Source organism: Hesperophylax consimilis, chromosome 8, assembly GCF_061612785.1.
Source record: "Hesperophylax consimilis isolate HC1 chromosome 8, BYU_Hcon_1.0, whole genome shotgun sequence".
NCBI classification, from domain to species: Eukaryota; Metazoa; Arthropoda; class Insecta; order Trichoptera; family Limnephilidae; genus Hesperophylax; species Hesperophylax consimilis.
The window spans coordinates 19,748,350-20,002,500 of NC_142843.1; the positions used below are offsets into that span (position 1 = coordinate 19,748,350).

Genomic DNA, 254,151 nt, shown 5'->3' on the forward strand with positions numbered 1-254,151 from the left:
CTGTAGTGCGTTATTTACCATTGTATTTATTACCTACATTGCCCGGTCTTTCTTCATGTTTTATTAGCCGTTTTGTTAAGATATTTTCAAAGGCGTGAATAATTACGATACTGAAATATGATAACGATTAAAATTCGATTTTTTGTGTGTTTCCGGTCATTATTTGTCATGTTGCATATCCGGTTCGTGTTACATCTTAGTAAATCTTAATAAGTAATAATAAAAAAATTCGAAAGCATGAGGGTGTCATTACGATTATTGATTTTATTTAACGTGGGCTATAAAGAAGCGCTCGTTGGAAGGCCATGTTGATTAAATTTGCGGTGCAAATAAGGACCGATATTTTTCGGATAAATACTCGACAATATACTCATAAAATATCATATTCAAGCGCCGTTTATCTGATATTGACATTTTTTTAATGATATTACTGTTATACATGCTTTACAAATTTGTTGGGGCTAACAACATCAAATGATAATATGATGTTGTTGTACTCGTACATACATAAGTAGGATCTTGATCTGGCAGATACACCTCCGGACAATATTTAGACACGATAGATTCGTACGATAATGACTAATGACATTTAAGTATTAACGACCCAAATAAAGATTTTTATAAGTTTCTCGAAGTTTTTCTCCATCAGAAACCAAATCTGAATAGCATATAGTTTTATCTTTATTTATATTTCTAATATGGTTTCTATAATAATATGCATTTTTGAAATTTTTGTTTACCATAACAATTTCCTTTTTTTATGTTTTATTATTGTTATTCTTACATAAATCATGTACGACTACCATTAATACGGGCATGAGTCTAGTATGGTAGTTGAAAAAGTCACCAAAATTGTAATTTTTTAATAAATATAAAATAAAAAAATATAAGAAGTAGGTATCTACTGGCCCTAAGTAAAACAAAAGCCATATTCAAATCTCCAGTAATACTTTAGCTCATAATTTATATCTACCTAAGCCTTCTTTTTTCTACTGTTTCTAAATATTGTATCTCCCAACAATTTTTCAATTAGGTACTTGCAAAACCTAACATATATTATATCTAATGTTATTATATACGACCGTGTTTGTGTCCTTTTTTACATTTTTTGACACCAATCATTTTTGTCCTCTTTAAATCTATTACATTCAACTTTCAGTGATTAAAAGTTTTCACAAGATCAAGCGGATATCGAAGAAACAAAAATTGGCAGCAGGCTATTCTAATTTCTAAATATAGAAGCAAATCAGAAGGTTTGCTATGTTGCTGTTTCGTATCAAATCCATTAAGCAAGGAACAAGAACTTTGGCATGAATGTTCTCATGTACCTGCCGTTCGTATTAACGGCATGATGTTAACTAAACGCGAGTACTGAGTACTCCTCAACCAGAGCCGGCAGCTCATGAACAGTTCAACAGCGGTGAGCGGTGTCCCATAAATCAGCAGGTGTTGTGGACTAGATCCAGAACGCAGAAGCCAATCACGACACCGTTAGTTCCCAGTCCCAGTCCACGAACAAAGAATGTCTTATTTATTGTTCCCCGCAGTTGCTTTGATCGCCTAGAGCTGAAGTTTCCTGAGATTTATTCTTCGTCATTTCAAAAGACCGTAAGCTTTCCGGTATGAAGGTACAAATTATATGAATGTAGATAAGCATTACCTTTTTCTGGAAATAGAAGGTTTAGGTACTTAAAAATCACTTGTTTTTTCATTAGCTCCACACTATATCTTAGGGGGTAGCGTATAAAGTATATTTTTAAACTTAATTTTAAGCAGGACCAAACCTTATATTTGAAAAAAAGTAACTAAGTACAACAACTATATTGTAGTGTTTTTAATTATTATAACTGTAATTTTTCTGACTTCCACAATAGATTATTCAAAATATATTGACTGCTATGATATTAGTCTTTTTTTTCATGGCAAAAACTAACCGCAATCAGAGTATACTAGACAATTCTGAGCAGTTCAGATCTATGAACTACAAAGGAAAATGCAATATGTTAGAAACTATTACAACACTCTTTGATCGTCCTTATAACACCTTGGTCGTGTGTATTGTAATATGGTAACGTGATAATAATTGCATCTAACAATGCTTTCAATCAAAGTAATGTTTCTATACTCCTCCCTTACGTATTCCCAAACAACAGAATCAGAGAGAAGGGCACATTATAATGCGGAACCGTAAATTACAACAAATTGCATTTTGCACGTCCGCAGTTATTATTAAGTTGGCTGCAGTTGCGTGAGCGAATGCACTATTTCAGTTTAGCCATCACTCCTCCCTTTCCTCCCTTCGCTTTCCTCTCCCACCCCCCCCCCCCCCCCCCTCTCTGCCAACGTCTCCAGCTGGCAATCATGTTCATGACATTGCTATTCCTCGCTCTTCTACTAAGTACTTAGATATCATTTGAAAGCAATAAAACGACAAATTTATTCAGAACAAAAAGCCTTCAAATAAATCTTAATATTTGTAGGGTAATATTTCGAATAAAACGACCGGAATCATAATTTCCTACAATTCTCTTTCAGGTTGCATACGCTGGCGCATAACTCGCTAGGGTAGTTAATTATTGTGTCTAAAAGTATTTTCAAGTATTCAAGACCTACCTACAGGTCACCCTGATAAACCCCCCTACCCAGGGGTGGCTCCTGAACTAGCTAAACAACAACCAACTTTGTTCGACGCGTGTTACCTAACTTTATACATACCTGCGTCGACAATTAATTTAAGCTCTCATCATCAATCACGATCTTGTCTGTATCATCTCACGCGGAGAACGCGTTGAAGCCTGAAAGTTTGGTGCTCAGCGCCCGGCGGAGTAACGGGGGGAGATTTATTATCACCTTACCTACTTATCAGTTTAACTAACAGACTACTTTATTTTACAGGTAAACAGCCCGTGCCATGCTAGGGCTGGCCCAAACGGAAGACGATGACGATGATAGGCACCTCTGCATCAAGTGCAGAGCTACCATTATCGGGCTTGACAACTATGTGCAACATAGAAAATCTTTGTGCAGTAAAAACAAAACATCTCTTCCGGTATCGCTCAATGTCAGCCCTGAATCTCTTAAGACTGGTAATGCACAATCCCTCTCCAACGAAGTGGCATATCGTGAAAACCACCAAGGCGCTGATGTATTTTTTCAATCACTCGAACTTCAAAGCAGCGCCAAACGACCACCAGCGGGAGCCACCGCCATTCCCACTGGGGGCAAAACTAGTGCAGGAGTCCTCACAAGGCGTGCCACTGCCGCTATGCTTTCCACAGGGAAAGACATTCACAACTACCCAGAAGCCTCTACAAGTATAGTTTCCCAAAAAAGAGGCGAAGACTGGATCGGTGGACACAATTTACGAGTAACTGGAACAGAAGACAATCAAACCAAACTTATTAAAGCTATAGCAAATATATGCGAAACGGTTAAAAAGGAGCCCGCTGATCGTCCCTTCTCTTTATTAGATTATAAACATGAAGATGATTCTAATGAAGACTCTGAGGAATCTGACGAAATTGACGATGAAGACCAAATGCAACCTGTCACAAAATGGAAACCACCCGCTTCCCACACAGGCGGGAAATGGAAACCATTATTTAATAGCAGAGATTCATCTAATCACTGGCCATCTACTAGCGCAATAACTCCAGAACCAGACCACACTGATGATTGGGAGGATGAACATACAGGAGGTAAATGGAAACCTTTTCCATCGGAATCACTCACACGACTAGATAAAATACCAGAAATGGAAGAAGAAGAAGAAGATGTGTATATGCCACCCCCAGGTCACACTAAGGGGAAATGGATTCCAGGTGCTAAAGATGGAATCAAACTAATCGATCATAAAGCTCAAATCATGGATGCTACCGCAATTCACCAGAAAGAAGGACGATCAGTTCAGTATTGGTGCGGACCCTGCAATCGTCGATTAGGTTCTCTACAAGTGTACGAAAAACATTTGCTTTCCAATTTTCATTTGAAAAGAACACTTCCTGAAAAAGATTTGGAATATTCTGGAGCAATGAAAATGAATTCAAATATTTCACTTCCCGGAAAAAGAACTAAAAAACCATCAATTTACCTCAATGATTCCATATTTTTGCAAACGAAAAAGAAAACCGCCAAGAAAAAGGAGGCGATTATTGCACAATCAATAATCAAGAAACGCAGACGTAGACCAACTTTGTCCACATGCATAATTTGTAAATACAGAGTGAAGCCTTTTTTGATGGGAAAACATCTGATATCGCATTATCATTTCAGAAAAGCTGTTCCTAATGATGAAGTGAACAAAACTCAAATATTAGATAACATTCACCGAATAGTTCTGCAGTCTCCGTTTCAATGCAGTCCATGTAAGTTCTACACCAACTGGCAGCCGATTTTTTTACAACACTGGCGTTCACAGGAGCATAAAACTGTCACAGATAATCTCAATGGTCGCTTTTGGTGTTCGTTTTGCAAATTTGAGATTGCGGATTCCCAATTATTTTATGAACATTTAATTGGACGTGACCACCTCGAGGTAGTGGCGGCCATCAATAGATCCATGCCGATAATAATTCGAAAAAAGTCCGTAATAAGCTGCGGAAAATGCAATAAAGAATTTAAATTCAACATTCAACTGAAGCGTCACATCAAATTGTTTTGTCGCGCAAATAATACCTCTACGGCTTCCGATGAATATCAGGGTAAAAAAAAATGCAGTCAATGTTCCTTCACCTGTAAATCTAGAATAGGACTCTCGAGACATATGAAGCTGCGTCACGGCAGGAAAGTTTTCTTTTGTTCCGCCTGCTCGCTGGAGTTTACCAATGTTATCGAAGCTCGAGCACACAGAAGATCGCAATCGCATAGAATAAAAGAAAAGGAACTCAGAGTTGAAAAAGGACTCGAGGCGAAGGATATTACAAAAGCGTGTCCTCATTGTGACGCTCCAAGATTCAAAAACATCATAGAGTTGAAGAAACATCTACAGGAAAAGCATCCAGATGCAACGTGCAGGTAATGAACATATTAATGAGTAATATATTACCCACTTACATAACAATAATATATCCTGTAATTATTTAATCTTATTAATGATTTCCTTTTGTAGTTGTCCTCAGTGTGGAATGAAATTCACTCTCCCGCAAGAGGTGACTTGGCACATCCGACACAGAGCTTGTGCTTTCGAAGCTTCCGGGTTGACTCCATACTCCAACACCCAGATGTGGAACTGCAGAATGTGTCCCTTCGAGACCAGCTCGCACGCGGAGTGCATTTTCCACGAAATTTTACACGGAAAACCAGTTGGGAAGTTTGAGACAAATGTGAATGGTGATATGTCGAATGCAAAGTATTCTTGTCCAGTTTGTCACAAATTATTTTTGAAGCATTCTTTGAGATGTCACCTGAGACAACACACCAACGAAAGACCTCATGCTTGTGGATTTTGTGGGGCCACATTTTCAAGGAAAAGTAACCTTATCTTCCACATCAAAAGAACTCACTCCACTCCTCAGATTCCAGAACTATTACCGGAGGAGGTCACCAATGAAGAAACAGACAAGACTCCGAAGTCGTTCCCTTGCCTCGTTTGTGGGGTCAGTTTCTCAAAGAAGTAAGTGCAATTTATTTACAATTTATTAACAACATATTTGCCAAGTTTTATTCATGAACGCCATGTAGAATAGTAATGGAGCCCCAGGAATGTCAGATTAGACATTTCTCCCGGAGAACAGCGAGTTATTTTATTAATATATTTCTGATGGGTCACTGCAATATTTACAAGTGGCGATGCACATTTGAATCCGCACCGCAGTAAAATGTCAGGCCGTCAAAGAGATGGACTCGCGCCTTCCCTCCTTATGAAAGCTATTAACTCCCGCGCATGCCCCCGACTTATTTTCTTATGAGATTCCTATATTAAACGCGACTATTCTCACTCGGTACTCGGTGCTGCTACTCATATTGTGGAGATGAGAAGTTATGGCGGAACATGCCGAGAAAAATTCGTTCCCGTATTTATTGATTCATATTACCATAATAAAATGTAGTAAAGTATCGTTGCAGCTTCATAAGAATAAATTTATCTATGAATATGTATTGTACAGTGTACAGTGTATAGGCAATATCGATACATTCGCAGCTACGTCGGTACACGTACACACAATAAGATACATACTTTAAGTAGTACCTCCGTTCGATGCTGTATTTGACAATTCCCATCGATTACGGCTCTACTATACGGGACATAATAATATGGCATAATATATGCACGTCAGTAAATATTATTGTAAATATAGAGAGTTCACGAGTGGGCCGAGATCCTCTCCGGTCTCCCGGCACTACCCGCCACCCGCCATAAGTCATGTCGGGTAAATGTCATCACGGAGGTTTGTATTATTTTCGTTCAACTATTAATCGCTCGCATACTTCGCAATTTATTCCGAGAAGTTGAACATCAAGTCATGTTCGAAAGTTTTATGCATGTTTATGAGGAACGCGGACCGTATCCACTCAAATACGAATTTTATATGCAAATGTTATAATATTATGTTGAATGCGCTTTCCGCCTTCGTGGCAACCGAGGGTCAGGAGGTACCCGATTGCTTTCATCATTTTGCACGCGTAGCTTTTCAATATTTTGTACGGCGTTTGCAGCGGAATTTGCAATTACCTCACTAAAACCGTATCAATATTATTGCGCGTGCATATTTATTTTGCATTTACCGCGGCGATTATAATCAAACAGGATCCACATATCCGAGAGCTATTTGATTCAATTACGAGTATGGGAACGAATAATCCTTCACGATGTCCTTTTGAAATGTTATTGAGAGGCTTGGCAATAAAATCATTTTAAATAACTACAGAGATTATCTTCCCTTTAAGCTTAAACCATGATGCTATAAATACCACTAACGTTAAGCATTATATTAAGTCTTATTTCTGTATCTTCGTATTATCCTTACTTAAACTCTCAGCGAAGCTTTATTCGTTTTAATTTAATTAAGAAGAGCTAAACATAAAATAGGTCGGGCTCTCGGAGCAGCCTGACGCGTTTTGGTCGGTCTCGTCTTTCTTCGACAATTACAAGTGAAATTTCATATATTCCGCCCTTAAAAGTGTCAATAAATGTTCCTTACTGTATTTAAGTTGCTTAAGTGTACTAAAAACTAATTTTACTGTGACCAGTGTGGACGTATAACGACTTTAAGAAAAGGTGACAAATAATTTTGTTAATCCTAAGATGTGTGAATTCCTGTGCCTATAATACGAGATCAGCGCTTTGAACATTCACCAGATGTGATCATCCCTTCGGCCCTTGCCCCTTGCCCCTCGTCCACCCGCACCAATACTGCAAACCCCGCTGTCCGACGCATACAGTGCTTATTCAGTGCCGTTATAGAATGTGGGCCATATGACATTGCTTAGGCCACAGAATCATCGTTTCTCGGAATCTACCCTGAACCCGCACAAGGAAAGAGTCATTTGGCGACTCATGCAACCCCTGCCGCAACCTCCGCTCCCCACCGCTCGTGCCCTTCCGCGCGTGGAATAATGACATCGGAAATGAAGGATGAAATCGGAATGAACCCGCGCTCTTTGGTTTGCTGTCTACATGGAGTGTTTTAAAACAATTATATAGTGATAAAATAACTATTTTTAGTGGTAGTTTATTTGTTAAGTTAAATGTTATATTAAGCGTATAAATATGTATTATTTGTTTTATGTGTGTAACGATATGATAAGTTGTATAATTAAGATGTTTAAGTAGTACTTGGAAGGGAATGGCCGACAAAGATGTCGATGAGGTTCGCTATCCATCACATCGCCAACCCTTCGGTGGCGCAAAGAGGAGGACGGAACGTGATCAATGTCGAATTGGTACATGGAACATTAGAGGAGGAATGGAAAGAAAGATGAACGAATTGTGTGATACTATGGTGAGCAAATGTTTGGACTTACTTTGTATAACAGAGAGTATGAAAAAAGGTAGCGGTACAATGCAGCATAATGATAGGCTCGTCATTTGGTCTGGGAGACCAGATACGGAGAGGGCTTGTCAAGGTGTTGCAGCGCTACTGTCTCCCAGAATGATTGAATGTATGTTGCAGTATGAATGTGTAAGTCCGAGAATAATGTGGATCAGATTTAAAATCGGTTTGACAAGGGTGTTTCTTGTTATTTGCTACGCCCCTGTTAATTCTGAAAGCGATGAAGTGAAAGATGATTTTTGGACTGGTGTGAATGTTGTAATGAGACTAAAAAATATGAACGAAAGGATTATAATGGCAGGCGATTTGAATGGGTGGGTGGGAATTAGACGTGACGGATTTGATTCGGTCTTAGGTATGTTTGGGGATAAAAGAACGAATGACAACGGGAACAGAATGCTTGAAGTATGTTTAGAGTGGAACCTGTTTGTGTCGAATACTTTCTTCGATCATAAAGGTATCCACCAATATACGTGGGAAAGAGGAAATGAGAGGTCAATTATTGATTTTGTAGTAATTGACTCTAGGTTGAGAGCTGTTACCGAGGACACAAGAGTTTTCAGAGGGGCTGAGGTCGAAACTGACCACTTTCTTGTAGTGTCGAGAGTAAACCTCTTTCGCGGTTGGCGCTCTAAAGTGAAAACGGTACCAGCTCCGACAAGAGTCAAAATAGAAAAACTGCAAAACGATAATGTGAGAAGTAAGTATGTGAATTGTGCAGAGATAAGATTAAATGCGAAGGAAATGGATGGTCTAAGCATAGACGAAACATGGAACCACATAAAAGTGTGTCTTTGTGAATCTGCTAGGGAGGTTTGTGGAATAAGTACGCAAGGTAGGAAGAAAGGTGATGCATGGTGGGATGATGAGATTAAAGCACTGGTCTCAGAAAAGAAGAAAGCATGGTTGTGTCTGATTGCGGCTGGCAGTGCTTCCAGCGAAGAGAAGTATCGAGCGAAAGAAGTATATAAGGAATGTAAGAAAAAAGTAAGAGTTGGAGTGAAAGAACGAAAGAAACGCCTGGAAGAGGAAGAAGGAATGAAAATGACAAACCATTTCCAAGAAAACATTAAGTTGTTTTGGAAAGAAGTCAAAAGGTCCCGGAGTGGCCCAGAAAACGGAAGCATGAAAGTGATAAAATCAAAAGATGGAAAAATGTTGACGAATGAGGAAAAAATAAAAGAGAGATGGATGAATTATTTCGAGGAAGTCTTCGAAAGCGAAGTGAATGACAGTGATTCCAGTGGCGAATCAGATATGAATGACGATGGAGTGAATGTTACCGAAATTAGCATGGATGAGATAGAAAGCTCGATTAAATGTATGAAGAATGGTAAGGCTGTTGGGTTTGACAATATTGCTGCTGAATATTTTAAAGGAGGTAGCCGTGTAATTCTCACATGGTTGTGCAATCTTTTTAACCAATGTTTAAAGGAAGGTTACACGCCTTTAGATTGGAGAAGGGCTGTGATCATGCCATTATACAAAGGTAAAGGGTCACGTATGGAATGTGGGAATCATAGGGCTATTAGCCTGCTTAGTTCAGTTGGCAAGCTGTATGGTAGAATTTTGATTGAAAGAGTAAGAAAGGAAACAAAGGATAAAATATGGGATGTGCAAGGTGCTTTCATGAGTGGAAGGGGGTGCATGGACCAGATCTTCTCATTGCGTATGCTCACTGAGAAGTTTCTGGCAAAAAACCAGAAACTTTTCTGTGCCTTTGTAGATTTACAAAAAGCATACGACCGAGTCGACAGGAAAAAGCTATGGAAGGTGTTGTCCAAGTATGGAGTGAATACGAATCTGATTCAGGCAATTGCGTCTCTGTATGAGGGAAGCGTTGCATGTGTTAGGGTAAACGGTGGTTTTACGGGGTGGTTTGATATCACAAAAGGTGTTAAACAAGGCTGCGTAATGTCACCGTGGTTATTCAATCTATACATGGATAATTGTATGCAAGAATTGAAAGAGGTGGGATTGGGCGCGAATTTGAATAATTTTAAAGTATGTTGCCTGTTGTATGCTGATGATGCGGTGCTGATTGCTAATAGTATAGATGATCTACAGTCTCTCGTGTCTAGGATGAACGAAGTATGCATGAAGAATGAGTTAATGATGAATGTAAGTAAGTCTAAAGTAATGGTGTTTGAAAGAGAGAGTACGAAAACAGTGTGCAATATAATTGTGAATGGGGAATATTTGGAGCAGGTGGATGAGTTTGTGTATTTAGGAAGTATGTTTACGAGAGATGGGAAGGCTGACAGAGATATCGAAAGAAGGGTAAATGCAGGTAATTCCGTTAATGGAGGACTAAACGCCGTAGGCGCTAACAAAAAATTGTCCAAAGAAGCGAAGTTAGCAGTCCACAACGGAGTGCTGGTACCTACCTTGATGTATGGAAGTGAGGCATGGAACTGGCAAAGAAAGGATGAAAGTAGATTAAATGCTGTTGAAATGAGATCCCTGAGGCGTATGTGTGGTAAAACCATGTTTGATCGTGTGAGGAATGTGGAGATCCGCAAAGAGTGCAAGGCTGATGTAAGCGTAATGAGTAAGATTAAGAAAGGGACGCTTAGATGGTTTGGGCATGTAGAGCGAATGAGCGAAGATAGGAGTGTAAGGAGGATATATGATGCAAATGTGAATGGTAGCAGAAGTCGGGGACGCCCGAGGAAGACATGGCACGATCAAGTGAATCAGATACTCGAGTCGGGCCATGTCAAGAGTCAGAATAATAGAAGAGTATGTATGAGACGATGTATGAATGTGAATGAGGCAAGGAGTGTGTGCCAAGACCGAGTTGTTTGGCGGTCCGTCCTCTCTGCCTACCCCTGCGGGGAAACGGCGTGATGGTTAGTTAGTTAGTTAGTTAAACATAAAAATATATCTGCGAATGAAAGAAGCTATTGAGTTTATCAATGTATACTAAACATTGCGAAAGGATTATTCATCCACGGTAAAAAATGCATTTTATCAATAATGTGAATTAATACATATTATAATTTCAAATATTCATCTCGTAACCTAAGAAAATTTACGTAACGTTGATTACAGTTCTGTTTGGCCATATTTTTTCAAATATTTGCAAAAAATAGTTTTGTTTGCTTGCGGGTAGCCAATTTATTTAGATAAACAACATAATCTATTTATTTAGAACACGGCTAATCGGTCACATTACACCCCATTCCCAATTATCACTGTTCATTAAAGAGTAAGGTTGTGCATTTTTAGATACGTCTAGTATTTTAATTTCTCAATGTTTTTCCTTAATTAATGAATGCAAATCTTGGAAGCGGGAATTAACTCACTTCCCGACATCCGATCGAGCGGAAACTCGGCAGACACGTTGTCAATGACAATGCATTCTGCAGTGTTTTGGTGGTAATTACGTACACAAAAAAACGTATTTATTTATCTTAAATCGGATGACATTACAGCAGTTAAGGCCCCGTAGTAAGCGTTCAAAGATAAGATAAAACACGAAAACAAAAATTCATACATAAAAACTTAAAGAGTTAACGAGAAAGTTGTTATAAATCGGTAAAAATTGGGTATGCGGATACCCGTTATTGGGTACCCGATCACCATTTGGCGAGGTTGGTATAGTTGTCGACTCCAGCTCCCGATTAAGAAGGTTCAATCCTTAGTCAAACCAAAAAATAATTTATACATTTTTCTTAGTTTTTAAATATATTTTAAAATAGATGTATTATAGTAAAAAAACTTTTTTTACGGGTTGATTTTTAAGTACGTAAATAAGTTTATCATTTTACAATCACATTTTCGATTCGCATCATACTATTTAATAACTTTAACTATCTAATTAATAACTTTAATACAAAGATTCGCCCAGAAGAAAATGCATATAAACCTATGAAATCACACATCTCTTATTAAAAGGAAGCTACAAGCCAACAATATGTATATTCTCAGTATACCTTATATTGGAGGTAATAGGCATTAAAATCGCTTGACAAACGGAGTCAAGAAATGTTCGATTTCAAGCACAAAACTGGTTTTTATTTATTTTGTAAATAATGTTAAAAAAAAGCAAAAAAGTTAATCAAGTGAAACTGTCACAGATAATCTTAGCTATAATACTGTATTTTTTTTAAATTGTTTCCTTTACGCTTTCATACATTTCTGTTGAAAAAAAAATTTTTTTGTTAGTTTACATTTATATTTTTTATTGAGTAATTTATTATTTTATTTATATTCTACTCAAACGAAACGATAGGAAAACCTTCAATTTATCTAAAACATATTTTTTGGTATTCATAATGTACACCAACTCGTTATAAAGATTAATCAAAATAGTGATGGAGCGTTAAGCTTCGCCTTAAGGATGTTGATATAAAATAGACGAACAGATCATTAGGTAAATCTCAGTATAATACCGTACCTGTATATGAGTCATTCGGAGCAGGCATTGAAGAGTTCAGCTTAGAAGTAACAAGTAAAGTTGCCTAACCTGCTGCTATCGTGAAATATTAGTCCAGTTTTGATTGCGAAGCTTACTGTCGGTCCGCCGCACTATTGGCAAATGTTATCCTATCATATACAGATATTTTAAATATAGGTCATATTATATATCATTCGTTACGGTGTTTAGAATCTTTCACAACGTGTCATGGTTAAAGGACGATATACAGCTCTGTGTTGATCATTATTTCCTTACGTGTGTAAGGATATTTAAAAACATTACTACGATGCTTCAGAAATATAGGTCTGTATATACATCTGAACATCATAGTTTTTCTTTATTTTTTTAGTTTAACACATTTTTTAACGTTCATGCAATTAATTATATATATGATGAAATTAAACTAGGTAACTTTAAAATTTTCTCCTTTGGAAGACCGTTTGTTTTGTATTATTGATTCACGTACTTTGATAAAACTCATAACTCTCCCCTTTCAATATTCTCCCCCGCAGACTCAGAAATAATAAACTACTCTTCCTCAATCAACAGTCAACTAATTATGAATTTTGGATATTATTCACCACCGTCCAGAATGCGTAGACTGGACGACTCAAGTCAAGACCTTGATTTTTTTGGTATACGTCTAAATGATTTGTGTCTGTCACTAAGCAAGTGAAGAAAAAATATTATAATTATTGTTATGACTTCTAGACTTCCCTCCTTGCTTTTTTTTGTTTTGTTAAAGAAAGACAAACATTCCCAGTTGACGAATAACGAATGGTATTTGAAAATCTCCTGCTACAACCACGGTAAACGGAAAATGTTGTTTGTGTTGTGATGGAGGACTTAGCCAGCCGAGGAATTAAACACACTACGCCTGGGTAGGACCCAAACGGGATGTCAACTCAGCCACTGACCGGTCGAAATTTTTTCTTATATTTATTATTTATTTTTTAATCCATGTCCTAATCCAATCAATATCCTCATCTAACTTATAATATGTATGTTCTTTTATTTCGTAATAACTATTTGTTTAATTTGAGGTAAGTCCGTTTGTAAATAAATAATTTTAATCTTTCGTACAAATACTTTAAGACTTCTCAAAACATAACGCTGTGTATACATCTTCTAATAGAAGCGCAAGCCTTGTCACGAATTATGGGAAAGTAATTACGCAACCATTTCTTTCCCATAATTTGTGGCGCTTCGATTCGTACGTATATACGCAGCATTGTATTGCAGAAAACAGTTCGGTATGTTATCAAATTTTTATGCAGGTTTATATACCCGCTTTTTAGGTTTTTTCCATACTATGCTGTGTGAGCCTTTTAAAGCTTAAATAACTAGTTGTTCGAGTATAGCGAAACTGTAACACAACAATAGCAACGCTATAATGAAGGTAACGCTATCATTTTTAACACTCGCAGAATACAGTACTTGGATAGGTGATACAACTTTAATGAAATTCTTGAAATGCTATATGTGCTCTGTAGCCCGATCTAATAGCCGGACTAGTAGTTCCGTGGAATTAGGTAACTATATTGTGCGGAAAAATCTTAAATCGGTTTATCTACTAAAAGCAAATTTAAGACTTTTTAATACGATCAATTAATATAGGTTACAAAAGAATGACTATTTTGTAAAATTTCACAAAATTTTTAAATTTCCGTACGTTATTACTTTTGTTTCAATACCACCCAAAATCACAATTTAAAAAAAAATCAATAATTTTTTTTTAAACACCTTCAACGTGTATCAATATTTGCTTAGACTCAACGCAATAATTAATACCCAATACTTTTGCTAACATGTTTAAAGATGCGCAGTTTATCCGAACGCATTTTCACCCATGTAGGTAGGTGCGAAGGTCGCAGGCTAATGTAGCATCTACCACCAACGCATAGAGTTTATTATTGTGTGAAGATGCAAACATTTCAATGCAATATTCAAAAGTAAAAGCTTTACTGTCCGCCATCCAACGCCATCTCTGAAGACCAACTGAATTTGAAAAACTTGTATTGAGAGTCGTTAAATCACAAAAAGTCACAGCACGCCATTGATACGTAGGTAGGTAGGTACTTAACTAAATTAGGACCAGTACCTATACATTAAAAGTCAGGTAGGTAGGTCAAAGATTTGGATCCATGTTGTAATTGAAGCAATATAATGTTTTACGAGAAGGATTGATTGAATGCTCATTCCTCTGCATCATTTAGGATAATCCTACGCGGTTTGGTCGGCAGAGGCTGCACCTCCCACGAAGTTACCAACAAGGAATACCTTTATATCTTTAATTATTTATTATTATTATAGCATACGGCTGAACCGCCCATCAACAATACGAGTATTTATATTGATATTTATGCAGAAGTAATTTGTTTATGTTCTTATTTCCATGATATCAATAATATTTAAAATGATACTAAACGTTTATTGCACTCATGATTGGATTCATTCGGTTAGTTTTGATGAGAAAACAATAAAGAGCGATGGAAATCGCTGGATACTTTAATTTTTTAATCCATAATCAGGGTTTTAAGTCAACTCAATATTGGTTGTCGTATTGCCCTTACTGGAATATATTTTCATAACAGATCATTTTCAATGAGAATTATGTACCTATAAGTATAAGCCATTTTTGTTTTGTCCTTCAAACCGATATTGATCGAATCATCGTGAGCTGTATGTATTAATACTTTCGCTACCCGGCTTCGCCCGTGATTTGGATTCTTAAAACATATTTATTTTACTTTCCCCTTTTTATACCTACTGTTTCAATTTCCACCGTGATTAAACGGTGAAAAAAATAATTCGCTCTGATCTTATTGAACAATTAAAACTTTTGAATCAAATATATGGCGTTTTGTCTTATTTTTTACAGTTATATTTATATTTCAAAGCGACATATTTTAACATGGAAATAACGTTGCGAGTTGAAAATAGTTAATTGAAGTAGAAATTTCAAACGGAAAAAGCTTTCCAAATTTCTTTCCGCCAGAACTCACCTACTGAACTTTCTACGCCTATAAAATATATATTAGGGACACCGAATAAAACAGGACATGAATTTAAAAAAGAATGTATATATTGTTTTTCAAACACAATAACAATAGGTATATAATACCCGGGTTAGGTTAGGTTTAGGAGAGCTTAAGTTAGGTTAGGTAAATTTGGTATGGGTTAGGTTTGTGGTTTATTCTTTTTTTGCACTCTTATTCAGTGTTTGGTTTTGTCAAGGAACCATAAAATTTATACAATATCGTAATATAATCACATTGACCAAATAATTCAAACGCCGTCACACATTATAATTAACTGCCGTGAGTTAAATCTCACTTAATAGCAACACAGAGAGAACTGTTTGGCTGAAAAGGTGGCAATTTGAGATTTCAGCGTCGCCGTGAGTAATTGCCTCATTTTGAATCTGTCAATCTGGCCATAGAGGAAACGGTGACCAATCCCTCGCCGGAAGCAGGGCTGGCTACGGTCGCTTTGAAGTTGCAACTCGCATCGGAACGGCTCACAGGGTTTAAATTAGCTACAGGGACATTATTTTACGGAACAGGGCTATGCAACCATTTAAACTACGAATATATGCATAATTAGTCAATTATTGTTTTAGCGATAGCTGGAATCTTTCTTCTCAAAAATTATTATTATACAAATCGGAATGTGAGAGATGTATGAAGGGAGATTAGATGGTTAGAATGTAGAATGCAGTGAAAAATGGCATTATAGATGTTGTTATACCTGAAAACGATTTTTTTATTTTTACGAATATTCATATATGAAATCTTCATATTTTTTATATGAAGATTTTCAGGAAATTTCTGTTTAGCCGTGCGCCTCACGGATTTCCTGAATGTCTCCATACAAAAAAAAAAGGTTTTTTCAAAAAAAATCTCTCTAATACAACCAAAAGTCACGAGCCGCCACTGGTAGAATGTATGGGTGTAATGATTGAAATGCATTGCAGATCTAAGGATCCATAGCGTTATTTTTGTTTTGAAAGTATGGAGAAAATGTAAATGTAACACCGAAAATGTGTAATCAGTAACGTCCTAACTCAAAAATTAATTTGAATTAAAAAATAAATAAATTCATGTTGCAGTTCTATGAAAAAAATATGTGCATAGACCACTGCAAAAGTTGTATATAACTTCAAGTTAGTTGATAAAATGAATGAAGCTATTGGCACGCGTGCCACAGTTTGCCTAGCCCTGTGGAGGATGAGAGTAAAGGTGATGCACGCGAGATCACTAGAGTCCGCACCTTGTTGATAGCATTGCGTTACGCCACGTGGCGTATGGTATTCTTGTTAACACGTGTGCAAATACCAAAACGCGCAATTATTTATGTTCCGAAACGTATATTTCCTGACGAAAAGGCATCTTGGGAGAGTGTCCGACTCAATTTTAGATTCATTCAAGTCTAAAACGTGTACTCCATAATATTCAATTACCTCGTTGAATTACCATGTTGAATGAAATTAATGAGAGAATGTATACTTAAACAGTCCGAAATTAAGCAAGTTTCATTCATATTGCAATAAATAAACATAATTATGTTTTACAAGTTCACAAATGTAGGAATTTTAATAGAGGGTAATGTACTCACGAGAGCAAAATTGCTTTCAATTCATGATTCATCCGTGACGTTACAGATCATGGAAACTGTATTTTACAGTAAGAACTAGGGGTTTGCCATTTATATAATATTTTACATAATTATGTTTTACAAGCTTAAAAATGTTGGAGTTTTAATAGAGGTCAATATACTCACTAGGGTAAAATTGTTTTTAATTCATGATTCATCCATGACGTTAGAGATCATGGAGAACTGTATGTTTTCGTTAGAACTAGGGGTTTGCCATTTATATAATATTGTTAAGTATAACGATGTTTATTAAGAGATTTCTACATAAATCTTTTTTTTATTTGTTAGAAACAAAAAGCTTATATTATAATACAAGCATCTAACATCTGAGGTTAATTATGGTTAAGGACTGTTCTTCACAAGATCATTTTTGTAGTACTTCCTCCTTCATAAAATTTAGCGTAGGAAGTCTAGCAAACCCTTCGCTCAGGGAGTGGAAACACGACCTGCAATAGCCACCCCAAGCTGAGGTGTGAGCTACCGTGCTCAGGGCTGAATGGCACTGGGGAACAGTGTCGCGAACGGTGCCTCCGAGAAACAGGGTCGCATCTCTGAGTATTCAGATCTTACCCCAACACTTGGTGCTCTGCTGGAAAATTAGACCTTTCGAAGACTTCTTCTTCCCTCGTGGGGCCTTCAGGGAACCAAGGAGGAGTGGATAGGAGAGACAAAATCCTCTTCCTAGTGGGGCTTTCGGGGAACGAAGGAGGAGTGGAGAATAGATATGAGGCCTTCTTCCCTCGTGGGACCTTCAGGAAAACAAGAAGGAATGGAGAGGAGAGATGAGGCCACCTCCGCGAACTCTTCCTTTGTGGGGCCTTCAGGGAACCACAAGGGAGTGGAGAGGAGAGATGAAGCTCTCTTCCCTCGTGGGGCCTTCAGGGAACCAAGGGAGGTTGATGAGGAGAGATGAGACCTGGGAAGACACATTGTGGAATCAGAAGACATAGCCACATATACAATGACAACCCTGGTGAACTTTATAAAAGGGACTGGGTGACCGTTAAAGGAATGAGGTAAAACGGGAGATAACACAATGTGCCTATGGTCTAAGTGCTCACGTGAACTATATGTAAACCGTCTCCGCCCTACAAATATATATTTTTTAAAGGTTAAGTACATAAATTGCCTTCGTCTAAAGATGCTTAGAGATAGGAGTTGTATTGAGTCTTAAAACCAATTAGTAGGTAAAGGAGAGTGGAAGAGTAATATAGGATAAGGGTGGGAGATGCTCCCGATGCATTAATTTATTATATTACACGTTAATTCTGTTTATTATTATTCGTTATTGCTAAGAATGTCTACATTATGAAGCTGTCTGTTATACTGCGCAAATTTATGGGGAATTGGGAATTCTAACGTTGGTTCTGCGTGTGATATTATGGGCTAGTAAAAAATTATAAAAAGAATGTAAGTAGGTAACACGTTATGTAATTATATCTAGTACCTACCTACCTGCAAATATACAGGAAAGAAAGGCTATTTGTAGGGAATTAATTTTCAATGGTAAAATATATCACAATCGCATCAATGGTCTCAATTGTTTTTAGCTCGATCCCTGTAATTGTATCAAATACTGACCAGTATCTCATCCCTGAATGTAAACATCATAAAAGCATTCTTGTTGACATTAACATATCTCTGGAAACTCCTATGGTGGACAACAAACGAACAATCAATCTTTTTAGGAAAGCTAACTATGAAACAATAAATAACGTCCTTAATAGTATTGATTGGGATGCAGAATTTTTAAACCTATCAACCAATACTGCTATTGACCGCTTTTATACAATTTTATATGAAATCATTCGATTAAACGTCCCGTCAAAGGAAGTTCATATTAATAATTCTTATCCCTATTGGTTTAGTCCAGCCCTAATAAAACTGACTAAGGAAAAATATAAAGTGTTTAAAATGTGGAAAAGGTGGTCCAATCCTTTAGACTACCATGAATTCTGTATCCTTAGATCAAGGCAAAAGAAATTGTCTAGAGAATGTCTTAAACAATTTATAACAAACGCTGAACTTAATATATCTCGTGACCCTAAAAACTTTTGGTCTTATGTTAAAGGAAAAAGAAATAATTCTGGTTTGCCTCATGTTATGAAACTGGGCGAAGTGACTGCTGAAAATCCTTTCGCAATATGTAACCTGTTCTCACAGCATTTCGTCTCCACCTTTAATTACAACACTATTTCCGATGTACACTCTACCAACTATCATTTTGACAATCAAGTTAATATCTCCTCGGTATCAGTTTCAAAACAAAAAATAGAAAAAATAATCGATACTATTTCTAGCTCACTGGGTGCGGGTAGTGATAAAATTCCGGCTTTCTTTATCAAAATGTGTAGCAAGTTAATCTCGAAGCCCCTATTACTGCTCTTTCAATCCTCATTGAAAGAAGGTATCTTTCCTGATCGTTGGAAGAGTGCTCTCATCACACCTGTTTTTAAGTCTGGGGCTAAAAATGATGTCCAGAACTATCGACCGATATCTAAATTACCAATTTTTAGTAAAATTTTTGAAAAAATTGTTCATGAACAACTATATAACTGCATCGAGTCTGTAATACTCGTGAACCAACATGGCTTTATGAAAAAAAGATCGGTTGTATCTAATCTTGCCATTTTCATTGAAAATATTACTAAATCAATGGATGATCAAATCCAAGTTGACGTAATCTATACAGACTTCTCAAAAGCGTTTGATAAAATTGACCACAGTCTTCTTTTGTCCAAATTACTAGCTTTGGGAATTCATGGGGATTTATATAGATGGTTAGTCTCCTATCTTAATGGGCGCACTCAGGGAGTAACAATAAATGGCTTCATCTCTGAGATTGTAAATATACCCTCAGGTGTGCCCCAAGGATCTCATCTGGGACCGTTACTGTTTACAATTTTCATCAACGACATTATAAAATGCTTTAATTATGCAAATGTTCTACTTTTCGCTGATGATATGAAAATATTCCTGCCTATTAATTCTATAATTGACTGCTTTAAACTACAAGAAGATCTGTATAGGCTTAATGATTATTGTATCCGCAATCGTCTCAACATGAACACTTCTAAATGTTATGTAATTACCTTCACTAGAAATAAAATTAAGTTTGACCATAATTATCATATAGCTGGCCAACTACTCAAAAAAGTTACACAAATTCGTGATCTAGGTGTTATACTTGACAGTAAACTTACATTTGAGGCTCATATTGATATGATTGTTAAGAAAGCCCTTAGAATGCTAGGATTCTTATTCCGTATTGGAAAAGAATTTAATAATATCATAACACTTAAAATATTGTATTTTTCTTATGTTCGCAGTCATCTTGAATTCGCTTCTCCCATATGGAATCCTCAATATAATATTTACATAAATCGCATTGAAGCCATCCAAAGAAAATTTGTCCATCATTTAAATTTCAAACTAAATTCAAACCTTGACGTAAACAGCTCGATGGACCTTTATGGACTTAAGCCATTAAAAACTAGAAGAGACTCCGCAGATATAATATATCTCCATAAAATTATCAATGGCTTTATTGATTGTTCTCCCCTTCTGTCTGAAATTAATTTTAGAGTTCCGAGCGTTAGAACTAGAGAAAAATCACTTTTTCATCTCCATAAATGTTCTACTAATATAAGACAAAATGCGTTTATATTCAGAGCCTGTAGTATATTTAATAAGAATTTTAATGATATGGACATATTCTCAAGTAATTTAGGAACCTTTAAAAGATATGTAATAACTAACATTAAATAATTTTAAATATTCTACTTGAAGTTATCATGTTATTGCTTTGAATCCTTTCCAGTTACTTACCTTCCAATTTATACTCATGTGTTCAATTTAGTTGTAGGTATACATTTATTATATTGTTATTATTGCTATTGTGTAGTGTTATTGATTGCTGCTGTGTTGAAATTTTACAATACATTTTGTTTTGAATTTTAGTTGGTTATTAGTATATCAGTTAAATTTAAATTTTTGAAATTTAGCTGGTTATTAGTATATTATTTGTGTTCCTAGATCTGTTATTATTTTTTATTTATTATTTACAATTTTGTATTTTTTGTAAATTTCTCAGGCCACGGGTACAGAACCCTTAGTTTCTTGTTTTAATATTTTTTATTATTATTATAATTTTAAGTGAAAATCTGTTATTGGATTTTATCTTTATTATTTAGTTTATTCTTATATATGTAAATAATCTGTTGATTTTCCCAAATAAATAAAATAATATAAAATATAGATATATTTACTCGGGTTCTGCTGCAAATACTATTTTATAACTACTCTAGTTAAGGATAAGTGGAAAATATTAATTATTTGCACAATTTTTGCGATAAAAAATAGTATTGCTGATTTATTAAAATCCTGTTAAAAACGGGATATAAATTTTTAATACATTCATGCACCTTCGTTTGTCCTGATAGTTCACATTTTTTATGAATACGTGTTCCGACACCGCCCTAACACATTCGTGTTTTACTGTTAGTTTACTAGGAAACCTGTAAATTTATTCGTTAAAAGCCTGCTGTCCCGTTTTTTACCGGAAAAATATTGGAGAATGCGCATACGTATTTATCAGAGCTTTTATACTAACTAATTCAGGTCTAAACTTTAAACTAAAAAATTACCTTTTTAAGCTGTCGTACCCTTAAATTAAATATACCATTCCTAAGAGAAAGTCCAGTTATATTCAATTTTCCAATTATGTCCTAAATCCTTTATCTAAATTTTGCTAGTAAACGATTATATAATGTTAATTAAGTGTTAATCTCAAGTGACCTACCAGGTAAGTATTGTACTGTATAAGTATATTATCTCCATAAATAGTTAAGTAATAACATAGATCACTGTAGAGATGTATTATAAGTTTGTACAGCGCCCTTGAGGTGTTTTTGCACAAAAACGGCGCTATACAAGTCATCCAATTATTATTATTATTATTAACAGTGGAATGTTGTAGAAGATCTGTTTTATAAATTTATTTTAAACGGGTGTAACTAAATTGGACACACATTTAACGACTTGATAATTAGAAAAATATTGAGTCAAGCATCATTTTTCCACTTTAACTCATTAATCAGCTCTGACGGTAGGCAGAGGACGGTACAGAGGGTATACAATGTACCTATATGTTTCAGAAATAATAACTAAATTAAAGCAACTAGATTATATGAATACCGATTAAATAAGTAACTAATTATTACTACCCTAGTTGCAGCACCGAAAATCCCTTGGCTGCTCCAGTGCCAGTGGATGGGGCTCGGGGGGCGTATCGGTCCCACGGGCCCGGGCAAGGGCGGGGGCCCAGGGCCCCATAAAGCATGGGGCCCGCCCCTCCGCCGGCCAACCTGTTATTACGGCGGCCGGGTCCGTCATAAGTCTCGCGCAGATCTAAAGAACGCTTCATTTTCAATAGGGCGGGAGCGGATTTGGAAGTGGGGCGCTCAAAACCACTTTTTTGCTTTTAGGGTTAATTTAAATAAATAAAATAAACCAAATTTAAGAAATTACCTGTAATATAAGCTGGTAAATAAATCGTTTTGTCAATTTACGTGAACACTTACTTTATTAAATTTACAATAGACAAACCGATATCGTGACGAGTATTTACACATTAAACATGCTGACGGATCACGAATCGGCGGTTATCGGTCCATTGTGATATTGCTCATGGAATGCAAAATATGCGAAAATCACGACTTTGAGTTTAAACGCAGAAATATGCTTGAATTAACCAATTTTGTTGTGTAAAGTGACCATTTCGCCCTTTATCTTATTTCACAGTTTTTTTAATGTTTCTTCGCAATCATAACAAATTTAAAATATACCTGTTCTTATTTTCCAACTATATTTTACTAAAAATCGTATTTTATATTTTAACTAATAAACTTTTTTATGATGATTACAGAAAAATCTATACATTAAATTTGTTTGTTTTTGACAAATTCCTTAAATAATCTTCATATACCGTTTTCTTAAAACATGAGAAATGAATGATAGCCGGGGCCAATGCGCTGATGTGATCCCGAGGAGTCCATAATAATTCACAGTCCGTGCAGAGCCGGGTGTAAGTAGATAAGGTCCTGTAGCGGCGCGATGAAGAAAAAGCGGAGCTAGACGCGGGCTATAGCGGCCGACTCCTCCTAGATACGTTTATTTTACATTACAAAAGCGATTTTTGAAGAGGCAAATGTAAAAAAATCGAAGAGGCTTCGATTTTCTATTCCATGATTTCATTTGTTTTAATTAACAGGATCTAAGACCCAAGTGCCCAGCAGCATGACGGTCCTGCTCGACGGCTAATCAACAAATGAAACGTTGAATATCAGAAATTGAGAATGCCAAATGCCAAGAAAACCTCCTACATCACAAGGCCGGGACACTGATTCAAATCAATCTCCTTACTTGTATGGAAACCTTCAAAAATGTTTTTTTTTTCAATTAACAAAATATTTTAAGATGTTTTAACAAATAAAAATAAATTGAAAAAAAATTAAAACGAATTTTTTTGTAAAATCCCATACAAGTTAGGAGGCTGCTTTGAGTTAGTGTTCAGGCCTTGTGATCTAGGAGGTTTTGTTGCCAATTAACTAGATCTAAAAGCATGTGCCCACATAGCGGAAGCTTCTGGAGCGACAAGCTATTTTCTTAAATTTTATTAGGGTTAACTTATAAAAACTTCAAACCTCATTGTAATATTTAGTCATTGAAGGAAGATAACATGAACAACCCTCAATTAAAATAAAATAAAAAAGTCACAGAAAATAAAAAGGCGACTGGGACTGGAACCCAAATCCCCTACCTAGTGTTACCGGGGCTGGCGACTCTTCCAATTGAGCATTTACACCGCATTAGGTACATTCCGTCATTTTGATAGTTAAATATTTTCTTAAACATTTTTTTTTGTTTTCGCCCTTCACTTTTATTTGTCTAGTCCCGGCTCTGCCCGCATATAAATTGATCGACTCACACTTGATAAGGAACCCCGATAAGGTTCTACAGCCACAGCCTGACTTGGCTCCGTTTGATGGGTGCCAGGCCGCCGCAGTAAATCATCTATATGTTGCTTCATTGCGCGTTAATCATTGCCGATGCCTCGAACCCATTGTGGATGTCGATTTGGATTGTGGCTTGTGGCATCGCCGGAATGATACAAATGCAGACATTATATTTATTTATATCTGTTGTGTGCCTATGAAAATATCATTTAGTGAAGTGACTTTCTCACAAATTAATATGTTTTGAGACTTTTGACTAATATTAATTACATTTTATTTATTTATTATCTCTTTTCTTATTCAATTTCACCAAATACATGATTTTTATGCATATTTTATGACTTTATTTATTATACTGTTATACTTGGTGGAATTATATATTATTAAAATAGAAAATAAAACATTTTTTAACTTATTTCCACTTGTTTATTTTACCACTACCGGTTTCATCCTATTATGGACATCTTCAGGCTGGCAATTGAAATTCTTTTGTTATTATATTTTATAATACCTATTGTTTTTATGTCTATTTTGAAGGACTCATTATTTTCTAAACAACTGTTACTTAAGCGTAAAAATAAATACACCCTCGAAAAAAAATAAGTGCTCCATTTTAAAAAATTGTTCAATTCATTATTTTTTTAATCACCTTTTTCATGAAAGAAATTGTGATGTATGGTGATAAGGTTGAGTATTTAAGCGATAGATGGCGCTAGTCATAAAGCTTACTCCAGAGTCCGTCAGATGTCGCTAGAGTGTAACAAGTACTTGTGAGATGATATTGACAGGGAACAAGCTTCTCGAACCAAATACTTACCAACCCTCGGGTAATGAACAGTGTAGTTAAATCCAGACCTTTTTATTGTAACTAAAATAAACACAAATATAAGAAGAACCTTTTACTTTTAACACTTCAAGTTCTGTTATTATTTCAGTTTTGTGAAACAACTGGTCAACAATGATATAATAACAGAATTTTTAAAAAAGCTTTCACAGAACTTGAAAATTCACCTTAAAATTTGATGAATTATTCAAATTCTCTGAAACATCCCGTCCTCAATTGTTGCATTTTCTTATTTCGGGAATGAAAATAATCATGAATGCATTTTAAAGTGAATTTCTTTTCAGAAACATTATGTATTTCAGGATTTATAAATAAAAAAATAGTGCAAAAAAAAATAAGTGTAAAAATTTTAAAAATTATTAGGCATTTAAGTATGAACTCTTGTATCTCAACACGTGAGATCAACAATAATGAAATAGACACGAAATGAGTACCTACCTACATACTCGTAATTAGAACGTAACTCGGTTGATAATAATAAAATAATATATTTAATTTATCCCATTATTTTAACGTATCTTATATCCCGCTAATCCAAGTCGGTGAAAGCTTTTACATTCTACCATCTAGCATGTACGGCGAATGGCGTACAGCGTATGGCATTTCCATGTAGTGACGCCTCGTCATAACAATAAGGACTATAATAATAATAATACAAAGATCACGCGGTTGTTTGATTTGTGTTGTGCAAACACACGCCCGCTAGACATCGTAAACTGTCACGAAGTCTAAACAAATAATAATAACCTCGCATACCTCAGTACATGATGACATCTAGCAGAGACATAGGAATTTAGAATTTAGTTTTTCTGTATTTGACTCTCACCAAGAACCTTTTGCTACAAAATGAGCTTATAGATGTCGCTGATATTTTCGTTTTTTTTTATATTTTTTATTCTAGATAAAAGAAAATTACATTTTTCACTTATTTAACTAGAAATAACATATACAGGGTGTATCGACAAGTACCCGACAAACTTTAACCAGCTATTCCTCAGCACATTTGGAGTAAAAAATGTTATGGGCGCTTTTCTGTCCGGTAACATTTTTTTCCATTAACCCTTGAGACGTTGTTGATTTGCACAGATCGAACCTTCTACAAGCTCCCATTTTTTCAAAGACAATAATAAGCACTATTTCGTTCTCTTTCTGACATAAAAGAAATAATTAATTTTTAGATGAGAGGAAGAGAGATAGATGCATTTTAATAATGTGCGGTCGTTCTGGGACAAATATGGTCTTAGGAGAGTATAATGCGCGCACGGCATTTGGGACTGTTTGGGTCTTAGAAGGTCCCAAGGGTTAAAAACAAAAAATAAATAAAAAAAATCCACACTCCGTCACTGTCATTTGCATGGTTTCTCGTGTTCAACAGCTGTTATTAGCAAGTGTGTCAAAAAGTGTCCTCGCTCTTTCGTACACACTAAATAATAATAGTTAAAAATGAGACGAATGGTGCCGTGCCATTTCGTTGTGATTGTAAAAGCGCGCCAACGTAGGTACGTACGTACATTATTCAACGAAACTCGAACAAAATATTGCCAGACGGGTTTTCAAACTTTGACAAAGGATAAAACATTGGTGACATGTGGTGAAAATATGAATAGTAATTTATTTATTTTAAAAAAATGTTACCGGACAGCAAAGTGCCCATAACATTTTTTACTCCAAATGTGCTAAGGAATAGCTGGTTAAAGTTTGTCGGGTACGCCGATACACCCTGTATATTACACATAAATATATTACACACCGATATTATTCACTTTCATTGTTTTGTTGATTGAGCATAAAACTGAACAATTTTTTTTTAAATGTACCTATACTTTTTTTCATTTTTAATTTCGTCTGGGAGGCAATTATATATGTTGCTCCCCTCGTAACCAATGGATTGCTTGCCATAATGAGTATGTATGGTGTTTAAATGTATTTTATCGTGTTGCCGTGTAAAGTGTATGTGTACTTGGGACGTTTTAATCTTGACACATTCAAAGCCAAATCAATTGACACTTTTTAGTATTTGTTTATACATATTATTTCAAGTTGGGGGGCGGGTATGAGTAACGCCGCTCCTGAAACTATTTATTGGAGAACCTTTTGACTTCTCCAGCCAGACTCTCTCGATCCATCGTCTTGTACCGCAGTGGGAGGGATGGATTCGTACATCCGTCACTCCTGGACACATTGACCTCCCAGTTTCCTACCCACCCCTCGTTTATTTTTAGTTCCCAGAACTCTCTTTCTTCCTTTATTCATGTTATACTGTTGTTTTTATCGGCATCACCTTGCGAGATAAAGACCAATTATTGGATTAGGAGCAAGTCTAAGGTTGTCGACATTACCATCAATTTCTAACCTCAATTGGATTCAGCTAGGCACATGGCACAACTAATAAGTGACCGCTGAAATTCTGTATTTTCGTAAATCGTCAGATGGCAACCTTTAAAAGAAGACACACATGGAAGAGATAGGCTGGCGATCTAAATGGAAATTTCAGTTTCCGTCAAGAATCGGCAAAACTGAAGAAGTTTGATGAAGGGCTCTTTTCAAAGCTTCAAGCTACGAATATTTTTTTCTTCTCCACGATATACTCATGGAGAAGAAGAAAAATAAAAATACTTATTAATTAATTTATTTTAAATAAATGTTCATTGTTCCTAAACTCATTAAGTTTTCTATTTTGTTTAAGAATTTTCTCAAACATTCTATTTAATAGCAGTCCTTTTTCAGAAATTTTTAAACGGGCAACACAACATTCTTCCGAAATCTTTGCGCTGAGACCCCACTTTACGGGCCCGGACTCACTTCAAATTAACCTAACCTCAATTCTGGCGCAAAACATAAGTCAGCCGCCATGTTGCAGTCGGCAGTTCCCGCCACATTATTCGGCGGCGGCAGAATTTCCCGCCAGAATTACGAGCGGGGCGCGCGACTTGCTCCGCTTTTCCCCTTTATTCGCGTCCTAAACAAAGTTGCGGCCGGCGACGCTAGGTGGACGCTGGTCGCTGGACACTGGACGCCGTAAAGGCATTTGGGTCAGTACCGGGGGCGCCCGTTTCAACTTATTTAGGGCATTTAAAAAAAAAAAAAACTTATTTCTGCAAATTTATAGCATCATAGATTTTATAGTAGTTTTTTACGGAAGGATGATCCCTGTGTTTTTAGCCACAGCTTGTGAAGGAAGAAAGCCTGGAAAAGTATGTTGCGTTTTTTTTTAACATAAAAGTAATCTCTTTGATAATCTCAATTACAAAGCAAAAAAAAACAGTTTCCCTAAGAACCAAAGCTTTGAATGCATAACTACTTTTTACGCATAGCTTTTTTGTCTGTAATTTCTAGGTCAATTCTGATGTTTTAAGCTTGTCATTTCTATCGTGGGGTGTGAATTTATATGCCATTTTAACTGAAATGACTTCTAAGAAAAAAGTTGTAAAATTAATTTTCTTTGTTTTGGGTTAAATGTGTATAAGACACCATAAAATTGAAATATACATTCCAAATCACAGGCGATTCCGTGAAGTAAAAATTATGTATTTTATGAGACGATTTTGAAAATGGTATTGAAAGAAAGAAACAATATAGTCTATAGCATCACAATATGGATCTTCTTTATCTGCAATAGAATTAATAATTAATAATCAATTTGGCACTTGTAATTCTTGCGCCGCCCCTGCCCTTCCTGAGGAACCGTAATGTCAATATGTTTTTGCGCATCCAGTGGCGGCGGATTATCTTCAGCCATTGCAGGACATCAGTGGCGCACCCGCCGCCCGCGCCGTATGAGAGCTGTGGGGCGAAGGTGGCAGGAATGTTCCCCACAGGTGCAGTGGCGTGCACTATTTATTACGACAATTTTTTGCAGCCCCTACGAGGGTAATTTATGCGCCTAAAAGTGCACCATTAACTACTAAGCAGTATTTTTAGCCCAGTGGCTTTAGTATGTCTTTTAAACAGTGTGAAATTATTACATGTTGCGCAAAAAGTAATTATATATTACATGCCTTTTATGGGTACATTAGGTACAGAACATGCAATCTTGTCCAACTTAAAGATATTATTGGTAATCGACCAAATTCGAATGGCATTTTTTTACTTGCCTGTTTTATGAAAAAGGCTTGCTTGCAAACTAATTTATTTAATAGTATGGAACGTTAATAAAAAAACACTTGTCCACTAGAATATCCACCTAAAAAATAAAGCCCTCTGAACTGTCACGGAACATATTTTTTCTGAATCAATCTTTTTTCCAATGTCAAAAAACTAAGGAAGCTGATTAACACATGCAAAATAGTAGGTTTTTGAAAATTTAGACCGTTTTTTTTAATAAAAACTCATTAAAGAAACATCGAAGCTACTTAAAGCCCGCCACAGATAGCTGCGCGCGATGCTGCACGGCCACGATTGACACGAGAGCTACGTGGCTTAATACAGTATTTCCACCACACATTGGATATTTCAATACGTCTTTATTAGCGGGTGAGCGGGGGAAGAAACATGGCTGCCGTGGTCTAGCAACATGGCTACATCTTTGATCTGCCGGCGAACCACGCGTGTGCCTCTGACCTAATATACCAACGCAATTGTGGGTAGCATGTGTGGCGTGTGCGTGGTCCGCTATGTTTCGATATGTGTAGTAGTTCATAGTGAACAAAAGTCACGTGTTAAACGTATCCGTACGTAGCTATCTGTGGCGGGCTTTACAGGCGTTGGGGGCCCGTCGGGATTTCGGCATAGCGCCAGATTAGTGGCTTCGGGCAGTTGGGTTATATCGTAAAAATCTAGCACTTTGACTTGACTGTATTTTGAATTCTTTCCGAATAAATGATAAATAAATTTCAAGGATTATATTTGAAAGAAAACCTCAGTAGATACGTTAAGTGTTTGATTTCTTTCCTTTAAATTATTATTTTTTAAATTTGTAGAGCCTCGGGCCAAGCCGGGTAGTAATTAACTCCCAAAAAATTTCATAAAATGAATAGAAGTCTAATTAAATCTGTTTTTAATAAATGTGTTAGACTTCGAGTTTTACTTATGTTTTAATCGCATTCACCCAAAGAGGGAAAATCACCCCATTCCATTAACAGTATCCAGAGTAGGGTGTACCTTGTGGGTGTAGGAACTGGAAACCGGGAATTAAGGGTAGGTACGGGGTGTTGCACCCCAAACACCTTTCCAGCCCGCATGCCATTATCTCCGGTGCTTAACGTTTTCTGAAAACTACATAACACCGTTTGGCTTCCGTTTTCCCTAATGTACATAATTGTACGTAAAGATGCAGCTTTCAAAATGCATTGTCCCCATACTGATATAATTCCACCACAATACATATTTCAATTTTGAGGGGTTTTTTTAAATCCGATCGAATACCTATTGTTCTCAAGTCTTTCATTGCTCGGAACCGGTGTGATGTTTGCACACAATGTTCCCTATAAATGGGGAATATTGTTTTGAGGTAATAAAGTAACGTTAGGTAAAAGAAGGGAAAAGGGAAGGTATATAATAATCTATTTATTTGGCAGACTATGAAATATATCTTTAATAACAAAAATAAATTCTAAATAAATGAAAACAGAATCAACATAAGAAATAATAATGTATTTTGTACTCCCCAAACGAACACAAAACATATGCAAACACACTGCAGTTTCATTGAACCTCATACTTTCAATTTTTTACCGAAAAATATTCAAGTGATAACTAAACTTCCTTAATATTTAAAAGAGTTTAAAATTATGGCTTTTCAATACAGCAGTTGAAACATTATTTATTTAATTTTTCACTTTATGTTTCTCACAAACTATTCACTTAATATTACACTAAACACTTATAACTTCACTATACACTATTGTAAACACTTTTTATACAAACCGCCTAGACAAATTGTAATCTTGTTTTTGTTTTATATGCCCACAGTTTGTTTCTTTCTAGGTATAATAATATAATGTATTTAACTATATTATTACCCACGCACAGGCTCCGCCTTAGTGGGTTCCCATTATTCTTACTGATTTTTATAATATTGTATGTACCTAATGTAAGAATTGGGAAAAATAAAGGTATTAAAAATAAAATTAATAAAAGGTTATGATTTGAATGATAATTTCTAAAAAACAGAGCTAAGTTTTCTTCGTTCTGAAACGTAGAGCAATTTCTTGTAGACTTTCTAAATTATTATATCACTGTGGTAACATCTTGAGATAATATTATGCTCAAGCTACCAAATTATATTATTATTCCAGTGCAGAGGTAATGTGTGAAGTCTTCCTCAATCATCCCCGACTTTTTCTTCCATTTAAACCACACTCTTAACACTTGGAACTAACAAGAACAAACTTCGAAATTTTCATCGCAATCGGATAATTGGTATAGAAACGCGTACGAGACAAACAAAGAATCATTCATTTTTATGTATATAAATTTTCCACTTAAATTATGTTAAATTCTTTGAAGATTTCCGGAATATAAAAAGGATTAAAATAACGCCTATTTCTTTAAAACAACCCTAGTGTATACAATAATTATTACACTTTATTTTGAAATACGTTCAGTTTTGTGTATTCCATGTTTGTATGTGCCGAATTACGACATAACTCCCGGCGTTACACGCGCCCGAAAGTGCCACGTGTTTACGACTGAAAAATCATCACGTTCCTGAAGTTACAGGCGGGCGGCGGCAGCGTCGACACAAGGCGTCGCCCAATGTGCGCGGAGTTAGCGTGGGTAGGCTCTACTCCGGCCCTGGCGGTTATTAGGAGATTATGTGAAACGCGATGACTAGACACGGTGTAGCCGTGCTACTAACCTTGCCACCTCGCCATGTTGCCACCTTGTGACAGAACCGAACTGAGAGCAATTTCATGTCAATTCTACAATAGTTACTCGCGATAAGGTGTATCTTATATATTATTCAATCTTCTTATGTTAGTGTTTTAACCCCTTGATATTTTTGTGGCTTTTAGTACACGGTACAGTAGAGTATTTTTGTGTGGGTAATTTACGGCATAAACTGAGACAGACTCTCCTTTTGCATTCCTGTGATATTTAGTAGTTATTTTCATTTAAAAGTTTACGATACACATTTCCAGACAATTTTAATATAATCCAAGAAGTCATCGACCGCTATTCCTTGCATTTTGGCCAATGATTTAACCAAGTTTGTGATTTTGGTATGAAATGAAAACAAATTTAAGTTATATGTCATCTTTCCAATAATACGTTTGTGTAAGTTAATATGTTTTTTTCGTATATTGTGATATTTTTACAGTTCACTAGAAAAAACAATCGGTAAGTGACAAAACGATTTAATCTAAAATTATTCTATTTATTAATTTAATATTTTTAATGCCATATGTCCATTTGTAATATCCGAAATTAAAAAACAAATAATCTGAAAGAATCTTTCATCTGCTTTCAAAAACAGTATTTCGTTTTGGGATACAATCAAAACTTTCAACAAGCATCCGCGTTATCAGGAGAACGAATATATTAGAAAATTAATGCAACCGGGAATATTTCTAAATAAGTCATAAACCTGAGAGATCATTTACAGTAACTTGACGACAAAATCTCAGATTGCCTCAGGTGTTAAAACAACCTTAGCGACGAATGGGACCCACTTTGATGAGTAAGAAATTGCACAGAAAGTGACAGCATACCAACTTCCTGATAAAATATTAGTCATTCAGAATATATCCAGAACACCTGTTCTTTTCCTAATAGATATCATGACGGAATGCGATAATATCAGTATGTCAATATCAATATCAGTATTTGTTCCGCCGCCCGGTAAAACATTCCCCTTTGACTGATGCTTTGTTAGGAACTCTTCCAATTCATTTGTTATAAGCCTGCAGTCCCATTTTTAACAGGAAAACGAATAATTTTACCAAATTTATCCTATACAAAATTTAGGAAAGAGAAACGTTATATTTTCTCTGTCCCTTTGTTTAACATGGATTTTAAATATTGATAAATCTGCATATAGGCGCACCTCGAAATCCCCTTGACATATATTATCACTAATTTAGATGGCCAAAATACGCGAAATTGTATAAACTCCAAAATGTTGTTAGTATCGTGTAAAGCGACAATTCCGAAACTGCCCGACTGATATATCTACGGTAGATCACATTTTCATGTGATCTATGACCATTGAACGTATGCGATTGGTGCGAGCGGCTGAATACTAGCAGGATGATTGTCTCCAACATTCGATATTTAAAACCTTGGAAAACTATGAAACTACTTACTACGAATATCGGTTTTCGTCCTAAGTCCGGCCCTAGTGTGTTTCCTCCCGTTACATAATAATGTGTGTATCAAGCGAAGAGTTGACTCCATCAGGATCACAAAGTGTAATATCTTTAACTCAAACTTTCGCCGGCTGTCGCTAGATGGGGTGCTGTTGGTTGGGTGGGGGGCTGTTGCCGGTGCTTAGTGCCTGGTAATTATGTCTGACGTAACGGCTCGGATAAACATGGTGGATCGTGCTAGAGTTCTGTTTGTCGCTGGGTTGTTGTGTGCTTTGTCAAATATTCGGAGGCGCCTCTTGCTGAACATCGACTATGTACCTATTTGTCGAATTATTTTTTTTTAAGATTAGAAAGCAAGATTTACAATGGGATACGTATATTTTTTGTATCGTCAAGCTTTTCTTGTGCGTTTCCGTCATCAATATTTTACACGAAGGTATTATTATTTAGAACTTTTTTTTTCTTTGTTAATCTGCATAGCTAGGTACTAGGTACCAAAGGTGATGTCGTAATTCTCATAAACCCCATATATGACAAGAGATTACGGAGGATTATCAGTGGCAGAACAATAATAGTATGATGTGACAATAAATAATATTGTACCTGTCGAAATTAACCTTCATTTTGAGTACTTACTGTTAAAATAAAATATTCGTTAAGTTGCTCATCTCGACACAGAATATATCCCTAGTGAGAGGGGTAAATATTTCTATACCCTACTTACATAGATTTGCAAAAAGTAACAAATAAAAAAATAAACAGAATTTCATATCACGTCCAAATTAAGTTCATCAATCATTTCACAAATAGGTACCGCCATTATGCATTCGAAATTTTTTTTAAGAAAATGAAAATGTCGTCGATCGCGAATAGATATTTGTGGATGTGTTCAAGGGCGACATTGTTGTTTTTTTCATTAACAAAATTACCTTTTTTTCTATATTTGGTAAGATAAGGACCCGATATATTGCGCACCTCTGCGACTTGTTTTACTCCTCGGTCGAAACCGTCGAGTCGAGCAGTGAGCTCATCACGAACCGTTAGTAGGTATGATAAAATGGCTCATCGGAATTAGAAAGTTTGCCACTGCCAACAGAGTTAGTTAGAACTCCAGCCGAGACGCACTTCTCCCGAATCTGATGGCTGAGACCTCGCGGGGATGCTAATCTATATTCATGGGCAGATCTTTCCAGCCTGCCGAACGGGACCGGATTCGGGTCTGGATTACAGGGCCGCTCCACCCGCCATTATAGCCCTAAAGCAAAGTTATTTATAAAATCTGAACAAAATCGGTAAACAGTTGAAACCACTCAAAGAGTAATTGATTTTGACTAAAAGAACATATATTATTTATAACAAATATTCTCGACTGTCTTAAGTTATTCCGTCGAAAAAGCGTAATATTTTGTTTGTAAACTTGATTTTGCTACATCTGTTATATATACTTTGTGTAAAAATTTTACAAAAGCAGATTTTAGAGCATTTTGCGATGGTTATTTTGATCCCCTATTTCTGCTTCATATGCCATAGGTACTGTTACTTTTACACTAAAACGGCGCTTTACAAATAATCCGAATATTATTTTTATTATAAGTCCTTTAATCGAACAACCTGCCCACCCGTGATGTGAAATCTGTTTCTTTTTTATCCTCCCAGTCCAGTACTCATAGTGCCTACTCTTACACAATACTAATCTTCTAGACTTAGATATATTTTCAAACTCAATGAATACCTTCAGAAAGAACTTATATACACTTATAGCTGATGATCTCTTCACTTAGAGCCATTTTATCATTTCAATTTCTTTACCAATCACCTACTTATGCATTAGCTCTACAATATATGTATCTGTGCGTGCGTGTGTGTGTACATGTTTACATACAATATGCGTACAGTGTACTCATCTATGCATATATGCTTATGTGTGTGTTTGTATGTATGTATCTATGTATGTGTGTACATATATATGTGTATATATGTATGTATTTAGATGTGTGCTTGTATGCGTGTATATATGTGTGATATATTTGTAAGTATGTATGCATCTTTCTTCCTAATAATTGATTTCGATCCTCCTTGTTTTTATATACATTATTTTAATTAAATTTATTATTACTGTAACTTACCAATTGCTATTACACAAAGAATATTGAGATTAATGTTGTGCTCACGTATAATTATAAACATCATTGTAACCATTTGTAAATGTAAATTACTGTAAAAATTATGTGATGTATTTTGTTGGCGAGCCAATAAATAAATAAAATAAATTTTAAAAAATACTAGCGACAATTCATGTTTCTAGCAGACGTGTATCCATTTAATTACAAACGCATCCAGGGCCGGCGCTAGTAAAACCTCAAAAGCGCTGCATTAGGTTTTGGGTATTCATGTTTACTCCTTGGGTCCTCTGCGCCTTGGCAAGTCACCGCCCGGAGCGGACTGCTCCAACCTTGCGCCTGCAAAGTAACCTGTGACGAAACTTTTTGCTACCAAAATGGTTAAACAATAAAATTAACCGCTTCACTAGTTATTATTTAGGTAAAAAATTGTTAAGTCTAATGTTTTTCTTCAACTTCTCGATGAGTTTGGAATGATGTTCAGAATTATTTTCAAGGATTTCAACACGGTTGCACATGATTTCTAGAAATATTCCTGAATAAATATTTCGATTTAATCCCTTTTTTACTATATCAATTGATCAACAATAACTGAATCCGTCACTGCGCCCCCGACATTTAATCCTTGATGTGTTTTAAGTTAAATTTGTACTAAATGGAAAACGAATGGGCGCCACGAGCTAACTATCAAAAGGAAATCGTCTTCAATTATAATTCGCAGTGTTTTAGAAGTATATTTTGTATTTTATCACATAAGTGCAATGTTTTCGAGATTCATAAACCTAGGTTTTGTAGACCCGGTTTAAAAAAAAATAAATGTTAAATTAGTATCTACATTGAATCGATGATTTTACATAATAATAACAGGATCTAACAAATAATATGGCTTGTCAGTATGTTCATTCTAAATACAAAATTGCCCCGAAAAAAAAATAATGTTTAAAAATTTAATTTAATTTGTCACGCGTGAGTTTGCTGAAAAAATGTTTTAATTTTTTTTTATTTGGGCCGACAATTATTATTCAATGTTAACTTAATGCGAATAAAACTGAGAGTAGCTAAGATTTTCAGGAAAGACGGATTTTTAACAAATAAACCGTGTCTATGGTAAAAGCGGGAAACATTTGGGGTCGATTTTGTGGTGGAGCTTTCTAGTTCGAGTTCGAGTAAATCAAGTTCAAAGTTGGAATTGTTTAAGTCAAATTTGAAAATATCAATCATCAATAATATCAGCTGTGTTTTGGAATCCGTTGAAGCTCACGCTTTTCACATCCGGCTTCAAAAGTTTTTTTAACCCGTTGCTTAAAACAATTGAGAAATCACTAGTTTCCCATATGTAGAACAAGCCCGGACACCGTCTGTACCGTCTGCTGTAATAATAGCATTAAGTAGGTACCTAATGTAATAACCAAACACTTTTTCTGAAAAAAGCCCCTGCCCTCTAGCAATTAAACTCTTAAGATCAAGAAAAGTGTGTACTTATAGAGGAATCTAAAGGAACGCATATCAAAAGGCTTGCCAAAACATTGAGAAGTAAAATACTTGGCTTATGGCTCCCTGATATTCCCATATTTACACATTTTGCAGACGCCTATCATTCACATCTTCTCCGTCCCCTACCCCGACCCAAGCCGACGAACCACCCTCCCTCCTTCCCGGCATAATAAATCTGTCAACTTTATATTGTGTTCATTTTATTTATGGGCCAAATCAAGTTGCTTGAGCAGCGTGTGTGTGCCCCCCTTTACCCCACCTCTCCCCGCCTGCCTCATTGCCTCGGGCCTTTGTTGCCCCTGTTTACCCTAAATTTTTTGTCTTAAGGGTAGTAAATTATTTCGACTTAGACATGAATTATTTTAATGCCGGGAATTTTCATTTGAGATTCTTTTTTGCCCTGACGGAAATATTATATTTCTGAGCGCCTCATATTCATTTCCGAATAGTGATTTCATGTAGATTTTATCATCCTTTGTAGTTCATGGTAATGGGGCAATCACAGTATTTATAGAAGATCGCCCAGATCTTTACGAATTCCAAATAAAATTGATATTAATCCCCTCATTCTAAATTTCTACTGACATATTTCAGTATGCATTTCATTTATATTAGTTTTTCTTTTTATATCAGTGCCTATTATGGACTATTTAATAATATAACTTACTTATAATTCACACAATAACATACTTATAATTCACACAATAACATTCTTACGTTACCTTGAACATTTATTTATTTTTTAAGCCCTAAAAATTACCTATATAATATTTTTAAGATAATCTCTATTCAAATGCCGAGTTTAAAAGTTATTATATTCAATTCCCTCGATAGAAAAAAGAAAATTATAAAAAACATAATATCTGTTTCTGTTATTTAACATGTTATAAATATTATAAAATCACAATGTTTTTTTAAATGCTACTTAACTCAGATGTCAAGAGATTTTATATCTATTTTAAATAAGTTGTCTTTTATTAAATATTTTCACAACTGTCGCTTATGCTTTTTATTTATATTTTTTATGCTAGCCCGCTTCCTCTATCATTCGTATTTAGATACCTCCCTTTCAAATCATTTTCAATAGTCTTCTTCTTCTACTTTTCGAACGCTTATAATGAAGCTTTTTTTAAAACAATCAAATAAAAGTAATAAAATTTGGATAATTGCATATTATCATTCATAATTCAAAGTCACTGGACAACAATCCAGAAGTCAAATGTTTGGCGTTGCTTCAAATGCACTTACTTAGTTGATTGGTGTGCGATAGCTTCTCTAGTTCTGGGCAGAATATATCATGCAAAAAAACCTTCAATTCAAAAATTACCTTTATTTATTATTTTTTCAATTTAACTGTTTTGTGTGCACCTGATTTATTTAAATATTGCTTCACCTTGATCGACAATAAAACTAATTGTTCAAGTACATACCTACTTGGACAGTACAGAAAGGTTCAGGTACACGCTGATGCACACTGAAATATTACATTGCATCCAACACATCGATCAAATAATAAATTATGATTAGAAATCATTTTATTTATATTTTAAATTAACGAAGGGGTGGAGACACGGTAAATCTTAAAGCTCACTCGGGTCCCGGCCGTTAGAGGGAGGTTCTTCGATACACTCGCACTGTATTCCAACGTACTCTTTGATTGACCGCTTACAAAATTATTATTGATTACCACTGTGCAACATAAATTATTTAAACACATTTTCAAGGCGTTTTTAATTGGTTTTTCATGTAGGGTTTTGCGACATTGCAAGAACATGTGCTAAGCAATAATCGTGAAAGTTTGCGTTATTCCTAGAAGTTAATTATTTATTTTAGTTATTTGTACATTTAAAGAAAAGTAAGTAAAACATTCAGAATTGACAACTTCTTTGAAATAACGAAGCCATTTTTAGTGTCTAGAAGGAGAAATATTTTTTTTATCATACAAGGAGAAAACTTACTGATATGAATACTGTTAATTTATTATAAAGCTGGTCAAATTGTTCGTCTTCCTGTTAAAACGGGACTGCAGACCTTTAACGAATGTATTGACAGAGTTCCTAACAAAGTATAATTTAAAGCGATTTTTTATGAGGACGGCGAAACACATGTTCGTATGTTTTTTATTTTTGTTTTATGAGTCATAACACCACCATGATATTGTACACGCGATATAAATTGTTCTCCTATAATCTATCAAGCATGTACATTAATGTTTGTTTTATAATATGTTTTTATCCGTTATTCAATAATAGTCAATATGTATTCTTACTTTCCCTGATGGATAATTTAGACAAGACAACACATACTCATAATAATGTACTCTCTCTCTCTACTTATAATTATTATTATTTAGATCGATTGTTTTTTATTTTTGTTTTATGAGTCATAACACCACCATGATATTGTACACGAGATATACATTATTCTTCTTTAATCTATCAAGTATATACATTAATGTTTGTATTATAGTATGTTTTTTTCCGTTATTTTATAATACTACATTTGTATTCTTACTTACCCAATTGGCTACTTTCGATAAGAAAACACATACTCAATATAATGTACTCGCTCTCTACTTATCATTATTGCTATTATATAGATCGATTGTTTTTTTTTATTTTTGTTTTATGAGTCATAATACCACATAATGAGATATATTATAGACATAGACAAATCACACACTTACTTTCACATATTTTTGGTTCCTTGGAACGGGCAATTTGCCTAGTTTAATAATTTCGACCTGATAAGGTACAATAATCTATAATCACTAAAAATATTTTAATTATATCTTGTATCATATTGTACTGTATGTAAATCTAAAGGAATAAATAAAAATAAATACAAATATTGCTATTGACATATTGATACTGTCGCATTCCGTCATGATATTCACTAGGAAAAGAACACGTGTTCTCGATATATTCTGAATGAATAATATTATAACAGGGAATCGGCATGCTATCATTTCTTTAACAGGATCATTGTTCTCCGTATGAGACTAGTTTTTTATGAAAAAATTATACGTTCAGGATAGTGAATTAACTTTTTCAGAAAAAAAATGGTTTAAAAATAATGATTATGGTTTCGTGGTGCTGAAAATATGTCGAAAAAGTTGTGAACTTGAGATGGAAACCTGGGATCACATTTTTTTCCTAGTCTAAATAAATGCCATTTTCTGGTAACATATTTCTATCACGTTTTGTCTAATATTGCTAAAAAAACTGACGTATTATTGAAAAAAATCGATTTCCTTTAGTATTTTTTATTAAATGTTTATTAAAAAAATAATGTTACATAATTTACAGAAAATATAAAAATCATTTCACCTAATTTTATACGTAAGATGAACCACCATCGTAATTTTTATCTATATGCTCAAGTATTGTGTTTATATTTTCAGTGAGTGTTTTTTACGTGAAGTTTAAAATCTTCAATGTTATTTATATTTTGGATACCATCCGGTAACGAATTAAAAAAAATTTACTGCAAGATATTTATAGTTAAATTGCACCATTTTTTCTTTATGTTTTAGAGTTGGGAGAATTGAAAATTGTCTGAGTTTTAAAATGGTGTAATATTATTTCGAATATTATCTTTATAAATTTGTAATGTTGCATGGTAGAAATATAATATATATTTAGTTTTCAGACTTTAAATTCTTTGAATGCTGAATTATGGTTTAAATAGAATTGTTTTTAATATTATTTTTGTGCTGTGTAAAGCCGTTTTATTAGTTACACCCAACCTATAATGCCTATAAATATTCATAACTTCCTTTCCCCTGCACTTTAAATCGATGACTAAGAACACACTGAAACTTGAAATACCTTTATAAAAATATGAAAAAATAAGTCAACGAATTTCAGTAGTTGTTGTTAATTGTTTTATATTAATTTTCAATTTATAGGTACAATCTAAAGCAGCACGCGACCCGGCACTCGGGCCGCCCCTGGCCGTGCCCGGCCCCCGAATGCACTTACACCGCACGCAGCCCTTCCGAGTTGCGCGTGCACCAAACCACGCACTCTGTCGCCCGCCCCTACCGCTGCACCGAGTGCCAGTATGCAGCCAAAACAAAGAACCAGTTAGCGAGGTATTCTGTTCTTTGACTTTGGATTTTAAATCTAAGAGATGTTCTCTCACCTGGATAGCCAAACCAAACCACTCGAATCCACATACGTGGTCCTCGTCACTCTCCCTTTAAATTATACACTTACATACCATTTTTTTACGTTAGCTCTACATGCTCTGAGGAAAATAATTTCCCTCATAGCCTATGCCATCTTTAGGGATGTTATGTTTATTTATTTATTTATTTAAACGCCCATAGGGCTTTTACAGATAATAATGTACATCTTTATTTATTTTTTTTTTTTTTTAATTATACAGATCTTATATCTTATATGATAAATATATGTTATACAAAATAATATAAGAAAATATGTGGAGGGTCTTTTTAAGGAAATAAAGTAGTGGAAGTTCTGGGAAGGAAACATGAGGGGTGGGTAGGAATTCAGGCGGTCAGTGTGTCCAGGAGTGACGGACGTACGAATCCATTTCTCCCACTGTGGTGCAGGGCGATGGATCGATAGAATCCTCTTGGAGAGGTCAAAAAATCTCCTTCAACAGTGTCTCCCGGCCTGCCGTACAGTAGGTGGGCAGATGCACCTCACTGCACTCCACTGCAGGTAGCAGAAGAAGCCAGAAGCCGTTATCCATTTTCATCTCCGACCCCAGTCCATTTGCAGCCAAATATTTACTTTTGACTCCCTCTTTTGATGTATATGGCCTACGCGAATGTCTTCTCTTTAAAGACTTTCTCGTCGATACTAGCTTTAGATGCATACTCCGTCATTATTTACATGTATTTTATATCTTCCTCGCAGACACTGCAAGACACACTCCATGCGAGAGAAGAACGTGCAGTGCCCACACTGCCCCTTCAAAACGGAACAGAGGGCCCGCCTCGAGAGACACATGCGCTTGCACTCGGGCTCCAAGCCCTTTGCCTGTCGATACTGCTCTTATACCTGTAATAACTTGGTAAGGAAAATGTTCCTAACTCATCAGACATCTCTCCTATCAGCCTAAAACGTGGAACCGAACATTGACCTTCAATCATGCACCTTATCATCTCTGACATTTATTTAATTATCGTTCTTTGTTTTGCCTAGAACAACCTATGTTAATCTATAACGTGAATTGTGTCATTGACCCTTGATCCAGACTCTCCCCGTTGGAACTACATAGGAACTTTTCAAAGTTTCTTTTACCTTGTGGTTAAGATGCTCTCACCTGGTCTTCCCTTGTTCTTATAAATATTTCACGCAAGAACGACTATTCAAACGACATTCTTCTATAAATATTGAAGAACATTTGCATCAATTCAGGTAGGTGACTCGCTAAGTGTGGGTAAATTTCCAGGATATCGACCGTAAAGAACAAATACAAGCAGCAGTAACGCTGGCAATCGGCTGAATAACTTCGCAACCGAGGAATGAGATGAGTGCCAATATTCATTAAACAGCTGCCTCATTAATTATGAACCCTTCAAGGTAATGGTAGAAGCAGAGAGCGTGGTGCCAGTTAAATCTCAAGGAACGGGTTCGTCACAGCGAGGACTCCTCGCCACGCCAACTTGGCCGCTCGGAGACGTGATATACGAAAATGAACGGCCATCTTAACGAGCTTTTTGGCCGAGATTTGCGCGGATCAGTTTTTGCAGACGGCTCGTTGGCGGCATTATGTATCGCTTATTGCTTTTGTTCCCCCTTATATATTACTTTATGTCCTATCGGAAATAATATTTTCCGGATGGCAATATTTCCTTAATGAGAATCGTGCCTGCACCAAAAATACTCGCGGGCCTCCTTCAAGCAGTATAGTGCTTAGTTCTGCATGTGTGTTATCTATTCGATCGACTGTGATTTTTTGCGGAAAATCTCGCTGGTTTATTATTGGGCTGTTTACTGTTCACGCACTTTTCTCAAAATATGAACATTATTTTCTTACCGTGTTATTTAATCAGTACGTATATTGAGTACGTTTTTTTATTGATTTCAAATAATAAAATTCTGCTGATTCATGGGTTAGAGCCATGGGTCAAGCTGAATATAAAGCGAATAGAAAATTTGACAAATCAAGAATAAAAATTTGGCTAAAAGAGATTAATAAAAAAAACTATCAAAAAAACATTAAAACCGAAGTAGAAAACTAACAAAACAGAAATGAATAACGTAAGCTCGCCTCAGCACAAGTCACCCTAGTGACCCTAGGAGGACTAAAAAATACAAATTACTATACACATATTTAATATCATATTTTGTATGTACATCTTTTAATATAATTAAAAAATTTAAAAATAAAATAGAGATTCTTATAAAATTTCAACAAGTTTCTTGCAGTTCTCATAAATCGTCTAACTAGTATTCCCTATTTGTGAGAAAATATCGAAATTCATAAGGTCTTATTAAAAACGTGTTTTAAATTGTACACAGCTGATAATAACCATTAGTGTATGGTTGTTGATCAGTTACGTAAAATTTACAAAAACAAATGTAATGGGGTAAATGTTAAACCATATTCATAAAATAAAAATTTTAAAAACCACCCGTGTAGGTAGGCACCTAATCTAATTTTGCTGCTACCATTCTAGAATATTTCCTCCTAGGGTACTTCCTTTCTCCCACAATATAGGTATGTACTATAGTGATATTTTTTTGGAATAAGATGTTCAGATATTTTGATCCACCAAATTTCAATTTTAAAATATCCTCGTTCGATTAAAAAACAGCATAACTGCGTTGGGAGAATAAAAATCCTGACTCCGATATTCGCCTCGGATTGATGTTATATTTTCCTCACACTTTCGTCGTGATAAATCGCACCCTAAGAACCAAGAAGTATCTCCCAACGCCGCTGCCGTGATGCGATTCTCGCACGTTCCTAGTAGGTAATCTCAGCTCTCAGTGTTGTCTTCAATGGCTGCTGTGACGACCACGGATGGTTCATATGAGATCCGGCCTTATTTATGGCTAGCTGGTTGGTTTTTCAGTACACAGCGGGACGCGGCTTGCCACATTAATTCAGCGCATAATAAACATATCGACGCCGCAGACAGCGAGACGTGCGGAATCTTTAACGCATCTGCAGGAAACTTCACGCGATATTCGCATGCCGAACACCGGGTTTATACCGCGTCATGCGTTATCGGTACTAACTACGAACACCGCGCACCGTGCTGAACGGCGCTAAATAAATCATCGATGTTTTGAACACAGCATTTAGAATTTTTAAGCACGAAGAAAAATAAATTAGTGTACGATTTGGGCGAAAGGGATACATACCACCTACTAGAATTATTATAATCTACGTAATAGACACCTTGCTACCTTTTTAGTTAAAAGTTGGAAACCATTCATTTGTCAGTTGAGGGGATATAAGGGATGGGATATTAAAACCAATGTAAAAAAATACTACTTACATGAATTGGAGGAAAAATATAGGTAGGTTAATTGACATCACTTTAGGTAGGCGACACATTACTCTATACACATCATGGCTCGGCCTATTTCAGCAAATCGCTCGCCATGCACTACCTATGGGAATGTATGGCGAGCAATATACTGAAATAGGCCAAACCACGAAATTATATTCTGGCGATGCGCGGAATTCGTCCAAGAAGAATAAAAAATATTTATAGATAGGTACTACCTACTATAAGTCAATGTATAGGTACCACCCAAGGTTCGTAGAAAAATTATTTAACGTACGTTTTCTATGGGCCTCGAGTACTACCTGTTCATTAACTTAACTTACGTACGTGTCCCCAGAGTTGCCATACACTATTCTTGTTGCTGACGTCAAAATTACACAACCGAACAATTTGATGCCGCGGGGTGGAGGGAAGATGTATGAAAAATACCAAAGCCTACTTAATTTTTTTGATGCGACTGATGAGACAAGGAATGGGATATCCTTGTCTCATCTACCAGACCGATGCTCGACGCTAAAGTGGTGGACTTTAGTATTTATTTTTTGAGTATTCGGTGAGACAAGGAATGAAATAAGTCATTGAAAAATTAAGTAGGTTTTGGCATTTTTCATACATCCCTTACCCCGCGGTTTGAAATTGTTCTCGAAAAGCTCGGTCCAGAGCCAGGTGTTAGTTATCCAATAAATGGTTCCCGGGGCGGCGGTACCCATACCTGCCTCCCAAATTGGACGGCAGGTATGGTTATGCAGTACATTCTACATTGAATTGACCTTTTTTATTAATAATTTTTCTGGTACATACATTGGTATAATTTTACAATAAAGGAAACACATTTTTAATATAAACAATTAAAAAGTAAAAAAATAATACATTTAGCAGATTAACCAAAAAAATCCCACATAGGCATCGCAAGTTCGTGGGTATACTTGTGCTTATTAACAGTTAAAATTTTACTCACATACATACATTATCTTTGTAGAAGATTAGAAAATAAAATTGAAAACATAAAAAATCAGTGTTTACAGAATTACAATTAAAAAGACATGATTGAAAAATATAAAAATAAAATTAAATTAAAAATGTTAAGTTACATCAGGTCAGATGTTACAGCAGGTCGGATGTTACGGCAAGTAAATGTTTGTATCAATGGTATTTATCCAAGACTTTATTACATTTTTATATTTTTTATAGGAGGATTTATTTTTACATTGAATTTCTGTAGTCTTATAGAGAGCATTATACATTTTTGGTGTTATAAAATACGCATGTCTTTGCGAAAGTCTGGTTTTACGCAGTGGAACTTTAAAAACATTATTTAACCTATTACTAAATCGGTTTTCATTTTTTGTAAAAAGGGTATTTCGAGCAAATATATATTTTAAACATTGTAAACAGTATTTTTTTCTAATCTCAAACAATTTTGCTTCTTGGAATAATGGCAGGGAGGGGTAGTTCATATCTTTATGCAACAATATCTTTATTATTATTTTTTGCGTTGTTTCTAGCGGCTTAACATGCGTATTATACACGCCTAAATTAAAGTTAAATACCTAAGTTTATTTACGAGCTTTTGTATGTGATCTGTCCATTTGAGTTGGCTGTCTATTATAATACCTTATTAGTATTTAACTGTATTCGCCATATTCATTTCTGTACAGTTAGAGCATGAGACAGGATTTCAAGTATTTTTGTGAAACCTTATATTTAAGGGAGATAAGGGTGCCGCCTTTTTGCCATTATAAAATGGAATATAAAGAGTTTTTTTCACAATTAAGGGTTAGAAGGTTTTGATTGAGCCATTCTTTGACAATGGATGTGCACTTATTTGCACTGTCGGAGACTTCGTCCAAGGATTTACCATGAACGGTAATTGCAGTATCGTCCGCATACGAGAATAGCTTTCCCGGTATACTAATATTACATAGGTCATTAATATAGATTAGGAACAATAACGGACCGATAACTGTTCCTTGCGGAACCCCGTCTCACAGATGCAAGATTACTAATGTTTGCACCAGTTTTGGTAGATTGTCTGCGATCAAGTAAATAGTTTGTTAAAAGCGACAAACATTTATTTTTAATTCCTATGTTGTTAAGTTTTCTAATTAGTTTATTATGATTAACGGTATCGAAAGCCTTTTTTAAGTCTAAAAAGATTGTTATATTTCTCATATTTGAGTCGAGATTGGTGTATAATTTTTTTGTTAGATTAAATAAAGCATCATTGGTTTGGGGACAATGCATTAGATTCTAGAAACACTAATACTTGTGTCTTTATAATTTTTTCTAATATCTTTGCAAGTTGAGATATCAGCGATATTGGTCTGTAATTGTCAAGTTTAGTGATCTATCCAGATGTATGTATTGGTACAATGTTTGAGAGTTTAAATGCATTTGGGAAAATGTTTTTTTCAAAGCAGGAATTAAAAATGTATTGCAGAGGCATGGAAATGTGTTGTTTAATAGATTTGATTGTGAGCTTAATTCAACAGGACCATTTGCTGTATTTGAGTTAAGTGTGTCAATGTGTATTATAATTTCAGATTCAGTTACCCGTTTAAATTGGGATAAGTTAGGAGTATTTTCAGAGTGGTTGTTCATTTGTGTGAGTTCGTGTATAGTGTTTTGAAATTAGGGATTGTTATTTATTAAATCTGTGGCAACATTTGTAAAAATTCGTTGAATTTATTCGCAATTTTTCCCATGTCCGTTATTACTTTTTTATCGTGTATTACAATTTTTTTGGGGAATGTTTTTATTTTATGTGTTCTATTTATTATTTCATCTATGACTTGCCACGTTTTTTTAGAATCATTTTCAGAATTTTGCAGTTGTTTTGTATAATAGTCTTGTTTACATTTCTTCATAAGAATGTTAAAAAAATTTCTATAAATAATGTATTGCTTTCTTAAATTTCCATTAGTTGGTACACCCCTGGCCATGCAGTATTTCTCATGATTTTAGTAAATTTTGTATAATTAATTCCTGTGTTGGCTTGCAATTATCAATCCACGCGTGATCCATGGTTTTTTTGTGTTTTCTTCTAGGTATTGGTTTTGGTTCTAGACTATTCTTGATATTATTATTTAATATCGTGTAGAAGGTGTTTAGTGATTGATTTGGGTCATCATTGGATAAAACTTGGTTCCAAGTTTCTTTTTCTAGAGAATTTTTTAGTGTTTGGAAATTAATTTAATTTTTTTTTACTTGTTGGTCTTTGGTTATGTGATGAGATTTTAAGGTACTATGACCAAAGAATGATACCACCATAATATCTTGTTTAAGTTTACGCTACACTATGGTGGATTTCGGCAGTTTTCTCGTTTTTTTAATATTTTATATCAAAATATCCCTTTGTAATAAAAAAAATGTCACGTTAAAAACCGATTTAAATATCTGAAAAGAAAATTTGTTCATTTTTTCTCAAAAATACAGCCTTCTTAAATTTATAATTTTTATTTCAGGAAAACCTCAGGAAGCACGTTCTGTCGAGAAACAAACACAAAAACAAATTCCTTTACGAATGTGAACACTGCATGACGCCAGAACTCTACAGAAGCAATTTCGCCAAGGAGTTTAGTGGCCATCTGTCATCGGTACATCAATCTTTGTATCCGGACAGAAAGCTGACCAACATATACGTTGCCAATTATTTAAAAAAAATTGAAGAAATAACCATTGGTGGATCCATAGACAGGTATAATAATATTGAACTTTTTTTAGCAATCGTTTTGTATAACGCCATCTAGCAGTAAGAAGGTGAACTAACTTTGAATGACTAAGGTAAGGTTGCCAGATAAACTTTTCTCGTGGTTAAGGTTAAACGCAACGCTCGTTGTATTCTACGTCTTCACAGATGGCGTTAATTAATTAATTTTGTTTAAATACGCTTTTGCAAGGTATTGCAATATATATATATATACGCAATCTGAATATATGGTTTTGACTGTATAAAAACTCAACTAACCAAGGTAAACAATGCCAAGTGTTTGCCAAAAATGTGGCTTAAATAAATTAAGGTTGTAGTGGGTAAAACACGTTAAATAAAAACACTTAAAGCTATGCACTACATGGTGTAACATTTTGAATCGGAAATTCCCCGCTAACACACCAGCTGTTCACCAAAACGTGGCTATTATTTTATTTTGCGAAGGAACAAAGGCACAAATATTCAAATTTCTTTTTTATATTCTAAAGAATTTAATTTCCTACATTATACAACAAAACCATAACCGAAAATGGGTTCGTAAGTAGGAGATTTTGAACATTAAAGCAGTTTTCATAGGCCTTATACATTATTTTTTTCTGGGCTTATAAAGACTTATCTAAAAAATACTCGATTATTTCAAAGGCCAGGATGTATTCTACTCGCAGTATTTAATTAAAGCATCTGAAACATTTCTAGGCGACCAAATTTTCAAACCAAAAACACATGTTTTTGCATTACTACGATAGTGCATGGCCTTAATATGGAAACATATAAACCGCTTACTGCAGTTTAAATGAATCCACCTAGATTGCGCTGTTTATTCCACATTTTTAGATTCTATAAGTTTGGTACATTATGACAAGCGATTGCTCAAAACGTTTTGGCAAACTTGCCATAATGTACTAAAAATCACTCGAGTGGATAATGTTGTTGGTGCAAAAAGGTTTTTTAATATATTTTAATTAGCGCAAATCAATGAACTTTTTACCTATGAACACTTAGGCTCGGTGAGGGTTCGAACCACCTGAACCCCCTAGACCAGGGCTGTCCAAACCACGGCCCCCGTTTAGATTATTGCGGCCCATTGAACCTTTTTTTAACCGACTTCAAAAAAAAGTCCGGAAACAGGAATTGATTTTTTTAAGCTCCTCGCTGAACGTTTCCCGAAACTGACGAATTTCGGGCAAAAAATGGGCTCGATGATGGGCAGTACCTACCTTTGTGAAAGTGCATATTCAACAATGAAGTTTATTAAATCGAAATACAGGTCTTCATTGACAGATACTTCACTTAAACATGCACTGCGCCTAGCTACCACTAGTATTGAGGTTGATGTTGACAGAATTGTAAAAGACAAATTAATGAAAAAGTAGATAATAAAATAACGATATTACGTATTATTACCAGTATTTTATTTTTATAAATATTTTGCGGCCCACCAATGTATTTAGTCTTTTTTATTGGCCCTGGGTCCCATCTAGTTTGGACACCCCTGCCCTAGACTACCCTTATATTCACCCTTGAATGTGAAGATTATAAATTGTCTTACCTTGACTTTGAGTTTTTTATAATATGGATAAAAGCCACTTAGAAAAAAGGCTTACAAAACAGGAAAGAAAATAAAAAGTACCTAACTAGAAGATATGATTTTATAACCACCAGTTTAAAAGCATATATTTCTTGTTTCACAGCATTCACAAAATTGTAATGTTTCCTTTTTTTACAGTATTTCAGACCAACCAAATCCATTGACGATGAGGTACAACCCTGTCTATGGTCTTGAAACTGACGAAGTTGAGAAAATGGACAATATGGATGTTGAAATTGACAATGTGGAACAAGTGAATGTGTCTGGTGTGCTGGATTTCCCCACTGAAGGCTGCTACAGCGTCACTGAATCTGGAGTTCTCGTACCCTACGAAAACTTTTAACTCTAGACCTGCTCACATACCTCTACATGTTTTCTATCGAAGTAATCTTATGTACAACTTGACATACTTAACCTGATCTATTCGGCTGTTGCATGTGATCCATCGGCATTTGCAAATTTATATCAACACCCACACACAGTCAGTATACATGATAATATGAACAAAATTCAATTATCAGACACTTCTGCACATTTGACATGTTTTTTTGGTTTATCGGCTGGCTACTGCTACAAATGATATGGCAAAATCCCAAAATCATGCAGTCTTGATAATAACCTGGCCGTGGGGAATGACCCAACATGCAATACAAGAAATGTGATTTGACAGTTAAGAACACCACATAATTATTTTTTTCATATATCCCGAGATATATTCTCGTTTAGCATTGTATAAACACCATTAAGAGCTTGTGGAATTACAGTTGTATTATAAAAACAAAAATATTATATCGCCTTGTGACAACTTTGTTCTACAAATAGTAAATAATGTATAAAGCACTTTTGTTTTAATTTCAGGAGTTAAGGCATTGGTGTATTGAATGTGTTTCAGATATAAAATAAAGACATCTGTTTTTGGACTTATTTTATTTGTTTTTTTTTGTAAAGCATATTAATATAGTGTTATGCTACGCGAGACATCTTAGTAGTTCCTGCAACAAAACAGTAAAACAAAATTAGTTACAACTCAATATCAATTATCAGTAGAAAAATTTGAGTACCTACAATACTTTGTAGAGCATCTCTAAAACCAGATTGAATATAAAATAGAGACTACTTGTAAACATAAATTAAACAAATAGCATACATAACTTTTTTCTTACAACATTATACGTTACGTTAACCATATTATGGTCAACTTCTGTACTATGTATGAAGTGCAAATTAAGTCTGTAACTAATTCCTGTAATTGAATATGTATTAATGCTTAATACTTGTAATTATTCAGAACAGACCACTGGATTTATAATATTGTTCCCTGAGAGCAGCAAGGCTCTATTTTATATTCACCGTTTCAAATTTGGCAAGAATTGTTGCACCTTACGAGGATGGGATCCAGACATTGATGGTGTGGACACCGAAGGCATTATCAGTACAATCATTTCTCTTCCTCCCACTTGCATTCATGGTGCTATTGAGGAGCACTTCCACGCAACTCCAGAGGATCAATACTCGGTACAATATAAAATGTTACAGAAAGGCATACTGCACTATTATCAAATGTACAAAGCACTATATTAAATCAATTTATGCATAACTTTAATTACATCATTATTACAATAAACAAAAGAGACAAATAATGCTATTTTTTCATAAATCAACATTAATTTGCGATTTTGTGACATTTTGTTTCCAATAAATCGGTTTATTCAGTGTCAATTTCACTGCTTAGTTTATCAGGATCAATTTCATCAGAGATTGGACAAAATTGCAACAATTTTTTTTTTAGCCAATCAGCACTATTTTGAAGATTTGTCTTCATAGAAAAAGTTAAAATAATAACAAATATTCCAAGCGCCGTCCGCACAAACTATCAGTTTCAACATGACTTAACCGTTGTACTGAAAAGGAGCGCGCACGCTACCGGCTGCCACTTTAAACCTTATACTGCCATCTGCAGTTGAGATTTTTTTTTTTAATTGGTATGAACATAGATGGATACATGGCGCGTAATTTGAATGGATTTGAGCAACAGTATTATTTCCATAATGCTGTTTTTCTGCATAAGTGCTCAATTGACAAAAATTTTTTTTTAAAGAAACATTTCCAGGTAATGTATATCCTCAAATATATTTAAATTTCCCATCAAATAAGAGGAAAACTTTGCTTGTGCAATGATGTGACATTTCTTGGGGCATGCACAGCTTTACAGTTTCTATGAAATGCACAGTAAGATTGTAAAAGACTTGATAGGCAACTGGTTTTTTAGGATAATCATTTGGAGTTCGATTTTTACAACTGTTTAAAACAACATTTATCTCGGGATTGCTGGGTATCTGCAGATATTCTAGGTGGGATGTCGCATTACTGCTTAAGGCTTATAAGATTCTGAACCATTTCTTATCAATACCAGACATTTTCGCTGAAATAGGATTCTATGTTCCGGATAATTTCACACGGGCTTCTTTCTAATTCTTCCTAGGTGCAGAAGTAACTTACAATTGCTGATTCCCGTGGGAAAACTTACTCGGTTAATCACATCTCACATTTCCTTCAACAACTTTAAATCTAAGGATCCTTAAACTTTTGATTATAGGTACCTTCATGTAGCATTTTTTTTACAGCCTACATTATCTGTGCTAACTATATTTTTTTAATCGCTTTTGCGCATTGGTTTCTGTATTGTTATTGCAAAATATATAATCTATAAAAAAAAATTAAGTTAAATTGTTCAGGCATTAAAATGCCTACACCTTGATGAGGTACAAATATTACTGTTAAATGGGGGTTAATTATGTACACGGAAAATAAATAAACATACTTAGCAACAATGCCATCCTTCTTGGCGAGCCTGGCGATGCAATCGTCGGACTCTCCCATCCGCCTGATGGCTCCGCAGATGGTGTAGACCTTGGAGGTATCGCTCATGCGCCCGGTGACGGGGTCCACCTCGGCGATGTTGATCTGGATGGAGGCGTGATCCTTAGCGTGGATCAGGCGATTGCTGGTGGAGCTGGAAGATGGAAGGTAATAAACCTTAATATATTATCCAAAGTAATTGTAATGTAAATATGTAATAGGAACGATAGAAAACTAGAAAGTAAGAGTATTGTTTCATAGTGCTTTAACACAAAGTATTAGAATCCGCAAGTCTAAATTTTAGATGCACAGTATGCACAGTCGTAAAATTTACAAGCAAGTTATCTAAAGTTCATCAAACTATCAGTCACCATCAAAAAAAATTCATTAGATATTCGTTTGAAATGTTAGTTTTGAGTTGCTGGTGAACGGAAGAAAATTGCGATTTTCAAGTTGCTCTCATTCGCTGTCATGGACTACACTTGCTTCAAAATCTGAAATCGGCCTAATTTGAATGACCACAGCTTTATAAACATAAAACTGCAAGTTCTGAGACTTTAAAACTAACATCTTTTTAAAAATATATAAAATTGGTAAAATTGTTGCACCTTACGAGGATGGGATCCAGACATTGATGGTGTGGACACCGAAGGCATTATCAGTTCAATCATTTCATCTTCCTCTCACTAACATTCAGTTGTGCTATTGATAAGCACTTCCATGCAAGTCGAAGGGTTAACATTAAGGTAAATATACAGAAAATAGGGACACGCACATAGCTTATACATATTTGGAATCTTTAAAAAAGCGTAGCCAATGATCCCCAAAAATTACCACAGGTTCTTGGTAACAATATACTTTGTATTTTTTTTTAATTTAGAACCTATACATATATAAAGCATTATTATTTTGAAATCATAGACACAAGATAAAAAATAAAAGTAAATAATACATAGGAAATAAAATAATATAAAAATGTATTATTTTATCATTTTCTAATGAGAATTGCATACCTACTTAATATGAATAACAGTAGTTGTAGCATTGTACGAAGGACAATGCCAAAAATCTGGCTTTTGTAAATATTGTTTGTCAGAAAATAATAAGTTCAGTGAGAAAATCTCTTGCCAGTTACAATCACTTGTCTGAGTGTTATTTAAAATCCAAAGGTTCGAACCCCACTTTGAAGCGAATGAAATCAAAAGTGAGGATTGAGGTTATGGGTATCTACTCAGAGCAATTTTGACAGATAGATTGCACCACATGAAATTAAAATTTACTCGGCATATTTTATACATATTAAGCACAAGGAACCTTATGGCATGCTGATTATGAGACGTAATAATATAATAACGATTTAATACACGTGGTTAAACATCAAAAACTTACCACTTCCTCGGGCAGTACAGATCAACGAATTCTCCGGCGTCGTTTTCCATTGTGATAGAGCTGAAAATATAATAAGCTATTACTTACTTCTCCAAAAGCTAAATTAATTCAATATTATATTGCTTTTAATTGTAAAAACATACTTTTGTGTGAAACACGCGTGTCAATCGCAAATGGCGGAGAAAAGAAAGATTTCGCGTCGGCAAAACAGGACTTATTCGCTCACGTCTTGTCTATGGCACCGGTGCTGCCATATAGATAATAATAGTACTTGCTTATCTTCTCGAGTGATGTAGCCCGTCGTCCCACGGGTTGGTAAGAAATCGATATTAACTGAATGCTGCAAGACGCTGCACAGAAAATCATGTTGAAGTAAGGTAACGATCTGCAGTGCAGTTCAGTGTGGAACTTTTCTGCGCAGGGTATTCAAACAGTTATGTCGGTTGCTTACTGGCCCGTGGGACGATGGGCTTCATAGAACTTGCTAAGGCCGCTGTCCAACAAATATCGCCAATGTAAGATAACGGGGATAACGGTCTACAGTGCAGTCTATTGTGGAATTTTTCTCCACGGGGTCTTACAGAACTCGGTTCATATTGATTCCTTACCAACCTATGGGACTTCGGCCGAAACATAATAAAAACAAATAAACGAATACCCATTTCCAATCACATGAAAATAATTTTATGTTAATTATGCTTGTAGATGTTCTTACCGGAGGTTTGGAATCCTCTTACATTTCTTATTACTCCGTGAAATTATTTTTCGATAGGAGAAACTAAGAAAATATTATATCATCACCACGGACATAAAACCTGTATACTGAACACTAAACCAAAAACAAATAAAATATAGAGAATCCCCATAATTGTATTTTACTACGTATACATCCATAACCTTAAAATAAATTCGCTTTAACACAAAGCCAAGGTGATTTTTCACAAAATAGCGTTAATAAAATTATGCATGTAATAATCAACATCCTTCTCAACTTATTAAAAGTCAGAATGCCATCCTAATTTTATATTATATTTATGGTTTACACATTGACATTTATACTTGTTGTTTTCTTCACGTTGTTCAACTATTCACACTTATGACACAATATGTTACATTGTATTAAATATTTTAAATATTATCAACGTTTGACAATTAGGTAAGAAAAATGTGTGTAATCTCAAATCCATTTCTAATTATACTATATTTAGTAGGGTGACCGGATAACTCATCAAAATGACAATTCAACACACCTATATGAAGTGCTATAAAGTTATCAAAAGTGATGAATAAAAAACTAGGTTAAATAGGTTACGTATGTAATTATTTAACCAAGTTTTTGTTTCATCACTTTTCATAACTTTATAGGTTACGTATGTAATTATTTAACCTAGTTTTTGTTTTATCACTTTTCATAACTTTATAGTACTTTTTATAGGTGTGTTGAATTATAATTTTGAGGAGTTATCATGGTACAGTATAAATCCATCCCTCTCACTGCGGTGCAAGGCGGGTCGAGAGAGTCCGGCTGGAGTGTTGGTTATCCAATAAAAGGTTCCCAGGGCGGCGGTATCCATACCCACCTCTCAATTAAAATTAATTAACGTTTTTATGAATTCTAAGTTTCAAAACGATTGATCCAGACTGGGTTTTCGAATTAATTTTGACATCGAGGTACGAGAGATTTTTTTTGTCTATGACAATAAATGAATCAATAGAAATGTCTCGATTGAAATATCAAATAAATTGACAATGATTGATTGTGTTCGCTAATGTTTACTCTCCTTTTAAAAATATTTCCATGGTTTTCTTCTATTCATAGATAATTATGATTTCAATCAAATGATCATTTTTAACGATTGACCTAGTTTATGGTTGTTTGAACTATGGCGGGAAGACCGGCCGTGCAGCAGCTGGGTCGTGTGTCGTAACATGAATGCTTGTTTGTGGATTTCACTGTATTTACGGTGAGCGAAGTAGTCGGTTGTGTTCGATAGTACGAGATTTATTTATATCAAATATAAACGCGGAAAACTTCACGAACCAGGACAGTGTTTACGATGCTATGAAATAAAAATAAATTCATACATACTCAGTGAAAAAAACAACATTGTGCCTTTATGACGTCAAAGAAAACAAACTCCGGATAAACGCGAAAACGCAGGAAAATGTCACTGAAGGTATTTATTTCGTTTTGATTCAATGGATGCGTGTGGTTTGAAGTATTGTGTGTTTTTAGGTAATTGACGTAATGTCTGGGAATAGTTCAAGGTGAAGTAAATGCTCAATATTGACGTTTTGTGATTTTGTAGCAGCGCCGAAGCGACTGTACTATAGATTGAGAGCCGTATAATTTATTATGGTGTGAGTAAATACGGAACGCAGGCCTGGAAATCTATTTATAGTATTTGACCTATAGTCCTACGCCTATAGAAGTTGATATTGTATTATTTTCGTGTTATGTCGTGACTTTCTTCAAAGGCACATTGGCAAACTTTCATCCACAAATTCGCACGTAAAATCAAATAGTGCGGGTCGCGAACTTTCAGTCCAAATGTTTCAGTTTATCTGCAATGCGCGACAATCGGAATTCCCACACAAATGCACGAAATAATTTAAAATAGTTGTACAACTTCAAACATTTTATGTCGTTTATCATATATTTATATTTTTTGTTCGTGTTTATTTTTAGTGGGGATCCAAATTACTGACTCAGATATACCGTCTTGCGTTCAAACCCATGCATCGAATTTTCTATAAGTACTAAGTAAATCTGTACTGACACAAAACGTAATACTACATTATTTACATCAAAGAGTAATGCGGAAAATAATTTCTATATACCATTATTAAGAAGAAAAAACGACCTAATTCAGCGATGGAGGAATGTTTTTTTTCGCTCGACTTATAAACGTTGAATAAATAAAACAAATTAATTTCTATAATTTTTTATGTTTTTTCTTACTCGGTACTTATCTAGCAGGTTACATAATCAATGTTTTATGACTGACGGATTGTAGGTAAAAGGTTCCTTAATTAAATGGTTTATTTATAGCTTAGTGGTCTGGAGTTGAAGGTAAGGAAATGTAGGTCATGTAGGAATTTACTCATTGAATCGTGTAACACCCCATTTTCCTACAAAAATCATTGGCAGTTTTTATTAAGGGTAGGTATACCTAGTCCCATAAATATCGGGCTGAATTGTTTTTCAATTAACCCTGCGTAAGACTCTGCGTAGAAAAGTTCCACACTGGGCTGTGCTAGCGAACTTCATTGTTTTCAAAATAATAAATTGGAAATTGCTATTATCTTTCCATACTAAATTTAATATAATAATTATGTAGTGTTCTACATATAATGACCAAATCTATTATTTCGAAATGGGAATGTGGTAAATAATTTTGAATTATCTAAAATTTGTCAGAAGGTCACAAGTTGTAATGCGTCCTTGAGGTGATTTTCTCACGAAAACGGCATTTTAGAAATGATCCAAACACTTGACAGAATATTTTCATAAGAATCTCATAAGAAGTACCTAACTAGCCCTAAAACTTATATCGAAAACTAATTTCAAAATTGTTTCCTTTATTAGGTACCTACCTACCTATTTACTTTAGTATTATAATATTATTGATCAAATTAGAATCACTAATACACCTTGTGCAATTTTGAGAGATATTCTTCACGGACAACCGCCTTAGAGCCTTTATATATATTATACATAGAGCCTTTTGGGAGATATATTATATTCCAGTCTGAAACGGTCTCAAAAAATTATGCTGTGTTATTTTGCATTGAGAAATATGATTTAAACAGTGTGAAAAGTCCGCGTTTTCAATTTAATAATAATATATGCTTTAAAATTAAACAGTAACTTTGTAAACATCACTTATGGGATCACTTATAAGTGATGTTTACAAAGTTACTGTTTAATTTTAAATTATAATGTCACATCACAAAGTAACCGCTTCATATGAAGAAATAATATATGCTACCTAAAATTTTTAAATAATTTTATGAAACAACATGTTTTTTTTAGTTTCGTGTAACGCATTAATTAAAGTTTACACGATAAATCCATCGGAAAGCGCCATTAAAAACTTAAGCTATGTTTGCGTTTAAATTTAAAAAAAATTTGATTGCATACGTCTGTTTGCAATTTTAAAATCTGAAAGAGTCTTTGTCTGCTTTCAAGAACAGTATTTTTGTTTGAAATGCGTTGAAAAACAGCGAATTTATCTGGAATTAAATGAAATGCGAACATATTTTCCGCGGAATCTGAATTCCGACAGTTCTCATATGAGATGTAAATTGCAAAATGTCAGAAGCTTAGGCAGTTTTTTTAATCCTTTTGTATAATACATGGAAAAATCTTTGTTTTTGTTTTAGTGGGTAGGTACATGATATTTTAAAATTTTATTTTCTTACAATATTTTACATTTCTTATTACAATTTAGTAATATTGGCCTCACTGGGTGCCTTACGAAAATATTCTTAATAAATTTATAGAAAATATATTTAATGTTGCTGATAAGATTAAGATAAATTTAAACTAAACATATAGATTTAAAATTAAAGTAAAATAAAATTTAAAAATATAAAATTTAAAAAAAAGAAATAAAACAAAATAAAGTAAAAAAGCGGTAGAGTAGGTACTTTTAATTAGAGGAGTGTTTATAATTAAAATTATAGTAGACACTAGAAAGAAGATACACTAGTAGAAAATAATTGTATTTTTAGTACCTACATCTATAATAGTGTTATTATCTTTATCAATTATTATTTATTATCTTTTTGTACATTAATTTGCAAGGATACATTGCATACAATTTTATTACTAAAACATGAAAGACCTTAATTTCGTATTGGATGTCCAAACAGAGAAAAATGCAAAATTCTCACCGACCGTTGAAGTGGATCTAATCCTCTCGGCCGACAGCTGCCTGGTTTCTGAGCACACCTGACTTCGCAATTAGGTCACTTTTTCAGCGTTCTTTGGATTAATTGATTGAATATTCCTTTATCAAATGTTGTCATTAATTTATTTTTAATTTCAAATAACATGGCCTCTGTGTTGTGGTCTAGCAAATAAGGCTCTGGTTTTTCCAACTCGGAGGTCAGTGATTCGACTCCTCTGGTGAATTGTAAAAGTATTTCATCGTGCCAAGACCCTGAAAGGGTGGGCAGAGAGCCAAACCCTGACTCTCGATCTTTACTTCTACCATAATATATTGTATGTACCTACAGTACCACTCTTCTTACTACAAGATGTAAATACTCTCAGTATCGCCCTGGTGAGAGAAGATCATACAAAAACATAATATTGGTTATTGATATGATCTTGGCTATGTTTAGTCACTAGGTTTGAATAACCGGTTCATTACATCATACTCTCTTCGCTTCACTTACATTCATAAATGTCTGTTAAACCGACCCTCAGCATGGCTCGACAGAAGTAGTTAAAGTACTTGATGGTATCATGTCTTCTTGGGGAATCCCCGACAAATATTCTGGGGAAAATGGCTGTACAAGATTATTGGCTCTTTCTTCACACTCGGGGTCTACGGATCCTAAATACGACCCTGATTTCTTCATTCACCCTCTAAATGTACAAACCATCTAAATCAGAGGTTCCCAAACTTTTTTGCCCCGTAGACCACTTGCCAATTTTTTTTCCCTTACTGCCGAATATTGAATTTTCCTAAAATTATTAACGTCCCATGTGATAATCATTCATTTTTTTCGTAAAAAGATTCCCTTCCCTTGCCTGCCCTACAACCGGGTGGCGATATAGTTCCTCTGTTTTTGCATTGTGCAGACAGGGGCGCCCTAGTGAGGTATTGCACCAAATGAAAATGGAGCAGGATAAGCAAGGGGAATTTTTTCTGTAGCTGGCTGGCTCTACAGAACTGCCCCTTAAGTTCTTTGTTAGCGCTTATTCCGAAAAGTTCTTCTTGTCATATGATATCCGATTCTTCAACATTCCATTTCCACAGTCAAAATGCCCTCAAACTTAGTTTTGAAGTCTGTGTGAAGTACATCTAAATGTTGAACGTCATTATTACCCTGGACGTTTTTCAAAAACAAGTTGGGGAACTAGGAAAATTCGTGGCTTCCAATGTGCAAAGTTTTGGTTCAATATATTAATTCTGACGAGAATAGGAACGTAGACTCTATTTATAGACCTCAATAAACAACTTTACGATATATAAACATACAAATACCAAATAAGTAATTTCTCAGTATATTATTAGTATTACGTAAACTGTGTTATTTGTGTTGGGTGTATTGTGACATTTACGGAACTCCTAAATATTGAGTTGAGGTAAATGGGGGTCCACTCGTATGTACCCCCATTTGAATCTAGTGGACCCCCAAATTTTTTTCTTCTGACATAGACCCCCAGCAAGCCGATATCGACCCCTGGGGGTCCATATAGACCACTTTGGGAACCTCTGATCCAAATTTTATTTTCTCGGTCTTGTTTACTAGCCTCGCTTACATAATTGCGGCGACCTTGCATTATTTTCACTTCTCGTCATTCGTAAGATGCTAAAATACCTATTTTATCAATTCAAACAAGCTTTAAAAGCGGTTTCAACATGGCTTCAAGAATATGAATGCAAACCGTGTCCTAATAAAATAAATAAACCCGACAGCCTTGATATTTAGGCCGTTGCATGATGTTATCAAACGATCTCCGCAAAACAGGAAGGCGATAATTAAATTTTAACTCTACTGTTAATAAATATATCCACATAATTCATTATTTAGCAAAATACCGATATAACAGAATTCCGTAATGATAACAGTGGTTATATTATTAATGAACGTATTGCCAGATAAAAGTAACTTTTCTTTTTATATGTACCTAGCGAAACTATATAATGTACATAGTGTATTTTTTGAGTCCCTAACGGTATTTAAAAAAAATTACTTTCGGTTATTTCAATTTTTTTCATTTCACTAAATTCAAATGTGACAATGCGACCATCATCAAATACACTTCTACATAGGTACTCGTACCTATCATGATTAAACTGCGTAAAAACACTTATATAAAATAATTGGTATAATTTGATATAAAATAATTGGTGAAATTTGATCTAAAATAATTGGTATAATTTTGAATGTATTTTTTTAATCTTACTTTTTAAAATTTTGATTTTTTTTCCATTTTCTTAAAATATCTTTTTAACATTCACTTTAAGCCTGTGAAAGACCAGGCTATAAGGGCGCTATATCTTTGTGGCTTGGCCCATTTTAGCACATCGCTCGCCATACATTCCGATTGGTAGTGTATGGCGAGCGATTTGCTGATATAGGCTAAGCCATGATGCGTATAGCGTAATGTGTCGCCTGCCTTAACCTTGAATTTTATTTCTATTGTGGTTTGTATAGTAATATATATTTTTGGTTGTTGTAATTGTATTTTTGTAAAATGTATTGAAATAAATTACAACCACGCATTCAACTGCTCCCAACTACTACTACTGTCCGAAAACTGAGACTATGGAATTCCCATTTGGGTTATGTTGTGAGGCTGAACGTGGTGGGGGGGAAATGAGATGGGAGAGAGGAAGGTTGTTAAGTACCTGAATAATTCAAATCTGGCCCAAAACACGGCTAAAGCCATTTCATACTACGAATCGATTTTAAATGGTGGTCTTTCACCATCGATTCTCCAATCCAGTGTGGTCGCAATCGCCGTCGAAAGTACATACGTTGGTCGACATTCTTATTCTTGAATCTCGCCGAAGGTACATAATTACATACGCCAAACGTCAAAAGTCATTCCAGACTCGAGTGGAATGACTTCATCGAGAATCGAGGCCCAGAGCGATACTGAGAGTATGTGCCACTTCCTAAGGGGTAAACAGAGGAAGTAATGGGCATTCATAACTGTCGCTCTATTCATATTCACGTGACCTTTCTAGGACAAAAAAGCGTGGGTGTTTTTTCAACTTATTATTTTATGTACCAGTATACAATGAACGCCCCGAGTTAAAAACGTGTCTCCACTCTTCATACTATTAAGGATCTTGGAATCGTGTTTGATAGTGGACTGACATTTCATGCTCAGATTGAGATAGCTTGTTGCACTTAATTGTTTAGGCTGTGTTCTACGTACCTACTGCTATGAATTTGTAAAGATACCCGGGTTCTGATAATTTTATTCAATTGCTTAGTAAAATAATACTTGAGAGTGGGTCGGTAATTTGAAGCCTACACCAGGTGAAGTATTCCCTCATTTAAGAAATGAGACTTCTCTAACTGAGGGAGTATGGCTACTACCTACTACCCGTGGCTCTTTCCCACTAATCTCTTGGGTTGCTCGGAATGAACCATCTACGGGTAAGAAGGGATGTTTAAAACTACAAATTGCTACACATTTATTCAGACTGATTCGTGGATGGTTTGAAAACTCGAAAAAAACCGATAGCATTCATTTCAATGTTCCCGGTGGTTTTCTCCGTCACCGACAGCATACATTGTTTTATCTCCCAACCTGCATGCAGGACTAATTTGCAAATGGGCATTTTAGCATCAACGACGTTGCGCGTTAACGGAAAGCTTTGTTGTTGCTTGTAATTTATGTACCTAAATCCTGCTTTACAATATGTTATTTGATTTTTAAACGCATTACAATTTTCAATCATACAATTTTGTCATGTTTTTAATGTGATAGATATTCTCCGTCCTGTATTGATTTGAACACTTAATTTTGGATCCAGATGAGGCGAGTTCGACCACTTTCAACAGCATTATTACAGATTATTTTTAACATTTTTTCAGAAAATATACAATATTTTTGTCGTATTATACTCCCAAGAATTATAATGATACTCATTTTGGAAATAACTGTTACATATATATGGCAATAGAATTATTCACGTGATAAGACACGAGGAATAGTAATCGAGCAGTTTTTCTTATTATTTAATAATTTGCATATAAAAAAATTCTAACCCACGCTTGCAATTAATACGATCGGGTTGCCTAATGTTTTACCAAGCTAGGAGCGCATTAGAAATAATAGGGCTGTGAAATTCATCTGCATTGCGGTATCAACTCAAAAGTCAAATTAAACAAAAAGACTTGTTTAAACTTAGAAGGATTGCATCGAAACTTGAGAACGACCTGGTTCTATTTTGGTTCTCCATCCCACGATACCCCGACTCGAATATTTGCATTTCACTTAAATAATTCCAAATATATTTTCGTAAAAAGCGGTTGGATATTATATCGGAAATCACTTTGTACGAACCGTGAATTTGTTTGTTAATGCTTCATATTTTGTTTTCGTTATTTTGCTAACTTGTTTCGCATTTATTTTAATACAAGTTTGTCAGTCATTTGTTTTAAATAACACATTTAAATTTATTATTAGTGAATCAATGACATTTATAATTTGTTGCTAAATATAGGGTTTCAATAGTTAGTTTTTGTTAAATTTACACAAATAATTGTCTAGTTTAATTTTTAGGTTTCTTTTGTAATATTACACATTTTTTCGGTGTTATGAAGTTATTTTTAAATAATTTTCCATATATTTTATAAATATTGGGTATGGTTTTGTTTTTAGTTTTGTAGCAGAATAACATCCCGGTTTTATTATCTATGAAATTAGAGCGAGCGTCAGAGAATGATATTTTCAAAAGTTTTCAATCAAATAAATTTCTGGTACGAAAACAAAAATTAACATAAACACGGATACATTACATGGATGTACTTATTTTAGTTACCAAAAAACAATAAGCCTAGATTATAAAAATATATTGTTGACATGAAACCTGTAATTTAAGTTTCAAATGCTCCAGTACAATTCTAAATTAACCAGTTTTAGATTTGGGTTTGAGTAAGAATTCTCTATTTGAAATTAAACCTTCTAAAAATACCTCCTTATTTCACGATGTGAAATTTATTAGGTACTAAACTGCCTTCGTTCCACATCTAAATGTCGATCAAACAAGTTTATGGTACCAGCAGAACCGTATCTCATTTCTCCTCCCCGAGGTAGGATTTGGTGGGCATATCAAGATCTGAGACTATTTTGGTATATTGATTGATTTTTCCACCTTCCACCAGTTTTCTTTGGATCTGGTTTTGAGTTTCTTACAGCAGCTAATCAAAAGTAATGTTTTTGTTATTTCTTGTGAATTAAAAAATGAAATCTCTATCCATATAATGATATGCTAGCTTTATTGGGTAGTAAGACTAGTTTATTAACTTGGTCTGAGATTTTTGTAGAAAATATTTGAAACGAACAAAATAATCTTTTATCTTTTTTTTGAAATGCTTCATATATATTTTCACGATGCAAAGATTTTTGCGAGTTGCGTTGATGTAGAAATTCTAGACAGAAAAGCTGCGACAGTGTGGTATTTTCACAAACTATGAATACCGTTAAATACGTGTAGAAGATTATTTTACTGATTCTGATCATTGTATTAAAAATATGTAATTTTAATATTTTCATTCGTAATTATTGACTTTAAATACGATCTAAAACCGCACGTTCCGTAACGGGACCAACTGGCTACAACGTCATTATAACGTAGAAAATGCCACTGGCTGGTAAGACGGTTGTCACCACCGTTACCCGGCGTGACGTGAACGCCGCCATTTTCACGAATAAAAACGAACACTTCGGTTTGGCGGCAAATTGAAAATGGCACATTTTAAATGGTTGTTGAAAATTTATTAAGGCGATGCACTACGTCGTGTAATATTTTAAATTGAGCCGCTATCAATAACAACCCTTACGTAGATGGCGATAAGGTTTAAATTCCCGCTTAACACCATCCGACTGTTTTTATTTATGCAAGAAAATAACATGACCAAAAAGTGCCTTTTATTTTATTTTGTGGATGTTCAGGCATAAATATTTAATTTTTTTTCGATCATTTTATAAATAACTTAATTTACCACATTATACAATAAAACCATAACCGAAAATGGGTTCGTAAGTAGGAGATTTTGAACTTTAAAGCAGTTTTCATATGCTTTTACATTATTTTTTTCTCGGCTTATAAAAAGACTTATCTAAATAAAAAGTGGGTGTGTCAAGCCTACGCAAGACAGAAGTGAAACTTCTAGTATTCCTCTCTCTCTATTTTCATTTCTCTTATTTTTAACACTGAAATTCTGTACCAAACCGTATGAACCACAATCAATTACGTATTTCACTCGTATTACACTCACGACGCAGTATACTAACCAAGCAGCTGATGCTTGGCGTGGCGCAGTTCGCTGTTGTCTGAGAGAGAGGAAAGAAGAGAAGAGAGAGAACGTTCGTGAGCGGCTCCCCCACCTCAACAAGCGCATATGGTGAGAGAGGGACAGTGAACGGTGAGCGGTGGTGGGGGTACCCGCATTTTCGTGTCGATCCTGACTCGGTTTTACTCCGTCCTCGAAAATCCATTACGCGCCTAAAGAAGTTTCACTTCAAAAATACTCGATTATTTCAAAGGCTATGATGTATTCTACTCGCAGTAGGTATTTGATTAAAGCATCTGAAACATTTCTAGGCGACCAAATTTTCAAACCAAAAACACATGATTTTGCATTACTACGTATGGCATCGCCTTAACTAAAAATTAAATTACAACACCATCATTATCCTATTTTATTTCTTATTATTTTCTAGAATAAAAAGAACAGTGAAAATACCCTATCGAGGGTTTTTGCTTTTTTTTTTTTTATAGTGAATACCTCACAAGAGTCCCAACTGCTCCCGTCTGGAGCCAGTGAGACTATGGCATCCCCAATTGGGGGATATTGTGAGGCTGAAGGTAAGTGGGGAAGGGAAAGAGGAAGGTGGGGAAGTACCTGGCTTTTCAGATCTAGTCACTAAACACGGCTAAAGCCATTTGGAGCAACGTTTCAATTCTGAATGGTGGTCTTACACCAGGGCGATACTGGTAGTATCTTCCACTCTGGAACGTGCCGCAAATATACTATATATTATTTTAATTAATTAATTGTGAAATAACACAAATTAATCAAATAAAATTTATTTGCGCACGCCGGGTTCGAACCCGCGACCTTCGGAATGGCAGTCCAATGCGTTACCACTGGACTATGCCGGCCGTCAAATATGCCGTATGCTGCATCTGACAAACAGATTTTCTGTTTTATGGTAAAGTATCATTTTAAGGCGATCCAATACCAAGTAATGCAAAATCGGATGTTTTTGGTTTGAAAATTTGATTGCTTAGAAATACTACAGATGCTTTAATTAAATACTGCAAGTAGAACACATTTTGGGCTTGTCAGCAATCGATCATTTTTTTGATAAGACCTTTTATAAGCCTAGAAAAAAATAAAGTATCAGGCCTAAAAAAAACTGTCTAGTGCAAAATATCCCATTTACAAACCCATTTTCAGATATTTTTTTTATTGTATAATGTGGGAAATTCATTTTTTTATTTGATAATCGAAGGAAATTTTCATATTTGTACCAGAACTTCACAAAATAAAACAAAATATGCATTTTCGCGTTGTTCATTTTTACACGAATATTGATCGATTTTCGGGGAGGTAACCATTGAATTTGCCATTGTGAAATAAACTCTATGCCGTCTACGTAAGGGTTACACGCTTTTGTATTTAGTTACCGCCCGGCGCTGACGGGGTAAAGACGTTCTTTATCTTAGTGCCGCTCTGTTCTGTGAAATTATTTAAACTAAAATCAGTTTACGTGTAATCGTTTTTTTTTTAATTCCTAGTTTTATACAATGGGGAGGAAAGATAATAAAAAAACTGGGTACGCTCAGTGGCCTAAAACAAAATACAAAAATATGCTTGAATATTTGGGGTTAGTTCAAATAATTTTTTTCATAATTAGGTACCTAAAAACAATAACGCAAGAAATATTTGTTTATTTTATGTTATTATGTTTAGAAATCAAACAGAAAGGTATATATAATGAATAATAACAAATATACATTGCAAAATAGCCGCACAATAAAATAAATTACAATCATTATTTAAATATACAAAAAAATTATTATAAATCGGTCATCATCGATTATAATTATCGAACACGATTAGACTATTAGGTAAAATATACTCATGGAGTAGGAATTAATTTTTAATTTTCGATGCATGCAATGTCTTTTGTAATATACTTATCTAAATGTTTTTTACAGGCCTCTACGCAATCTTTCCTTAAAAAAGATTAAAAAATACTGCTGTTTCAATAATTCCTAAATATAATTAGGTATTGTAATTTATTTAATTTAGTCGATTTATATGATACTATTTAAAAAACAACCATACAATAATTTATTATTACTTCTTTCTGCCAAAAATAGGTAAATAACGCACCTGAACAAAACAAAGAGTAAAGAGTGTAGAGTGTAAAACCAATTTCAAATTTCGCGCGCTTCTGCGTACCGAAGCGACGCACAGTGGTAAAATTTAACGAAATTTGGGACGTATTTAGTCTTAAAAGGTTCCAAGGGTTAAGTTTATTTTTCGAGTGAATTCATTTATAAGGATTAAAAAAGACCACGAGAGTCCTTAGATACTTTTTTAGGGATCACAATTATCCAGAATAATGATGTAAATCTCCAATAAGACAAACTTTTGATCGATAGATTGATACCATAGTTGATTGCTTTCCAAATAAAATTTTGAGACAATTGGCATTTATTATTGTGATTTACTTCACATCGGCTTTTATTTCATTTTTATGTTTATAATTTGTCTTTGCGTAGCATTTGGTTTATTTTAAATTAAATTTGAGTAAGTAATTCATCCAACAAATTTCCAGGCTTGGAGATTTTTAGTTTATTCCATACGTAGTAATGCAAAATCATGTGTTCTTTGTTTGAAAATTTGGTCGCCTAGAAATGTTTCAGATGCTTTAATTAAATACTGCGAGTAGAATACATCTTGAATTTTAAAATAATCGAGTATTTTTTAGATCAATCTTTTTATAAGCCCAGAAAAAAATAATGTATGAGGCCTATGAAAACTTCTTTAAAGATCAAAATCTCCTACTTACGAACTTATTTTTGTAGATGATTTTATTGTATAATGTGGCAAATGAAGTTATTTATAAAATGATTAAAAAAATCAAATATTTATGCCTGAACATCCACAAAATAAAATAAAAGGCAAATTTTGGCCATGTTTTTTTCTTGCATAAATCAAAACAGGCGGATGGATGAGACGTTGTTGATTTGCACGGATCGAACCTTCTACAAGCTTCCATTTTTTCAAAGACAATAACAAGCACTATTTCGTTCTCTTTCTGACATAAAAGAAATAATTAACTTTTAGATGAGAGGAAGAGAGATATATGCATTTTAATAATGTGCGGTCGTTCTGGGACAAATATGGTCTTAGGAGAGTATAATGCGCGCACGGCATTTGGGACTGTTTGGGTCTTAGAAGGTCCCAAGGGTTTTTTTTTTTTTTTTTATTATTTTTTTATTTTTTTTTTTTATTTCATATATATCCCGTTAAACTACAGTTAAGTAGTTTGTCAAACAGGATTTTTATTACAACTTTTTACAGATTACAACTTAGACCTTAATTTATACAATAACAATAAACTTACACATTAAATCGCCTAATACAAATTATTTCTACCTAGTAGCCACGTTTTCAGCAAATATCTGACTCTATTTGGAAATTCGCATTTCTTAATATTACCAGGTAGCATATTATATATTTTAGGCACATTATACTCAAGGGTTCGCTGTCCGTATTTATTATTATGTTTAGGTACAAGCATGCCTTCATTCTTTGTGAACCTAGTATTGTGCCCATGTTCAACTTTCCTCTTATACTCAGAGTCAGATATGTGCTGAATTAATATTTTATACCACAATAAGGCCTGCACCGGCAAAACTGTTAAATTTTGATACAAAAGTGAAATGTTTCGTCTTTGCAAAAAAATATTTTTTTTAACTAGTAATTTAACGATAGAATTTTGTATTGATTGTGCGTAATTTAAATTTGTTTTGCAAGAATGTCCCCAAGTGGTTATTCCATATCTTAAAGTTGATTCCGCGAGTGACATGTAAATAATTCTTAAGGTATTCACAGGAACGAAACACTTCAATTTGTATATTCTACCCACTATCGCCCGCAGCCGTTTACAAATTTTGTGTATTTGTATGTCCCATTTAAAGTAGCAATCAACAGTCACGCCCAAATAAACATATTCGTTTACTAGCTCAATCGTTTCGCATGAGCAGGGCTGCACAATATTTTGATGGATGCAGGTAAAGTTATGAGAAATTATTTCAGGCATGATGGAAACTTTTGCATGTGGAGATCTTATGTGCATGAGTTTAGTTTTTTTTGTATTTATAATTAATCCTACGTCATGACACCATTTAATCAGAGATATAAAGTCTTCTTGCATATATTTAATCGCAGTATATAATTGTTCATCCGATATGACCAGTGCCGTATCGTCAGCATATACAAAGTGTTTAACATGTGAGAATAGTTTACTCATTATTGATACAAATATTATATAGAGGGTGGGTCCCAAAATTGACCCCTGCGGGACACCGGCGTACATTTTTTTTTTCCCACTCAGTTTTTCAAATATTTTTACACAGATATGTCTATTAGATAGATAATTTTTAAATAAATTTAGTAGATTTCCTCTGATTCCTATTGCTTCTAGAATATTTAATAATTTTTGCGGATTAATTGTGTCAAACGCCTTGGAATTATCGATAAATAATACTAAAACATGCATTTTTTTATTTAATTCATTATTTACATAATTCGAGAAGTCCTGTAATAATATTTCAGTACTCTTTTTCTTTTGAAAGCCATATTGATTTTTGTCTATAATGGAAAATTTCTGTAAGTATTTATTTAATTTTAAAGAAATATATTTTTCAAAGATTTTTTCAAGTGCAGGCAAGATACTGATAGGTCGATAGTTTCCTATCTCTGAGTGTACTCCACCTTTGTAAATAGGTCTAATTATAGCACACTTTAGATCATCAGGTATTTCTGCTTGAGTAATAAGTCTATTTACTAAGTGCGTAATAATTGGGGCTAAAATATTTATATGTTTTTTTATGTCGTGCATTCTTATACTATCCATTGCAGCAGATTTTGAGTTTTTAATTTTTTTAACAATATTTGTTATCTCCGTGATAGTTGCTTTAGGTAGGTACATACTGTGAGGTAATTCTACTGTATCAATATTAGATGCTTTAAAATCACACTTGTGCAACATATGACATATAGTATCTGAAAAATAATTCACATATTGGTTAGTTACACTTTCCACTGTCTGATCTTTTATCACATATCGCGAGATGACTTCATCACAATTGCTTTTAGTTTTTCTTCCTAAAATTTTATTTATCTCATCCCACGTTTTTTTAGTATTATTGAAACATGTTTTAAATTTATCTTTAAAAAAATATGATTTTTGTTTAGTAATTAGTTTGTTAACATTATTTCGAAAGGCCTTGTATTCATTTTCGTAATTTTTATTGGTTGGTGAATTCTTCCACCTTCGAAATAGCAAATCTCTTTTTTTAATTTTCTCTAAAATATCAGTAGTTATCCAATTTTTGATCCTGTTTGGTCTTTTATTCGGTTTTTTCAGGAATGATACTGTGCATCTTTCGTATAGGTTAATAAAATTGTTTTTAATTTTTTGATACAGTGTAATACTGTCTTGTTCATCAAGTAAGGAATTCCAATTTATTTTATGTATTTGGCTGTCTATACGTTTTTGGGACAAAACAATAATCTCCTTCGCAATGTTTAAAGGTTCCTTTTGCTCGTCATATTTAATATTAACTGCGACCATGTAATGATCTGCTATAGCAATCTCGCATACGCACGCTGATAACGCGTCCACTTGTTTATGCCCGTTATTGTACCTAACATAAATGTGATCGATGCATGAGCGTGTAACGCGTCCGTCTACAATTGCTTCTCTAGTCACGCCGTCTATACACTTGATTAAGTAATTGCTAGCTAGAATATTTTCATATGAGATTACAGCAGGATCTTGGTAATTCATCAAATTTAGATTAACATCCCCAAAGAACAAAACATTATCGAGAGGATCTATGAAACTTGTCAAAACAGATGTTATTTCCCCAATAAATGATTGTTTGCTAAGATTCGGCGGTCGATATATTGCTAAAATACTGATATTTTCTTTATTTGGAAGAGTAATTACACCGAATACATTTTCAAAATAAAACGATTCTAGTTGTTTTTGTTTGAATACAATATTATTCCGAACATATAGTAGAATGCCCCCACCTGACTTGTTAGTGCGGCAATAGTTATAGCATGTGTAGCCCGGTATCTCATATAAATCAATAAGGTCAGTTTGTATGGAAGTTTCGCATAGCATTAAAATGTCTACAAACTCCCAGCAACTATTTAAGTATACATGTAATACATCCCAATATTTACATATTGATCTAATATTAACTTGGATGCAAATTAAATCTCCTATCTCACTTTTACGTTTCATTTTTACCCATTGATTCAAATTGTTTGTTCTTATAAAGTCCACTTCACAGTCATCTTCTATATAATTATTTAAAGCCATAGTCGATGGTTGCCAAGTCCCTGGATAGTGCTGCTTGATAAGCTGGGCATTCCTTGTCTCCCGTCGGGTGGTCCGCGGCCTTACCGAACCTCGTGCATGTTGCACATACCGGCTTGGCTTCAGCGCTTGGGCACGATTCACGTCCGTGTCCTTCCTTGGCGCAGTGAGCGCATCTTGGTTTTTCCTTACAAAATTTGAATGAATGTCCAGTCATCTGGCAATTAGAGCACACAGTAAGCCCTATAAAATCTCGTACACGGCACACCGTCCAATCCACGAATACCCGTTCCTGTTCTACTAACAGATGACGTAGCTTAGCCGGAACCTCATACACTCGATGACAGGTTGAGCCAGATCGAGCGCCAGCCAAATGGCTGAGTCGGCAATTCGAAATCATCTCTCCAGTGTCCATTTGCTCCACGTTTGGAATTCCAGCTAAAGCGCTATTCAGGAAGCTCTCATCGGATAACTCTCTAGGTACATTGAAAAATATTACCTTGGGATGTCTTTTTGCTGGTAGTCGTGCGCTTAAAGTACTTGAATTCGTATTAGTGAGCGCAATTAATAATTTTTGTTGGTCTTCAACACTGGCAGTATGAATCGCTACTCCCTTATTTCGTATGTTTCTCATGCCGGTTACTCGGACACCTAAAGCTGAGGGCTTTAAAGTTTTTCTTACATTTTGTTTTGTTTCCTCGCTGTCTTTAATGCTATCCAGCTTAGGAAAAACGCATATAGTAGGCTTTGTATGTCCTACTGCTTGTCCTGTACGAGTGATCGGCAATGGAGTCGCATCTTTAGTTTTTATTTTGGTGATGTCCGCAAATGACATGGTCGCCTCAGTAGCTTCAGCGACACGTCGCATCACAGGTCCTAGGTCCGCCTCTAGCTGCTGAATTTTCTCCGCGAGGTGACGGTTGCAGTCCTCAACCGAACGTTTTTCCGCCTGGGCCACTTTCAAACCAGCCTGGGCAGTAGTCAGATCAGCTCTCAGTTTTTCTCTGTCCAATGTAAGTTGTGATACAGCACCAATTACGTAGGTTACGTTTCTGGCAATTTTTAGTTGCTGCTCCTTGCTTACCTTACATTGCTTTTCAGCTAAGGTGTCCTGCAATTCCTCCAGCGCCATCTGGACATCGCTTAGAGCTTCTTTCCCAGATCTAAAGTATTCTTCAGAATTGTCCGAATCCTCGTCCGAAATATCACCTAGTTCTAGCCTGGGACTGCTGCAGCTGGTGCCCGGGATCTCGGCGGCGGCGGTTGTGGGAGAGTGCGGGGGGGCGCCGCCTCTCTTCTTCCTTCGGCGTACGTTATCGTCCGGTTGATCCATAGATGATGGAAGGTAATTCTGGAGTGGTCTTCTCTGCGTTATTGTTCACTTTGTAAACATATAACTATTATCCTCTACTAAGCACTAGTTAATAATATTATAAACTTCACTCGGTACAGCCGCGAAAACAAACGTCAACTGTCAAAAACTACCGCAAACATAAACGTCAAGATTAACACAAAAAAAGGAATCTAAAACTATGCTGAATTGACCGTGCCAGATTTCACTCGATGGGAAATGTTTTTTAACGTCTGGGTGGTCTCTTATTTACTAGATTAGAACTGACTTAAGTACTAAAACACTAACTTAAAGACCGGGTCCTTTGGACCGGGCCGAACTGTCACTTTCAAAAACACTAAACCATATAATTACGTTGATTTTAAGTTTTAATATTATGAAACTGATAAATTGGCGGAAAGCCCTTGACTTTCTACGTCGATTGAGCACTTATTTTCTTAATAAAAAACGCTATTTTGAATTTTAGAGTTGAGAATTGCACGGAGCAAGTGTTATTGTGGCCGGTTTCGGTTACTTATGTTAATAAATGTTTTGCTGTGGAACCGTACTAATAGTCCCTTTTTACGATGCCTGTGTATGCTCATAATGAAGCCTAGGTGTTTGATGTGTAATCATTAGTAAATATTATTTATTTAATGAAGTAAATGTAAATGTGTACAAATTCATTAATCGAAGTATTAAAATACGGATTTTATCTTTATGGTGCATAATACAATATTATTGAATAAGTTTATAAATAAGCAGAACTTGCATAAAAGTACTTCAACGTAAATATCCAATTTAAAACTTTATTGCAACATTTATAAATTTATGAATTATTGCCTTTTTTATCAAGATATTAATGAACAATAAAATGCACATATTTAAAATGAGATTTTTTTACTGAAAACACTAAATGTATTATACTAAAATATAATTAAAAGATTTACGACTAAACCTTGAGGTATTTTTTATAGTACTATTTTATTTTGTTTTTTCAGTCGCATAGAACTATAGGTTGGCGGCTTCACTATTATTCTAGATAGGTGTATACTTGCAGGTTCCAATGTGATGCGCGTTGCAGGAAAGAGTCGTAATAGTTCGAGGGTGAATTTCTTTGAATGTTTGGCACTGACACTGGTTACATAGTCACAAACACTGTTCACAACCATAGGCTGAGGCCGGCGCACGCGTTGCACAATCAGCCGAGTATACTCCTGGGTAACCATAGTGAGCACCTCTCTTCACGCTGGTGCGGAGGAATACTTATATGCTTTCTGATTGTTTATTGACTAAAAATAAATAATATAATAGGTAAGTTAACTTTTTGAACGCTATCGTAGCAACAAGCAACTTTAGGTGAAATTCTGTGTAGATAATTAAAAAGAAACAATACAATAATGTAATCAGTTCCTGCGTAAATATATTTTTGTCCAATTTCCGTTATAAAATTATGAATTACTGTACGTACGTATGAGGTAATAAATTCTTCTTTCGTGAAGCATGACGAGCAGACTTGTTTTTATGTAAAACATTAAAAAAGTGAAAATTATGCTGTGATCATCTACTGAAAATTAACGAAGCAAATGGAAAACGAAATTTATTTTCTTAAAATATCTAACATGAATACATTATATTAAATTGTGTTGATTTCATGCGTACCCAGTTAGTATATCCAAAGTATGACTTGTATTTTTTTCAAGCTAATGTCATCTTCGTTATTTGCGTAAACAAATAAGAGCCAATTGTAGTTAAAATTTGTCAGCCACTTATGCAAAGAAAAACACTCCAACTTGCGAAACCCATTCGGTCCAAATACTCACTTATTAGTAATAAGTGAGTATTTGGACCGAATGGGTTTCGTTATTAGTAAATAACAATGTTACGATAAGTTGTAGAATAATGATTTAATAAAATACGACATATATTTTTCTTGGAACAAGAGATCAGATCAGATCCCTCCGGTGACCGGATAAATCATCACAATGATAATTCATCACATTTTTAAAAAGTTATATAGAGTCATGGAAAGTGATGAAACAAAAAATTTATTAACTGAGTTAACTAGTTTAGGTTAGGTTAAAAAAAATCTTTTTTTCATCGTTTCTAATGGCTTTATATCACTTTTTAAAAGTGTGTTGAATTGTCACTGTGTTGAGTTATCATGGAACCGATCCCTTCACATAGGATAAATCTAAGAAATAACTTTATAATGCCGTATTTGCTATCGTTGAGGTAAATGAATACGCTTTTATACTCTAAAAGCGACACATTTATAAAGAATAATTCATAAAATTTATAATAATAATTCATTAGGATTATTGCAACTTTACTTTACAAACCATAGCTCCTGCAATGGATTCTGAAAAGTAGGCTATGAATTGCAAATGTTCAACGGCTACGCAAATCGCAAACACCACAGACAAATTATAGTGATTCGTTTTTGGGGTATTATGCCGTGTTGCGCTACTTCCTTCTTTAGCCAACGTTTCGGACAGCATTGCAGTGTCCATCATCAGGGCAGATGTGTAATTTGGAAAAGTTGGCTAAAGAAGGAGGTAGCGCAACGCGGCATAATACCCCAAAAACAAATCATATAATACTTTTGGCCGCGAAAATCTCCAATTTTACACAACAAACAAATCATTCTAAAATAGTACAGCATTTCAATATACATAGATAGTATAGAAGAAGACATCAATGAAATTCGAAAGAATGATTTAAGTTGAATGTTGCACGATAAAAATAGCGATAATAGCGACATTACTCGAAACTAACAACTTCATTTTTGTTTCCAGTTAGGAAAAATAGGTAGATGTTATTCTTAGAAACTTTTTTTAGTTCCGCTATGACGGCATAGCTTTTTTTAAATTTTATGACTGTTTTCGGTTAGTCATAACAATATAATGGAGTTTCTCGAAACGTTAACCATATTTAGTGTGGAATTACATTACATTATTTTACGAGTTACAAGTTACATAAGATTGAGATAAATAAACTAACAAAACATATTTGGTCGTTGGTAAAATAAACATCATATTATTATTTTATTGAGTAGGTACATATCAAATTAATTTATTGTAACTAGTGTGCAAACAATTCCAAAACGCTATAAAATTTAGACGTAAACAATTAAATTATCATAATGTATTGTATTTGGAACAATGTTCCTCACTCCTCACGAAACCAGCTGCAAAGTCGTTTTTGCAAGGTTGCCATTTTATAAAAACCGTTAACTCGCCCACATTATTTTCAAACTTTTTTTAAAGGAAAAAAATAGTATGTTTTCGATTCCACTGCTATCGATGATGTGCCCAGATCAGAGTGCATTTAATTTACCGCTAGGCAAACGAGACTGCCACGTCCAAACAAATACAAATTATTATTTTTATCTTACCTTGTTGTTGATGTTGATTTTATATCTAAATGTTTTTCTAACTCAATCTCACTATTTCCATTAAATCTAAGATTATGTCAGTCTAGTTTTATCAAGGAATACGCTTAGTTTATTGGATAAATAAACCGCAAACATCCGGGATTTTTTGATTGTCAAAAACCTAGTGCTGTAAAACCCTGCGCAGAGAAGTAAAGTTAGCTACAGTGCGCATCGCAGTCATTATCATGGAACTTATCTGCAAAGGGTCTTACGGTATAAGTCGATCCTTTACCGCATCTTTACACTTACCGACCCATGTGACGAAACGCGCAAAGCTGCAAAATATGAAGTTGCCTATTTAAAGAAGCGCGATCTTTCGGATTATCGAGTTAAAACTATAAACGTTATATAAACGTTATACAGGGTTTTCCAATAAGAGGTGTTATTTTGATATTCAATCTTGTCCAGATCAATACCATTCAATTCTGGCCATAAAAAATCATTAATGATCTCTCGATAGCGCAATCCATTCACCGTAACTGTTGCTCCAGCCTCATTTTCGAAAAAGTAAGGTCCAATGACTCCGCCGGACCATAAACCGCACCAAACGGTCACACGTTAAAGATAAAGAGGCTTTTCAACAATATCTCTTAAGTTTTCCGAGCCCCAGATGCGACAATTTTGCTTGTTAAAGAAGCCACCGAGGTGGAAATGGGCCTCATCACTCAATTTTTAGATTTGCATTTGATTCACTCAAGTGAATTTTAATAATTTCAATGCATTGTTGAAGCGTGTATCGTTCCATTTTTATTAATGGCATAGTTTCTACTTGTCAAATGTCAAAAATGACAGCTTCAAAAGTAACATCTACCGAAATAGCGGGCTATTCAAAATAACACCTCTTATTGGAAAACCCTGTATTTCCATCCTATTGTCCCACTAAGAAATGTATGTATTTAAAAAGCATAACAAGCGTCAGACACTAGACACGAAACATTGCTTGACCAGACACCAGACAGACACTAACTTATATTTTATATACGATTGACAAAGGCGCCACTGTTTCGTCCTGCGGAAATTATGTACGTAGTTGAATAATAAGTACGAATGTATGTAAAAAAAGTTGTTAGGCGTATACGTGCGTTCTATTTAGATAATGTAAATGACCACAACTAGCTACTTACCAACATGAAGACATACGGAATACATGCTAATTGTAATTGTGAGTTCAAAATGAGAATTACGACTTTAATTTTAGTCCCATCACGTATAAGACTGTTAATGGACAAATGGAGGAAGATAATGAGACCAGCAGCACAGGACCGGCCCTGCTACCTACCAATGAACGACATATAGGGAAACCATTCACATTTTTCAAAACAGCACGGAGAAAACTAATTGATATAAAATATTGCTAATTGCTAAGATAGCTAATACGGTTAAAAACGGGATTGCAAGCCTGAAGAACACGTGTTTATAAAAAAATACAGTCATTATATAATATCAGGACAAACCAAGTGCATGAACACGTGTTCAGATATATTATGAATGTACTAAAAGTTTTTTAGGAAACGGCCTGCAGTCCCGTTTTTAACAGGTTTTTATAAATAAGCAATACTCATTTTTCTCGGTAAAGTAATCAGAGTAAAATGTAGTGTTGTCATTTATCAGATTTCCAAGGGTTTACGAAATCATAAAAAAAAAACTGTTTTTATAACATATTTGTTAGAATTTTATTTTATGTTGAATATTTGGCAGTCCACAATGGAGTGCTGGTACCTACCCTGTGTATAGAAGTGAGGCATGGAACTGGCAGAGAAAGGATGAAAGTAGACTGAATGCTGTTGAAATGAGATCCCTGAGGTGTATGTGTAGTAAAACCATGTATGATCGTGTGGGAAATGTGGAAATCCGCAAAGAGTGCAAGCTGATGAGCGTAATGAGTAAGATCAAGAAAGGGACGCTTAGATGGTTTGGGTATGTAGAGCGAATGAAGTGTGTGCCAAGACCGAGTTTTTTTGGCGGTCCGTCCTCTCTGCCTACCCCTGCGGAGAAACGGGGTGATGATTAGTTAGTTAGTTGAATATTTGGTTGGTTGTTTAATAATTGAAAGGGGATTTTTCGAAACTACAATGCACATTGAAAGAATTGTCTGTTGAAAACCCGTTGTTACGGAAATTAGGTGACGGCCTTGGGCTGACAAGAATCGAAATAAACAACAATTTACCATCGGTGTGATGCTGATTATGACATAATAGATTTTTTTAAATGAATTGGGCGAAGAAACAAGACTTAATATTATAATACAGAATGTTAAGAGACGTAGTTGACTTATTTTACAAGTTATTCCGCAAATTATTTAGAGTAAAAACTGTTAATTAAATTTTGATGTCCGGTGACTTTTTGATGATTTTTTTTCAAAATTTTTCAATTCTTTCACATGTCATAACTGGTCACTTATCCGAGAGACCGCTCAACGCCTCACATTGTCCCTAACTAATTTTTATAATTTTTTTTTTGACAGAAAAAAATGTCACCGGAGACCAAAAATTCGTTTAAATTATTACTACAAATAATGTCAGAAATCACTGGTTACAGTAAGTTAAGTATGTCCTTTCACACTCTGTATATGGCGTAGGTTTCTTCTTCTATGTTATGTTAATTATTATGAAGAAAATATTAGTTATGAACACCAAAAAATCATAATGCACGCATTGACCGGTCAGCAATAATAATGTAATTACACACTATAAAGATAACGGCCTGGACGAGCCGTTATCTGGACCCGGGAAGCTGCGTGCGTGCAGCATCTTGCACTAAGAGTAATCACTCTCATAGCTGAGTAGAGCCTCGAATCACGATCAGCTATAAAACAGCTGTAAAAAGATCATCACGGATCATAAATATGATGCATATCTTCTAGAATTCTAGACTGCTTTGCAATAAACTCGTTCGTAAAACTTGTTTTACGTAAGATTATATACCTACTTACAATAGAAAAAAGGAAGCCAATTAAAGGTTTCCCCGTACTATGATAATCTGTGGAAAATTCGTTACTTAAGACATCATTACCTACTTATTAACCATATTGGCGTCATGCTCTGAGCCACGATTCGAATCAGCGTGAAATTACTCTTTGTGGCGAAAATCTGTCTGCATTTTTGCAAAAGACTAACGATGATTGATAGTTTTTTTTTAAAATAAGTTAAATAATTGGTTAAATGTTTTACACAAATCAATATGTTTTTAGCTCATACAGCTTGTTTTTATTATGAATAACAATTGCGAGAAATATTTTCAGTCCGACCGGAGTCCGTTTTCACGGTATTCTGCCCCATCTACCCAACAACACTCCATCCATCGCTCTCCAATCATGTCAGACAACAACGCAACAGTTTATCCCCTGTACAATAATTTTATGTGGGTTTCAGTTCTATGATTTTATTTACTAAAATCTCAAGATAAGATTAGTAACATTTGTGAAAACCTCTTGAAAATCCGGATTTTCACAACAAATATTGAAATATCATTTACTAAGTTTTACGTGATTATTGTCTGAAAGTACTGTAAAATTAACACCATTAACACTTTACCAGTTTCACATTATAACCAGGGAAAGGTCTTCAACTTTCACTGAAATGTTAAATGGGTGCCACTGAGAAATGGATAATCACGAGTTGTTTAAAACAAGCCGCGACTTTTATGTCTTTAGGACGTAGGATACAGGATTTCTCCAGTTTCGCAAACTGCATTATGCAACGTGCGGTAACTGCAAGGGAATGTCGATTTACAGTCATACAGTGTGGTCGTGTTTTGTATATGTGTTGGAGTTACTATACGAGTATTTGTGGTACTGGTAGTTACTGTATGCTGTCACCTTTTGTAATGGCTGATGATTCAACCGTCAATATCTCATTCTGTAATGATCAATTTAAAGTCCCTTTTGAGCCTGGTGAGGTAATTTAAAGAACGACTGGTACTCTCTACTGCCTACGAGAAGATACTCGCAACAAATGATTGCGTAATGCGTAACATTATTATCTCGTGAAAAGTGAGGAATATTTTAACTGGTATTGGGAATTTAGGTCATTCCTTATTTATGATTTACGACTTTTGCGTATTCGGTTACAATCACAGATCAAATAATGGACAGAGATTTATTTATGTGAGTACCTACCTCACAAGAGTCTCAACTGCTCCCTGCTAATCGGAGCCAGTGAGATTATGGCATCGCAAATTAGGTTGTGAGGCTTAAAGTCAAAGGTAAGGGGAGGGGAAGAAGGTGGAGAAGAAGAAGAAGACCCTCCACACAAAATCCCAAAAGGTGGCATATGCCCGGAGGGAAATTATTTTCCTTAGGGTCTCCTCTGTGGGGTTGATGACAAAAAAACGCTTCTATCGATTAGCTCTTCTGTGGACTTGAGGTTTCATATATGAAGTCTTCAAATAACATTCGTCTGAAAGAAAAGAATAATTACTTGAATAGTAAGTGTGTATTGTGATAATAGCATTATATTTCCGTATATGTGTCTTCCCTCCTGTATAAAATGTATTATCATTTTAAATGATAACTGTTGGGTTTATGTATTTATTCTCAGACCTTATTATTTTAAGTGTTATACATAATTAATAAGACAAACAGGTAAGTAATGCATTCGACCCTCGCACTAATCCATGAAATTAGAGGACTCTCTATTCATTTATGATGGTAGGTATTAGTTTTGTTAAATTGCACTTGGTTAGACTCCGAGATGAATGACCAGCTATAAGTCGTTTTGCAATTAACTGTACCTACAGCTGTACACCCACCACATAAGGGACTGAAGATTGAGATATCTCTCGGCCACTAGAACTTATCTTCCTTATTGGCGTTGAAATGATTATTACACTACAGTGACTCCCAATCTGGGCAAGTCGCTCGTGGGCATAATGATAATTCGAGTTATCTGTTTACTCGAGGCTCACATTTTAATTAATTCCGACGAATTCGTAACTATCCTATATTTTTTCTTAGAAAAGTATCACGTATGTAAGTTATTTATATTTAAGACTAGCTGACGTGTGACCCGGCATTGCTCGACTTTTATCTACTTTCAATAAATATAATATTCATGTATTATCACCGGCCGGTCAGTGGTTGAGTTGACATCGCGTTTGGGTCCCACCCAGGTGTACTGTGTTCAATTCCTCCGCTGGCTAAGTCCTCCATCACAACATCAGCAACATTTTCCGCTCACTGTGGTGGTAGCAGGAGATTTTCAAATATTTTCTGGTTATTCTTAACCCTGGAATGTTTGTCTTTCTTTAAAAAAAATAAAAATAATATTTTTAAACCTTCCGGAGAAATTCCCTAAATCACAGTAAAAACCATATTAAACCCCTTTGCATAGTTTAGACGAACTAAGCTCACAAACAGACAAACGCGGATAGTGACTTTGTATTATAATATTTTACTAAAAGTAAAACGGAACAAGAAAGGAAAGGGAAACGGCCTGTAATCCGGTTTTTAGTTCATTATGATCTGGGATGTTCCGGGATGTTCCCGAACGTTCCAGATTATTCCCTAACATTCCACAACATTACAGAATGTTCCGAGATGTTCTGGAATGTTTCGGAACGCTCTCGAATACTCTCGAATGTTCTGAACTGTTCTAGAATTTTTTAGAGGACAAAACTTTTAGTCCTTATATCTTCAAGAGCACGCACTTTAGGTAAAAATTAGCGCTAAGCCTAAGATTTTTTTTCTGGACTATGAATTAGTAACTTCCCGGGGATTCATTTAGAAACATCTGAGATTTTAGTAATACGTTTATCGGAATTAATTAAAATAAATCCCGCGGAAAGTTCAATTTTCTAAGCCTGCTAGGGCAAATTCGACCATAGGTCCGTCCAATGCGCCGGAGCCAGGAGTCGCATATTTGTGTACACACCTTCTTCACTTATATCTTTAAGATTCCGACATTATTTTAGTATTGTATTGTGGCATCTTAAAAGTGTTTTGGAGGCCATTTTATATAATGTCCGGCGGTAAACACACTTTGTGCACATAATTTATTATCACTGTAGCTACAGCATTTATTTATTAGTTTGTCACTCGACCTACTTATACGTATATACATACTTGGAAAGTGGGCAGTGGCCCCAAAAACGCTGAGAATCTCTGTTCTTGTGTGATCCAGATTCTCCAGGACATAAAAATTAATATTTTACGATTTTATTTAGTCACCTACGCAGTTATAATGATAATTCCCTATTTTGTGAAATACAACCTAAATAACACTTCATAAAGCTACAAAATAAATTAGGTAAGACTACAGTCCAATCACATTTTTTTAATACTTGGCAATTGAGGCATACCATAATAATTGACAACAAGATGTGTTTCTTCGAAATTTAAAAAGAGCTCAAAATTTATCTCTGAAATCCACTAAAATAGAAAAATATATGCACAGATGTACACTCCATTCAAATGAATGCTAAAATTTAATAAAAAATACAAACATTAACTTGCATAACAAATAGCTGGTATCGACGGTTACGGTATCGAGGAAGGTCAGATTCGTTCCGATGCCTCGTTTCGTGTTTACACAAGCTGTGTCTGTTTTCTACCGATTCCCTCCGCCAATTCAAGCGCTTCACGGAACACTGGACTCGTGGAGTAACACTGCTGTTTCTTCATCCACATCCATCGGGGTTTAGACTGCATCCCACAAGGTTGAGCTAAAAGACTGAAGAATAACAGAAAATAATTAAGAAGCTGTAAACCCTTAAATGCTGAAACATAAAAACCCAACCATGCACCATGCAAGGAAGCCTTAACACTAATCGAGCATCAAAGACCTTTGACTTTGTTGGATATACAATATATTGAATATCCAACGGTTCCATGATAACTCAACACAGTGACAATTCAACACACTTTTAAAAAGTGATATAAAGTCATTAGAGACGATGAAAAAAAATTTAACCTAACCTAACCTAACCTACTTAACCCATTTTTGTTATTTGTTTTTGGGGTGTTATGCCGTGTTGCGCTAACTCCTTCTTTAGCCGACGTTTCGGACAGCGTTGCAGTGTCCATCATCAGGGCAGATCCGGTAGATCCGAAAACGTCGGCTAAAGAAGGAGTTAGCGCAACACGGCATAACACCCCAAAAACAAACAACAAAAATGCTTTTGGCCGTGAGAATCTAAAAACTTACCTACTTAACCCAGTTAATAAAGTTTTTGTTTCATCACTTTCCATGACTTTATATAACTTTTTAAAGATGTGATGAATTATCATTGTGATGATTTATCCGGTCACCAATATATACATTTAGACGTATCCTCAAAATCCAACCCCGGACAGATAGAATTTGGAAGTTCTTCGTCAGAATGACCAAGAATAGGGTAATTTCATGACATTTTTATTTTTGTATATTGGTGAATTAATGTTATGTAACAAATTAAAATGAACCATTTCCTATTTGCCGCCAAAACGACATATACGGTTTTGTTCATTTTTGACGTCGTTGACGTCACGCCGTCTAACGTCCGTGACAGCCGTCATACCGGTCATTTTTCTTCTTCATAATAACGTTGTAGCCAGTTCACACCTTCTAGGAATGCGTGGTTTTAGATCGCTTTATAAATTATTATGGCTGTAAATGTTAAAATTACACATTAAAATATGCATATTTTATCCATTTATTGCGACATAAGTTGTTTTTAACACGTTTGTAATCTTGCTTTTGTATTTTTTTAATAAGTAAGTATAAAGATGTATACTATAAATAATCAGCAACACAGAGTAAAATGAGTATTGCTGATTTGTTAACAATCTCTTCAATTATTCATAATCCGGTTAAAAATAGGATTGCAGGCCCTTAACGAATGAATTGTTAGGTTTACTGATAAACTTTTAGTAAAATGCGAATATACATTCGCATTTTGCGATTAATTATATTATACAATCATTGATTGTGATTGATTATACAATCACGATGTCGAAACAAGTGTTCATAAAAATCTATATATCTATATCTAGCCTAGAATCTATATCTAAAAAATTACTAAAAGTTTTTCAGGGCTGCGTTGCTCACTTATATAATACTTGCTGACGTGTACCCGGCGTAGCTCCATTTTTCTCTATTTCAATAAATATAATATAATATCCATGTATTTTTATATTTAAACCTTCCGGAAGAAATTCTGTAAATGATACTGAAAACCCTACCAAACTCCGTTGCATAGTTTAGAAGAACTTAGCGCACAGAAAGACGCGGATGGTGACTTAGTTTTATACTTTTTAGAGAATTTTTTTTTCTACAGTTAATGCTGCCGAAAGGCCTTATGAAACAGCATTACTAATTAAATGAATGTAAAATAATCAATTTTACTTTTTGGTGAAATACGTTGGTTTTTTAGGTTGCCTCGATGGCCCGGTGGATTAGCAAACTCAAAGAAATCATATTTTTCTTGTGTACATTTTATTTTATTTGTTGTGCATATTTTACCTACATTGTGATTTTAAATTTACCACTATGATTCCCTCCCGAAAGAAGGCAGTAACCTGTTTTTCGTTGAACAAAACTATGTTTGAATTTTTTGACGAATTTTTGTTACAATAATATATAAGAATATCCCACGAGATAGCATCAAATGATAAAGGGCCATTCAAACTCTCATTGATGATGACCTTGCATCCCGGGATGGAGTGTAGTGACAACCGCAAGGTGTACGGTGACCTCAGAACTACCAATAATAAAATCCAGTACAGGATGGATCAATCGTGATTTCAGAGTCTATCCAGCGATGAATGAATGATCAAACAGGTCATAAAATGAATCGATTAATTTGATTCAATTTTAATTTCAAGTAATTTCTAATCATATTTCCTCCTGAAAATCAAAATGAGAAATGTTCTCCAATTCATGAATCGTGTTGATTTGTAGTAGGTACCGGAGAACGTAGCTGCTTAAATCTGATACATTTGTTCTCTTCGTCTCCTGTTAATTACCTTCATGGCGCTATGCTCGAAATACACTAGTCACGACATGTCTACAACACACTTGCTTGCTCCCTCCAATACCTCATATTAATAAACCAACTCCTTTTGCATTTGTTTAGTACCTAAACTTGATAAAACGAGCTAATTCAAATGGTCCAGAAAATCTACTGCATTTCACAACAATGTGAGCCTAAACTAAATGCATGTTGCCCAACAACTTATTTTCGTCCCACTAGACGAGCGATGTCAATTTAAATGGCTTCCTAATGGAGTTCGCGCACCCGTGAAGTTGTGTTGTTTTTGAAGAGCGAGGCTTTAAACAGGTCATTAAAATTCCGCTTGTATTCCAGAAAGAGTCCCGCACGGATGTCCAATTCCATCTGGCGGCGCTACGCGGGGACGCGGAGCGGGTACGGAAGATACTTGACACGGGGAAGGTGCACGTCGACTCCAGAGATCAGGTAAACAAAACACATTCATTATGTATTATTATTATGACGACGACGAATAGAAGGTATGAAGTAGCGCACTCCATTCTTGTCCAAATTCTAAGTATATCTCGCCTTTTTTACATTTACTCCACACATGAGGCCCTGAGGAAAATATTTTTTCCTTCAGGGCCTATGTCATATTTCTGGATGCTGTGTGGTTATTTGAAGGAAATGGATAAGAGGAAGTTCTTGGAAGTAAAAAGGTATCATGAGTGGGTAGGAATCGGGGGGTCATTGTGTTCAGGAGTGACGGACGTATGCATCCATCCCTCCTGCTGCGGTGCATGGCGATAAGTCGAGAGTCCAGCTACACTGAAAAAAATGAGTTAGCTAAAGTGTTAAGCTAATTGAAGTTGTGTAACCATCGCCTAAAGTTCAGCTACTTTACCTAAAATACTTTATGTGCAGATACCGTCGTTGTTTAGTAAAATGTGCTTGAGCTATTAAAAGCATACTTACCTAAACAAAATAATCGGTTTGGTTAATCAAGCTAAAGTAATTTACTAAACCTATTTCACTTTAGTAACTTAAGTTTATGTGTTACTTCCCAAAGTATTTAGCTAAATTTAACTAAACATCTAGTTTGGTTAAATGTTTTGTTCATATAGCAAAACTGAGGTTGGAATATCTAAATTTGGTATTTTTACATAACAATTAGTTGCTTTGCACAAACTTAGGCAAAGTGCAACAAAACTTTAGTTAAAATCTCCCGAATTTTGGTAGATCTGTTTATCGCGCAGGTGTTCATTTACGACGCAGTTATCAGATCGCCACAGTTCGCACCATACGTGAATTGACGTTCGTTGCGCGCGTTGCGAATTTATTTTTGAATTGAATTGAATTTATGTTAACCGCTGGTCCTAGTTCCTAGTGATAATGGCAGACAAAACCGTGGAGGATTATTTAATTTCTTGGAATCTGGAGGCTTACATAGAAACATTTAAAGGTGAGTTTTCTTTTTTCATTTTTTTATTGATTTAGAATTTAGATCATGGAACTATGATATTATATATTATGATAATATCCATTATATTTGATTTAGAAACTGGCACCTTCATTATTCCATGACTCAAGTACCTACGCAATAGATTTAGAAGATTTGTATTTATTATGTACCTAGTTTGAAGAGTGCGTGTTGACGCTACAACCAAGATTGTGTCAGGAGTCATGACACAAGTTACAGAGAGTGGTATATAAAAAAAATAATAATTGGATCACTTGTATAGCGCCGTTTTTGTGCAAAATCACCTCAAGGGCGCCTTTATTTCTTTGTTTGTTTCCGCCAGTATTATTTTGTATTGAACGAATGTTGTTTGAAACTGTAGTATTTTCTAAGTTACAATTTTACCCTAGCCAGAAACTAGAACCAACCAAACTAGCTTTGAAATCGTATATATTATATTAATAAATGTGTATTGCAAATTATTAATTCGGACATAACATTTTGAACATTGAATTCTGTTATTTTTTTTTTGGGAGGGATAATTTTTTTTAAATACTGGGTGACCACCTATTGTTAATGTTTACATTTGAAATTTTCATATAAATGAAATAATTTCATTATTAAAACTATTTTATCTCCGCTTGATTCATGATACAGGGTGTTCGGTATCTGCTGTTGTATAAATATACATTTTTTTAATGAATAATTTTCATTCCTTTGAAAAATAAATTTTTATTTTCTTGTTTTGAAATTTTTTGTATTATCTCGTCGTTTTTTTTCTTTATTTCAGACTCAAGCCATAGACTCGAAAACACTCCTGATAATATCTCAAGATGATATTAAAGAATTGATTCCGACTGTAGGGCACCGGGCACTGCCTACAGCACACATTAATGCGCTCAAGGATGTTATTAATCCACCTGTCATAAGTGTAAGTTTTTAAAAGCAGTAATGATGACATATTGTTTACCTAGGCCTTTTTTGGCTAACCATTTGGAAATAGTTGTACCGGACGCGATTTTGATACAAAAATAATAGTATTTAAAATAATAATTCCTGTAATTAATGAATAAATCGACTGCCGGGGGGGTCAAGCAATTCCAAAGGGATAAAAACAAAGCTTGACCCCTTCACCCTTTCTTTCCCCTTTGTGTACATACCCGCTTTTTGTTTCAGATTGAAGATATACCTTCAACTTCCAAACAAACAACGCCCATATATTATCAACACGATGACTTCCTTGTAAATGACATTTCCTTGTTGGAAAATAAAAACAAATCACAAAGAATAACGCAAGAAGCTTTTGAAGAGCAAATTTCGAATGTAAGTTAAATAATTTTAGTAAGTTTCAGATACCTAAGTAACTTAGGTTAATTGTTTTATACATTTCGATATATGTATTTTAGTAGTGGCAGCGTAGAATAGCCATCCTGTGACTGATATTATGATGATTATAGAAGTGGTTATTAGTTATGTAATCAATATGCAATTTAATTTTGTTTTCCAGGACTTACGCAATCATCTCCTATCAATCAATGAACGGCAAGCACTTTTAATGCAGTTTGAGTCAAAGGGTCTGTTGGACAATTCTGCCAGACTGTGCAGTACTATTATAAGTAAGGAATTGCAGGGTAATCCAGATAGATCCATTACAAGCAAGAGATTTTATGAATTTGCTTTTCAAATCACCAAAGTCTTTAATAAAGAAAGCGCAGCTGTATATTTCACCCCATATGTGTGTTTTGGGCCTACCCAAAAAATTGCTGCTAAAGGTAAATTACTAGACACATACAGGCAGCGCCGAAAAGAATTTGCCAAATCAGGACAGAAACATCTTTTACTATATTTAAAAAAAAATTATAATAAAAAATGATAATATAAATGTGTGTATGATCAAACGTGTTTTCTATTTTGAGGCTTTGCTGGTAGCTGGAAACAATATTTTGAGAGACGATTCTTAACAAAATAACTTTTATATGAATGAGGTTTTTAATAAGTACTTTCTAGTCTTACAAAACATAATATTTATTTAGGTTTCATCTCTCAAAAGGGTTGTAATAAACTACCTGCAACTCAAAGTATTTAACCCATGATTCTGAATTATGGGTATAATCCTTCTAGTTGATGGTGGTTACATTTACACCCTGTATTGTTTTCAGCTAAACTGCAAAGCTGCACTTCCTATTTAATTTAGATAATCTAACCAAAAAGCTAAGCTACAGTACCTAAAGCTAGCTAGCAGTAGAGAGCTAAACCACCTATATCGGTAGGGCTATTCCAACCGAAGTTTAGTTAATCAACCTAACCATTTTGTAATATTCACCCGCCATAACACAGGGACATCCCTAGCATGGCGGATGAATTATCAAAAATATGTATAAATGTTCAAAAAGTTCTTATAATAAATAAATAAATAAATAAATAAAAATAAGGTTACTACATCTAAACAGTTCAGTTTTTCTAACCGAACACTACAAAATGGTTTAGGTATATAATTTTTAGTTTAGGTAACACAACTAAACACAAAGCTGTCTCAGCCGATTAGTTTAGCTAGAATACCTGAATCGTTAAGCTGTCATAAATACAGTTTAGGTAACACAACTAAACACAAAGCTGTCTCAACCGATTAGTTTAGCTAGAATATCTGAATCGTTAAGCTGTCATAAATACAGTTTAGGTAACACAACTAAACACAAAGCTGTCTCAACCGATTAGTTTAGCTAGAATATCTTAATCGTTAAGCTGTCATAAATACAGTTTAGGTAACACAACTAAACACAGAAAGCTGTCTCAACCGATTAGTTTAGCTAGAATATCTGAATCGTTAAGCTGTCATAAATAAACTGCTGTTTAGCAAACAGTAGCTAAAAGTTCGGCAGTCACCACAGCAACTAAACTGTTTAGTAGATAATTACTGAAAATTTGGTAAATCGTACCTAAACATTTCTTTCAGTGTATAGAGGTCGAAGGGTCCCTTCGATCACTATAGATGTATTAGGACAACAATGATAAGTTTCTTATATTTATATGAATTTTTGTCCTCTTTCGTTTGATAATTAGTCAAATCCAATGAATCGAGTAAAGGTTTTAAACAGTTCTCCTGAAAAAACCTTCTTTTCACTATTATGTTTTCCTAAAAACAACATTCTGAACATACAATAGATATTTTAAGACTATTTTTTATTGTGAACACAACACGATTATTACACTGTCCAAAGCTTAAATTCTGGTAGATGGTTATCGCATATGGCACTTGTATCGTGAGAATGAACGCAGTAAGTAAATAGTAGTGCCTACTTATAGACTAAAAACTCTTCATTCTGAATCTTGTAACCAATCATCATCACCATCACGGATCTACATCCCCAGAAAGGGTGGGATTTGGCCTCGTTCAAAAATGTTATCCACCGACCTCGACCCCAAGCCATTCTTCTCTAGCACTCATGTCTTTATTGTCTTTCCATTCTGCCACAATCTTATTCCAAGGAGACTTGGTGTAACTATAAGTGACCAGCTCAGGTACGGGGGCTCCATCGAAGCTAGAGTAAAGTTGGCCTCTCAGAAGCTGGGCGTACTGTACAGGGCCCGCAGATACTTTAATAGTACACAACTGCTGACCCTGTACAAATCGCAAGTGCGCCCTACTGTCGAATTTGGCAGCCATCTCTGGTCTGGAGCCCCAAAATACCTGAAAAAAACCCTTGACTCTGTGCAGAAACGGGCGGTCCGTTTGATAGATTCCCCAATCTTAACAAACGGACTGCAATCTTTAGAGCACAGGCGTCAGGTAGGTATGCTGTCCTTGTTCTATCGGTATTACAATGGAAGATGCTCTGAAGAACTAGCGTCATTGATCCCTTCGGCACCGGTGCGTAGTCGGGATACACGCCAAACGCGCGCCCAACATTTGTACACAGTTGACACTTGTCACATGAGAACGGGTCGCTTCTACGATTCGTTCTTAAGTTCAACAGCTCGGCTGTGGAACGAACTGCCGGCCTCTGTGTTTCCTCCCTCCTACAACATGGGACTCTTCAAGACCCATGTTCACTCCTTCCTCTCCACAAAAAGACCCTCCACACAGCATCCCCAAAGATGACATAGGCCCTGAGGGAAATTATTTTCTTCAGGGCCTCCTGTGTGGAGAAAATATAAAAAAAAAAAAATTAAAAAAAAGTCCACCTCTTTCTGGTTTAAGTCGCTTTCAATGAGGCAAGCACATGGTCATGATTTTGGTGCCCTGTAATCTGGCATTCTTTTAAAGTTATCAATTTTCTTTCATTCGTTCTGTCCTCGGTATATCGTGGAATTCCTAATCCGCTTTTTTGTAGAGTTTTGAGTTGTTTGTTTGTTGACTTGTTTCCTAGACCAATTTAGTCAGGTACTTACCTAGTTTCAGTAAAAATTTTCACGATCGAGTGATCGTTTTCACTTTTTTGTAGGAAATGTTGATATTTATGAAGGCTAACAAAATTTACGTTTTTTGGCTGTTATTTTTGAAATTACTAATTTTTGGTGCTACTTTAACTAGGTATTACGAAATTTGTACTCTTTCGCGGTAAATTTTTTTTCTTGATCTAATTACTGCTGATGAAAAGTGTTATAACTGCTGCGCGTGTGTTGATGGATTTACCTTCAAATTAAATTATGAATGTGAAAATCACGATCGAATATTATATAATGGGTATTTTGTATAAATATCATCATTTCACGAATTATTTTACATGTTTTTCTTTAATAAATTTCAACCATAACACTTTTGTAATATCTAAAGCAGAAATTGAATCTAAACTTCCCTACAGTTTGCCAATATTTATTTATTTATTAATTTTCGGGAAATCGACAGTTTACATTTATTTCAGTTTATAAATAAGTATTATATAGCCAAAATAAAACCAATTATGGATTTCCTCCTTGTGACTTTACCTCTACTGAGACAGCATAATAAGGAATAAGTATAATAATAAGTAAATTAAATTTGTAAGAAAGGAACATGAATTCAAAAATTTATACAAAACAAAATGTTATATAAAACGAAAATTTTACAAAACAAAACATTTATCAATACATTTATAGCCATGGAGAAAGGTTGTAGATATAAATCAAAACATAATAGAAATATAAACAATAGAGACATTACATTATTCGCAAACCATCAGAGAAATATTCTTTTATGGACCTCTTGTATTTGGTAAGTTCGCAGCTGAAAATATCGACCATGGATAATACGTTATTGTAATTATTGCATAGTCTGTTCAGGCAAGAATTCTGCTTAGAGTTCGTTTCGCATTGATCCACCCTGAACAGGACAGAAGAGCTGTTGAACGCGCAGGTACATTGAATTGAATCTTATTTAGCAACTCATTTGGACATTGAATATTATTTTTAACCACTTTATACAGGAATATTGCATCCTTATGATGCCGTACACTAAGATAATATAAACGAATATAAACCTCTTTGGTTAATAAATGCTTAAAATAATATCTTAAAACGCTCCGGCATCATGAAATCTGCCTAGATTTTGTTTGAAAATTTGAGGTTAGCGCAACATGTTCCAACCTGCAAGGTCATTTCTATATGAATAATAGGAAGCTTTTGAATATACGTTCAACTTTTAAAAAAAATAGCCAATAACGTCACGAATGCCTGGCAGATGCGAAACATCGAAATAGATTTTTATTGAAGGAAGTGAAAATGAAAATAAACAAGTCTTTATATTTTGACAATAAAACAATTCTTTTATTATTATTAAATAGACACAAAGAAATATATTACAAATTAAAAATTCGTTACATGAGCGTCTTTCCGTCTTGCCATGTTTGCTACCAAGAGGCGGTTATATTATTCGTTGCGTTTTATTCAATTGTTAAATAAGAAAATCTCGAATATTTGACAATAATTAAAATCGTGGACGAAGTCGGGTAGTAAAACTATTTATACAAGAAATAAATAATATAAAACATTCGTTTGCCTTCGTCCAACGTCGATGGAAATGGATCTACTAAGTTCCCACCTATTGCATTCTTCCTCGTTTCACAAGGAATTAGATTTGGTTAAAAAAGAAAGTGGAAGGCCTTAACTGTCGGATTCGATTTAATCCGCTCCGTGAAGGAAGGCAAGGTCACTTCGTTTTGTCGGATTATTTTGTTTTTAAATTTAAACTTTCTAACCGGTAGCGCTTTGCGGGCAAGGTACAATCTTGCCGGCCGCCGGTCTCCGGTTCGCCGGACGCACGTTGATCTGCCGGAAACTGCACTTTATTTATAAAACTTCACTGCACCGCGACAAGTTTCCGCTGATGTGTAATTATTCGTGTAATTGGAAATGTTGTGTGGTGAATAGTTTACGTGACTGTACTGTTATTTAACTAGCCGGGTACATGCAAGCAGTTGTATTAATGTGCTTTGTGCAGCTACACAAAAGTGCAACCGTTTGATTAATACCACAAGTCACTGATACAGTGAAGTGCAGCGACTTTTGCATTTGAATTTGTTGATTTTTTCACTACACTATCACACCCATCGAAAATAATGGGCACAGAGAATCAGATATCTGGCAAAACGCATGGATATACCTACCTACCCACATTTCCTGATACCTACGCCATACTTGGCGGACAAATTTTATATGGAACATACCTACTACATACTACTTCATTTAAGTTAAAAAAAAATAACGGGCGCAGCGTTAAAAATGCCTTGGTTTATTTCTGCTAAAGTTTATTTTAAATTCTATTCATGCATATTCATTAATTTCAATGTCCATATTTATGGTAGTATTCCTGAAATTATTCATGATATGCCACTATCTACCACTACCTGCCAACATCTACCACTATCCACCAATATATATTATAACGGTAACCGGATAAATCATCACAATGATTTTTATTTATTTATTTATTAATTTTTAAAAAACATGACATATTACAGTGATCTGTGGCTGTCCAACTAGGAGATTAACCTGTTTTAGGACAGTCAGAAATGGCAGATTTATTAAATGCGATTCTTGTTTTGTCTAGTGTATTGACATGATAATTCATCACATCTTTAAAAAGTTATATAAAGTCATGGAAAGTGATGAAACAAACACTTTATTAACTGGGTTATGTAGGTTAGGTTAGGTTAGGTTAAAAAAAAATTCCTCGTTTCTAATAACTTAATATCACTTTTTAAAAGTGTGATGAATTGTCACTGTGTTGAGTTATCATCGAACCATTATAACATATGAGGCGCCAAATATGACATATGAGGCACGGGGTATTAAATTTTATGTATGAACTATTGCCGGGACTATTGAGATCCTCTCAAGTTAAAGTGGGGCAAGGCAAAGATTGTGCTGTCATTGGGAAAAGGGTTCTATCTTTTGTTTGATAGGAGCAACCATTTAATGTTTCATTAACCAAAACTTATGAATTGAAAATTATGAATTAGTAGTCAGCATTTTCAAAATAAATCAAATCAAACAATCATCATACCTGTGGACCCGACGTAAAATTGAGCTAATCTTAAAAACTACGTAGAAAGTATGTGGAACAACTCGGATGGGCAGAGCATAGCATCTCTCGTACGTCACGATCCTGAATCCAACCACAGCATACAACTACAGCATCCCGCGGAGCTGATTCCTTCAAAGGCAAGCTCGCTCCATAAGGCGAGGGTAGCCGCCAGGGTGCTGGTAGATGGGACACGTCGAGGCCATCGAAGGGGCCCTCAAATAAGGCATTTGCGTGAACGACTTTCGAGTTTCAGGGTGCATCCGCATGATAATTAAATAGGTACTTCATCATCTCCAGCGGCAGATGGCTTTCGATTCGCAAGGGATAATCAAAAACTCCCGGTGTCACTCAGCACACTTTACATTAAAAAGAAAAGAAAGTACTCATTTTGAAAACACCATGGCACGAGGACAATCATCCTTAACAACAAGGATTGCCCAAAAGTTAAAAAAGCAAGTCAATCACTTTTATTATGTGACATAATCGAATCGTCGTCGTACACCCAAAACGGCGAGAATTCAAGAAGTGACGTCGTTACTGGTGGAAACGGTCCCAAAATTCACCAAAAAACGTTGCCAGTCAAATTCAAGCTTGTGAATTAATTCCTTCACTGGCTAGGTAAAGTCAGGGAAATAAAGTCAGGAAATAAATAATTAGACCGGTCGGTGGCCGAGTTGACATCGTGTTTGGATCCCACCCAGGCGTAGTGTGTTCAATTCCTCGGCTGGCTAAGTCCTTCATCACAACACAAGCAACATTTTCAGCTTACTGTGGTGGTAGTAGGAGATTTTCAAATATTGTCAGGTTATTCGTAACCTGGGAATGTTTGACTTTCTTTTTAAATAAAAAAAATAAAAAATAAATATATATATATATATATATATTTTCGACAAAAGGAATTATTTTTGTGACAATATATATCACTATCTGTCACGGTCTACCACTATCTGCCACTATTCGCCACCATCGGCCACTATCTATCACTATGTGAGAAGTAAAAAAAAAAATTAAGTAGGAACACGAACATTAACTCTGCCCGTGACGTCAAATGCGATTACATTTCAATTGACCCTCTTCTAAATTATCTCACCGGATTATCCTCGATGTATGCTAATATAAAAAAATATTATATGTCGTCAAAGTATAATACATATAATAAAATGTCGAAATATAATATCCTAGAGTGAACATTTTTTAACCTTAATTAAATACTTGTTTTACGGTGCAGTATTACAAAAAGCGACTAATACACGCCATTCAATAAAAAAATACAGTAAATTTATTTGTGTGTGTGTGGGTCTCAAATATTTTTTCACGGCTCTTATCGCCCACCACTGACTTGATAATGTTCATCTGTTGCACCTTCATACTGCCTACCTGCATAATACAGGTTTTCATCATCATTATGTTTATTATTTCTTTAAGTTAACAATATAGGTACAACGTCTCTGAGATCATCAGAGAGGGCTGGACTGCCAATAGAATTACGTTAGGCCCTTTTTCGATTGCATGTGATAATCGTATTGAGTGATAGTGATTTAGTACGCTTTTCAATTAAATACTGAAATATAAAAACAAATTTTGATATCCTTATTACAATTAGTAGGTAGATACACAATGGTGTCCAGAAACTCGTAGTACCTACTACCTGGAAACTGGTGATTCTCCATAACGATTTTAGTCGATTTTGTGGAATCAATTTTTTCATTTGAGCTTTCGTTTTCGATTAAATCGAGTCCAAAGTTGGAATTTTTTGGTCAAATTTGAATAAAATCGGTCGCTGGAGGTTAATATCAGCTGTTTTGTCTTTTAAAATGTTTCGCAGCGTTAACCCGGAAAAAAAACAAAACACAGATCGAAATGCTCATGTCGAAAAAAATAGTTTTTGGGTTCTCTGTGTGATGTATTTATTTGTTATTTATTACAAGATAATACCTACATTACAAAATGATAAAAAATTAATAATGTATTATTCCCAGTGAGTTTACAAAACTCATTTCGGGAAAGACAACATTAGATTAAAGACAAGACAACATAAATACATTAAAATTAAATAAACGCAGAAGTTATTTTGGAGTTCCAAAGAAAGAATGTGTCAGTCATTAATAAAACTGCTGAGGAAATAACTTTTAAGAGCTTTTGCCAATGTTTTTTTTGTTCGTTGCCGGAAGTTTTAGATTACTAGGTAATGCGTTGTATTGCTTCTGTTGGTATATTCACCACTTTCCCGCTCTTACTAATAGATTCCGGACACAATGTCTCAGAACGTTAACTTCAGTAGTTGCCTCCAGACGAGCCGCACAACGCACTTGCGCCGCTAACAACTGGCAAGTTAATAAATTCTTGAACATTGACGGGAACTCCCGAACATACTATTACAATTCCAATTGATTTCATACGCTTCATCTTGCATTTTTGAATGCTTCATATTTATTTGCTATCAGGAAGCGGCTCACGTGAGTTATACGGCCGTCTGGAGGCAACTAATTATAAAAATTTCGAAGACGGATATTTCTGTTATCAAAATATCTAAATTTTTTCCATCGCCACACGTCCTAATACGATATTAATTAACGGTCTATTACTAGGACTACCTAAGTACATATAATTATTGTAATTTATTCCGAGGATTATTTCGGCCGTATTGAACTTTTTTTTAAAGTATATTTTATTTAGTTATAAAATTTTACATCTCATATCTACTATATTCTTTTCTAGGACTACTATAATATTATTTACTACTTACATATTGAAATTTGGACTTCACAACATAGAGACATAATCCACGAATAATTGCAAGACTTTTAACTTCCCGGGAGTTCATTGAACATTTTAAAATCTTTATAATAAATATTGTTTTGTGTTCCCGATAAATTTGTTTTAGGAAGCCTAAAATCTTTGCAGTTTCTCGTAGGATATAAATGAACTGTAATATTAATTCTAACATTCTTTAACATATAATCTGGCAACATTTTATTTTTTAACTTATAAATAAACACTAAGGTGTTGTAAATTAATGGTTGCCACACACTTAAGAGAACGAGTTGGCTTTGCATGTTTTTTATCCTTATGTACCTGCTACAACACAGTATTGACCTCATGCCTCTGTTCTGAATTATTTCCATTCTCTTAATTTGGGTTTTGTTACTCAGAAAGATTACACTTGTGCAGTAATTCAGAACATGGGCCCATTGGAAAATTATCCGTAGTCCCCAGGGCCAGTCCGCCCGCGCCCCTGCCACCAGCTTTCGGTTTCATGTAATGATCGTCCGTTGCACACGCTACGAGAATTTAAATATTTACATAATCTTTTCTTTGTATTATGTTCTGCTCATTGTCAATCTCCACATGTGTTTATATTTCTGTACCCAAGTCTAAATAAAGTAAAACCAGTGTTTTGCATGTCAGCAAAAGTATCAAACTGGCGACGTAATTGGAACGTATATTTTTTTCCTTAGACTAAAAAAAATTATATACATATAATTTGTTGGTTGACAGCAATGACTAAGGATGAGTTGTTTCGCAGAATTTGAACAATTCATCAAATTTGAACGTTCATTTTCGAGTTTTGTGAATATCCTATTCAAGTTCTGTTATTATATCATTATAGGCTAGTTGCTTGACAGAGCTGAAATAATAACAGAACTTGAACAAATCGTTCTCACATCTTGAAAATTAACCTTGAAATTTGAATAATTGTTCAAATTCTCCGAAACAACTCCTCCTAAATGAAATAATCTTCATTCTCTATTCAATGGTTGACAGGTACATATAACTATTAAAAAATAATAGGTGTGTGAACAGTGGACCTCGCGCCCAAAAAAGAAAGTTTCTAACTTTCTCTTCAAAACCGAAATTTCCTCAGAAATCTTAACCTACCTTCTTAATTAATAATTATTACACATTTTAAAAAAGAATCTTCACTAAACCATTTATACCGTCGTGTTTCGACGCTATTATCGCCGTGTGCCAGCTGATTCTATTTTCTTAATAACTTTCTCGGTATTTATTATTACTTTTATTTTTTTCATAAGTATTTTCGCTAGAATAGCTAGCATATATTCAGAGAAATTAATTTTTGATCGTGCCATCGACTACTGCGGCGCACGACACGTTAAAACGGCTATCAACAACTAGAACCGGAACGTAACAAACATTATAGACAGATGAACTGCCTAATGACCGAGTTAAAACAAGACTTGTTGGGTACAAGTTACCACTTCTTCACAGTAGGCTCTGGTTTTGGAATCCTGAACATTTTAGTACCACATTTCGAGGGTGTCTATCCGATTTCTTTAGCTGGCTCTAAGGGTCCATGTTTCCTCACAGTATAGAAACATAGGGAAAATCAGCGCCCGAACTAGTCCCATCTGGGTGGCCTTTGTTATGCCTCCATCACTCCATATATTTTGCATTTTGCTCATGGCGCCTTTTGCCACACAAATCCTTCTTTTCACTTCTGTTTCACAGCCTCCTTCGTCACGTGTATAAAGTCGTTCACCGTTTCTACGTCTGTGGGAGTTTTTTCTTACAAATGTATTTGTCCTGTCGATCACCATTAGTTTTGTTTTGTATTTGTTTATCAGTAGGGCTAGATAAAAGCTTCTTCGGCATTGAGTAGGTATACAAATATATTATATTTTGGTAGGTATTTACTATTATGTCGAAAATATGTCTTACATGCGCAAGTGTCTGTACCGGTAACATGTCAACATAAAAACATATAAAATCAGCTACAGGTGCAGAGTGAAGACACGATGTTTTACAGCTAGTTAATTGAATATGGGTACTTATCTATTTTCGAACAGTCCTTTTTAGGTTAGAAAAAGTAGGTAACCTACCGCCATGTTTTCAAAATCTCCTGTGATTATTCTTGGGTAGGTGGTCATCACTTTACTGACTTCTAAATGTAAGGATTAAGTGTTAACATAAGAATTTGTGGTTCGCACTTGTTTATTAACCCGGTTGCCCCAGTCATGCTTCTAGCATATCTTATCTTAATAAATCTAACACTACTTTCAGTGTTAGCTAGGTATTTCTATAACTGTGGGAATTACTTGCGATAGCGATATAGCACCATTTGAATCAAGATAAAGCCGTATGCAAGCGCACACTCAGCTCCTGCACGTCAGAACGTCAATAAAGGTGGGCATTGTATTTAGTGTGCACTAAAGTTGCACGCTATAGTTTCAAATTGTAGATCAACGAGATTATATAAATGCAACAGACACTGAACAACATTCTGAGGAGACAGAATAAATACAAAATATTGACCTTCTGGTCAATTTCTCCGCCTAGGTTTGAGTCAGAATAACACAAGTGCATGTATGTGACGATTATGAATGTGAATAAACAAAGAGTGTACGCAGAGACAGAGTTGTGAAGCGGTCCATCTTCTGTGCCTCCCCCTGCGGGGAGATATCGTGAATGTTAATTAAGTAGGTTTAGTTTTATTAACGAATTCAAACTACTTACCCACATTTATGTAAATTATCAGAGGCAATTTTTTATGCCCGGATAAATTAAAATCCACCCTAATATTACATTTTAGTATAATCATGCGACAACTGTATTACTACTAACTGTCTTTACTTGTTTTATAACATTTTGTAATTCATTATAATGTTTATTTATTTTTATATTTCTTTGTCACTTATAAATATATTGTGTAGGTACAAATACTAAATCAACAACTAAACTTAATGGAACTCTATTGTCCCAGAACAAATGAATAATTACTGTTTATATTAAATATATAAATGACTGTTTGTTTCCTAAATAATTTATTTTTAACAAGATTATTGTTTTCCGTTTTCCAAGATTTGCCTGAACGTTTTAAATACCTCCCTACTACCTTCCTGAAAAAGTTATACGAATTACAAATAGGAAGTGTATAGTGTGTTTTATATATACGTCTTACTCCTCGGACTTAAATATTATTATACCTACCAAAAATGATAAATTTATATCAAATAAGAATTTCTGATTGGTATCAGAAATGATTGGTATCAGAAATTCTTATATAAACCTATTTGCATGAAAAATTGATTTTCATTGATTCCTGGTCTGTAGTCATCCTGATATCACTAGGTGTGACGAATTTATTGCTGTTTTCAAATTTATTCAACTTGCACGAAACTTAAAATGATTTCCCTGTTGACCAATATTATTGGGTCGATATTTTTGTATTTTTAGTAAAGGTATCAGAGAGCTTGACGGACGTAAATCTCTCATAAAATTCCAGGTCATAATAACACTGTCACCTTTATTATTTCATCACACGACCCAAGATGCACGTGACCAGCGCGAGCGGCAGCACTCGCGGAGCTAAGAGGGAGAAATGCTCATTCCTCCATAGCTCGTACCTGTCGCGAGGCGGAGGAAGAAATTGTTCCTCGTTTTGCAAAAAATAAAACAATCGTCGTGTTGTCGCCCCGCGCCGCGCTCCATACAGAAACAGTCGTACATTGACCGGGAAATAACTGATTGAAGACGTGCCTGCTAATTTCCCCGCTTTTCAACTAAATAAACACCGTTTCAAAATAGCTGTGACTTACTTGATAGTTTGATACCTTGATTGGTAGATAGTTGCTACTTGTCGCAAACACACGTCGAGTCACTCTGCAATACATAACTAACACTAGCTATTTAGTTATATTACAATTTGAACACGACCGGCTTAAAGCCAGGGGCGGATTTACGGTGCAAAGGGCCTGTTTCACTGGATATTTTATGTGTCTTGTCTTGAGAGAGGGGTTCCCAAGGGGAGAGAGTTTCACATTTTATTGCTCCTGGTTAAACTTCAGTTTATCAATCACTAGCTGAGGTGTACCCAGCGTTGCTGGGGGTTATCCTTAGGAGATGGACATATACTACTGATGATTTTTCTGTAGGCCTTTTAAGATATACAATTCCAAACTAAATTATTTTTAGCAATGCAAGCGCCGGAAAATATTTTTTACGACTTGATTACAAAACATCGACTTTTCTTTACTTTCTATAAATATAATTTACATGTTTTATATATCTAAACCTTTCGCGAGAAATTTTCTAAATGATAGTGAAAATTCTTTCAAAATCCGCTGCGTAGTTTAGAAGAACTAAACGCACAAACAGACAGACACGGATAGCGACATTATTTTATACTATTCGGTGGCCACCTGGAAATCTGGGTCTGTTTGTAGCCGAATGAACTGAATCGCCAGGTTTCGAGATCATTATCCAAGACTATATTAACCATTCAGAAAAATGAGGACATGGGTCATCAAGAGAAGAGGGGATTCACTGAAATTTCCCGTTTTCAAATTCATAAAACTAATAGGTATCGTTTATTGGAAAACTGCAAATCACCAAAATAATATAAAAGTAGGCACTACTATAAAATAACAATAATAAAAGTTTTAGAATATAAATAAAGTGTTCATATCTAAATATATTTTTAATGTTTAAAGCCGACCCTGATCTTATTTACGTAGAATTTTATAGCTAGTCTGACTTATAAGTCCGGAATTGGTCCCAGTTTTCCGGACCTTTGTTAGTGCAAGAAGCTAGAGAAACAGAAATTTTCCACTTGACCATTAATTAAATATTGCGGCAACCCTATTTTATTCAATCCCCCTGATCATACATAGCACAAGTATCTAAGTATTTATTTAGAAAACTATTGTCCTGTGCGTCGTCTCATGAATTTACATTGTTTTAAGCAAAACATACCTCTAGGTTTCATTTATAGAAAATCATTTATTTTTATGAGCACCTTTTTGGTGACCGAACCAACCGGACCCAACTCACCCAGCGGAAAGAACCGAATGAAAATAATAAATTGGGATTGACCTCGTTTCAGTGCCCCTTGCTTTACCTTTAGAAGGGTAAGGTAGATATTTTGGTATTCAAAGGTTTTCGTGCCGTTTTCTCATGGGTAGGCAGAGAGGACGGACCGCCAAACACCTCCGTCTTGGCACACACTTCTTGCCTTATTCACATTCATACATCGTCTCATACATACTATTCTATTATTCTGACTCTTGACATGGCCCGACTCAAGTATCTGATTCACTTGATCGTGCCATGTCTTCCTCGAGCGTCGCCGACTTCTGCTACCATTCTCATTTACGTCATATATTCTCCTTACACTCCTTTCTTCGCTCATTCGCTCTACATGCCCAAACCGTCTAAGCGTCCCTATCTTAATCTTACTCATTACGCTTACATCAGCCTTGCACTCACACCATAATACATGGCTTTACCACACGTACACCTTGGGGATCTCATTTCAATAGCATTCAGATTACTTTCATCCTTTCTCTGCCAGTTCCATGGCTCACTTCCATACATCAGGGTAGGTACCAGCACTCCATTGTGAACTGCTAACTTCGCTTCTTTGGACAATTTTTTTGCTAGCGCCAATTGCGTTCAGTCCTCCATTAGTGGAGTTATCTGCATTTACCCTTCCTTCAATATATCTGACAGCCTTCCCATCTCTCGTAAACATACTTCCTAAATACACAAACTCATCGACCTGCTCCAAGTATTCCTCATTCACAGCTATATAGCACACTGTGTTCGTACTCTCCATTTCAAATACCATTATTTTAGACTTACTTACATTCATCATTAACTCATTATTCATACATACTTCGTTCATCCTAAGATGTCTAGACACGAGAGACTGTAGATCTTCCATACTGTTAGCAATCAGCACCGCAAAGTTATTAGATATAGAATATAAATATTCATCCACCTATGTAGGCACATTATATTATTATAGCATAGTTGTATAATATGGTAGGTAAAATTGTAGAATAAATAATCAGATTTTCTCTTTATTTCACTTTCCTTTAGCCTAGTACCTACCTAGTATACTAACTGAACAATATCTACTTGTGAAGAGTATAATGTCATTTGGGGTAAATGCGTTCTGTCGGATCTAGGCCGAATATATCAGAGGGGGGTTTAGGGCTTCAACCCCCCCCCCCCCCCCGTCGAACCACCCTTCACTCACTACTGGAATAATTTCGTCAGTTCAAACTCCTTCTGAAGAAGCTTAAATTTAAAAATTTGCCCCATTGGATATACTTGCCCAAATTGCCTCAAGTTGGTACCTAATATGGTACCTTTGCACGTAGGTAGTAGGTACCCACTACCTAAAATTATGAAAATGCCTTTCTAAATTACCTAAAATGTAATAAAAACTGAATAATTATATAATTATGTGTTTAGGTGCTTACCGCATTTGTTAAAAAAAGTGCGTGTGTGCACCCAGTGGAACTAATTCTTCTTGGTAACTTGGTAACCCACAGAGGTAGGTATATAGTGATTTATATAACTCGAGTTGAGCCTACGATATATGCAGGTACTACGACATGTTTTTTTCGACTATACATTTTTTTTTAAAATAGCGCTGCAACATCGAGAAATATTCACATCTATATAAATAAAAATGTTAACGTTCGTTTGTTCACATCTATATAAAATCTTAAATCTCCAAAAGTTCTTCACCAGTTACTTTAAAATTTTGACACAACGTTGAATTCGAATACGCGTATGTTTTTATATACCTATATTATATGGATGTCACCTTTGACAAGTGACAACAGCGCCATCTATTGGACGTAAACGCAACACGCGCTACTGTTTCTCTATCCGCACTGACATACTGAGCCACAGCAACGCATAGCGGGGTACAGCTAGCTTAGAATAAAAATTTTGCAAGAACAAACTTGAAAGTCGAGCAGAGATTGTTTTAATGGAAAAAAAATTAAATTACATTTTAAAAATTTACACCATCACCATCGTTATTTCTACCTCTTTTCAGAACCCATCAACTTCATTCATTGATCTCGGTATTGTTTCTACATTGTCAGAAAACAAATTAATGATTTTTTTTTATTTATTATCAATTCGCAACATTCATCCTCAAATCTTCAAATAAATTAAAAGCTACCAACGCAAAACGTAATATATTTGTATATGATCTTGTTATAAATTTGTTTTCCTACAAAAATCGTTGAATATTATTATTCATTTATTTATTTTATATATAATAAATTACAAACAATACAAAACAAAATGAACCTTTGTCTGTCCAACTGGGAAGGATTCCCGTTTCAAAATTATTGTTATCATTTTTTTAATATGTATATTTATTTACAGGACGGAACTACACCCCTGATTCTGGCCGCAGCTACAGGGCACACAGAATGTGTGCTGGAATTATTGGAACAAGGAGCAGACCCGAACGCTCGGCGCATTGTAAGAATTCCAAACGTATTTTTATTCTTTCTTCTTTTCGGTTATTTTCGGAAGTTTAGAAGTGTTTTCTTCTTTTGATCTTGATGGATTATTGTTTTAAGCTTGGCAAGGAAAATACTTACCACAATATTTTTTTCTCGTAATTAAACAGTCTCAACAGGCTTTACGCGGATTTTTTTTTTCGAAATCAGATGGATAGTCATTTTCCACTTATTTTGAACGTCAAGTTTGCAAAATTTCATCAACAAATGTCAAAATTCTGCTTTAGGTGGGCGACACATTACGCTGTACGCATCATAGCTTGGCTTATTTCAACATATCGCCCGCCATACACTACCAATGGGAATGTATGGCGAGCTATATGCTGAAATAGGCCAAGCCACGAGAATACAGCGCGCTTATAGCGTAGTCTGTCACAGGCATTTTAAGGGGATGAGGGAAGAGGGGATGGGGATAGTTTTTTGAAATGTAAACAGTGAGTGAAGTGACCTCGGAATAAAACTGTAGATTTGTATAAAAATCAGATCCACGCCGCCCACCACGGACATTCTTCTTTACATAAATAAATATAAGTTTGTGTTTATTTTTAATCCTTATCAATAATCAATAATTTCTTATTCCATTTCTTTTAAAATGTAAATTCAATTGTTTTTTTTTCAGTACCGGTAAACGAGTTCAGTGTTTTTTTTACATTAACCCCACACAGAGGAGGCCCTGAGGAAAATAATTTCCTTCGAGGCCTATGTCATCTTTTGGGATGCTGTGTAGTGAGTCTGTTTTAATAAAAGAGAGGAGAGGAAGATCAGGTTAAACTTATGAGGGTTGGGTAGGAATCTAGGGATCAGGGTATCCAGGAGTTACAGACATATGAATATATCTCTCCCACTGCGGCGCAAGGCAATGAATGGGTCGAGAGATCAGTTAACAGTTTAAATAGACTCAAAATATAGCCGTCGATCGTTACCGAAAAACGCGAATATTTTGTGATTTTGCTCATTACAGGAGTACTTATTATGACGAAGTTCGATTGTAATTTTCAAAATTGAAATTGATTGTGTAAATCATAATTACTTTAATTTATATTTTAGACTGGAACCACAGCTTTATTCTTTTCGGCCCAGGGAGGTTTCTTAGACATCACAAGGACTCTTCTGGACAATGGAGCTCAAATCGACTCACCCAGTATTGTAAGTGACTTGTGAATCTTTTTACCATAAATCAGAAATCTTAACTCTCGACCAAATAATAAGACAAGACGTCTACCAACGACAAACCATTTCAGACAAGCTGTCTTATTATTTGTTTGATATTTTCAATTTTGTTCTTTGAGAAAAGAGTTATGAGGCGAAACTGGGTAGTGAAGTAAAAAAAGCACCAGTTTTGCAATTTAGTTTTATTACCCAGTTCTCAGTTTAGTTATATTCCAGTTTCCCGCTTGTACTACGAGTTTCAGGACACCGTGTATATAAACCTTTCGGAAGAAATTTTCTAAATGAGAGTGAAAACCCTATCAAAATCCGTTGCGTACTTTGGATGAAATAAGCGCACAAACAGACAGAAGCATATTGCGACTTTGGATGAAATAAGCGCACAATCAGACAGAAGCATATTGCGACTTTGGATGAAATAAGCGCACAAACAGACAGAAGCATATTGCGACTTTGGATGAAATAAGCGCACAAACAGACAGAAGCATATTGCGACTTTGGATGAAATAAGCGCACAAACAGACAGAAGCATATTGCGACTTTGGATGAAATAAGCGCACAATCAGACAGAAGCATATTGCGACTTTGGATGAAATAAGCGCACAAACAGACAGAAGCATATTGCGACTTTGGATGAAATAAGCGCACAAACAGACAGAAGCATATTGCGACTTTGGATGAAATAAGCGCACAAACAGACAGAAGCATATTGCGACTTTGGATGAAATAAGCGCACAAACAGACAGAAGCATATTGCGACTTTGGATGAAATAAGCGCACAAACAGACAGAAGCATATTGCGACTTTGGATGAAATAAGCGCACAAACAGACAGAAGCATATTGCGACTTTGGATGAAATAAGCGCACAAACAGACAGAAGCATATTGCGACTTTGGATGAAATAAGCGCACAAACAGACAGAAGCATATTGCAACTTTGTTTTATACTATTTAGAGATAATTGAATATATTTATTAAAAAAAAAAACTGAAGTTGAAATGGAGTTCTACGAATTACACTTGATAAAAATAAATACAGTTACTGTAAGTAATTTAATGAAACTATATTGTTTCATGGTGCTTTCACACAAATGCAGCATTGAATTCCGTAAGTCTTAAAGTTTAGGGTGCACTGTTTACACCCATAAAAGGTTGTGCAAGCGGGTTCCCTACAGAGCATTTGATTATCTCAAAATACGTAAAAGCCCGGCTGGGCGTAAAACCAAATTTAAAAAATATATATATATATATATTTTTTTACCTTCAGGTTTTTTAATATAATGTGTAATTAATTAATTAATTAATGATGATTATTATTTTTCCTAGGATGGTGGAACACCCCTCTTCGTGGCCTGTCAGTGTGGACATTATGAAATAGTTTTGGAGCTTGTTAAAAGAGGAGCCAAAGTCAATGCATGTATGAAGGTAAAGTGATTTCCTTTCATCTTACTGTGATTAGAAAAGTGTTTTTTTTAAATTTATTTACGGTACTTTCGCTTATTATTATTCTATTTCTCTAGTGAAAGTAAAAGCTGAACGATTTGTAAAAAATAAATTGGTACCAACCTATTCACAAATACCGATGCATCCTTTTGCAATTCTCTTAAGTACCTACACTGTTTTAATAAATTTCTAATGGATAGTGGCTGATGTGATTAGTGATTCCTGTCCCCGTTACAAAGAACTAGCCGTCGAGACTATTTGTATGAGGAACTGGTTATTTTTGGAACTGGTTCCTTTTGAATATTTTTTTAGGAACCCATGTCTCAGAATTTCTCCCCAGGGTAGGAAAATTAATATTTCATAAAGCGCCGGCTCCACATCGGTCTTCGGTAACTGGAACAGTAGTGACAAACCCATTTCAGGTATCAACCAACTCTATTAATATTATGGTAACGAATGTGCAACTCTTGTAAGAGAGAGGTATGTAGCATTAAAGAGGGACAACAATGTAAGTATGTATATCAGAGCAGGAAAGGTTGTCCAGCCTCTCTTCATCGTCACTATTCCTGCCATCTGAGACAAAAACACAAGGTTAATTAAAGTCTATTGACCATTATTCCGCCATCCCAATATCACAGTAAAATCTTTAAAAAAGGCCATCATACAAAAGGCAAGACTTTAAGCTTATAAATGTTTTAATTTCAGGATAAAGCAACACCCATATTCATTGCATCCCAGAACGGTCACAAGGAAGTGGTGGAGTTCCTGCTGCGATCCGGAGCTTCGTGTGACTCGCCCCGGACAGACGGGGCCTCCCCACTCTGGATAGCCTCGCAGATGGGCTTCGATCATATTGTCAAAGTCCTCTGTCGTCATGGAGCCAAAATAGACCAAGTCAGAAATGTAAGCGGATACAATTTTGAAAACTTATTTTGTAAATGATTTGAGATTTACAAAAATTTATTTGAGGAAATACAAATAGTTGGTATTTTCAAAGTTATATGTTTCTCACAAGAGCGCCCCTGTCTGTACAGTGTAAAGGCAGGGAGCTACGTCGCCACCCGGTTGGGCAGCGTTGTGAAGCGGGTTAAGGTAAGGGCCTTGGAAAGGGATGTATTAATGTGAGTCTAGAAGAGGCCCAGATTGTATGAAGGAGGAAAAACAGATGCCGGAAGCTCGTTCCACATACGAACTGTTTCTCATGAAGACAACATCAACTGTGAACGGGTGTTCCACTTGTGTACGCCGAGTGTCACACAAGTGCGCCGGGGATCAATGCTTCTAGATCCTTTGAGCAGGCTCCATTAAAATACCTGTATAACAGACTCAGCATGCCAACATTATGTCTCTGCATTAGAGATGGCAATGTTCGGTATGTTAACAACGGATTATCAATCAGACAGACTGCCCTCCGTTGCAAAGAATCAGTTAAAAATTGAAATGAAATCAAAAAAAAATTCGTCAGCATATAAATCAAAAAAGGGGCCCAACTAACAATGTCGCAAAGATTGAAAGAATGTTTTAGCACGGTGTCCGGATAACAAAATTAATACCAGATAAAATAAGTTTACTATTTAATTTCAGGATGGTGCAACAGCTCTATTTAACCCTTTCAATACCAGACTTTTTCCAGCCAACGAAAAAAATGTTTGTCTACATTATTGAGTTCTGTGATTTTTTTCAATATTTTTACAAAAAAAAAAATTTTTTTTTTCCATACGGTTTTCGAAATATTTCATGTTCCTGAGGAAGAACATTGGGGCTTAGGGGGTGTTAGTCTAAAAACGGGCAGTACAAGGAGCATACATAATTTTTAAGTGTTTTTAATTGTTTAAATAGAAAATAAATACACAAAAATCAATTCTATTAATCTGTAAAGGCAAGTATATTATATTGCAATTTAATATTATGCTAAAATAATTTTAGTAAAAAAGAAAAAATCAAAAAATATATTTTTTTTAAAAAACGGACCATTACCCTAAATTAACGTAAGAAAAACAAATAGAACAAAAATATTAGTGGTGAAATAAAACAAAACAATTTTTTTCTCTTTGGAGACACACACCGACATTCGTGCTTTTGCCCGTGTAAATTTCAAAATCATAGACGAGCCCACTGGCTCCCGCTCGGGAGAAGACTTTGATGCCCCACTTATGTGTTTTGTTTTTAATATATTGTTTCAAATTACTTCTCCCTTTGAACGGTATCATGAGCTCGTCTACAGAATTGAATTCCTCAGGTTCGATCTTGGCCATATTTTCAAGGAGGGCATTTACCATCGGCCTTATTTTAAATAATTTGTCGTAACCCTCTTGTCCTCTTGGAATCAACGAGCTATTGTCATTTAAATGAAGACACCAGCGTAACTTAGTGAAACGATTTCTAGGAATGACATCAACGATGAGAGAGAGCTTCGTATCATTGGCCCAGTAAAGGTGGAATGCCGGATACTTAAGGATACCCATCATGATGTGGTGTTGACGCTGGTGCTATTTTCTTGAACTGAATACAAATTTGTCTGCTCAACAATATTTTTTATAATATTTTCATCTATGAAACATAAAAAATATTTTAGAGCAGACATATCCAGTGGTTTTAATAAAGTAGCATCACAGTAGGAGTCCACATGATCGACATCTTTCTTGATCCACCTTAGATCGGTTCTCCGTCCATGGGAAGCTGAGGCTTCACTGGGCTGTACTTGCGGCACGGTGCAGGACTCTGGCTCGTCTTCCACTGGCTGCTGCATCTCTTCCAAAGTCTATAATTAAAAATATATACTTTATGGTTTCATTTAAAACCCAAATTTGTTCATACTTAATTCTACTTCAAACGCAATAATCGCTGTAATATAACAATAAGAAATAATGACAAAAGTACTTACCTGGACTTCCACATCTATTCTAAGAGCTTGGCTCAATACCTCCACATTGGTTTCCTCTGCAGCATCCTGGAAATATTCAACTGACCAGCCCTCTTCATCTTCATCTTCCAACTCCAACTCCACGTCGGAAATATCTCCTTCCAGCATCACGGTGATCTCCTCATGTATCAAAACACGATGCTCCATCTATAAAAATGAATAAAATAAGTTAAAGTCTACCGGAAAATAATAAAATAAATTAATATATCTTGAAAGAATCAAATAAAATCAAGTAAAACAATATTAAAGGCCAAAGAAAGATTTCTATGAAAAACATCCACGAACGACCAAAGTGCCAGCTCAGGAACATGAATGTTATTACCGAAAACCAAATGAAAAACCAATGTTTTTGAATGGAAATCATATTTACATATCAGATTAGACATGTATATACAATATAATAATTATTTTCAACAGAAATATGCGATATCTTACCTTTAAAATAATGTTGAAATCCGAGAAATGTCAAACCGTTAAAAGCTGCAAAACACTCGTTTTTAATTCAAAATAACAGTAATATTATGTGTTTCCAGTACGACATTTGTTCTATTCCTTATAAGCAATATCTTCCTTAAGCGATATGCAAAATACGGGGCTATTTGGTTCATAAAATCAAGAGAAATAATTTTTTTTCCTTCGTGTTCCTCCAGAAGAACTCTGGTAAGGAAAGGGTTAAAGCTGCCCACAAAGGGCACGCTGCTGTAGTGGCAGAATTACTGAGATACAACCCCAATCTAGGAATTTTACCAGTGAGTTTGTTTAAATCTTCATAATATCCTCTATACCTATATATTACTTAGTCTAGTCGAGTGCCACCTCAAAAGAACTCCCCTGTTTGTACCAAACTAGCTGAGGTGTACCCGGCGTTGCTTGACTGTTATCTACTTTCTATGAATAAAATATGCATTTATTATATATTTATTTATTAATTAATTAACGGACTTACGTTCAAAATATTACAAAGCGACACGAGATTTGGGACAATGTACAATGCAAGAGTAATGGATGGTATATAAAAGCAGAGACAAACAAGGAAATAAGAAAATAGAAATGAAATAGTGAAAAAGTGTAGAGTCAAGTCAAGACCTTGCTAAAACTAAAGTAATACAATATATCCTCAATTGCATAGTGAGCGACAAAAAATATTCTGACTTATACCAAAAAAATCAAGGTCTTGACGTGAGTTGACCATTCTACATATTCTGAAGAAAAAACCTTTCGGAAGAAATTGTCTACATCCTTTTCAAAATCAGTTTCGTAGTTTAGAAGAACAAAGTGCACAAACAGACTGACGCAGATAGCGAGCTACTTTGTTTTATACTATTTACAGATACAACAACAAAATCATCACTTAACCATATTGTTTCAGTCATTTTATTCTACCTCAATAATCAAAGGATGCTATAAGTCAAAAATGTACCAAAAATTACTACCGCAAACCGCAACGACACTAAAACAAATTTTTTAAACAGTTTATTTTTTAATTCATTAGAACGGTGAGAGTGCCCTTCATGGGGCCGCCCTTTTCGGTCACCTGGGCTGTGTGAAACTGCTGATGGGCGCAGGCAGCGATGTCACTCTGAAGAACCACTCCGGCCTCACTGCCTATCACCTGGCCGAGTCGAACCGCAAGAAGCAGGTGTCCTCCTACCTGCACTCCATGGACATCGTCGAGATGAACGGAACCAATGACCACCAACACACATGACACAGATTTCCCAAGTCTTTCACCATCAAGAAAATGTTTCAATCGAATTATAGAAACGTAGAGGTGGCTATCTAATTTAATTTTTGTTCCTTTTGTTAGTAAAATCATGATTAAAAATACCACTTCACGTTGTTTAAAAAAATATGTTATGGCTGAAATTTAAAAAAATCTCTTTTAACTGTTAACTGTACAAAATATAGGCCTGAAGCCATAGAATAAAAAAGAAAACTAGAGATGCCTTCTGTATAAATTTGAATGGAAACAAATGTGCCACTGACTTTTGGTTCTAAACTATTTTGCATGCAGTCTGTCTCTCTTACACTTGCCTGAATTTGTATATCGCTATCCCATTTGAATTTTGTAATCATGGTGAAACACAGTTTTGTATGAAAACATAGGCCCAAATTGGGCTTATATTGGTATTACGAAACACGCCCACAAGGCACTTCTTGTGTTATTAATTATTCTACGCCTGCAGCCCTTTTTACTAATATAAATAAAAAGCAATTGAGTTGACTTTGAATTGTAAAAACGAAATAAACGTAAAGGTCTGTTCCCACGATACTTGAAAAACTTGCTGTGATTACAGATTTATTTTTAATAACTAAGCATCTACACTCAAGCTATAACAACATTTGTGTTTTATATGAATACAAAAAGGTTTTATCACCCACAGCGATCAATATATACCACATGTGCTCGAATAAACTGTGCCCTCAGCACTACTTGCATATGTGTGTTTATTTTCATGGAAAATGTATGAATGTCTTAAAAAGTGCCGCATACAACCATTACCCCATATAAAAAAAATAAAAGATCACATTTTTAACATATTGTGGGCACATTTATTTTTTTAGTGGAGAAAATTTTTCATTCAATTTAAGAAGGAAATACCATTGGTAAATTGTTGAATCAAATAAGTACAGTACATTGTAAATATAATTTATTATTGTTTTGACTTTTTTAAATGCCGTGTGAGATAGTATTTTGATCATGGGAACGATTGGTAGCAAAAAGGTTAAATAATTATATTTAACACCCAAAGCATTTATGAGTAAGTTCCTTGACTCGGCTCTACAACATAATTTTTATAAATATAACGCTTCCTCTGTATTTTAGTGATCATTTGTGATCTTAATTTATAAACTGCGCGGAGTTTATCACAAAAAATATATTTTCTCTAGGAAAAAGAATAAAATATGTACATAATAAACTCTGAAAAATATTTTATGAAAATACCATAGCCATACAAATTGATAGACCAGCCAATCTGGGGAAGGGAAACAAATCAAGCGTGCGGAGCGTGGGAGGCCGCGTGACCGTCTCCCTTTCTGTGATTTGTCAATAAATAAATCTGACAATATGTAGTCAACTCACATTGTAATATCACAGTCCTCGAAAATAAAATCTACTTACAAATTACCAGTCCTTTTTTATAAATTGCTGGCTGCGCAAAAAATTAACTACAAATACCAAATTGGGTAAACAAAAGTTTGTGCTGGTTTCAAAAAAATTATATTTTGTTAAGCTATTTAGATACTCATACAAGTGTGTTATAATTTACCCACCTCACTCATTTTAAAATGAACATTCAGATCCTGCGCAGAAAAGATTCACAATGGACTGCACTGCAAACCTTTGCCTTCCTTTAGCGAATTTAACTTTTTTGCACAGGGTCTGGTAATTTCAATGTGCTCTCTTCGGCGGTCAATGTACGACGGATGCCGTAGTTTATTCAAAGCACTTTTGAACCCTCCTGGTGCCAAAAATATGGTTACATTGTTTGCCTTCAGTTCATCGAAATGATACCCGGATCTCATGTTAAGGCAAGTCTTATCAATTTGTATGTCTATGGAAAATGCGATGCAATACTGATTATTTTTATTTGAAAACTTGTATTTTCATTGCTTTTACTAATATAATTATGGTAATGACCACTAGGTGTAATTAAAAATAAAAGTGAAGAGAGCATGCTTAAAATATATATTTTAAAGGAAAAATGGATATTGTTTAGAAAGCAGTTCGTATTTTCTAAACAAAAAATATTCACAAATGAAAAATGTTGAACAGAAAATTAAAAAAAGATTTGGTCACATTTTCCACTGTAAAAAAAAATTCCAACTGTGCGCTAGTTTTTTTTTCATTTTCAAATATCACAAAAATTTGGTGGTTAATACTGGGAACGCACTAAGCAGCCGAGTTTTGGAAGAGCTAATGCTTGCAGCCATTTATATTATTAGCTAGTCATACATGGCTGCTTGCGAAATTGCCATGTATCGACTGCCTGTCTAGTGGGTTAGCTTCAGAGATGTGCAAAATGGGTACCCAAAACCATTTGAAATGCACAATGGAAATGGGTCAAAACTTTTCCATTTGAAAATGCAAAATGCAAAATGGTTTTTAGAAAAGCATTTTAAATGCAAAATACCTATTTTCAAAATGCATTGAAAATGCAAAATGGTTTCGCAGGTCAAACAATTAAAATAATTATAGAATTTTTAAACAATTTTGTGATTTAATAATGGACATCAATGTAGAACAAACATGTTACATGATGGTAAATCCAAAAACACCACGACTACAGATTATGAAACCACAAAAAATTTGCGCGGGACTAATGTTGCCAACGTAAAAACATAGAAACTGCTATCTAACATTTAATATTACAGCGTCATGGCCCCATGTTCAGTATTTGAATCAGTATTTTTTGTAATGGTATCACTAAATTGTCAGGGCTCCTACCAGGGAGCAACTTGACAAATGTAAATTATCTCTCATAGCGAGGTTGAGGACCGACTGATATTTGGGGCTTTTGAAAAAAAGATGAGTGGAGATAGTAGGAAGAATGTTGCAAAAAAGCATTTAAAATTGAAAATGCACTGAGAAAAGCATTTAAAATGCAAAATGGAAAATACCCATTTTGCATTTTGCATTTCCATTTGAAATGGATTTATTTGAAATAAAGCACATCTCTGGTTAGCTTGAATACATTTTCATACAAATTTGAAGATCATGTTGGCTAAGCAGCCTGGCTAGCTGGCGCGTTCCTAAATTAAATCTGAAAACCTTTCAAAAACCAGATGGTGTGAAATAATTTATTAATCAGAATAAAAAATGTTATATTCAAAATATCTATAGGAAAAGGGGGTTTTCAATATTATGCATAAGTTTGGCTTAATCTAGCTATTAATTCAAGGCCTAGAGAACCATTACAAAAAAATTTTAGAGGATAAAATTTTATTATTATTGAAGATATGGTTATTAAATCCAAAATCTATAAAACGCAAAAAAACCAGCGTCCCTAGCGCCTTTCTAAATCTACATATTTTATTATAATGTAAGAAATACCCTATATATTCAACCTCAACACATTTCTTCCAATAAGCAAGGCCTTAACAGTATTAACAGCATTTTAAAACTATAATATTTATTTCGGTTCCATGATAACTCAACACAGTGACAATTCAACACACTTTTAAAAAGTGATATAAAGTCATTAGAAGAGATGAAAAAAAAAAAATTACTGATTGTTTCATCACTTTCCATGACTTTATATAACTATTTAAAGATGTGATGAATTATCATTGTGATGATTTATCCGGTCACCATTTCTTTCATATCTGTAAGAAGAAAAAATTACTGATTTTAAAAAACACTAAGGACGGGTTGTTTCGGAGAATTTGAACAATTCATCAAATTTCAACGTTCATTTTCGGGTTCCGTGAAAGACTTATTCAAGTTCTGTTTTTATATCATTGTAGGCTAGTTGCTTGACAAAAATGAAATAAAAACAGAACTTGAAAAAATCTTTCACAGAACTTGAAAATCAACTTGAAATTTGAGGAATAGTTCAAATTCTGTGAAACAACGTCCTAAAGTGTAACTTCAATATTCGATCATTGTTGTAAAAAAAATCCGGTACCTAATCAAGTATTTGTTTTTAATAATGTTCTCATGTAAATATTTAAACATAAACCTTAGGAACACCTTGAACTCAGTGCCTAGTTGCAATATGTATGTAGTTTATAAAAAATGTTTATACAATCATGATCTTCTGTATAATATGGCTCAAAACAAATCATAGTTTTAATGAACGCAGTGAAGTGTTGTGACTCTATGGGTCGCTGTGATGAATTCACAGACAAAGGTTAGGTTAGCACATGTTATGTACGACTTTACAGTGTCTATGAGCTCACAATTGCAACCCCAAGAAAGTCAGCTGAATTACACTGTATATTTTATTCATTGTAAAATTGTAATAGAAAATATTTATTATCTGTTAAAATAAAAAATAAATTGTTTTTAAAATGGTTTTAATTGATACAGTATCCACAATATAATCCCGCCTCTCTTGCTGCTGTCGTTTTTAAGAATAAGGGAGAGGTTACGTTGGAGCTTTCAACAGTATGCTTTACACGCAAACTGATCTACGACATTGTTTATCAAACTTTTTAGTGGTGTGACCCCCTTAAAAGCAAAAACTAAAAGTATAAAAAAATTACCACCCCCTCATTTTAAAGTTTTACATTATATGTATACTAACGTAAATAAGATATTTGGATTTTTCGCATTGACAAGCACATTCATTTTAACTTCTTTATTTATTAGTTTACTAGCTGACATGTACCCAGCGTTGCTGGGAGTTATCCTTAGGAGATTTTGGAATTTTTGTAGGCCTTTTTAAGATATACAATTCTGTAATACATTATTTTGATGTATCTCATAAGGTTTAGGCAGCGTTGGCAATGCGCTCGAACATATTTATTTTACTACTTCTTTTCAAAACATTGTCTTTTCTCTACTTTCTATAAATGTAATATGCGCGTATTATATTTATAAACCTTCCGGAAGAAATTCTCTAAATGATAGTGAAAACTATATCAAAATCCATTGCGTGATTTAGCAGAACTAAGGGCACAAACAGACGCGGAAAGCGACTTTATTTTATACTATTTAGAGATTATGAAATAGGTAACGCTTGAAATTATTTATTTAATAAAAAGATTTTTAATATACGTGACTTATTTACTCGATCTGGGGTCGCACCAGATCGAAAAATGGTACTCTATTAGAATAATACACAAATAACTTTGTTTACATCACTTTAATATACTTATAATATATTAGGTTATATATATTAAAGTGATGTAAACAAAGTTATTTGTGTATTATTCTAATAAATAATGATATCACAAAGTGATAAGCTTTCAGAAGAAATTTTCTTCGATAAATTAAATGGTACTCGATGAGAAACGAATATGAAAAATAATTATTGCATACTACGCCCATTGAAGTGTTACTCATTTCTAATAATATTTGATTGTTATTAAATCAACATTGAATGTTTATAAACTAAATGCTATCTGATGTACAACCTTGATCTCTTTGAGTGCAATGCAATGACATCGTTCAGACGATAGCATTTCTACCATTGGAGTAAATTTGTATCGAGGACCTATACATAGTAATGGCAGACTTTGGAAAGGAGAAAACCAGATTGGCGGTAGGCTCATAACTCACGAACCACATCATATTGCTTTAAATTGTTAAACTAAACCAACTAACCATCAGGCTGTTTCCACAGGGGTAGGCAGAGGATAAACTGCCACATAAGTCTAATTTTATTAACTAATATCATTTACTACATTTGTTTAAGCTGGTATGTGTAACCAAGTCAACATTGTAATTTAGTTTGCTTGAGAATCAAAAATGACGATAAGAAAATGTGTGTTTGCATTCAAAGTATTATTGAATTGCTTTTCATTTAACCAGGGAAAATAATATCATAAATATGTACATTATTACGATTCAATAATAATTACTTAATCACAGAACGCAATATTATATTACATTCTGTGATAAGAAAATAAGCTTTAAATGATTCAAAATTTATTAAATACATCATAACTATTCTATAAGAAGAATCTGTAATAATCAATTCATTCATGGCAATAAGTGGCATCCAAATAAATAACACTCATTTCAGAGAAAAAATTATAAGTACATAATATTTAGAAAGATGATTCAAATTCAAGGAAAAGAAGTATTAAAATCTTATAATATGAAGAAATCTAATTTAAATACTATTTTATGTGTACTTACCTTATTTCTTCAATAAAAATACATTTTTAAAAATCCCACAAAAGTCTATTCATTTTTGTAAGATCCAATAAATTAAACAACCAAGATCTCACACTCCCAGCATACAAACTGACAATGCCCTTATAAGAAAATAAAAATCCATCCTATTAAGAATTATATCTGTAACTATCCAACCAGATCCTTACACTATGAAGGCCGTCAAGAAAAATAATAATGTACTTAAAATATGAAAAGTTGCAGACAAATAAATAATAATAACTAATTAATGAAATGATTAAATTTCTTTGTTTGCTGAGAGGTAGGTGGGTACCCAGAGTCCATAGTATAACCCATATTTCCGTTATTTGAGTTTGATAAGAAATGCCAATATCGACTCACCTAGTCAATAGACATTTTTTTATCTGTTAGGTAAAAGATAAGAAATCGTACACACGCATAGAGGGAGGGAGAATAGCTCCATTCTTGCAAAGCATTACTAATATAAAATGCATGTAAAGGATCGTCTTCCTGAATTAAAACAAGTAATTTACAGTTTATTGTGACGGTATGTTATTTACGGTATTTGATTGTGCAGTTATGTGATTAAAGTGCCTTTATTGCAGATTTCGCGAGGCGTAATTGAAAATGAATCGGTGCAAATGGAAGTGCAAGCTGACAGCAATGAAAAGATGCAGGCTATACTCAAAGAGGTAAATGTTTATTACAATGTCACACATATTATGTATTAAATGAGTGTGTTTAGATGTTTTAACAATTGAAACATAAATTACAGATTGAAAAAATACGAGCATGGATAGACGACATTAATGAAAGAACTAAAACAATGAGACGGTTATACAGCGAGTCACTATTTCAAGTATCTGAACGTAAGTATATATATTTATGACTGAAATTAGTACTTTTATTATTAAAGTCCAACATACAAGACATGTGAACAATCATTAGCACTGTTTGTTTTGTGAACCCACTCGGTTTTGCATGTCGACGACTCATGCGGTCGGTTAGTAGTTGCAACATTTTTTTGCAGGCCTTCTGCAGCATTTCTATAAAGGTATTGACGCTTCCCCGAGGTACACAATTTCGTATAATTTCATAGGAACTTTAAGGCCAAAAGCCAGGTCTACTCGCACTTATTCCGAGTGAGCTGGCATTGAAAGTTTGGCGATAAGATATTGTTTACTGCTTATGAAGACTTCTGTTGACAAGATTTTTGAAAAATTTCTATCTATGCTTTATAAGCAGGTCTTCTTGGAACAAAAAATCTCCCTAGGCTGGGATGTTTCATTTTGCCCAAATGAAAGATGCAAATTCTCAGTTACTTCTAGAGGATGGTGTCTTAGGGAGCACGATAGCATTTAATGGCGCGCAGTTAACTTGGTTACAATTATTACATATTCATTTCTTAAGTGAAACTTACATAGATATATAATGTATTGTTGTAGAAATGCAGGAAGAGATGCAGTCCAGTATGATAATTTCCACAGCAGTTGGCCTCAAGGTGTGCGGAGCTCTGAAAGAGTTTCATGAGAAGATAAACCGCCAGGAAGAGGGAGACATTATTTTCAGAGTCATACATTTACAATATATCACAACAAACCAGTTATACCTGGAAGCTCTCGACGCTCACCAGAATTTCCTCAACAAATACAGAGACAGTCGAATGACTCTTCTTCGCCAGCAGATCAAACTAAGTATTACATTTATATTGGACTAAATTATTATGTAGTTATATGGGCGCATTTTGCACCCGTGTTCTAAAATTAATTATGAAACATCCTAATATTATAGAACTTCCTTCTTCTGGCGCTAGTAAAATTAAAAAGTATTTATCGATGTATTTTTAAATGTAATTATGTTAGTTGTAAGTTTCTAAATACGTAAATATATATGTCATTGACAGTAGTTATAGGCCTTAGTCGTTTACACATTTGTTTTTGTTTGTGAATTCTGCGGCGTTGACGTCACGCAGGGCGACATTGTGATAATTATGATTATACGAGGTAATTGTATTTTTTTCTGAATTTTAGCCAAAACTAATATTACAGAAGAGGAATGTCAGGGACTTTTAGAGTCCAACAACCTATCATTATTCGTAGACAATGTAAGTATTGGCTGTACGGACAGGTCATTGTAGTAACACATAATTGGTTATTTAAAACAACCAAATATGTATGGTCGAACTAAAGATATTCTTTGTAGATTGAAGCTGACACAAAGGAGGCTCAACTAGCACTACAAGATGTGGAAAGTCGACATCGAGAACTAATTAGAATTGAAAATGCATTAAAGGAAGTAAGAGATATGTTTCTTCAAATGGCTTCCCTGGTTAACCGGCAAGTAAGTACAACAATACTCATAAAATAAATACAGTTTTAGACCACTTATTAAATTTTATTTTCTTTCTCAGCAAGATCTGATAAACACAGTTGAATATTTTGCGAACCGAGCCACTAACCATGTTGATTACGGAAACCAAGAATTAGTAAAAGGAGTAAAGAACAAAAGGAAGGCGAAAAAAGTGAGTACTTCAACCAACTGTTTAATTGGTTTGTTATTAGCAAGTTAATTGACTACGGGTCTTTGCGGATTCTAAGAAAGATTGACAATGCTATTATTATTTTTATTACCATGACTTGATAATTACCGAACCTATGTTCTCAAGAAAGAATTGGATCCAGTCAATATATTCATGTTTTTTTATTGCAAACGTCTCTGTACAGTTATTAGATTGAAAAATCACATCATCAAATTATGAACTCACAGAAGGTAAAATTATGTTACTAATAATTCTGTTTTTTTTTCTTTCAGAAATCAATAATCATATGCGTGCTTATCGGAGTGGCTCTTGCAGTAATATTATTAATTGTAAATATTGGGTAGAAAAAAAACTCTAATTTTGTATTCTGCTTTATAGAACAAATCAATAATATAATTCAATCAAATTTTGTGACAAATATTTTAAGACATGATAAAACAGTAAATAAACTTTTTTGTTTACAAATATTTATGCATTATTTATTAATTGTCAATCATTTGGGGATAACTTCAATAAAAAACATTTATAATATGATTCTCATTGACATAAAAATCTTGTTTTGTTATTTTATTATTATAGATTAGCATAATAATAAAATAAAAATCTCAATATAAACATTATAAATAAAATGCTATGGATACAATGTAATATACAATGTACCTACAAAACATTTGGAGCTCAGTACAATGTGATTATAGCACCACAAATGTTCTGACATCTTCATTATCATTATTAACACACATTATTATCTTTCCGCCGGCGGACTGCTGGCGACGGGTGAAAATAAAGGTCCCGCGCAAATTATTTTAATTTGTTTTAAATCGCTATTATCTTCGAAAATGTTTTAATAAAAATTTCTACATACTAACTCAGCATACCCAAGCTATAAAATGACTAACCGAAAACCAAATACTATTTGTAATGCAACTTAATTAATCGAAAACAAAGTCAGTGTTGGGTCATTATGGTTCACTTTTTTTAATATAAACTTGGTTTCTATTGTACAAAAATAGAATTATTATTATTTTCACTAAGCGAAAATCACCACAAACGTAAAACAATTGCCACATCCCTAGTGTCGTCAGTGTAAACCCATTCAAATACTCTATGAGCAAATCCCCCTCGCACGGTCGAGGTAATTACAGCGGACCAAAACAATTGGTTTTTTCAAATTACATTCGAAATAATCACATACCATAGTTAAGCTTCTCATATTTCTCACGTTATATTGTTTGTTGTTTTTAACCACACACTATTAGTTTTAAGTTTCTAACCACCTTTACATAATCAGTTACAGTTTTATGGAAATTCCTTTAAAAAATAAATTATTCACAGCAAAAAGAAAAGTTTTTTTAAATCCACTCCTAAAAATTCAACTAATATTTGGAAAAGTATGATACTTAGGACGGGTTGTTTCGGAGAATCTGAAAAATTCATCAAATTTCAACGTTCATTTTCAAGTTCTGTGAAAGATTTTTTCAAGTTCTGTTTTTATTTCAGTTTTGTCAAGCAACTAGCCTACAATGATTACCCATTGTACACCCTACCCATCCTTAGTGAAACATTCCCCCTGTGAAGAGGGATGTTGCAAAATTTACACATGTAACTCGTCAGACCTTTCGTTTTGTGTGCTGAACACAAACGACATTGTCTCTGGGGATGTTTCTTTTTACCGCCGGTGACAATTTGCTTTTTAAAAACTGAAATAAACTTTATCATAAATATTTGTTACGGTCCGCCTATCTAGGTTTGCCTATGCCTGCTTTCTTTATACGCTTGATATCTCTCGCTCGCTTGCACATACGAGTTTAGTGGGAGCGGAACAGAGATAGAAATTCGTTTCTGGTCGGGCTAATAAAAACCCCCGTTCCAGGAATTGAATTACAAGAATTTTTATCTAAATTACTTTTTTCGTTAATTTTAATTTGCTTATCAAGTGTCCGATATTCAATAATAAAAGGTCCCTTTGTTGAAATACCGATGTACACGAAAGACTCAAATATAAATATAAAAAGAAGAATTGTGTTGCGATTTGATAATTATGTACATATAGTTGGGACCTTTAGAAAGAGATTGGCATACAATATTCATACAAAAACATTGGATAATTTATTCTTTTCTGCCATTGAAATGAAGCCGGCGCAAAAGGTAGAACTACCCTTCCCGTCCTTAATAAATCCTAAACTATTGATATCTCCAGGGCCGGCCACATGAGGGCGCAATTGGAGCAGTCTGCTCCGAACGCTCAATTGCCAAGGCGCGCAAAATTTTACTCGCGCCAGGAGTGTTTGGGTCAGGGCCAGCCATGGATACGTCAAAATTAATCCATCACCACAGTTAACCTAAAATAGCATTATGTAGATGGCAGCAATAAACCTGCATCGGTAGAAAAGAATCAGATTGTTACAAAGTATGGAAATACATAAAAACATCCATCATACAGAATAAATTGCAGTTTTGCATCACACAAATCTCTAATAAATTTTCGGATGAATGCTTCATATTCCCACCTATCACAGTGGCACATAATTGCAGCAATAAACCAATTAAAAGACATTTATTATCCAATATGCAGTTAAAAATATAATTATGTCAGTTTATTTATTGGTACTTTCTGATGTAAATTATATTGAAAACCATTTTTCCACTTCTCCTGGAAAATGTTCCATTTGCCGGCAGAGATGGATTCCCATAAACATAGTAAATATTTTTTTATTTAGAAATCTAATTTCTTTCCTGCCCCTTTGGCGATCATATCTTCTGCACAGAGGGTGATGTGGTGGGCACTTGGTCGGGACTGAGGAATTTCTTCAGTCATACAGTAAAAGAGTCCCAAAACATCTTTGTAGCTCTCTTCATCTAAGATTGGCACTGCGGGACGCGTTCCTGTAATCAGATACACATGTCTTAAAACTTAAATCAACTTTTAATCCTTATGTCAAGTTTAAATGCGTAGTTATAGTTAATATGTTGTGCACAACATAAATAGGAAACTTTCAACAAAAAAATATGAAAATCACTTAAATATTCATATAGTAATGCTGGCGTGTCATCTTGGAAGCGGATGGAAGTTTCAAACTCGGTATGGGGAAGTTTAAATGTTACCCTTAAATTTGTATTGCTTTTTTTAAATTTATTTATTTGGGAAAACCAACAGATTTTTTACATCTTTAAATAATAAACTTATAAACAATACAAATAAAATCTAATGACAGGTTTTCACTTAAACATAAAATTATAACAACAAACTAAGGGTCCAGTACCCATAGGCTGAAAATATTTACAAAAAATACAAAATTGTAAATCTTAAATAAAATTAAAATAACATAGTTTTATTTATTTATTTTTTTTTTTATTAGGAACATTAACAGGTTTATAACATAACATGCATAGAGAGAGAGAAAAAATAAGTAAAAGAATTAGGTTACAACACAATAACCAATGTTCACATCATGCAATAAAGATAAAGAAGGTTAAAAAGCAAAAAAAACAAACAAAGAAAGGTTAAAAACAAAGAAATGTCAAAAACAAGGAAATAATAAGAGAAAATGTATATATATATATATATATATACACGTATAAACACATACATACATATATATACATACACATGCATATACACTTATAAATACATACGTACACACATACATATACATAGTTGCATACATACATACGCATACATACATGCATACATACATACATATACACACGTACATTTGATATTAAATACAAATAATATGTAAGAGTGATAATGAATAACTGATGAATGTAATGTATTAAATTTAGAAAAGGGTTAATTATTACAATACTCTGTTAACAATTTTTTTAAAATCTCCTAAGGTACACGACAGGATATCAGCATCAAAATAAGTTTTATTATAATGATTGCAAGTTCTTAGTAAGAAAGAATTTTGCCTGAGACTCGTTGAAGGAATTTCGATATGAAACAATGATTTGTCTCTAGTTTTCTTACTTGGGACTCTAATATTGATTGATGACAAAAGGGCTGGACAGTCAATACGACCACTCAACACTTTGTGTAAGTAAATCATGTCCGCAGTGTCTCTCCTGCTTTTTAATGTTTTAAGTCCGTAGTGCTTGATAGAGCTTTCCATATCGTAATAACGTAATTTTCTCCTGAAGTTCAAGTGATGTACAAACTTTCTTTGAACAGCTTCAATGCGTTTTGTGTGAATGTTATAAAAAGGATTCCATATGGCAGAAGCGTACTCAAGATGACTACGGACGTAGGAGTAATACAAAATTTTGAGTGTATGGATATTGTTGAATTCCTTTCCAATACGGAATAAAAATCCTAACATGCTCAATGATTTCTTGACAATCTTATCCACATGTGCCTTGAATGAAAGTTTGTCGTCAATCAGTACACCGAGGTCTCGAATTTGATTGACTTTATTGAGTGGTTGACTGTTTGTAATATGGTAATTATATTCAATTTTATTTTTATTTTTTGTAAAGGTTATTACATAACATTTGGCAGTATTCATGTGGAGATAGTTGACAGTACAATAATCATTAAGCCTATTAAGATCTTGTTGCAGTTTATAACATTCAGTAATAGAGTTAATAGAAAGAAATATTTTCATGTCATCAGCAAAAAGTAAAACTTTAGCATGCTTAAAGCATTTTACAATGTCATTGATAAATATAGTAAAAAGCAACGGTCCCAGGTGAGATCCTTGAGGGACACCTGAAGGTACATTGACAATCTCAGAATTGAAACCGTTTACTGCTATTATCTGGGAGCGTCCGTTTAGGTATGAAACTAGCCATCGGTACAAATTACCGTGTATTCCTAAAGCTAAAAGTTTAGACAATAATAGGCTGTGGTCGATTTTATCGAATGCTTTGGAGAAATCTGTATATATAGCATCCACTTGGATTCGTTTGTCCATTGATTTTGAAATATGTTCGGTGAATACTGCAAGATTGGATACAGTTGATCTTTTTTTCATAAAGCCGTGTTGATTATCAGTTATAACAGACTTAACACAGTCATAGAGTTGCTCATGGACAATCTTTTCAAGAATCTTACTGAAGATAGGTAGTTTTGAAATTGGCCGATAGTTCTGGACGTCGTTTTTAGAGCCGGATTTGAATACTGGTGTAATGAGAGCACATTTCCATCGGTCTGGGAAGATGCCTTCTTTCAGTGATGATTGAAAAAGCAGTAGGAGAGGCTTAGATAATTGCTTGCTGCACATTTTTATAAAGTAAGATGGTATTTTGTCATATCCTTCTCCCAACGACCATGAGATATCATTAATTATTTTTTCTATCTGTTCCTTGGAAATTGAAATAGTAGAAATATTTATAGGATTATCAGTTTGGGGATTATTAGCGAAAGCCTTTGGAGTAACATTATGATTATAAGTGGATGCAAAATGATTTGAAAACATATCATTCCCTTTACACACGAGTTTTAGACTCTTGTAAAGGTAAACATGTTAATTTTTATTGAAATATGTTCTTACTATGTAAATTTAAACATTATACTGTATTTTATAAAATAAATAAAAATATTAAAAAAAAAAAAAAAAAAAAATATTACTTAAAGCTAAAGGATCGTTAGCAGTTACATTCATTAGTTTCATAGTGTTGGGTAAACCCGTACTATTTCTTTTACTTCTAACATAGGACCAGAAATTCTTTGGGTCATGCGATATTTTGACTTCTGCATTTATTATGAATTGTCTATGACATTCGTTAGAAACTTTTTTTTGTCTCGTTCGCAGAACACAGAATTCATGATAATCTAAAGGATTTGACCATTTTTTCCACTTTTTAAATATTCTGTATTTTTCTTTTGTTAATTTTATTAAAGCCGGGTTATACCAATATGGATATGTGCTGTTATCCTGAACTTTTTTTGATGGTAGGTTACAGTGAATGATTTCATCCAATATATCGTAAAAACGGTTAATAGCTATATCGGTTGTTAGATTAGAAAATTCAGCATCCCAATCAACATTGTTGAGGACATTGTTTATATTTTCATAATTCGCCTTTTTAAAGAGATTTATTGTTCTTTTCTTACTTACCATGGGGATTTCTATCTCTGTACTGATATCAATAATGATTGATTTATGATATTTACATTCAGGTATAAGATGTTGGGAGGTATGTGACACGATTACAGGGAAAGAGCTAAAAACTAGGTCTAAGAATTTGTGATTGTTATTCGGAAAAGTACAATATTGTGAAAGCTCATTAAAACTAAGAGTGTCTGAGATTTTAGAAATAATTTCAGATTGATGACTATTTATAATTTTCATATTATTATCATTACTTATTGACCAGTTTATTAAAGGTAAATTGAAGTCACCCGCTATAAGAAAATTATCATCACGATGAAGCGCTCGCAGTTCACATAATTTATCCATAAAGTCATAAGTGTTACGGGAGTGATTGGCTCCAGGTGGAATATAAACGCAACACAAATTGATCCTTTTGAGATTTTTAGTAATAACTGTCACCCATAAGTCTTCAGCATTCGATTCCCAATCCTTCCGCTCTACAACTGTAAGGTGTTTCTTTAACGCAAGAATCACTCCCCCTCCTCTTTTATTCTCACTACGATCGCGTCTAAATACTATGTAACGATTATCAAATAGTTCCTCACTGGCGATGCTTTCCACAAGCCAAGATTCAGTTATCATAATAATATCATAATCATTATTGGTAATATTTATATAAAATGTATTCGTTTTGGAGCGCAGTCCTGTTACATTTTGATAATAAACGTTTAACATTATTAAGTGTAGAAAGCAAAGAAGAGAATTATATTATTGCATCATTAACTAATGCGTTGAGGATGAGTTGTTTGCCGATTGCATTTTGGATGATAGTTTGAGGAGAGAATCTTTGGTTTTTACAAGCACAGAAGCAGACGTATCATCCTTTCTCAAGAATATGCGCCCACTCTTGACCCACACGTACTTGAAGCGAAGGTCTTTAGCGGCGCGCCTGGCAGCCGCGTGTACATCCTTGTTGTGTGGAGATAAGTGCTCACACACATAAATTGGAGAGGAGTCCGGGAATCCAAGATGCTGACGATTCAATTTGTTATCAGCATTCCTGCGATTGAACGCCTTCACTGCTGATAGAAGTTCGTCACGCATACGAGGGCCGGGAAGAGCCAGAATAATATTCTTTGGTCTTGAACCTGAAACGGCGTTTGGATGATGAGGTGTTCGATGGCAGGACCTAATGTCATCTTCCTTTAATGTGTAATTGACAGCGGTACACAATTTTAACACTGTAGCTTTGATTACTTCATCCCTCTTTTCAGGAACCATCTGAATCTCAACATTGCAATTCCTGTTTGACTGCTCTATATCATTCAGTTTAGTGAGAAGTTCCTGTTGGCTCTGCTGAAGATGAGCATTCGCAGCATTAAGTTTTTTGATTTCTGCCTCATTTATGTTGCATATTTTATTTAGTCTGTCATACTCCGCAGAAAAGAATTGAAGTGAAGTTTTGAGTTCATCAAAATCCCCCAGCTTGGTCTTGATGTCCCCCAATTGTTCTACTATTTGTGAGTTGAGGTACACAAATAGCTCACTTTTAAGATTCTTCAACATTTCGTCTAGCCACTTACGGTCTAAATGAGACATCATCTCATCTTCCTCAGAGTCGCCAGATGTCACTTTCTTTTGTGTTTTCTTCTGTCTGTTCATTTTTAAATGGTTCGAATATTGGGTATTAATTTTATAAAAATAAAAATGTTTGGATTATGTAGGGTTCGATCTCAGGTCGTCTACAGCTGCAGTTAGCAAACAAGTCAAGCGCGGTGACCACTACACTACAACAGGCTTGCATGTACCCGTGGAGTTAGCTTAATATATTAGGAAACAAGTCTTGGAGTGATTTAGATAAATATTATATTATTGTTTCCAGTTATTATGAGATCACTTTTAATAATGTTATTTAAAACTATCACACAGATCCCAATTGTGAAACACTTTGTGATTATTATATAGGACATAAGAACACAAATAAATGACAATATATCAATTTTATCCTCACTGACAACACCAATAATCACTAATATGTGTATTTACCTACAACTAAACTGAACAAATTTTTATAAAATGAATCACATGCATCTGGACAGAGTTCATATCAACAGCATTTCAGAAGACTTGTACATAAAAAAATAAACAATTGAGATGGAAATTATTTAATTGGAATCAATCATTTTCAATATGCTTGCAAACAAGGAATCAAAATCAATTCACAAAATTGAAATAAAAGAGCACACATTTGAATGTACTTGTGCACACATGCCTGCATTTATTACCTGTTACCCCACAAACGTAGTTACGGATATAGTATATCACTATACAGGGTGTATCGGCACTAACCCGACAAACTTTAACCAGCTATTCCTTAGCACATTTGGAGTAAAAAATGTTATGGGCACTTTGCTGTCCGGTAGCATTTTTTTTAAAATTAAAAACAAAAAAATTTAAAATTTCCACACTACATCACTGTCATTGGCATTGCGTTTCGTGTTAAACAGCTGTTATAAGCAAGTATGTCAAAAAGCGTCTTCGCTCTTTCGCACACACTAAATAATAATAGTAAAAAATGAGACGAATGGTGCCGTGCTATTTCGTTGTGACTGTAAACGTGCGCCAATATAGGTACACACGTGCATTATTCAACGGAATTCGAATAAAATATTTGCCAGATGGGTTTTCAAACTTTATCAAAGGATAAAACAGTGGTGACATGTGGTGAAAATATGAATAATAAATTTTTTATTAAAAAAAAACGTTACCGGACAGCAAAGTGCACATAAGATTTTTTACTCCAAATATGCTAAGGAATAGCTGGTTAAAGTTTGTCGGGTACGTGCCGATACACCCTGTATAACCATTCGATTTTTGGCATATCATGGCAAGTTTGCGAAAATGTCTTGAGCGATCGCTTGCCACAATATGCCAAATTTAAAGAACCTAAAAATATGGAATAACCAGTGAAATCTAGGTGGATTGATTGTGTATATATATACCAGTGGCGGCTCTTCTAAGAAGATCAGTTGGGCAATGACCTTGCAAAAATATGCTACAATATTGTCAATATGTAATAAAGGATTTAACAAACTACCCGATTATTAATTTAGTTTGTATTCGTGCAGATTCGATTCGTTCCAGTGCCATCTAGCGTCCAAATGAGAAGCTATTGCATGTCCTAGCACGGGTCACTTTAAATTTTGTCCTAAACCAACCTCCTTTCTTTCTCTTTGCTATATAGAGACAAAGGAGGTAAACACTATCATGTCAGACGTATACTTAGTATCATACAAAATTTATTTTTAAGGTGGTTTCGGACATGACCGCGGTGAGATAGACATATTTACGACCTAGGATTATTACGGTATTAGAGGGAGATGTGAAAAAATGTCAGTCAAAAGTTTTTTGTGTGATAAACGATAGCCATCTAGAACTTGAATATTAGTTCGCGAAATTGTTTATCATTGTTGAATAATTTAAAATGTAAAATTCTGTGGATAATGTATTGAAAGATATCGCAAACAATTCATTGAATCATCACAAACGTTTTCAAATAAAGTGACAATTAGTTTATGTTACAAGAGAGAAAAATAAACAGGTTCAAAATGAAAAGTTATAATTTTTGTCAGTGGTTTTGAGTGTGCAATAAAATGAATGTATAGATATAAACAATGGACTGAGGTTGGAGTTAGTGATTTAAAAACTTTTAGTACGAAAAGATCTTTAAAAGAAAAAAATAAATTAATTAGCTAAATGTGTAAATAATTAGATACATAATCTTATATTAAACAATATTGTAGTATCGGCTTCAGAATATGTGAGTACCGGCAAATTAATTACATACATCGGCATTTTTATAATATTCAATACGCATTAGCAATGTGTTAAAATTTTATATTCTTTTTTTCAATCGACCTTCTACTTCTGGAATCTTAGAGCCGTCTCCGGTACATACCCTATTATTTAATTAATAATAATATTCACACACCCATCGCTCGATAGGACAAGCAAGAATCTCTTTTAAAGAGATTCTACAGTACCTCTTTATGGATCAATTGAAAACATGGTTTACGAGCCATAATGGAACTGTGTGTAATGATCATCTCTTATTAAAAAGTAAAATTGTGTTATCCACAGTAATAGAGCGGAGAACATCTCTTCACTACACCTCCATAAAAATTATCAAGAAAATAAAGTATTATGTTTTTGTTTAAAGTAAGACAACGAAATAGATTGTGATCTAAATTGCAGACCTGCTAAGTTGAAAAACACTGAAATTCAGCCAATTTGTTATGCACAGAAATGTAAACATTTCCAACTCACCGTAAAACTCTGATGGGTCATCATCCATAATACTATCCTCAACGAGTATGACTGAATCTTCCATGGAAACATCATCTTCTGGAGAGTTCCCAATGTGCGGAGGTTCAAGTGACAACATTTCCCACAAAGTAAGTCCAAAACTGAAGATCTCTGACTTGGTAGAGACGGGGTATGTAGAAAGACCGTTAACAACCTCGGGGGCTGACCAACATTCCGTTCCTAAAACAGACATGAAAACTATTTATCAGAGAGAGCACAGTTCTAACCTTTTCAATTAAGTTAATTTAATACAATGAGTTTGCTGAGCACTTCTTGTGATTCAGATGCATATTATGCAAATTAAATAGTACTGCGAGTAGGTACTAGAGGGGGGCATTTCAGTTTATTTTTTCAATTTAACCGAAACAATTTTTTTTTAAATGTGTTAGTGGTAAAAAATAGTAATCACTGAAGACAATATTTTTAGCGACTCTCAAGCGAAAATTTGAAACCCAAAAATCATAAAAAGATACGGTCACATATAGGAAATGAGCCCAGGACCTTAGCCTTTTCGGGGTTCTGCTCTAACCACTGGGCTAATTCGATCCTATTCCCTTCGGTCATATTTAACTGTATCATACTTCGACTAAGATCTACCTACATTATCTTAATGCATATTTTTATTGGCTGCTACCTTTATGTATCATAGCAAGATTCTTCACAAATTAAATGCTATCTAGATAGGGTCTTCGATAAATATATCCATTTTTATTTGATGTGCGACATCTATTGACTTTACTGCACTCTAGGATGAATATTTTATTTTTTTAAATAACTTAATGAGTAAAGCCTCAAATTGTAATATTTAATCATAGCCAAGACAATATTAGCGATTCTCAAATGATAATTTGAAGTAGATCTAGGAATCATCTTCCTAGATTCACCTGATAATGGAATTTCTTTCTTTCTTTGTTTGTATTGGATATTGTAATAATTTTATTTTTTTAAATAACTTAATGAGTAAAGCCTCAAATTGTAATATTTAATCATAGCTAAGACAATATTAGCGATTCTCAAATGATAATTTGAAGTAGATCTAGGAATCATCTTCCTAGATTCACCTGATAATGGAATTTCTTTCTTTTTTTGTTTGTATTGGATATTGTAATAATTTTATTTTTTTAAATAACTTAATGAGTAAAGCCTCAAATTGTAATATTTAATCATAGCCAAGACAATATTAGCGATTCTCAAACGATAATTTAAAGTAGAAAAATCAGAAAAAGATATAGATCTAGGAATCATCTTCCTAGATTCACCTGATAATGGAATTTCTTTCTTTCTTTGTTTGTATTGGATATTGTTATAATTTTATTTTTTTAAATAACTTAATGAGTAAAGCCTCAAATTGTAATATTTAATCATAGCCAAGACAATATTAGCGATTCTCAAACGATAATTTAAAGTAGAAAAATCGGAAAAAGATATAGATCTAGGAATCATCTTCCTAGATTCACCTGATAATGGAATTTCTTTCTTTCTTTGTTTGTATTGGATATTGTAATAACTTTATTTTTTTAAATAACTTAATGAGTAAAGCCTCAAATTGTAATATTTAATCATAGCTAAGACAATATTAGCGATTCTCAAATGATAATTTGAAGTAGATCTAGGAATCATCTTCCTAGATTCACCTGATAATGGAATTTCTTTCTTTTTTTGTTTGTATTGGATATTGTAATAATTTTATTTTTTTAAATAACTTAATGAGTAAAGCCTCAAATTGTAATATTTAATCATAGCCAAGACAATATTAGCGATTCTCAAACGATAATTTAAAGTAGAAAAATCAGAAAAAGATATAGATCTAGGAATCATCTTCCTAGATTCACCTGATAATGGAATTTCTTTCTTTCTTTGTTTGTATTGGATATTGTAATAATTTTATTTTTTTAAATAACTTAATGAGTAAAGCCTCAAATTGTAATATTTAATCATAGCCAAGACAATATTAGCGATTCTCAAACGATAATTTAAAGTAGAAAAATCAGAAAAAGATAGATCTAGGAATCATCTTCCTAGATTCACCTGATAATGGAATTTCTTTCTTTCTTTGTTTGTATTGGATATTGTAATAATTTTATTTTTTTAAATAACTTAATGAGTAAAGCCTCAAATTGTAATATTTAATCATAGCCAAAACAATATTAGCGATTCTCAAACGATAATTTGAAGTAGATCTAGGAATCATCTTCCTAGATTCACCTGATAATGGAATTTCTTTCTTTCTTTGTTTGTATTGGATATTGTAATAATTTTATTTTTTTAAATAACTTAATGAGTAAAGCCTCAAATTGTAATATTTAATCATAGCCAAAACAATATTAGCGATTCTCAAACGATAATTTGAAGTAGATCTAGGAATCATCTTCCTAGATTCACCTGATAATGGAATTTCTTTCTTTCTTTGTTTGTATTGGATATTGTAATAATTTTATTTTTTTAAATAACTTAATGAGTAAAGCCTCAAATTGTAATATTTAATCATAGCCAAGACAATATTAGCGATTCTCAAACGATAATTTGAAGTAGATCTAGGAATCATCTTCCTAGATTCACCTGATAATGGAATTTCTTTCTTTCTTTGTTTGTATTGGATATTGTAATAATTTTATTTTTTTAAATAACTTAATGAGTAAAGCCTCAAATTGTAATATTTAATCATAGCCAAGACAATATTAGCGATTCTCAAACGATAATTTGAAGTAGATCTAGGAATCATCTTCCTAGATTCACCTGATAATGGAATTTCTTTCTTTCTTTGTTTGTATTGGATATTGTAATAATTTTAGTACTTTGACATATTCAATCGGACATACCTATTTAAATTTAATATATTTGAGACAACACATTTGAATAAAATTTATATAATGGCAATATTTTAATTTAAGTAGTACTTACCAACGTAGCCCTCTTTACACTTTTCCAAGTCCAAAAGACCATTTTCATCAATTTGAAGGCTCACTCCAAAATCACACAGTTTGCAGATTACAAAGTCTCCATTAACCAATATGTTGAATGATTTCATATCTCCGTGGAGCAACTTTGCCTTAGTGTGAATAAAATCAAGGGCTTTGCTTATGTCCAATGCCATCTGAAAAGAAATATCCATTATCAGTCAAAATCTAACTCCTTTTTTATTTGATTTACATCGAGTAAAATTATAGAATTTCATTTCGCGCTTTATACGCTAAAGTTTGTTGAAATAACTCATTCGTTAATACTAATCCTAATTTATTTCAACTTAATTACTATAAGAAACAACTATTTACATCGGGGGAGATGAAAAACATGAAAAAACACGCACTTAAATATATTTGATAAAACTTTTATAAGCAGAGTATTTTGTTAGTATGTGACATGTGCTGGAAGATTCCCAGCAAACTAAATTTGCACAAATTATTGAAATAACCACAGACATAGGAATTAATAGACGAGAAGATAATGGCGAGGGGTAAAATCAACTGTTGAAGAACGAAGGGAGTAAGGCTGACTGTGATTCGTCAATAAATCAATCTGACAGTAAATAGGCATCTCGCATTATAATATCACCATTTACTTCTTAAAAGTAAAATCTGCTTTTGAATGAATAGACATTTTTACATGGGAGCGCAAATTACTCGCCACGTTATGAACAAATTTGCGAAGTCCAAATTCGGCAAAAAAATTCGGTTCTATTTTCAGAGTCGAATATTTCGTTTAAGTATTTAGTTAAGACACTTTTATAAATGTTCATAATTTACTTCCCAGCAACCAACCAGCTTTGTGTTTCGCGTCCAGACGTTTCTCGATGTGATAGTATATGTTTCTAAAACTGATCTATATTATACGATGTGAATATGCTTAAAATAAAGTAAAATAATGCTTATACATATATGGAATGTAATACGACAATTGGGTTTATTCTCTTTTTCAAATCTATTTTTACAAGTTTTCATAGTACAAGTCAACATTTTGCCGTGTTATTTCGTAAAATGAACCGATGATGCCTCGACCATAGTTCGCACAAGAATGATGACGTCACGTTTTCAAATTTCACTTGAGGCCATACGCGAGCACAGCCGGCTCCAATGGAACCGGTATGGGGAGTGGGGATAATACGCTTTTAATCACTTAGGGCAGGTCTACTAATATTCATATGTCTATGGAAATAACCCAATCTTAGAACCTAAGAACAAAATAGGTTCTTAAATAAGTTTGGGTTTATTTTTTTTATTTAATTATATCTTTTAATAATTAATTGTATTACCATTGAATGTCTACGTTGAATGTATAAACTAATGAAATAAATCAAAATGAAAGCATGGCGTCGAATTATTAGAATATCACAAAGGTTTTTTAAAATTTTAAAGGAAAATGGAATTTATTTCCATCTCCACCGAAGTACATAACTGTTTCTTGTTTAAAATTTTACTTACAACTACCGTTTATAATACGCATTAAAAAAAAACAAACCTTTGTTCAACTTAATGACAGTAAACAACAACTTTTTGCATTTACGATATTGGAAAATAGTGCTGAATAATATTATTTGTGTAAATATTACTATGCGCGAAATTCTGCAAACTGACGCACCATCATCACCATTTTGGAAGAATACAGATGTGCATTTGTTTGTAGGCAGTGTCGATGGTATGTCAAAAAAACGGTAGTTGTAAATAAAATTTGACCGTTTCTTGCAGTAATTAAGTTGAAACGAAGTGAAGTGGAATATTAGAATTTTGCCTCATAGTGAAATGCAACCCAAAACACACAGATATACAAATAAATAATACTCGCCTTGAGAATTTTAGCTGGTGGAAAGGCTCCTTTACCTTCATCAGCTCGCAATTCTATTCTATCACCAAGAGAATTCTCACACGCCTCCATGGCTAGGCACGGTCTTCCATCGCCCATCTTAGTGAAAGCTCGGAACCCCACAATATTGGGATGAGAGATTTTCTTCAAAATATTGGCTTCATCACGCAGTCTTTTTCCGAAAAGGGTATTCTTTCCCTTTTCTAGGAATGTGCGTTTTAAAGCCCACGGGGAGCGAATATTGCCTACTCGTGGAGATCGAAGCATTTCATACACTGCCACACCTAGTAGGAAAACAATTTCAATTCCAGATTTTTTTATGTGGATTAGTATTGTAAATAATATACCTAATATCATCGATTTTCTTCTGATAAACGTAATAAAGATAGGATACGAAATAAATTAAAAAAATATACCTGTTCCATATCCTAATTTCTTTAAAAAAGGAGACGGGGGAATAGTTATAGGTGTTTCGGTGTGGGCTATTATATTTCTCGTTTGTTTCACGGGAGTTTTGAATTCAGCCATTATAGATTTTCAAAAGAACGATCAATTGTAAAATTGGATGTATTGAAACTCAATGTAATGATAGAACTTCCCAAAATATCACAAACTCCCGAGCACTGGAGTCATAAAGACCACTCATGGACTCAACGACTGGAGTGCTCACTCCAAGATTTTATTTTCTTATGCACGTCAAAATTGGAAAAATAATTCAAAACTCGACCAACTGTCACAATTTACAATATCGTTGATCGCTCTTCTTTTAAACAGTGATGTTGCCAGACTCCATTTCTATGTAGTCTCGATCTTCCATTTATTTATGGTTCTTATTTATTCGTCAAAACCGGGGAAGGTTGTTTCATTTTACTTCAGCACAAACAGCACTGGGTTTGAACATCATTTATGTGTTAAGTACCTACAGATAAATATGGCGATTTTTATATAATTTATTAAAAACACCATTAAACAATGTAAATAAAGCTTTATTTGACCCTGTACAAATCGCAAGTGCGTCCCACTGTCAAATTTGGCAGCTACCTCTGGTCTGGAGCCCCAAAATACCTGATAAAACCCTTGACTCTGCAGAAACGGGCGGTCCGTTTGATAGATTCCCCTATCTTATCAAGCGGATTGCAATCTTTAAAGCACAGGCGTCAGGTAGGTATACTGTCCTTGTTCTACCGGTATTACAATGGAAGATGCTCCGAGGAACTAGCGTCATCATAATCGGGAAAAATTTCGAATGTGCGCCCAACACATGTACATGGTTGACATTTGTCACATGAGAGTCGCTTCTATGACTTGTTTATGGGTTCAACAGCTCGGCTGTGGAATGATTTGCCGGCATCTGTGTTTTCTCCCTCCTACAACATGGGTCTCTTCAAAACCCATATTCACTTCTTCCTCTCATCAAAAACACCCTTCACACAGCATCCCCAGAGATGACACACACCCTTAGGGAAATTATTTTCCTGAGGACCTCCTGGGTGGAGTTAAAAAAAAAAAACAGAAAGCGGTATGTTTTCATATTTTTTATTCACACATATATTTTTTATCAAATTTGTGTTTTTTACATATACCCCACTACAAATATGATTTCTGTAAAACTGCTATGCATGTGATATAAAAAAAAACACTGTTGTCTGGTGCATTTTTATCCCGATTCCATAATGATTATTATAATGCCGTCAAAATTAAGTTTAAAATCATCAAAGATACTAGTAAACAAAATGCTTTATTGTAATACACCATAATATTTCTAGTACAAATAATTAATTTATGTACAAACCGACTTTATAAAGCACCATTTTGTATTTGTGTTTTTTACATATACCCCACTACAAATATGATTTCTGTAAAACTGCTATGCATGTGATATAAAAAAAACACTGTTGTCTGGTGCATTTTTATCCCGATTCCATAATGATTATTATAATGCCGTCAAAATTAAGTTTAAAATCATCAAAGATACTAGTAAACAAAATGCTTTATTGTAATACACCATAATATTTCTAGTACAAATAATTAATTTATGTACAAACCGACTTTATAAAGCACCATTTTGTTGTAAATATTATAGCTTGTAGATACCTAATAACTATTGTTTTGCTTTATATTAGAATATTAGCTTCATTAGAAAGAAGTAATAATTTTAAATATTTAATTCAATCATGTACGCAAAGACATTTTGAAACCAACTTTCACTGTAGTTCATCATAAAGTGTTGAAATATGTTAGAATGTTGGTGATTGCAAAGTAACCTCATGTTAACTGTATCCTGGTTTATGGCATCTATTCATCTATTGCTTCATCATAGAAAGCTATAAAGAGTTTGTAATTCAAAAATATTCATTAGTAGTAAATGTTTCAAAACGGCCACTTGTTAGTGAATATTGAGATGAGGCATTTTTTGACCAAGAGCTCATAATAATTTTCTGTGAACATGGAATCAATAAATTGGTAAGTCCTTTTTTGTGTGGCTTTTATCCACATTTAAAAATCAATTCTGGTCTCAAACTTGTAGTTTATTTTGCCATTTGATTATGATTTGTAGTAACATTCCTTTTTATCCCTTTATATCTCTTTATTTTAATAAAATGTATTCTCTTAATTTTAATTTTTTAAATAAAAGTAATAAAAAAATTATATTTTATTGTCGCCTATTGTGACATTTTTAAAGTTTATATATTCTTTAGCAGGATCATGATACTATCTATTTTAATATGTTTACCACTGACCATTTGACCATTGTCATTGTTTTTCATCACTTTATATCTCTTTATTTTAATAAAATGTATTCTCTTAATTTAAATTTTTTAAATAATAGTAATAATATATTTTAATGTCGCCTATTATGCCATTTTTAAAGTTTGTATATTCTTTTGCAGGATCATAATACTCTCTATTTATATATTTTTACCACTGACCATTGTCGTAAATGGTGACATTCGGGACAATATTAGCAATCAAACCATCTTTCAAAATAACACAAACAATTTCCAAGATGTAAATTCTACTATCAATCCACAATTAGAAAAGCCAAATAAGGATGAGGAGAGCAATGTATCATACATTTATCCTAAAAAAGTTAATAAAACAGAAGAACTTATCATCGGAAGGACTGAAAGAAAACTATACACTAAAGACGAGTATGGAAACAATATCTTGCTGATATTTTCTAGTCCACTAGAAACAGTGAATAATTCATTCAAAGACACTGAAATTAAAACAGATTTCAACCAAACTGAAAGGAATATTAGTAATGTGACTTTATCGCAAGATTACGATATAGAATATATTGCTACTTTTAATAATGATACAACAACTTCAGAAAAAACTGTAATAAAAGGGTTTATTGACGATGATAAAGAAAATGCAAAATCAAATACCACTACAAATAAAAATTTATTAAAACGCCTTACGAATTTTAGCAAGTTGAGATATAAGAAAAGAAATCTAACCAGAAGTAATCCTGTCAAGATGGTGAGGATATCTAATCATGCAGTTGATAAAATAAATGCCACCCACAAAGCTAACAAAATAGAAAAAGTGAAAACCAATTTGCGCTTTAAAAATGATTTGTTATTCAAAATACCACCTAAAAATAAGACGGAAAATATTAATATTGAGATTGAAAACCAAAGTATCTCAAAAAATAATACATCCTCAAAAGAAATTGACGAAAGTTCAGTACCAATAGTTCATACTAACAGATTGAACAAATTAATAATTGTCGTAGAGAAAAACGATGGACCCAATGCCAAGTCAAATGGTGATGAAAGTAAACAGAAAAAAATAGATAGTTTTCACGTTGATATGATTCCATTCACTTTAGAGGATGCAATGGTTCCTTTGGATCAATCGGGATCAGAATTAAGAACCTATTGGACCAAACCGGACACAAAAAATAATGTAGAAAACTTGCAAGACATGATCAGGGATACAGTAATGAACGTTCACAAAAATCTAAAGCAAAAGCAATTGATGAAAAATAAGAAGGTTACATTTACAAATAATGGGGGAAAAAAATATATCAACTATGGACCAGAAGACCCAAAACAATCGTCTTCATTCAAGCACATACAAAAACCTGGGACACATTACAATGAGCAAGACAATTTCAATATTCATTTAGGTAAATCAATGAATAAACGAAGCGACAAGCAAATTTCTTTTGCTGAACTGAGAAGGCCTTTGACGGAAAGTGAAATGTTAAAAAGTGTGATGGGAGCTTGGGAATATATACAGGAGACAAGGAACAAAGAATTTATGCATTCACTCATACCGATTCCCGAGACAGTTGCTCCCACTGCCAATAATGGACTTTTGATCGTCGGACCCTTACCCAAGAGTTTGCCCCAACAATTTAAATCTGAACCTTTTAAAGATCAGTTGCAATTACCTGGAGCTTAATCAGAATATTAAAAACTGTACAATAATATGCTTCATGTAAACTTATTTATGTATTTATATTATTAAATTGTAATAAAAACTCATTTTCTTTTTAAATTTCTCAACACATCTTTTACATATTTTATACGTTTGAAAATCAGTCGCAATTACCTGGAGCTTAGTTGGTTTATTATAAACTGTATTGAGGTAAAATGCTTTATGTTTACTTACATCATGTAGAATATTTAAAAATAACTGAAATAAAAATGTCCGCGTATATCTTTTACAGTTCCCTTCCCTCCTTCCATATCTCATATAATTTTAATATCCAAATGATGGCCTGTTCATAAGAAAAAAAACATGAAACATTTTGATGGTGGGTAAAGTTGCCGAATTCAGCCTCACGCACTCAATTTAAAAAATATAATTACAAACGGAACAACTATTTAAGTCGGGGGAGATGTAAAAGATGGACATGCACAAAATAGATTTTTAGTTAGTGCTATTTTAATAATTTATGCATATTTCCTAACCTTCAAAATTAATTGATTGAAAAAAATGGAACTTTAATGCATCTTTTACTATCTTCCCCAAAATAATTTTTTGCTGTAGTAATTAAGTTAAAACCAAGCGGCATTTTTAAGCAGTAGGCGGAATTTGACAAGTTTCTCTATAGGGTGTATTGTATTATTGTATATATTATGCTTAATTTATTGAAATAACTTTTTGAAGATTATACCCATAATGTAAAATTTAATCACTAAAAACGAAACATGGAACAGAACAAGACACAGAAAATAAAAAGGTAACGGTATTCTAAATGCGAATCGGACCCAGGATCTCTTTCTTACCGCGACAACGCCTTTACAACTCGGCCATTGGGACTTTACCAATTACGACCTTTACCTTTTTATTTTCTGTATCTTGTTCCGTTTCATATTTCGTATAGATTTAATATCACATATTATCTTCTTCTAATGATTAAATATTACATATTTATATTTACTTACCATGTTGCAGAAGGTGAGGTTTATATTTACTTACCACGTTGCAGAAGGTGAGGTTAATATTTACTTACCACGTTGCAGAAGGCGAGGTTTATATTTACTTACTACGTTGCAGAAGGTGAGGTTAATATTTACTTACCACGTTGCAGAATGTGAGGTTTATATTTACTTACCACGTTGAAGAAGGTGAGGTTAATATTTACTTACCACGTTGCAGAAGGCGAGGTTAATATTTACTTACCACGTTGCAGAAGGCGAGGTTTATATTTACTTACTACGTTGCAGAAGGTGAGGTTAATATTTACTTACCACGTTGCAGAATGTGAGGTTTATATTTACTTACCACGTTGCAGAAGGTGAGGTTAATATTTACTTACCACGTTGCAGAAGGTGAGGTTTATATTTACTTACCACGTTGCAGAAGGTGAGGTTTATATTTACTTACCACGTTGCAGAATGTGAGGTTTATATTTACTTACCACGTTGCAGAAGGCGAGGTTAATATTTACTTACCACGTTGCAGAAGGCGAGGTTTATATTTACTTACTACGTTGCAGAAGGTGAGGTTAATATTTACTTACCACGTTGCAGAATGTGAGGTTTATATTTACTTACCACGTTGCAGAAGGTGAGGTTAATATTTACTTACCACGTTGCAGAAGGTGAGGTTTATATTTACTTACCACGTTGCAGAAGGTGAGGTTTATATTTACTTACCACGTTGCAGAATGTGAGGTTTATATTTACTTACAACGTTGCAGAAGGTGAGTTTTGAGAAAATAAAACATTTGCTCCAGGTTTTACAGTGATTTATTGAATAATATTCCATATTAGTTAACAAAATAAGCCAGTAGGAAGTTATCTGCAATATGACATACATAGAATAAAGAATAACACAAGAAGTGCCTTGTGGGGTGTGTTTCACCATGGTTAAGAAATTCAAATGGGATGGCGATATACAATTTGGCCTAGAACCAAAAGGTAAGTCAGTGGCACTTGTAGTTTTCTTCTTTATTCTATGATGACATATGACCTGTTTGAGCATATTATGTTCACTTAATACAAATATGCAATTGAGGAAATGAAGGAATTGAAATTGGTCATGCGGATTGAATATTCAGTTTGATATAAGAGCTCAATGGTGTTTTAGCGTAAGGAAGAATTATTAATCTATTACTTTAAATAATTACACTGACAAGCAATATTTAAGGGGTATTCTGTTGACTAACTTCTTCATTAAAAAAAGATTCCATTATTTGAATAGTACATAATATGTATCTGACTTAATATTTTAACAATGTCACAATTATGGCATAAAGGAGGTATTTGAATAAAGCATATTATACATTTTAAAAGCTTCAGCTACGTAAGAAAAAAAACCTTTAAACATACAGAACATTGTTTGTTTCAAAATATATAAAATAATAACACAAGAAAAAAAGTAACCTTTCACATAAAAATGATTTTCTTTTCCCAATAATGGAAGAGTACACAAAAGACTAGAGGAGATTACCACCTTTGATAATCTATATCAAATTTAAAATGGAATTTTCCTTCACCAGAGGTTGTAGTTAGGTTTTTATAACAAGATATTGCCTAATCCCTTTCGAGGTTTTACATCAGTGGCAGCCTGGAGCACTTATTCCATGTACCGTGGGGGACTGACATGTACCGTGCTGAAATCTCACTACCACAAGTTACGCGCCTAATTAGATGTCTAAACACAAAATAAATGAAAATATCTCAAGTATATACCAATTAAAATAAAGCAATATCTCACAAGATTATTATCAAACTTAATTTGAACGCGAGTGATTCCTGCTTGTAACTGATGTAACTTTCTTGAACTAAAACATACAGTCCAATAATATTCATCACAAGGGAATTCAATTGTCTGTCCCCGAAGTAAATGAAATTCACATACAAGTGAATACACTGATGCTCAGTTTCACGGATTGCCTAGGATGGAGAAGTAAATTCAAGGAATGTACCCAAATGCTTAAAGGGACACCTCAGAATATCCCCATGTATCCGCTAGGTTGCGTGCACTGACAAACATATCAAATGACTCCGACTGTTGATTCGCGTCGCTACGATAAGGCTAGTCGCTAGTAAGCTCCAAGCGGTCGCGTTGGTATCTCACCAAAATTCAAGAAATATTGTATCATGATCTGAAATAATTTTTATTGCTTTTATGCTTAAAGAATTCATTCATTTTTGTTAAGACAAAACATTGACCATATTTTGCTTTTAGTAGATTTGGGAAATATCTGGTGGGAATTGTCCCTTGTCCCTATTGTCCCCCTGATGAAGAACCGCCCCCATGAAGAACCGCCACTGAGTTAAATCACATCCCATCCATCAGTGGAGCACGGCTAATCTTACCCTAGAATAGTCCTTCCTGAGGACATATAACATTACCAAAATACATAACATCCATTATGACAAGTGCTGTACATTATTAAAGATGTAGTCACCATGTTTGTTCGATGATGATGACATTGCTAGTTCCATAGATATTTACAAAAAGAATCATGACATGTCTCATTAAAACTGGAAATAACATAAGCCGAATCATTTGTTTGAATTTGATTGTATATTGTTGTTACATAAGAATTATTGTTTATTGAAACAAAGGAGTTTTCTACCTGTATGTGGATGAAGATTTATAACTTCACGGGTGACATTATAATTTGGGAACATCTTAGAAATAGTTGTTTTAGAAAAGAAAGGGCAAGCAAAACCTTATGAATATGTTTATTTTTTTCAATCCCAGCAACCTATAAGCAATCTAACACAAAATCTTCATACAATAATTTGGCAATGCGATAACCTTTCAATAACAGAGCATGACAGTTTATTTACCAAATCTTTAATGAAAAATGACCATGTTGTGGTGGTATGTACTATTTTAATATTATTAATCAGAAGATGCAAAGATTTAACATGCAAAATAAGAAATATAGAAACTGTTTCTGATCATTGGGGTTAGGATACATTCTTGTTTTGAATAGACAAAATTTAAATTCCCATCATTATAACATTAAAATAGGATAATAATAATAATAATTCCTAGTAATTATCACAAAGTAAACAAAGACTAGCAGGGCTCCACCTCTGTTCCGCTGTTCAAAGCAACCACAGAATACGCTGTACATTATCATTTTAATGATGTTTATGTCAACAGATGAATAAAAGCAAAATAAAAAACAATGCATCTTATTTTGTATTTGTCTATTCTTAATAAAATTCAGAAATCTATTCCGTTTATAGTGTATTATTCGCAGAGAATGAACAAATAATTTACTCAGGGGGCATTATCCATCTTTAGTATTTACACAATCTCAATAGCAACTTTATTATATTTTACTCAAAATATGTTTTTTGCAAATATTTAAAATAATAATTTCTTAGGAGCTGAACTATTTTTCTAAGAAAAAATGCATACGGCTGTTTCCGTATTAGGTAATCGGAAAATATAATACCACGCACCAAATGTGAGATTTAAAAATACAAAACGTTCCCAAACACCTCCAGCAGTTAGTTTGTGACCTTTGCGTGTTCCTGACTGAGGAGTGAGGACGTCTCCGTCTCGCTCGTCAGCCACCTCTAAGTTGACCAACACCCTAAACCAACACTCTCTAACTTACTCAGTAGCAGTCTTGATTGAACCTTACAGTATCATGTACACGTACAACACTCGCAGTATTATTTTATAGCTACTGATTATTCATACTAATTCAACCCATCCAGATTCAGTCTCAGATTTAAATATTTGGTTTAATTTATCATCGATCCCCCTTCTAATACAGATTTCTGTTATAATTTACGTATTACATATTTACTACAGCATTTCGTAACCTATGGCAGTACTAAAATCTGATTAAATAAAGACTTAATAAATAATACATATTATTTCATACGCATTTATAAACAAAACAGCGATAAATGTTTGATTATACTTTCAAATAACTTATGGCTTCAATTAATTTTTTTATGTTTTTTATCAGTACTTTTATAAAAATGTTAAAAAATTTCATTAAGTGAACATATAATTTAAAGTAATATGGTTGAATTGAATTTTTAAACCAAACAGTAGAAAACGTATAAAATAACTTTAATGTAAAACATACAACAACTATTTAACTTGTCGTAGGATACTTCATTATAACATTAAGTTTTTACAAAAGCTTTGCTGATATTTATATCTGTTCATAGACAGTCAATTGACAGTGATTTTAATAAAATGGCAACATTCTAAATACAATAATAAGCAATAACAATCATTTCCTTCCCTGCACAAGTAAAAAATAAAACAATTTACATGTGTGTGTATAATTAAATGGTTAAATAATAAATATATTTGACAACTCAATACTAACATAGTATTCAACAAGGTAGATTTAAGCGATGTACCAATTGTTCTTAGATGGCAATTAACAACTATCAATGTATTCCAATACATATATGTATACCTATCTTAATCTCAACTTGATAAAAATATTTATGGATAAAAATAATAATGCCGATTACTTCTCTTAAAAATGAAATGCAAAAGATTCAGCTTTCGACGGATATAGCAATAAGTTATCTTTAGTACAAATGTGAATACCAGCAGCTAGATGAAGCACCAAGGTTCTTCTACAAGACATGGTTTCCTGGTGGCTGCCCCCGCACCGGGGGACCAGGAACCAGGCACCAGCAAACTAACCAAACAACCTTTAACAAAACTATGAAAATAATGAAAATCTGCTAATTTACCGCTCGTAAGGAATGATTCACATTTGAACTGTTCACTCGCTCGCCTATTCTAAACTCTATAAATTCCCTAATTTACTTATTTGGTTTAAAAAGGGGTCAATGCGAGTCGTATAGGGTTTCTCGTATTGGAGTATAATAATTTCTTTTACAATCACAATAATTTCGTCTAATTTAAATTATAATAATAATAATTCGACTCGAAACAAAATTAAAAAACTCTGACCTTCACAACACCACAGCATTCGGCGTCGAGTTCCAACTAAAAGCGCACCCCATTTTTCCACATCCACATTTACACAGTTTTCTTAAATGTTAAAATAATTATATTAGTTATGTTTAATAATATGTATATTATCACCTTAAAAGCGAAGGAAAATAGTCTGGGAGAGGTTAGTGTGGGAGGTGAGAGCCAGGAGAGGGAGCTAACTGGCCTGGTGCTGCGCCAGCGGGGGCGGCAGCACTAGCGCTCCGCCCCCGCCCCCGCTGCCCAGCAGGGACCCGAAGGAGCTCCGCAGAGTATCCTCGATCAGGCGCGCTATCTTCTCTCGGTCCGTCTGCAATACAAAGTACACAAATCAGTATTATCACGCTTCCAAAGCTAATTGGGATCTCAATCAACAGTCAAATGTTAATGTTATAAAAACCTCATGGATAAAGCCGAGATGAACAAGCTCTTGAGCAAGCAGCGCTGCGGAATCAGCGTTGGACACCTGACAAGTCAGCTGTCTGTTCATTTTGTCATCCATCCTCAGCAAAATCGTCATCTGTTTGGGTAGAGAAAAACAGCATTAATAATTGGCCCAATTCGCATCCAGTCCCATTCAAATTTTCTTTCACACAGTAAGTCCACCATTTTCTGTCTGCCTTTGGATCGCTTGGCGCAGCACCCACCTGATTATGTTTTGCGGAGTACAGTCATCTGTCATTCGTTTCACATGGCTGGCCCATTTTATCTGTTTCGTGGGACATGATACACCAAAGAAAATATAAAAAAACGTGGAAAATCTAATGAATCCAGATATCTTCAAACAACAAAATGAGAATCATTTTAACTTCAGAGAAAGATAACATGGCATTCGCGTCATTCACAAAAGTTATTTTTTAAGGTTAAATTTCCACCAATAAAAAATGGGATAAACTCACCATCAGTTCGGGAGTTAGGTTGGGATCCCGGGCGCGGACATTGCACATCATATGGACGACGCGACGTGTCTCTACGTCCAGAGGCTCAGGGGTGACTGACTTCACGGATTCCGTGGCCTCGGGAGGCGAGGCGGCGCGGGTGGCACCACTGCCACGGTTGCCGCGACCGTATGCCGTCAGAGGATAGATGCCGTATCTGAAAATCGCAATACATATTTTAATGTTACTAAAATATTAAATGATTCATTTTTAATAATGTCAAATCGTCGTTGCACATCAAATATGGGCTATGTGATCTAACTTTACATGGCCCATATTTAATACGAGGCTTATACCATGTCTAAGGTCACGTGGTTTATATTCTACATCTAAACTATCTGGAATTAACAGAGAGTGAATCCCACAAACTGATATGATTGTTTTTTTACCATTGAATTCTGATATTGTAGTTGGTCAGGAGATTTCTAAAAATCAGAAACGGAGGGTCTTGGGGAACACGGATTTGTCGGTTATAAAACATAGCCAATTACCAGAAAAGTTTGTAGTGTGAGTATATGTAAAAAGTGAGAATAAGCCAATTACCCAAGGTGGCAAAGAAACATTTTTTTGTCAGAAAATAGAGGAAGAGAATCGACTGCACGTATTTAACAGTATTTGTATAGCAATAACATCCTGTATTTGATTTTATCCTGTATAATTATAACACATAATATATTGATGTAAAATGCATTATATAATTTATATAGGTTTGTTACATTTGTTCTACATTCATTTTTATAATTTTTTTTATATATGTTACTTAGTTCGGCTTTTATATTTTATATAGGTTACTTAGTTCTGTTTTTTTATGTTTTAGTTTACATTCACAAGTACTTTGTTGTATTTTATCAAATCTGTGAAAATTTATAATTGGTCTGTTTTTTTTCCACCCTCTAAAGAATATTATATTAACCGCTTCATGCGTTTGAACGAGTCACGCTCGCGCGCTAAATGCTTTCCAATTTCTGTTAGCACGAGTGACGCTCGCCGGTTTCGACTCGCAGCATTCTATTTTTAGCTAACACGAGTAAGGCTCGTCAAAGTTAGCGATGTATTTTATGCAGTTTGAATTTACCTGCAGTTTGCCTCAGAGATCGGTCGTATTTTTGAGCAGCTTATTTCGTTTTTACTATATTGTTTTCACATTTTCGTGTATGTATGAATGCATCATTTTATTAAACCTGATTTTTTTTAAACACGTTTTGTAAAAAAACTCTAGCATTAAGACTGTTTATGTTCCTTAAAATAAATAAATAATAAATCCAAGTGTCGATGAAAACTCACTTGACATCCTCCACAAACTTCTCGAGCTTCTCGGCCTGCTGCAATTGCGGCAGGTCCTGCGCCGTGAACTCCTTGACCTCTCCGCCCATGCAGGTCACAGCAAGGGGTCGCCCCTCTCCCCCCACCACCTCGTCTGTTATTGTCTCGGATATGTTAGCTGGAAACAAGAATATAATATTAATTCTGTTGTCTCGGATATGTTAGGTGGAAACAAGAGTATAATAATAATTCTGTTATTGTCTCGGATTTTTTAGCTGGAAACAAGCGTATAATATTAATTCTGTTATTGTCTTGGATATTTTAGCTGGAAACAAGCATATAATATTAATTCTGTTATTGTCTCAGATATGTTAGCTGGAAACAAGAATATAATATTAACACTGTTATTGCCTTCGAAATGTCGGTAGGAAAGAAGAGTATCAAATTGAGTACTGAAAATGACCTAATGAAGAAAATTGGGTTACTAGATATTATATTTAATTTATAGTAGAATCTCATTAATCCATATCTTTATTAATTGCATTACACTGTTGATATACTGTGCCTGTCTCACTAGGAAATCCTGTTTTGGGAGCAGAGTTTACAATACAAATAACAACACAATATTACATTAAAAATATAGGCAATCAGCATCGTACCATTGGTACAATAATAATAATAATAAAACATACTTATATCAGGTTTTAATAAATCGTTAATGTTTGATCTGTCTTGGCTGATGATCCAAAACATATTGTCCAATTTATATTTAAAATAATCTGTGTAATGGCCAGTGATCCGGCAAGTTTCGGAGTTTTTAAACAAATATAATATTGAGTAACAAAATATAATAAAATATATTAAACATACATATATAAAACCTTTTAGTACTTTTAAGGCATACCTCTAATAGCTTAATTCTTCCACTCACTCTTTCTTAAAAACAACTAGCCAACGTGTACCCGTACCCTTGTACCCTTACGAGATAGACATAGAGATAGAGATAGACGTATCCTTACGAGATAGACATAGAGATAGAGATAGACGTATCCTTAGGAGATAGACATATGAATCCTATAATTTCTATACCCGCTATATCCGATTTTTTGACAAAATGATCTGAGTATGACATCTTGTTCACATTTTTGCGAGCAACAAGAGGAGCCTAAAATTGAGTTTCAAAACCCTCCTTATCACGACCAAAAACCATGTTAAAACTGCGAGTGAGAAACCAAATCCGCTATATCATACAGAAAGTTACTATCAAAACGCGCTATATCGGATTCAACCAATCACAAGCAGTTATTTTGCCAAAATACAATATGGCCGCCGCTCTGACGCCACGCTCGTGTGTCAAAATGATCTACGCGTGTGTTTCTAAACCCGCCATGTCGGCTCAGTTGACTTTCAAAAGCCTCTTTATCACGAAGTGAGTATCAAAATCCCCTTTATTCATTTTATTTATCGAAATTACTTAATTATTGCTAGCCTTATATAGAAAAATAAATGCTTTTCGAAATTTTATTACTCCAATTCATTATATAAAAAATTGTAATGCAATTACTTATGTACGCTAGAGATGTGACAGTTTTTTGCGGTTTTCTCCAAATCAATGAAAGTTGATATAGCGGGTATAGAAATTACACGACTCATATACCATTGCGGATTTTTCTGTAGGCCTTTTTAAGATATACAATTCCGTAGTACATTATTTTAATGTATCTTATGAGGTTTAGCTAGCGTTAGCAATGTTGTGCCCGAAAATATATTTTTGCAACTTGATTATAAAACATCGACTTTTCTCTACTTTCTATAAATATAATATGCATGTATTACAGATGTAAACTTTCTGGAAGAAATTCTCTAAGTTGTAGTGAAAACCGTATTAAAATTCGTAGCGTAGTTTAGAAGAACTAAGCGCACAAACCGACATTATTTTATAATATTTAGATATGCGTGTAATAGAAAGAATGATCGGTGCTCTCAATGGCAGAACCATAATATGGCCACATTTATATTACAACATTATGTTGAGTAGAAATGAACTACTTATTTTGTACCAATGGAAAGGTTGGAATTCATAAAGGAAAATCTTACCTGAAGTGTTAACTAGGCAATGAGCAGCTAACAACTTTAATGAGTGAACTTCAAACAAGAGTGGGTGGAACAAAAGTTCTCGGGCAGTTGGCCTCTTCTGTGGGTCTGCATTCAAACATCTGGAAATAACAATAAAAGATTAGGTACAAAAGCAAACATGTTATGTTGTTTTAGGGCTATTCAAAATTGTGCTATTCTCGGATTTGGTACATAAAAAGGCTATCAATCAATATGAAATGACTGCAAATCACCAGCTAGAATAGATTTACTCTTACATTGGTATTTTATAATACATAACTAACTGTAATGAACATAGGTCATGTGGAATAATAGTGAATGTATGGGCATAAAAGGCCTGTTTGCGTGGACGAGAGCCTCATGCATTTTTAATGGTCATACCAGTTGTACTTTGAATATTATACTAATTATTGGAGTCTATATTTTATTGTATCTTTAAACGAACAAAACACAAACATTATACTATATAACCATCATGCCCGAAGGGGTAGACAGAGAGGATGGACTGCCAAACACCTCTGTTTTCACATTTATACATCGTCTAATACGACTGACATGGCCCGACTCAAGTTGATGATGGTTGACAATACATAGTTATAGATAATAACATCAGCTGAATTGCATTTAAAACATAATGAGCCGTGGGTGTCAAACGTGTAGCAGATTTAATACTGGATTAGGCGATGGTATACGCAAAGCCTAAGTTTTCATGTTAGATTCTCATTATACATGACGGGAAAGACGTTAAATTGGTGTGTAGTTCGAAACTAGAATTAATTTTATCATGAAAAGCCGGGCCTTAGAGACAGAGAGGGATGGGCAGAGCAGGCGTAGAATGTATAATAAATTTCAACACTCCTACAGGTGTACAAATTTCCAATATTTTAAAGTGGATAGACGATAAGAATAATTTAGTCATTGGTTGATGATTGATGGTCTGATAATGGCTGAATTATATTAATTTCTATGTATTGCTATACATGGTGTCCGGAAACTCAAAGTTCAAGCAAGAAAATGGTGAAACTGCATCACATTTGCAGTCAATTCTGTGCAAATTTTTTTTTTCGTGATGTAGTTTCACCAGTTACCGCTTGTAGTACGTGTTTCCAGACACCATTTGTAAAAGTACTATTTTTCCATCTATATGTATGGGTATCAGGGGTGTACAACTGTGCAGTCCATAAAGGCTGTTTTCCTGGTCCTTCCACAAGAAACAAATTTATGGAAAAATAGCATGATTTTTCAAAAATATTATCACAATTCACTCCCCTCTTTTTATTTTCTTAGGGCAAGCATAGTTTTACAGTCTCTGTGGGCTGGAGGAACACTGACGAGCGTTTCAAACAGACAAATACCACAATAACTCCACTACTAATTCAACCAGGAATACTGTCACATTATGGTGTTAAATGATGCTCCAACCCTGTTCATCAAAGATCATCGCTACATCCCTTCAGTTTTGAGAGTGTCAAAATGATTGTATCACCTAAAAATAAAGTCCTTCTGGTGCGGGTCCTCGATAGATTCCACAGTCTTGCTGATGTTCTCCTCGGTGACCATGGAGCCGCTGTCCCCATTGCCCTGGATCTCCAGCGCGGCCATCTCCAGGGCGCACATACCAAAGGAGTAGATGTCCATGGCGGGGGCTACCGCTTGTGCTGCAATTTGTGACAATATATTTAGTTAAGGTTAATTAACAATAAACTACATACCGTGCAGTCACAAAACATTTTTGCTCTGCAATGTGATATAATAATAAGTATATTAAATATATATTGGGAATCACATTTACAGTCACCATTACAATAATTGATTGTATACATTAAAAAATAAAGTAAATACTAGATTTCAGTTTGAAATTGATGCTCATAAATAACATAAAGTTGATTTTTTCTAATCACTGATCACAGATCTCCTGAAATCATGGACCATTGGTTAAGAACCCCTGCTCTAAAGGAACTTTGATACATTCAAAAATATATATAATGGTAAACATTTTTGCTATTGATGTAATAAAAATTTGTTGAATGTTAAATCAAAGAAAAATGTCTTATCTTACACTGGGATCTCTCTCAGCATCAGATATATTTAACAAAAATTACTTATCTCAAATAAAACAAAGAATACTATTATTTAGTCTGTTACCCAGCAAAATACAAGAGATGTTTTATTTTAAGCTCCATTGAAAAAAAATATATAAAGAGAACTGCCGCTATTGATTCAATCTATTATTAACACTTAAAAACAGTTAATTAACTTGGACAAACATTCAAATACAATCATGTTGCATTAAAGTGCACTATGGAAAGTTGCTGTGACTGCACCAGTCATATTATTAGAGTGAAAGTTATAGACAGTGTTTAATCTATTACAACCTTTTTTACTATCAGACGTATTGAGTTGGAAAACCAGCTACAGAAAAAATATGGGAAAATTCATTGCTGAAATGCTGGAGAAATTAAACAATGAAATAATAAATTGTTGAAAAACTTACATCCATATTCAGGGGCAATAAAATGCATATTTTTCATATTTTCTCTACATGTCTTCACATGGTGATGAATAGCATCAGGTGCAACTGAAAAAAAATAGTAAATTGATTAATGTTTAATATATATACAAAGTGTACCGAACAGCAGATGGATATACCTAAATAATTATTGAATAACCAAGAAAATAAATGTTTGTCTCATGTCACACATTTTACGATGCCGACTCCTTTGAGGCTTGTCTCGTACGATGATAAGATTTTTAATCACTGCACACGTGTCATATCGCCAGTTCAAGGATGAATTACTCGCACAACAAACCGTGGGACCTTAGTATATGTTTAGATTTAAGAATAATTGCTCCACATTAACACGTGTAGAAATTATTGTATTCGAACCACGTGTCATATCGCCAGTTCAAGGATGAATTAGTCGCACGACAAACCGTGGGACCTTAGTATATGTTTAGATTTAAGAATAATTGCTCCACATTAACACGTGTAGAAATTATTGAATTTGAACCCAATAAATACGCCAACAACTGGCTCAACCAGTCAGTTGTCTGACGACTTTCGCAAGTTGTGTTTCTATTCAAATCCTTACCCAAGGTACCCCCAGAGGAAACCGGCATTTACAGTCAATGTCACTGGCGTGGGTGTCCAGTACACAAAGTGTGAAAAGCTAGCATGAATAATCTCTTAGACTTTTGGCAGTTCTGACAAGGAAGATTCACATTTCTCAAATTGAAAAGCCTGTAACTTTAAGCCTCGTAACAGTCCTTAGTCATTTTAAAACAGAAAACAAAAAGATTTTCATAGATGAGCATTTGTCAGTTGACAGTGTTCAAGGTAAAGGGAAAGACACCCGGTTAGCTAAGAACCTAAGAAAAGTTTCGCAAGATGTACTAAGACTCAACTAGTGAGACCATTACATCCCCAATTGGGGGATGTTGTGAGGCTGAAGGTAGTGGGGAGGGGAAGAATATGGGAAGAGGAAGGTGGGGTAATACCTGGCTATTAATATCTGGTCACCAAACACGGCTAAGCCCATTTGAAGCAACTTTTGGATTCTGAGAATCTATCTTTCTGGAACGCATTTGCGTTCATATAGAATATATCGCAAAGATACTGAAATACATTATTTTAAATGAATAAATTGTGGAATAACAAAAATTAATCGAATAAAATTTACTTTACCTGTAATTTAACCATGCAACCTCTAGATTCGTAACCATTCAACCTCGAAGGTTAAAATAAACGAAATACATAATATACGAAATACAAATAAATAATTTAATTTATAAATATAGATTTTACGGCACAGAAACTGAAATGTATATTTAACTAATCAAATCCACAACACTTGTAATTAATCAAATAAAATCTCTTATGTATTAAACTTGGCAGGTTATTTGCACTGGAGAAATAAGATCAACACTTTTTAAAATAATTGTTGACACAACAGATCAATGAACGTAAATACAGACTTGATATGAATTATTATTCAGTGTAAATCGATAAATTATATATTACCTGATCCAATTTTTACGAGACCGTTGTGCTGAATAAATATTGTGTCACATGTTAGATTCCCATGGATTATGGGAGTAGAACAGGAATGCAAATAACTGGAAAAAAAAATACAATAATTACCATTAGTTCTATTGCGTACAGCAGTCTTCGGCATAACAAGATTTTCATGAAACGTAAATGCAAACAAGAATTATGGCCAAATTCATATTAATTTGTGTACAGTAAATCTGAAAATGTTTCTGGACGGACGGGCTTTCGGTTTTTAATTGTTGGATCAAAGATATTGACTAACAACGTGAATCTCTGGGCTACCTACATTAACCTGATATATGCATATGTCGCTTTATGCAATCCATTGGAGGTTTTCCGCGCCGTGTGATTGGACAGATTGCATTAAAAAGATTGAGGGGCATTTTTAAATACATTTGAATTACGTTGAACGCTATTGTGGAAATGAAGAAAGATTACCATTTTAAATTCGAAAAAAAAAAACTCAAATGGCATCGGCGACCATCAAAACGTATTCCTTTTATTTTTGACCAAAATTATGCATGAAAATCAAGAAAATTAACTGCGGTCACCGATGACCGTCATGAAGCTATGGGAGAAAAATGACGATTTTCGTTATGAGGTCACCGGTGACCTACATGGCGTTCAAGGTGTTAATCCTTGGAATGCCAAAATATCTGTTGCGGATTTTTGACGTTTGTGACCGCCGTGTGCCAGAATATCCGTAGCGTATGTGCTAGTAGCTAACCACGCTTGCCTTGATTTTATGGTTTTTTTTTTGTGCCTTAAAAATTGTTCATAACATACACAAATATATTTTATTCCCTTGGCAAGGAATTAATACTAATACTAATTTGTCATTTCGTCACTTGCAAAGTAAAAAAAAAAGTGCATTGCAAAATTCAAATGAAAATAATTCCTATTTTCAAAAGTCAGTACTGTATTTATTTACAGGAAAGCCTCATATGACTTATTTTTATTATAAAGAACGCTTATTTATCTGGAAAATATTTTTTTCTAACATATTCGAGAAAAAAAACTCTTTTCTGAACATGTAGGTAGGTATACCGGGGGAAACTACCAAGATAGATATATACAATTTTTTATAATTATATAAACACAGTGTATGTTAAGACGATACAAGTTATTACGAAAATAGTGTCAGCCGGCGCACGGCAGGTGGCAGGGCATTTTACCCTGGCACATTAGGGTAGTATTAAGTTACGGGAGTCTGGCATTCCAAGGGTTAAACTGGGTTTTTTTTTCATCTTTCATCCTGGTAAATCGTGAGTCTACTGTATCTGATAGTATTAATACCCTTGCGTCTGGACGATGTAGGCCCTCTGATTGGTCGAATTCAAATTACTGTTTCGCTTAAATCTCGAAAGGGGGTCTGCAGGCAAAATTCGACCACTCTGCCCCTCTGGCGGTATAAGAACGAACCAAATGACTGGCGCGTATATTTAAATATGCATCTAACAATACGCACATCACTTAGGGCGGCTTGCACCAAATTTTATCTTAAATTTTATTTAACTAAACGAATTTAAGACCCTAAATACATTTAACTTAAATGCGTTTAGTTGCGTCCTGCACCACGTAGTTCGGTGGCAATTTTAGTTAAAGCAAACAGACATAATGATGAAATAAGACAAAAAGAGCTTCTGTTGTTGGAATTAAAAATAAAACAATTATCCGAGTAATTTTGTTTTTTTATTTCTTTTACATATTATATTGTTTTAAAGTATTATAAGAATGCTGTAGGTATGATTAGAAGTTTACAACCTTGCAAAGTAGCTCCAAGTTATGAGCACCTAGCTGATGTTTTTATTGGTGTTGAATTTTAACTGAGGTTGTTTACTTCTCTGACTGTAAACGGTCTACTTATATATATATATATATATAATTTATTTATAATTTCCTTAATTTTATAATTTCTATGATATAATTTCTTCATCATCGTGAGAATACAAATCCCAAATGTTCATTGTGAATACAAATTAAAATGAGATAGATTTTAACTACAATCAGAAATCGAAGGGATAAACTACAAAAAATGACATTACTGCTTTTTGAGTAGAGCTAAACACGTTTAACTCGGTTAAACAGCGCCTTTTGGGTATTTAACTTTGACAGTTCTTTAAACGCACTTAACGACTTAAATTTTGTGGTGCAAGACGCCAAGTCGATTTAAATCAAATAATGTGTTTAAAATGATATTTAAACCAAATTTAACTTATGGTGCAAGCCGCCCTTAATTACATACAACCTGTACATGTTACATGAACGAAGTTCACCTCATCAGGAGTAAGTATACATTGAAGTCAAAAATTAAATATAAATTACAATTGGAAAGAAGAAGTGGAAGTAAGGGGGAGGGGTAAGAGTGGGCGGTAAGAGTGGGCAGAATTAGGAATTACAATATCGTTAGACCGGAAAGACCAGTTGAGTGGGAAAATGTTTAAAAGAGGGTTTATAATTTTTTTTTGCTTTTAATTATATCTGATTTTATATTGACATGTTTTCTTATTTCTAAAATTTCAAAATTATTTATTTGCAATGCTATATCCTGTGTGAAGTATTTTAAGACCTGAATTTTTATCAAGTGTGATCATTATTCAAAAGATGATCAAACTCAGATTCACTATTTCCATTTAGAGCTTCGAGATATTCTTTAGTTCTGACTTCAAAGTTTCTATAGGTTCTACATTTGTAAAAGAAATTACAACCATCCCAATTGAGTTTATAAACTCCCGATTTTTTTGTTTGATTATCGATATCTTTATCATCAAGAATATATTTCTTCATTTTGTTAGTAGAATAAAACGCCGGTTGAATAGTACCAGGAAAGTTTTTATTTATAATTTTGGTAATATCTTTATCCACAAATAGAATTCTACGCCTTTGTTTATATCTATCTTTAGAAATAGGGTAAATTTACCATTTGTAGAGATCATGTTTAATTTTTTTATTTAGTATTTTAACTATCAATTTATTAGAATAACCGTTATAAAATGCTATTTGTTTTATGAATATATTGTTTTATGGTTATATTTATTTATTATTTATTATTATTACATACAAGATATACAAATAAAAAGGAAGCTTTGACTGTCCAACTAGGAAGTTTCCCGTTTTAGGACAGTCATATGTTATTTGTTTTTTCGGGTCTTAAAATACTTCACACAGGATATAAAACATCGCAAATAAATAATTTATATTTTTAGAAATTAGAAAACATGTTAATATAAAAGCAGATATAATAAACATTTTTTTTTTAATAAACTCTCTTTGAAATATTTTCCCACTCAACTGGTCTTTTCCGTCTAACGATATTGTAATTCCTAATTCTGATAAACCCCGCCCACTCTAACCTCTCCCCCCTCCTTCCACTTCTTCTTTCCAATTGTAATCTATATTTAATTTTTGACTTCGGAGTATACTTACTCCTGATGAGGTGAACTTCGTTCATGAAACATGTAGTGGTTGTATGTAATAAAAAAGTCATGTAAACAAAGTTATTTGTGATTGAAATAAAGTTTAATAAGATTACATTATATTATCTATTTCCGTTGTATATCAATGCATATGTGTGCAATAAAATGTTAACATTATATTTATTTATTTATTGGACAATTTGTATAGCGCCGCTTTTGTGAGATATCACCTCAGGGGCGCTATATTGTAATAATCTATTTACTATATATACTCACCCTCTTTCTGTGAATGACCTAATATGTACCTATTAAATGTAACTGTTGTTAGTATCACTTAAACTGGGCGAAGCCCAAGCAAGTGCCGCCCGCAGGGCCTAGCAGCAAAAAACCCGCGGAGCGGGTTTTTAACTGCTAGTATTTATTATTATCAGTGGTGTAGCGACTCTCTCCCCCGGGCAAGCCAATTAACCAGCCCGACCCATTCACAACGAATATGAATGGACAATATAATCTTGGTATGGGTTTAATTCGCTGCAGATATTAACTTTTTAAGTATCTGGCCAATAAAGCCTACGGCCAGTCAGGGAACGGAATGAGTTAACTCTAGTTTGTTAGTTTCTCAGAATGCACCCACCCATAAATTAATGTCTATTAGTACTGGGAATAAAGACTATGACTGTAAGGGGTCTTTTTAGTTTTGGTTGAATGTTTAACAAGATACTCAAATGCATCCACTTAATTAGAACACAGATGGTTAGTGTAAATAACTTTTTAGTTTTGGTTGAATGTTTAACAAGATACTCAAATGCATCCACTTAATTAGAACACAGATGTTAGTGTAAATAACTTTTTAGTTTTGGTTGAATGTTTAACAAGATACTCAAATGCATCCACTTAATTAGAACACAGATGGTTAGTGTACACAACTTTTTAGTTTTGGTTGAATGTTTCACAAGATACTCAAATGCATCCACTTAATTAGAACACAGATGGTTAGTGTAAATAACTTTTTAGTTTTGGTTGAATGTTTAACAAGATACTCAAATGCATCCACTTAATTAGAACACAGATGGTTAGTGTAAATAACTTTTTAGTTTTGGTTGAATGTTTAACAAGATACTCAAATGCATCCACTTAATTAGAACACAGATGTTAGTGTAAATAACTTTTTAGTTTCGGTTGAATGTTTAACAAGATACTCAAATTCATCCACTTAATTAGAACACAGATGTTAGTGTAAATAACTTTTTCTTTCATGAAATATTGATGTTTTTCGTGCATTTTATGTCCTTGGAGTGTACCTATTTAACTTCGAAGCAACATGAATATTTTAAATTTATTTACTAACTGAAATCCCAGGCTTTACAGAATTTTTTAAAATCGGATGTAAATAGTAATTTTCCTCTTATTTTGAACCTCAAGCATGCTAAATTTCATCAAGAAGCATTAAAAATACCGCTTTTAGGGGTGAGAAAAGGGGATGGGGGTGGTTTTTTGAAATATCACGTAGGCTGTCGTATCCTATCTATCTTAGCTATAGTATCCTATTTTTTTTTTTTTTTTTTTTTTTATAGTATCCTATAGTATCCTCTTGTTGAAAGGTCAGGTGTGCAAAATTTCATCAATCTTGGAATAAAACTGTAGATCTGTATAAAAAACTATGTTGCCCACCCCTCTACCCACCCATCTGCCCGCGTGCCACAGATCACAGACAATCTTTTTTATATTAATAGATTAAAACTATTTGTTTATATCCCTGAGGAAATAATATAATCTGATTGAATGAATGTGCTGTACTCTTTTCATATGATGAGTACTGGAGAGACCCAATTTCCTGGAGCCGGTGTAACAGCCGTATCCCCGAAATTGAGGAAAAAGGTAATCGGGGGACGTGAAAGAGAATGAATCGAAGAGGTTGAGAGAGAGAACCTGGTCACAAAATTTTGCTAAGGCGATTGTAATTTTGAATGGCGCGTTTTTATCAGAACAATGCTGAAAAGAAGTTGTTATTTATGTTACAAAACAAATGCATATTTTTGATTACAGACAAAATAGCAGTTTACAAGAAAATTTATGTTACCTTAAAGCTGATAATATCTGCGTACACCATCTTTTCCATGCCGGCAGTGGTAACCGTTTAACGTTGCGTTTTGTTCTCTTTAAAAACTGTTTTAGTGAACCGCATGACATGTACTCTGTGATGAATATAACCTGAAACAATAATACAGATTCATATAATATATAGACTTCACGGGGCGTACAATTATATCATTATAGTAGTTTTAGAATAGATATAAAATGTTAAATTTTGTAGCTAAATAAACTAAACTAATAGCTCCGTTGAAAACTATTATTTTTTCCAACAAACGATGCTGCAAAGTACAGATGGTCGACATCCGGTTACTTAGAACCAGTACCTTTACTGTCACTGGAACTGTAGAAATGAACCAGTTATTTTTGGAAACGATTCCTTTTGGAATATTTATTAAAAACTAAAAATAAAAATAAAATAGTTATAAAAGCAGAATATTGTGAAATTTTTGGTGATCTGGTTCATTTTTCTCCAGCCATTTTATTATACATACATAACACAGCTCTGGAGCTAAAAATTGTACAGTTGTTTCCAAAGAAAAGGGAAGATTTTCCCCGTACGAAAGGGAAGCCCTAAGTACAGAAAATACAAGATTTCAAAAAAACACACGAAACGTAAAACAAGTCTGAAAGAGACAAATGTGTTTGTTTGTGGTGTTTACTCACACGGGGCTTGTCGTTGTGCGTGTCCGTCCAGTAGCGGTGGAACTTGACGATATTGGGGTGCTCCAGCTGGGTGAGGTTGTCGAACACGAGCTGGATCTTGTCCTCCTGCGCCTTGAAGTTCTTGCGCTCGGAGAACTGCACCTCGTTCCACACCACCTCCACCCCCTCCTCTGTGTCCATGGCCAGGTGGGCGCAGTCGATGCCGGGCACGTCACGCTGCTCCACCTGAAATAAACAAAACACTCATTTAATTAGGAAACATAATAATAGAAAAAATAATATATTTAATCCCAGCAACTTGAATGTCGAATTCTTTAAAAAAAAGCAATTCAATTTATCCATATTGGCAATATAACAAACAATAGAATATAAGAAATAAGATGGGAACAAAATGAATCAACGTAATACTCATACAAAGTAGAGATAAGAGAAATAAAGTATTGATAGATAAAGTAAATAGCAAATATCAACATTAAAAGAAAAAGTAAGGCATTTGGTAAATATTAACATAAAAAGTAAGTTATAGATTATTTATTATGTAATAACATATACCCGGCGTTGCTCGGAGCTATGATGGTTTGGAGTAAAGTTTTGCGGTTGTGAATTCTAGTGTACCTGGAAATTGGGACCATTCACTAATGTATACCACATTGTTACTATTAACTACATTATATCTTCCTCGGACGTCCCCAACTTCTTCTACCATTCAAACCACAATCTATGTATAAACCAGTCTCCGCGAGAGCTCGTACTGACGTCATCAGAGATGTGCAAAATGGGTACCCAAAACCATTTGAAATGCAAAATGGAAATGGGTCAAAAATTTTCCATTTGAAAATGCAAAATGCAAAATGGGTTTTAGAAAAGCATTTCAAATGCAAAATGCAAAATACCTATTTTCAAAATGCATTGAAAATGCAAAATGGTTTCTCAGGTCAAACAATTAAAATATTTTTTCAAAAGAAGCAAACACATTGTGACTTGACATTTTAAATAATAAAAAAGAAAACACTTTGTTTAAAGTCACTTTATTGATATTTTAAAGTCAACCGGTTTCGGTACTTAACAATTTGGAAGCATTGGAAATAAAAAAATCAGTTAATTCAAAGGCTGAAATCATCAATAAATCAATTAAATTTAACATTCAGCCCTATAATAAGTATGTTTCCAGTTATCCAAAAATCCCCACCCCCACTTCCCTCCCGCAACTGACACTGTCTCTCTCGTTTTTTCTATCTCTTTCTCTCTCTTAACTATTGGTTTATATATATGTGTTTTATTCTGTATTTGTTAGTATTTTTATAACAGTCCTGATGATGGTACGGAGGTACCGAAACCGGTAGACTTTAAAATATCAATAAAGTGACTACAAAGTGTTTTCTTTTTTATTAATTAAAATAATTATAAAATTTTTAAACAATTTTGTAATTTAATAATGGACATCAATATAGAACAAACATATTACATGATGGTAAATCCAAAAACACCACGACTACAGATTATGAAATCACAAAAAATTTGCGCGGGACTAATGTTGCCAACGTAAAAATATAGAAACTGCTATCTAACATTTAATATTACAGCGTCATGCCCCCATGTTCAGTACCTATTTGAATCAGTATTTTTTGTAATGGTATCACTCAATTGCCAGGGCTCCTACCAGGGAGCAACTTGACAAATGTAAATTATCTCTCATAGCGAGGTTGAGGACCGACTGATATTTGGGGCTTATGAAAAGAAGATGAGTGGAGATAGTAGGAAGAATGTTGCAAAAAAGCATTTAAAATGGAAAATGCATTGAGAAAAGCATTTTAAATGCAAAATGCAAAATGGTTTTTAGAAAAGCATTTAAAATGCAAAATGGAAAATACCCATTTTGCATTTCCATTTGAAATGGATTTATTTTAAATAAAGCACATCTCTGGACGTAATAGACATTCGTCCTTTTCCTTCTCAAGGGACTGGTTTGAAAACGATAAAGACAGAGATAGTAAAACGAAGACGACACATACAATCTCTCGCTGGGACTAGTGTAGGTACAGGAAAAAAGTTCTATGACAGAACAGTGATAGAACAAACAAACAAATAAATAGCTAATCTAACATTTTGTCACAGTTTTATTCGGTTACCGGTAATAAACTCCCCTCTTCCAAAACAATTAAATGACTGTAGCAGACAAACATGATAACATGACCATTATGCTTGACAGTTGATCACAATTTGATAAAAAGCTGAAACGGGCCGAGAATCGGCACTATGGGCAGTTGTATGAAGGGAGGAAGTATCCAGTTATTCAGATCTAACCGTTTAACATAACAAAAGTAATAATTGATATATTTTTGTAATATTAGATATAATACATATTGATATTGGTCTGTAATTATCAATATTCGACTAACTTGTTTCCAGACTTGAAAATAGATGGAATGTATGAAATTTTCCACGAGTCAGCAATTTTTTATCTAGATCAGGGGTGTGGAACCTATGGTCCGCGAGGCCTTTTGGTGCGGCCCGCGAGCACTTTCGGCGGGGCCTGCTGAGTTTAAAAAAATTACTTTCAGAATGCGAGAACGATTTTCTTTCACGGTGTTTCAGATACAGTTTTAAGACATTACCACAAAACTCAGAGAAAGGTATAATATAGCTGTACTTACGTGTGCACCTATGTTACCAGAAAACTGTTTAAACACAAATAATAGGCGATCCAACATCCCTTTTCAAATTTATTTAAATTTATTTATTATTTTACTAATAAGAAATAAATTTATTATGAGTTTGAGGTTAATTAAACTGGGGACTCGCTTACAGATAAAATAACAGTTATGGTTTCATCTGCAGACGCATTTAAGAAGGAATCCATTTTCGTGTTTGGAGTGCAGTTTCAAAATTCTAGTTGCAGACATCTGAGGAAACCATTCTTCTGTTCTGGGTGTAGTTTTAATCATAGTTGGGAACTCGAACAAGGATTAACTCTCGAGTTAAAACCAGTTTTGAGTTTAGAATGTAACGATTAAATTCCAGTTGTGGAATTATCTGCTGACACATTTTGAAGGAAAACATTATTGTGTGCAGTTATAAAATCCAAGATGCAAACCGTGTGCTGCAAAAATTATAGGAAACTTTTTTTTTGTGATGTGTGTAGTTTTAATCAAAGGTAGCTAGCTTTAAGATAACCTGTTGACTGTGATGACGTTTGTGACCTTGAGTAAAAATGACACGGCGAAAAATCATAATCTATAAAAATTTTGCCAGCGTAAATTTGTGCTCGCAAAACTCGAAAAGTAGTTGACCAATATTGCTGAAAATTTCAAAGTTTGTTCTCATTAATGCCAGGAGTGTTTAGAGAGGGTTTGAATGGTAAAAAAAAATCGGGGACGCCCGAGGAATTCTTAATGAAATATTTCTCACCGGAATGAGATACAGAGTCGACTTAAAGTCGATGTAATGTAGTTTTTTAACAGTAACGTTGTGGTATGTATGGAATGGTGAAAGAAGTCGAAGACGCCCGATAAAGACATTAGAAATAGTGACACATTGCAGGGTCCTTATATAATTTAATCCAAAACCGTCAGAGAAGCTGCATACATCAAAGAAAAAGTATTTTCTAAAGCAATATTCAGCGCAAACGATTCTGAACTTATTCTTCATACAGTTCCTTTGCACATAAGGATTAAAATCACTTTTAAAAAATTCCTCGATTTTAGTATGGAGGACACCGTTTTCTCCGCAGTCGACAGGTTAAAAGCAGTTTGTCTTCCGAACGATGTGCAAAAATTCCAGCGGTTTTATCCGCCGACGCATTTCGAAGGAAGCTGTTCGCATGTTCTGAGTGGAGTTTAAATTCTAGTTTCATAATTCCGAAAAAAAAACATTTGCTTGTTCCGCGTGTAATGATTATAAGCTATTATGCAGAATTACTCAATAAGTTTAATCCAGTCTTGTGTTTTGAACGCAAATTAAAATTCTATTTTCGGACTTATCTGTAGACGCAACTCAAGGGAAACTATTCTCGCGTTCTGAATACAGTTTCTAGTATTCTCCGTGGTCGAAATGTAAAGTGTCAGCTACACTACTCGCTTCGACACTTCGACGAAGTCCTCGACGAAGTTAGCCGAAGTTCGAAGTGCGTGCCCACACACTCGTGCAACTTCGCGAGTAACGCTTCGAGTCCTTTGACTCGGGCGCATTTACCGACAACAATCGGAAGTCGGGCGAAGCGAAGCGAAGTTGCCCGTAGCGAAGTGAAGTTCGTGCCCACACTATCGTATTCGGTCAACTTCGATCAACTTCGCGAGTAGTGTAGCTGGGCTTTAAGGTGACACAATACCCTGATAACGGGGATTTGCCCGACGTTCACATTTTAATTATTTCTGATGAGCTTATTACTAAAATGTTAAATGTTTCTAGAGGGATTCGAAGGGATGCAAGTTATTTATATATAAGATTAATAAAAACAGGACCTTATCATTAAATATGTTATGGAAAAAGGTATGTACATTTTATTAATTGTAAAATGTTGTAAGATAAGCGGCAAGCACCAGATTTTATTTTTGTAGACGATGAATTAGTAACTTCCCGACGAATCCCTCTAGAAATTTTAGAGATTTTATTAATGTATTCATAAGAATTAATCAAAATATAACACTCTGAAATTTCCAATTTCTATACCGCTAAAGGAAACACAGCCGTAAGTACTTTAATACTGTAACGCACGCAACTGTATTCGTGTGCAGGTGCTGAAGTACTTAGACCGTTCCAGGCCAGTGTCGGCCAGAGCTCAAGCCGGAAAGGTCGTCTTTGTTCCGGCCCGAATGTACGGTGATTTCTTTTACGTATTTATTTATTTAATCAAACGATTACTTTTAATTCTATTAGTGAAATTTTCTGTTTTTTATAATTTAACTCCTTCCTCAAGTGAGTAAAGGTTTTTTGTATGTTTCACCAATATAAAAGAAAACATTACTTTTTTTCAATTGTTTATACTTAAAATGTGCACAGTGGTCATGTTTCAGATAAATTTGGACATTGTTAAAAAAATATGAAAACAGTTTATTTGGTAGAAGTTTTTTTAATTCTTAAGTTTCTTTATTTTAATAGTTAAATATTACCTTAAATATTTTTTTGAATAAAAAGTTCCGCTGTTATGTGCGATTTTTATTTGTAATTGTAACACCTAAAAATGATTATCAAGTAAAACTTATTTCATATAAAAAGTATTTCAAATATAATAATTATAAACAATGTAGTTTCTTTTTACATATAAATTATATTATTTGGGTTTCAGTCACACCAATTTTTGGGCACAGAAAAATTGGAACTGATTGTGAAGAACTCAGACATGCCATATATACCTGATATAATATTTTAACCAAAAATTGCTTTACTTTAAAATGCAAACAGATTTTTAAAGAATTAACTGGGTCTGCCCTAGTATAAGGTATTATACAAAGTGACCGGTATAAAATTTTAGAAATTCGAAAGTTTTTTTTCCACAAAACAAATACTCTACATCGAAAGTTTTTCTCCATACAGACAATCAGACATATGTTACCTATAAAGTACCTAAAGTCATTCGAATATTAAAAAGAGTTATTCATCTTTTAAGTTTAGATTATTAGATCATTTGTTGTAGATAGAATTGTACAATTATCTTCCCAAGTTACTGCACTTACTTACGTTGAAATGATTTTCAAATTTAAGGTAAAATTTAACCAATTTATAATAAATCTCTTGGCTAATATATACGTACGTTTCAGTTAAATATGGGAATACAGAAGACAAAATGAGTTTTATCCCGAACAAAATGACGGCACCAAGGAAAATGCTTAACGGAATTGAGACGGTACTACATAAATAAACACTTAAAAGTAAATTTTTGGGCTAAATTCTCTACAGAACATAATTGTAAAATGACAGCTTAATTAATTTTATATATCTATAAATATGTAGGTATATACATGTATACGCACTCGATAAACTTCCAGCGATTCCTGAGCTTATTCAATTTGGAGTATAAGAAGTACATTCATTTTGGTTTCCGATGACATATTTTTTCCACTTCAAAAGAAAAACAAAGCATTGGACGGTGAAGGTTTTTTGATATCGAAATACTGACATAAAATTTAACCCATTAAATCCCACCTATGTATTGTAAATTCCTCTCGTCCTACAATGAGTTCTGTAACTCATCGGGATTGCTCTAGCAAGAAATAAAATCTAAAATCTGAGATGTAAAAAAACTGTAATGTACGAACTATTTTCTATGTCAAAGTTTTATTAATAAAAATATTTTATTTTTCTATTTTTGTACTGTTTCGTATGTGAAACTTATAATTTTGATATCAAAATACCAATGTAAAATTGTACCTAATTACTCCCACCTATGTATTGTAAGTTCCTCCCGTCCTACAGTGAGTTTTTTAACTCATCGGGATTGTTCTATCAAGAAAAAAAATAATAACAAAAAAGTATTTGTGATTTATGATTATTTGGGATGCCTTGCATACTGCAGATGATTATATACTGTATATAGATACCACGATTTTCAAAACACCATGCAAATTATGCAATTCATTAACTAATGCCAACAATAATGAAAATTATTATTATCATTTTAAATTTATAATTATAAAACTTGTCCGTGTGAAATCAAACTATGTCACACTGTGCGAAATTTTGACCAACGCGGGGCGTAAACGAAATGTTTTGGGCTATAGTATTACTCTAAGGGCTATAGCCGCGCCCACTAAAAACGCCCATAACTGATATTATTTTGACGTCTTATGTCCTCTTAAGGCTATAGACTAGCAAGCCAGAAATGGCAAGTTAAAATCCCCCCCCTTTCCCGCGCCACCAAAATCTGAGTGCGGCCGCGAGTTATAGTACAAACATTCAAATGAAAAGGTTCCCCACCTGTGATCTAGATGAAAGTGATAAGTTATAAGTACAACACACAAATTGGCTTTGATAATATAAATTTACACTTTCATCATAATAAAAGGTTAATTAAAGTTAAGTTAGGTTAGGTTGGGTTATGTTGTGTTGTGATAGGTTAATTTAAGTTAGGTTTGTTTATTTTCATTTAACTTTTCATCAATATATTCTATTTTGTCATGGAACCTTTTTACTGATATCAGTTTTAGTTGGAGTTTGACGTCCGCCATAAGAACAACCGGATACACGAAATAATTAAACGATACCATAATCAGCCTACAATACATGCCCATCGATACATATTGGACCGTTCGAACGATTTTCCATCATTTAAATTAGTATCTTCGTAACGTAAGTAGATTGTATTATTATTATCACTAGCATAAACAATCAGGCCACGCTCATGATTAAAATATAATTAATGCATAGATAGATATTATGCAAATATTTTAAGGAAATAATTTTACGCACTACGCAGAAATAAATTGAAAATCACGCACCCACGCACCTACAACCGAAATTAGTACCTATGTTTGATAATGGCGTCTCGTAATATCGTTCGAGAGTTAAAATTATATTTTAAAGATCCATATATTGATATCACGATGAAAGTTAGTTAGATAGTTGCATTAAACTTACATAATAATTTTCATGATTGCGGAGAATTTTTGCTGATTCAACAGACAGATTTTCTGATTTATTGTCACTTTATAAAGTTAAAATCCATCGTCAATAGATACTAAAATTTCAATGACCACAACCCGGGACACATAAATCGTGCGAGACCATCGGCATATCATATCGGTACCACATGCATATTACAGTCGCTGACTGCTAGTCGCTATCCAGTATCCAGTGATACGATTCTACAGGCGGCTTTCTAAAGTCGTCGTGAATCGAAGGAAATACTTCATTTCACCTACGTGGACTTTATGAATTGGTTAATTTATAGTCCATTTGCGAAAATTTCATCAATCAAATAACAAACGGGATTTACAATAAATAACGAATACTGTAGTACTGTCACATTATGCTATAAAGCTCAAAGCTTTTGTCGGCGTGGCCTATATCACCGTATCGCTCGCCATACAATCCCATAAAGACCTGTCACACCAGACAGATACTGTGTTATAAGTATGGGTGTGGCGATGATAATATGCCGTGATCTGCTAGCTAGGCGATATTTGAAAATGATTCAACCCCCTCTCCTGCAGTAGGCCGTCGTTACGCGGCTGTCAGCCGTCAAGGTGACAGATCCCGCACAAAGAAATGACATTCCGCGGCAGCTCCCCAATAGATCTGACCCCCTCGCCTGCCGTATGGATAGCTTTGTGTGACATTACAACATATAATCTGTACAGACCACGCTCAAAAACGCTTGATGCGTACAACGTAGTCTGACACAGGCATACAAGCCAAATGCGTAGACTAACTACGCTTTAGATACAATGACCGAACACTTCAGTGCCTTCCCTTGCTATCATATTTCGCGAATGTTGCAGCAATAAATAAAAACAACGCCAGAGAGATTCTACACATTACGATGTATATTGGTTCTTGTGCCTTATTCTTATTTTATTTAAGACTAACCATAAGTCGTCGGTGTCCCCGGACTTCAGAGTTTTTCGAAATCAGATGTGGACAGCAATTTTCCTATTATTTGGAAGATCAAGTTGCAAAATTTTATAAAGTATAAAAATTTCGCTTTAAGGTTGGTTTTAGAAAGAGAGGGGTTGGTCTATCGACATCTCGTGTAGACAGTGACCTTCCTCTTGCTTTGAAGGTCAAGTGTACATAATGTTATCAATCTCAAAATAAAACTGTAGATTTTTGTAAAAAACAAAGCCACGATGGCCGCCACAGACACTCTTCTTCTAGATTATATATAGATTTAAAAAGGCGCCAAATTATAAGTGCTTCTGGTTCCATTTTGGCTCAGGGTCGGAGCTTAGTAAAATAGACAACATGTTTGTATTAACACGTTATACGTAACAGGACTAATGACAGTTAAAAGAATTCAATGTCATATTCCGACAATTCGTGAGCCTTCTCACAGACAGTAGAGCAAGGTCAGAGAAGCCCTCATTGGCACCAACAAATGTAAAAATAACACACGCGAGAGAAAACACACGGAAATATTATATGTTAGATTTGATAAATTTGAAGGTGAAAATTTATTTAGAGTACGAAAAGCAACGGAAGTTGAAAGACATTAAAATTGACACAGGTATAGTTTAATGACGAGGTAAGTAAATCCTTGTTCTGCTAACCCGAATCAACAAAATTCTTTAAGAACAACCCAGATGATGTTAATACTTTATTTCCATACTATTACAGTAATTTAACAGGAATAATTAATAACTACTAGGGTTAGAGTTAAAAGATAACTAACCGGAGACCAGAATAAAAGAGGTCACCAGGAAGACCGTAACGGAGGGAGTGACGAATAAAAAGATGGCCAAAAAATGGAAATGTTGGAAACTATAAATTAATCCACAGCTATGGGAAAAGCAGAGCCAAAGAAAGGCTAAAGAAAGGCTGAAGCGAACCTATAGCAAGCAAGCACCAAGATTAGTTCAAAACAAAGACGTTGTCATAATCAAAAGGTCGCATCATGTAATTGACACTTCACTTCTCTGAAATGGACACTTTTCCTAAGTGTTCGATTTGAAACTTAGCTTCGCGAATAATAATTATTTTTACTGTAAGTTATACATATAGGTAACACTATAGGGTATTTGGTAATACATATATTATCAGAACGCAGAGTTGTAATAAAATGACAATTAAAAGCAAAGGGGGTCAAATGTTGTATCGCGAAGTTTATTGCACTGGAGAAATAGTACTCTAATGTTATTATAATAAACATACGCACACAAATAAATGTAACGTCACCTGTACATAGTATTTACTCGTTACATAATATATTATATGTCAGCATAGTTTCAAACTTTAAATAACAACATGTGCAGTAAATAACATTCTATGCACTTTAAACATTTTGTAGGTCATACTCTGCGAAGAAGAAAGATTGTAATTAGTAATTTATTATTAGAAATTTTTTTCGGGCGTTTGCTCTAACCTTTGAGCGTCAACCGAGTATTTATGCTTTATAATATTGAAAACAAGAGAAAGTGCAATGTCATTAGTCATTGCACAAAAAATTTTGTTGCTTTGTTGGATAGCGTTGTTGTATATTCCGTAACACGAGGAAATTATGCTTAAATTTCTGCATAGGCAAGTAGATACATAATATAACCCGCACGAACAATAAATTATGCACACTTAAATCATCTATTCAACTTCCATCCTTTTCCCCGTAATAAAATTATAAAATTTCACAGGAAATTCATCAATACTTTCCTTGTTTCCTGCGGCGTAATGCGGGGTAACTTGAGGTAATGGATAACTGATCAATCACGTTCGGTATACCCTTTATTTTCAATAAAGCACTTAGATTGCTCAAACAACTTCGAAAACACGGAAAACAAAAAAAATGTGAGGTCGAGAATTTTTTTGATTTTCCACAAAAAATGTTCACGGTTTATTAATATTCTGGAAAGAAAACATAAAAGGTTAAAATTGTTTTTCTGGGAAAACGACAAGAGTGTCGCGACCGCTCGATAAATAATGACAAATGAAGCGTAGCATTAGGTATATTGGATATACTCGTATATATATACGCCTTACTTACTTAAATGAATTCTATGAACACTTCTATGACACAATTCTATGATGACGATTCATCTAAATGCGTTTAAGATTGACGATTGATTTTATTAATTAATTTCATTCATTTAACATATATATCCAACTAACAATAAAACACCCTAATATAATAGAACTTCCTTCTTCTTCTGGCGTTAGTAAGATTAGATTGTTAATATTAATTTTAGTTGTAAGTTGCTACATATGTAAATACTCGTATATATGACGTTAAGATAGTAGTTATAGGCCTTAGTCGTAAGTCACTAGATATAAGTCTTAGAGATAAGTCAGTAGTTCTAGTATTAACTATTTAAGAAATAAATTTGTACAGCGCCCTTGAGGTGATTTCTCACGAAAACGGCGCTATATAAATTAGCCAAATATTATTATTATTACTGCGGACGAAAGTGGATTAGTTTGACATTTCGTTTTAAACGAATTATTTTCCTGCCACGAGCTGTCTCATCAAGACAAAAAATATGTATTAAAATACACACATCTCGTTTACTCAGAGCGCGACCTTCATTTTATGAAAAAGTCTCGTGAGATAAAGAAAATCTCATCAATTCGTCGGTTTATTTGTTTAGCGAGCTTACACATAAATATTACAATAAATAGTTGGCACAACAACCGAGCCAGATATTTGCGATTTTCCGTCAGTCATTAAGAAAGTCGAAGCGCCAGTCAGACGTGGAAAGGGGTCCAATGCCAAAACCAACAGCGGAGACATCAGACGATACGAGAGAAATACGCTACATCGGCAGATCAGAGACTTGGAGCCATTGCCATGCACCGTTGGGAATAATTCAACGAGTATAATGTTGGGATGAGAGTTTATAAGTTCCTTTCCATGTGCCAAATGCTGGAACTTTTTGCTAATTTTATAACTACATACTAGTACTAAACGCATAAGAATCAAAAAAACACCACTGTACATAATAGCTGACCGTGCCTATTTGCTATTTACACTTAGCCTAAATGTGATTCAAATAGATATAACTCTGAAATGGCGCATTGTGCCATATTTTGTTTAACGTATAAAACAGGTAGTTACTTCTGATTTGAAATCATTTTGAAAAGATTATGTGGTTTATGTTTACACTCGTAGTTACGAAAAAAGCTTTTTTAAACAAGGCACATTGAAGTTGTTCGCTTTAAGGCGAAAGTTAATGCCAAATCACTATTTTGATTAATCTTTATAACGAATTGATAAATTATTAGATAAATTGAAGGTTTTCCTATCGTTTCGCTTGAGTAAAATACAAATAAAAAAATAAATTACTCAATAAAAAATATAAAAGTAGACTACTAAAAATTTTTTTTTTAATAGAAACGTATGAACGCATAACGGAAACAAGTTTACAAAAATACAGTATTATAGCTAAGTTTATTTGTGACACTTTCACTTGATTAACTTTTTTTGCTTTCTTATAAAATTATTTACAAAATAAATAAAAACCAGATTTGTGCTTGAAATCGAACGTTTCTAGACTCCATTTGTCAAGCGATTGCCTATTACCTACAATACAAGGTACCTATATCAAGAATATACACATTTTTGGCTTGTAGCTTCCTCTTAAGAAGGAGGGTTGGATTCCGGGAAATCCATTAATAGCACAAATTTATTTAGGTGTGGGTCAGTCAGTCAATCATTCCCTTTATGAAAGAAATAATAGAATTATTGAGGGCAATCAATTATTGAATGGGCCGGCCTTTATAAGCCTATATTTGTATTATAAGTAAAAACATATACATATAGGTACTTTCACTACTCTTTTAGAAATAAAGTAATAATAATAACCTCGCCAGTAATCCTGATTAATCTATGCGTAATATCCAATGCCATAAACATCAAAGCACTCCCCGCGTCTGTCGCTCTTCGCTTTCAGCGGCTCATTAAAACCTCAACACAACACTCCCAGTTTTCAGCAAGTCAATGCTTCAATATCTGAAAAACTAAAGTCAAATGGACCGTAAGAGATCAAATTTAGAAAGCGTAGTAAGTATATATTTGTGTGGTGTGATGATTGGAGGAATTTCCCTAAATATTGGGAAAACACTATAAATAAATAATTAGAAAAATTTCATCTTTTACCGTGGAAAAATGATACAACTTTTCACTAATGACTGCAATCATATTTTTATTTGGAAATCGTAATCTTCCTGTTACCTGTCGCTATTTTTGTACAGTTCGAAAATAAAGATAAATTATTTAAAAAAAAAAAATTACAAAGACTATCTTTTAATCTAGGATATTATAGTCCAATTTAATAAACTAACCTATTTTGGTTAGGTTTTAAGATTGGATTACACATACTTTTTATTCAAACTGTTAGAGAAATGGCTCCACATAACAGAAAAGTATATTTTTTTGTGGAAATAATTACGATTATACAATGTATTGCATCAGTGAAGTAAAGTGAATAGAGATTAGACAAACTGGGTGAAGTGAGGACGTGACAAGGAACACGTCTCAAAGGGAACCCTAAAAAATCTAACAATCCTCATGGGTCAGTCCAACAATACGGCCACTCCAATAAATGGGTCAACAAGATTGTATGAATATTCCAAGCATTATTAATCAACCGTTGGCGCCGTATTTATTATGGTTCAGAGATGATTGAAATTGATTGCCCCATCGATTGATATCAAATTAAACTGTAATCTAGAATTTATTATCAGATGCACTAGGTTTGGTATACTCAGAGGCGTGCATTCCATATAGGCACATAAGCACTGCCTAACCTAACTTACTCGCATCAAATATTAATAATATTACCAATATTTTGTAAAATTATTGAAATAAATCAATCTACAATTTCAAAAATACGCGCAAATCGAATCGCAGCACCAGCGCGTGCCCTCCTATAAACCTGTCAAAATCAGGAATTAAGTTTGCAATAAGACGCACATGACATAATAATAATAATAATAATAATAATTGGATAATTTGTAGAGCGCCGTTTTTGTGAAAAATCACCTCAAGGGCGCTGTACAATTTATTTCCTAGGATCTACATTTGTTATTTAGAAATGATACCAAAACATACTTACCTGGCAAGTCACTTCCAACAAACACACTTATATTAAAAAGTTTATGCTTATAAAAGATAGAACTGCACGCAGAGGACACTACATCAAAAAACACTGGTAGTCGCATGATCTTAAGTCTGCTATAGTTTTTTATTTTAATTTAAATGTATTTTAACTGTCTTAAAAGCCTACAAATTGTTAGTTGTTATCATATTCAAATGTATTCTATACAGTAAGTGCATGTGTGCGTAATGCGCATTCAAGGGAAGACTCGTTTGTGTTAGTGTCGAAAAAGGCCGTGCCTTTGGGTACAAATCACATGTAACAATTAGTGCCATCTGTTGGTACCTTTATTAATTAGTACAACTTAACGAAATAAAAATAATATTAGGTAGGCTTTCTTTCATTCAATCGTGTGGTCGACAAAAAAATAAAATTTATATGTACCTATCTATCTTTATATATATATATATATATATATATATATATATATATATATATATATATTGACCTCTTCCCGTAGTATGTTGATCCAGTAAGAAGTTGTTAGACTATGTTGATCCACCTTTAACACCATATAACTTGGCTATTGTGGAATACATCTGAATGAATTGACAACAGTGGTACAATAATTATCAATGTTGCCAGTTTGCCAGAAAAACCATTTGATATACTGTTCATAAAATTTTCTAAATTTGTATGGAAATCGGATGCATAATTTATGTTGATCTACCTAAATTGGCATACTTATGTTGATCTCATATATATTGATCTATTCCCGTAGTATGTTGATCCAGGTAAGAAGTTATTGGACAAAGTTGATCTGTGTCCCTATATATGGTTTTACTAAATGAACCAATCAAGGGGGCAATCGGTGGACTGATCATCACAAGGTTTTATCTGATTCCGTAATCTTTTGTGATATTGAACTCAAAGTATTAGTCTCTAGAGTCGGATATCGCATGAAATGACTGTGAGATGGTACCGTTTCAAATCAAAATGACGTGTTCATTCGACTGTTTGTTGCTTGAATTGTTTATAAGAAATGTATGCGTATTTAGATTGAAACGAAACTTTCGCAAAAATCAAATCCATTAAAAAAATACCTACTGCGTGGCGGGCCGGATCGAAAGAGACTGGTTGAGGGATACCTTTTGACCATCAAAATCCAAAATGGCGGCAAAAGGCATAATGTTATATGGGAAATATTGAACTTGCATCTATTACCATCTCTCCTGATTACGCTTCGTGACTTAGTAGGGGTGGCCGGGTTCTTGGTTATAATGGGTAATTAATGGATGATTGGACGAGGTTGGAGTTAAGAAAAAACTGTCCAAAGAAGCGAAGCTAGCAGTCCACAATGGAGTGCTGGTACCTACCCTAATATATGGAAGTGAGGCATGGAACTGGCAGAAGAAGGCTGAAAGTAGACTGAATACTGTAGAAATGAGATCCCTGAGGCATATGTACGGTAAAATCATGTATGACGAAATGTGCGTATGCTGTGTCTATTCTACAGATATTTTATTAGAGCCTGTTAAAAGGAGCTAGCAGCATTGATCCCCAGTGCACCGTGCGGAATACACGTTCACAGTTAAGTTGATGTTATCTATACATATATGAACGGGTCGTTTCTCCGACTCGTTTTATCGTAAGTCGGCTCGTATGTGGAACGAGCTATCGGCATCTGTTTTTCTTCCTCAATATAATCCGGGCCTCTTAAAGACCCGCATTAATAAATTCATTCCTACAGACCCTATCTTAATCCGCCCCATAACGCTGCCCAACTGGGTGGAGACATAGTTTCTATGTATTTAACGTATAAAGACAAGGGCACTCTTGTGAGAGGTGTCACATAAAAAAGTCATACCTCCGAATTTGAATATAGAGACATACAAAATGATCTATATTATAAGCAATGAATCCACCCATCTTTTATCGATTATCACATTATTTTAGAATTTAAAAAAACTCGTAAGCTTAATAATCGCAGAACTCAACTCAACTTCAAATATTAATATTCTGTATAAACGATTGTTACATCTTACCGGAGATGACCAGATAAATCATCAAAATGATAATTCATCACATCTTTAAAAAGTTATGTAAAGTCATGGAAAGTGATGAAACAAAAACATTATTAACTGGGTTAAGTAGGTTAGGTTAGGTTAGGTTTAAATTTTTTATTCATCGTTTCTAATGACTTTACATCACTTTTTAAAGGTGTGTTGAATTGTCACTGTGTTGAGTTATCATGGAACCCTTACCGGAAATGTTTATATTTTAAAGTTCTCTAAATAAAATGAAATGCTCTTAAAAGAAACATCTCATATTTAATATTATACAACAATATGACCGGAAGTCGGCATCTTTCTTTGAAATAAATAAATCATAAACTAAAAAACAGCTACAAGGTGGTTACAAATGCAATTATATTTAATCAATTTGTTCGATTATATTTTATATGAAGTTTTTTTTACAGTGGGCCAAATGAATTCTATATGTGGCCAATTGAACCAATTCAACCAAAGTTGTCCAATTTTAATAACTTCGACGAGGAAAAGAAGTTTTTTAATTAGTTGAATAATAATTTTTCAAAATTTCAATTATGTTTAACGTAATACACTATCTGGCATCAAGAAAATCAGTCTAGTCACAAACTGTAACTATTTAGTGTAATAAAATAAAAAAATAAAATTATGTTTATATCATAGTTTGCTTTAATCTCAATAAAAAAGAAGGAAAAAAGTTTTTTTTTTATGAATGAGATAAAACTTTCCCCCAAACAACGTGTATATTTAACTAACTAACTAATTAACGATCACGCCGTTTCCCCGCAGGGGTAGACAGAGAGGACGGACCGCCAAACAACTCGGTCTTGGCACACACTTCTTGCCTCATTCACATTCATACATCGTCTCATAATACTCTTCTATTATTCTGACTCTTGACATGACCCGACTCGAGTATCTGATTCACTTGATCGTGCCATGTCTTCCTCGGGCTTCCCCGACTTCTGCTACCATTCACATTTGCATCATATATCCTCTTTACACACTCCTATCTTCGCTCATTCGCTCTACATGCCCAAACCATCTAAGCGTCCCTTTCTTAATCTTACTCATTACGCTTACATCAGCCTTGCACTCTTTGCGGATCTCCACATTCCTCACACGATCAAACATGGTTTAACCACACATACGCCTCAGGGATCTCATTTATGAATTAAAATTAAAATAGCAACTTCACATTAGGAACGAGAGGACAACGAACAAATAAGTACATTGACTAAGTGTTACGGACGGACATGCACTTGAGCAAGACTTGGGAGCTGTATTCACAGAAACTTAAAAAAAAAAACTGACGTTTAGTTGTAGTACTGGGTCAATTGTACTGGTATCCCCCGAAAACATAAAAACATAAACAATATAAACTAATTTTTGAAAAGAAAGACAAACATTCCCGGGTTAAGAATAACCTGGCAATATTTGAAAATCTCCTACTACCACCACAGTCAGCTGAAAATGTTGCTTATGTTGTGATGGGGGACTTAGCCAGCCCAGGAATTGAACACACTATGCCTGGGTGGGACCCAAACGCGATGTCAACTCGGCCACCGACCGGTCTAAAATATGGCAGAAATCGCTCCAGTGGATAAATAATAAAATGTAGTTTATACCCATTTTAAAAAAAAAATCGTCTAAAGAAACAGAAAATTTTTTAAAACAGTAATAAATAAAATACATTCTGGAATCATTAATAAGTCGTTATGAAATATTTAGCCGTGTTAAGTAATCAATAGTATCGCGGTGGCAAAACGTGGAATTCCATAGCCGTTTTTAATTTATTAAAAATATTTATGATATCAAAGACAAAACAATTAAATGTATTCTAATCAGGGTGTCGTTATATCCCGGCCGGCGGCTAGAGACTTATTAGAGAGTATTATTACTTTAAGGCCTGAGTCCGCAGGTGCATTATCTTAACAACGAAGAGTAGGTCTGATCAAATTCACAATACAGTATTATTTTATTAACAAAATTAGTTTTCATACAGAGAATATCCAAAAAAACGTTTTTAGTGTATAAAAACATATCGGCTTCTTTGTCTGGATGTGGTGTGATTTCATTTGTATTTTTTTATGAAACATTAATATGAATCATCGAGGAATTATCAAAATTTAAATAAAAAAATATTGAAGTGTTTTACGCTCTCATCTAGCTGGTATTAGTATAGCACTGCACGTGTCATCCATAAACTGTGAAACAAATCAGCCTCTCGTTGGGTGGTCATGTTAAATGAATGTTATTCATTGACACTATTTCTGTTTTCATTTTAAAAAAAAAATATGAATATCACACCAGAGTCCCTGGAGCCAGTGAGACTATGGCATCCCAAATCGGGGTTGTCGTGAGACTGAAGATATTGTGAACCTCGAAGGAGATGACGAGGAGGAAGTTGGGATAGTACCTGGCTATTCAGATCTGGTTGCCAAACACTAATTGTAAAATAGTACAAATTAATTTTAGTAAAATTTATTTCAGCCCGCGACCTTCGGATTGCTAGTCGATAGCCTTACCCCTCGATAACAGAGGCCGTCATTTAGGTACGTTTTAAATTATGTTTTACATTTGAAAGTAGACGTTTATCACAATTTGGGAGGAGGGTATGTGTACCACGGCCCCGGGAACCATTTATTGGATAACCCACACTTCTGCCATAGGTCTCCCCAAGTTGTTTGATATGTTTGGTGACTTATCAGGAGTGCCCGATTTTATGGGATGAGGTATGTGAGGGGCTTGGCGGCGGATGCGCCTGCCTAATAACTGCGTGGTGGGCCGGATCGATTAGTCCTCTTTCAACGCATCGCCTTGCAACGCAGTAGAAGAGTTAGATTCTTATGTATATCACTCAAACACACTGAACCCCAGATTACTACCCACCCATCAAACCTATTTACTTCCCAGAACTCACTCTCCTTCCTTTCCTTCAAAATTCCCCCAACACAGCATTCACAAAGATGACATAGGCCCTGAGGGTTACGATTTTCCTCAGGGCCTCCTGTGTGGAAATGATGTAAAAAATATAAGAAATAAACAACAATCTCGCTAAAGGTTGGCCGTGACCTATGGTAGGGGTGTTGGTTATCTAATAAATGGTTCCCGGGGCGGCGGTACACATAATTGTAATAGTTCTCGAGGGCTCTGATGTACAGACATTATGGCTCCTGTTGATTGACGAACATATACTAAAACATCGTTGGTTGGAATCGGTGCTTGAAATGACTTTAGCCATGTTTAATAAACAACAAATTTAAATAAATTTATAGCAATTTTAATTTAAAATTTGAAATTATTAAATTCTCACCAATCTAATCGCCGCAATTTTAATAGGCACATATTATGGATATTACGCTTTGTTTCAACTTAATCATTACAAGAAACTTAAGTCGGGAGAGATGGTAAAAGATACATTGAAATAAAATTTTATTCAATCAAAGTTCAAAATTTCTCTTATAAAATAACCCAGACAAACCTCACCCCATGAACCCGGGCACCCCTGCTAAGTCACGAAACGTAGTAAATGATGTATTAAATTTACAATTTTTGTTTAATCAAGTTCAAAAGATTTTTTTAGCATGGATTTGATGTTTGCGAAAGTTTTTCAATATAAATACTCGTGAGGCAGTCTATCCTCTTTAAGTACAAAGTCATTTTCATAGAATATGGATGTTCTAACACAATCTAAAAAGTACCACAACGCGCGCGAAATCTGCGGTTTTCAATTTACAACGCATGCAAGCCGTCAAGTTTGTCAGAAATATATAGATCAACAAAATAAATCGTGTAAAATGTATATGCGACCGAAAAATGGGCGTGGCTTACAGCTAAATCTCGATGACACAAGTTGATCTATAGGGATTTACATATGTATGCCAGCTTGGGTAATGGATCAACATATCCGAGGTGGATCAACAAATGCAAACGGATCAACATATACCTGGCGTACCGTCGCGCAAGATCAACATAGTACGAGAGGGGATAAATATATATATATATATATATATATATATATATATATACAAAAGAAGAAAACTAGAAGTGCCTTCCATACAAATTTGAATGGAAACAAATGTTATATTTATCCCAGTAGCCCAGCGCTCCGTCTCACTTACACTTGCCTGACATTGTAGATGTCCATCCCATTGGAAACGTAGTTTGGTATTGGAAATTTAAGCCTCGATTAGGCAAATTATTGGATCATGAAACACGCCCACAAGGTACTCTTCTTGTGTTATTCTGTATCCTATGCTATTCGGTAAACAGTTATTTGGGTGTTTCACGTAAAGCTAGCAGCTTAGCCATTCTTAGCGAAAACTTTCCACGTAGGTGGTAAGTTTTTAAAATATCAATTAATTCACAGTTTTTGCTACTGCCCATTCTCATTAAAAAAAACTCTGTGCACGCCACTGAGTATACTCAACAAGTTATATATTATTTATGTATATGTCCTGATTCTTTATCAGTTCTTATCAAAAAACACTTTCACAATCAATACTTGCATTACTTATACTACTTATAGTGCAGCGATGTAAACACGAGCCGTGTGATACTTACACCAGTTACAGATATCAGAAGTCAGGTGGCATTTATCGCTCGAATGCACATTATAAAAAAACAACATCACTGTAGAAGCGTATTTCAATGAATACGCAGTTGACTACGGTGATTGTACAATTCATCGTACTATATGTTGTTATCATTAAAGTTTACACTATCAAAATATAATACACATTTACACGTATTTCTAACGAACTGAGACTTTTCTCTACTTTCGATAAATAATATAATATGAATGTATTATATATAAACCTTTCGGAAGAAATTCTCTTAATGATAGTGAAAACCATATCAAAATCCGGTGCGTAGTTTAGAAGAAAGAAGTGCACGAATAGACGGACGCGGATAGCGACTTTGTTTTAAACTATTTAGAGATTGCGATCATCAAATTCTACAAATTGCAATATGAAATGAAAATAATAGATTAAATTAATTGGGGACGAGTCGTTTGAAGAAATTTCACTCAAGCATATAATGATAATATCTAGGTTTCATCGTAAAGGTAGAACTTTTCTTTATGTGAACACAATCAAAATGTACACACGTGTGCTTATTTCTAAATTGTGATAATCAAATTCTACAAACTCAATTTATTAATCTGTATATAATTAATGGTGAGTCATTCGAAGACATTTCACCACAGAACATCGTGATAATACGTTACATCGTAATTATCAAAGATATTAGAAGAAGGAGATATGCTATGTTGGCCGCCGGACCGTAGGCGGAGTACTACCTAATTAGGGTACTTTGAATACTATCGGGACGTGTACGCACAGAAATCTGTTCTATGTATTAGTGCGGATACCTTAGCGTAAGCGAAGGTGTGCAGTAGTATTGGTGAACAAAACCGGCGACACTGGGCAAAACAATTCCACACAGTATGAACTGCTCATAGCACATCTCGTTCTTCTAATATCTTTGGTAATTATCTATTATTGTTGATAATATCAAAATATAAACACACTTTTTTATTATTTTTTGTTAACAATAATAGCATGCAAGTCACATGACATATCTACACAAATCTAGTATTTTAAAGATATATTAATTTAACTTAGGGAAATAGGTACAGTTAGCTTAATTTAACATATTTAGATATTCATAGATACAAAGATAAATATTGTGTCTCATTTTCCTCCAATTTTAAGTTTGTTAAAAATCTCTGGTACTTACCATGTAATCGAGCATTCGGAGTCCATACTTATTTCAAACTAACTGTTCCCCGCCACGCTTTGCTGTGGGTCAGTCTGTCTGTGCAGATAGAGAAACAATATCGCATGTTGCTTTTACGTTCCTCTCATAGGTGACATTTATATAGTATAGGTATATAAAAACAAACGCGTATTCAAGCAATCATTGAAGAACTTTCGGAGATTTAACATATTGAACAAACAAACATTTACATTATTATAGATTCCTGTATTGAGATCAACTTCTATAAATTGCAACAAGAACAATTGCAAAAGTTATACCTACCTAATTACTATTAATTGAAGATTAGTTGTTCGAAGAAATTTCAATGTACAATATCTTGATAATGTTTCATCGTATTGTATTAAATTTATCTATATTGATACAATCCAAATACAAAAACATACTTTCGCTTGTTTCTTATTGAGATCAACTTCTAGAACAATCGATAAATTATTGCGTACAATACAAATTATCGGAGATGAGTCGTTCGAAGAAATTTCACAGCATAGTAATATCGTGATAATATCTACACGGAGAAAAATGAGTATGGCTGAGTTATTGAAATCCTGTTAAAAACGTGATTGCAATCCATTTCCTGATAAAATATCAGTCTATTCAGAAAATATCGGAACACGTCTTCATGCAGGTGTCCTTTTCCTGATAAATATGGGTTTCCGCCGTCCTCATTCGCGTTTTACTGATACTCTGTTAGGAAATCTGTCAATTCATTCGTTACAGGCCTGCAGTCCCGTTTTCAACAGGAAAACGAATAATTTGACCAGATTTTTTTATAAATTAGCAATATTTAACATCAGTAAGTTTTCTCCGTGTACGTTTATCGTAGACTATTTTCCTAAATCATTTATTACCTATAACCAAATTACAACACAGACGAGACTTTGTCTCAGTAGATACTCTCAAAAGGAGAGCTTATATTGCACAGCTTTTTTCTGTCCGGAATTTACTTGCATATATATTTCTGATTTTCATCATCAATCATCACATTCTACAAATTGAGATAAGATAAGAAAAAAAAAGTTGATAAAATCAATAAAAATGAGTTGTTTGAAGGAATTTCTGTGCGGATTTCAATATACGCATGAAGTAATGAGAACGGAATGAAATGCAAGTTATTCCAAAAATGTGAAGATGTAAAGGTTTGCAGGCGGAGGACACACCCGTATTCGGCAATAATATTTCAAGGGCGTTCCGAGCGTATTGTTGGGTATGCGGCGGGCAGTGGCGTACGTTGTTGGCTTCTTTTCAATGACAACCCGTGGTTTTTCAGTGGCTGATTCGAAGTAGTATCTATTGAAATCGGATAAATAAATATGATAGTCTAATTGTGTAGGGGTGTTTTAAACTACATCAAATTTGATGGTCATCAAATCGATGCTCAGCGCCATTTTGGATTTTTCATATTTGAATGTTCCCTGTTAAACGCCGATTCTCGGCACGTTTAAGCGTTTATCAAATCGTAGTCGGTTGTTCAGCTCATCACTACTCGACAAAAATATAAAAAACAAATTATTTAAGAAATCCAATGTCCAAAGCCAACAATAGAACGATGGCAGATAAAATTAAATTGCTATACACATTCACAAATATTTGTGGACTGAAAGACTGTTTTTCTAGATATAATATTATATTCCAATGCAACATTTAAAAATATATTAAACATCAGATTTTCCATCCAAATTTCGTCCGAAATTGGAATTTTTGGGGCTTGCACAAATTGGGTATAATACACAGTTTTTCAGACATTCCAACGTGCTGCACGCCACTGGCAACGTGTATATTGCAGGGCACATAAAGGGAGAGAACCGCCCGCTGCCGGCTGGCGCAACGGGCGACTCAGTGAGGTGGGTAATGGAATAGCCACCAACACGAACTCTCGAGGAATGTAGTAGGCCACAGCATACATTCACCAACCGGCCCATACAGCACACTACACCCGGAGAGAAGTCGATACTCTAGCGTGTGGCGGGTAATGATGATTGAATGTATCGCGCGGTCTACGAATTACTCGAATAAGAGAAAACTAAAGAAGAATCGTGTTGATTGATTGTGGGAAAAACGTTAAATTTATGAGAATGGACGGTATGGGTGTAGTCTCTCCTTCTGTTACACGCGTCGTTTTGAGAAAGAGGGATAGGTTGCGACGGATCTATCAGCAGTACGCCTTATGACATCGCATTGCGTATTTCAAGAGGAAGGTCAAAATTATAGAGCTTTAGACATCGCAATCAAGAAAAAATCAATTTATTTATAATATACGTAAAAATCAGCTATGTGTTACATTGTAGCTTACCACAGTTATTAGTGTTATAATGATATTAAACCCAAAAGACATCGAGCACACCTAATTACGGAGGCAATTGAAATCCACAAAAAAACATTAATAGAGACGACAGGGCAAAGCTTAATAGTTTTTGGTATCCGGTAGGTACTTGAAAGCTACACCAAAACTAAGCGCCTAAAACGAAATTAATTTAACTAATTATAATACTGAAATACCGGCTACTTCTCCACAATATAAACATCTGCCCTGATGATAGACACTGGAACGCTGTCCGGAACGATGGAGGAAGCGCAACACGGCATAATGATTAGAAATTAACCAGAATAAATTCTTTTTTATTAAATTATTTAAACCGATCGCGTCGCGAAGACCGTTTTACGACCAGATGTAGGTACTCTCCCTTTGAGCTCAGGGCAGGTCAACGAAATATTTACGTTGCCTATTTCAACTTCGCCCATGCACATCCGAAAGCAAGAAAACTGTCGAAATCGCATTTACGTCCGTGACAAATTATCATGCCGGAAAAGTTGCAAGAGGCAATACCTATGGTTTGTATGCCCGGATAATCTTTATTCCAGCAGAATTATTAAATATTTGGTAACATGGATTTCACATCAAGTGAAAACACGGGTAGGAATGAAGTCATTGTACGTGATGTTTCATGTCTACCAAGTCAAGACCACCTGTTAAAACGCAATGTTGTACAACAGCTGGGACTTTCTATATCAATAAACAGGCAGCCAACTTAGTGATACAATTTTACCCTAACAGAGACTAATCCAATTCTAACCTAACCCAGTTATTTTTCATTACAGGTTTTTTTATTAAGCTCAACAACGGTGTGTTCGTCATATTCTACATTTTGCGTAATTAAACGGCGCCTTGCGCGAGTAAAATCTTGTCAAAACAAGCCGACGACTATGTAGGTGATCTCTGTAGTCAATAATACTCCTGATGATTTGTATTTTAGTGTAGCGCCGTTTGCGTGAAAAATAATCTCAAGGGCGATGTGTTAGGGCTGTTGGGTGTAGGGCGTAGGCCTTGGCGCCTTGACAATTCGGCGCCCGGAGCGAACTGCTGCAATTGCGCCCGCGTAGTGTCGACCCTGCCCTGCACAGACGTGAAGAAAATAATAATAGTCCTGCATTCCTTACTTACGTTTGTTTGTCAAAGTATTATTGGAAGTGTGGAAGCAATTATTATTATTATTATAGTGGAAATGCTCTTTTTCTCCGCGGTAAGGACGTAAATTGAATAGGTGTGCCAAGACTGCCAAGTCACCGACGCTGGCGCTGGTTACGCAAAAGACGCCACCGCCCCCTCAACAGATACAACAACCCACTGAGTCGAGCATATTACTGGACAGGATGAAATACAAAGATGAAAGTGTGTGGACAACACTGCTGTCCTATGATTTTCGGCCTAGAAATACATATCAAGATTTTATCCCCTTAGCATTATATTTAGCGAGAAAGGACGATAGCCAAAAAGCAAAGCGGCTTCTCTGTAATAAGCCTATAATACTAAGGAGTGCTGGAGGAGGTAAACTTAAACGACTGGATGGTATGGCAGCGAACAACGTATCTCTTGGCACAAGGAACGCAACGACAGGAGAGCAGCCGTAATAGAGGCGCTCCTTAGAGGTGGTCAGGACACTCCTTATACAGAACTGTAGTGCCAAAAATGGCAAAAAAATGGTTGCATAAACTAGGCAACACCATCTGTCATTAGGAACAATAAAAGCAACGTTCACAATCTCGAAGATACATCGAGACGAATTGGGAGATGAGGCAAGATGATACACAAAAACCAAGGTTTGTTTAATTTGATTACCGCAAAAGATTCCACATTGCTCGGAGACAGAGGGATCATGACATTGATGGTAAATTGACATGGTTCTCCACAACTGTTAATTTAAAAACTTGATAAAAACAAAACAAATCCTCGTGACCAATTTAAGTAAACCCTTTCATGTAAATTCAAACCCTTTGAATGTACGAAGCTCACACACCCAGCAAAGTTCTTTGATCTTCTGACATTTTGCATGTTCCGTCTGTCTGTTCACGCCGAATTATTTCCTCAAAGACGCGAGACTCTTTGCTTTCTACGTGAAACAATCGAGTTAATTGGGCGGCTAATTGCTGTGAAAAGTTTTCACTCTCAATGTGGTTCGTCACCCCCTCGGTGTCATTTTTAGCGCTCCGCGAAATAGAAAGTTGGTCGGGCACGACTGAAACTGAAAGCAGTCAGTTTTGGTACTGCACCACTTGCCTGCCGCAGTCGAGTGCAGTAAGCAGTGGTGGATTTAGCCAGTCAGAAGACCGATAAAGCACCAGAAGGACTTTTTATATTCTATGTTAGAAACTATTATAAGATGAGGTCTTCTCTAAGTCATCGTGTTTCTATGTTAAATCTCACCCAGACAAAAAAACAACAATGCTCCACAATTACTTTTTCAAAGAGATCGTAATACCATCATTCCCTAATATTCCAGTTTCTATCCTGGGTAGGTAGGGTTAGTACGCGCCTTCTGAAATTGTTTATTAATATTTATTCTGCGAAAACAAAATTAAATAACCATTAATCGGGTGGTCGGTCTCTTTAGAATTTCAGCATTTGTTTCTCTTATCGAAAAATGAAGACAGGTAAACCTGTGCGAATCATGACGAGCTTTCGAATATATACGCTATTTCTACTATTCGTTGAAGCCCTGAAGCAAAATCCGCCACTGGCTAAAAGGCAAATGAATCGGGCAGACGTGGACAGTAAAGGTTGCAAGTCGCAAGTATTATTGTTAATTGATTTTAAACCAACTGAAATTGAATTACAACTGCCTTCTGTAGAAAGTGATGTAATTCGTAAGTGGTATATATACGATAAAGTATTCGAGAAAAACCCAGACGACAACGGGAAATAATGTGTGTATTTAAACACAAGGTTAGATCTTACGAAGAAACAAAAATGTGGAATAAATTATTAAGCCACAGAAAATTGGCTACAAATTTATTACGACAAACTATTGGAATTTTGTTGGGTAAGGCGGGCATCTGCCGAACATGTTATGAAAATGCAAAATTATCGTAATGCGACATTTTATATGCAAAGTAACTTAACAGCCAATTCAATAATCGCAACCACTGAACCGAGAAAAAGAAGATACAGAGAAGTATACGATAAGGATACAATGACTGAACACTTATCATTTGAACAGCAAGGAACTCGCGTTAATGATTTGTTTATTATGACGTCTCAATAGCCGAGCCTTGGCGGGGAACTATTTATTGACGTTATTACGCGCAATCACATGATTGTCTGCCTCCAACCGACTCCGCGGCGACAGAGGACAATGATTTACATCTCGTGACTCAATTATTGTCATTACTACTTGAATAATTTACGAATATTAGAACTAACATTGAGATTTCTCAACAACTCATTTTCTAACCGCTTTTAGGCCGTAATTACTACCTCTGTTCTCATTCCTAAGAATAGTAGGTAAGTATTTCAATCTTGTATATCGTGCAGGTCGCTGTGTTGACTATTGTGAATTTTGGAAAAAGTGTGAGGCGCTCAAGCTTATCGCCAAAGACGCCATATCTCGCCTTTATACATATCGAAAAAACTTCGGTCCAGGGTTGAAATAATCTTGCCATTACATCAGATATTGTAAATAAGAAATAAAAAAGGTACCATGGACTGTGGCAAGTAAATAATGAACATACCAGCATAAAGTATAATGATGTTTTGTGTGGTAAAGCTTTTACTTTACGGTAAAGTAAAAGGTAGGGATTTTTCGCGATCGGCTCAGAATAACGGCCAATTGATCCAAAACCCGAAATAAAGCCAGCTTATTTGAAAGCATACAGAATCAATACGGTAGCATGTCGCGGCTTGTAGCGATAAAGTAATTTATGATGAACAAAAGCGGCATCATCTGTGGCATTCCGTAACAAATTTATTTAGAATTCACGCGAACCAACGTACGGGAACCGTAAAAATGACATTAAACCGTCTTACCAAAGAATCACGCGAAGTCTTCAGGCACGGTAGTCAAGGTGACCTCGAGAAATATGGAGGAATTCTAAACATACTATGTATTGATGTAGGTACCATGAAACAAACAATTTACATACACATTAAACAAACAAGCCAAAATTACGTGAGAAAAATGTCCAAATTGGAAGACAAATCCCATTTTTTTATAAAAGTCAGAGTTTTTTTACCACACGACCAGAGGAAGCACGGATTAAATAATATATAATACTAAGCCCAATTCAGTTTGTGTTGCTTGAATATTTTCTGCCCAAAAAACATTGGACTGGCATACATTCAAATTTATAATGCTATTTTCGACAATAATTATTTGAAGCTATGCTGCCGACTGTTGAAATTTCATTAAAAACGTTACGTTGTTATGCTCTCTCATGTCCGAAATTTGAATGAGAGTGTTATTTACAAGTTGTCATACGTGTCGCCCATACCAGAGACCGGATAACGAAATTAAATGAAAGGATGTGTTAGGATGTCTCGTAACTTCTCGTAAGACTAGAATTATACAAAGAACACCACAGTTGATGGCCGCATGTCGGCAGGAAGATTGCTATCAGCGTCACCATCAACACGTGTACGCCATGGCTATAAGTCAATAAACTGCAATGTAGTTGAGCTAGTTAATTGCAGTGTGCATGCAACGCTGTAATAATGTAACTTATAACCTTTAATAAGCATTACACAAAGCATATACCCCACGAATATGAAAGGTGAGTGTTATTAAACTAGTATGTAGGTACGTAGTTAGAGAAACTTTACATAAATTATGTAAAGTTTTTGAGGCAAACGTGGAATAAGTATTAACAATACTTTAATTAAAATGATCGACATGTTTCTAAACCAATTCCAAAATCAAAATCTATCCTTTTTTATTAAATAGTGGTGTATAGAAAGTTATTTATTTTATTCAAATTAAAATGACGCCATAAATTGATTTTGCAACGATTGAAGAAATAAATGTACTGTTAAGATGTTTATTTTAAATTCCCTACTCAACATCCGATTTGCATAACAACTTGCAGGACAGCATGCTGGGGTTCTGCAAATTGGATCGTGCGTAGGCAAAACCGCAAGCCGAATATTATTATTATTACCTTAGAAAAATGATAATTTGGTTGGCGGTTCAACAATCAATTAGCTGTCCTGCAAGTTGTTCTGCAAATAGTATCGTGAGTAAGGCCCAATAAGGTAGATATTTATGTTAGGTTAGCAGAGCTAAATTTTAATGTCAGTTCTTTGTGAATAAAAATACATGTTAACTTATATTTTCGATTGAATCGTAGAATTCGAAATATTTTATTCGCTAGTTCGGGGGCCTTTTAGAGGACACCTTCGAATTAATACATAAAACATAATAAATTTTAGTATTACTCGTTTTAAAATTAACCAGCTGACCCCTTATTAACTGTCCTCCACAACACTAGCGTGGAGGACATTATGCACTCTCTTATAAAATAAAAAAATGAAATAAATAAATAAAATAATTATACCTGCCTACTAACTTAACTTGTGTATCAATCATTTTATAATATGCAAAAAAGATATACAGGACTATATTGTACTATGGGCCATTAAGAGCCCAAAAGTCACATAGATGCTATATTACTAGTAATGGTCATACAGCCATTTTGTTTTTCTGACATTTGAAAGGTCCCTGATAAACGCCGATTCCAGGTGTGTTTCAGCTTTCCATCAAATTATAATGCGCTGACCATTAAGCTGAGCTTAAACATTTGATAGTTGTCCTCTTCTGCTGATCACAATTTGTTCAAAAGTTGAAACGGCCTTAGAATCGGCATTTAACGGGAACCATTCAACCATCAAAAAACAAAATGGCGCTGAATGGTCATTTGATGATAATGTTACATTTTAATGTCTGCGAAACAACTGGGTCTAAGTAGGGTATCATATTTAAAGAACACAATAATATTTACATTGTTAAACACAATATTTACAGGGTTTAAGGTACCAGGGTTATTGTTAAGACTGTAGGTATTATTAGGGTGTTACACATGACAGGTGTGATAGGTGATAGGCCTTCATGAGAATTTCTCCGCATTTGATTAGTGATAAAGACTATCATAGAAGCTTTATCAACAGTGATAATTTTGAAAATATGACAAATTAAAAATATCTACAGATGCTGTAGATACGCTCAGAATTGCGCTGGTAAAAGACCACAATTCAGAATCGAAACGTTACTTGCGATGGCATTGGATATGTTTAGTGACCAGATCTGAATAGACTGCCCAACCTTCCCCTTTCCCATCTCTTTTTCCTGATCACTTATTTTAGCCTCACAACATGCCGCAACGGATATCCTTACGTAAATGGGGGTGCCGTAGATCTAATGCCTATTATCATAATTACATATTGTATTAATAATTTTCCAACACAAAGACACCGCCCTAGGTAATTTTTCACATGAAACGGTACTATACAAATTATCCAATTACCAAACATATAATTTCGATTTCCTGTGCTGTGCGTTTGTCCTGTGTGATATCTGGTCCAATGAACTCAAATTTCCATTTAAGTGTCATTTTTAAAATTGGAACCGATTATGTGAAGAATTCAGACAAGTACTCACCTTTAACAAAGTATTTTTTATTCTTTTATTTCTTTTGTTTAAGTTTGACAATTAAAGTCAGATTTTGTGATTTCCCGAAGATGTCCTCTTTTTCCATTTCCAAAAAAGCTATTTACTGGGTAACTAACTAGATTTACTAATCGTATTCATTCGAAAGGTAATTTTCTCGACAAATTGTCTCCAATTTGTCGACCATAAATTATAATTACATTATAAAGAAAATTGACACAATGTTTTTTGAAAGGCACGGATCCATAAGCAAATATTTTATAATTATTTTCAGCTTCACAAATAAAGACTTTTTTGAAAACATTTGACTAATTTAAAAAATAAATAATAATAATAACTAGGTAGGTATTACATTATCATCAAAGGTAAGATTGATAAGGTCCTTCTGTCGAAAAGAAATTCTGCACGTGGAATAATTTCATTATAAAAATCAACCAAATCAGAAAAGTTGGCTGTTGCGTGGGAAAAATTATGTAATAAATTTAATGAAGGCACGTTCAGGGCATCAAATGAGAAGTATTGATCAAAGTAAGAACTTCCCGCCATCGGGGAAACAAAATAAATCATATTGAACAACAGGGGAAACAGAAAACTACACACACACCAGCTTTCAGTGACCAAATTAGTTAAAAAAATGAGTTTAATTGAGTTAATATGAAGGCGTTATGCTACGTATACATTTGCGAACCGAGACGCGAACCGTGCCTCGAATTACGGGAAAGGAACAAAGTAATTGCAAGCAGGCTTTCGCGCCATTTGCGATTGCTTAGTTCTTTTCAAATAAGTTGAGGTTCAGTTCGGCAGTTCAGCATGATAATATCATACTTTTATGTTTAGTCCTATTTTTGGGATACGATTTTTCGTTGAATTTATTTCAAAATCGAAGGAACACCATTGATCTACTATATTTAGATGACACATGAAGCGAAAAAATAGGTCCCGCTTTTTTACTTCCAACTGACCTCCAACCCTTCCAACGCTCTAGCTAAAACTACCGAATCCGGTTCAAGCGCACTACTTATTGCGTTCTAATAATGGAAAAAATCTTCTGTCTGAAGTTCTTAAATCACTGCTACTGTTTTCAGTTCATCACTGGATTCCATCATGTAAACTGTCATAAAATTAACAAGACGTCAAATGTGACAATCTGAAGTCTCAAGTAACATATTTTTTCAACAGTTCAATGAGAAAAGATAGAGTTGACATTTGGGCGAGGTCGAACTGTACCCACGTAGTATGTACAGTTCACTGTTTATGTTATGTTTTAAACAACATTTTAGCAATCATGACAATTACCTAGAAAATAAATCATCATCCGCGTGAAAATAATAAAAAAAAATACAGATTTGGGTTGTGATAACGAATTCCAGAAACAACCGCATCTCAAGGGTAAATAAACCAGTGCAAATTGATGATAAAAAATTTGGAATTTTACTGCGTTTTATGACTGTTATCATTAATATAATAAAGAATAGAATCCAGTCAGTTTTTAATGCTGCGGCGAGAATGATTTTTGGTGAATCTAAGTATTGTCGTATAACCCCACTTCTAAGGGATTGCCAGATGTGTTATTTTGTGTTGTGATGTATTTTTTTTTATTTCACTTAGATTATTTCACATAGATCACTTAGATACTTAGATCTAAGTGAAATAAAAAATACATCACAACACAAAATAACACAGCTGCCGAGATGATGGACACTGCAATGCTGTCCGAAACGTTGGCTAAAGAAGGAGTTAGCGCAACACGGCATAACACCCCAAAAACAAATAACAAAAATACCTTTGGCCGTGAAAATCTTAAATCATATTTGAGTTTAAGATCTGCTTAATGACCTCAAAGCATTGCAAGGAATGGCGCGGGCGCCAGCCTAATATCGGGACTATGTGTCTGACAAAACTTAAGCAATAGACAGCTTACTCTAAGGTCAGCAGATCTAGATGTTAGTAATAGTCTAGTCGAACTTTCTAGGTCAAATCAAGCCGTATACTATGATCGCTTTTTTCGTGTAGCAGGCCCACTCATCTGGAATAGACTAATCTCCAGAATTTGGCTGAATTTAAACGGGCTTTAAAAACAGAATTATTTAAAAAAAATCTTACAATTCATAAATCTTAACTTCTTTTCGATATTTTATAATAAGCCATATTCTAAAACTTCCGGTAATTGTTTGGTTTCGGTTGCCTCCTTGTACTTTTTAAAATGTCTTCTCAGAAGATTCTCATATATCTGAGCACAAACTGCTGTCTGGTTTTAGTTTTAACATTCTTGTTTTGTCCTGTCCTGCTGTTATTCTAAGTATTGTATTAACATTATATTCATCACTTTGTATAAACAGTATATTTAGTGTTATAATATTAGAACATGACCACTAATACTAAATTACCGTTTATAAGTTTGTTATAGTTAAGCGCACTTGAAGTGAAATGACACTTAACTGCGCTATATAAATGCCATGTTGTTATTATTATTAGTATAAAAAAATAAATTTAACAAAAAATATTTTGCAATAACGAACCTTCGTGATTAAATCTTCTCTAATCTAAATATATAGTATAAAAGTCGCTATCCGCTATGTCTGTGTGTGCGCTTAGTTAGTTCTTCTAATTTCTTTCCCAGTTCTTAAACTAATACGCAACGCAAACGTTATTTAGAGAATATCTTCCGGAAGTTTTATATTTATAATACATCTTCAATTTATGTTTAAACAAATTTAAAATGTTGTTAATGAATCAATTCAGTTATGTACAATAAAGAATGTATATTTCTTAATATTCTCATGTAAAAGCCCGGAAAAAGGGCGTTAATAAATAAATAAATATTTATAGAAAGTAGAGAAAAATCGATATTTTGTAATGAAGTCGTAAAAAATATATTCGCGGGCGCACACAATACTAAAATGCTGGCTAAACCTTATGTGATATCTAAATAATGTACTACGTAATTGTATATCTTAAAAACGCCTCACACCCTCAAAACTTTACCCCAAACTATTTATAACGAGTAACGCCGGGTACACGTAAACCGATTTGCTTTATAAATTAATAAAAAATTAATAGTCTGTAAAGAAAAATAACTTTCATTTACGATTTTTGACATTTTGATATTTTAATATCACGACAATTACTGAACTTACTTAATAATTTCTTCCAAGATGGCATTTGCGAAACAGGTAACTTAACTACTAATTGCTTAATGTTTTTAATAAAGTTTAGTGTTACGACTGTGAGGCGCGTGTTTAGATTCAGAATTCATTATTCCCTTTATTTGGCCGTGACTACGGCACTAACCGTGAACTTGGTAATAAAACGAGCAACCATGCCTTAGTGGAATAAAGCAGTAAGGCAATATAAAATCTATAAATAGTACCTACAGCGTGGAAACCAATAGAAGTAACATAACTATCGAGTATCTACAATATAAATGGCATCTTTAAAATAATGTGCTTATTGAACATCGACACTGTCCCACCACTTTTAAATTTAAAAAATATGCCTACCAAAGTTACCCATAAACATATGTTTTCCTGAAAAAAAATCCCTACATAGGGATGTCAAAATATTGACCGATAAAGAACACAAAAAAAATTATTATAATTTACTGCAAAGTTAGTATATGTATAATAAAGTATTTGATTAAGTTATTTAGGATTTTTAAAGTTATTTTATTTAAATAAACATTTTGCGGAGTCCTAATATTTTGAACTGCCTAGCAGGATGTGAAGGAATATAGGTAATATGTATTTTCCGGGCAAGTTAGCGTTGTTAGCTTATCAAAAAATATATGAATTTCTAATAAGTGTCAAAAAGCAAGATTGATGTTTATGGGCCACGGAAATGATTAAAACAATATAATGTGTACGTATAGTCTCCATGGTAACGATTTTCACCCACTTTATCGTGATACATATATTTTTTGGAAGATTTTGGGCTTAGGAAGATGTTCAAACAAACCAATATAGTGTGAGTTGTTCGGCTTTTTATAAATATTTCAAGTACCGAGGGTGCTGAAGTGTTTCTGTGTGTCGCACAGAGAGATGAAGATCTTATTGTGTATCATGTATGCTGTATGCTCACAACAAAATGAAGTGTCTCCGTGTCGTACAGACGCGTAGCAATGTCGCTGGGCAGACGCGGAAGATCAGACAGGTCAAATGGGCCGACATGAAAAGAATGATTCTGTATCTTAGTTGATACTAAACAGTGAACAGCCTCCAACGGGTCCACTCGTAAGTAATGCGCTGTGCAGTCTTGTAGATGTGAAGGGGAACTCACCGTTCAAGGAAACTACCTTGAGAAACGCTTGTAAAACCCAAACGCCAGACTGCATGGCTCTATTACTAGCTGCATATTTCACCGAGAGAAATATCTTTACTTTCTTTATTGGTTTACACTCGAAACATTTAATTTGATTATTAAATTGATTCTTGAATCAAAGTAACGCGTTCTCCTTATGCCACCACCGTTCACCATAAAAAAAGTGGGTGTGTCAAGCCTACGCAAGACAGAAGTGAAACTTCTAGTTTCAGCTGATGCTTGGCGTGGCGCAGTTCGCTGGTGTCTGAGAGAGAGGAAAGAAGAGAGGAAAGAAGAGAAGAGAGAGAACGTTCGTGAGCGGCTCCCCCACCTCAACAAGGTTTCACTTCAAAAATGCCACAGCCGAGAATCGAACCTCGCTTAACTGATTGAAAGCCAACCACGCTGAGCACCAACTGTAAGCAAAGCCGCATAAATTGATTATATTATGTAGGTTCTGAAAATATGAGAGCTTGTTATGTTTTATAATGTTACCTACATCACACCCAAAATATAATATATTTTTAAAAATAATGTACAATGTACAGAAATAGAATCCCACACAAGATCGCGTAGTGCGCTCTAGCGAACGGATATTTTATCAGAGGGAGATAGTTTTAATTTTTTTTTCTGTAAATTATTACATATTATCAAAATAAATAAATTAATTAAATAAATGTAATACAATTATCATAATATACGGATTAGATAATAATTTTAATCCAACACAATAACGCAAAGCGCGCTCTAGCGGAGTAATGTTTTATCACAGTGAGATAAGTGTTTTTATTATTTTGCAATATTATTTTCTTTTAAAAAATGTTCTGACCTACTAAAAAATAAGATATTGAATGAAAAAGGCGTTAAAAACAAAAAAATAATGTGCGATGGCCGAGAATCGAACTCGGATCAACTGCTTGGAAGGCAACTATGCTGACCATTACACCACCAACGCCAGTTGTCGGGATGAGCTAAGAAGCATTTATATGTTACTTCAAAACTTTGACTAGATCAAATGAACTTTAATCGGTGGTCCCGCATTTTCGTTTCGGTCATGAGTCGGTTTTACTCCGGTCCTCGAAATTGCATGACGCGCGTAAAGAAGTTTCACTTCAATAAATATCTAATTTCGTTAATAATAAATACGAGTAACGGCCCCCACGGTTACGAAGCGATCGAAATTCCGCATATACATTCATTACCGTTTTTATGCCGTTTATAATAATGAAGCGGTGCAATATTATTAGAGAAACATTCGCTGCAATAATATAACGGAAACGTAAATGATTCTCAAGTCTCTTTAGTCCGTTGTCACCGCGGTACATCTGGCGTACATTTAACTGGCGCTGCGCTAAATTGTTCAGCGAGAGGAATAACTTCCTTTTTTTATTCGAGCACTCTTCTCAAAGAGTTGAAGAGACGCGTAATGTGCCGGACAATAATTATTGTTGGAGTGGCATTTTTTTTTGCAGTCTCACTAAAAAGAGGAGTGATAGACGGAGCATTTTTACAGCAGCGGGAACGCTAAGCATCCATTCCTGTGCGCGCCGGTGTTGGTGAGTGCAAGCAGCGAGTAGTGGAGTGCACATCGCAGACCGCAGACTTGGCTGGGTGCGCCAGAAGCATCGTCTCGTAAATACTTTCACGACCACGCATCATTATAGCGAGCTACATCGGAGGGGAAGGGGGCCATATCTGCCAAGGAAGTACACGTGAATAATCGTTCCATATCGGGAACGTTGATAAGTTGGATCGTTGGCTGAAGCAAACGTCACACGAACCCTCCTCCCTCCTCACACGCCCTACACTCGTGCTCGGGTCGGGTGACGCACACAATAGCTATTCGTCTTGTCTCGCCGAGGCGCTCCGTACCTGTTGGAACTGGTGCATTGAGATATAAAAAATAGGGTGAACAATTGGCGACTCATTCGCAAGATCATAGGTAGCAGGCTAGGTGCGACCTGACGACAACAGTCATCGGACTTCGCGGTTCGATCATCAATAACCGCCGGTCGTGAGACAGTTTGGTTGAACTGGCCTCAAGCACCGGGCTGTAACTAGTGACCAGTAACGGACAGTAAGTCCAGCAGACACCGCCGTGAATGAGTAAGCACCAGACAACACAGTATTCGATTCAAGTCCATATTACACTACCGCCAGCACATTTCCGGCTACTGAGTAACCGAGGAAAATACTCGTATACTCGTTAAATGCATTTCAGTCAGCGATGGCTGCGAAGCTTACATTCTGACTAATGCTCGCCAGTTAGAGTATCTCTTCTGTTCGGTTATTTTTAGCCCACGCTCCGGGGAACTTTACCAATTATTATTAATTCTAATCAAAAGTCCGCAAAAGTAGGAAACTTTGCTACAAACAGATATTCATGACCGCGAAGTTCAACGTTTCAAATCATCATAAACATGAGTTTTTTTTAAACTAAAGAACAATGACGATCTAGTTTTAACCTTTCTCGTTTCATTATCGTAACGTCTTGTGCAAAATAAAAGATTTTAACCAGCTGATAGATAAAAAAAAACGTATCCTTATTCTTATATGTATTTACTTATCAATTTGAGATATGGGTATATACACAGCTACAAGAAAAATACCATTAATAACTCTCAAGAAAAAAGACCACTTACTGGTAGTTAAATGAAGATCATTTCAAAGTATTTATTATAACACCCAATTGATAAATCTCATGTACATTTACATAGTATAATATTGTGTACATAATACATATAATAATAAAATACAAACGACATACAATGCATTTATCTAACTGATACGAACGTATCCAAAAATGGTCCGCAAATAGAGACGGACACATTTGATAGAAAATCCAAGACACAAATACAAAATGGGAGGAGAGCCGAGACCGCCGCCAACCAATAACGGCCAATACATCTCCTAACATTGACCGATACGTTTAACATTGGCGCTATTATTATTGGCGCTATATACCACGGACACCGGACATGGAATGGTCCGCAAATGGTCCGCAAATAGAGACGGACACATGGCGCTATATACCACGGACACCGGACATGGAATGGTCCGCAAAATGGTCCGCAAATAGAGACGGACACATTTGATAGAAAATCCAAGACACAAATACAAAATGGGAGGAGAGCCGAGACCGCCGCCAACCAATAACGGCCAATACATCTCCTAACATTGACCGATACGTTTAACATTGGCGCTATTATATTATTGGCGCTATATACCACGGACACCGGACATGGACAGTGGACAGACACGTGGATCAAGCGCGGATTATTTCAAATACAAAAGGGGAAATATATTCAAGGGCATCGCAATATTTTCAGGACCTTTGCACATTGTTACATAAACCTTACGTTATCAGACTCGTGTAACAAGGATTATATCAATCAAAAGTCCAAAGCATTATTCGCCTATTCTTTCATAAATATATAATCCGTTAATTATCTAACCTAAGAAATGGAATGAGTATTGCTGAAATAAATAGGGTTTATTAAACATTAAAAAACATCCACAGTCCACTCGTAAGAATTGAAAAAGAAAATTTTCTTGTCACGTTCCAAGAACAAATTAAATATTTGATGAATTCCCGAAGCTTTTGCTGGGAAATTGTGATTAATTGAGAAAGTACTGGAGAGTATTCAAAACTAACTTGGGATGGATCGGATGGATCGTTTCAGAGAATTTGAACAATTCTTCGAATTTCAAAGGAAAATTCAAGTTTTGTGAAAGTTCTAATAAAATTCTGTTATTATTTCACTATGGGTCAGTTATTTCGCGGTACTTGGATAGTAACGGAACTGGAATAGGACATTCATTATCGACAGGGTTCCATGACAAATCAGAACACTGTGAATCTTTATATTAAAAGTGATGAAAAAAATTATCTAAAAACCTAAACTAGTCAATAATGGGCCTTACTAATTTAATTATATTTTTTATTGAATTTTTTTTTGATACTTGTGGATAGTTACATAAAATATTGAAAACTGTATAAAAATATGGTAATAAATGTACGCAAAAAAATTAAAAAGACCAAGGCGAAGTTTGAGTGTGGGTATTACCTATATGTATTTTTATCTTATTTCTATGGTTTAAGTGGAGATACAATATCAAATATAAATTTAAGTTATTTTAAAAGAGTTACTGCACAGATGCAATACAAGAAATTAATGCATAAAATATATGAAAGTTTTAAAATAACACAAAATATAAGGCAACTACTAGTTTTTAAAGAAGACCTCTTAAAAAGTGAATTAGCAAACAAAGCATAACAAACAATAAAATATATCTGCTGTTTTGTATGTATGTGAAATAATAAAAAATTGACTGAATATGGATATACATGTAATAGGTGGCTTTGCTAAAAAAAAATCTAGTTCAGTCTTTTTTAGCCAAGATTTGATGTAGTTTTTTAAAAGATTGAAGGTTTACACACGTGGCCTTTTTAAAGGTTGTACATAAAGAATTATACATTTTTGGAGCAATAAAACTAATATGCCTTTGGGCCAACCTAGTTTTGCAGTGAGGCACAGCATATTAATTAATCACATTAGGTCGTTAATAAAACCAGTTTTTTCATGACTTTCATGACATTATATTGGTTGTCAAAATTGGTCTGATTTGTCTCTGTTCTGATTTGACCGGTTACCATCGAAAATAAGTTTTTTTTACTTTGAGTTACAATAGCGAGAAAATTAATAGATAACGTAGTAATGTGTCTCTTTCTGATTGAAACGCGATTTTCTTTTGCTCATTGATGGACGTATACTCCCGCAATCGACAGAATCATAAAAATAAAACAGTAAACAGTGTGACGTGTGAAATTGGCAGTCCTTACCATAAGCTGTCAGACGTCCACGTGGTGACTATTTAATACATAAATCATCTTCCAAGCTGTTATAATGTTTATTTTCTAGCACAAACTTTAGAGATTTTAAAACTGTAATTTTTCAAAACGAAATTTTCAATAAAAATATATAACATATTTGAAAAGTAAAACATTATCATAATAAAATTGGTAGTCACTGCCCAAAGCTTCGCCGTCTTTCGATACTTTTTTTTTGAGGAGTTGAAAAATATAGAACAAATAATATGACGACTTATATTTCTTACGATGGCAGGATAAATCATCAAAATGATAATTCATCACATCTTTAAAAAATTATATAAAGTCATGGAAAGTGATGAAACAAAATCTTTATTAACTGGGTTAAGTAGGTTAGGTTAGGTTAGGAGAATTTATGTATGGAAAGTGATGAAAAAAACTTTAAACTGGGTTAAGTAGGTTAGGTTAATTTTTTTTCATCGTTTTTAATGACTTTATATCACTTTTTAAAAGTGTGTTGAATAGTCACTGTGTTGAGTTAGCATGGAACCATTTCTTACAGTCGAACTAACTAACTTACAATCAAATTGATAGTTCAAAAAGCTCCACAGCTCGTGATGGAAATTACGCTGTGAGTACTAGATAGTTGCGTTGCTCTTGAAATTCAAGACAAAAGAAGCCGTGAACATTTATGACGCCTAATTTTTTACTGAATAAAAAATAGATATTTTTTTAATATTATAGTTATGGGTCGGAGTGTTGTGGTGTTATTTGCGGTGTTTTGAAGAACTTACAAAAACAACTACAGCTGCCGTAAGGAACATAATTAAAAAAAAACAAAAAACACAAACGTGCGTAATAAGTAGTCATCAGCGTCACATAAAAATGTTATAATTAGAAAAATCTGGCACTTAAATTGAATCGTAATCACCGAGTGAATGTCCATTATTACGAGATACTCCGCATGGATAAATGACTTTTTCACACGTAGCGTGAAAAACTAATGTGAAAGAATAATAAATATCGTAATAACGTCATCTGAGCACGTGAAAAATATTATGTACATAATAACATAACGAAAGACAAGACGCAGTATGCCTTGCAATCAGTGGCGGCTCGTGACTTTTGAGTGCGATACAGTGCTAAGTTTGAAAAATTCAACATTAAATTTATCTTTTGGCAAATAAATGTTTTATTATTATTATTGATGTTGTTAGGTCCAAAACAATTTTTTTTTTGAAAATTCAATTTTCTAAAAAAAAAAAGATGACGTTATTGGCTACAACAATAACAAAAATGCCATTTTTTGTAATATCAGGACTCTGGTATACCCAAAAGTAAGGAGCCGCCACTGCTTGCAACCGCGATGCATGGAGAATTTCCTTCATCGACATTGTTTGGTAATGTTTTCTTTTCGAATCCTCCTTGCGTCGTTACGGTAACTGGGTTTCATATGTCTAAGGAAAGGACTCATGTGTTGTTTACATAGGTAATATGAAGGTGAGCAATTGATTTATCGAATCACGGTTTACGAATGATGAGTTGCACCAAGAACATTAGAGGACGTAGTTTACGCAGAATTATTAGTTAGTTAATAAGTTATCGAAAGGTCTAAAAGCGATATTACTTTCCTAGAAGTTTCCTAGAAACACACGATGTGAATAGCAAACGTATAATGACTTTAACTGTTCAGTATATTAAATTTGTTTTAACACCAATTAATAAAATAAACAAAATATTAAATGAAAACTATAATTCAAAATAGTCACTATTTCCCTGAAAAAATTCTATTTTAAAATCGACATAACTATTTCCCTAAAAAAATTACAATTCAAAATCGTCATAACTACATATTTCCCTAAAAAACTATAATTCAAAATCGTCATAACTATTTCCTTAAAAAAACTTTAATTCAAAATCGTCATAACTATGTATTTTCCTAAAAAAAACTATAATTCAAAATAGTCACTATTTCACAAGAAAAATTCAATTTTAAAATCGACAACTATTTCCCTAAAAAAACAACAATTCAAAATCGTCATAACTACATATTTCCCTAAAAAACTATAATTCAAAATCGTCATAACTATTTCCTTAAAAAATTTTAATTCAAAATCGTCATAACTATGTATGTATTTCCCTAAAAAAACTATAATTCAAATTCGTCATAACTATTTCCCTAAGAATGTATAATGCAAGATCGTCATAACTATTTCCCTAAAAAAACAATCACGGACAATGAAAATCAAAAGAATCGTAAGATATTTTTTACAAATTTTCACATAAAAATAACAATATTTCACGATTACAAACACATACCGAAAATATGCCTTTTGATTTAGAAAACTAGGTTCGTTAAATATTCCTTAAGAACAAAATGTGGTAAATTATAAACACTCTCTTTCTCGGTAGCTAGTTTACCGAAAGAAAATAATCAACCCTTATGAAAATTAGGCAGTGGGCGGTTGGGAGAGAGGGCATCACAAAATGCGAGCCGATTCTTTATGGCTTGAGAGGTATAACTAAATTATTAACATTCGTACATTCGGGCCGAACGCAATTTCCTTTTACGTTTATACATAAATCATTGTTTGTCTGGATTTTCAGAAAAAAAAACAGAAAAACGATCGTTAGAAGGAAAACTGACGCAGTGGGCGACCTTGACCGTGGCGCTTAAATATAATGGAGTTGGCAGAAGCGGCCCGTTTCGCCTCTACCTACCCACTGCAAAATATGTACTTGTACGCTTAGGGTGGCCACAAAAGCTTTCTTATAGAATTTAGAAATGCAGGAATTTAAAATTTTGCGCATCCAATAACGAAAGAAATATTTAAGATCAAGGTTTTTGTCTTTTGACTACCCCAGGTCGAATAATTATTTATTTATTTATCAACGCCCGTTTAGGGCTTTTACAAAAGGATCACAACATAAATTTTAAACCACAGTATAACACAAATAATAAAGCATAAAATACAGAAACTTAAATTAAGTTTAAAAGAAACTATTTAAATTTATATACGTGTAATAAAAAATAAAAATAAATTATAAAAGGTATTATGTATATTAAATTAAGCATATTATGCTTAAATTATGATTACCTAATCGTTATTTGCATGATCCGAAAATTGCTGAACTGATTTGGATTTGTACGGGTCTAGAATTAGAACAAAAATATCAGCGACATCTATAAACTCATTGCCCAGCCTGTGTACCCTCTCGATAACTGAATTGAATACAAAGTTATTGTTGCGAAATAAAATATTCCATCTAGTATATTTGGGAGGTTCATGTGGTGACAGTAAACTTATAATGTCAGTACTGTCAAACATAGAGTTAATAATTTTATACAATAAAAGAAGATCGAATATTTTCGCTTTTATGATAATTTAGATAAATTCAGTTAACTTTGTAAGTTTACATAATTGATTTTTATTTATATTACACGCCCATATTACGAAAAAAACTAATGAAACGACATTATTCAGCATGAAGTAAGAATGTATTCTCATGTCTGTGATTATTTTCATGTCTTTTTATTGCATTAGAACTAATCTAACTTGTAAATTTTAATTGCAACAGGCTATTAGAGACTTACTTCTAGTCTACTGTTCGAATCATAAAAACAGCAATTATGTTAAAAAAATTAAAACTTTTACCTCTGGTACAGCATCATTAGCAATGGAATATTTGTTGCATTAAAATGTAAAAATAAAGGTTTTATCGATAATGTCGGTATTTTGTCATAAGCTATCGTCACGTCCACTAAATATGCGTAAGTTTCTAAGGTATATTTATAATGGAATGCGTGGTGAGTACCCGCGATTTTTGCATCACATGGATTCGCTCTCGGAAACGCGTTACGAAAGTTTCCAATGACAGCATTAAAAATAATAAACTATTTTATTGTGCGTCCAGAATTCGTACTGAACAACTACCACCATGGTCGGCACCACAACCTGCTATGTATTTAACATAGCAGAACGGACGTTCTGGCCCAGCCATAGCATGACAAGAGGTACGGTTCTACTAAATCTCTAAATATTTAGACATTTTCAACATTGGCCTTGAAGGCTTCGAGAGTTACTTTAGGCAAGAATTAGAAGAGCATATAATTATTGATAAATTTTTCAAGTATTTACTTTTAAGTTGTGTAAATTATTTATTATGCTTTTTGTTTACTTTTATGTTATCAGTATTCGGACGCACAACTTTTGAGACCCCTGACGTTTCCAAATTCTGGGATTTGTAGGCCCACCCCATTTTACAGGGTACCAGTACGTACATGGCCAGATAGGCAAAAAAAACACCCCTCTCGGTGTAGGGGTGGCGATAACCCAGCGATTCACACGATAAAGCGGCAGGTACTCAGGAACAGTGTATCAAAGCGCCGTATGATGTCAATTAGCGCTGGTAAAGTGAACAAGACGGGTCTTCATTTGATTGATTGACTTTGCGGTCACTTTGAAGGGTGAATCGATTCTTCCACAAGTACACCTTTCGGCAGGGTGGGTACTTTGTTGATAATGAATATTAACTATCGTGATAAATGTCAAAATAAGTCATACAATGTATCTTATTCGATAATAACTTATAATAAAACATGTAAATAAAATATTATAACCATAAAGCAGAAAATCTGTTTGTTTTTTTCCGTCTGAGATTTGAGTCAACCCAACTATTTACAGTTGGTAATATCATTTCAACCATGAGCTATGGAGTTTTGAAATATGAATTTAATCAACGCCATTATTCATTAGCCTTTTTTGCACTTCCTCCATCTCGAGCCAATCGCTTTGTGCAGTTACCTTGAAGATGAACTCTGCGCAAAAACTGTTCAAAACGTTGACTTAAGAAGGTGTAAGCCGAAAAACTATTCTTCAATAAAAAAACTTATATATTGTACAACACTAGTTCAAGTTTTTTTTTTAAATATTTGGTTTTTTCATATTAGCTGGTCGTGGAGACAGTGATGGATGGCGCATTTTTTACTCTTTGCACAAACATTCTGATTCCACAAAAATAAGAGAGAACATCATTAATATAACTCACGTTTTTTCTTCGAAACACTTCGATCTTCAAGATTCCCGACTAGGAACAGAGTAGATAGTAAAATACCAAGAATAATAATAGTTTTATTATTATGTCCATATACCTAACTAATCCCCACTCATGTATTGTTAAATAAAGTGAAGAAAAAAATAAATTAAACAGAATCAAAAATTCCTGGAAACTACTGTTTGAGTGATAAAAATATTGACGAAGCGATACTTGTAATGCCAATCAACCGTTAACGTTCCAAGGAGGTTTTCAAGAGAAATAGCAAGGTTCTTGATAAATAGTAATTATTAAGAACGCTAATGTATACAAATATACGAGTTCATGAGCGAACACTGAATGGTAAGGACACGAACTTAGGCATATATCATGCATTACCGGCTGTTGCCGCGTGAATTATAATTAGCAGCAAGTCTTGACACCACTGATATTCTGTAATGCTTAAAAACATATTGACAGTAAATGCAACACACCAAAATACAAATTTTAAAAGACACGCAAAACATTGAATGATGCAGCAGAAGAAACGGAGGTCAAATAATGTCTTCATTTATCTTTGTTTGCTAATTTACATTGAATACAGTACGTACTTGTCCATCTGAAAAGTTAGGAATTAATTTGTTGAAGAAAAATAAACACGAAATCGCGAATTCAACAAATATAAAGACCTTGGTGCAATCGCGTTTATACTTGACCGCACTCCCACATTAACAGGAAATTGTAGGCGAATTCAATAATCTCTGACAAGACGAAACGCTGAAGGCTCCGAGAAAGCATTATGTTTGCATACAATCGGCAAGGTGAGGTGATTATTTACTATTCAAGGAGGTACCGTCGAAGTTCGAACCAATGGGCAAGTAACTCAGTTTATTTAACAACAAACTAGTCAGGTTATGGGTGTCACCACACCCTCAAAGGGAGGAGTTATTGAGGGAGGTATTTTCTATTTTTATCAATCTATTGTCGGACATAAACCTCCTGCACCCAGCTGTGGCTGCATTGTCGGACTTAGGTCTCCATCCAGCTGTGCCTTTAATATAGTCAGATCGTCTAATTTGAGGTGTCCCACCATCCGCTCCAAGGTCGCCATCTGTTTGGACCTAGGTTTTTGGCATCATCGGTCACAGATCCATCGCGCAAAATGACCAGCCCATACGTCAAATAAACAAATCTGTAACAGGGCAGAATGTTTACAATCATGTAGAATGTATTATTTTCAAAATACAGTCCATGCTAGCTATGTTCTTAGCTTTCCAATTCAAAGTAATGTGTTATAATACCCAATAAAGTAACTAGTATTAATTTACAATTGCAATAGAGTGAGTTAGTAGAATAAATGAGTTCAGAGGGGTTATTCCGGTTCTACTTAAGGATAATAAATTGTCTTTTACCTTAAAACTAACTGAGATATAAGTTTTCTCGGATCGCAGAGATAAAGGCCATCGCCTCAAGAAAACGCCCACACTCCTCATAGCCGGTTCCGTTCCTTACAGCCAGGGGGGTTATGTTTGACTTCACAGAAAACACCCCTACTCCCTGCAGTGGTCAGTTACTTGGCTAATACCTATGAATCCGTCACCACTTTTTGTACGATTTCATATGTACATATAAAAAAAGCAACCTGTTGCGAATTAATGGCCACCGATCAAAGCATCACTAATGTTAAATTGCCTATGGAAATTCAATTGATCAGATTTCAAAAGAAAAACCTTGAAATTTTGGTGCGCTTAGTCTGTCCGGTCGTCCGGTGTCGAGGTTAACCGTGTGACGCACGTGCCTAGTTTAATTTTCATTTCATTTTGTGCGGATCACGCACGCGTACACACTACACGTCTAATCATCTGGGATAATATAATTTGCAAAACCCTACTTGCGAACACATAAAAAATTATAGGTCAGTAAAATACTATTATGATAGAAATGTTGATGGCGTGTGAAATGTCAAAAAAGTCGTTAATTTACAAAAGTGAATTGTTAAGTTCATCCATTCTACTATAAAAAATATGAATAACTATTCATAGTGTATTGGGTAAAACATTTCTTTAATTTTTGAAGGTCATACGAATGTAATATATCATTGAAATAAATAAAAATTAAAAATCGGATATCTTTATACAAGACACTATCTAGGTTACAAACCAATTCATTAGAAAGTTGTGATCATTAAAAAGCTGCCAAAAATATGGGAAAAAAGTAGCACGATAGAATTTTTAATTCTGAATTTTAAATATAAGATCGACAAATTTGACGATGTTTTGACGATGTTTAGGTCCTAATGGTGGAGTGGCTAATGACGCCGTCCCGGTAAGACAGACATCCTGGGTTCAATGTTTAGGTCCCAATGGTGGAGTGGCTAATGACGCCGTCCCGGTAAGACAGACATCCTGGGTTTAATGTTTAGGTCCCAATGGTGGAGTGGCTAATGACGCCGTCCCGGTAAGACAGACATCCTGGGTTTAATGTTTAGGTCCCAATGGTGGAGTGGCTAATGACGCCGTCCCAGTAAGACAGACATCCTGGGTTTAATGTTTAGGTCCCAATGGTGGAGTGGCTAATGACGCCGTCCCGGTAAGACAGACATCCTGGGTTTAATGTTTAGGTCCCAATGGTGGAGTGGCTAATGACGCCGTCCCGGTAAGACAGACATCCTGGGTTTAATGTTTAGGTCCCAATGGTGGAGTGGCTAATGACGTCGTCCCGGTAAGACAGACATCCTGGGTTTAATGTTTAGGTCCCAATGGTGGAGTGGCTAATGACGCCGTCCCGGTTATACAGACATCCTGGGTTTAATGTTTAGGTCCCAATGGTGGAGTGGCTAATGACGTCGTCCCGGTAAGACAGACATCCTGGGTTTAATGTTTAGGTCCCAATGGTGGAGTGGCTAATGACGCCGTCCCGGTAAGACAGACATCCTGGGTTTAATGTTTAGGTCCCAATGGTGGAGTGGCTAATGACGCCGTCCCGGTAAGACAGACATCCTGGGTTTAATGTTTAGGTCCCAATGGTGGAGTGGCTAATGACGTCGTCCCGGTAAGACAGACATCCTGGGTTCGGTTCATAGTTGTGACCGTTTTCTTTTTTTTATTTTCTGTGTCTTGTGCTTTATTTCATGTTTTGTTTAGACCTGTTAATATTATATTTTTCTTCAATGATAAAATTCTTCTTTAAATCACAAGGTATAGCAAATATCTAGTACGCATATGTGCTACTTTATGTTTTTGTGTTTTAAATTATAAAACATAGGCCATTAAATAATTATTTCTTTCATGAATATATTATTTTAATAGTAATTACACGAAAAAAATATCTTCTTTAAATTTAAGTTTTGTGTGAAAAGGGCGCGCAACCGTTCCTCTTCATTCGTCAAACGACCAATATGCATTACATGAATATTATCATCAACATATCTTGTTACCAAATTTGTACCATAGCTCCTCCCAATATTGGGTCACGGTAAGGGCACGTATTAATTATTTTATTTTTTAAAGTAGGTGACAATCTAGCAACCGCTAACTTTATGCCGCAAAATTGCAAAGCATCTCTTAGCAATGTTCTAAGCCAAAAAATATGTAATAGAAGAATTTAGGCAGCACACCTGCCGGCATAAATATTGAGAGAATGATTGGAAGGTTGTTACCTGAGAATTTATTCGAAATTCCGTTATGTATTTTTCAGCGTGAAGAAATTTTTCGATTGAAAAGTGAAATTAAAAGGAAATTAACAACAATATTCTCGAATGTCTACACGGAGAAAACTTACTGATAAGGTTCTGTTAATTTATTGAAAATCTGGTAAAATTATACGTTTTTCTGATAAAAACGGGACTGCAGGCTTTTAATGAATGAATTGAGTGCCTTACAAATTATCAGTTAAAAGCGAATGTTTTATGAGGACGGCGGAACACGTGTTCATACAAATATTGATATTGACATACTGATAGTGTCGCATTTCGTCACGATATTTATTAGGAAAAGAACACGTGTTGGCTAATATTTTATCAGGAAATTGGCATGCTATCACTCTTTTTTAACAGGATCATATTTCTCCGTGTATTTACGAAGCATTGTGATAATAAGCTACATACGGAAAGATAACGCTTTTTATTTTAAATAAATATTTAGTGGGCGGATCTCAGGGTCACAAAACAATAATATTGTAAAAACCCGATTGCTCAGTGTGCAAAGTACTTTATTAACCAAGAAATTACAGTGGTTTTAGCTGGGAAACTAATGCGCAGTATAGCATACTTTTGTAGATATAAAATGATATTAGCTCCACATTTGGAATAATTTCCCTCGGGGCCTCTTTGGGGATGCAGTGTTCAGGTCAGTGTGTCCAGGAGTGATGGACGATGAGTCGAGAGAGGTAAAGGATCTCCCTCAATCAGTCTCTCCAAATCCTGGCCGCCACAGTTGGTGGGCAGGCGCATCCGCTGTCAAGATCTAGACAATCCTCACCCCACGAACCCGGGCACCCCTCCCTGCCAACTCACCAACCATTCCGATTGATAATATTTACATCCCGATCGAGAGTATTTATCTACATTTTAGACAACGCAGACTTTCTAGGATGTTTTATGAGGTTTTTGATTACATAAAAATAATACTTTATAAATAGTCCTAGACAGTTTCTTTTAAACGGTTTTCGTATTTCAAGGTGACTTTTAATATTTTATTAATTAAACTTTCTATACCTAAAGTCAATAAACTAAAATCACTGAACTAAAATAGTTGTTAAATATTGGTTGGTTTGAAAAGTTTTTGCGCTCTCCCTTTTCCATGAAAGGGGAGAGCTTATTTCGGCAATTCGTCAATACTATGAAAAAGACGAACTTTTTTGCGCGTGGCCTTGAGCGGAGATAGAAATATGATACGAGGGTAATAATAATGAAATCAGATCTAATTTCAGTAATAACTGAAACGAATTAAAAGTACTGATGATAGTGGATGATGACAAATGACTCGTAGTCCTATGTTGATTGGGTTGAAAATTGAAACCAGTTGTACCTAGTTACTTACTTTTAAATTAAACTCAATCTGTGACATCCGCTCCTACAAGCCCTATTCATCAATATCCATTAATAAGTAATGAAAACCCAACTCTCCGTTGTACTTGTGAATCAGAAGTGACTGCCATTTCGGTGTTCAAAACTTCCATGAGGAACATCAAATATTAATTGTTCTTGTACATGTTATCGAAAACTCACGTCGGTCAATATTTATGTAAAATATGGCACATTTAGAATACATAATAAAGTTACAATTTATTGTGGGAATAAGCAATGAACGTGGGTCTAAAGCGCAAAATGACGTAGACACTCATTCAAAATACAAAGTGTGGTTGGATATCATCTCCATGATATGACAGCTATGTGATACGGTAAGAAAAAAAAATAACAATAAAATAATAATAATATATTATTTATGTAATAACCGACACACTTAAATTTAAATCAACACTAAAAACATTTCTTTTGAACAAATGTCACTACACCTTAAATGAATACCTTACATGAATTAAATAACTCTGTTTTTTTAATTTTTTATTTACTGTTATTTATTTTTTAACATGTAATTGTTGGGTTATGTAATATAATGTGTATTTGTTGGGTTAGCTGGAAGAAATAGGATGTAACCTATAAGCTATACCCTTTGTACTCTTTTTGTGCAATAAATATTTTTTTTGAATTTTAAGATATTGTTTTAAGGATTTTAAGACATTTTTTAAATGTTATAAATATGGCAGTTGGAGTGTAAAAGAGTATACAAAATGAATTGATAAATATACATGCAAAAGTATTTGCGAAAAGGGAAGACCTAGCTGTTTCACATTGTTTTCCTATGATCGTATGTTTCTGCACATACTTTTAACAGAATATGATGAGAAATAAGTTTTGCTGTTTTTTCAGATGTGCGGCTTGCGACAGAAATAACTATTTTCAGATGATAGCGTGGTTAAATCAAGTTTAGAAATATTGCCTTTTTACATATTTATTTCGCTAGTACAAAAGATTTTTGTTATAATTTTTTTATTAAAGGTAAAATTATGTTTTTACAAGACAATGTTTTTGTACAATGCACAAAGAAAAACAAATTATTATAAGCAGTAATTATTAGTCTGAAACACAAATATAAATTGAAAAAATCTTCCGAGAAAAAAAAATATTTGATAAATATTTTCTATCTCTATAATATATCTCAACGCCACCCGGGGACACGTAGAATATTTAACAATATCTTTCCAACAAAATTTATGTTGCCTGTTTTCAGGTGAAAAAAAATCAAAAAGCAATAATTGTTGAATGAAATACTAGTATTTATTGAATTATTTGACGGTTAAAAATAAGCCAACGTAGCACAGTGGTTCCGTGCACCTGACCGACAAGAAGGTGGGGGTTCAATTCCCGTCGGAGCCATTTATTTTTCTCCGAAGATTTTTTCTATTTATCTTTGTGTTTCATACTAATAATTATTGCTTATAATGATTTTTGTTATAATTAGACTATAGGTACTCATGATTATAACATTATCCATAGAGATCACATAGCCTGAAAAAAATATTTATTGCAGATAACGAGAATTTTATATTGGTTTACATATATTAATTTCGCAATCCATGTTTTTCTAAACTGTTTTAAGAAATTTTAATTGCTATTATAAAACTTTTGTAAAAAAAAACTTTCGCCATTGTATAGGAATGGAAATAAGTATAAGAATAGGCTGACATGATATCTATCTGGCTGATTTGAACGTTTTAGATTACCTGTCTATGGCAAAACAACTAAGGAAAAAATATTGTATGTGCAACTCAATAGTGAGAAATTATTGTATGTGCAACTCAATAGTGAGAAATTATTGTATGTATTGTGCAACTCAATAGTGAGAAATTATTGCATGTGCAACTCAATGGTGAGAGATTATTGTATGTGCAACTCAATAGTGAGAAATGATTGTATGTGCAACTCATTAATGAGAAATGATTGTATGCGCAACTCAATGTTGAGAAATTATTGTATGTGCAACTCAATAGAGAAAAATTATTGTATGTGTAACTCAATAGAGAGAAATTATTGTATGTGCAACACAATGGTGAGAAATTATTGTATGTGCAGCTCAACAGTGATAAATTCAGTTAATAACAAAAAATATATAGTTTTGGTAGTGGTAGGTCTATAAATATCTGGTAAAATTTGTAGGCTTTTCTGTCCAGAATTCCTAGGTCAACGTAACTGGATTTATTATTGCGTAGGTACATCTACGTAAGAAGCGTTTAGATGCCTTTTTATTTCGACTGTTCCTGTCCTGATATCCTATATCGAGACAATCTAGTTTACAAATATTTTATTTTAGCAATAGGTACTTTTTTTGATAAGTTGAAGCAAAATTCAGACGCAAACGTGAGACCATGAGCGATGGATACGTTTAAAATAAAGAAAAAAGACAACGAAAATAACAAATTGAAAATCGGGCAAAGCCACGTAGTAAAACTAAGAAAAAAATGTATACAGCATTAGATTTTGATTCATGATTCCAAAACGAGTTGTGTATAAAAACATGGTTAGGTATTGTAATATGGAAATATTTATAAAGACAATTATAATCTTCAATCATTGAAAATAATATTGGCAACTCTCAAACGAAAACGTGAAACACAAAAAATAGAAAGATTCGGTCACATCTAGGAAAAACTTTAATCAGTTAAAACAATATACTAAGCGAAACATTTGTAATATTGGGGTGAACATTCAATACTCAATGTCTCAAATATTAATTAAAATACTTACTTGTTAATGGAAGGTTTGCGGTTATCTTGTGGTTTACGTATTTTTAATTTGGTTACATTTTAAGTAAGAGTTCATTAATCGCGGTTTCCTGCTGTTTGTTTGTAAAATTGAAAATATTTGATTCGATAAATATTTTACAAATCTCAGAAAGTAGTTACAACTTTTATTTATGAATGAATGTAATTTGAAAGCTGAGCGGGAGCACTGACACGCCCACGCGCAACAGCTTATATTATTCTATAAATTAATGCTCAATAAAGAAAGTAGTCTACTGTGGAACCATCTCTAAATAGAATAATACAAACTTACTATCTCCGTCTGTTTGTTTGTGCGCTTAGTTCTTCTAAACTATGCAACGGAGTTTTAATAGGGTTTTCACTATCATTTAGAGAATTTCTAGCGGAAGTTTATACATGTAATACATTCATATTATATTCATTGAAAGTAGAGAAAAGTCGTGCAACGCCGGGTACTATCAGCTAGTAGTAAGTATTTATTATCCTATAAAACAGAAACCTGAGAAGAAGCTACAAGTCTAGAATAGTTAAATCTGGCGTCATTACACTTTCACAGTGTTTTCTTCATTTCCACCACGAGCTTCGAAATAGGTATATAGATACTTAACTATAAAAGAGGATTAAAACTGGGTAGTAAATATCAATATAACATTAAAATATGAAGGAGGCAAAACATCGAAAAACGATACTCCAGTTAAAATAGTCCTAAAACTAATTCGTATAATGGATCTCTATTACTTTAGTCTGACACAGCACATTCATGGAATTGATAGCTTTAAACAGCAGCTAAGATAAAATTGGCTAGAGTCCCACGTTATGGCGCGAATAGATTTTCGAGCCGAAACGCGAGCCGAGCCTCGAATTATGGGAAAGGAACGAAGCAACAGCAAATGGCGCAAAACGCCCCTCGCGATTGCTTCTTTCCTTTTCCATAATTCGTTGCTCGGCTCGAGTTTCAAGTGTATACGCGGCATTATAGCGGGTGATGAACTGGGCGCCATGGGCAAGCCCGTTAGTCCAGAAGGCGATGAGTCAAGTCAGCCGGGAACAGAGATGACAAACACCGAGCCCGCAACCAAATAACTAACAACTGAAGCTCCGAATAAACTCGCTAAACGCTTTCTGGGTTAATTAACAATTTGTAACCGTCTCCGGTAGCCAGTGGAACTGTTTCAAAATCGTCGTCCATAACTGCTAGATGTCGTCAACGCCAAAGCAGTTGACGAATATTTGCTCCAAAACTTGGATGCAATTTGGATAATACCAGTAAGTGTGGTACTGTATATTTTCTCCATATATAGTTAGTAATAACATAGGTAGATCATTGTAGAACTCTTCTCCTCTTCTACTCTTCTAGACACAGGCGCCAGCTTCTATCATAGAAGAACATTAAGAAATCAAAAGCAGTGATAACTAATTGTATGAATTATTTAAGTTAACATTATTGATTATACTCTATAATACTATTAACTGTAAATTGATTAATTATTTAATAAATAAATACATTGTTTAAAAAAAAAAAAGTATATATATATTTTTTAAATGTATTATATATTTGTGTAACGGCGCTATACAAATCATGCATTGTTATTATTATTATTTAAATGCATACGAATATTATTCAACGCAACGTAGTCAACTGACTATGGCCCGATATATCAGTTGCTCCGTATCCTCGCTAAGTACGAGATTCCTGGCTCAAATTTAAGAAGTCTATATCGGCCACACAATCTTTGATACGCCGTAAAATATTTCATTTTTTAGACGCCAGAGGCATTCGCGTCACACGTCATACACGTCAAATTCTACATTTACGTGAATAATTATTACATACTTTAATCTCACCGAAATTTATGTAAATCGCCTACTATTTTCAGTATGAACTTCGATGATTATCACGAGGAATGTAGATGATATTAATCGATACTAAATCTAAAGTAGGCTGGTAAGGTAGGAGAAGGAATTTAAAAGCTTCGATGCGATTTGTCTTCAGCGGTTAGTTAGTTCGTGTAATTTCATGAATAGTGTCCATTGTAACCAGCAAAAACAAATAATATTTACAAGTAGTTGAAGTAGGGAACTTTAGCAAAAAAATACTCATACATTAAACCTGTGTAAAAATAACGCAGGAGTTGACATTTAGAAATATCGTGATGACAGTAGTTTGGTTTTACAAAGAAAAAAGGAACACTTTTTCTATTAAAATCATAGACAAAATGTGTATGTATGCTTTTAATAGAGTAAAATATGGGTGATATGCTAAGCCACGCTAAGCTCGACATTCCAACCAAGCCGCGCTTAAAAGCAACTGATATACCTGGCCCATGTATAGTTTAAGCAGACTTGGCATCAAATAAATACAGTTCGAACTTCGAGAACGATAAAATATTTAATTTTGAATGGTCGTTTGTTTATTTACTTTCCTTTTTTTGTATTAAGACGTCTTTTGTATTCTCCCATTCGACACGGCCGATATGTAGTACGTGGCGCCTAGAGAAGAACGATTCTGCCAGTGGCAAATATAATTTAAATTTTACTAGTCAAACATCTCTATAGTTGGAACTCCCTAACGTTGGAATTCTGTAATATTATTAGAATCGTTATTTATTATTTTTGTCAGCGTTCACATCAACATCGGCGTTATTTCCAACGGTTGTATTTAAAAGTTGACAATCGCTAACGATAGCGGCAGCGTTGGCGCTTTTCAGAATTGTGGTCAATGCCCAGTTCTAGTAGCCAGTAGTCACGGTTAACTAAGAATTTTGGGACAGGCTTCTAGAAAACACGTTGTGCAACCTAAAGCTGATTAATTTACCGAAAGATGATGACACATTTCAAGGGAGTATCTTTAGTGCTGTCAAGATAAAACGGGAAGTGAAGAGAAACCAGGAAAAGCGTTCCGTTGCCCGTAAAATGGAATACCCACAGCGTGAACTTATGTGAAAACCGCGAGACATAAATCAATTAGGTTAATTAGGTAATAAATTGTGAACACGCCTGCCCCACTACGAAATGGCTCAGATAGAAAAGCGGCAATAATAATAATATCAAGCGTTTTGCTTAGCTAAATGGACAGTTCAGCCAACTGATGTTGTTAAACTTTTTTACAGAAAATCAATCTTCCCTAACTAAGAATTGCAACAGAAAATTATTCGACAAAGGTGAAATGATTTACTTACCTACTAAAGATTATGTAAGCAACAATTTTCCAAACTATATATGTTTCACCAAGAAAAAATGTAGTTACGGAATACTTTGGAATTCGTGAGTGTTGATAATTTATTAAGAATCTCTTCAAAATATTGGTAATCCGGTTAAAACAGGATTGCAGGCAATTTCTTGATAAACTTAAATTTCATTTATTTTATTATTCAATTCGTAATAATATCGGAAAACGTGTTCATGCACTTGCGTTTGTCTTGATAATATGCGAAAATGTTACGATTTTTATGAACACGTGTTCCGACATCGTGACAATACATTGGAATTTTACTAAAAGTTTATCAGGACACCTATCAATTCATTCGTTAAGGGCCTGCGATCCAGTTTTAAACCGTATTGCGAATAATCTGATGAGATTCTTAATAAATTAGCAATATTTTGTTATTTGTAAATTTTCTCCGTATTGTAAGAATCTCACGGTGAAAGAATTATTGTAAAAAATAAAATAAAAACTCAAAGGGTAAAAATAATCTTTATCGTCTTAATAATGATAAGTAGTTTGATTGCGTATATTCTTTCAAGAACGTGTGGCGAATCGGTCCCATATTCGAGAAAAAAAATATCGATAAAACACAATAATCCCGAAAAGATTACGACAAGCAATGACTAAGACCCGGCAACCGAAACTAATACATAACGGTGTTATGAATCACATTCATAAGCAGTCTTTCATAAGAATATAATCATGCTTTAATGTTTTTGAAACACTCAACGAATCATTAAAAAGTCATTGACAGCATAAATTATATTATGTTCTGTCGAAAGCATTGTCATAGAATTTCGGCGAAGTTAAAATTAAAAAAATCACACAGTTATTTCAATCGATTTTCGTGACGATTCCGAGGTTAGAGTTTATTGTTTTAAAACACTAATGAGAAAGAAAAGTAGGTTAATTAGTTTTATTCATAGATAAAATATAGATTTTGAATACCTGATTAGCTATTATTGAAAATTACATTAGCTAAAATATTATAATTCTAGAGACGTCAAGTTATTCGCCCACGATATAGCAAATAATGATAACCTCAATAATACCAAACTCTGTGTGAAAATCGACATCAATTAAGACGAGACAATACCCTAAAATAAATCCAGAATATAAACGACTTAAGTGAAGCAGCCGTGCACAAAAATATGCGATGCGCGGCCCTGGTGTATTGGACAGACCTGCGGTTGAATTTGCATTATCAAATCTATAAAATAAAGTGGGAATCTGACATAAATGATGAAGTCACGTAAAAACAATATTCGGCGCGCGGGCCGGCTGGTGGGATGGACAGAAAGAACTACGGTCAACTTTGCCCTAGCAGGCCTAGAAAACCGATCTTATTTCGATTATTTCTGATGAACGTAATACTAAAATCTCAAATGTCTCTCGAGCGATCCCTCGGGAAGTTAATTATGGTGCTTACCGCTAATTTTAAAGTTGAAAAATATTTTATAAAATTCTCAAAACGTTTTACGTAAAATATTTTAATGGTGAGGTCATGTTTTTATTAATCTTAAATATAAATAACTTACGTCTGTAGGGATTCCTCTAGAAACATTTAAGATTTTAGTAATACGTTCATCAGAAATAATTAAAATGTGAGCGTCGAGCAAACCCCCGTTATTAGAGCGTTAAAGTCGCATTAAATAAAGTAGCCGCACCCAATAAAAATAGATTATTCTGATTTATTGTATCAGGCAGGAATTGACCCGATGACCTTGCCGGCAACTTTCGTTTGGTTCGATTATACCATTCATAAATACAATATTTTCACATCTATTAATGTGGACGCAATTACTTTAATATAAATGCAATAATTATAAAAATAGCGTCGTATAAGGTGGTCGATAACCAGGCGCTTAAAACTGTCATCTTATAGGCGGACCCATCAAGTTTAAATATACAGTGGGTACCGAAACTGACTAAATTTCATTTTAGAAAAAAGTTATTTTTACAATCAATATATGTACATATCAAAGATTTTTAAAAAAATGGCTTCTTTAAAAAAATAGAAAGTTGTACGAGTGAAGTACAAAGCTGTTAAAGATATAAAGTGTTTGACAAGCAACTACAAAAAATATTGAAGGTTGTGCAAATAAAAGTATTGCATTATACGACAGGTGTATACACGTGAGGCTTGACGCCTATAATATTATTATTTGAATTCAATGGAGATAATTATTATTATTGTGTGTTTTACCTCCGTTCGTAATGGTACGCCCAACAAGGGAAATTCTCGGCTTTTCAAAATATTACAATATTTATGGTTCATTATCTTACGATTATACTATTACATGCGAAAAGGTATTCATAAAACACATTATGTATTATAATTAATAAGTAAAAATATTTTTTATAATTATATCTTATACAAAGACTGAATGCAGTAGGTATTGTTGTTCCCGGTGAGTTTGTGCAGTAAAACCAAAGTAAAATCATGAAAGGCGCAACAGTATTTTACGAATGTTTGCATTATTTTCTTATGAGATCAGAAAATAATTCAAGGCTGGTCAAAGCGAAATGAAAAGTTTGATTATATGGTTTAGACGTGTAGAACAGAAGGGCGGAGAAAGGGTATCAGGAAAAATATACGTAGCAGCAAAATAATATGTACCTTCACTGGTTTATGCAACCAAGTAAAAAAACAATTTTTATTAAAAAATGTATAACTGTTTCCCTAATTTAAAAAAAAACATGTGCAGGAAGGTTAAGTCGTGGATTCCCAGGAAGATAAAGCACGATCAAGTGATCCAATCACGAATTAAATACTCGAGTATGACTCGCCAAGAGTCGAAATAACAGAAGGGCAATGTCGTATGAGAAATTCAATCGTATCTACCTACCCTTGCGGAAAATGATTATAGCCAAAGCAATTGTGAGCTCCACAAAACTGTAATAGATATCTGAACTAGAGTTTGCAATCCCGCATCCCGCAATCCCGCGGGATTTCTGCAATTCAAATTTAATCGCACAGATATGCGGGACTTTCATGTGCGGAATTGAGAAAAGACTAAATTTATAATAAAAAACAAGCTTGATTGTGATAATCAATTTACTATAATATTTTTTTATCAAAATCTTCTTAAAATACTCATTACATTTCGTTTTCAACATATTTTTATTGATTGATCTCAAATTACTGCGGAGAGTCCTGTCGGTGAATTTTTTTTTGCTTGCTTTTTTTTATAGAAGTATTTTAAAATACTTATTATGTTACCTTTTAAATATCTTGCTATAATATTACTAGTACTACACAATATGTTATACGAAACTTACTAATATTACACAATATGTTATACGAAAAGTTTTCTTAAATGACTTCCTATGTTAACCCTTTCAATGTCTTTTTCATAATATAATGGAATCAAAGATAATTGATACCAAATAATAATATAATGTTGATGAAATGTTGGCAAAATTTTAATACCCCTACATAAATATACCGAAAATCCTGCGGGGCCCCGCGAATTTCTAAATTCCATCCCGCAATCCCAAAGTGCGGGGTTTGCAAGCCCTAATCTGAACGCTATGCTACGGACCTGAAATAGCTGATTACCCATGTTAAGAGGTCCATTAACGTGGAAGTATGGATATATTAATTAGCTTATCTGCATAAATAGCCCATTCGTAACTCAAACCAAGTCAAATTAATGGGCAACAGGGAAATAAACCTCACATTAACAAAAGTCGTACGAGTAAAAGTTGACGTAAAACTATAATAGTATGCAAGATCGTGAGAAGTGTAAAAAAACAAAAACCAACAGCAAAAATCTACCACGATCAAACATGTGAAAAAACGTGATAATCCTCACGTGATGAAGAAATAAGTACAGAAAATCTAGAGGATTAAAAATGATTGTCGTCATCGACAACTGAAGACTAAAACTTCGAAGATTTAACATCCAAGCTACTCGTGATCGATTAAATAATTGTCGTCATTAACAACTGAAGACTAAACCTTCGAAGATTTAATATCCAGGATACTCGAGACCAATTAAATAATTGTCGTCATCAACAACTGAAGACTAAACCTTCGAAGACTTAACATCCAGGGTACTCGTGACCAATTAAGTAATTGTCGTCATCAACAACTGAAGACTAAAACTTCGAAGGTTTAACATCCAGGCAAAATGTAGGTACAAATAATTATCCGGTCGCCGTCTCCAGGAGTGACAGACGTATGAATTTATTTCTCCCACTGCGGTGCAAGGCAATGTTTGGAGAAAGTCCTGTTGAAGAGGTCAAAAGATCTCCCTCAAACAGTCTCTCCTGATCTGGCCGACCCACCAAGTCGCCTAAACCCGGACAAACCTCACCACATAATATAACAACTTACCTACAATAAACAAGTACCAATCAACAAAACCTTAAAATATAAATCATATTTCAATATGATTTTTGATATTACAATCATTTACAAGTGCCAAAAATTAAATCCACTCTTGCTAAAAAACATGAATCTTACCTCGCTCCTGCCATATTCAACATTTTCTTAAAAGAAACACAACATATATATCAAACCAACATAAAATATAGTATTATATTAAAACACAAATAACTTTGTTTACATCACTTTAATATATATAACCTCTTCATGTTTCATGAACAAAGTTCACCCTCATCGGGAGCAAGTATATACATAACGTATGACGATATGCTTTGTTTTTCCCCACAGACATAGGAATTAATAGACGAGAAGATAATGGCGAGGGGTAAAATCAACTGTTGAAGAACGAAGGGAGTAAGGCTGACTGTGATTCGTCAATAAATCAATCTGACAGTAAATAGGCATCTCGCATTATAATATCACCATTTACTTCTTAAAAGTAAAACCTGCTTTTGAATGAATAGACATTTTTACATGGGAGCGCAAATTACTCGCCACGTTATGAACAAATTTGCGAAGTCCAAATTCGGCAAAAAAATTCGGTTCTATTTTCAGAGTCGAATATTTCGTTTAAGTATTTAGTTAAGACACTTTTATAAATGTTCATAATTTACTTCCCAGCAACCAACCAGCTTTGTGTTCAGACGTATCTCGATGTGATAGTATATGTTTCTAAAACTGATCTATATTATACGATGTGAATATGCTTAAAATAAAGTAAAATAATGCTTATATATGGAATGTAATACGACAATTGGGTTTATTCTCTTTTTCACATCTATTTTTACAAGTTTTCATAGTACAAGTCAACATTTTGCCGTGTTATTTCGTAAAATGAACCGATGATGCCTCGACCATAGTTCGCACAAGAATGATGACGTCACGTTTTCAAATTTCACTTGAGGCCATACGCGAGCACAGCCGGCTCCAATGGAACCGGTATGGGGAGTGGGGATAATACGCATTTAATCACTTAGGGCAGGTCTACTAATATTCATATGTCTATGTTTTTCCCATACGCATTCCTATAATTTCATCCGATTTCGCTGAAAATTTCAACGTTTGTTTTTATTAGTGCCAGGAGTGTTTATAGAGTGATTTGAATGGTAAAAGAAGTCGGGGACGCCCGGAGAATTCTTAACCCAACATCTCTGCACTTGAATAAGATACGGCGTCGAATTAAATGATATGCGAGTATGTAGTTTTTTTAACAGTATCATTGTGGTATTGACTAGTGAGTGGTGGAAGAAATCGGAGACGCCCGAAAAAGACATTAGCAAAAGCGAAGCGTTGCGGGGTCCACTAGTTTAATAAAAATATCTTTCTCAGGGCTTATTTCGTATAACTTGTATGTACTTATAAGCAAGTTGGAGATCGACTCTCTCTAGATTTGCCAATGAATCGGACTCAAGGAGAAAAGGTCCTTATTATCTTAGCAGTAACGCTTATTGACTTATTTCTGGTGGCGAATTATTCGTTGCAGATTTAACTAATGTATTAACATTCTTTGGAGATATTGTAACTAATGTATTAAAATTCTATTCTATTCTATATATATGTATTAAAATTCTTTGGAAACATTGTAATTAATGTATTAAAATTCTTTGGAGATATTGTAACTAATATATTAAAATTCTTTATAGATATATAAAACCATTGTATTAAAATTATTTGGAAATATTATAATTATACTATTAAAAATCTTTGGAGATATTGTAACTAATGTATTAAAATTCTTTGGAAATATTGTAATTAATGTATTAAAATTCGTAATAGACATGCTGTTAGAAATAAAACGGGATCAGAACCAACCTAAATAATAATCATATGGATATTTTTCCCAGTTTCTAAGAAACAGGTTAATACAAGGAAGTCAACTTGCACTGACTCATCTCACAACATTCACAGGGCCTCAGACTACAATGGATAATCATTTTATTAATAAGGTGTAATTACTGTGGCGTCTGATAAGATTGATTTGTATCGTTGGTTTTTTACGGTCTCCGTGGATGAGAGATTATGATCCTTGGCTACGAATCTGGAGGTCGCGGGTTCAAATCCCGGCGTGCACAATAAATTTAATTATATTAATTTGTGTTTTTTCCCAATGCATTCATTTAAAATAATATACATAATATTTGTGGCACGTTCTAATGCAACGTGTGACTGTTGGTGCGGTTTATGGTTCGGCGGAGTCGTTAAACCTTACTTTTTCGAAAATGAGGCTGGAGCAACAGTTACGGTGAATGGATTGCGCTATCGAGAGATGATTAATGATTTTTTATGGCCGGAATTGGATGGTATTGATCTGGACAACGTTTACTTTCAACAAGACGGCGCTACGTGCCACACAAGCTACGAAACCATTGATCTTTTACGATTGAATATCAAAATAACACCTCTTATTGGAAAACCTGTATGTTACCAGTTACATCAAGAAAATTAATCGTAAGTCACTAGATATAAGGTTTATATAATATATATTTGTACAGCACCCTTGAGGTGAGTTTTCACAAAATCGGCGCCATATAAATCAGCCAAATATTATTACTATTTACCTTAGTTCGAAATACGAAATTCGTAACAAATATTTAAGCCCCCATTTGAACGTAAATAAAAGCTTAAAAGGCGGTAGGTAATTATTTATTTTTTATTATTTTGACTTTTCAACAAAATCCAATGTACTTTCTAATTAGCGAAAATGTAGTTTGCTTAGGGCCCGTTCCCACTTCCGTTTTCAAATCGGAGGCGGGTCCCGTTTTCAAAACGGACGGCCAATGGCCCTGTTCACACTACCGTTTTAAAAACGGACCATACTCTACGAAAAAAAATAATTGTCGATTCACCAAAAACATGTTATTTGCTCATTATTCAGTAATGGTGCGCAATGGACGACGATGAAGCTCTTGTTGTCATGTGGTACTTATTAAATAGAAGGAAAAAAGTGAAAAGAAAATTTTGAGTACACCCAATCATAGCCGAATGATTTTCTGTAGGAATTTTCCAAGTGTTAATTGGTGAGTTAAGAAGTGATGAACTAAAGTTCTTTAATTATTTTAGAATAATAATGAATGGATTATTTATATAGCGCCGTTTTCACCATGAAAAATCACCTCAAGGGCGCTTAATGGCTTAAGAGAATGTCTATCACTTCCTTTAACCATCTACTGGAATGAGTTTCAGAGAGCTTAACATATCAAAATACAAAATTGAGAAAGTGCATTTGTCCTGAAGAAAGGCTATCGATATTTTAAAGTAAGAAAACAATAAACACTCAAATATTTTTTATTATGTGTTTATTTAACTAATACGCTCTTCCGTGCATCTCATTAAAGCTTTAAAATTTAAAAAAAAGTAAACTTAAATAAAATAACATAAAAATTTTGATGTACAAAAGTTGTGTACACCAAGTGTTTTGTTTTTATTTAGTTAAAGATAAAATATTACCATACTCTTTCTTCGACCAGTGGTATTAAATTTTCGGGATTTATTTCCTTATCCATTATTGTAGTTTTGATTTATTTACTTAACAAAATAACCAAATACAAGCACGCAGTGTGCCTGCTTCCTTGCGACAGGGAGCGGGCGGGGAGGGGTCGGGGTTTGGCGGGGACTCTGCCGGAACGACTGGACGGCAAGTGTGAACAGCTCCATACAACACTATGAGCGAGCGTGTGCCGACACGATTTGAAAACGGACGCGCTGCGTAGGCGAGCCATCCGACAAAAAATGTCGGATCCGTTTTCAAATCGTGTCGGACAAGTGTGAACAGCTCCATACATCCACTACAGCCACTAGGGCATCCGATTTTAAAACGGGACCCGCCCCCGATTTGAAAACGGAAGTGGGAACGGGCCCTTAGTCGTTTCGTTTCCTATACGAATGTTTCATTAAATTTATTGCGATATTTCGTACAAAGTTTATTGACTTCGGTAAAATGCGTTCACATGCAGCGTTTACGACCGATATAGAAAGGGCATTTGGCCATAACTTTAGACTTCAGATGGAGCGAGGCAACCGCCACTGTCAATGCGCATTTTTTCGGAATCTACGATTTCATCAGGCGACTTCCGAAATTCCGAAAGGGTTGATCAACCACAATATTGCTTCATTGGTGTCTTTCTACTGTAAAAATTTGGATTTTTCAAAATGGATCCAATTACTGTCCACTTGGGGCTTATTATAAAAGTTCCGTGAAATCTATTTTAGTATGGCGTAAACTATTATAGGCAGGGCCCTGATAAGAAAAATTGAAAGATTTTTATAAGATAGGCCTCGCTTAGGTACTTGAAACCTACTAGAAACCCAGGCTTTTAAAGGTTCATGGATACGCTTCTTCGAAACGATGTGATGGAAACCCCACTAATACATAACAGAATAAAGACTAGAGATTGAAGGCCGTTTGAAACATGCCTCCAGGGGGCTAAGGCGAATAGGCTTTTGAGATTGGTGAGTGACTACTGACTTACTAGAGAAATTACAGAAAGAAAGATACAGAAAAATAATATTTCGGATAATACCATTCAGTGGCTGAGTTGGCATCGCGTCTGGGTCCCACCCAAGCGTCGTGAGTTCAGTTCATCGGCTTGCTAAGTCCCCCAACAGGACACAAGCAACATTTTCCGCTTACTGTGATGGTAATAGGAGATTTAAAAATATTGCAAGGTTATTCGTAACCCTGCAATGTTTGTATATCCTTAAAAATATATATGTATAAATATACATACAATTTCTGCCATCCACGTTTTGTATGAAACCAGACAGAAGTGAGTGTGAATTTTGCAGAGCGGTTTCTGCTCATGTGCTGGAATGTTTAGTGCTACCACAATGGTACTAAACAATCCAGAATCGAGATGCTGGGATCATAATATGTATAGGGACAAGTACGCAGTTAGCTACCATCAAAATTTCATAGTTGATCAACGACAGACGTCTTAAAATTATTCACGAAACAAATATGGAAATTGATCCTCTTGGCACTGGAATGAACGATAAAAACGTTTTCGTCGAGTATACCCAAAACAGAAAACGTCACACTGTGAGCGTCGCTTCTTGCAGCAGAATTAGCGCTCGTGAGATGAAAATGGCCGAGCGCCAACTCCTACGAGTCTGGGCTCGGGTTTTTACTCCCTTCTGAATGGGGCCTAATGTGGTCCAACTTACAAAGTTACAGTCCGAGGGATAAACCAAAGGACCTACTAATATAATGCTGTGTTACAACAATGCATGCAACATTGTTCATTTCTGCCCGGCAAAACAACAACCGAGTTTCTCAACAAAGGCTTACTTAATCTTAAGAGTCTGCAAATGGATTTACATACAAATGCTACTTCCTATTTTCTCCGCCTTACATACAATTATTGTGACGTATTTACGAACAAGCATTTAAATACAGCTTTAAAAGGGTTAGTTTTTTATGTTTCCCTCCTGTTTGTGTTAATTTGATGTGAGCCAGTATAAATAATATATTATTACTCTGCGGCTATATAGTACATTAAATAATTACGTTAAACGATTTTATGAACAATTTCAACAACGGGATTCTGATGTAAAAAAAAAAACACCAGGCATTACTAAGGTCAGACTTTTTACGTGCCGATGTACATCTTATATCCAATTATAGTAAATTGTTGAAGAATTTGGAGACGCCTGAGAAAGACATTACCGATAGCGAAGCATTGGGGGATCCACTAGTAATGTATAAATGTAAAGAACTGAAATGAGGTAATAAGGATCATATTGAGGTATTACGTATTTAAAATTTAAATACGAGCAACTTTTCTGATTTTCTGAACATTTTAGACAAATTTTTAAATTTTGCAAGTCATGGCGGCTTCATCAGATTTTTTCAGCGTTTGCCTGTGTGTTTTGAGTAATAAAAAAGCTACAAAATGGTTGAATAATTTGTATAGGTGGCGGTTGTATAAAGGTTTAGTCCAGGGGTACCCAACCCAAATCGTTTGGTGGGCCAAAAAGATATTACAAAGGTTAGGTGGGCAACACATTGAATTAGTAACGATTTCCCTATAATATATCACCCGGCTCAGAACAGATATTGTCTTGTGAGTCGGGTAGCGCAAATGATTTTGTTAATGACCTTAAATAAAAATTAATAAAAAATAAAATCCTGGGGGCGGTGTGTAGCTAGATAACTTCCGAAAAGTAAAATCCCCAAGATCTACGAGGTTTCAAAAACTTCCGACACATTTTGTGAATATCAGTAGGTTTTCGAACAAATTTCGTTTGATTATCACAAATTTTCTATGAATATCGGTAGATTTTTGCCGAAAGCGGTATATCTAACGAAATTTCGTCGGTAGGAATGGCAACACTTCTAACACGAGTAAACAATACAAACAGTTGCATAATTGGTCAATGCTCAGACAATAGCCGTCTTACTCTGACTATTGTGTGTGTCGGCATAAGTATAACAAGTAGGGCTCGGACTCTCGATGGGGGTTTTGATTTATTGCTTGACATCTCCAGTGATGCGTTTTATATCTTCACGGAATTATTATTCTCGTTTAAATACTGTATCTTCCACTTGTTTGCACTTGGCGTGTTATAAATTTAAAAAAAGGAACGTGTGTTTAACCGACGTGCTCGCTCTCTTGCTCTCCATTATCTTATCTCACGCGCCTATGCATGTCCTTTGTACTCTACTTCCACTTATTAAAACCGGGTCAGTTGCATTCGATATACCGATGTGCGAAAAAATATACCAGTTGAAATTGATTGCGAAAATAAATTCCTATTGCGGCCATGCGCCTGGCACAAAAAGGTAAAAAAAAAAAACCCCCACCGAGAGTCCAACAAGAAAGTACTAATTTCACAAAATATAATAACTTTTTTGTAAGAATACCAAAATCCGAAAAACATAGAAAGCTTCCATTTTGGGCCTTAAACTTCAATTGGGCCGCAGGTTGGACATGCCTGGTTTAGTCACTCAGGCTGGAGGTCATTACATTGTGCTGGAAAGGATTGTGACTCACATATAAACCAAGCCTTTTCCTTGTTAAATAAAAACAAACAAAAAACATCCATTGATTTTGTTATTGGCATGATTAGGTGAACTATGTATTACAAGTTGAGTCAATTACTCATATTAACTAGTATCAGAAATAGATTATGTCAGCGCCTTCACCTTTTGATTATCGAGAAAGGAGGAAACATAATACGATAATGGTAATATTTAAAAAAAAATAGGTATTGCGAACAGAAAACTTAAAGTGGGATCGATCAAGACCAAGTTGTTGACATAACTGTTACAATATTAATCGTGACAGTTTATTGATTGTGATAATCAATAATTGTGACCACAGACGCTCTTCTAGATAGGTACCATGATTAACCTGCATTATTGATAATTGATGTACTTTATCAGAATTGTTTGTATTAGGTATGTTGTTATGTATTTTTCTGTTATGGTTAGTTTTGTCCTTATTTTATTGGTCAATGACATAACTACTCTGATCACTGTCATATATGCATGAATAAAGACTGTTTATAACGCTAATAAATAAAAAAAATAAAATTTAATTTTTCAATTTAAGGATTTTTTTTCTTCTTCTAATATAATACTAACTACTCACAGACATATGAATATATAGACTAGAAATTAAAGATGAGGGGTAAAATCAACTGTTGAAGAACGAAGGGGGTAAAGCTGACTGTGATTCGTCAATAAATCAATCTGACAGTATATAGGCATCTCGCATTATATTATCACCATTTAGTTCTTAAAAGTAAAATCTGCTTTTGAATGAATAGACATTTTTACATGGGAGCGCAAATTACTCGCCACGTTATGAACAAATTTGCGAAGTCCAAATTCGGCAAAATAAATTTCTTCTATTTTCAGAGTCGAATATTTCGTTTACGTATTTAGTTAAGACACTTTTATAAATGTTCATAATTTACTTCCCAGCAACCAACCAGCTTTGTGTTCAGACGTATCTCGATGTGATAGTATATGTTTCTACAACTGATCCATATTATACGATGTGAATATGCTTAAAATAAAGTAAAATAATGCTTATATATGGAATGTAATACGACAATTGGGTTTATTCTCTTTTTCACATCTATTTTTACAAGTTTTCATACCACAAGCCACCATTTTGCCGTGTTATTTCGTAAAATGAACCGATGATGCCTCGACCATAGTTCGCACATGAATGATGACGTCACGTTTTCTAAATTCACTTGAGGCCATACGCGAGCACAGCCGGCTCCAATGGAACCGGTATATGGAGTGGGGAATAATACGCTTTTAATCACTTAGGGCAGGTCTACTAATATTCATATGTCTATGTAACTACTTAACCATCACGCCGTTTCCCCGCAGGCGCAGGCAAAGAGGACGGACCGCTAAACAACTCGGTTTTGGCACACACTCCTTGCCTGATTCACATTCATACATCGTCTCGTACATACACTTCTATTATTCTGATTCTTGAAATAGCCTGACTCAAGTATTTGATTCACTTGATCGTGCCATGTCTTCCTGGGCATCCTGGACTTCTTCTACCATTCACATTTGCGTCATATATTCTCCTTACACTCCTTTCTTCGTTCATTCGCTCTACATGCCCAAACCCTCTGAGCGTCGTTTTCTTAATCTTACTCACCCATAATATGTATACATATATTATATTATAAAATAATGTATGTATTACAATTTTTTTTAATTTTACCCTTTTAACCATACTTTTTTTTTAAATTCTATAAATTTTTTTTTTTTTTTCTTATTTCACTATACGTATTTACGTGTTCGGCTGTCTGAGTTTCCTAACTGGCTGATGATGCAATATCAAAAGGGAAGACAAACAAATGGCAAACAATACTATCTTTAGTTTAACTTTTATTATGATTGATGTATTATGTTTTTACATTGAATTATGAAATGATTTTAGTTAAATTTAGTGACCAGATCTAAGTACGTAAAGGTTCCATGATAACTCAACACAGTGACAATTCAACACACCTTTAAAAAGTGATATAATAATATCTGGCTAATTTATATAGCGCCGTTTTCGTGAGAAATCACCTCAAGGGTCATAAAGTCATTAGAAACGAAAAAATAATTTAACCTAACCTAACACAACATACTTAATCCAGTTAATAATTATTTTGTTTCATCACTTTCCATGACTTTGTATAACTTTTTAAAGATGATGTGATGAATTATCATTGTGATGATTTATCCGGTCACCGTACGTAAACACCCACCTACCATAAATATTATATGTAACATTTTTTTAAAATTTCAAATAAGGAATTATACCATTTGAATTATTTTTTCAAACTTTCTTTAGACAGGTAGGTATTATAATATTTATTATTCCGATTTGACAGCATGTAGTGGAACAACGCTCGTACGAACTCGGCAGGATAAAAAGGGTAAACAAAAAATAAGTTAAATAAGTAATGCAGATTAGGTTTATAGGTTAGTTTTTTCGTCGCTTTTAATGACTTTGTATCATTTTTCAAAGGTGTGTTGAATTGTCATTGAGTGGAGTTATCATGGAACCAATAAAAATGTACCTAGTATATAACACGACCATCATCTCGAACCGGAAACCAAACACAGAAACAAATTTACAGACAGATGAAATGACAAACGGTCAAGTTAAAACAGGACTCCGGTACGCTCAGTCAACAAACATGAAAGGGATAGAGAGAAAAATCATTATCCAGCAGTGAAAAGAAATATTGCCAACAAAAGTAATAAATGATATATATATGTGCATAAAAACGTCGTTTGGTTTATTTTTAATAGATTATTGGTATTTACGATTAGAAAACTACAGCAAAATAGATCACAGCACTTAAAAAGGCATCATAATTCCATATTGTGAGCGGGGACAAAACAAATCATTACGGAGATCGAATCGGAGATCGGAGAGCGAATCGAACAATGAATAAAACAGCTGATGACCTTCCCACCAGATATACAGGGTGTATCGGCACGTACCCGACAAACTTTAACCAGCTATTCCTTAGCATATTTGGAGTAAAAAATCTTATGTGCACTTTGCTGTCCGGTAACGTTTTTTTTTTAATAAAAAAATTATTATTCATATTTTCACCACATGTCACCACTGTTTTATCCTTTGACAAAGTTTGAAAACCCACCTGGCAAATATTTTATTCGAATTCCGTTGAATAATGCACGTGTGTACCTATATTGGCGCACGTTTACAGTCACAACGAAATAGCACGGCACCATTCGTCTCATTTTTAACTATTATTATTTAGTGTGTGCGAAAGAGCGAAGACGCTTTTTGACATACTTGCTTATAACAGCTGTTGAACACGAAACGCATGCCAATGACAGTGATGTAGTGTGGAAATTTTAAATTTTTTTGTTTTTAATTGAAAAAAAAATGCTACCGGACAGCAAAGTGCCCATAACATTTTTTACTCCAAATGTGCTAAGGAATAGCTGGTTAAAGTTTGTCGGGTTAGTGCCGATACACCCTGTATATTACGAAACACATAGAGTTTAACACGATACCACCAGAAACCCAGGGGCGTGCATTCCTTATAGGCACATAAGCACTGCCTACCCTACCGCATTCGCGTAGAATAAAAACATAAATAATATTAAAACTCATTGATTTATTGCAAAAAATAAATCTACAGTTTCAAAAATACGAGCGAAGTTCCGCTGCGAATTTTAGCTACGCGCGCCCCACCGACCGCCCTGCTAAAACGCATTAAGGCGATGCCATACGTATTAATGCAAAATCATGTGTTTTTGGTTTGAAAAATTGGCCGCCTAGAAATGTTTCACATGCTTTAATTAAATACTGCGAGTAGAATACATTTTGGCCTTTGAAATGATCCGAGTATTTTTTAGATAAGTCTTTTTATAAGCCCAGAAAAAATAATGTAAAGGCCTATGAAAACTACTTTAAAGTTCAAAATCTCCTACTTACGAACCCATTTTCGGTTATGATTTTATTGTATAATGTGGCAAATTAAGTTATTTATAAAATGATAAAATGAGGAGATAGTAGGAAGAATGTTGCAAAAAAGCATTTGAAATGGAAAATGCATTGAGAAAAGCATTTAAAATGCAAAATGGTTTTTAGAAAAGCATTTAAAATGCAAAATGGAAAATACCCATTTTGCATTTTGCATTTCCATTTGAAATGGATTTATTTGAAATAAGGCACATCTCTGAATATCATGTGTTTTTGGTTTGAAAATTTGGTCGCCTAGAAATGTTTCAGATGCTTTAATTAAATACCGCGAGTAGAATACATCTTGGCCTTTGAAATAATCGAGTATTTTTTAGATAAGCCTTTTTATAAGCCCAGAAAAAAATAATGTATAAGGCCTATGAAAACTGCTTTAAAGTTCAAAATCTCCTACTTACGAACCCATTTTCGGTTATAATTTTATTGTATAATGTGGAAAATTAAGTTATCTATAAAATGATCGAAAAAAAATTAAATATTTATGCCTGAACATCCACAAAATAAAATAAAAGCCACTTTTTGGCCATGTTTTTTTCTTGCATAAATCAAAACAGGCGGATGGTGTTAAGCGGAAATTTAAACCTTATCCCCATCTACGTAAAGGTTGTTATTGATAGCGGCTCAATTTAAAATATTACACGACGTAGTGCATCGCCTTAACTACGGGTACAAGTGCCGCCAACGTCACAGAAGATTATTCTATGTCTAAAAACTACGCAGAATATTATGTACATGTGTGCTGTGAGCTGTGTGTGCATTCAAGTGATGACGCGTTTGTGTTAGTTATTTTGTTAGTGTTTAGGCAGTGCTTATTGGACCAGCTTCAATGGCAATCAGTGGCATCTGTTGGTAGGTACCTACCTCTAATAATTAGTACTTCACTTTCTTCCATCCACTTGTCAGATTGAAAACGTTTGTCATTCTTTAAAAAATATGGATATTATTTAACCTGTGAAACTTGTGGTAGTGAAGGAAATGTCTGTGTTTAGCCAAATTTAAACAAACCTACCAACTACGTATGTGTACAATATTTATCAACTAATTAACTGTTTTTCATACTGCCTACCACGAAAATCTGAACGCCACTGCAGAGAACTTGTTTACAAACTTCACTTTTTCATGTAAATAATATTTCCTTAAAAAATCTTCGTAAAATATACAGCATTCTTAAATAGTCAGGTACTACTAAAAAAACATAATATCGTGAGTTTATAATTTGAAGAGACAATAAATGAAATATAAAATACGTCTTCATTTGTAGATTGTTAATTCGACCCTAAAATATAATACCTGGGATAATAATACATATTACGATTTTTTTATTGTTATCAAGTTTAATTTGTAGAACTCCATTTTAATTTTTAATTTAAATATATTCAATAATATTGTTATTGGGTACAGCAGAACTTGTTTGAACATAAACTGTTTTTATAAACCCAATAACCTATTACGATATTGACGTGGAGCAGGGTTCTAAAAAATACGAATAATGCAAATGTACAATGCATGCATACCTATGTTTTTAGATTTGGTTGACTGTATTCTCCATACAAATTAATTAATCTAATGGTACGTATATATTTGCGAACCGAAACGCGAACCGAGCCACGAATTACTTTCAGTAATCGGAACGAAGCAACTGCAAGCGGCATTTCGCGCCATTTGCGCTTGCTTCGTTCCTTCCCCATAAGTTGAGGTTCAGTTCGTCAGTTCCGCTCGCGTATTTATACGTAGTATAAGGTAGTTTCATCCGGGATATAGCCGCCAGAGCTGAGATTTAGCTATACCTGGTTGATACAACCCGATTTAAGAAAAAACAACAGTAGATAGGTGGTACCTACTTCTACTTGCAGGATTAAAAACATGAAATAGAGTGCAAACAACACAAGGATTCCGATGAAACCAATCGTAATGTAACCATTGCACAACGGTAATGAGTGAAGTGTGTCGGTGGATTGCGGCGGGGAGGGCAGGAACGCCAGTAATTCGATCCACCGCCGAAGTTACGGAATTGATATGCGAATCACTCAGGTGTGAGTGAGTCACGGCCTCTGGTATTCCATTACTAGATAATTTTACCATCTCGTTCATTCATCACGTACGTGCGTTATTTATTTCTTAATCACGAAGCCAGACGTTTAATGAAGATACATTGTTTCTTTACACACTGACTATTATTGTGCATCGATTCTAAGAAAAAAGCTAGTTAAAAACTGATTAAATATGGCATAAAAATGTCTTCAAATTAAATATCTTGAAAATAAGGTGATACAATTATATACCACCGTGGTTCCTTACTTCCTTGACGCTGGTCCCAGAAATCTAGAGTTCGTAACTTAGCATGTATAAATATTTAAAAAAAAAAATAAAAGAATAATTAGAATAATTTTCGACAAGTAAAAACAGTATGACTATCGTACATTGCACCAGAGGGAGATAACATCACCTTACTCACATTATTTATCTGTCGGATTAAAATTTGATAAAATTCGGGATACCGCATTAGTATCAACTGCCCAGAACCAGGGGAATTTTATCCCATTTTGGGGGAGCATTGTGAAGATTCTGGTTATTAAAATCTGGTCACTTTACATAGCTAAAGCTACAAAACACCCCTGTTCGGAATGGGGGTAGTACGCTTATCCCAAACGAAAGCTTTGCATTTTTTTTTTAATTCCCGTTACTATTTTTTTTATATTAAATAATATCGATAACTAACTCTCCCCCCCGCCCCCACCGATTGCAATTCCATTTTTAGTATTTCCTCGCCACAAAACAAGCCGAGAGTGCGGTCGTAAAAGGTGCATTTCTAGTAACCCCCCTTTGGATCGTAGGTGATTTTTACCTTCAGGTACGTAAAGGTTAAAACCGACTATTTATGGCCTTTGGTCTTACGACTGGAGTGTTTCATCATAAATAAATATATTATTGTAGGCGCGTGGGCAATGGGCACTAAGACACTCATTCATGCATTCGAAAGTAGGTACCTCAAGCTAGAACAATACCGGCATGCGATGTAATTTATAAGGTGGGAATAATTATTCGACAATTATTAGAAAATTTTTCGACCTGTCCATCAGTCATATTATAAAACAAATGATGTAGGTATACCAACATAATGTATGTAAATGCGAGAAATGAGTTACGCGACAATATAATACGCAACACTCAGATAACACTGTATATAAATAAATATAATCGAACGATAAAAGGGTGGGTAAATGAACCCATAAAGTACAAATCAATTATTGCTAGCGTATTTTTAACCAGCGCCAGCGGTAATAAAATATAGAATTGAAATTCATTTCTCATACTTTCGGGCACTAATCAAATAAGAACAGAATCAGGCCATAGTTAATTAACGCCTAATAGAGTTGATGCTTATAAAATACCTCAGTACTAGTGTAAAATTCTATACTAATGTATGTAATTTAATTATTTTTAAGTTAGCTCTAAGGAATGGCGTGTGTTCGTTTGTTTTATGTTCAGGGAAAATATTTCATTTTCAATTTACTTAGTACTAATCGAGGTTGGAACACGGGCTTTATTTCGCATTGGTACCGCAGGATCACAGTGACGTTAAACGTGACATGTTTGAAGGATTAATATGTAGGTACTGACTACTGAGGAATGGTCCATCAATCATTTGTCTTGAATACAATATATTATTAATTCAATTACCGACATCCGCATCAACACTATCGTTTTAGGCATACAGAACAGCAATCTTTTAGATAATATTATATTTGAAAGTACCTAGCCGATATTTAATAAAGCACAATAATAAGAAACAATACAACACGATATAAACCGCAATATACAATAAAACAACAAAGTTATATCTCAAAGCTTCTAGAATATTCTTTATAATATTCCTGAAAACCACAAATATATTACAATGGTTTAATTACTTTATCCTTGAGCTATATATCTTTTACCAAACAAATTAGGTCCAGACGAGATAGATTTTTAGAACAATTTCATCGGGAATTTACTCGAAGCGAACCGTGTAAAAAAACACACACAGACGGGAAATAAATAAGGCGTGAGAAAGTGTTTTAAAATAAGCAGAGTAAAGAAACGGAAACATATATAAAGCGTTAAAAGAAAAATTAATCACCCGCTGAAACTTTGGCATACGCAACAATGAGATGGCCGAATCGCATGTATGGCGCCAGTCATAAGCTAAGTTTGTTTTGGGCATCTCTGTCGAGTGCCAGGAGTGCCAGCGATGGCAATCTTTCGTGGAAGCGGCAGGTTATGTGATCTGGCTCTCAGTTATTACATCTGACTCTGCTCTTACCTCTTACATCACCCCAGGGCCAGGGGCCAGGGGCTAAGGGCGAACAAACTGCAGTCGGCAGTGTCGGAAGAACTTTATATGAAATCGATTTCCTGCTATATCGTTATTCCCTAATTGGCTTCGTGCTGTGGGTGGCCTGATAATAATCCAAATACCTAAACGCGATTTCTAAAAGGTGTGTGAAATTTCAAATTCCCGGGTGAGAGGAATCTGTTAAATATTGCAAATTGACCAAAAATGGTGCATGTTTGAAATTCAGACTACATTCTCTTTGAACATAGTGAATTATCTACAAAAAATACCTTCTTAGGAATGAATATTAACATTCCAATTGTAGTGATGAGTCACGCTACCCGTATGTTAATCATAACGTGGCGGGCAGGCAATATTTTCGTTCGGCAAACATCGAGAAATTTGAAAAAAGAAAACTTTGAATCTACAACTGAAGATGGTTGGTTTTATGCACCGGTGGCTAATCTGAAGGCAGAACCTCCGAATCATAATCGCGGGTCACGCACACGGGGAAAAATCCGGTCGTGCTTTTCCCGTCCGCCGTCCGCGCCACGCACACGTCCGCGCGAATATTGCGTACCTATGGTGTGTAGGTATACGTATGCAGGCAACGAGATGTAGTAGAAGTAGGTAGTAGGTGCGCAGACCAGACGGATATATAAATAGATTCTCCTTGAACAGTACGTGCAGATGTAATACCTATATAATCGGCGAGTGCGGGCGTGGGTAGGTACTGCGTAGGTACTGCGTAGGTACTGGCAGTGAGCCTGCAGGGGAAGAAGGAAGATCCTCAGAAGTACGTGCAGCCAGCCCTTGGGGAATGTCTAGATTGTCTAGTACCGGGAATAAACCGCATAAAATTGTTCACGTCTACAGCAAAATTGGAAAAAGTAATGGAAAACGACAGCATTATTTAACAACGCTACGTTTTACATAAATTTTATGCGTATAATCTAATCGGATTTGATTTTATTTACGGAAAGATAGGTATCTCCGTATATAAAGATAGCGAATGAGATCTGGTTGAGAGAGATCAGGGAGGATATCGATACAATTTAAATCAATTATTCATACATATTTAGCCAACAAGGGCTCTAGAACAGTTTATCATCTGATGGATACGAAGGATCAGTGTCTCTTAATTCTCTGAAGGAGCAAAGAACGAGATCAAAATAATTAGAAATCAACAACCTTGTGCACGTCGGAATTACACAACAGTGAGACACTGGGTACTTTTGATTGATTCGTGGAAATTATCTCTCAATTCCACGAACGTGATCGTGATGAGTTATGCAGTCATTGGTCATTTCAGTGGACTACATACTGTCAAGTCAAATAAATATAATTGCATTTGAGTCGGGAAGTTGCGGGTTGGTTCATCGCCGCAACGCGAAATAGTTGTTTCCGGGCGATGGCACGTTGATCTGCGTTGATTACTTAATTATATGGATATTTTCATACAGCACGTATTTTTTTAATTTTATTTAGGAAACAAACAGTCATTTATATATTTGGCATAAACAGCAATTATTTACAATATTAGACCAATAATGTTCCATTAATTCTAGTAGTTGATTCAATATTTGCACCTATACAATATATTTATAAATGACAAAGAAATATAAACAATAAACATTATAAGGAATTACAAAATGTTATAAAAACAATTAAAGACAGTTGTTAGTAGTAATACAGTTTTCGCATGATTATAATAAAAACAATAAAATAAACAAAGATAGTAGGATTATTTCACAAAATAAAAAAAAAGTTTTTAGTTTAGTAAGTTGCATTTTATATGTTTTCAAGTTACACTTGAAAACATCTACATCTCTAGAGGCATTGTGAGTTTTACAGATACGTCCTATTAAAGAGTTTTGCGCATATTTGGCTTTACAGTGTGGTGTTCTAAATAAGTCGTTCGACCTGGTGTTGTGTTCAGGGCAACGAAATGCAATCTTTTCTAGCAGATGTGATGAATCAACAAGACTGTTTACGATTTTGTATAAGAATAGGGCATCAGAAATTTGTCTACGTTTATAGAAAGTGGTAGGGTCAAACCGATGATGGCTAAAGCGATACGATAGGTGTTTAATAAATTTGGATTGGATATTTTCAATACGATCAATGTATGTTTGATATTGAGGATTCCAAATGACTGAGGCAAACTCGAGTTGTGACCTTACATATGACATATATGTACAGCAGAATTAGTGTGTGTGCTTTAGTGAAAGTCTTTGTAATGCGTATAATAAATCCTAATTGTTTATAAACTTTTTCTAAAATATGTTCAATATGGTCCTTAAATAACATTTTAGAATCTAGCAGTACTCCAAGATCTCTGATTGATTCTACTCGTTGTAGGAGTACATGGTTTAATTTGTAACTATAATTACACTTTTCTGTATTTAGATAAAGTTGATTGATATCGCAATATTATTTAATTTTGCTTACGTCTTCTTGTAACAGATTGCAGTAATCTGTGGAGTCAATAAGTACACTTTAACAAGTAACAAGTAACTTTACATAAATAATACCACAAACTCAACAAAACAGTTTGAAATCATCGCCCAAATTGTGTAATTTATTTGATTGATTCGCGAAAAGGACGTCTTCCAATTCTCCAAACAAGTTGGATCGATTCAATGAAATTTGGTCTGCTTCGGTGTTAATACATTGGCCCTGAGAAAGACAGTTAAAAGTTTTGAAACCAAAGTGCTTCTTGGGTACCTACATTAGACTTGTCATATCAGATATGACTGATTCATAGAAAGGACGTCTCCCAATTTCCAAACGAGATCGAGTTGAATCATTAGGGTACGTATACATTTGCGAACCGAAACGCGAACCGTACCACGAATTACGGGAAAGGAACGAATCATCTGCAAGCGGCGTTTCGCGCCATATGCAGTTGCTTCGTTTCTTTCCCATAAGTAGAGGTTCAGTTCGGCTCGCGGATGTATATGTAGCATTAGACATTCGAGTCTGTTCAAGAGTTGATAAGTTGAGTGATCGCATTCTAAAAAAAATATTTAAAAAGTAAAGAGATTAGAATTAAAACCCTTGCGAGTCCACTCCGGATTTGATATATTGACCACCAACTTGACAGAAATCTTATAAAGCTCAAATGGAGCAGATTTGGGATGCGGGTTTGGGAACCGCCGCCCGGGAACCATTTATTGGATAACCAACACCTCTGCCACAGGTCACCCCAAGTGGTTCGCTACGTTTGGTGATTTAGCAGGGGTGCCCGGGTTCATCGGGTGAGATGTGTTCAGATTGCGCCTGCCCACCACCTGCGTGGCGTGCCAGATCGGGAGAGGTTGGTTTGGGGAGACCCTTTGGGTGAACTCTTCAACTGGTAGGTAGGGATACATTTATACGTCACTCCTGGATACGCTGATCCCTATATTCCTACCTACCCCTCATACCTTTGTCCTTCCCAGAACTTCATTTCCTTCCTCTCTTTAAAAAGACCCTCCACACAGCATTCCCAAATATGACATAGGCCCTGAGGGAAATTATTGTACATGAGTGGGGTTAATATAAAAAAATGGAAACAATAAAAACCATAGCCTTGCCTATAGGTACTAGATATCTAGTTCAGATAAGATTGATTTACAAAAAGGAAAGGACGTCTCTGAGATCTGGTTGATTCAACGGACATTGAATTTACTCCGGAATTGATATATCGACTGCCAACTACCGCATAATAGACCATCATAATCAAAGAGAATAGGTTTGAAGCAACGGCTCTTCTGAATTTACAGGACATATTTGATTGATTCGTGGAAAGGACCTCTCGCAAATTTTATTTTTATTTCTTTTTCGTGGTATCCACAAAACAGTTGTACAGCAAAAAATTACAGATGTAATATTTCACAAACGACATTGGGTCAATTCAGCGGGCATCGAGCAGATAGCGACAACTCGCCACCAAGGTAATGAGTGATTTAGATAATATTTATTATGGAGGTTCTTATAATGTTGAAATCGGTTCCGCGTCCAAATTCACAAGTGCTCAAAGTACAGGCTTCCTAGAGCGACTATGAGATTACTGAAGCGTGCAGTGGGCAAGTAGCAAGTAGACCGGTACAGATGACAAACTATTCCACTAGAAGAAGAGACTATTTCTACAGATCCAAATCCACAGCAGAGGCATGGCGCAAGCGTCTTCAAATAAATAAATTATTAAAGTTATTTTGTTTTGTATCCCTTGGGAACTATAAATAATGCAGATTTACAATTATTAAGCATACCTATTTCGAAACCGTAATATTTTTTGACTATGTCATAATAGTGAAATTTTAATTCACTATATTGAGTTGCCAGGATAAGGGTTTTTTTTAATATTCACCTTTCATAGAATCTTTCATAGGTAAAAATATTGTAGATGTGTTTGGACCTAGTTCTGTGAACAGTTAGTAGAATCTCCCAAATCCAGTCAGTGTCCAAAATCATGTTTCTAATTTTCTGTTATTTAATAAATCAGAACCAAAATTTCTTTTGAAATCATAAGATTTGTAAGTAGGTACTTAAATATCTGACCTACCTACTTAATTATAAACCATAAATTTAATATAACTTTTTTATTTCAAATAATGAATTATACAATTTGTAAAAAGAAACGTCATAATCTCAATGACAATAATTACTTTTCAAACTTTCTTCAGGTGTTGGGTACCTAACATAATATTGAAAGAATGCAATTAAGAAAGGCCGAATAAAAACGACAATTTCACATATGAGAAATAATCTTTTACCATCACCATCTTGAAACGGAACGTACAGACAAATTTACAGACGGACGAAATGCAAAATGGTTGAGTTAAAAGAGAACTTCGCTACGTTGAGTCAATTATTTATAGATGTAAAACATTTCGTATGTTTAATATTACGTGTCTCCAAAAATCGTTTTACGTAGAAATTGTACCCTACATAAGTACACATTTTTAGAATTTTGAGATTTGATCAGTTTGGCAAAATGTCACATTACAATAAATTAATTTTTGAAACCATTTACATGAACTGAATAACAAAAAAAAATATTGTGTTGTATCTTCCTGGAATGTATTTTTTCTACGTATTTGTGTTTACTGGAAAAAAATAAGCCAAAATAATGTTTTCGGGTATGATAATCATGACGAGGATAGAAAATAGGTTAGGTTAGGTGAAAATAGGTAGTTAGGATAGGATATTTCAGTCAATTGTTATGATTTTCTCAGCAAAAGTGTATAGAAAAGAATAAACTGATGCAGTAATTCCACGGATTGTTACTATAAACGACACTGAATATTTTTTACAATAATTTGTCTCTAAAAAGTCAAATCAAAATATCATTTCAAAGTACAACAAATTGAACGATTGTGATTGTCCTGTTCATTGAAGCAAAAATAATATTTAATAATTTACATTGTATCATGGGAAACCAACAGACAAGCGGTGTTGACAAGTGTCATATTGATAGGAACATCAATAAATTATCAGTTGACATAATATAGGTACGTATGTGAAAGCAGACATGGATTTAAATAGTATTTCTTACCTCCTCTCGGCGTTTCAGCCACCTCCCACAAGGACTCTCCTCGAGGATTTCACATTCATCTTCAGAGTCCTCACCACTCTCCCTAGGAGACTTTCGCTCCTTGTCAATACTTCTGGTTCCAGACATAACAAAGCACTTCACTTCTGTATAACAGTAAGAACTTCACTCGATGCACTTTTACTCAATACGATAGACAAAACCATGAATGTGCTTTGACTAGTACACACTTCTTTTCCTGGTGATCATATCCAAGGTTATCGCTCGTCTGGACGTCATTGATCTCTTATTGAGATTGTTTTTTCATGAAAATTGTATATTATGAATTTTAACACATAACACTGATATTAGCACATCGCACAGACGGCAGTTATTGTTACATATTTATAACCAGAATCTTCATAAATATAATAAACATCAAATTATCCACCAACCGGCGATGGTTCCGAGACTAGATAAATGACCGAAAGATACCGCGGATACCAGAAACGGAGCAATGTGCACACACACACACACACCACCACGTAAAAATTGACACTGATCACTGTTATAGTGGTCAGACTGAATCATAAGGCCGATGAACGCAGTAAAGACAACTTACCGTAACAATACCAAAAATAATTTATTAACTTTGACCAGTACTTACTTGAACTGGAAATATTTTTAAAATTTTTAGATTTTCCTGAAAAATGGGAGACATTTCTATAAAATAATTAATACAAATCATCAGGTCACCCAAAACAAAAATTCCCTTAAATATTTTTACATTTGCATGAAAAAATGTAAGACATTTCTACAAATCATCAAATCACCCAAAAGTTTTTTCCCTTAAATATTTTCGTACATACTATTCGTGTAAGTAAGTAGAGAGAAAAAACATGTTCATATTAATTATAATCTAAAATCATTAATTTAAATTTTCCGTTGAAAATTCCGGGTTAATCGTTTTTAAATTCCTTTGACGATTTCATTTATAACCAAATTTATCTTTAACGTTCAAAATAATATTTATAAAATACGTTCGCTGCAGGTTTGCCTTAGAGACCTTCGGATTCCATAATAAAACAGTGTGAATATAACTATTATACATATTTTATAGCATCTAGCCAAAATAAATTCAATATGTTAGAGATTTTGAGGCAATTAAACAAATAATATAAGAATCGATAAAGTTTTTTATTCCGTAGGTAAGTACTGGTAGCTGTGAAAACACTATTTTCCATATTTAATAATTTGTGAGCTCTATGACTCTATGGCTGCTCTGTTGTCTGTGGTCTTACATTGTCATATTGCATATTTTTACCTAATGTTATTATTCGGGAAGTATTCTGTCAGGTCGTGTCGTGCTTTATTTTTGTTTTCTTGTTGATGTGAATGGGCTGTGATTATTATAATAGTTTGATTCGTTCAACATAAAAGTTTTAAGTCGAATGTACTACTTTATAAATTAACAACAAATCATATAAAGGTACTTGACCTAATATCCTTTCACTTTTCTTAAAATATTATGCTTAATATGTTGATACAAATGTTTACAATATAAAATTAACGGAAAACCACGGCCATAACATGGACAATTTTAAAATGTATAATTTATACAGCTTGCGCTCATTTTATTTCTTTAAATCATTAGAAAACTTAATTCCTTTGTTTCGTTTTGACATTTATATTATACCCTGAAGTTGTTTTGCTTGTTAAAATGATTTAGAATTATTATAAAATGCTTTTCAAATAATAACATGTCTTCATCGGTTTGCAATAGTAAAACTCGGTCTGATCTACTTCTCAGCTGCTTTTCAACATTTTTTCACAGCAGATATTTTTTCCCACGGAAATCATTGTCAAGAAATACTTATTCTTACATCATTCTAATATAGACCTTATTTGCTGATGCTATTATTCTGATATACGAATTGATTTTAATGTTTTATTTGTTCATCAGTTTCTCTGTTCATTTCTAGGTACTCTCAATGAAATGACTGCTTAAAATCAGTAAAGATGACCCTAGTACCAGGTTTGGATTACAATGAGAAGCCATTAAACACAGTATATTTTGACTCCCCGTCACATTCCGATACACTGCTCTCAGGTCTCAATAGTCTAAGATCGAAGGGACATTTACTAGATGTAACATTATACGCACAGGGAAATGCTTTCCAGGTAAGAAGAATATTTTATCCGGTCCACAGCGTCTGCCCTTTTTAATTGTCAGTGAAACATACCTATTAATTGAAGACCCTCACTAACACTGAACATGCATACTGTCAGAGAATATTGCATAAAAGTATTCTTGCCAGAACCAATTTATTTTACACTTGTGTATCAGACAGGGTGAGATACACAAGACTGTAAAAATGCCAAAGGTCCATCAGTGGCGTGGGGGAGGAGAACGAGCCGTCTCTAGTAGAGCTTGTCCGATCGCTTGTCGCTTGTCCTTGTTGCTGAGTCCGGGTCTGGTCTGTAGAGGTAGGGAAGTCCGTGGTCCAGGATGAGGAGAGCAGAGGCAGAATTCGGAGCGAGGTAGAGGGCAGAGCAGAGAGAGAGTTGTAGAGCTGGTGATGGTTGCTGGTGATCTGCCTTTCTCAGGGCTTTGTGCCTGTTTTATAGGGCGCGGGCAGTGGCCCCACGCTCCCGGCTTTCTCTCGGATTCTCGGAATCGAGAGCCGTGTGGGACGCGATGACGGCGCCCCGCCGGTCATTTCACCGGCGCTCGGGCGGTCGTTTCGGGCCGTGGTCGAACGTTACCACGGCTTTCCTTTGTTTAGGCACGATTCTCTGAATCGTGCCCGTGGAACGTAATGACGGCGTACCACCGGTCATTTGCAACGTCATGACAGCGCACGGCCGATTGCTTCGGACCGTGGCCGAACGTTTCAACGGTCCCTCTGTATTTAGGTACGATTCTCATAATCGTGCCCGAATTTAATGCTATTTTCTAACAACTCTATAATTCTCTGCCTGTACTCCTCCAGCCAAGCTCTGACGTTTCATTTATTATCATTTTCATTTACATACATAGGTCATGAGTTTGCATTTACATACATAGGTTATGAGTTTACGGACAAAGATATACATTTAATATGGGGCGGCCGTGGCCGAGCCCGGAGCAGTACGTCCGTTACAACTTGTTTAAGTAAAAAATTTAACATTCGAGTAATTGTTGATTTTTGTGTTGTATTGTAGGCCCACCGAGCAGTCCTGGCATCGTGCAGTGATTATTTCCGTGCCATGTTTACGGATGCGATGCTGGAATCCAAACAGAGTGAAATCAAGCTCAATGGAGTCACCGCGGAAGGAATGCGACTACTTCTAGACTATGCCTATACTTCACGCCTTGGACTAAACCTAGCAAATATTCAAGATGTCCTATCCGCAGCCAGTCACGTGCAAGTTGTAGCCGTTGTAGAAGCATGCTCCAATTATTTGCAAGCTCAATTGGACCTAGAGAACTGCGTAGATATTGTGACCATAGCTGAAACGTATTCCTTGAATCAACTCAGATTGAAGGTTTACAGATTTATTAGTGGTCATTTGCGGGAGTTTTCTAATTCTAATGAGTTCTACAGACTGTCACCACTGCAGCTAGAACATTTATTGGAATGTGATTTTCCTGTAGATTGTCCCGAAACAGAAGTATTGAGAATTGTGCTCCGTTGGCTTCGATATCATGACAGTATTGGGTATGTAGTACATGAATTTTTATTATAACAGATTGTTTTAATTGTGTATTCTCTTTATCTATGCATGCGATATGTATTTTTATATTGGGGCTGAATGTTTGCTCAAATGTAATTATTACAGCTAGCCCAAATAGAGGATGATTTCATTATGTAAATATATAATGATGATAAAAATGGAAAAGAGACAATTGTTCTGTCTGCGTCTGGGATCCTAAAACCTTAACTTTATGTTTAATTTTCAGATATAAGCAGAGACTATCTCACGCCATGAGGTTCTTAAGGAGAGTCCACTTCTCGGAAATGTCCAAGTGGGAAATTGAGTCTATTCTGCAGAAATCTTTCTCTGGCGGGACCAGACAAGACCAGCAGTTGTATTGCCATATATTGAGGGATGCTTGCCATCAAGTCAGTTTAAAGAAGACTCGCGCTGCACCATCATCGGAGAGTAATGTGCTGGTTAATTCCAGAGGAATGGAATTGGCAGTAGTTAAAGTCGGAGGTTTTGGTATTGGAGGAATCACTAATGAGATAACATACTTCCTGCCCAGTAAAGGGAAATGGAAAAGACTTACAACCATTCCACATGTGGAACAATGTAACTTTGGAACAGCGGCGCTGGATAATGAGTTATATGTGGTGGGAGGTTGTTTCAACCAATCTCTACAAGAAAATATTCACCCTTTTGGGTTCAGATACAGCCCGAGATATAATAAATGGACTACAATGGCTCCCATGCAAAGAGAAAGATGTAGATTTTCACTGAATGTGGTAAAAATGATATTTTTTCTTTGTCTTATTACAATTTTATTCATCTTTCAAGAAGACTATGTTATTGCTTTATTAGTATTTCAAAATGACCGGTGATAATTTAATAGAAAATCGTTTCTGATGTTCCATGTTATGAATCTCATAAATTCAATGTATAAAAAAACTGTTTAGTTTTTGAGGATGTATTTAGCCAGTCGAATGATGGCTACCCATATTTAGGTCTTATCGCTCTAGGCCTTTAGCCATGGCTGCCTAAATTTAGGTAGACGGTTTTTGCCAGTTTATTTTTAATGACTTAAAAACTGTTTTTTTAATATTTTACTTATAAAACCTAAAAATATGGGATTAACGATGATATATGGGTGAATCCATTGGCTACCACAGCAGTTTATATGTTCCCGTATTAATATTCGGAGGTATGATGTGTTTTGATTGAGCTTGGGAGAACCCATAACCGAATGCCCAGAAACCTGCATCGCTCAAGGCCTTTTTTTTCATAAATATGCCATCGCTTTAGTGGTTAAGTATACTTTTGTTACATTGGTTGAACTTTTGTTTATTGAATATTTTAGGTGCTGGATCATCTTTATGCAATCGGGGGTGTGAGTGAAGTAGAAGAAGAAGGCGGGGAAGAAGAGAGTGCTTGCGAGAGATACGATCCGGCCACAGATACCTGGAGGAGCATCCGTCCCTTGGGAGGAGGACGCTCCCAACATGCCGGCTGCGCCATGCCCCCTCCCAGCTCCTCCCTACTCATATCCGGGGGCCTGCATTGTTACCAGGTTCTATCTTCTGTCCGCTGCTATGATGCCACTTCTGACACCTGGGAGCCACGCCAGAGCTTGCTAACACCACGCGCTGACCACGCCATGCTTGCCATCGGAGATAAGATCTATGTTGCAGGTGGGTGGTATGAAGATGCCGACACAACCAACAGAATATTAGCAGACACTATAGACGTTTATGATGCCGCATTAGACAGGTGGGAAGTGGTGACCAGAGTTCCTACACCGAGATATCACGCAGGAATCGTAAGTGTGGAATCTAAAATCTACCTCATCGGAGGTTTTCACAGTGATGCAATGTTCGATCGTGCCACAGCTGCCATAGAGTGTTACGATTTAGAAACAGACATCTGGATAACGGGGGAGAATTACCCCCAAGACATCTGGGAGCACACTTGCGCAACCCTGTATGTCCCAAAGTGCCGGGACGATATGGATGTGCTGACTGATAGCAAAGATCATCGTTCTTTTTAGCCATACAGAACTGTAGTTTTAATGTTTTATTTATTGATCTTATTTAATTTATTATGCTTCTTATGACAGTCATATTGTTATTATACATTTAATAGCGGGCCTTACATGCATGCTTTGGAACGAGCGATCCGGGAGCCGCTACAGCCCCGACACAGAAAAGTCTCACAATGGACTGTGTTGAAAACCGTTACCTTACTTCAGCAGACTTTTCTTTTCTGCACAGGGTCTGGAGCAGGGCGCGGAATGCTCATTCCAAAGCATACGTGTGGGAGAGCCTATTGTTTAGTGTAAACAAACAGCAAAGACATTTTGTGTAATTTTTAGCCTTTATAAGTTGAAATTTGTGTGATTACTTGGACTTAGGCTATGCCATTTAAAAAATCTATTGTATGTACTTATAATCTATATTGAATTCAAAGTACCTATTATTTGTAAAATATGAAGATTTTTATACCTACAGTGTCCTTATAAAAACAATATTTATTAGCATTACATAATTTATGACCTAAAAGAGTCAACGAACTGTAGTCCAGGTATTTATCCTACATTTAATATGACCCGTCACTCAATTGTGAATGTTTGCCGAACGCCAACCTGTAAAAATGCCCAAACTACTTTTGGTTTTATTGTTTGAATAATATTAGCAAAATTTAAGCAAGCATGATTAAAATATAGCAAAATGTTTAGTGTAATATATTATGTAAGCGTAATATTTGTACAAGTGAAGACTATACAATACATTCTACATTTCTGTCTTATGAGAATAGGTTTGGTAAGAAGATGACTTTATAAATTCCCATTCTAATTTAGTCATTTATACATGTAAAATACTATTTTATTGTTGTTCTTTGACACTAAATTTATAAACGTCAAAAGTAAATACAAAGAAATCCTTCTATACATGTATTGAGCCTATGGAAGGAGAAAACTGTATGTTCGCCAGTGGTTTGCAGCTCATAAAGGCAGAAAAGTTGTGACTACCTTTCTTCGCATTTAGATTTCTGATAAAGTAATTTGTTATGTCATGATTTTTTTACCCTAAGAAATTACTGTTCTTGCTAGAACAATACCAAATGTTTAGTTGCAATCTGCCTTGAGTTATATAGCAACCCCTGGAAAGCTCTTCTACCCTTGGGTAATGAGCCCTGCTGCAAGAAGCTTGCCCTATGTACAAACTTCGCTAATTGCGTTATGTGTGGACTTCTGACTCCAGACTTTCCGGAAGAGCTTAACAGAGCCGTAACGGTACAAGTACAGTTTTACCCTGATAAATTATTATTTGCAACCTGCCTTGAGTGCCATTATTGCACGATGATTAGTAATAATCAACACCTAAAAGCTACAGCCTTTCCTTGGCCAAGGAGCAATACACGTCACTGATGCTCACCCTATGTACAAACCTCGTTAATCGCACTAGATGCCTACTTCTGAATCCAGACTCGCCGGAAGAGTTTAACAGAGCCGTAATAGTACAAATTGCTTTGTATGTATTAATTATTAACAAGTCACAGTGTGGTGTCACTCTGCCGTATTAAAATGTTCAAAATCATGAGTAAAGTTGTACCAATAATTAACATAACAATGGTTGTATATATATGCCCACATGTAAAAGCTCAAGGATTGAACCTTGAAACTTGGTTGGTTAGCTAGGTCAAATTGCAAACTAAAGTATGCACATTAGCAAAGTTACATGTCATTCTGTTACTACTTTTCTTATTAGAAAATTTAGTACCGTATCACTGATTAAAATTATAAAACATAATAATAAAAAGTTACAGATCAATCAATATGCAACTGCCTTTTTCATACAAAATTTTAATTTGTTTTTGAGGCCAAAATACTTGACCAAACTGAATAATTCTTTCTTAATAAAAATATGTTGCAAATATCTAGTACAGATATGTGCTTTATTTATTTATATATCAAATTAGAAAATTTTGGCCATTAAAGAAATCGATTTTTCAGGATTTTAGAGGCAACTTTGGCAATTATTTGTGAGTAAATGTTAATAATAAATAAAACTTAAATTGCTTTACCTACTATCTAAACAAAAATATATAAATTATTAAAAAAAAAAGCATTATAATGGGCTTAAATTTAAAATACAAACACAAATTTGTCATAAAAATTTGGACCCAAAAAACTCCCTTACAATGTTTTATTTTTTAGATTTATGTTTACAGTAGATTGGGTAAGCTTATTTATTTAATAATTACCGTTAACTCACAAAAAAAATCTGAGTTTCCTCAAAAATTCAGAAAAATTTAATTCGCCAATGACCTATATTTTATAATTTAAAACCCAAATAAACAAAGTAGCACATATATACTCAATATTTGATATACCTTTTGATTTAAAAAAAATATTCTTCAGTTTGGTCAAGTATTTTTGCCTCGATACCAAATTTAAGTTTTGTATGAATAAGGCTATGCAGCCGTTTCTCTGAGATATACCTGATTTAATAATCAGGATTTTAGTTGGAGTAAGAAATGTATTTGAAACTAAAAACTTCAATCAGTAGGTATTGGACAGTTAGGGTTGGGGGGTGGTTACTTAAAAAAAAAACTTTTTTTGTACAAAAAAACGCAGCAAAAATGTCGCTGGAGTTCAAAATTCCTTCGTTCATTTTTTCCTCCAAGTAACGTCAGGAATCACTGGTCAAAGTAAATCAGGTAGGGACATCTCTTTACCCTGTTTTTATTCAATAGATTAAATAAGGTATTTTTACATAGAACTATTTGCAGATGACACAAGTTTATTCCTAAGCTGAATGATGTTCTGAATAAGCAGTAGAATATGTATTACATAATTTAATAAACAGCCATAATAATAGAGTCCGTGACATAATGCTGAGTTCCCCACCTTATCTATTCTACAAGAATCTATGATCTATTTATAGAACAAAAGTAGAAGTCGATTCATCTTTGGATTTCTATTCCATAGAAAGCCTGCTCTTCTATGAAATAGAATAGAGCAGGTGGGATCCCAGCATGTATAATGTGCATATTGATTTAAATAATATGCAAAAGGTTCCTTTTTAAGGAAAATAATTTTTGTATTTATTCAATAAGGGTCCAATATAATTCAAGCATTAAACTTAACCCTCAGGCCGCGGCAATTGACCAAGGTTATTTCATCACGCTTGCCTGTGTGTCAATTCAATTGTTTAATATCATTGTTCAAAGGAAAAAAAATCTCATCTTAATTCTCAATGTTTAAACAGAAAAATATTTGTAACACTGCATACAAATATGTTCATGAACAAATCCTTATTAAAAAAGGTCATGTTATCGATCCATAGATCAAATAATTGGATACACAATTCAAACACAAACCGACATAAGTATCTCTCAGTACAGAGCGGCCTGTGTTTTACCTGCTCTGTAATATTTCATTCCGTTTATATATATTCACATTGTCCCAGAACAATTATTTTGAGTTATGAATACTCAAGATATGGATGCGTTATTTGAGCAAGATTTATACAAATTATGATCATGTGAAATATGTTTAATTATAGTTTTAAAAAGTATTAAGTAGTCAGCGAGACGAGATAAAAAAAAATTACGTGTGAGGTGACATCAGTCGTACATTTAAACGCAGTCTGATGGTTAAGTAGTGTTTATAAAGTATTTATCAATGATAAATAGCTATTAATAATTTGCAATGAAAACTTAGTTGAAAAACTATTATATTTATTCTTCAAACGTTACTGTTATGACTGGTTAAATTTTGGGATTTTTATTTATAATTCGTTGCTGGGCTGTATGTAATGCAACGAAATTGTTTACATAAAATGGTTTCAAACCGATTTTTGTTGAAAATAAATTACTAGAAATTTATTTTTGTCAAGTACTTTAATTTGGTGATGGGATTTCTGGGATATACCAAAGTTGGGGTCTAATGTGAAATAAGGGAATAAACCAGTGGCGGCTCGTGACTTGGATGTACTAGAGTGCAAATATTTAAAAAAAATGGCATTATTGATGTTGTTGCAGCCAAACTGAAATTTCCTGAAAATCTTCATGCAAAAATTGAATTTTCGAAAAAAAATAAAAAATCGTTTTCACCCAAAATCAACAATGACATTTTTTGTAATATTAGCACTCTAGTACACCAAAAAGTCACGAGCCGCCACTGGAATAAACCCATTTTGAATAAACATTTGCAAACAACTTGCCAGCCCACTAACTACAATTCTTTCTTCTTGGTTTGGGATGTGTTTGAATAGAATATATTATGTGTTAATAATGTTTATAAGTACTATAATATCCTTTATGCATTGTTAGGTATTATATTGATCTTCATACGTTATTGAGGTTGCAAAATTATGAATACTTTTTGATTGAAATGTAGACAATAAGTTAGTATTGTCTTGTAATTGGGCAAGTTCCAGAATTCAACAGAAATCTGGATTATTTATCATTGTAACAAACTTACACAACATTATAAAGTATAGTCCCAATAATCTGAACAATTAAGTTTAACTAATTTTTGGATTACTGGAATCTTTAAGAAATAAAACAAACTTTTTGCATATTGTACTTAAATAAGAATTTTTTATTTATAATACATACAAACATGTTATGAGGCATAGTAGGTATCTATATGTTAATTCTTATTTTAAAAAATCTGAAATTGTTTTCTGACGAGCACCTTCTGCATGCTTTATTCCTCAATGATTCATGTCTTGGGTTTTCTTTTAATAGGAGTCATTTTTGTATTTTTTTGTACACCATTGCAAACAAAAATCAGATGGCGGGTGGTAAGGGAAAGGAAGTCACTTCACTGATTGGGTAATCGTTGCCCCGTGTGTTCCCACACCCACCCTGCCCCATCACTCGATGAGACTATACTGTGTTCAATTTTTGTGTATAATATACCTGAAATTTTGATACCTTGCCTGTATTCTACAGAAGATAACAATGAAATCAAAGACAACTTTTTAATGAAATATCACGAGTGAATGTATATTTACGGTTGTGACAACACTTTAAATATGTTACTTTGTATGTTGTTACTAAAAATTGTTTTATCTCAGAATAAATATATTGTTGGAACATAATTCTGGGAAATCAGTAATTTATTTAAAATCTCCATAAAAAATGAAGAAGTAAGGAAATAGGCGTCATATTTTATAGTTCAAATAATATAAATGTGGAGTTAGGAAAATATTGCTTAAAATATTATTGTTGTATCATAATTTGATAAAAAAATTATTCTACAGATTAGAAAATTTGTTTACCTGTCTAAATTTAACCTAAAACATGCTTTTATAAAATTAAGGGGGTATTTTACAATCATCTTTATAGCTTATACATATGATAGTGTATATTTTCGATTTATTTATTTATAAAGCCCGAGTTTACTATTCGGTACTCGAACCTATGAATAGTGGCTATATATTTAATAGGTTAGCTGAGTTTTCTACTAAATGAGAGTATTTATTTGTTTATTTATTAATTAATATATGTTATTCCATGGATAAGCTATTAAGAGGATGGTGAATTATCACCTTAAAAAATTAGCAAACAAATAAATTTTGAAGATAGGTAGCCATCATATCTGATATAATTATATTGTTTAAGTAGGTACTTTGTAGAAAGTCACATAATCTTATTGGCTTTATAGACTCCCTATAAATTTTCCGTTAAAAACATTGTCTAACAAATCATTGAAGTATCTTATATGAAATGTTATTTATTTTTTAATATTAAACCAATAAATTTCTAAGTTAAAATAGATAAAATATTTTTTTTACACTCTCTTTGCAGAAAGAAAATACTATTGGGTGTGGCTAAAGAAATTCTAAGAATAAAGAACCGGTTCCTCGAAATTTCAAAATATATAGTCACTTTTTTACATTTTTTCTAATATTTGATAAATATTCTAAAACAAAACTGTTCCTCTGAAAAATTGACGGTTCTAGCAACAGCAAAGTCACCGAAACAGGAATATCAACCCTCTCTAGGATAAACTTAAACCAAAGCAAATTTAATTCTTCATCCCTTATCTGGGGAAATTAAATTATTTGAATGCACCAACTAATAGATTTTTTTAATACGCTTTTTTTAAGATCACCCACACATCTTCGGGGATCTCATATTTGGGAATTTCAATGCAGGGTGGAGGGTCTTATGAAGTAAAGGAAGTTCTGGGAAGGAAAAGGGTACAAGGAATGGGTAGTAATCGGGGGTCGGTGTTTCCAGGAGTCCCTCCCACTGCGGTGCATGAGTACTGTAGAATCACTTGACAGTATGATGTATTTTATTAGGCACATGCAGTGCATTATTAGTTATTAATATGGGTACTGTATCACTTGATGGTATGATGCTTTTTGTCAGGTACTTGCTGTGCAGTGTTCAAGTTATTAGGATGAGTACCGTATCTCTTGGATCTCTATAATCCTTCGGTATTCGTATTTCAAATTCAGTAGTCTGCCGCGTGCTCCGACTCGGTCGCCAAGGTTTGCACACCAACGGGTTGACTTATCTCTTACTCTAGCACACTCAGTTAATACCGCCATGTAGCTTGCTAGAGCTGACCATTTTCCCAGTCACCAGGGTTCATTAATGATGTTTTTGAACATTTCCTGTTTTTCAGTGTATTCAAGCAATTAAATTATTTTTAATTTTTATGTGAAACCACACAAGAGTTCCAACTGTTTGGAGCAAGTGAGATTGTGGCAATTGTGATTGTTGTGTGGTTGAAGTGTAGTGGGGAGGGGAAGGAGGTGGGGAATAGGAAGATGGGGAGGGACCTTGCTGAAAATCTGGTCACCAAACACAGTCAAAGCCATTTCAAGCAATTTTTCAATTCTGAATGGTGGTCTTACACCGGGGCGATATAGAGAGTATCTTTCGCTCTGGAACGTGCCACAAATATACTATATATTATTTTGAATGAGTAATTTGTGATATAACACAAATTAATCAAATAAAATTTATTTGCACCCTGGGATTTTAACCGCGACCTCCCGCATGTTAGTCGAGAGCCTTACCCCTCGACCACAGAGGACTGTCGCATGTCTTTCTGATATGCTATGTCTTTTTTTTAAATAAGTTAAACACTAAATTTCGCAAACCTTATTATTGTAACGGGTTAGAACAGCATGTCTCAGTTTCCCCTTTACGAAAATCGATTGGAAATTTAAGGTGATCGAGCTGCGTTTCACTCTCTTATGAGTTCCAATCCAGCAGAGCAATGATGAACACTTTTACGGGCACGAGAGACCA

At 34.5% G+C, this 254,151-nt stretch overlaps 7 protein-coding genes and 1 long non-coding RNA gene across 8 annotated transcripts; 5 read left to right on the forward strand and 3 right to left on the reverse strand.

Annotated features, from left to right (window-relative positions):
- Positions 1-4,167: 4,167 nt before the first annotated feature.
- LOC149421682 (zinc finger Y-chromosomal protein) lies at positions 4,168-50,428 on the forward strand. Its single transcript, XM_089634309.1, has 6 exons — positions 4,168-5,013; positions 5,108-5,611; positions 40,704-40,889; positions 41,683-41,839; positions 47,756-47,988; positions 49,727-50,428. The coding sequence occupies exons 1-6, from the start codon at positions 4,238-4,240 to the stop codon at positions 49,929-49,931; spliced, it is 2,061 nt and encodes a 686-aa protein (XP_089490435.1). The 5' UTR covers positions 4,168-4,237; the 3' UTR covers positions 49,932-50,428.
- A 70-nt stretch (positions 50,429-50,498) lies between these two features.
- RpS21 (ribosomal protein S21) lies at positions 50,499-54,081 on the reverse strand. The gene is made up of 4 exons (XM_089635012.1): positions 53,980-54,081; positions 53,837-53,896; positions 52,410-52,601; positions 50,499-50,580 (listed from the first exon to the last, which is right to left on the reverse strand). Exons 2-4 carry the CDS (start codon positions 53,884-53,886, stop codon positions 50,571-50,573), a joined length of 252 nt encoding a protein of 83 aa, XP_089491138.1. The 5' UTR covers positions 53,887-53,896; positions 53,980-54,081; the 3' UTR covers positions 50,499-50,570.
- A 1,648-nt stretch (positions 54,082-55,729) lies between these two features.
- On the forward strand, positions 55,730-115,280 carry LOC149421684 (uncharacterized). Its single transcript, XM_089634483.1, has 9 exons — positions 55,730-56,013; positions 85,445-85,555; positions 104,182-104,280; positions 105,369-105,467; positions 106,814-106,912; positions 107,636-107,833; positions 108,515-108,533; positions 110,526-110,602; positions 111,346-115,280. Exons 1-9 carry the CDS (start codon positions 56,002-56,004, stop codon positions 111,559-111,561), a joined length of 930 nt encoding a protein of 309 aa, XP_089490609.1. The 5' UTR covers positions 55,730-56,001; the 3' UTR covers positions 111,562-115,280.
- On the forward strand, positions 86,445-88,348 carry LOC149421685 (uncharacterized). The gene is made up of 4 exons (XR_016302509.1): positions 86,445-86,531; positions 87,319-87,459; positions 87,705-87,851; positions 88,036-88,348. It is a non-coding gene; the product is annotated as an uncharacterized LOC149421685 (long non-coding RNA).
- Positions 115,281-117,966: 2,686 nt separating the features above from the next.
- Positions 117,967-120,666, forward strand: LOC149421686 (syntaxin-1A-like). The gene is made up of 8 exons (XM_089634485.1): positions 117,967-118,184; positions 118,266-118,352; positions 118,436-118,529; positions 119,106-119,354; positions 119,691-119,764; positions 119,863-120,000; positions 120,071-120,181; positions 120,472-120,666. The coding sequence occupies exons 1-8, from the start codon at positions 118,149-118,151 to the stop codon at positions 120,541-120,543; spliced, it is 861 nt and encodes a 286-aa protein (XP_089490611.1). The 5' UTR covers positions 117,967-118,148; the 3' UTR covers positions 120,544-120,666.
- Positions 120,667-120,674: 8 nt separating this feature from the next.
- Positions 120,675-136,151, reverse strand: LOC149421687 (lymphokine-activated killer T-cell-originated protein kinase). The gene is made up of 5 exons (XM_089634484.1): positions 135,816-136,151; positions 135,382-135,683; positions 133,504-133,696; positions 130,564-130,782; positions 120,675-123,085 (listed from the first exon to the last, which is right to left on the reverse strand). Exons 1-5 carry the CDS (start codon positions 135,925-135,927, stop codon positions 122,916-122,918), a joined length of 996 nt encoding a protein of 331 aa, XP_089490610.1. The 5' UTR covers positions 135,928-136,151; the 3' UTR covers positions 120,675-122,915.
- A 5,449-nt stretch (positions 136,152-141,600) lies between these two features.
- Positions 141,601-241,735, reverse strand: Madm (MLF1-adaptor molecule). Its single transcript, XM_089635013.1, has 11 exons — positions 241,213-241,735; positions 160,347-160,571; positions 159,670-159,800; positions 154,144-154,238; positions 152,617-152,700; positions 151,609-151,780; positions 150,105-150,223; positions 148,029-148,185; positions 146,706-146,901; positions 146,207-146,326; positions 141,601-146,116 (listed from the first exon to the last, which is right to left on the reverse strand). Exons 1-11 carry the CDS (start codon positions 241,336-241,338, stop codon positions 145,985-145,987), a joined length of 1,557 nt encoding a protein of 518 aa, XP_089491139.1. The 5' UTR covers positions 241,339-241,735; the 3' UTR covers positions 141,601-145,984.
- Positions 241,736-242,490: 755 nt separating this feature from the next.
- LOC149421689 (kelch-like protein 26) lies at positions 242,491-248,492 on the forward strand. The gene is made up of 5 exons (XM_089634486.1): positions 242,491-242,677; positions 243,171-243,369; positions 244,393-244,889; positions 245,132-245,657; positions 246,230-248,492. The coding sequence occupies exons 2-5, from the start codon at positions 243,208-243,210 to the stop codon at positions 246,914-246,916; spliced, it is 1,872 nt and encodes a 623-aa protein (XP_089490612.1). The 5' UTR covers positions 242,491-242,677; positions 243,171-243,207; the 3' UTR covers positions 246,917-248,492.
- Positions 248,493-254,151: the final 5,659 nt, after the last annotated feature.

What these genes read in the sequence shown, in the direction of transcription:
- LOC149421687 (XM_089634484.1), bottom strand. Translation starts at nt 135,927, where the DNA reads ATGGCTGAATTCAAAACTCCCGTGAAACAAACGAGAAATATAATAGCC. An exon ending in GAAATTAGGATATGGAACAG is followed by an intron (nt 135,684 to 135,815) that starts GTATATTTTTTT and finishes TTTTCCTACTAG; the next exon opens with GTGTGGCAGTGTATGAAATG. An exon ending in CACCAGCTAAAATTCTCAAG is followed by an intron (nt 133,697 to 135,381) that starts GCGAGTATTATT and finishes ATTTCTTTTCAG; the next exon opens with ATGGCATTGGACATAAGCAA.
- LOC149421686 (XM_089634485.1), top strand. Translation starts at nt 118,149, where the DNA reads ATGCATGTAAAGGATCGTCTTCCTGAATTAAAACAA. An exon ending in TGCAGGCTATACTCAAAGAG is followed by an intron (nt 118,353 to 118,435) that starts GTAAATGTTTAT and finishes CATAAATTACAG; the next exon opens with ATTGAAAAAATACGAGCATG. An exon ending in ACTATTTCAAGTATCTGAAC is followed by an intron (nt 118,530 to 119,105) that starts GTAAGTATATAT and finishes GTATTGTTGTAG; the next exon opens with AAATGCAGGAAGAGATGCAG.
- LOC149421682 (XM_089634309.1), top strand. Translation starts at nt 4,238, where the DNA reads ATGGGAAAACATCTGATATCGCATTATCATTTCAGAAAAGCTGTTCCT. An exon ending in GGGGTCAGTTTCTCAAAGAA is followed by an intron (nt 5,612 to 40,703) that starts GTAAGTGCAATT and finishes TTCAATTTATAG; the next exon opens with GTACAATCTAAAGCAGCACG. An exon ending in ATTGGTGGATCCATAGACAG is followed by an intron (nt 47,989 to 49,726) that starts GTATAATAATAT and finishes CTTTTTTTACAG; the next exon opens with TATTTCAGACCAACCAAATC.
- Madm (XM_089635013.1), bottom strand. Translation starts at nt 241,338, where the DNA reads ATGTCTGGAACCAGAAGTATTGACAAGGAGCGAAAGTCTCCTAGGGAG. An exon ending in TCTCGTAAAAATTGGATCAG is followed by an intron (nt 152,701 to 154,143) that starts GTAATATATAAT and finishes ATTTTTTTTCAG; the next exon opens with TTGCACCTGATGCTATTCAT. An exon ending in TTGCCTAGTTAACACTTCAG is followed by an intron (nt 148,186 to 150,104) that starts GTAAGATTTTCC and finishes TCTTGTTTCCAG; the next exon opens with CTAACATATCCGAGACAATA.
- LOC149421684 (XM_089634483.1), top strand. An exon ending in ACGTCGACTCCAGAGATCAG is followed by an intron (nt 85,556 to 104,181) that starts GTAAACAAAACA and finishes ATTTATTTACAG; the next exon opens with GACGGAACTACACCCCTGAT. An exon ending in AAGTCAATGCATGTATGAAG is followed by an intron (nt 106,913 to 107,635) that starts GTAAAGTGATTT and finishes TTTTAATTTCAG; the next exon opens with GATAAAGCAACACCCATATT.
- LOC149421689 (XM_089634486.1), top strand. Translation starts at nt 243,208, where the DNA reads ATGACCCTAGTACCAGGTTTGGATTACAATGAGAAGCCATTAAACACA. An exon ending in CACAGGGAAATGCTTTCCAG is followed by an intron (nt 243,370 to 244,392) that starts GTAAGAAGAATA and finishes GTTGTATTGTAG; the next exon opens with GCCCACCGAGCAGTCCTGGC. An exon ending in GTAGATTTTCACTGAATGTG is followed by an intron (nt 245,658 to 246,229) that starts GTAAAAATGATA and finishes TGAATATTTTAG; the next exon opens with GTGCTGGATCATCTTTATGC.
- RpS21 (XM_089635012.1), bottom strand. Translation starts at nt 53,886, where the DNA reads ATGGAAAACGACGCCGGAGAATTCGTTGATCTGTACTGCCCGAGGAAG. An exon ending in CTGTACTGCCCGAGGAAGTG is followed by an intron (nt 52,602 to 53,836) that starts GTAAGTTTTTGA and finishes TCCATCTTCCAG; the next exon opens with CTCCACCAGCAATCGCCTGA.